Source organism: Ovis canadensis, chromosome 7 (assembly GCF_042477335.2).
Source record: "Ovis canadensis isolate MfBH-ARS-UI-01 breed Bighorn chromosome 7, ARS-UI_OviCan_v2, whole genome shotgun sequence".
Lineage (NCBI taxonomy): Eukaryota > Metazoa > Chordata > Mammalia > Artiodactyla > Bovidae > Ovis > Ovis canadensis.
Window position 1 is genome coordinate 46,553,118 of NC_091251.1, and position 203,744 is coordinate 46,756,861.

The 203,744-nt window shown below is 40.4% G+C and overlaps 5 protein-coding genes and 2 non-coding genes across 12 annotated transcripts; 3 read left to right on the forward strand and 4 right to left on the reverse strand.

Annotated features, from left to right (window-relative positions):
- Positions 1–45,207: 45,207 nt before the first annotated feature.
- CCDC32 (coiled-coil domain containing 32) lies at positions 45,208–54,892 on the reverse strand. 2 transcript variants are annotated; one of them, XM_069597816.1, is made up of 4 exons: positions 54,738–54,892; positions 53,050–53,305; positions 49,661–49,817; positions 45,208–46,171 (listed from the first exon to the last, which is right to left on the reverse strand). In XM_069597816.1, exons 2-4 carry the CDS (start codon positions 53,291–53,293, stop codon positions 46,033–46,035), a joined length of 540 nt encoding a protein of 179 aa, XP_069453917.1. In that variant the 5' UTR covers positions 53,294–53,305; positions 54,738–54,892; the 3' UTR covers positions 45,208–46,032. The 2 variants fall into 2 exon arrangements, with proteins under 2 accessions (XP_069453917.1, XP_069453918.1); XM_069597817.1 differs by having other exon boundaries at positions 54,566–54,879.
- Positions 54,893–61,235: 6,343 nt separating this feature from the next.
- On the forward strand, positions 61,236–65,780 carry RPUSD2 (RNA pseudouridine synthase domain containing 2). Its single transcript, XM_069597818.1, has 3 exons — positions 61,236–61,901; positions 63,591–63,887; positions 64,566–65,780. The coding sequence occupies exons 1-3, from the start codon at positions 61,275–61,277 to the stop codon at positions 65,298–65,300; spliced, it is 1,659 nt and encodes a 552-aa protein (XP_069453919.1). The 5' UTR covers positions 61,236–61,274; the 3' UTR covers positions 65,301–65,780.
- A 3,104-nt stretch (positions 65,781–68,884) lies between these two features.
- LOC138444479 (small nucleolar RNA SNORA26) lies at positions 68,885–69,002 on the reverse strand. The gene has a single exon (XR_011258503.1). It is a non-coding gene; the product is annotated as a small nucleolar RNA SNORA26 (small nucleolar RNA).
- A 4,108-nt stretch (positions 69,003–73,110) lies between these two features.
- On the reverse strand, positions 73,111–73,192 carry TRNAS-GCU (transfer RNA serine (anticodon GCU)). The gene has a single exon. It is a non-coding gene; the product is annotated as a tRNA-Ser (tRNA).
- A 42-nt stretch (positions 73,193–73,234) lies between these two features.
- Positions 73,235–136,402, forward strand: KNL1 (kinetochore scaffold 1). The gene is given in 27 exon segments (XM_069597814.1): positions 73,235–73,777; positions 81,650–81,702; positions 82,742–82,781; positions 84,247–84,312; positions 88,122–88,183; positions 97,574–97,626; positions 97,874–97,907; positions 99,737–99,774; positions 101,983–102,035; positions 102,956–108,052; positions 109,674–109,812; positions 110,209–110,276; positions 111,064–111,162; positions 119,213–119,328; positions 121,428–121,518; positions 122,337–122,453; positions 123,459–123,546; positions 128,582–128,659; positions 128,820–128,859; positions 130,094–130,195; positions 130,646–130,746; positions 133,442–133,510; positions 134,189–134,298; positions 134,507–134,625; positions 135,337–135,459; positions 136,203–136,296; positions 136,298–136,402. Coding segments are annotated over 26 exon segments (7,056 nt in total). The 5' UTR covers positions 73,235–73,777; positions 81,650–81,667; the 3' UTR covers positions 136,322–136,402.
- Positions 136,403–150,272: 13,870 nt separating this feature from the next.
- Positions 150,273–186,377, forward strand: RAD51 (RAD51 recombinase). The gene is made up of 10 exons (XM_069597824.1): positions 150,273–150,800; positions 154,163–154,265; positions 155,958–156,095; positions 164,279–164,396; positions 165,548–165,639; positions 175,603–175,697; positions 183,681–183,794; positions 184,146–184,275; positions 184,490–184,611; positions 185,080–186,377. The coding sequence occupies exons 2-10, from the start codon at positions 154,179–154,181 to the stop codon at positions 185,201–185,203; spliced, it is 1,020 nt and encodes a 339-aa protein (XP_069453925.1). The 5' UTR covers positions 150,273–150,800; positions 154,163–154,178; the 3' UTR covers positions 185,204–186,377.
- A 235-nt stretch (positions 186,378–186,612) lies between these two features.
- Positions 186,613–201,674, reverse strand: RMDN3 (regulator of microtubule dynamics 3). Of its 5 annotated transcripts, XM_069597823.1 has the most exons (14): positions 201,466–201,484; positions 201,371–201,435; positions 200,945–201,138; positions 198,864–199,053; positions 198,305–198,448; positions 194,023–194,305; positions 193,026–193,128; positions 190,038–190,098; positions 188,733–188,808; positions 188,492–188,569; positions 188,164–188,262; positions 187,836–187,889; positions 187,623–187,703; positions 186,613–187,321 (listed from the first exon to the last, which is right to left on the reverse strand). In XM_069597823.1, the coding sequence occupies exons 3-14, from the start codon at positions 201,129–201,131 to the stop codon at positions 187,268–187,270; spliced, it is 1,410 nt and encodes a 469-aa protein (XP_069453924.1). In that variant the 5' UTR covers positions 201,132–201,138; positions 201,371–201,435; positions 201,466–201,484; the 3' UTR covers positions 186,613–187,267. The 5 variants fall into 5 exon arrangements, with proteins under 5 accessions (XP_069453924.1, XP_069453920.1, XP_069453922.1 ...); XM_069597819.1 differs by lacking the exons at positions 201,371–201,435; positions 201,466–201,484 and adding an exon at positions 201,529–201,674; XM_069597821.1 differs by lacking the exons at positions 201,371–201,435; positions 201,466–201,484 and adding an exon at positions 201,511–201,653.
- Between the last annotated feature and the right edge of the window lie 2,070 nt (positions 201,675–203,744).

Consider the following 203,744-nt stretch of genomic DNA (forward strand, 5'->3'; position numbering starts at 1 on the left):
TCATAGTTGTGGCCCGTGGGATATTTGTTGCGTCATGCAAGGTCTTTCATCATGGCTCATGGACTCTTCAGTTGCAGCATGTGGGCTTCAGAGTTGCTGTGCAGGGGCTTAGTTTCTCCACAGCATGTGGGATCTTAGTTCCCCAGCTGGGGATCCAAGCCTTGTCCCCTGCATTGCAAGGCTGACTCTTAACCACTGGACCTCCAGGGAAGTACCCAATCTCTGCTATCTTCTAAATGATACTTACTTCCATAAGGCTGCAAAAATGCATGCAGTATAATCTAGGTGTATCTTCAGACTTCACAAACCTTTACATATTATCACTGTCTCCCAAACACATTAGACGTCACTTTAAATGCATGGCATAAAATAATAGAAATAACAAAAGACTGAAGAACCAAAAAAAAAAAAAAAAGACTGAAGAACCATTTACATCTTATAGGGATACTCTTAATATACTAGTGCACCAAAGGCAATGATCATAAAACTGTATTCCTAAGATGGAAGGAGTTAGGCGTAGAGTGGCAAGATGACCAAACTTTACCTCTCTTCACCCCACTGTGGGAGCAGTTGCAGAGAGAGCGCAAGATAAATCAATTTAAGGGAGGCTGCAGTTGGTCTTCTTATGCCCTTCAAGTCTGTGGAGAAGTGAAATGTCAACTATTTTTTTTTCTTTAATTTTAGTAACAAAAATCTCATGGTTACTCATATTTGCTCTCTCTTGGCCAAAGTTTCTGGATGACTTGCCAGCTAAATACCTTAGAAATATAACTTAGTACCTAAATGATCACATAAATATGTGAAGAATAATGTGAAATGTTGAAGAGTAAACATGAACAATGACCCCTCAACTTCTTTATATTCCCCACAGTGCCGTGCCACAGCAGGCACCTGCTAAATATGTATTGATTTTTGATGGATTAAGGTGGATCCAGAGGTTGTTATGACTGCCTTACCTGAGTATTCAGTTCTGAAAATATTTAATACTTATATATATATATATATTATAGGCATCAATCCCCTTCATGGAAATTCTTTCTTTGATGTGAAAATGTAACCCATTTAAACTTTTTTTAGTTTTTTCGTTTTCCTTGCCACACTGTGTGGCTTTTGGGATCTTAATGCCCTGACCAGAAATTGAACTTGGGCCCTCAGCAATGAGAGTGCAGAGTCCCAACCACTGGACCACTAGGGAATTCCCTTGCTGCTGCTGCTACATCACTTCAGGCGTGTCCGACTCTGTGCGACCCTATAGACGGCAGCCTACCAGGCTCCCCCGTTCCTGGGATTCTCCAGGCAAGAACACTGGAGAACACAGAAGGTTGCCATTTCCTTCTCCAATGCATGAAAGTGAAAAGTGAAAGTGAAGTTGCTCAGTCGTGTCCGGCTCTTAGAAACCCCATGGACTGCAGCCCACCGGGCTCCTCTGACCATGGGATTTTCCAGGCAAGAGTACTGGGATTGGGTACCATTGCCTTCTCAGAGGGAATTCCCTTATTTGTGCTTTAATTTAATTTTTTTGAGGGGGGTACTATTTTCTAAATTGAAATCTTTTCATGTCTTTGGGCTTCCCTGATAGCTAGTTGGTAAAAAATCCGCCTGGGTTTGACCCCTGGGTTGGGAAGATCCCTGGAGAAAGGAAAGGCTACCCACTCCGGTATTCTGGCCTGGAAAAGTCCACGGACTGTATAGTCCATGGGGTCGCAAAGAGTTGGACGCGACTGAGAGACTTTCACTTTCACTTTCATGTCTTCAGTTCTGAACCTGCTCTCTAGCTTTGAATGTGACAGTTAGGGTTTTCTGTTCTATATGTGACTAGAATATAATAAATTAAAATGTCTAAAAATATCTGAATATGGACATTTTTCTGTTTAAAAGAGTAGTCACAGGACTTCCCTGGTGGTCCAGTGGCTAAGGCTCCATGCTCGCAATGCAGGGTGCCTGGGGTTCAATCCCCAATCAGAGAACTAGATCTCACATGCTGCAACCTGGACCTGGCACAGTCAAATAAATAAATTAAGTAAGTAAATAAAAACAAATATTTTTTTAAAAAGAGTAGTCACTTTTGATCATATCATGCTTATCTAATGTACTAATGTGGGGCAAGGGAGGAGATCAATTTATGCAGTAAATGTCTTCTTGTAAATAATCATAAAAATATAATATGCAGAGCTGTTTTAATAAGCTCCTCTCTCAAAGTGGGAAAATATTTTTAACTATGAGTAAATTCCAACAGCCATACATACCAAAAAGACTGATATATTTAGTAACATTAAAAAGAAAATATTCCCACATGGCAAAAATACTATAAACAAAGTGAAAAGACAATATAAACTTTGAGGCAATATTTGTAACTTGTATAACTAGAAGCTAATTTTCCTATTATATAAAGAACTCATAAATAAAAACAAAAAGAAAAATCCACTAATAACCCAATATAAAAATGAGCAAAGAAAAAAAATAAAAATGAGCAAAGAATATAAAAGACCACACAGAGAAAAGAAACACAATGGGCCTTAAATATATGAAAAGATGTTCAACCTCATTCATAAAATAAGTGTAAATTAAAACTACGCTGAAAACATATTTCACTAAGACTTTTCAGCTTACAATAACACACTCTGTAGGCAAGGGCCTGGGGAAAATTAGGAGGATAATATGGGACAACATCTGCAGAGAGCAGCTTGACAATATTTCTCAAAACTGAAAGTGCACTTACCTTCCCACCCAGCAATTCTACTTCTAGAAGTCTACCTGAAAGATATCATTCATGCATATAGTGACACATTCATCCCATTATTAGTTATGATAGCAAAAGTGTTGGAAGCAACCTAAATGTTCATAGACAAGAGGACTGGATAATTAATTTATGGCTCATTCATACAGTGAAACACGATCATATTTTGGGAAAAAATGTTTAATGAGGAAGCTCTCTCTGTGAGCAGATACAGAAAGATCCTCAAGCTATATATTAAGAGGAAAAAGTCAGATGTAGACCAGCATGAACAGTATGCTACACTGTGTAAAAGAGAGATTATTCCTGAATGCTTATTGGCACGTAAAGAAACTCAGACTAATAACAGTGGAGGAGAATGGATAGGAACCAAAGACTAAGAGAAGCCACAGGAGGGAGACTTTTGTGAAAACGCTTCAGATATCTTCTGATGTTTTAGTCTTGTTAATGTATTATCTATTCAAGAAGTTACATTTTTAGAAGTAAAAGATCTCAGTTCAGTTCAGTTCAGTTGCTCAGTCGTGTCCGACTTTTTGCGACCCCATGAATTGCAGCACACCAGGCCTCCCTGTCCATCACCAACTCCCGGAGTTCACTCAAACTCACGTCCATCGAGTCGGTGATGCCATCCAGCCATCTCATCCTCGGTCGTCCCCTTCTCCTCCTGCCCCCAATCCCTCCCAGCATCAGAGTCTTTTCCAATGAGTCAACTCTTCACATGAGGTGGCCAAAGTACTGGAGTTTCAGCTTTAGCATCATTCCTTCCAAAGAACACCCAGGACTGATCTCCTTTAGAATGCACTGGTTGGATCTCCTTGCAGTCCAAGGGACTCTCAAGAGTCTTCTCCAACACCACAGTTCAAAAGCATCAATGCTTCGGCGCTCAGCTTCCTTCACAGTCCAGTGAACTTTTAATTCAGCTTCGGTGAGATGATGGTGGTCTAAGGAGAATGAATTTTGATGACTAGTGACATAACTGTATGATACAGATGGTCTTGTATGGCTCACTGACTTCTTCCGCTCAAGTCTTGTCTCCCCATTGAGACTAATGGCCCTCACCTCTTCTTGAGCGTCTACAGTATCTAACCTAGGTATCCCTTCAGGATCTGAGGAAACTTGCTGGTTGATTAAATCCCTGACTTTCATTTCTTTTCATCATGAGCATCTGTTGTGTGTCTCCATTTCTTCCTTTCAAGTAAATCAAAATATTAGAGCAAAAGGACAAGTGGAATAGAAAGTTGCCAGGTAAATTAGGCCTCCTGAGAGTGTATCCTCAGGTTTAAAAAATGGCAGTCTCCATCTCACTGATGAAAATGTGTTTGCTTTCTATTCAGTCAATTACCTATTGTATGTTGGATGGTATTTTTCTGGTTCAAATGGCTGTCTGTATCAAATGCCAACATTTAAAAATCTTATTTCCTCACTATAATAAAAAGTCTATTTCCTCCGCTCCTGTTTCAATGCTGACAACTCTATTGTTAGAATCTGCAAGTTGGTGTCTTTCCAGCCAGAAGATAATTCAGCTGAGATGTTTGATTGTTACGATATAAATGTGATCTCACTTCTCCATGTGAGCTGCTTCCTGAAAAATCACTTGGTGGAACAAAGAGAAAAAGACGTGAAAAGTCCAGAGCATGCTGTGCTGACTGCTGGGGTTGGTGGCGGCAGGAGCAAAACAAGTTTGAAAGACTCCCGCCACCAGCTGAGGGGCCTCCTGGGATCCGGGTCCCACCCACAGGATCCACAGAGAATCGTTCTGGGCAAACCATTCCAGCCTCATGCTTCCCAAGAGCTGAGAGAGCCGGGTGTTAACAGCAGTTTACTGCCCTGCCTGCCCACTGCTTCCTGGTGGGGGAGTCTGGTCAAGCACCGGCAGGCCAGCGGGGCTGAGACGCGCAGTGAAGAAGGTGTCATCTGACACCCCCCAGACTGGACCACCAGGGCCCAGCCTGGACGGCACTGCCCCTGACTGCACACAGCCCCTCCACCAGGCAGAGAGAGAGTGCTTTGGGCTGGATCCCCAGGGTTTAGCATCCTCTTTCCTCCCAGCATCAGCATTCCCTTTCTTCAATTCATTCCCCATTGGAGAAATTCTAGAACACATATGCTTGGGCATATGTCAATTCCAGGACAATTGATTAATCTGGCTGGGCCTCAGTTTCCTCTTTTTTATAGTAATATCAAACTTTACAGCCTTTAGAAAACTATTCGGTAGTTTCCTATAAAGTTAAATATACACTCTGTATTTGACTCCTAAGTATTTGCTCAAGAGAAACTAAAATCTGCATTCACTGAAACGCTTGTCTACAAATATTCATAGCAGCTTAATTCACGATAGCCAAAGACTAGAAACAACTCGAATGTCCATTGACAAGTAAACTGAAAACACATTGTAATGTATTCATAAAACAGAATACCAGTCAGCAATAAAAGGAACACCTCTTGACACATGCTTCAGCATGAGCGAATTTCAGAAGGGTTATACTAAATAAGCCAGACTCTATGATTCCATTTATAGGAAGTTTCTTGAAAAAACAAAGTGGATTTACGGTCTGAGAAATCAGAACAGTGTTTTCTTTGGATGGTAAAGACTGAGGAGGGCAGAAGAAAGTTTCTGGAGTGATGGAAATGTTCTGTGTTTTGATTAAGGTGAAGGTTAAATGAGTATACATATTAATCAAAAACCATATAACTGTACTTTAAATTTTGTATGTTTTATGTAAATTAAACTTCAATTTTAATATCTTTGAAAAAATAATAGGACCTACCTTACAAGATTGTTTTAATTATTAAATGAGTATGTAAAGTGTTTAGAGTAATGCCTGGTATATAGATATTGCCATATGAGTATATATGTAGCATTTGTAGTGGTATATACATGCAGTATTTATATAACTTTTACTTTGGCCATCTGATGCAACGAGCTGACTCACTGGAAAAGACCCTGATGCTGGGAAAGATTGAGGGCAGAAGGAGAAGAGGGTGACAGAGGATAAGATGGTTAGATAGCATCATCAACTCAACGGACGTGAGTTTGAGCAAACTCCGGGAGATAGTGATGGATAGGGAAGCTTGGTGTGTTGCAGTCCATGGGGTCACAAAGAGTTGGACACAGCTGAGTGACTGAACAACAACAAATAGTATTTATAATTAACCTGATATCTGTGGCATTATGGGAAAGACATTTTAAAGTACTATATGTCATATATATACTACTGTGCGTAAATAGATACCTAGTGGAAAGCTGTTATATAACACAAGGAGCCTAGCCTGGCACTCTGTAATGACCTACAGGTGTGGAATTGGGAGATGGAGGTGGGAGGGAAGTTCAAGAGGGGTAACATATATACAGTTGTGACTGATTCATTTTGTTATAGGACAGAAATCAACACAACATTGTAAAGCAGTTATCCTCCAATTTAAAAAAGTAAGGTACTATATGTCAGAATTTTCTTTTTTTCCTTTATTAATATATTTTATTTAACCCAACATATCCAAAACATCTTCATTTCAATATGCAATCAATATTAACTTATTAATGAGCTTTTTATATTCTTTTCTGTGTCTTAAATTTTGTGTATATTTTGCCATTACATTATCTCAATTTGGATGATAAATTTTCATTACAAATATTTGATCTGTTTTTAGATTTTAAAAAACGTACAGCTGAAAAGGTAGATTCACATATCTAAATTTCTCCAAAGAAGCTTTAAAGTTTTCCAAGAGGGACTTCCAAGGTGGTAAAGTGGTTAAGAATCTGCCTGTTGGCGCAGGGGACCTCAGTTTAATCCCTGGTCTGGGAAGATCCCACATGTGACACAGCGACCATACCCATGCATCACAACTAACTGAGCTGGTGCTCTAGAGCCTTCAAGTGGGAACCAATGAAGCCTGAGTGCCTAGAGCCCATTCTCTGCAAGCCACCGCAATGAAAAGCCCTTGCACTCCAATAAAGAGTAGCTCCTGCTCGCCACAACTAGAGAAAGCCCAATTGCAGCAAAGACCCAGCACAGCAAAAATTTATAAATAAAACAAAACAAAAAAAACTCTTTGAAAAAAGTTTTCCAAGGAATGCATCCAAATTTCATTGCCTGTAAATTGAATAAGATAAAATGGAATTTAAAGTGTGATTCTTCAGTCACACCAGCCATGTTACAAGGGCTGGACAGCCAAACGTGGGTAATGGCTACTGTATAGGACATCTAGTTCATTCAGGTATTCACCCTTGGCACCAGAAGAGACTGCTGCATTTGGAGGCAACCGAATTCGCTATAAAGGACTTCACACTGGAGGAGGTAGAATCACTTTACCACTGTCCCTACCTTGTAGGGAGTTGTGAGCATTAAATGGGCCGTGTTGCCCAGCTACATTTGTATGTGATTCATAATGATATAAATGTGGATAGTTAAGTCATCCAATTGAACTTTCTGACATAATTTCTATATGTGAGAAACGCTGCTTCAAGTCCTCATATCAAAGAACCACAGAATGATGCAAGGGACACCACATATGCAACAGTTCCATAACAAATACTTATGTGTGTGCATGCTAAGTCACTTCAGTCATATCTGACTCTTTGCAACCCTGTGGACCATAGTTTACCAGGATCCTCTGTCCATGGGATTTGCCAGGCAAGAATACTGGAGTGGGTTGCTATGCCCTCCTCCGGGGGAATCTTCCTGACCCAGGGATCAAATCCCCATGTCTTATATCTCCTGCATTGGCAGGCAGGTTCTTTACCACTAGTGCCACCTGAGACAGATGCCCCAAAAGATGTCACATCAGCTGTGGCTATTTAAACTGTCCCTTTAAGAGGCTGCTTGAGGCAAGAGAAAAAGCTTGACTGCCTAGGTTTGAATGCTGGCTCAGCTCCTATTACATGTGATACTGAGGAAGTTACTTAATCTTCCTAAGCCTTGGTTTCCTTATCTGTAAAATGGGAAAAATACCAACCCCATGTGGATTTTTCGATGAAGAAGCCATATGTTTTGGAAATAAAAATTGTTGCTGATCTCTGCAGAGAATGAATGCTGGTGATAAGAGGGTCTTTGTTGAGCAGGCTGTCTGGTCTGGTTGAGAGCATATGTTCCCATGAGCAGTTTAGGGAAGGCATGACCCAGCTGCTCTCTGCCTGAGGAAGGAGAAAAGATGCAGAAGCCCAGAGGAAGACCCTGGAGGGAGTGCCTGGGGCTGGGCAAGATTAAGAGGCCTCTCAGAGAAAGAGTGGATGAGGAATAGTCAAAAAGGCAAATAAGGGAAGAGATGTCTAACAATGAAACTCTGCACCCACGCTGTATGTGTAAAACCCCCTCTCCTTGGTCTGCCATATAAACCGTCAAACAACAGAAAAGCACAAGATTTACAAAAGGTCTTGTGTGCGTGGATTTTTTTTCTTTCTTTTTTGAGAGAACTGAGAGTAATTGCTAAGTCCTGCTTCAAGGGTGGCACAGGGAGGAAAGATAGTCTGCAAATACTCAAATCTGGGTTAGCATGTGCTTTGCACAGTCCTGGGTTCAGGTTACCCGCTTGAAAAACGACACACATTTTGTGCGTGTGTACTCATCTGATGAAGAACGTGCCTGATTCCACGCGGTGAGCTCGTGTAAGTGCTCCAGCCCAAATGTTTCCGTTAACAGTGAAGGTGTCTTTGAGCCTTTGGGTGGGCGCGCGAATGTGGGGATGTGGCTACAGCGGGCACCTGTTTTGCTCGGCTAGTGGACAAGCAAAACCTCCCTCTTTAGGGTGCAAATTACTCTCTCCTGTTTAGCTTCAGGCTGGTGGGAGGCGCTAGGCAATGAGCCCCGAGCAGTCTCCCAGCGGTCGCGCCCCGCGGCAGCCTGGTGTGACTGGCGTGCGTTCTCCCCGGCCCCGCGCAGCTCCAGGTCCCGCTCTGGGATCTGGAGAGTGACCCGGACCCTGTGCGCTCCGCAAGCTTTCCGCGCTTCGGCCTCTTGCTCGTGACTCTGGCGTCACGCCTGCCAGCCGCCCAGACTCCGCACCAGGCGAGGCCAAGAGTGCGCCCAGACACGTTCCCCGGCCCCGCGCGCTTCTCCCCCGGGGCCGAGCCAGGGTCAAGGTCTCGGCCCTGTCCGCTCGCAGCGCCGCCTTCTGGCGCTGAGCCGGCGGGAACTTGCTGGCAGCTCCAGCGCGGATCTCTCACTGCCGGTTCCATCGCCGACAACAGGGCGGAGACTGGGCGCCCCTCTGGACCCCGAGGCCGGGAGGGGCGGGGCCCCCTGCTGGGTGACCACCCAGGTATACCTTTGGAGCCTGAGCTTTGCCAGGTTGGAACAGAGTGTTTTAGACCGGAGGTTTGAGACGAAGCTCCGGCTGTTGCTTGGATTGGACAGGAGAGTGTAAAACAGGGTCAGCTGCGGTAGTGAGCTCAGCTGGTGACGAGAGCCAATCCTTTTTGCGGGATGGTCCCAGGAAAGCAGCTCTCCACCCACCGAGGAGGTCAGGGGTTCTTAACATCTCCCCGTGGTCGCACCCCACCCGCCTTTGGCCCCGCCCCTCTACTCCCCAGACCTCCCCAGACCTCTATTTTGGGACTAAGAACCTGCCTGCCGGTAGAGACAAGGGTTCGATCCCTGGGCGGAGAAAATCCCCTGGATGAGGGCATGGTAACCTACTCCAGTAGTCTTGCCTGAAGAATCCCATGGACAGAGGAGCCTGGCGGGTTACAGCCCATGGGGTCACAAAGAGTCGGACACGACTGAAACGGCTTAGCAACGCACAGCACGTGAACTTTCCTCACTCTGACACCCTCTCCTGTGGAGTGTGCATCTGTAGAGACCTGGGTTGCCCTTTTTGTCCTCCAACCCTGCCCTGCCCCCCATCACCTTGTTTTCCCCAGTGACGCAGTCTCCCAAGATCCTTCCTCAGCCCCACCCATGACCCTTATCACAGCTCAAGCTCACTCACTCAGCAGCTTCAGCAATAACCCTAGTAGGTAGTCAACTCCCAGCCCCATTATCATCCCTGTTTCCCAGTTTTTACAACCCTGTGGCTATTTCTGGCTCCCTATTCCCCTACCTCACTAATCTCCATCCTTAACACGTGTCCCAAACTGTGCCCTCCCCCAGCTGTCATCATGGTCCCTGACTCAGGCCTCCACCACACCTCCCTTGAATCTGGAATCACTGTCCATGTTCAGCACAGGAACTTATGACCCAGCTTGAGGGAATATATGTGACCCATTGGTGTCCTGTGCTGCCCTGGCCTCCACTCCCAGCTGTACCCTCACTTGTGCTTACAGAGCCATCAATGGAGCCCAGAGGTCTGGCAGGATCCTCTCTTCTTGTCCAACAGGCCTGCTAGGGTCCACAGAGCACATTCAGCATCCTGCTTTTTCTGTCCAAAAGTTTGAAACCCCATTTCTTTCTTTCTTTCTTAATTTTATTTAAGTATAGTTAATTTACAATGTTGTGTTAATTTCTGTTGTACAACAGTGACTCAGATATACATATATACACTTTTTTATATTCTTTTCCATTATTTATCATATATTGAATATGATATTGAACATAGTCCCTGCTATACAGGAGGACCTTGTTTATCCTTCTTATATATACTAGTTTGCATCAGTTAATCCCCAATTCCCAATCCTTCCCGCCCTCATCTGCCATCCACCTTGGCAAGCTCAAGTCTGTTCTCAATGTCTGTGAGTCTGTTTCTGCTTTGTAGAAGTGTTCATTTGTTTTGTATTTTGGTGGTGGTTTAGTCGCTAAGTCGTGTCCAACTCTTGTGACCCCATGGACTGTAGCCCATCAGGCTCCTCTGTCCATGGGATTTTCCAGGCAAGAATACTGGAATTGGTTGCCTTTTCCTTCTCCAAGGGATCTTCCCAATCCAGTAAACCTGGGTCTCCTGCATTGGTGGCTGAGTCTTTACCAACTGAGCTATGAGGGAAGGCCTTGTTTTGTATTTTAGACTCCACATATACAATATGGTATATGTCTTACCTTGTCTGAGTTATTTCATTTAGTATGACAATCTCTTGGTCATCCATGTTCCTGCAAATCAAATGACATTATTTCATCCTTTTTTATGGCTGGATAATATTCCATTTTATATATATACATACATATATACATATATATATATCACATCTTCTTTATACAGTCATCTGTTGATGGACATTAAGGTTGCTTCAATTATTATAAATAGTGCCGTGTGTATGAGCATAGATACGTGTATTTTTTGAAATGCAAACACTTATAATTTTGTTTGGTTGTATGCTCAGGAGTAGGATAAGCGGATCATAGGGCAACTCTATTTTTAGTTTTTTGAGGAACCTCCATACTGTTTTCCATAATGGCTGCACCAATTTACATTCCCACCAACAGTGTAAAACAGTTCCATTTTCTCCACACTCTCTCCAACATTTATTATTTGTATACTTTCTAAAATTTTATTTATTTATTTTATTGGTTGCACCATGTGGCATGTGGGATCTTAGTTCCTCAACCAGGGATTAAATCTGCACCCCCTGCATAAGAAGCAGAATATTAACCACTGGGCTGCCAGGGAAAATCCATTTGTAGACTTTCTAACGATTACCATTCTGACTGGTGTGAGGTGGTACCTCATTGTAGTTTTGACTTGCATTTCTCTAATAATTAGCAATCCAGTGCTAAGTCACTTGAGTTGTGACCCTTTGCTACCCCATGGACTACAGCTCACCAAGCTCCTCTGTCCATAGATTATCCAGGCAAGAACACTGGAGTGGGTTGCTATGCCCTCCTCCAGGGGATCTTCTCAACCCAGAATCAAACCCAGGTCTCTTATGTCTCCTGCATTGGCAGGTGAGTTCTTTACCTCTAGCGCCACCTGCTAAGCATAATTAGCAATAATGAGCATCTTTTCATGTATTTGTTGGCCATCTGTATGTCTTCTTTGGAGAAATGTCTATTTAGGTCTGCTGCCTATTTTTCGATTGGGTTGTTTGTTTTTTTGTAATTGAGTTGTAGGAGTAGTTTGTATATTTTGGAAGTTAGACCCTTGTTGGTTGCATCATTTGCAAATATTTTCTCCGAGTCCATAAGTTGTCTTTTAATTCTGTTTATGGTTTCCCTAGCTGTACAGAAACTTGTAAGTTTGATAATGTCCCATTTGTTTATTTTTGTTTTTATTTCTATTGCCTTAGGAACTGAGCTAAGAAAACATTGGTATGATTTAGGTCAGAGAATGTTCTGCCCATGTTCTCGTCTAGCAGTTTTATAGTGTCATGTCTTTGTCTTTAAACTATTCTGAGTTTATTTTTGTGTATGGTGTGATTGTGTGTTCTAACTTCATTGATTTACATGAGGCTGTCCAGCTTTCCCAACACCACTTGGTAAAGAGACTGTCTTTTCTCCATTGCGTATTCTTGCTTCCTTTGTTGGATATTCGTTGTACATAGGTGTGTGGGTTTATTTCTGGGCTCTCTATTCTATTCCATTGATTCATATGTCTGCTTTTGTGCCAACATCACACTGTTTTGATTACTGTACCTTTGTAGTATTTTCTGAAATCTGGGAGGGTTATGCCTCCTGTTTCATTCTATTTCCTAAAGATTGCTTTGGCAATTCTGGGTCTTTTATGGATCCACATAAATTTTAGAATCATTTGTTCTAATTCTGTGAAAAACGTCATGAGTAATTTGATAGGGATTGCATTAAATTGCTTTGAGTAGTATGGCCATTTTAGCAATATTAATTCTTCCAATCTAAGAGCATGGAATAGCTTTCCATTTCTTTGAGTCATCTTCAATTTCACTTATTAATGTTTTGTAGTTCTCAGTATATAAGTCTTTCACATCCTTGGTGAGGTTTATTCCTAAGTATTTTAATTTTTTGCTGCAATTTTAAAAGGGATTGTTTGCATTGCCTTTCTGATACTTCATTGTTGGTGTAAAGAAATGCAACTGATTTCTGTATGTTAATCTTGTATCCTGCTACCTTACGGAATTTGTTTATCAGTTCTAGTAGTTTTTGTGCGGAGTCTTTAGGGTTTTCTATAAACAGTATCATGTCATCTGCATATAATGACAATTTGGAACGCTGTTTCTTAATCTCACCTGCCATTGAGGGTCCTGCATCCTTCAAGAATCTGCCGGGATGATTGAAGTGGAGTGGAGCTTGCTTACCATCCCAGCACATCCAGGGATCCTCTTTGGTTAGCTAAACATTTTACTGAGAATTGGTAAAGGAAGCAAGTCTGGCTTGATCCAGAGTCTCAGCTGCCCCTGTTTCCTGAAGTTGATGATGGCAACATAGCCACTTTCTGAGCACCTACTGAGCATAGTAAGGGAAGATCATCACCCTCTCCCCTGGCTTAGCTAAATCCTACCCTTTCCATCAAGGTCCAAGCTCCATGCAGCTGAGGGCTTAATTAGGAGCCCTTATAACTTGCCATGTTTTTCTCATTCTGTCTTTGCTATCTCCAGAAAGAGCCAGTAATGTTAACTCTGTCCCTTTGGTCAACTCTGGAGCACCCCATCACACCTTAGGCTGGACAGCCAGGGACAGGCCAAGAGAGGCAGGACTTCCATTTCCAGAGACACTCAGGATGTGTGCTGTGGATGAGTGCTCAGGACTCTTATGCCCCATGTGGCCTCCACAGAGCTCTTCTTGGCTCAGGCTGAAGACACAGGGTATCCTGCCCCTGGATGAAGGCAGGAGACCGTTCTTTCAGGGATACACACTAAAATAGTGCTTCTCACATTTTAGGACGCTTTTTTTGTACTAGGAAAGACAGTGGAGAAGGGGCCAACAGGAAGTGGCTAACTTTTTAGTGTTCCAAGAAATTCACTGATAATAATTACCATCTACCATCACCATCATTTCATTCATAAACAAACTTTTTTAATTCTAAAAATATGGAAATGACATCATTGAAGGATTACTAATAGATTTTGCTTTTTTTTTTACTTTTTGTTTTGAAATGATTTCAAACTTACAAAAAAGTTGCAAGAACAGTACAATGAGCTTTTCACTGAGATTTGCCAGTTACCAAATATTTTGCCCTGTTTGGTTTGTCATTTTATGCACACATACACACACACAGAGAAAATAGTGTAGCTATTAATACATAAATTTCTTAACTGAACTGTTTGAGAATAAACTGTAGACATAGTATCTCTTAACCATGAAATACCACAATACTCTTACCAAATCAGGAAGCCTGACATCTTTGGTGCAATGCTATTATCTAATCTGCATACCTTCTTCAGTTTTTGCTGGTTGTCCCAGTAATGTCTCCTCCCCGCTGCAGCTCCCCCTCCTCCTCCTCCCACTCCTCCTCCCCTCCTCCTCCTCCTCTCCCCCTCGTCTCATCCTTCTGCTCCTCTTCCTTCTAAGAGCTATTGTCTTTTTCTGGTCTAGGGTCCAGCCCAGGATCACATGTTGCACTCAGTCGTCATGTCTGTTCAGCTTCCTATGGTCTCCTCAGCCTTTCTTCGTCTCTCATGACACTGTTTTTTTGTTTTTGTTTTTAATATATGGGCCAGTCATTGTGTAGACTGTCCCTCAGTTGGAATTTGTCTGATGTTTCCTCATGATTATATTCAGGTGATGCATTTTTGCCAAAAATACCACAGAAATGATGTATCCCTCCTCCGTATATCACAGCAGGAAGTATGTGACATTGGTTTGTCCTATTTTGAGACATGTTAACTTTAATCACATGGTTAGAACGGTGGCGACTGTGTTTCTCCACTGTTACATTACTCTTTTCTCCTTTGGAATTGTTAAGTAATTTGTAAGGTGAATTAACAAGTTTTTTTAGATGACAGATAATTGTCTTTTTGGAAATCTCTCTCTAGAGTCCTTCGTTTCCTCATTTGCTCTTGTCTAGTGAAAATATCTTCCAGATCGTCAGCGATCCATATACTGGCTCTTGAAATCACAGCACAAGGATACAAGCAAATCATTCATTTATCAGACAAATCCTTGAGTACTATATAGGCCAAGCACTTCACAGGAAAGGATGGAATACAGTCGGAACCAGTAAATAATATAATCAAGTACAGTCCACCTCTTTTGTAGAGGGGTCTGGAAAACACAGGGAGTAGAGGAACAAGTTGAACAGCACCTAGAGGAAACAATCATTAAATTCAACAAGTGGAACGTTCTGTAAGAAAGCTGGCCTGCAGTCTGCAAAAGGACAATGTCTTAGAAAAGAAAGGAGTAGCTAACCTAGATCAAATGATACAACAGTTCAGAAGCTTTGATTCAATCTGATTTTTTTTCCTAAAGCTATAACTGGGGACAGTTGGGGAAACTTCCATATAGACTTGTATTAGCTGTGTTATGGAATTATTCTTAGTTTTCTTAGATGTGACAGTGGCTTGTAGTTATGAAAGGAAATGCCCTTATTTTAGGAAATGCATGCTAATGTATTTAGGAGTGAAGTGGTGTGATGTTTGCAATTTATTTTCAAAAGGTTCAGCAAAAAATGTGTTTATGTATATATATAGAGAGAGCAAAATGATCAAATGGCCTTTGTTAAAGCTTGGTAGAAAGTGTAGGGGTGCTCAAAGTACTATTTTTTCAACTTTTCTGTGGTTTTGGATTTTGTAAAATAAAAAATTTGAAGGAAAACTCTGTAGTTGTGATTGTGATTAATACAAATAAACTCCCTTTTAAACACTGCTGAACTTATAGTAGATTTTTTTTTATCATTGTAAATTTTCTCTACCAATTTCTCTTCACAATCATATGAGAGAAAATGTCCTCAGTTTTTTTATATTTAAAAAGGCTCCCAATTCAGCCTCTCTGGAAAGTATCTGGGTAATATAAGAAACACCTTAAAAACTTGATGTTATCTTTGACTTGGGAATTTAATCAAGAAAATAACCATGCATTTCTGTAAAGACTTAGCAACAAGGATGTTCATCCCAGTATAACAGTATGTCAGTGTAAACCTGGATATAATTTAAATGCTCACCAATAAAAAGTTGGTTAAATAAATTATTATTTATTTAAACAAGGGCTTCCCTGGTGGCTCAGATGGTAAAGAATCTGCCCCAATGTGGGAGACCCGGGTTTGATCTCCTGAAGAAGGGAATGGCTACCCACTCCAGTATTCTTGGCTGAAGAATTCCATGGACAGGTAGGCTACATTCCATGGGATCAAAAAGAGTTGGACAAGACTGAGCAACTAACACTGTACTGTACTGTAAATAAACTATGGCCCAATCAGCCAAAGAAAGGAATATAATGCAGGCATCAAAAGTGTTGTGGGGTCAGCTATGTGCTGACAGTAGTTGAAGCTGAGTAATTTGTATACTAGGCTTTCTGCTTTTCTACATTTTTGGAATTTTCCTTAATTGAAAAAAAAAAAAGTTCCAGAACAATGTTTAACAATGAGTGGAAAGATATTTGGACAATATATTTACTTCATGAAAAAAAACCTGTATGTACTGTATAATGCCATTTTTGCTTAAAAAAAAAAAAAGAAGCAAAATGAAAAATATACACCCAAGTGGCCTTACCTTGCTTATCTCTGGGAGTTGGGCTTACAGATAATTTTTATTATTTTCTTTAACTTTATTTCCACTTTCTAAAATTTATGAGGCGAACGTGAATTACTTTTATACTAAGAAAGCAATAAAAATGAAAGTTGAAGGAATGCTGCTGAGTTACTGAATGTGTTCCTTTGAGGAGTCTAAAGAAGCCCCACTGAGGGTCCCTGGGGCCGTATCCAGAAGTGGGACCATCCCCAGCCACAAGGTGGCAGTGCTGCTTGCTGAGGCCACCCGCCTTGCCTTGAGCACCCCGCCACACCCCTGAGCTAGCCTCTTAACCCTGAAAACCCAGGGACACGCCTGAAAGTAGAAAGACAAACTGGTGAGCACAGAGGTTCCTCCCCTCTCCGCATCTAGGTCAGGGATGCAAATGGTGTCGGGGAGTGGAGGAAATGTTCCTTTCCTTGGGGAAAATGGAGAGCCTTCCCCACTAGAGCTTGTCTAGTTATCTCATGTGTCAGCAGAGTGTGTGTGTGTGTTTAAGAATATGTTCTGCATGTTTTATTGATTGTGTCATTCTTGTTTGTGTGTGTGTGTGTGTTTTAATGTTTAAGAATCTGTTCTTTATTTCAGAACAACATGGATAGAATGTTGACAAAAACACATTTACTTAGTACCCAATTCCATGTATATTTTCTTCTGTTTCAATTCACATATTGTTTATCATATTGGAAATCTTTTCTATACCTGCCTCTGAAGCAGGATCACTTTACTATACTAATATAATTTCAGCAAATAACTTGACAACCAATATGCAGTGTGTTGAGTAATGGCATCATTTTGCATTATGCTCTGTGAACTGGGTCCATTGGTAAAGAATCTGCCTGCCATGCAAGAGACCCAGGTTTGATCTCTGGGTTGGGAAGATGCTCTGGAGGAGAGCATGGCAACCGACTCTAATACTCCTGCCTGAAGAATCCCATGGACTGAGGAGCCTGGTAGGCTACAGTCCATATGGCCGCACAGAGTCGGCCATGACTGAAGTAATTAGGCTGCAGCAGCTGTGAACTTATCTTAAAAGTACTTTATCTACAGAACAGCAATGTAAGTATATAAAATCATTTCCCAATCAATAATTTATAAAAGTTGACATTTGCACAATGTTTTTTTAAATACAACTCACCTAATTGTTTAAGGTGTAAAGTGAGTGTGAATGAATGCTCATTCATTCACTCATGTCTGTCTCTTTGTGACCCTATGGATTATAGCCTGCCAGGCTCCTCTGTCCATTGGATTATCCTGGCAGCAATACTGGCGTGGGTTGCCGTTTCCTACTCCAGGGGACCTTCCTGACCCAGGAATCGAACCTGTGGCTCCTGCAGCTCCTGCAATAATATGAGGATCCTTTACCCCTGAGCCACCTGGGAAGCCTAAAATGTAAAATCTAATGTCTTTTTAGTATATTCACAGAGTTCTTCACTCATCACTGCAATCAATTTTAGAATATTTTTGTCATCCCCAAAAGAAGTCTGTATCCATTAGTAGTCATTCCCCATTCCCCCTCAGTTTCCTCCCTAAACAAGCACTAATCTGCTGTCTCTATATATTTGCCTGTTCTGAACATTTCATATAAATGGAATCATGCAATATCTGGTCTTTTGTGACTGATCTGGCATGTTTTCAACATTCATGTATGTTGTCACATGTATCAGTAATTAAGTCCTTTTTATTGCTAAATAATATGCCATTGTATGGAATTTTACTTATCCATTCATCAGTTCATAGATATTTGAGTTGTTTCCACTTTTGGCTATTATGAATAAAGCTGTATAAACATTCATGTACATGTTTTGTATGGATATATGTTTTCATTTCTCCTGGGTATATACCTTGGTAACTCTGTGTTCATCCTTTGAGGAAATAGCAGGCTGTTTTCCAATAGCAATGTATGTGGGTTCCAATTTCTCCACATCCTAGACAATGATTATGTCTTTTTTGTCATAGGCAGCCTGGTAGGTATGAAGTGGCATCTCATTGTGGTTTTGATTTGCATTTCCCTGTTGGCTAGTGGTCATTTGCCACTAGCCATTTTCTTCTTTGGAGAAAACTGTCCAGATCCTTTGCTCATTTTTTAGTTGGATTATTTATCATTTTATTATTGTAAGAGTTCTTTGTATATACTAGATACAAGTACCTTATAAGACATCTCATTTGCAAATATTTTTGCAAATACTTTATCTGATTTGTCTTTTTACTTTCCTGATGGTGTTTGTTCTCTGAAGCACAAAAGTTTTTAATTTTGATGAAGTTCAGTTTATCTATTTTCTCTTCTGTCACTTGTGTTTTGCTCAGCCCAGGGTTACAAGGATGTATGCTTGCATTTTCTTCCCGTATTTCTTCTAAGAAATATATGGTGCTTATGGTCTCAGGTAGGAGGCCAAGTTTGGATAGCCAGTTGTCCCAGCACCCTTTGTTGAAAAGACTATTCTCTCCCCCTTCATTGAATTGTCTTGGCACTCTTACTGAAAATCAGTTGGTCATAAGTGTAAAGGTTTATTTCTAGACTCCTAATTATATCCTATTGCTCTATCAGTTCAGTTCAGTTCAGTCGCTCAGTTGTGTCCGACTCTTTGCTACCCCATGAATCGCAGCATGCCAGGCCTCCCTGTCCATCACCATCTCCCGGAGTTCACTCAGAGTCACGTCCATCGAGTCCGTGATGCCATCCAGCCATCTCATCCTGGGTCGTCCCCTTCTCCTCCTGCCCCCATTCTCTCCCAGCATCAGAGTCTTTTCTAATGAGTCAATTCTTCGCATGAGGTGTCCAAAGTACTGGAGCTTCAGCTTTAGCATCATTCCTTCCAAAGAAATCCCAGGGTTGATCTCCTTCAGAATGGACTGGTTGGATCTCCTTGCAGTCCAAGGGACCTTCAAGAGTCTTCTCCAACACCACAGTTCAAACGCATCAATTCTTCGGCTCTCAGCCTTCTTCACAGTCCAACTCTCACATCCATACATGACCACAGGAAAAAGCATAGCCTTGACTAGACGGACCTTAGTCGGCAAAGTAATATCTCTGCTTTTGAATATACTATCTAGGTTGGTCATAACTTTTCTTTCAAGGAGTAAGCGTCTTTTAATTTCATAGCTGCAGTCACCATCTGCAGTGATTTTGGAGCCCAAAAAAATATTCTGACACTGTTTCTACTGTTTCCCCATCTATTTCCCATGAAGTGATGGGACCAGATGCCATGATCTTCGTTTTCTGAATGTTGAGCTTTAAAGCCAACTTTTTCACTCTCCTCTTTCACTTTCATCAAGAGGCTTTTTAGCTCCTCTTCACTTTCTGCCATAAGGGTGGTGTCATCTGCATATCTGAGGTTATCGATATTTCTCCCGCCAGTCTTGATTCCAGCTTGTGTTTCTTCCAGTCCAGAGTTTCTCATGATGTACTCTGCATATAAGTTAAATAAGCAGGGTGACAATATACAGCCTTGACATACTCCTTTTCCTATTTGGAACCAGTCTGTTGTTCCATGTCCAGTTCTAACTGTTGCTTCCTGATCTGCATACAGATTTCTCAAGAGGCAGGTTAGGTGGTCTGGTATTCCCGTCTCTTTCAGAATTTTCCACAGTTTATTGTGGTCCACACAGTCAAAGGCTTTGGCATAGTCAATAAAGCAGAAATAGATGTTGCTCTATACCTATCCTTATACCAGCATCACACTGTCTTGATTACTGTGATTTTGTATTGAGTTTTGAAACTGGGAACCACGAGTTTTTCAACTTTGTTCTTTTTCAAGAATGTTTTGGGAACTCTGGTTCCCTGAGATCTCCATATGAATCTTGAGTCAGCTTGTGAATTTCTACCAAAAAATCTGGTTAGGATTTTGAGGTGAATTATGTTGAATCTGTAGATCAATTTTAGGAGCACTGGCCTTAACCATATTAAGGTTCTGATCCATGAATGTAGTATATCTGTTAATTAGGTGCACATATGATATTTCACTTTATTTTTACTAGGCAGGAAGCTAAACTATCAGATGGTCCTGGTTCACTCTCAAACATCTGGGTACCTTGAACAAAGTCTACTAAGCAGGTAGGTGTCGTTCACAACAGCTTGAGGTTAATAGCCCCTTCTTTGCAGACAGTTGCTCAGAATAATTTAGACATACTGCCACAAATGGCTGGTTTTGTACTATAGGAAACTTCGGGTAAGTCTTCTCTGGACATACTTTCCTTGCCTGTAAAAAAGCAAGGTAATCATGATTACCTCAATCACATCAGTAAAAATTTGCTAAATGAAAAAGTTTTTAACATATTTATATATTTATTCTTGGCTGCACGGGGTCTTCATTGCTGCGTTCAGGCTTTCTCTAGCTGCGGGGAGTGGGGGCTCCCCTCTAGTTGCGGTGCAGTGGCTTCCCTTGTCATGGACCACAGGCTCTAGGGCATGTGGGCTTCAGTAGCTGTGGGACATGGGCTTAGTTGTCCTGGAGCACGTGGAGTCTTTCTGGACCAGGGAGTGAACCCGTGTCCCCTGCATCGACAGGCAGATTCTTAAGCACCAGATCACCAGGGAAGTATGAAACAAATTTTTTTAAATTATTAAAATTCGATGGACAAGAGTTTGAACAGACATTTCATTAAAGAAGATATGCAAATGACCAATAAACAAATGAAAATATGCTCAGTATCTTTAGCCAACATTTGAATAAAGACTGTGTTGAGATACATACCCACCAGAATGACTAAAATTTAAAAGACCAATAAGGCCATTTATTGGTGAGAATACAGAATAATTGGGACTCTCATTCACTGTTGGTGGGAGTGTTAAATGGTACGACCACTTTGGAAAACAGATTGGCCGTTTTCTGTAATGTTAATATCATAATAATATGTGGTATTTACCCAAGAGAAATGAAAATATACATCTATAGAAAGATTTGTATACGAATGTCAGAGCAGTTTTATTCACAGTAACCAAAAATCAGGAACAATCCAATACCTATTGACAGGTGAATGGATAAATAAATCATGATATATTTAACACAATTAAAGATAAGTCAGGGACTTCCATGGTGATCCAGTGATTAAGAGTTTGCCTTCCAACGCAGGGTTCAATCCCTGGCTGGGGAGCTAAGAACCTACATGCCTTGTGGTCAAAAAACCAAAACATAAAAACAACAGAAGCAATATTGTAGCAATACTGTAGTTATTGTAAAGACTTTAAAGATGGTCCATATTTTAAAAATCTTTAAAAAATAAAGACAAATCAGTAATTTAAAAGAACAAATTACAGATGCACACAACAGGCATGGATCTTAAAAATATTATGCTGAATGTAGAACCCAAACACAATGATTTTAGTTGTATGAAATTCTGGGGCAGAAAAAATAGGCTATAGTAACAGCAGGTCTGTGGTTTCCTGTGGACAATATGGATGGGAGGAATGACTGCAAAGTTTAAGGAAATTTTCTGAGGTGATGTCAAGGCTCTGTCTTCATTGGAGGGGTAGTTATATGAGTATATAGCCTTGGAAAAACTCATCGAGCTGCTTCTGTGCACTTGATGTATGTTAAAATTAATATACCTAAAATGGATACATTCCTGATAAAATAAAATTAATATACTTAAAATGGAGTACATTATATTGTATGTAAATTATACCTCAAAAAAGTTGGTTTGAAAATGAGTCTACACTCCAGAGTTAGCTATTACACGTGCTCCAGCTATCTTTCTATCTTATCTGTATCAGGTGCTCACTAATTATCAGAATTAATGTTAGAAATGGGTTTTCCTTGGTGAAAATACTTAGTGATCTATAAATTAATAAATACCTCCCTCAGGACTTCCTTGGCAGTCCTGTGTTTAGAACTCTAAGCTTTCACTGCCAAGGGCCTGAGTTCAGTCTCTGGTCAGAGAACTAAGATCCCACAAGCCATGCAGCACAGCCAATAAGTAAATACATAAATAGACGAATAAATAAATAAATAAATAAATGCCCCTCTCAGTATTATCACGAGGATCAAATGTGATAACGTGCAAATACGTCTTTGAAGTCTTGGCTTATACATCAGAGATTCCCCCCAGACTTTCAGCTTTTCCAGCCTCCCACAGTCCTGACATAAATGCCTGAGAGGTCCCCCTGGCTGTCGCCTACCAGAGTCTGGGCTTGTTTACAGTCACCTCCAGGTCACACGCCCACAACATCTGGGCCCACGAAGTACCCAGGCCCCTGGGGGTTCTCTTTCTGGTGTTTCTCCTTAGGTATAAATAAAACAAGGTCCTGAATAATCGCACATCCTGTCCTGGCCTTTTTCTCTCCGACGCTGCCAGTTACCCTGAGTAGTGCTTGGAAGTAGTTGGGCTTTACTGTTCTTTCCCACTAAGAAAGCAGGACTGAAGACCCCTCCAACAAAGACTCCTCTGATGCTGGTGTACATGTGGGCTGCCCACTGCAGCCTCACCTACCATGAAGTGGGCTCTGTAGACCAGAGCCAGGGAAAGTTAAAGTTGCTCCTACCCCAGGGGTAAACATGGTTGACAGTGTTCACTGTCCTTCCAGAACTTTCTCTAGGCACATGAAGATATATGGGCTTGTTTATAAGTGTGTGTTGGGTAGTAATTTGAAGAAGAAAAAAAAAAACAGACCGGGATCATAATCTTTCAATTCAACAAATATTTGCTAACTATATGTGATATGCTAGGCATTTCTGAATTACTGAAAATTATTCTGCATCTTGCAGATTATGTTTAAAAGTATAAAAATTTTTTATGCCAATACATAATGATCTGTCATTATTTTTTTATTATTGTAAAACACTACACTTATCACTTCAATGTATTTCATGCTCTGATAAATATGAAATTGATAGAGGTGCCCGTAGCTATTTCTATCACCAGCATTGGATGGGATGCAATGAGCAGATTTCCTAAGATTAAAGGATCAGGCAATAGCATGGGTGAAATGATCACCACAGTAAGTTTAGGTAACATCCATCACCTCATATAGTTATAACTTTTTTCTTGTGATGAGAGTTATCAAGATCTACTCTCTCAGCAACTTTCAACTATACAATTCAGTTCTATTAATCTAGTTACCATGTTGTGTATAATATCCCCAGAACTTATTTATCTTATAACTGGAAATGTGTACCTTTTGACAATCCTCATCCATTTCTCCCAATCCTACCCTCTACGCCCTGGCCCTGGCAACCACCAATCTGCTGTCTGTTTCTATGAGCTGGGTTTTTGTTTGTTTTTATTTACTTAGTTTTGGCTGCGCTGGGTCCTTGTTGGAGCGCACAGTCTTCCTGCAGTTCCGGGAGGTGAGGGCTACTCTCTAGTTGTTGTGCCCTGGCTTCTCATTGCGGTGGCTTCTCTTATTGAAGAGCACAGGCTCTGGGGCACAAGGGCTTCAGACGTTGTGGCTCGCAGGCCCTCGAGGGCAGGCTCAAAAGTTACGGTGCATAGGCTTAGTTGCCCCGTGGCATGTGGGATCTTCCAGGACCAAGGATGGAACCCGTGTCTGCTGCATTGGCAGACAGATTCTTAACCACTGGACTACCAGAGAAGTCCAAGTTGGGTTTTTCAGATTCAACATATAAGTGAAATGATACAACATTTGTCTTTCTCTGACTTATTATGCTTAGCATAATGCCCTCAAGGCCCATCCATGTTTTTGCAAATTCCAGGATTTTCTTCTTTCTTGGGGCTGATTAATACACCATCATATATATATATATATATATATACACACACACACACACACCATATTTTCTTTATCTATACCATATTTTCTGTGTCCACTCATCCATCAGTGGACACTTAAGTTGTTTCCATGTCTTGAATATTGTAAATAATGCTGCAGTGAACACGGGAGTCTAGACATCTTTATGAGATAGTGATTTCATTTTCTTTGGCTGTGTATCCAGAAGTGGAATTGCTGGATCACATGGTAGTTCTATTTTTAATTTTTTGAGGAACTGATTTCCACAGTGGCTATACCCATTTATATTCCCACCAACAGTTCACAGGGGTTCTATTTTCTCCACATCCTCGTCAACACTTATTTCTTGTCTTTTTAATAATACTCATTCTGACAGGTATGAGAAGATATCTTATTGTGGTTTTGATTTACCTTTCCCTGATGATTAGTGATGTTGAGCATCTTTTCATGTGCTTATTTGCTCTCTGTATGTCTTCTATTCAGACCCTCTACCTATTTGTAAAACCAGATTTTTTTCTATTGAATTGTATGAATTTTTAATATATTTTGGATATTAACCATTTATTAGACATATGATTTGCAAATATTTTCTCCCAATACATAGGTTGCTGTTTCATTTTGTGGGTGGTTTTCTTTGCTGTGCAGAAGTTTTGGATGTAGTCCCGCTTGTTGTTTGCTTTTGTTCCTTTTGAAATCCCCACTTTCAATGCCAAGGAGCTTTTCTTCTATAAGTTTTATGGTTTCAGGTCTTATGTTCAAGTTTTAGTTCACGTTGAGTGGATTTTATGTATGGTATTAGTTAATGGCCCGGTTTCTTTTGCATGTGGCTCTCCAGTTTTCCCAACACGATTTTTTTTAAAGTTTTTAAAATGTAATTTTAAATCAGAGGATAATTGCTTTACAATATTCTGTTGGTTTCTGCCATACAACAGTGAAAATCAGCCATAATCCCTTCCCTCGTGAGCCTCCCTCCCTCTTCCCATTCCATCCCCAACATCATTTATTGAAGAGGGTATATTTTCCCCATCTTATATTCTTGGCTCTTCTGTCATAAATCAGTTGACTGTATATGCATGCGTTTATCTCTGGGCTCTCTATTCTGTTCCACTGATCTATATGCATGTTTTTATGCCAGTACCATACTGCTTTGATCACTATAGTTTTGTAATAAAGTGTGAAATCAAGTTTATGCCTCCAGCTATGCTCTTTCTCAAGATTGCTTTGGCTCTTTGGAGTCTTTTGTGGTTCCGTACAAATTTTAGAAGTATTTTTTATATTTCTGTGAAAAATGCCATTTGAATTTTATAGGGATTACACTGAATCTGTAGACTGCTTTGGGATCTGTCTTTATTTTTGACAGCTGCATGGTACCCCACAACATGGCAGCATCACACCTCCACAATTTCTTTAACTGTTTCCCTAATTTTAGACATTCAGATGCAGAAGGAGATGGCAACACTCCAATATTTTTGCCTAGAGAATCCTGTGGACAGGGAAGCCTGGTGGGCTGCTGTCCATAGGATTGCACAGACTCAGGCATGACTGAAGCAACTTAGCTTGCATGCATGCGTTGGAGAAGGAAATGGCAACCCACTCCAGTGTTCTTGCCTGGAGAATCCCAGGGATGGAGGAGCCTGGTGGGCTGCAGTCTATACAGTCGCACAGAGTTGGACACAACTGAAGCGACTTAGCAGCAGCAGACATTCAAATTATCGCCATATATTTTTCTGTTACAAAGAAAGCTTCGGTGAATGCCTGCATTATATGATATTGTGCACATTTATGAATATTTCTGATACTTCTATGAGGTGAACTGCTTAATTAAAGGGAATGTACAGAATATTCCTAATTGTTTCCAGGTATCAAGATGGTACCCATTTATTCTCCTACTACTAGCATATGAGAGGACACTGCTCCCTGTGGTCTGTGAGTAATTTTGTCAATCTGCAAGGTGATATTGGGCAAAACCTTTTCAATGGGAATCAGCCTCAGCCATCAATATTAATTGAGCAGTTTATGACCTTTAGCACAGGGCACTTCTAGACTATAAATTAAGAGAGGTCAAGCTCTAGATGCTCCCATGGGGGAGCTTCAGATTTGACTAACACTGGCTCAGGTTAGTCGTGCACTTTCACAAGCAAAATTTCTTTTTTCCCTTCCCGCCGCCCTCCAAGGTAAATGCCATTATCTCATTTATAGATGAAGAAACAAGTCCAGAGAGGTTGACGCCCCCAAATCACAAAGTTAACAAGTAACAGAGCCAGGGAGGAAGGAGCATCTACGGGTGATGGCAAGAGTAGCAAGGGCAAGGCCATTGTTAACCCTGGGCTTGCCGGGGACTAGGCTTGGGCCTCAAGGCCAGACCTGTGGGGTGAGGGCTGGAAATGAGACTAAATTCCTCCCCAGGCTGCAGCGTGTGGGATCTGTTCTGCCTGGGTTTGTCCTGGTGGGGCAGGAGGCAGAGGCTGTGAATATGGAGAGAAAAAGGTCCTGGGTCTCCTAACTCAGAAGGACCAAGGGAGGAGTGGGGAGAACTGTTGCCCTGATGATGGTGGAGGTGTGTACAAGTTGATTACCTGTGTCCAGGCCTTGTGTAGATGCTAATGGGAGACCTCACCCCTCTGCCCAGCTGGCTGCTGCTAAGTCACTGCCCAGAGCCCTCTGTAGAGACCTCTTTCCTCCCAATAAAAGCATCTTCTTAAACAGTCCTTGCATGACTGTGACTGTAAGCCTAGGATTGCAAGGACAGACTCTTGTTTGACCATTTCTGATTCTAGCACTTGTAGATTGGTCCCCAGAACTCAGTGCTCTGAAGAAACGTTCTCAGAAGTTTCTGGCAGACAGCTGAGTGCCTTTCCCCTGAGACTCCATTCATTCCCCAGGGAAGCTCAGCTCCAGTGGACAAGCTAACAGGATCACAGAAACTTCTATGGCTCTACACCTGCAGAGTTTCAGTCTGAAAACAGGAGCCTCCCCAGAGGCAGGAAGGCACAAGATACCTTCCCCTATGCCAGCTGTGTTAAGGGGGCCCTGCCCACTGGCAGCATGATTGACTTGGTAGTTTTCTGCTGTTTTCAATTTTGAGGGGCCCAAGGGCTACAGAGAAGGGCCTTGTGTCCTAATGAGAATGCGGCCTAGGATCTCAGGAAGGTACAGTCAAAGGTACAGTCAACTTTCTTATTTGTAAAATTAGTAGAAAATTATCCGTGGTGTGGTGATGCAAGGGAATGTCATTATTCTTAGAAAATTCTATATTTATATAGGGAAGGTGGGAGTGGAGAAAGCAAATATGCAAATAATTAGTGAATCTGAGTAAAAGGTATTTGGAAATCCCTTGTACTGTGCAACTTTTCTGTTAGCTTGAAATGACATCAAAATTAAATGGTGACAGAGACATAGAATTACAAAAATCAAAGGTGTATATTTAGGTATATACCTGACTAGCCCAGGAAAAGTCCTAATTTTGTGTAAATTTTGAATTCTTTTTATCCAGTTGTAATCATGAACAATTTTATAGTCTTTTTTGTGTGTGCAAACATAGGTCATAAAGTGTTTTACATGCTGGTACACATTCCTGGCAACCATCATTTTAATGACTTATGATATTCCATTAGATGTCATAACTTCTGCTCTCTTGCTGATGGACATGCAAGAGGAAGGAGAGGATTGATATCAGTTCACCATGACTTGGCACGGTGCTAGCCACCACAGGCCATGCATTATCTTTTAAAAAAAAATGTTCTTGAAATCTAGTTGATTTACAATATTGTGCTAATTTCTGCTGTACAGCAAAGTGACTATGTGATACACACACATATATATTCTCTTTCATATTCTTTTCCATTGTGGTTTATCACAGGATGTTGAATATAGTTCCCTGTGCTGTACAGTAGGACCTTGTTATTTATCTGTCCTATATATATGCATTATCTTATTTAACCCTCACAATTCTACTATGATAAATATCTTTTACCCATAATGTGTGGATGAGGAGCTTATAACAAGCCAATCTTATTCCACTAGGGCAGAGTCCAGATTCAGTTCCAGTCTCTCTGACCCTTCAGCCCATCCTCTGCCTCTGCTCTTGCCCTCACTCTGTTTTTTTCATGACCAAAAGCTTTCTTTTCTTCCTCTTCTAACTTCACAGCTCTTTTTCTTTACTGCAGTTTATGTCTTCTATTGTGATTAGTTCAGTGTCTTGACTCAAAGCTAGACTATGGGTTCTTTGAGTGTAGAGTCACAGCAGAGTCATCTCTGGAACAGACTCACCTCAACGGGCTTGGTCCAGCATCTTACACACAGCAGGAGTTCACATTGCTTATTCTCTCAACAAATTCTGTCTTTATGGAAGGCCCACTATGCCCTGGATAGTGTTCCAGATTCTTGGGACGTATCAACAATTCAGTACACGATGGAGCTTACATTCTAGGGGAAGCAGAGATACAATAAAGAATATATATGACGAACAAGAAAAGTAATGTAGAAGGTGCCAAGTAATGTGGAAAAATAGAACCAAGTAAAGGGAATAAGATGGTAAAGAATCCATTTGCAGTGCAGGAGACCTGGGTTCGATCCCTGGGTGGGGAAGATCCCCTAGAGAAGGAAATGGCAACCCACTCCAGCACTCTTGCTTGGAGAATCCCATGGACAGAAGAGAGACAGTCTGCAGTCCATGGAAACGCAGAGTCAGACACAACTGTGAGAACTAACTTTAACTTTCACTTTCAAAGGGGAATAAAGGAGGATGGGATGCTTCAATTTTAATTAGAATAATCAGGCTAGGCCACATTGAGAAGGTAACATTTGAGCAAAGACTTAGAGGAGATAAGAGTGACTCATGTATACCACGTGAATGAGCAAGTGAATGAATAAAATGACTCATGATACATTCTAACTATGCAATTAGACAGCAGGCCTTAGAAGGGCTAGGACTCCAAACTGGGAAAGATAAATTCCAAGGAGAGATAAGATCAAAGTTTAAAAGATCATACCAAGCACAGATGGGGTGGACGATGACTCATTCCCCAAATAAAGCACCAATTTGCTACTTCAAAATAATTTTGGAGCAAAGAAAATTGTTTTCCATAGCAGGGAATAAACACGTGAGGCTCACTCCCTAAAGATGGTATAGGCTGAAAGCACAGGAAAGTTTTCATTAAACCAATAGATGTGGGCCCTGAGGTCAGTGACTGAAAGAAGCTGGGGATATTTTCAGGGTATGGAAAACAATAGAATGGAAAGACTAGAGATCTCTTCCAGAAAATTAGAGATAACCAGCAGAACACTGCATGCAAAGATGGGCTCAATAAAGGACAGGTGGTATGGACCTAACAGAAGCAGAAGATATTCAGAAGAGGTGACAAGAATACACAGAACTGTACAAAAAAGAGCTTCACAATCCAGATAATCACAATGGTGTGATCGCTCACACTCACCTAGAGCCAGACATCCTGGAATGTGAAGTCAAGTGGGTCTTAGAAAGCATCACTACGAACAAAGCTAGTGGAGGTGATGGAATTCCAGTTGAGCTATTTCAAATCCTGAGAGATGATGCTGTGAAAGTGTTGCACTCAGTATGCCAGCAAATTTGGAAAACTCAGCAGTGGCCACAGGACTGGAAAAGGTCAGTTTTCATTCCAATCCCAAAGAAAGGCAATGCCAAAGAATGCTCAAACTACTGCACAATTGCACTCATCTCACACACTAGTAAAGTAATGCTCAAAATTCTCCAAGCCAGGCTTCAGCAATACGTGAACCGTGAACTTCCTGATGTTCAAGCTGGTTTTAGAAAAGGCAAAGGAACCAGAGGTCAAATTGCCAACATCCTCTGGATCATTGAAAAAGCAAGAGAGTTCCAGAAAAACATCTATTTCTGCTTTATTGACTATGCCAAAGCCTTTGACTGTGTGGATCACAATAAACTGTGGAAAATTCTTCAAGAGATGGGAATACCAGACCACCTGACCTGCCTCTTGAGAAACCTACGTGCAGGTCAGGAAGCAACAGTTAGAACTGGACATGGAACAACAGACTGGTTCCAAATAGGAAAAGGAGTACGTCAAGGCTGTATATTGTCACCCCGCTTATTTAACTTCTATGCAGAGTACATTCTGAGAAACGCTGGGCTGGAAGAAGCACAAGCTGGAATCAAGATTGCTGGGAGAAATATCAATAACCTCAGATATGCAGATGACACCACTCTTATGGCAGAAAGTGAAGAGGAACTAAAAAGCCTCTTGATAAAAGTGAAAGAGGATAAAAAATAAAAAACTAAAATTAAAAAAAATAAAAAAAAAAAAAGTGAAAGAGGAGAGTGAAAAAGTTGGTTTAAAGCTCAACATTCAGAAAACGAAGATCATGGCATCTGGTCCCATCACTTCATGGGAAACAGATGGGGAAACAGTGGAAACAGTGTCAGACTTTATTTTTGGGGGCTCCAAAATCACTGCAGATGGTGACTGCAGCCATGAAATTAAAAGACACTTACTCCTTGGAAGGAAAGTTATGACCAACCTAGACAGCATATTAAAAAGCAGAGACATTACTTTGTCAACAAAGGTCTCTTTATTCAAGGCTATGGTTTTTCCAGTGGTTATGTATCGAAGTGAGAGTTGGACTATAAAGAAAGCTGAGCACTGAAGAATTGATGTTTTTGAACTGTGGTTTTGGAGAAGACTGTTTAGAGTCCCTTGGATTGCAAGGAGATCCAACCAGTCCATCCTAAAGGAGATCAGTCCTGGGTGTTCATTGGAAGGACTGATGTTGAAGCTGAAACTCCAGTACTTTGGCCACCTGATGCAAAGAGCTGACTCATTTGAAAACACCCTGATGCTGGGAAAGATTGGGGGCTGGAGGAGAAGGGGACGACAGAGGATGAGATGGTTGGATGGCATCACCAACTCAATGGACATGGGTTTGGGTGGACTCTGGGAGTTGGTGATGGACAGGGAGGCCTGGCATGCTGCTGTTCATGGGGTTGCAAAGAGTCGGACCCGACTGAGCAACTGAACTGAACTGAACTGAACTGATGCCCCAACTTTTTGTTGGGATCCTGGGTTAAAGTCTAGCCTGGTGACATGATAGAACATAGAATCTTGGTAGATTGAACCCTGGACTGTGTATCCTATATCAACAAACATTGAAAGTCCTTTCTTTTACACTTCACGCCTTTGATGTTTGTTAAATTTCAAACTGGACAGGCAGAATGAATATATCTGTGGCTTTCTTTAAAGTACAGGAATTACATAGCATCAATTTTTTCAAACATATCATCATTCTTTCTGACCAGGTCAGGATATGTCACCTTGTATAATCCTTAACAATTGATTTGCTTAGTAATTTCAAAATTAAATGGCTTTTGTTCTTTACAGAATGTTTCTATTAGAAATTGTTGTAGTTGTTTAGTCGCTAAGTCATGTCTGACTCTTGTGCCACCCCATGGACTATAGCCCTCCAGACTCCTCTGTCTATGGGATTTCCCAGGCAAGTATACTGGAGTAGGTTGCCATTTCCTTCTCCAGGGGATCTTCTTGACCCAGGGATTTAACTCACATCTCCTGTGGATTCATTATCAGTGAGCCATCAGAGAAGACCTTTTATAGAACTATATAAACTTAATTTTGATGAAATGAATCATAGCTGAAATGTATGAAGTTGGCTTAATAGATAATTTCTTTACAATAGAGGCTCACTTGTGAAGCAAGTACCTCCTGAAATTTTTTTCTGTGTATATACATTTTTGTTTTTGAGAACACCCACTTGACATTACAGTTTTTAAAAAAGACTTAAACTTTTTATATACTGATGTGGAATGTTCTCAAAAGACTGGCATGTATTTGATGCTATTATTTCTATTAAAAATATACACATACGGCCTCATATATGTATAGAATATCCCTGGAAGGATGCACCAGGAATTGGGGATAGCATCTGTCTCCAGGGTAAGAAAAAAGGTGATTAGAAAATGGGGGAAAGTGGCAGAGGTGATTTTTAACTCTATATCCTTTTATATCTTTGACCTTAGTACCATGTGTATGTATTATTTAGTAAAAAACTAAAATAATTTTAAACACAACATAAAAATAAAATCATTTCTGTTCTAGGGTAATTATATAGTCACCAAAATGACTCAGAAATTAAATAATGAATGTTAGTGTTATGACACATTGACAAGGTCAGGGAAAGTATTGTCTGAGTCCAGGAAATGCCTTTTCCTAATTCTCCCTTTAACCGTAGACTAGTATGTGAAGCTAGTTGATCTCAATTTTGATTTAACAATTTACTCAAAATACAACTCATTTCCATGCCTTTATGAGATAAGGACCTCTGCTCTGATTTCACAGCATCCACCATATCTTCAAGATTGCCTTTTCTTTTTAAATTGCAGCTTCTGAAACATGAAGGCTTTAATAATTATATGAACAACAGATATAAACACACAACTTGCACAAGATAAAATGCAAGTAATAAACCTAAGCATGGAAAATAGTTCGTCTCAAGGATCAAAGGAATTCAAACTAAAAAAAAAGAAATCTCGTATTCAATAAGCAATTTATTCAAAGGTTTACCCCAGTGGAAAGAAGGGTCTGGTAGAATCTGTATATATTGATATCACTGGCTAAAATATAAATCAGCTCAAACCTTTTACAAAGTGTACGTCAATTCATGAAGCCATAACAATATTAATGTTTTTTGACCTGGTAATCCCACTCCTGGGAATTTGTCCTAAGAAAATATTTCAAAAGAAGAGAAAAAGCTCAGTGTAGAAAGCTCGTCATTGCAGTTCTATTCATCAAAGTGAAGAAGTTATGGACTAAGAAGGAGTGTTGGTTTGGGAGTCAGGTGTCTGGTGTTAGAGGTCTTGTGTGCTGCTAAGTCACTTCAGTCGTGTCCGACTCTGTGCGACCCCATAGGCGGTAGCCCACCAGGCTCCCCCGTCCCTGGGATTCTCCAGGCAAGAACACTGGAGTGGGTTGCCATTTCCTTCTCCAATGCATGAAGGTGAAAAGTGAAAGTGAAGTCGCTCAGTAGTGTCCAACTCTTCGAGACCCCATGGACTGCAGCCTACCAGGCTCCTCTGCCCATGGGATTTCCCAGGCAGGAATACTGGAGTGGGGTGCCATTGCCTTCTCTGAGAGGTCTTGTGTAGTCTTGGGTAAATGGCCTGAGCCTGCATCTGCCAGGCTGGAAGGAGGGAAATCAGGCTGGGAAAGTTGGGTAGAACCAGATTGTGGAGGATTCTGGCTGCTAAGCCAAGGTCTCCAGGCCCTATACTGTCAGCCAGAGGAAGCATTGCAAATACTGGATTAGAGCTCTGTATCAGGAAAATTAACCCCGCAGTGGGTTATAAGATGAACAGAACAAGCAAGAAGGTGGAGTGGGGAAGCCACTTAGAAGGCTTCTGCAGTAGTCTCTATGACAGGCAACGACTAATTAAATGAAACAGCCTAAGATGTGTGAGTACCTTGTGGGTGATGAGCCATTATCATAAATCTCCAGCCTCCCCAAGCATCTGCTTTACAGTCTGCCTGAGCAGACATATTTCATAATAACACCTTATACTTCTATAGCCCTTTAAAGTTTTTTTTAAGTGCTTTCATGTATATTATCTCATTTGATTTTCTAGGGTGTTTACAAGTTTATATTTGTAAAGTTTTCCCATGTAACAGACCTAGGTCTATGGGTTTATAATTTTCAGGGTCCACCCCACCTCTCCTCCTCCCTTCAAGCTTCCCTTTTTTGTTCAGTGTTCAGGCGCTCCATAGTTCTTTTTCCCATTTCACTGCAAAAAAAAAAAAAAGTGACTGAACAATGCACAGGCTCCTGGCTTAAGTCCCCCCCACGCCGCACACACCACCCCAACAAGGCAGGTAAGTCATCAGTGTGCTGGATTTGAGCGCATTTGGTTTATTTAATCATTTGTTCATCGTCCTTGAATTGCAGTGGCATTTCACATGTTCCACCGTATGCTGTTCCCCGATGCTCTGCATACACAAGTGAGCCCACAAGGGGACCTAGCCTTCCCTCACCTCCCTCCAGCACCAACCCTCTCCCATCCCAAGGAGGAACATCTCCCACAGGAGGCCCTCAAAGGGAGCCCAAGTAAGACAAACCCAATCCACAAGAAATGGGTCTAGCGATCACCCAGGAAACCTGGGACTTGGGCCTGCACTGTGCTGGAGACTTCATAACTCGGGGCTTCTCTGGCTTTCAGAGGCACTAATGAGCAGGGCTGAGCGGTAATTAAGTCTGTGCTCAGCTCCACATCAGGCAACACAGCTGCAGCCATCCAGGAGGCGGGAGAGGGAGGAAGACAGGAAGGAGGCCCCAGCCCTCTCTTCCCACTCCAAGCCCGCTCTCGGGGGCTCTTTCAAGAGGAGGCTGTAAAGCCATAGGTTGAGGGAACAGCTATAGGAAACAGCTGCTCAGGGCTGGAGGGAAGGCGCCCGGATGCCAACCAGGTGTTGCTGTCCAGCCCATGGGCTGCCAGTAGGCCAAGCTGCAGGTGTGTCAGAGGTGACGTTTACTCTGTCTTGCAACCAGCTTGGCACTACAGGGCCTGCAGCAGGGTGGGGCTGAGGTCTGGCAGGAAAGGAGAGGGATGACACACACCACCCACTACTCATTGCCATGCTGGTACACCGTTGTCTCTGGGGAGCCTGGGACCTTCTCCAGCTCACACCCCAGACCAAGCAGCTCTGGGTGAAAACCGACATCAATGTCCGTTACTCAGGGAGTGATCCTCTGAAAGTCCCCGTGTCGATCGGACCCCCTCCACGCCCTCCAGTGGGAAGGCTGATGTGAAAACAGAGACATGCCTTTATTTGGGTGTCTTTCTTTGGACGTTTGTATTTTTTATTTTCTATTTCTATTTTTGAAAGAATCATTTGGCGTTTCTTTATGTTTCAGCATATGTGTCTTGGAGCAATAAAGGTGTTTGCAGTGTGGAAAAAGTGACATTTGATCTGAAGGAGTCTGGAGGGGATCTCTGAGTGTAGGGAGCTGACCTTTTGTAAGCACCCACCCAGAGCATGGGCTTCGAAGTGTGAGCTGAGCCTCCAGGAAGGTTGTCTGGTGCCCTCCACAGGTCAAGTCACCATGGAGCCTCGGTGGCAGCCGCGAGAGCGAGTGCGTGCTGTGCTCCGGTGCCTCTCTCCCCTCGTCTCTCTGGATGGCTGTGGCTAACCTTTTGTCCCCCTCTCACTCTGTCACCAGCTGTCCCGGTTCTCCGTCTCTCCCTTTCTCCTCTCCGCCCAGCCCGGATGCCTGAGGGCTGGGCTGAAGGGAAGCAGTTGTTGCTGTTTTTCCCCAGCTCCCGCTCAAACCTGACACCCACAGAAAGGTCAAGCCCACGTGGTTCAGCACATCCCTGCCTGGCCCGCCCCAGCTGTTGCCATGACGACTGCTGGGCTGGAAATGTCCTTAGCCACCTCTACTCAGCACATTGGGTGGCTGTCCCAGGCTCCGTTCTCAGAAAAGCCATTCCTGCCAGGCATTCCGGAGTTACAGGGCTTCCGGGAATACGGACAGACAGAAAAACAGACCAAGTCAGAGGCACACACTCTGACCTAGACAAAGAGAAGCAAGCAGACTCAGGGACCCAGAGACTATGAAGATGCAAGAGAGATGGTGACAGAACCTTGGCAACGCAGGACAGCGGGGAGAAGAAAGTGAAACAGTCGGGGATGGAAATAAGAAAAAGACAGAAAGAGACGCACAGGGACCCTGATGACATAAGCAGAGAGAACCCCAGGCTAAAAGGATAAAGGAGAGGCTCTGAGGGAGGGAGGGGAGAGGAAGAGGGCAGAGGTGTGAGAGAAGTCAGTTTTCACACCCTCTTGCTCCCATCCCAGTAAATTACCTTGTTATGTGCAGGGCTGGGATCCAATATTTCTCTTTGTCTCATTCTCTCCAAGGGCTCAGGTGGAGTCTGAGAGGATTTGCTGGCCTGGCTCTTCCTCTGGCTGAATACCATTTGCCACCTTAGGGGAGCGATCTTGTCCTAAGCTAATAATGATAAACTTGAACCCCACCCTACACCAGCACATAAACACACACGCACACACACCCCTCTTCCTGCCCTAGGGAGGTCCTTGGTTCCATCTTACCCCTAACTCATCATACTCACTCTCAGCCTCACCTCTCCAAGGTGGTAAAATGGGCATCAGAACACCGAGCAGGGATGAAAAGAAAAGAGGGAAAATTAAAGACTTGTGGAGGTGAACATCAGAGGTGATGAAGCAGCTCTGGAAGGTAATTAACATGGAAGAGGAGAGAAGGGACGGTCTGGAAAGACTGAGTACCAGACAGGGGTGTGGGAGTAAGAGGATAAGAGGAACCAAGGGAGGAAGAGAGAGAGGTGTCCAAGCTCTGACCAAAGCAGGCCAGAGAAGTTAGAGGAGGTGGTGAGCCAACCTGGACCGGTCCTCTGGGTCTGGCCAGGACCCCTGCCTCCAATGTTAGTGCTCTGATTTCCCATCTTTGAAGTGTCTCCGTGGCCTTGAGTGAGGTTTCTCGGGGTCTTTGAGCTCTTGGTTGTGCTTAGTCTTTTCTTTTTAAGATATAGTGAGAGGAAACTCAGAGCCCATCCAGCCTTCAGCCTTCCCTGGCCTTGAACACACTGTAGGACAATGGAGCCAATGTCCCTGATGTCACTATGTTTCTAGCTCACATGTGGATGGAGAAGAGAGCAGGTGACAGCTTAGAGGGCCCAGCCCGGTGCCCCTAGCCCGGAAAGCCCAGCAAGGGAGTCAGGCCCAGAAGGGACACTGGAGCCCAGTAGAGCTGTGAGTGGACACTCAGACACGGCTGTGCTGAACTAGCCAACCGGCAATGTGCCATCAAAGGTCCCACACTGGAATGTGCACCACGGAGGCTGGAATGTGCAAATCAAAGGTCCCTTGGAAGATAGGTCTGGGCCTGGGTGGGAAAGGGGCTGTAGCAGATGTTGTTAGTGCCCCATGTCCTTCCAGCCCATTTTCGTGTCCAGCTGCAGCTGCAGTGGATGGTTCTGACACATCCTCTCTTCTGCCAGAGGCTTTCCTCAGCCCCTACCCGGCAGCCTGGGAGTCTCAGAAGCCTAACTCTCCCAAAGGGCAAACCTCAATCAACAAGGGATGGCACTGGTGGAATTACTTTATCACTCGGGGAGGAATTCTGATCGGTGATCTGTATGGTTCCTCAGAGTGGTCCCAGGAGGACTGAGCTGTAAGTAGCTGAAGTGGGCCCTCAATCCAATTTCCCCATCTCATTGCTCCCTCACTCCTACTCAGCCCCTAAAATAATGCCTACATCCAAGTCCTTGTTTCATGGTATGTATTCAGAGAGCATAAATAGCACAAGTGCTGTCTTTCTGTGACCTTCAGAGCCAGAGTCAAAGTCAGTTCCCTTAGGGCTGAGCTAAGATAAGAAGTGTTGGAAAGGGACTTCCCTGATGGTCCAGTGGCTAAGACTCCCAGTGCCGGGGGACCTGGGTTTGATCCCTGGTCAGGGAAATAGATCCTCACATGCTGTAACTAAGAATTTGCATATTGCAACTTCGCAAATCCTGAGTGCCACATCGAAGACCCGGTGCAGCCAAATAAATAAATAAATATTATTGTTATTTTTTAAAGTGTTGGAAGGCTCTATTCCTGACTGCTGGTTGGCAGGTGATCAGGTGTTTGTTGGAAGGGGTCATTATCATCTAGGGAAGGAAAAGCGCTCACCAGCTCTACCTGCCTGATGTTGGGAAGGCCAGGGTGGACTTGTTAGCAGCAAGCTTACATAGGTCTCCAACAGACAGCCATGAACTGTTGTAACTGGGAAGGAACCTCAGGGGGTTACCTGATCCAACTTTCCAGCAATTTGGGAATTCCCTTTACAACCCCTCTGACACTTGCTTAAACACCTCTAGTGACAGGGAACTCACTACCTTTACAAGTAAGCACTGTCCGTTCTTGGATAGCTATTAGTTCTTATACTGAATGGTCATTGGCCTCCTTGAGACTTCTCCACACTGGACTTAGTTGTCCTTTGTACTTCGATGTCTCATTTTTCTATCCAAGGCTGCTCCAGATATTCTAAGGCCAAGCATGTGTACTACATCTCTTCTCTAGGCCAAAAACTCTTATTGCCCTGATGGTTCTTCAAATGACTCAATCTTCTGAGCCTCCTCATCCCGGACCCCTCCTCTAGGGAGCATTCTGATTTGTCAACATTCCTCTTTCATTGTGGTGCCCCAGTGATGCTTTGAAGCAGTACAACGAGCACAGAATGTATTTTTCACTACTATGGCCCAAAGTACGTTTCCACTATTGATTTCTAGAATTATGATTTTTTGGCAGGTACACAACTGGGCTTCCCTCATAGCTCAGTTGGTAAAGAATCTTCCTGCAGTGCTGGAGACGTGGGTTCAATTCCTGGGTTGGGAAGATCCCCTGGAGAAGGAAATGGCAATCCACTTCAGTATTCTTGCCTGGAAAATCCCATGGACAGTCCATGGGGTTGCAAGAGTCAGACAGGACTTAGCGACTAAACCACCACCAACACTGCTGACTCAGCTGAACTGAAGGCACTGAATGTCTGTGCTTCTGGCTTCTCTGCATCCCTTTTGCTTTTTTTTTTTTTTTAAGATTTATTTATTTATTTTTGGCTGTACTGGGTCTTTGTTGATGTGCAGGGGCTTTCTCTAGTTGCAGGAGCAGGGGCTACTCTTCATTGCCATGTGTGGCCTTCTCATTGTGGTGGCTTCTCTTGTTGCAGAGAATAGGCTCTAGGCATGCACGCTTCCATAGTTGCGTAGTTGCGGCTCTAGAGTGCTGGCTTGTTAATTGTGGCACATAAGCTTAGTTGCTCTGCAGCATGAGGGATCTTCCCGGACTAGGACTGGATCTTCCCAGATTGAACTCATGTCCCCTGCATTGGTAGGCAGATTTTTAAACCCCTGAATCACCAGGGAAGCCCCTCTTGCTCTTTTTTTCAGGTAACAGTGACTCTTCCCCCACTTGCCATTCTCAAATGGGTCTGGTGTAATTGCCAACCCCCAAACCCTATACCTATTACCATGGGTTTGGACCTAGGCTCAGCCAAGAAATGAGTATCCTTTCCCTGGTCACAGTAATTGTTTCAATGAGCATGTGACCCAAGCCAGGCCAATCAGATTCCTTCCCTGAGACTTATTATATATAGCTAGAAGGGAGAGCTCTACCTTTGGATTTACTAAACTGGGATGATGTGCAGAACTCTCTGTGCTACACCAACACACACATCAACGTTTATAGTGGAAAAAAGACTGAAGACACTGTTTGAGACCTTAGACCACTTCTGTTCTTCCCCGTCTAGTTTGAGTCTAGCTTCTGTTAATTCCTTTCTCAAATTCATGGATTCTTTCCTCAGCTGTGCTACCTATTGACAAGCCCATTGAAGGAATTTATCTTTAATACCACGTGTGTTTTATTTCCAGCATTTCCTTTCTGCTTTCTCTTTTTCTTTGGCTGTGCCGGGTCTTAGTTGCAGCACACAGAATCTTCGATCTTCATTGTGGCATCAGAATCTTCAGTTGCAGCATGTGGGATCTAGTTCCCTGACCAGAAATTGAGCCCGGGCCCCCTGCATCGGGAACATGGAGTCAGCCAGGGAAATCCCTCCATTTGGCTTTCTTATAGTTTCTGTGTTCATGCCAAAATTACCCCTTTGTTCATGTAAGCTGCCAACTTTTTTTCCAACAGACTGTTTAACATACTAAGTTGTTTCTATTTTTAAAGTTCCTGTCTGATGGTTTCACTATCTGTGTCATTTGCCAGTCTAACTCTGTTGATGTATCTTTTGACAATGAATTGGATTTTTTTCTTTGTTGATTTTTTGTATGTTTTGTAAATTCTTTTTGAGTGCCTATCCTGTGTAGAACAGCAGAGACTGAGGTAAACGGTATTTATGCCTGGAAATGGTCACGCCTCTTCTGTCTGCAAGATGGTCTGAGGGGTGCGCGCAAGATGGAATTAATCTAGTTAGGAGTCAGGCACGGTTTGGATTTTGTTGTTGCTGTCATTATCTCAGTGCATCACAGAAAAATCCTTCTAGTGATGCTGCTTAGAGTGGAGACCACGTGTCAGAAGGTTTTTCTGTATTCTTCTGTATTTTCTGTATTCCTCTCCACCCTCAGCTTTTCAGCCATCCCAGCATGCCAGCCCCTCAACCCAGAGGATACTCCCATTGCTTGCTCTTTGGTGCTAGGCTCATGGGGGTTAGAATGGGGTCTCTGACATCCTGCTTCTGCTTCAGTCTTAGGCAGGTCCTATGTGAGTTTCAGAAGTGGTTCTTTCTCAGTATTTCTGCTCCTGCTCCCAAACTCCACCTCCTATCTGTGGTTGGTTTGGGGTCAATCTTTCTTCCCTTTCCCCCAACAGAGCAGACCTTGGCTTGAATTCTCAGCCTGAGAAAGTTCCCTGCTTCTCCCCTTGGAGTAGAGGGCTTTTGCTTCTGTTTTCTCCAAAAAAATCAATGGGTTTTCAAGTGTCAAAGAAGAATGAGAAGTTTTTTTACCCCTCACCTAGAAGTAGATGAGGGCTTCCCTCGTGGCTCAGTGGTAAAGAATCCACCTGCCAATGCAGGAGAGGTGGGTTCGATCCCTGGGTCAGGAAGATCCCCTGGAGGAGGAAATGGCAACCCACTCCAGTATTCTTGCTTGGGAAATCCCATGGACTGAGCAGCTTGGCAGGCTACAGTCCATGGGTTACAAAGAGTTGGACATGACTTAGCAACTAAATGAAAACAATAACAACTTAAGCAAAACTCTGTTGCCCCTCCCTAACTTAAGGCTGTTGCTTATTGGAGAAAAGGACTGTGGGAGCAGCTGAGGCCTTTTGCCTTTCCCCAGCAGCTGCCTTAATCAATATATGCTTGAACCACCAAAGAGGAAAGCTCTCTCATTTCCTGCCCTGCTCTTTTTCTCAGGAACCTCAGGGGGAGTCGGTAGAATAAAGGGTGCCTATGAGTATATAAACTCCCCTGTGTCTGAAATGGTCTCCAGCTACCCTAAACTGACATGCTAGCCCATGACACCCTAGCATTTAAACATTTGTTAAAATTTTTGTTGGTTTCATCTTACCCGCTTGTATGACAGCCACCCCTGTTTCCTGTGCTCTGCTAAAGTTGAAACAGTTCATGTGTGTGTGTCTTTCTCTCTTGCAGAGGCTTTACTTAGTTGCCTGGTGACCTCAGCTTTCCGAGGGCCCAAGAAAAGCTGCAATTTTTTTTATATTATCTAGCTATTCCTCATTGTTAAGGTGGCAGTGATGTTTTCTTGCAGCATTGTTCATCCTCAGTAGAAATACAAGTCTTCAAGTCACTGTCACCTCTTAGGGAACTGCAACCACCTCACAGCTGGTGCCCACACCCAATTTCGTTCCCCTCCGTGCTACATCCAGCATAAGCATTAAAATTTTGTAACCATCGGAAACTAAAAGGGGCTGCAAATTAGCTACAAAATCTGAAACCTAGGTTATGGTGTACACACGCACTCAGTCGCGTCCAACTGTTTGTGACCCTCCGTGCTGTAGCCCGCCAGGCTCCTCTGCCCTTCAGATTTTTCAGGAAAGAATACTGGAGTGGGTGCCATTTCCTTCTCCAGGGGATTTTCCCAAGCCAGGGATCAAACCCATATCTCCTGTGTCTCCTGCAATGGCAGGCGGACTCTTTACCGCTGAGCCACCAGAGAAGCCCAGGTTATGGTGTACCAGTTATCTATTGCTGAGAACAATCCAACCCAAACCGAAGTGGCTTAAACCATGACATTTACTCTGTTCATGAATCTATAGGGTTCGCAGGGACAGCTTGTCTCTGTTCTACTTGGAGTCAGCTCGGGTGGTTTGAAGGCTGAGCCTGAACTTATTTGAATCACTGGGGTGGGAAGACTCAAACAACTGGGGGCTAACCTGTGGGAGCCCCTCTGGCTCTCTGCCAGGCCTCTCTTGCATGGAGGCTTCGAGGTTGCCAGACTTCTCACATGCTGGCTCAGAACTACCAAGGAACATTTTGAGAGAGAGAGAGAGATCCCAGGTGGAATGTTTTTATGACCTCGCCTCAGAAGTCACATTATTTGCGCTGTGCTCTATTAGCAGGGCAGTTACATAGGTCTACCCAGGCTCCAGGGGAGGGAATATTGACCCCACATCTCAGTGGAAGAGTGTCCACACCACACTAAGATGACCGTGTGGGATGTGATATATTGATAATGGCCATCTTTGGAAAATACAAGCTGCAGTACATGATTCTATTTGTTCTATAGTAGTGAAAAAATAACTTCAAAGAAATCAAGCTAGAAAATAAAAACACAGAAAAACCACAGAGCCATCTGATTGCATTATTTCATGTTGGCAGATCATTTCCAAGTGAGAATTTGTGTTCCCCTCATCAATTTAAACACGTCAAACCCGTGGCAGCTATAACCATCTTTCTAGATGCAATTCTGATCCTGTCACTGACCCTCTTAAAATGACCCTTTAGCTCCCTGTTGCTCCCCAAATGGATTCCAAACCCCTGAACGTGGCTTATAAGCCCTTCACACCTGGCCTTGTTTATTAATTTCCAACCTCACCTTTGATGCTGCCTCCCTGTCCTTTATGCGCCAGCTACCCTGAACTACTTGCCAGTATCCAAACTTTCTTTGGCCTTTTGTACTTGCTGTCTTCCTCTTCTGGGACTTTTCTCTGCCACCAGGCTCTTACACCTCTCGTCTCTCCAGCTGCTATTCTTTTTTCTGGACTCAGCTTCCCTAACGTGATCTTCCTCCTACCTCCCACCTAACTGGCCTAGGGCTCTCATCTCTCCTTCCCATATGCTCTCAAAGCACTCTGTGCCTGTGCTGAGGCCCTCCAGCATCAGTTAATCAGGCTGCATCACCCCCTCCATCCCCAAGTGGGAAGATAGTTTTATTTTATTCCCCACTGTGAGCAGTGCTTGAAGCATGGCAGGGGCTCAACAAATATTGGTTAGAGAAATGAATCTGTGCCTTAAATAGCCCACTAGGTTCAAGTAAACAGCCCTCCCACAAGCCTGAGATAGCTATGGCAGGGTCCTGTCTTGAATGTTATAACTGAGGTAGGGCCAAAGCTAGTTGGGAGACTTTGGAATTTTCAGGAAAATATCAGCTGCTGTATGTGGCTGGATCTGTTCCTAGCTTTGGAGGACTCATTCCAAGGCAAGGCCAGGGAGTAGCTCCAGGACATCTTTCCTCTTTCCACAACAGTCCTGGTGGGCAGGCCTGCCTGACAGGGACACACCTCGGCAACAGCTGGTAGGATGTTTGTTTACTTGGTGTGCTCCATCCAGAGCCTATTTCTGGAGTAGGTACTGGACGCAAGCCTGTGCCATTCCAGCACTGATCTTGCCAAGCCCTGAGCCAGGAGAGACAGCGGCAGTCACTTACCTTATCTCCCTGGCTCCAACCCAACCTTCTCTGGATATACCCAGTCATGACCTTTTTGCCCTGTTGGGAATTGCCCTTCTCTGCCGCTAAGGTTTAGCAGTAAATATTGCTCCATGTGCTCTTTCTGTTTCATTAAGGACAAGAGGAAGGAAGAAAGTTAAGGGTGATAAGAAAGGCTCTCTCAACTCATAAATTTTACTGACTTGAGGAAGTCTTAACTGGAGTTCCTTGGGAGTTCCCTGGGTCTAAGGAAACAGATCAGCATTTTTGGCCAATAGAATTTTTCCTATGGTTAGTCTCATTTCTGAAACGGAACTGGAATAGTAAGAGGTCATTTGACTAACTTACGATTCCACAGTAAGCCACAGCATGGATAAAGACAGCACCTTGGTTTCAAATTTAGGGCTGATACATCCATTGCCTAAGTTAAATTTATATTAAAAAGCTAGCTTTGGAAACTAATACCAAATTTTTTTATTTTTTTATTTTTGGTAAATAGTTTCACCTTGTTTTTAGACAAATCACTTAAGTTGTCAGCTCTAAACCAATTAAGAAACCATAGTTACAAACCACTGGACTCCCTTCTGTGGAAGCCTGTCTCTGCTAAGAGTGAAGTGAAAGGGCAGCCAGAGATCCAGGGCCTTCCCCTCACCCCAGCCCCTAGTTTCACCCTGGGCTAACCACCTTTCAGCCCTACAGTTTCTTCTCAGTTCCTCTAAATCAACTCCACCTTTATTCACACTAAGATTCCTGTTACTTAGGTCGAAAATGGGAGAAAGGGAAAAGGCAAAGTTGGAATCCTGAGTAACACTGTTTTCTGGTTCAGAAGTGTTCTCTAACCATCAATGAGCAGCTGCTCTTTGGGAGAATATTTCAGACCTCACTGCTTTGCTTCTTAAATTGTTGTTACTGAGGAAAAATAATTTTGTTTATCATGCAAGGAGAAGGACAATCTCCCCCCCACGCCTTTCCTTTCTAAACCTATCCCTCCATCTGAAAGCCATCAGATGGCTGTGTAGGAAGAGTGAGGGCTGGCACCTGAACCAGGCAGAATCCTTTGCAAGCTTAGCCCAGGACCAGATGACTGTCAGTGTCTGGCTTCCTCCAAGCATCTGGGGAACAGACAGGGTCACTCATTTTATCAAAGACATCCTAGTAGGCAGTAGGAATAAAGTTAACACCAGTAGTCAATGGCAAAAAAACAAAACAAAACAGAAAATAAATCAGGAAATTATGACAAAAATATTCATATTACCTGGTTGGTTCCCATCCTTCTGGACAAGGCAATATTTCTAAATCTACTTGATTTAGAAATGAGCAAATGTTTGCTGGAGATTTTTACGGCTACCTGTTTATCATTAGGGATTTGGAACCTACTACCCAAAAAGAAGCTCCACTGGAGCCATAACCCCAGAGCTCCTACCCTCATAGCACCGAAGTTTGGTTTGTCAGAGGGCACGTGTTAAAAAAGGAATCTTCCCTGGTGGTCCAATGGTTGAGAATCTGCCTGCCAATACAGGGGACACCAGTTCGATCCCTACTGTGGGAAGATCCTACATGCCCAGGGGCAACTAAGCCCATGTGCCACAACTACTGAAGCCCACGTGACCTAGAGCCTGTGCTCCACAGGAGAAGCCACTGCAAAGGGAAGCCCATGCACTGAAACTAGAGAGTCGACCTCTTCTCTGCAACCAGAGAAAGCCCGCTCACGGCAACGAAGACCCAGCACAGCCATAAATAAATAAATAAACAAATCTTAAAAAAAACAGTAATCTGGCAGAGGTTATCAGCTCTCCTGCCCTGACATGTGTTTGTCTTTAACTCCTCACTTCCTGGAAGCACCTCTCTGGGAGGAATCGGGTTAATAACACCACACACACGGCTAGTCTGATGAGAAGAGTTTTATGTGGGCGATACAAACTGAACAAGGACACCATAAACAAGGAAGGAAGCACAGGCTCAGCCAGGAAAGCAGCCACAAGGAGCAGGCGTAGAATTATTCAGGAGCGGTTTCAAATACCAACACCATATTTACATGTCTAATTTGGAACCTGGCTCTTTTTAAGCATCAGAGGAAGTTAGGGGAGAAACCATGCATGAGATTAAAAATATATATACATGTATACACAGAGACACCAACATTTTCACACTTCTTTCATTCATTTTGCCCACAAGAAACAAATTTCCTAAAGTCCCTATATTTATTATGGAGTTGGCAGAGAAGCCCCAGCTGGGGCTTGGATTCAAGGAGGCAGACTTCACTCTCTTTGACCCTACACACCCCTGACAGTTTACCAATGGAACACTTGGAACATGGGCAGGAACGTTCAGAAGAAGCAAGAAAAAGTACAGCTCATTTAACTTATGCATTATACACAGGGCATCAGTTTTTCCAAATACCTTCACGCTTCGTCCTTTACTAGGTTCTTAGCAGACTTCTCACCTGCAGCAACAGAGCTCAGACAAGCTGTGAGACATAGAGTAAGGTGGTACTTTGATCCAGTGCACACTGAGTCAGTCACTTTACTCAAGACATTCACACATGCCAGACCCTGGCAAATCCTCAGGGGGCTGTGGCTTCATGCTTCGTGGAGTGGAAGGCTGGGCTTTTTCCCTCCCTAGATACCTCCTTGCTGCCGCCGTCACTGCCAATGAGTGCTCCGCTGTTCCCTCTGGACCCAAGACAGCTGCTGGGCGTGTATGTGTGTAATTTATTGTTCTGCTGCTGTTGGCTCGTCCCCGGGCGCTGGCTTCTCAACCTGTGACTCTGGAGGAATCAGATACTGGACCTCCTCCGTACTGATGGCTACCTTATCTGGCTGGAGCCACCTCTTGAAATGTTCCAAGGTGCTAGGAAAGAAAAGGAGGCAAGTGTGACTGCATCAGACTTCACTGACTAATTACTTAATGATTATCTCAGATACTCCAAGACTGCCTTCCCACCCACCACCAATTTCTTCCTACAGTTGTTTTTCACTGCTAACACGAGGTGCCGGGCACAACAGCTCCTCTGACAGCTGTGCATCCTAGCAGCTCCATGGTGTAATTTACCCCCTAGTGGGCACTTGGGCAATAAGCAGCACGAGGCCCCCTTCAAATGCAGTTTCTGAAGACTTGATGAGAACAGCTGAAGAGCCTATGCCTGTCTGGTCTTTTTTCCTCCAAACTGGAGAGAAGAGAAATTTTCAAGGGGAGGAAACATTTCAAATAAATACCAAATTATTGCATGTTAAGTTGCTTCAGTTGCGTCCGACTCTTTGTGACCCCATGGACTGTAGCCCGCCAGGCTCCTCTGTCCATGGGGATTTTCCAGGCAAGAATACTAGAGTGGGTTGCCATGCCCTTCTCCAGGGCATCTTCCCAACCCAGGGATTGAACCCACAGCTCTTATGTCTTCTGTATTAGTAAGACAGAAACCTGAGCATCTTGGTATCTCTGATACCTGAAGTAGTCAATTATACTTACAGCACTTAGTTGCGCTAAGTGTGGTTTTTTGGGTGTTTTTGTTTATTTAGTTCATTCTATAGCAAGATGCTAAGATGGAAACATCTGAGTAGCAATGTCCCCCACAAAGGAATGGCCACTATGCCAGGGGGCTTTTTTTCGTTTGGATCTGTGGTAAGGAGGATCTGTGTGATCCCTGGTAGCTCAGCTGGTAAAGAATCTACTTGCAATGTGGGAGACCCTGGTTCGACTCCTGGGTTGGGAAGATCCCCTGGAGAAGGGGTAGGCTATCCACTCCAGTATTCTTGGGCGTCTCTGGTGGCTCAGATGGTAAAAAATCCACCTGCAATGCAGGAGACCTGGGTTTGATTCCTGGATTGCGAAGATGCCCTAGAGGAGGGCATGGCAACCCACTCCAGTATTCTTGCCAGGAAAATCAATCCCATGGACAGAGAAGCCTGCCAGGCTACAGTTTATGGGGTCGCAAAGAGTCGGACATGATTGAGTGACCAAGCACAGCACAGTGGAGGGGGGGAGGTATCCCTGCCTACCTTCCTTGAGCATCCAGGATCCCCCCCTAAAGGTATTAGACAGACACAATAAAATACAAATGACTAGAAATAGTGGAAAGCTCATTCTATGCTCTTCAACAGCAAAAAGTCATATGCCAAAAAATAGGCCGTAACCAGCAGACTTCAGACACCTACAATGGGGGAGTCATGTTGTGGACAGTAAGATTTCCCAGCCCACTGCTCCCTTGCCAAAAGCATTCAATGAGGAGGGGTCACCTATCTGGTCTTCACATATGTGAAAAAACACACAATTCCACTACAAAATGGCCTGTGCTTAAAACATACACTTTTAGGTTTAAAACCAAATGCATATCTGTTTCCTGTGCTTGTTCTGAACAGAAAGAAGCATTCCCACAGATGTAGGCTCAGGGCAATGCAATGTGGGTATTTAATCTTCATCTACCACACATTTCATAAAATGGTTCCAGTTATTTCTTCAAGGAAGGGAAACCACATTATTTCATATATTAATAAATACACAGAAACATGAACTTGAGTCTTGGTGCTGATCAGATTTCAGAGAAAAAGAATTTCTATTTGAGAATTATGCAAAAGAAAGTTGTCTTTGTTTCTCAGAACTGGAGAGGAAGGAAATATTAATATTAGTGGGGAGAGAATATAATACCAAATTATTAGTGGCTCAGGAATCGGTGCGTCTTCATCTTTTGTGTTTGGGTCAATTTACTGGGAAAAGAAAAGAGTAAATTTTATATTATTTTCTGAACCCTTGGAAGGTGGCTGGCCTGATCTTAGATGCCATCCTGATTTCTGAAGGATCTGGGGCCACCTTGAGTATCTGAGATAATGTAAGTGAAAATACTTTGCAAGTTAAAAATAAAATGTAACTATGAAGTTCTATTTACATGATTTCAGCAGCAGTATTCATCTGATACCATGGGACTCTGAAAATCAATGTTAATGACAGGTTGTAAACTTAGGTTAAATCACAGTCCCCTAAAACCTTGTGTTAAAATTCAGGTTTTTATTTCCCTCATTGATTTTCATTTTGAATAATTTCTTAGTGAATTTTAAAACTCTGTTAGGAAGAATAATATTAGGAATAGCTAACACTTTGTCTTGAGAGTCCCTTGGACTGCAAGGAGATCCAACCAGTCCATTCTGAAGGAGATCAGCCCTGGGATTTCTTTGGAGGGAATGATGCTGAAGCTGAAACTGCAGTACTTTGGCCACCTCATGTGAAGAGTTGACTCATTGGAAAAGACTCTGATGCTGGGAGGGACTGGAGGCAGGAGGAGAAGGGGACGACAGAGGATGAGATGGCTGGATGGCATCACTGACTCAATGGACGTGAGTCAAAGTGAACTCCGGGAGTTGGTGATGGACAGGGAGCCCTGGCGTGCTGCGATTCATGGGGTCGCAAAGAGTCGGACACGACTGAACAACTGAACTGAACACTTTGTACTGACCCTGTGCCAGGCACAAGTTCTAAGTGCTTCATACACAGTAACTCATTTAAGGCTCATAACAACCTTATGCAGTAAGAGCTACTACTCTTGCTTCACAGAGCAGGAAGCTGAGGCACACACGGGTCACTCACCCAGTAAGTGGCAGAGCTCCTGTGCCCAGTGTCAAGCATCATCCTGCTGTTTGTAACAGAATGCCCTCTCCTCCTTTCTGCATCTGGCCCACCTGAAGATACTGTTTCCCTTTGGTACAAAACTAGAGCCCAGAGGGAGCTCAATGGTCTTTCAACTCTTAAAGCACATTGTCACTTCTGCTCATCTGGCTCTTATGCTGCCTTGTTTTATTAGGTATGTCTTCATATATATTCTTCTCTCCCCAAACTAGTTCTGAGGACCAAAGGAAGGGTCTAGAACGTCGTTACATCTCCCCCTTCATGCCCATGACATCAAGCACAGTCCCTTCACACCAGAGATGCTTAAGAAATTCATCCATTTGTGCTACACAAATTTGAGTGTCTACAGTATGACAGAAACTCTATAAGGCAGTGGAGACTCATAGGTAAGAAGACAGTTCCAGTTGTTGACTGATGACTAGTTTCTCAAGTGCAGTGTGTACTTAAAAATGAAGACCGTGGTTTATTCTCAACTCTGTTCAACCTATGATCAAGATGTAGATGGGGTATTTGCTTTTTGGCAAAAATATCCTTTCTCAAAAATCTGCCACTGGACTAAGAGCAAATAAAGCAGCCTTAAAAAGGATGATATTTATCTCAGAAAAGCTGCTGTTGATATCAACTTATATCTGGACTCAGATGTCACTCTCCCTGACTTCTTTAGAGGAAGAGAAATGCTTTTGGTGAAACAGACTATCACCTGGAGCAGGACTAGGAATCAATTACCTCTCATCAGAATCAAGTCCATCCACAAAGAACTCAGATGCTAACTTCTCCTGGAGGAACCGGTCCCAGCATTCCTTCTTTGCTTGGGCCAGGGTTCGAAGCATGTCCTTGGAAGTCACTTCCTGATTTAAACCTTTGATTCTTCTCAGTTTCTTTTCTAAAGAGAGAGGAAGTTGAGCTTAACAAGGAACTTGAATATGAAACAAAAGTCATCTAAAATGCAAAATGCCAACTGAAAAATTCTTATTGATGAGTACAAGCACATTGCTCTCATTTTTTTAAGGACAAACGTACATTTTTCTTTTTCCCTCACAACATCTTCCCTCTACATTGTATCAAACAAATGTGTAACTCCAGAAAAAGGAAAACTATAGATTCTCATAAATAAACTGATGGCATATTTTCTTTGAAATCACATAATCTCAGCAGGTATCTCTCTAAGGAAAGCTTGTTTTCCCTGGCGTGTGATGTGTATACTGTTGTCTTTTTTCAACTCCTGAAAATAGTTTTTCTGAGGAGTAAATGGTTGGGTTTTGTTTTTTGGTAACGGTGTCATAAAGTGGTTTTCAAACCTCATGAGAAAGAATCAGAGAAAATGGAGAGAGATTCAGTGGTTCATTAGACACTAAAATTAACTTGATGAGAACACAATAATAAGAGACCTTTAAGATCACTATGTGTGATTAAAGTCTTGATTAAAGAAAAGGAATCTCCTAACAGTTTTTTCTGAAAGTTGTTCTACTTGTGGCCTGAATGTTGGAGGCTTAATAAAAACAAATATCTTATAATCTCTGTGAGAGTAGTTACACTTTGCAGTTTAAGTAAGAACACAAGAAAGAGGGAGTTCTCTGGTGCTCCAGTGGCTAAGGATCCAAGCTCCCAATGTAGGTGGCCCAGGCCGAATCTTTAGTCAGAGAACTAGATCCTATGTGGTGCAACTAAGATCAAAGATCCTGGGTGCCTTACTTAGACCTGGTGCAGTCAAATAAATAAATATTTAAGAATAAAGAATCCAAGAAAGGGTATCACCATTTGTCTTCTGCCTTAATTTAGTCTTGCCTCCAACTATAATAAATGGGTAAATGATGGCTTTTTGGAAGGGATAGTTGGATATCAAGCCCAGGACCAATAGAAACTTCATGATTTGCAATCTGGTTTTCATTTCTAAGCAAGCCACATCAACTTGAACCCACTTATCAAAACAAACACCTTCTGGTGCTACAAGTTACCACCAAAAGCTTACCATATGAAAAAAAAAAAAAAGAAACCTACAGTTGATAAATGTTAAATATTTAAGGAGTTTTTTTCTCTCCAGGAGGATGTGAAAAGGATTATGTACATCTCACGTTGAATTGGTTAAAAGTCTTTTTTTTTTTTTTTTTTTGGCTAGTTGTGGTATGTGGGATTTTGTTTCCAGACCAGGAATGGAACCCATGCCCCCTGTATTGGAAGCATGGAATCTTAACCACTGGACCACCAGGGAAATCCCTGAATTGGTTAAAAGTTTTTAATTGTTGCTCTTAGTACATTCTCTGATATAAGTTTATTTGGCAATAAAAACAATCTTTATATTGTTAGACCTTGTCAAGGTGGGAAGAGGTCTTTGGGGCTGGAAGAAGTCTTCCTCTCTCTGTGTGCTGAGTCCCTAGTTAGGTGTGATCAGGCAGAAACAGGCGCCCTTGCATCTTCCAAACCTGCCTGCCCTTGTCACCCAGATTCTGCCATAAGCAACAGAAATGCCTCTTACTTTCTTCAGGGAAGGACATTTTAATCATCATGTTAACTGATTTTAGGAAAGATGAGTGGAATTTTAACTTTCTGAACCAGTCTTCACCATCAAAGACATGACTGATTCCATGAAAGATTCTTCTTTTCCCAGGACATAGAGCACCAACAAACCAGAGGATCTGGTTCTCCAGCTTCCTCAGACTGTTGTTTCTTCTCCTTACCATCACTGAAGACAGATTCTGACTGCCACAACAGAACTGTTAACCTCCTTGGCCATTACTGCATGGGTGACTATCCTATTTCTGATGGCTTCCCAACAAATTTCACATTACATCCTCATCTTTCTCATTAGCCATCATTCCACATGTGTTTTTCTCATATTTTTTCTTGCACATCATTAATCGAATGCCTTTTGTTTTCCCAAGACATTTCTTAGCAATATGTAAACCCTATTCTGACTCTTCTTTCTGTCCTTCCTCAAAAGCTTCTTCCAGAATTGTCTCCTTCTTCAAATAATTACTCCCAGGTTTGGCTCTGTGACATGTTGATGGGTCTCATGGATGTTTAATAAAACAGGATAACACAATTCTGAAGTTTGGCAATCCTGTCCAAGACTGATATTTGTCTTTCCCCTATCAAGGGACGATCTGAATCTCTTTCCTAAGTTAGGAGTCTCTCTAAATACTTAAGGCCATAAAGATAAGTGAAGATGTGTTCAGGAAATATTTTAAAAGTGAAATGGCTAACAAGAGGAAGAATGAACTTTATGTCAATATGTTGTTGTTTAGTCGGGAAGTTGTATCCAACTCTTGTAACCCCATGGACTGTATCCCACCAGGCTCCTCTGTCCATGGGATTTCCCAGGCCAGAATACTAGAGTGGGTTGTCATTTCCTTCTTGAGGGGATGTTCCCGATCCAAGGATCAAACCTGAGTCTCCTGCATTGGTAGGTGGATTCTTTACCACTGAGCCACCAGGGAAGCCCATTATGTCAATATACTCCCATCCCAACAATCATTCTATTAAATATAACAGTTTCTCAAACTGTAGCATCAGAAATCCAAATGGAGCTCTGGGGCCATGAACTTTTTCTTTCAGGAAGGTATAGGTTTGACACTTTTGGGTAACCTGAATACTTGAGCCACTTTGGCCACCTCATGAGAAGAGTTGACTCATTGGAAAAGACTCTGATGCTGGGAGGGATCGGGGGCAGGAGGAGAAGGCTGGATGGCATCACCGACTTGATGGACGTGAGTTTGAGTGAACTCTGGGAATTGGTGACGGACAGGGAGGCCTGGTGTGCTGCAATTCGTGGGGTTGCAAAGAGTCAGACACGACTGAGCAACTGAACTGAACTGAACTGAACTGAAGAGTAGGTAAGAGTGTTCTGTAGAATGCCAACAAATAAAGCAAAATTTAGATGAAACAAAGGCCAGAGATGATAAAGACTATTTCAAGGGATATACTGGGAAAACAGGGCTCCTTCCCAACAACCATCCTGAAACCCCCTGTAGATTTACACCTGACAGATACATGTGGTGAGGACAAAAAGAAAAATTAAGAATAGAAAACCACATTTGATGTAACAGAACTTCAACATGCTTCCTTAAAACCTCCAGCTTCAGATTTAAACAAACAAACAAAAAAGCCATCTAACTTACCTAAAGATGCTAAATACACTTCTGAATCCTGCAAGGGAGCCCAAGGCTTTACAGCTGGCTGTGCAGCAAAGTGTGGGGCCTCCCTCTGGCCTGTGCCTGCAGGGTAAGAATCCATAAAGGAGTCTGAGAAGGCATTGCTGGCACTGTCCTCTTGGTCAGGATGTGGCAGGCAGGAACAGATTTCAGCCCAAAGATCTGGGCCAGATCTTGTGGTTGTAGAGTCAATGCTTTCAAACATTTTCATTTGGAATCTGACCTGAAAAACAGAACCTCAAGTGAATAAGAACTGACTTGGGAAGGAAGGTTACAGCCTTTTAATTAGTTTTTCCTAACAAAATTTAAAACGTATTCTATTACATTCTTATGTTATAGATAAAAAGATGACAAAAGGGTAATTGGGTTTCTCTTCTGGCTTTGCACTTGTTTTCATAATGAAGTTGGTCTTTTAAAATAGAATTTCTATAAGCCAGACACAAAAGACTGAATGACTGAATGATTCCATTTTCATGAGGTCTCTGCAGTCAAACTCACAGAGACAGAAAATAAAATGGTGGTTGGGATGGGGATGGTAATGGGAGTTATTGTTTAATGGCTACAGAGTTTTAGTTTGGGAAGTTCTAGAAATGGATGGCGGTGATGGTTGTGTGATAATGTTAATGCCACTGAACATTACATCTAAAAATGGTTAAAATGGTAAATGTACATTATGGATGTTTTATACATGTGCAAGCACACACATAGAGGTATTTCTAGGACATTTCCAGTGAGGACAACCGTCCTGCACTTTCCTCCAAAGATCTCCAAGATGCAACCACTCTGTCCTCAACCAATTAAATTCTGTTTTCAATAGGACACAGACTAAAAGTCCTGCACAGTTCCATATACAGTACACTATGATAATAAAAATGCTGCTTGGTGAAACCTGTCAGTACTAGCTCATAGGCTCATTACATGGAGGAGCTGAGCTTGAACATGCTTCATGTTCTTATTTAAAAAAAAAAACAACAACAGAGAGACATTTTCATCATTTTACAGATGAAAAAACTTAGGATCAGAAGCATAACTTGCCAAAGACACATTACTGGTACAGAGTGAATCCTTGATTGGAAACCAGACCCCCGCCGCTCCAAAAGCCATGTTTTTACCCAATAAAACTCAGCCTGTTTGTGACTATACTGAAAATAGCATGAGCAGAGCTGAGAGGGAACAGCGACCCACAAAGCCCTGGGGGCTTTCATAACCATCTAGTCTAGTAGGATGAACTGACACCTCCTTTCAGGAGGGACCTTTGAGATTATGAAGGCTGCTTAGGAAAAGATCTGAATAATTTCAGGAGCGAGAGCCCAGGAAGCGCAGGGCCCGGAAGTAAAAGGCCAGATGTGACGGAGGCCCAGTATGAACTGATGCCAAGGGTCACAATGAGGCTCCACTCCCATCCCGAAGTCGTCTGAACCCACCCACACCAAAACTTTGCTAGCATCAGAGCCCCGGTCCCCTGGTCCCCACTAGGAAGTACCGTCCAGAGCGGAGAAACAACCCTCGTGTCCAGATCCGGGGCCTCAATCACTCCAGCCTCAAGGACTGACTAGGCGGGACGACTCAGGCCCCCAGGCACCTCTGTGGTATCTCGGAATACGGCCGGAGCCAGGGATAGAAACGCCGCGCAACCCTGCGCCTCTTCCCCTTACCACAACCGCCTGCCAGCAGCCCTCAAACGCTCGGCTCAGTTTCTTTGCAGGCAGCAGGGAAGAAATAAGGAGGCGGAGTCTCCAGGTGACGGATCCCGGGAGTCCTCCAACCACCGCCCAACCTGGAGATGTTCTGTGCGTCGATTGGTCGAGAGGAGTTCAGCTGGGTAAGGAAGTGAGCCGCATAGCGCTTCGGAAACGATGGGCGGGACTGTTGTTGCCTGGATACGGTGGAGCACACACCCTCCGCCCCTGTTTTCCAAGGGGCCAGGTTGATTCCACCTATATCAGTGGGTTCCAGCCCCGCGGACGCCGCTTTCCACGTGATTCCTGCTCGGATAAGGAAGCCCAGTTTCCAAGGCCTTGACTTTTCTTGGTTCCCTGAGCAAGTTAGTCTCCTCAGCAGTTCTCTGACTGGTGTTGGTCCCCGAAAATTTCAGACCTTCGACACGCAGATTAGAGAACGTATGCCCCTTGAATGGGGGACGGAGGCGATTACTCTCCTTACTCCCACAGGAGATCCATGTACTTTTCACCAGTTATGACGCTTTCCCACATTGATTTAGTCAATAGGCATCAAGCTCCTGCTGTGTTCCAGGCATTCTGTTAGGCGGGAATTCAAGACAGGTAAGACTTGGTATGGGTCCCAGCTTCATGGTTTAGGAGGAAGCGCCATGGAGACAGACATGTTTACAAATCACCGCAAAGAGTTATAGAGATATGACGGAAATGTGGCCAGAGTACATAAAGGAGCCAGTGGTCATGGGAGGTGTGTGTCAGAAAGGCTTTTTTTTGTTTGTTTTAAAGAAGATGACCTTTGATATCCTTCTGGGGTTCGCTGAGACATAACCCTCCCAACCTGATCTCCAATTTCCAGGGCCGATACTCTCTCACACAGATATATGTGAGAAAAGACAGTAGCCACCAATCTGTAGAAGTAGCTTGGCTGAGGGTATAGTCTCTAGATGTGTCTGAAGCTTCTCAGTGTGGCTATGGTGGTGATAACTACCACCATGTGAAACGGAACTACAAGGTACTCTTTTACTTACATTTATGACCATTCCTAGAATATGCAAACAGAAGGAAGTGGAAAGCAAGAAAGAAAACAAAGGAGCAAATAATAGGCAAGATTTTTGCCAGTGCTTATTCATAGAGAATATATGAGGATGGGCGGTTTCCCAGAGTCCTCCAACTACTGCCTGACCTGGTGACATGAATCTTGTAGCATCTGATTCATAGAAAGGATGACTGTCATAGATTTATGGGTGTTTCATTGAACTGCTCCATAGCCTTTCAACTCACTTATGAAGTTTTCTCTAATATCCCACTCACCAAAATAATACCCTCTTGATTTCAAATTTGGCCACCCATATCTTACATATCTTGATACCAGAATGAGGGTTCCTTTAACAGTAGGCACAAATAGTGGCTGATGTAAAATTGAATACACCTTTCAACTGAAAGTGATAGTTGTAAATTAACAAATGGTCACCTTTTCTGATAGGGCTGCCCAGGTGGTGCAGTGGTAAACAGTTTACCTGCCAATGCAGGAGATGCAGTTTCCTGGTTTGGGAAGATCCCCTGGAGAAGGAAATGGTAACCCACTCCAGTATTCTTGCCTGGAAAATTCCATCGACAGAGGAACCTGGCAGTGTACAGTCCATGGGGTTGCAAAGAGTTGGACACCACTGTGCACAGCACACCCTTACTAATTCATCCATGTCGTTTGAGTTTAATTAGTGTGTGTGCTGAATAAATCCAAACCAGATCCTGGACTTGCAAAGGTGAAACCATAAGCCCCGATGATCTCCCTCTTCCCAAGGACTGCTCACACTTAGAAGCCACATGACAGCAGTCAACATCCTTCTATCTTAGACTCTGTTTTCCCACAGTGATTCGTACAAATATGTTTTTCATTTGTATTCTCAGCCAGCCTAGGCCTTCACTGAGGTCAGGAACCATGTCTTTCTTACCTTTGTATCTCTGAAGCTAAGTGATGCTTGGCAGATGTTCAAAATTTATTTGGTGTCTGAATGTTTAAATTAGAAACCTTTTGGTCAAAGACTACACTGAACTGGAGCTAGATCTTGTGATTCACTCTTCAGTCTCTTCTCCAAGTGGCAACCAGGGTGATCTTTTTGGAATGAAAATTGAATCTTCACACACACGCACACAAATTGGATCATCACACAAACAAACACACACACCAGAAACTCTTTGATAATTCCCCATTGCTCTTAAAGGCTTAAATTCTTATCAGAGTAAGTTAGGTAGAGTTCTTAGTTCAAATAACAGAGCTCATTCTAGCCAGTTTAAGTGGTAAAAGGGATTAATTAAAGCTGCTCTGTACAATAAAATTTCTGTAATGATAGAAATGTTCTGTATCTAAGTTGTCCAATAAGGTATCTACTAGTTTTATGTGATTCTTGGGCACATGAGATGCAGCTTCTATAACTGAATAACTGAATTTTAAATTTTCTTTCACTTTACTTAAGTTAAATAGCCACATATGGCTAATGACTATTCTGTTGACCATAGGATTAAAATATATTAAGCAGTTCACAGAATCTTAAGATGGGCCAGAGTCAGACTTGGGGTCTATATAGCCAGGAGTTTCTAAACCTCAGTGAAGGACTTCTCAGGGAGCACCCCACTGCTACTCAATGTAGATACTGCAGCTGGACACTGGACACAAGAAGTTCCCCCATGTTAGTCCCCAATATAACTCCATATATCAGTGTACAAATCCCTCCAGTGCTATCTCCTCAGACATGAATTCCACACTGCTATTATGCCTCTGAACCAAAGGCCCTGCCTGATCAAAAGACCCCAAGTGATAGATGCCCAAGTTGCTAAGGATTCTGGGAAGGCCAGTTTCTAGATCCTACCTCTTGGAAACAGTACTTAATGTGGGAAATTCACCACACAAAGAAGAGTGTTGAGAAGATGCTGGATGTCCAAAGGGTATGAGAACAGTCTACTTTGAATGGTTTATGTCAGTGCTTTCCAAACTTTAATATGCGGTCAGATCATCTGAGGATCTTGTTAAAACAGAGATTCTCATTGAAGGGGTCTGAAGGAAAGAGGAAAAAGATTCTGCAATTCCAACAAGTTGCTGGATGTTTCCCATGTTGCTAATCCACAGACCACGTTTTGAGCAGCAAGGCTTTATACAATTCCACAAGGACTCCCTCTCTAGACCTCTCTTATAGCTTTCTCCTTGTCTGTGTTTCAGACACATTCTGAAAAACACTCTTTACAAAAAAATACAAAAAACTTTATTGAAATATAATTCAAACTCCATAAAATTCACCCTTTGTCATGTGGCTGGTTCTCAGAGGTCTTGGCTTATCTTGATTTGGCTGTTTCTGAGCCTGTTCTCCAGCTCTCTTATGAATCCTATGAGGCACTGCTACTGCTAAGTCACTTCAGTCGTGTCCGACTTTGTGCGACCCCATAGACGGCAGCCCACCAGGCTCCCCCGTCCATGGGATTCTCAAAGCAAGAACACTGGAGTGGGCTGCCATTTCCTTCTTCAGTGTATGAAAGTGAAAAGTGAAAGTGAAGTCGCTCAGTCGTGTCCGACTCTTGGCGACCCCATGGACTGCAGCCTACCAGGCTCCTTCGTCCATGGGATTTTCTAGGCAAGAGTACTGGAGTGGGGTGCCATTGCCTTTCCATGAGGCACTAATATCCTTTCAATAATTCTGTCCCTTATGAAGTTAACTGGAGTTGGTTTCGGTATTTTGCATATAAGAATTCTGACAAATACATCTTCTGATCCACTTGGAGTTTTAATCTCAGGACAGGAGCATATGGAAGGCAAATGGGAGCTCTCTAGTCCTCATGCTGTTAAGGAGGACAAATGTAAAAATATTTTTTCTGGGGTGTGTGTGCTTAATTACATATATGACAGCTTTATTGAGTTCTGAGAGGTAAAAGTTAGTCGCTCAGTAGTATCTGACTCTTTGCGATCCCATTGAACTGTAGCCTGCCAGGCTTCTCTGTCCATGGAATTCTCCAGGTAAGAGTACTAGAATGAGTTGCCAATTCCTTCTCCAAGGGATCTTCCCAATGCAGGGATTGAACCCAGGTTCAAAACTTGCATTGCAGGCAGATTCTTTACTGTTTGAGCCACCAGGGAAGCCCTTCAGTTCAGTTCAGTGGCTCAGTCATGTCCAACTCTTCGCGACCCGATGAATCGCATCACGCCAGGCCTCCCTATCCATCACCATCTCCCAGAGTTCACTCAAACTCATGTCCATCGAGTCGGTGATGCCATCCAGCCATCTCATCCTCTGTCGTCCCCTTCTCCTCCGGCCCTCAATCCCTCCCAGCATCAGGGTCTTTTCCAATGAGTCAACTCTTCGCATGAGGTGGCCGAAGTATTGGAGTTTCAGCTTTAGCATCAGTCCTTCCAATGAATACCCAGGACTGATCTCCTTTAGAATGGACTGGTTGGATCTCCTTGCAGTCCAAGGGACTCTCAAGAGTCTTCTCCAACACCACAGTTCAAAAGCATCAATTCTTCGGCGCTCAGCTTTCTTCACAGTCCAACTCTCCACATCCATATGTGACCACTGAAAAAACCATAGCCTTGACTACATGGACCTTTGTTGGCAAAGTAATATCTCTGCTTTTGAATATGCTATCTAGGTTGGTCATAACTTTTCTTCCAAGGAGTGAGCGTCTTTTAATTTCATGGCTGCAATCACCATCTGCAGTGATTTTGGAGCCCCCCAAAATAAAGTCTGACACTGTTTCCACTGTTTCCCCATCTATTTCCCATGAAGTGATGGGACCAGATGCCGCGATCTTAGTTTTCTGAATGTTGAGCTTTAAACCAAATTTTTCACTCTCCTCTTTCACTTTCAACAAGAGGCTTTTGAGTTCCTCTTCACTTTCTGCCATAAGGGTGGTGTCATCTGCATATCTGAGGTTATTGATATTTATTTCTCCCCACAATCTTGATTCCAGCTTGTGCTTCTTCCGGCCCAGTGTTTCTCATGATATACTCTGCATATAAGTTAAATAAGCAGGGTGACAATACACAGCCTTGACGTACTCCTTTTCCTATTTGCAACCAATCTGTTGTTCCATGTCCAGTTCTAACTGTTGCTTCCTGACCTGCATACAGATTTCTCAAGAGGCAGGTCAGGTGGTCTGGTATTCCCATCTCTTGAAGAATTTTCCACAGTTTATTGTGATCCACACAGTCAAAGGCTTTGGCATAGTCAATAAAGCAGAAATGGATGTTTTTCTGGAACTCTCTTGCTTTTTCCATGATCCAGCAGATGTTGGCAACTTGATATCTGGTTCCTTTGCCTTTTCTAAAACCAGCTTGAACATCTGGAATTTCACGGTTCACGTATTGCTGAAGCCTGGCTTGGAGCATTACTTTACTAGCATGTGAGATGAGTGCAGCTGTGCAGTAGTTTGAGCATTCTTTGGCATTCCCTTTCTTTGGGATTGGAATGAAAACTGACCTTTACCAGTCCTGTGGCCAAATTTGAGTTTACCAGTCCTGAGTTTTCCAAATTTGATGGAATATTGAGTGCAGCACTTTCACAGCATCATCTTTTAGGATTTGAAATAGCTCAACTGGGATTCCATCACCTCCACTAGCTTTGTTCGTAGTGATGCTTTCTAAGACCCACGTGACTTCACATTCCAGGATGTCTGGCTCTAGGTGAGTGATCACACCATCGTGATTATCTGGGTCGTGAAGATCTTTTTTGTACAGTTCTTCTGTGTATTCTTGCCACCTCTTCTTAATATCTTCTGCTTCTGTTAGGTCCATACCATTTCTGTCCTTTATCGAGCCCATCTTTGCATGAAATGTTCCCTTGGTATCTCTAATTTTCTTGAAGAGATCTCTATTCTTTCCCATTCTGTTGTTTTCCTCTATTTCTTTGCATTTATCGCTGAAGAAGGCTTTCTTATCTCTCCTTACTGTTCTTTGGAACTCTGCATTCAGATGCTTATATCTTTCCTTTTCTCTTTTGCTTTTCGCTTTTCTTCTTTTCTCAGCTATTTGTAAGGCCTCCTCAGACAGCCATTTTGCAATTCTTTTTCTTGGGGATGGTCTTGATCCCTGTCTCCTGTACAATGTCACAAACCTTCGTCCATAGTTCATCAGGCACTCTGTCTATCAGATCTAGTCCCTTAAATCTATTTCTCACTTCCACTGTATAATCATAAGGGATTTGATTTATTGAGTTATAAATCACAAAATATGCTCACCCTTTAAAATATACAATGCAGTGTTTCTTAGTACATTCAGAGTTTAGCAATCTTCATTTTGTTTTGTTTTGAAATATTAATAACTTTCAAGAGTTTTTCCAGAGTAAAGGAATTTCGAGCATATCTACATGGAATCTACACTTTTAATGAGTCATTCTTACAGCTCTCAACTCATTCAGCTACCTCCTTCACGCCTGTTCTCAACGCGATCCCGCCTCGGCACTAGGTCTCACTGATTGGTTGGTGCCCAGTGACGCCCTCAGATCGCGACCCAGAGGCCGCGGCCGCTGGGTCATGTGGCTGGGAGGCCGGTTGTGGCTCCCGGTTCTTGGGCAAGTGTGCTCCAATCTCCGGTGCCTCGCAATTGCCAGGACTTGGAGTGCCTGTAGGAGACCCATGGCGGAAAGACTCTCGACCGGGGCTGAGTCAGCGAGCGGGCTGGGGGCTCCAGCTCAGCAGAACGGAGATGCGGGCGGCGCCGCGAGGGGTGAGCAGCCCCCTGGGCACCCGGAGCCGGGGGGTCCAGGAGTGGAGCCGGTCTCGGAGGACGCGAAGCAGCCCTCAGGAAACGGGGAGCGGGCCCCGGCTGCAGCCCTGGGCCCTGCCAAGCGGAAGAAGCGGCGGGGCGCGGTTGGAGAGCGCGTTGTGCCGCCCCCGAAGAAGCGGCGGGCAGGGGTTAGCTTTGGCGATGAGCACTTTGCTGAGACCAGCTACTACTTTGAAGGCGGCTTGCGCAAAGTGCGGCCCTATTACTTTGACTTCCGGACTTATTGCAAAGGCCGCTGGGTGGGCCACAGCTTGCTGCACGTCTTCGGCACGGAGTTCAGAGCCCAGCCTCTGGCCTACTACGAGGCCGCTGTCCGAGCGGGACGCCTGCACCTCAATGAGGAGCCGGTACAGGACCTCAGCATTGTGCTCAAGGTGGAGTCCTGATGGGGCCTGCCCGAAAGGGGGCATAGTTTTTTCGGTTACTAGGGCATAGGTACCGGAGTAAATTCGGGGTCATTCCGAAGCGTTCTCGTTTTAACTTGTAACTCTTTTACCGCTCCATTTCCGCAGGTAGACCGCCCGTATGTTTCAGACCTCAGCCCCCTTATCCCCTTCATCAAAGCGACTTTGTTGTTTCCAAGGCACAGAAGTTGGAATTCTTGTGAAAGTGAAAGTTAGTCGCTCAGTCGTGTCTGACTCTGCGATCCCATGAACTGCCAGGCCTCTCTGTCCATGGAATTCTCCAGGCAAGAGTACTGGAGTGGGTTGCCAATTCCTTCTCCAGGGGATCTTCGCAACTCAGGGATTGAACCCTGGTCTCCTGCATTGCAGGCAGATTCTTTACCGTTTGAGTCACCAGGGAAGCACCAGGGAATTCTTACATTTCCTTTTATGCAGTCTTGTGGCACTGGCGCTGATGACTTTCTGCCTTGCATTGTAGATCTCTGTACAAATGGTAATAATCGAGACTATCATTTATATCTTCTGACTGTGTGCTGGGCACAGCATTAGCATTTTATGTACTTTAACATTTAATTCTAATGACAACCCTGTGGAGTAGATACTGTCACCTCATTTTGCCTGTGAGGAAGTCAAGGAAACTAAGATCAACCTCACAGAAGTAAGGCACAGTGCCACCTCCAACACCTGTGTTCTTATAAATGAAGTGAAAGTCAGTCAGTTGTGTCCAACTCTTTGCAACCCTATAGACTATACAATCCATGGAATTCTCCAGGCCATAATACTGGAGTGGATAGCCTTTCCCTTCTCCAGGGGATCTTCCCAACCCAGGGATAGAACCCAGGTCTCCCACATTGCAGGGAAATTCTTTACCAGATGAGCCACAAGGGAAGCCCGTGTTCTTATAACTTCCACTTGAATTATTTATCCTAGAGCCTGATAGGATAGAACTATGAAATGACAGAGATTGAGACCAGAATTGTGTAGCCCAGTGCTTTGACCCTTCTTTAAATTTCCATCACAGCTAAGAGGTACCAGACATTGTCATTAACACTGTCTCACCATATTTGTGAGGGGATGGCAAGACATTTGGAAAATGAGTGGTTTGAATCAGTCAGTTTTGAAGCACAGGTCTGGACTGATGCTCATATTTTACAGATAAGGGAACTGAGGCCTAGAGAAGTTAAGTGACTTCCCTAAGAGCATGCAGTAAGCCTGTAGCAAATCCAGGTCTAGAGCCCAAATCTCTGGACTTACAGCTTGGTTTTGTTCAAGGTCACAATAAGTGATGGTTTATGGAGGATTGAACTGAACTGAACTATGGAGGATTTTCCCCTTCATTTTAGAAAAATATATTGTTAAATATAACTTTATTGTAGAGAAAATACAAATAATCAGAACAGCAAAATCCATAATCATACCGTCCAGAGATAATATAACATTTGGACTGTATCCTTCTATCTCTTTTTCAATGCCTGCTTCTGCCTGTGTGTCTGTGTGTTTACAAAATAAGAATACACTGTGTATACTACTTTTTCTGCTTAAGGATGTACTGTGACCATTCTTTCATCCAGTAAGGAAGATGGGGGGAAGTTGTGTGTGAAGTTGACTGATCATAGGTGGCTGGACCCTGGGCTGACCAGTTGCCTGTGTCATTGGCAGGACAATGACTTCTTACGGAACACGGTGCACAGGCATGAGCCACCAGTTACCGCAGAACCCATCCGCCTGCTAGCAGAGAACGAAGATGTGGTGGTTGTAGACAAGCCTTCTTCCATTCCTGTCCACCCCTGTGGCCGCTTCCGACACAACACGGTCATCTTCATCCTGGGCAAGGAGCACCAACTAAAGGAGCTACACCCATTGCATCGGCTTGATCGCCTTACCTCCGGGGTCCTCATGTTTGCCAAAACAGCAGCCGTCTCAGAGAGAATTCATGAACAGGTTCGGGACCGGCAGGTGAGCCAAACTGAGTTTGCCTCTCACAGGCCACTTCTGGGCTCACAAATGCTCTGCATCGAAAGGGTGTCACTGAGTTCTAGATCTGAAATGAGGTTTTGTGTTTATCTGCTCAAGCTTCCCATCTTTAGGAAGGTCAGCACCTAAGGAGCCAGAGACAAGTTATTATCTCTTAAGTTTCAAAAGATGTTTAGAGAAAACATATACTGCCTCTCTTGGTAATTTGCTGTTTTGAAATTTTAAATGCTAACAGGCTGAGCAAGGTTTTTAAGACTGGAGAGAGTCTACTTGGTGGAAAGATTCTGGACAGAGTTGGAAGAGGTTTGGGTGGAAGAGTTAAATAGTGGTGATTGTGGTCTTGAGACTTGAAATTTTGGATCTGATTGTAATATATTTATTGTTTACTGTTTACCAGGCTCAATACCAAGTATGTTAGAGCCCAGCTAACTAAATCCTTGGAATAGCCCTGTTGAGATAAATGCTTTTCTAAGCAAACATTTCTAGACAAGTTAATGGGTTTTAAAGAAGCTGAGTACTGTAATGTGCCTAGGATTGTGCAGCTGGCCAATGATGGAGCTGGGGTTTGAACTCTCTTCTATCTGATACAGGTGCATTTGTCATCACTGAAAAGGGTTTGGGCTTCATGCACTGAATTTCTCCCTCTTCCTTCCTGTGTAGCTGGAGAAGGAGTACGTGTGCCGGGTGGTGGGGGAGTTCCCCACCGAGGAAGTAACCTGCAAGGAACCCATCTTGGTGGTGTCTTACAAGGTAGGGGTGTGCCGTGTAGATCCTCAAGGCAAGCCCTGTGAGTCAGTGTTCCAGAGACTGAGCTACAACGGCCACTCTAGTGTGGTGCGGTGCCGGCCACTTACAGGCCGCACCCACCAGATCCGAGTCCACCTTCAGTTCCTGGGCCACCCCATCCTCAATGACCCCATCTACAACTCAGCTGCCTGGGGCCCCTCACGAGGCCAAGGCGGCCACATTCCAAAGACAGATGAGGAACTCCTGCGGGACCTTGTGGCAGAGCACCAGGCCAAACAGAGTCTGGATGTGCTAGATCTCTGTGGGGGTGACCTGTGCCCAGGAGCCCCAGACTCCACAGCACCTTCCTCAGAGCTCAGCAAGGACTGCCTAGAAGAGATGGTTGCATCTGCCCAGAAGATGGATGGAGCAGTTGAGGCAGCCTCTCGGGACCTAGATGGAGTGCCTGTGACATCAGGGAAGGCAACCAAAATCGATGTTGTGAATCAAGAGACAGACCCGCTCTGTTCAGAGTGCCGGAGAGTGCCACAGGATCCCTCGCCCCAGGACCTTGTGATGTTTCTGCATGCCCTGCGCTATAAAGGGCCAGACTTTGAGTACTGTTCACCGATGCCTGCCTGGGCACGAGATGACTGGCAAGAACACTGAGGGCTATGGCCAATGGAGGGATTATTTATTGGATTGGAACAGGAATGGACCATGAAGTAGGAGCTAACCGCATGGGCTGGTACAGAGTTTCTCAGGGGTGAAGTTGGGCTCTTAAAGGACCTGCTTATACTTGCTACCTTCTTCCTTCCTCTCCCTCCAGCTAGAGTTTGGGAACTTTCTGGTTTGTAAATAGAGCTCTTTTTCTAATACCTTGTGTGTCTAGTTTTTTCACTACTTGTTTCTTTTTTTCTTTTTCTAATTGAAGTAAAAATTGACAACACAATTGCCATTCTAAAACATACAATTTAGTGGCCTTTCTTACATTCACAATAATGTGCAACCCTCACCTCTTAATTAGTTCCAAACAGGCAATCCCCATTTCCTCTTCCACCTAGCTCCTGATTCGATTAGCCAATCTTCTGTCTTTATGCTTTTGCCTGTTCTGGACATTTCATACAAATGGAATCATACAACATGTGACCTTTTGTGTCTGTCGTCTTTTGTTTAGTGTGATGTTTTCAGGCTTCATCCAATTCACAGCATGCATCAGTAGTTCATTCCTGTTTATGGCTGAATCATATTTCATTGCATGGATATACCACATTTTGTTATGCCCATTCATTGGGCATTTGGGTTGTTCCCACTTTTGGGCTATTGTGAATAGCGCTGCTATGCACATTTGTGTACAGATTTTTGTTTGAATACATGTTTTCTGTTTTTTCGAGTATATACCAAGGAGTGAAATTGCTGGGTCATATGGTAATTCTTTGTTTAATTTTTAGGGGAATCACTAAACTTTTCCACAGTAGCTGAACCATTTTACATTCCCATAGGAAATGCACAGGGGTTCTAATTTCTCTCCATCCTCACCAACACTTGTTATTTCCCAATGTTTTGATTATAGTCATCTTAGTGAGATTGAAATAGTATTGTGGTTTTGATTTACATTTCCCTTGGGACTAATAATGTTAAACATCTTTTCATATGCTTGTTGGACATTTGTGTACCTTGTTGGGAGAAATGTCTATTTGAATTTTTTGCCCATTTTTAATTTGGATTGGCTTGCTGTTGAATTATAAGAATATTCATATATTCTGGGTATATGACTCTTAAGAGATATATAATTTGCAAATATTTTCTCCCATTCTGTAGGTTGTCTTTTCACTTATTGGCAGTGTCCTGTGACTCTCAAAAGTTTTGTTTTTTTATTATGGTGAAAACACTTAATGTGAGATCAGCACCTTAACAAATCAGTGTGTACAATATGATATTGTTGACTGTAGACACAGTACAGCATCTCTGGAACTTGATCATCATGCATAACTGAAACCTTATACTTGCTGAACAGCAGTTCCTTATTTCCCCCTGCCCCCAACCCCTGACATCACCATTCTACTCTCTGCTTCTGTGTTTATTTTAAATACCGGAAAAGAAAAACTCACTTTTCTTTATTCATAGAATACTCTGTACTTCTAAAATATGTGGTGGTTTCCCCATATCAAGCAATTCTTTGACACAGGCTGGGTATCCTACAATCTGACTCACCTCTGACACCATCTACCCAGAGATAGGGTCAGATCCCACAAATGAAGGACTCGGTCCCACAAAACTTGTCCCCACTTCAAATGACAGTGGCAGGTCCAGATTGTTACCTGTGAATCAGAGTTTCCCACAACCCTCTCCTTGGGTTCAACCATTTATTAGAATAACTCACAGAATTCAGGAAAACAGTTTCCTTTCTTGATTTATGGTTTATTAGAAATGATATTAAAGACTAGGAAAGACCAGCAAGATGAAGAGATACATAGGGCAAGGTCTAAAAGGGTCTGAGCACAGAAGCTTCTGACTTCCATAGAGTTCAGGTGGGTCACTCTCAAGTATGTGGATGCCTTCTTGTTCACTGACTCAGAAGCTCTCTGAACCTAGTTATTAGGGGTTTTCAGGGCCAATGGTCTTTTATTTAGCCCAAAGAGAAATATAAAAAACTTTCTACTCCACAGTACCACAATCAGAAAAGGAATTACTGCTTCTAACTCCGTGGATCACCAGTCATGTCCTCAGGTCTTGCCATCATCCATTAATTTCACCTTATTGAAGTTGAGTTTGACCCAGTTTTATTTCATTCTGAAGATCTCAAATGAAAATTTTGAGATTTGAAATCTCGGGCATTGCTCATTCTCACTATGATGAGGAAAAGTGTAACTGTTGCTTGCTGTCTATTCACAGCCATCTTTGCAGAAGTTACAAAGCATGGGCTATAGCAAGTGTTATTCCCCATTTCCCCAATTCTATTGGTATTTATTCATTTTGTCTTCCCCAAGCAAGTTTACTATAAGCTAGATTTCAATTTTTGCTCTAATTTATCTTCAGTATGACATATTATTTAGTTTTCAGCTTACTAGGCATTCCCAGAGGTTATTTTGGCAAAGTAGATGTTTTCATATGGTAGCATGAAGCTAAGGGAATGATTTGAGAAAAAAGTTTTGAGTTGGTATTGCAGACTCAGAGAATTCCTGGATTAATTCTTGAACCTCTTCAGGCCTTGTTGGAGCTTCACTCATAGCTCAGTCAGTAAAGAATCTGCCTGCAGTGCAGGAGACCCAGGTTCGATCCCTGGATCGGGAAGATTTCTCTGGAGAAGGAAATGACAACCCACTCAAGTATCCTTGCCAGAAAATCCCATGGACAGAGGAGCCTGGTGGGCTATAGTCCATGGGGTTGCGAAGAGTCCTGCCCAACTGAGTGACTAACACATCACATCACAGACCTTGTCATGACTGTCTTCCCAGAGATGTTTCCCAGTGGGACTACACTTCTAATGGTAAGGGATAGAAGGATTTAACTTACATCATTGCCTACCTCTCAAAACCAACCTTTGCAAGTCTTACAGCCCTGGGTCTGGGTTTTTCTTATAAGAGTTTAAGAAATGAACTGGAGGCACGCGCGCGCGCACAGACACATACACATTTCACTTCTTCCTTCAGAACTTTGTCTGTGAGGGCTCACACACACACACATTTCACTTCTTCAGAGCTTTGTCTGTGAGGGAGGCTGACACATAAGGGCCTGCCCAGGCAGCAGACCATCACCAACTAAACACTGGACAGTTTTTTCCAGAGCACCTCATTCTCCATTGAGAATTGGTCTTCTTGAAGCTGGGCTCAGAATGGAGATTCATTCCCTGGCACTGAAATAACAAGATCTGGAATATCTTGGTAATGTAATTTGGCTGCACAATAGTTCTTTATTTCTGGTCTTCCAGAGGTTGAGGGGTCCTGCAACAGTTCAGGACAGGACTTACAAAGAACTGGTGTTGATGGAAAATGATTTCCTTGATCTGTGGCTTGTGACAAACTTGGGGGGGGGGGTAATGGGAATCTTGCAAAATGTATCAGCAGATCAGGCAGAACTGTCTTGGCCAAGTCCTCAGTTGCAGCTCCTCCAGTAGATGGCGCCTCTAACTCTTACTGCCTTCATTTATTATAAATTTATTTTTCTATTACTAATCCAAGTCCCCACACCACCACCCCTGGGCTTTTGAATAATCTGGCATGTTGTTAATTCTGTTTTTTTTTTTTTTTTCCAGTTGTGACTCCAGACAGAATCCAAGAGGAGATTTACAATCTTTTCTCTGGATTTTAGAGATTTACTCTACCTTTCTGTGTTAGCCTTAATCCTTTCAAGTCTCATAGAAAGAGGTAAAATAAGCACAACTCTTATACATAAAAAGATCACAGACATGCCAAAAAACTGGGACCATCACAGCAAGACTTACTGCAATTTCATATAAAAGAAATCACAAATGAACTAAGCATGAAAACAGGTAAAGAAATACGGAATAGAAAAGTGAGCATCTACTCATGATTTCTTCTTCTTTTTAATCTCAAGACACTTCCAGTGCTTTATAGTTTCAGAATTTTTACAGCTGAAGATCTTCCTCTGAGAAAACAACCCACTCACTTTTTATTTATAGAGACTGGATGCATCGATAGACCTTATCAATTTTCCATAGGAAGTCATCATTGTGAGAAGCAGGCAAAACTCAGAATAAGCATGCAAACTTGCCACTCTTTGGAGAGGTCGAAGCACCAATGGACAATTTAAATACCGTCTGGCAAATGCTGAGGAAGACACACAGAGCTACAGGAACATCTAGGAGGGGTACAAAGACCCAGAAGTAGAAGAGCATGGGACTAGGTGAGAGAAATCTAAGGGAGCTGCAGGTTGCAGGGCTAGGAAAATCTTCCTGATGGGGATGACATCAAAGCTGAGATCTGAAGGAGCAGGAGCCAGCCAGGAAGGGGTTGATGGGAAGGAGGTGTTGGGCAGCAGGGGCATGATCCAGGGAGAGGAGTAAGTAAAGCATCTGCAAAGGTGTTGGGGAGACAGAACAAGGCCTAATTCAGGGGAGGGGTTTTAAAACTGATGTGTTGAGGACACTTCAGAAAATCCCTCAGGAGCTCTTAACCTTTTCTTGTGACACAGATCTTGGGCAGTCTGGTGAAGCCTATGGGTCCCTTCTCAGAATATTGGTTTTAAATGCATAAAATTAAGTTTGTTGTAATATAAAGTTAACCAATTATGTTGGAATACAGTTATCAAAATAGTTTTAAAATCTGTGATTTAATTCCAAATGAAGTCAGAAAGAGAAATACCATGTATCACTTACATGTAGAATCTAACATATATGTAGAATCTGTGACACAAATGGATTTATCTACAAAACAAACAGGCTCACAGACATAGAGAATAGAGTTGTGGTTGCCAAGAGGGAGGAAAGGAGGGGAAGGATGGATTGGGAGTTTGGGATTCAGTTCAGCTCAGTTCAGTTCAGTCGCTCAGTCGTGTCCGACTCATTGTGACCCCATGAATCACAGCATGCCAGGCCTCCCTGTCCATCACCAACTCTCAGAGTTCACCAAACTCATGTCCATCGAGTCGGTGATGCCATCCAGCCATCTCATCCTCTGTTGTCCCCTTCTCCTCCTGCCCCCAATCCCTCCCAGAGTCTTTTCCAATGAGTCAACTCTTCACATGAGGTGGCCAAAGTACTGGAGTTTCAGCTTCAGCCTCAGTCCTTCCAAAGAACACCCAGGACTGATCTCCTTTAGGATGGACTGGCTGTATCTCCTTGCAGTCCAAGGGACTCTCAAGAGTCTTCTCCAACACCACAGTTCAAAAGCATCAATTCTTCGGCACTCAGCTTTCTTCACAGTCCAACTCTCACATCCACACATGACCACTGGAAAAACCATAGCCTTGACTAGACAGACCTTTGTTGGCAAAGTAGTATCTCTGCTTTTCAATATACTATCTAGGTTGGTATTAGCAAATGCAGACTATTATATATAGACTGGATAAACAACAAGGTCCTACTGTATAGCACAGGGAACTACAACAATATCCTGTAATAAACCATAATAGAAAAGAATATGAAAATGTATGTGTATATATGAATTATTTTGCTTTACAGCAGAAATTATAAATCAACTATAATAAAATTAAAAATAAAAAAAATTGGTGACTTAATAATATAGTGCACATACTTCCTTATGAATGCTTAAGCTTACAAGATCTAATGGTAGGTCCAAAACGAAGATCATGGCATCTGGTCATATCACTTCATGGGAAACAGATGGGGAAATAGTGGAAACAGTGTCAGACTTTATTTTTTTGGGCTCCAAAATCACTGCAGATGGTGACTGCAGCCATGAAATTAAAAGGCACTTACTCCTTGGAAGAAAAGTTATGACCAACCTAGATAGCATATTCAAAAGCAGAGACATTACTGTGCCAACAAAGGTCCGTCTAGTCAGGGCTATGGTTTTTCCAGTGGTCATGTGTGGATGTGAGAGTTGGACTGTGAAGAAAGCTGAGCACTGAAGAATTGAGGCTTTTGAACTGTGGTGTTGGAGAAGACTCTTGAGAGTCCCTTGGACTGCAAGGAGATCAGCCCTGGGATTTCTTTGGAAGGACTGATGCTAAAGCTGAAACTCCAATACTTCGGCCACCTCATGCGAAGAGTTGACTCTTTGGAAAAGACTCTGATGCTGGGAGGGATTGGGGGCAGGAGGAGAAGGGGACGAAGAGGATGAGATGGCTGGATGGCGTCACCGACTCCATGGACATGAGTTTGAGTGAACTCCGGGAGATGGTGATGGACAGGGAGGCCTGGTGTGCTGTGATTCATGGGGTCGAAATGAGTCGGACGCTACTGAGCGACTGAACTGAACTGAACTGAAGTACTGTAGCAGTAATGGGCATAGAACAATGGCAGTATTGCATATTGCTAATATGATACAACAATATCCGTTATTTTAGTTGGTGACAAAAATCACAGGTAAGGTTAATATTTGGAGAAGGAAATGGCAATCCACTCCAGAACTCTTGCCTGGAAAATCCCATGGACAGAGGAGCTTGGTAGGCCATGGGGTCGCAAAGAGTTGGACACAACTGAGCGACTTCATGTTCACATTCAAGGTTAATATTACTGTATTTTGTTGCTTACCTTTATTAATAGAAGGAAGTGTTTTCAATTAAAGATTAATGAAAATAAAGCTGCAATTTTTTTTCCTCCCAACCAAATAACCAATTCAGTTCTATCCATGGACCCCTTGGGAGCGTGTGGAACCCAGGTTGAAACCCTTTCAAGCAACAGGGTGGTGACTGGATTAGAAAGCAAAGTGCTTGGGTGACACTCAGCCCTCAGCTCTGGGAGGTATCTACATTCCTAAGGGATTTGGATTGATGTGGGAGGAGTCAGTAGAGCCTGATTTCCACTCTCGGGGCTGAAGATACCTGCCCAGTGTCAGGTTCTGGGGTACCATTCAGTGCGGAGAGAATGTGTAAACCATGACCGCAAAGGATTGGTGAGCGCTTTTTACTAATTTCCAGCACCATATAGGGTGGTGGTGAAGGGCCACCAGAGTTTGACAGACAAATAAATGCCTTTTCTGGAAGTACAAAAGCTGTATAACCTTGGACAAGTTTATCTTTCAGTTTCCTCATCTGTAAAATGGAGTAATAAACATGTCTGTTGTGATCACAGTGTTATTGTGAATTGTGAATTAAAGTGCTGTAATTCATTGTGGTGCCTGTAGATAAATACTGGATAAATGACAGTTGTTAAAATGTGAGTTGAAAGACTGCCTGGTGACCCTTCAGGAGGAGAATCTCTATTCTTTTCCTACTCCCTCTCTGCTTAAATCCAAGAGAAGAATTAAAACTTTCTCCTCTGGGAAGGCAGCTATGTCTTCACCTCTCTGACTTCCAGATAACTACCAAGTTTCCAAGTGCTGTCAACATCTTTTTTTTAACGTCGAGTACTTTTCCTGAGCACCTGCAGCCTCCTGGGGACTGAAAGAGAACCCTGAACACTGAGTCTCACGGTAGCTTTTGAAGTAAAATCTGATATTTCATAGTAACGACAGGTATGAAAAACGCTGGGGTTAGAGTCCACAATAACCGAAGTTCCTCAGTCAGGAGCTGGGTTAATTAATACCGAGCAGACCACCACTAGAACATATGTAAATAGCGATAATCGTGGGATTCTATGCACTGTTTTTTGCTACATTAAAAATACACTAAATGCATTATTTAATTAAACACTGATTCCCCAAAAATGTCTCTTTCCCTCCTTTTTCTTTATACGTGAGGTCAGAATGTTCCAAAAGCTGTCTAAAGAGTAAAACCGGAGGTTTCAAAGTCGACTAGTAAATCATACTTGCAATGAATAAGCAACTGTTTCCATTCCGCAAGGAAATTCACCGTCATCGGTTCAAATCAGTGGCGAAAAAATAAAACCTTCGCTCGACGAGGATGGGATTCGAACCCACGCGTGCAGAGCACAATGGATTAGCAGTCCATCGCCTTAACCACTCGGCCACCTCGTCCCAGAAGCCTACTTTTTCCTGGTAGCTATAGGAAGTAAAACTAGGGGGATGTGACGTAATGGAATGGGAGCCGCCATTTTGTACGGAAGCAAAGCTCCGATCTTTTTTACAGCAAGAAATAAAAAGAAGATGGCCGCTCCCATGCAGTGAGGAATCTGCAGTGGGGAGGAATAAAGGAAAATTCCGTAGAAAATGAGATAACCTTGAAAGAAATAAAATTGGCATACTAACTGGGAAAAAACTTTGACTGAAGAAATCTTAGGGAGGGTCCGCCGCCTAAGGGGCGGGGCCGACGCGTTGAGCGGCTTTGCGCCTGCGCTTTAGCTAGGCGGTTAGATTTGAATGCTTTAGAGAGTCCGCTGGGCGTCGTGAGGAGACGGGAAGGGGTGGGGGTGAGCTGTGTGAGGAGCGTGCGGACCACAAACAAGTCTGAGGAGAATTTGTGAAGCCCTTGGGCCGCGGCGGGTAACTTTAGTCCTGGTCTTCGCCCGCGGGAATTAGGTTTTGTAAGAGCGGACTCAAGGCCCCACGCTGGGAGGAGAGGGACGCGCCTACAGCCAGGCTGCCGCAGAACTGTGGGCTCAGGTACGGACGCTTCTCCCCCGGTGCAGGACTCGCTCTTTTCTCACCTCGGCCTACACTTGTGCCGCCTCTCGCCCCCCCTAGCAGTCTCCATCCACACCTGGGCCCCACGAGCGGCCCTGGGTCGCTGGCCCGCGGCTCTCTCCGCGTCCCGCCCCGCCATCTTCTGTCAGGGCTCCAGGACTGCCCCTAGCACCTACCTCCTTTTCCCTTCTTTGGGGAACTCACGGGTGTTTGCATTTCTTAGTCTTTTTTTAGCTATAAATGAAGTAACAGAAATGTGATTTTGAACTCTCGGTTTATGGTTTATTTACAGTGTCTGATCTGAGTGCTAGCGGCACTGAGCAGATTTTGAGTTTTCTGGGGCTGCCTATGGGGTCGCACAGAGTCGGACACGACTGAAGCGACTTAGCAGCAGCAGCAGCAGCGGATGTAATAACATAAATAAAGCCAGTATTAGTACGCCACAAATAAGTTTTTAAAAAAATCCTCGGTGCGTTATTAAGCCAGAGTTAAGGAGTCTTTTCTTGCTGTTTGTCTCAATAATAGAGTTTAAGAAAAAAGTTCTAAAAATATGTTTTGTCGATTGGAATCTTAAAGATCGGTTTATAGAGATATGACAGAGAAGACCAAAGCAGAGCTTACTTTAGGTATTAAGGTTGAAGTTTTCAGCTGAATTGGATCAGTCTAATTCCTCAGATCTGTATTGGATTCCTTGTCTTGTGCTCGGGCAGGGAGCAGAAGATTCAGTCCTTCATCTAAAATTTACAGTCCAGAAAGGGAAGGAATTGATATACACAGATAACTATAAAGCAAGACACTGTAAAGGATTACAGGACATTCTAAAGGAATGTGGGAACACAGACCAGCTTATTTGATGCTTTTTGGCAATGGAGTCTAGAGGAGGCTTCTTGGAGAAAGTGGTATTTGAGGTGGAACTTGAAGGAAAGAGTGGTTTGAGATGTGAATTTAACGTACTGTAAAGGTTGGGTTCCAAGTGATATGGTTTTTCTTGACAATGTGAATGGCTGGAAATGTTTACAAGGTGACAAGTAGATGTAAACTGAGTGAAAAATACTTGGAGTGGTAATATTAATGATGTGTTTGATGCTAAGTAAGAGACAGTAAAAGATACCCTAGATATTGGTAGTAGGACAGTGCTGTCCAATAAAACTTCCAGTGTTAATGGTAATGTTTAATTTCTGCATTGCCCAGCACGGTACTCATTAATCTCATATGACTATTGAGCACCTACATTGTGGCTAATTGTGGCAAGAACGGTATTTTAAATTTTCTTGCATTTTAATTAAATTTAAATGATATAAACTCTAGATCTGTACTAACTGATGTAGCACAAGTCTAGAGTCTATATCATTGGACACTATGAAATATATTAACTGTTGTTCAGTGGCTCAGTCGTGTCTGACTCTTTGAGCCATGGACTGCAGCAAGCCAGGCTTCCCTGTCTTTCACCATCTCCCAGAGCTTGCTCAGAGTCATGTCCACTGAATCGGTGATGCCATCCAATCATCTTTCTCAGCGTCAGGGTCTTTTCCAATGAGTGGGCTCTTTGCATCAGGTGGCCAAAGTATTGGAACTTCAGCCTCAGCACCAGTCCTTCTAATGAATATTCAAGGTTCATTTCCTTTAGGATTGACTGGTTTGATCTCCTTGCTTTCCAAAGGACCCTCAAGAGTCTTCTCCAACACCACAGTTCAAAAGCATCAGTTCTTCGGCGCTCAGCTTTCTTTATAGTCCAGCTCTCACATCCATACCTGACTACTGGAAAAACCATAGCTTTGACTATGTGGACAAAGTAATGTCTCTGCTTTTTATTATACTGTCTAGGTTTGTCATAGCTTTTCTTCCAAGGAGCAAGTGTCTTAATTTCATGGCTGCAGTCACTGTCCGCAGTGATTTTGGAGTCCAAGGAAATAAAATCGGTCACTATTCCCATTGTTTCCCCATCTATTTGCCATGAAGTGATGGGACCGGATGCCATAATCTTAGTTTTTTGGATGTTGAGTTTTAAGCCAGCTTTTTCACTCTCCTCTTTCACTTTCATCCGGAGGCTCTTTAGCTCCTCTTCACTTTCTGCCATAAGGGTGGTGTCATCTGAATAGCTGAGATTACTGATAATATACATAAATTGAATTAAAAGATACTTTATTTTGTTCTTTAATAAATCGCAATTATTTGATTGGATATGTGCACCTGTAACTGAAAATGGGGTCCGGCTGCTTACCACTCAAAAGTCAATAAAGAGGCAAGGTTGGTGGAAAGGAGAGTTTGCTTCTTTTTGGATATTGGCAATGGGCTAAGAGGGCAGACTTCTGTTCAAAGCCCAACTCTCCCCCAGTGATGATCAATGGGCAACAGCTTTTATAAATATGGGGAGAGGCTACATGCAGAAACAGCACAGTCAGCTCTGACAGTCATCTTGAAATTGATCATGTGGTGATATGATCAACATCATCTTGATTGTTTTAAATACAGTTGATCTTCACTCCTAGGATGGGCTTGTTCCCGTTTCTTTGAGACTAATTCTCTGAACAGTGGTAGCTTATGTCACGGCTACAGTCTACTCATTGTGTAGTTCACTTCTTCCACCTGGTGGGGGTTTCAGTATCTTTAAGAGCTCACAGGATATGGCCCAGAATAGTATCTATAGCCCTTGAGAAGGAACTAAAGGTCCTTTACTATGCTTGATGACTAAACTATTTTTATGTGGTCTCTTTTGCTGTTTTCCTTTGTTTCTGCATTTTCTCACTTCTCTGATTATGCTTATTCTTTGGGTAAAGTTTTTCCATAGACAAAAGGCAGGTGGAGAACATGGGGAACAAGGTCCGTAGAGTCCTCCTCCATTTCATGTTGAACACTACACAACTTTCAGATCTTAGAATCGGATACTGCCATGCTCATTTCTGGGGCCACATTGATCAAAAGTACTTGCTTTATATCGCAGCAACTGCCAAAAATCCAGCTTTGCAATAATATGTAACCAAAACTAGTGTAAGGTCAATGGGTACTCTTTTGAACTAGCAGTAGATAGATGTTGAGAATTATTTCTCTCAGAAATTTAAAATGTTCCAGAACCCCTTTGTGAGTATGCTGTAGCACCCTTCCTTATGTGCCAGGTTCACCGTTTTGGAACCAATTAATAATCAATGAATGTGATGATGATCGAAAGTTCAACCATAACAGCATTTTACACATGAAGCTTAATGTGAGAGTCTGCAGTCTCCTATTTCTGTTGGAAGTGGAACTTACAGATATGTAATAAATAGAGTATTTTTAAAAGAGGATATCAGTAAGCTTTGACTCTTATCACTTAAGTGCTAAGTCTGGCAGAGAGACAGAGATTATGCACAATGACTGTTTCAAACAATGGATATGTTTAGATGATTCAAGGCTGTGGTTTTTCCAGTAGTCATGTACAGATGTAGAGCTGCATGATAAAGAAGGCAGAGTGCCAAATAATTGATGCTTTTGAACTGTGGCACTCTTGACAGTCCCTTGGAAAGCAAGGAGATCAAACCAGTCGATCTTTAAGGAAATCAACCCTGAATATTCTTTGGAAGGACTGATGCTGAAGCTCTGATCATTTGACTACCTGATGCAAAGAGGTGATTCATTGGAAAAGACCCTGATGCTGGGAAAGATTGAAGGCAGAAGGGGAAGAGGCTGACAGAGGATGAGATGGTTGAATGGCATCACTGATTCACTGGACATGAATTTGGGCAAACTCTGGGAGGTGGTGAGGGAGAGGGAAGCCTTGTGTGCTGCAGTCCATGGTGTTGTGAAGAGCTAGACACAACTTGGTGACTGAGCAACAAGATTTTGATAGTACTTTAAGTTTTATCTATGAATTTTGAATATGGACTTGAAAATATTTCCAAAAGGAGAAAAAAATATGGAAGGCATTGAATTTATTGAGCGCATATTATTTACTAAGCACTGTGCCAAATTCTCAAAATGTGACAGTAAACGTAAGAGACACCAGCCCTGTTCTCATGGAGTTTACTGTTTAGGCAAGGATATGTTGATGCAAATAATAGTCAGTCTGTAAATAAGAACAGAAGAGAGTTTTATTTGAGCCAAACTAAGAAGTATAGCCTGGGAGACAGCCTTTCAGTTCTGAGGAACTGTTCCGGAGAAGCATGATTTTCAGTGCAGCTTTATATCTTGTCAGAACAAAGAACATCAAATATAACAAGAGTACCTTCCTTCAGTGTTTCTTAAAGAAAGATTAACACATACACAGCAGGTCATTATGTTCTTGGAGCCTGGGAAGGGAGCCTTATCATCAAAGGAGTACCAGCACTGATGTCCCAGAAAGGGAGGCTTTTATGTCTGTCTTCAAAACAGACATTCTTTACTTCTGGACAGTGTACCCTCTTCTTTAATGGCTAAAGCACATGTATAGTGTATGTTAGATAAGCTATAACACTGGCTGTTCTAATTAGAATAAAGTTCAAGCCAAATCATGTGTAATCTGACTTGATTACAGTGGCTTCACCATACTTCAATATGTGAAAATTTCTTCCATCAGTTAGTTTGGGAAGATAAAAGGAATAATTAATTTACATAACAGACTTAAATTACAGTTGTGGTAATGCTACAAAGGAGATATACACAGTGATACAAAGAGTACTTTTCTTGGCTTTCTTGCCAAGAAATAATAGCAAATTAAAATTTGATGACTTGGGAAAGAGCTTTGTTTGTGCAGGAATAGAAATGCCAGTGTTTCTAGCACAGAGAGAGAGACAGTGGTATGAGATTTAAGTATGAAGTCCTGAGAGGTAAGCAGGATCCAGATCTTGTAAAGCTTTGTAGGTCCTGGTAAAGAGTTTATTTTCAGTACAATGGTAAGCTTTTAAGGGGTTTTACATAGGGAATGTCTTAAAGGTGATTTATGTTTAAGAAGATAACTGCCTACTATGTGGAGAAAGGACTTCAGGGGGATAAGAGTGAAAGCAGGGAGACCAATGAGACAGAAATTGTAATATTCCACTTGAGAGATGAGGGCAGCTTGAATTATGGTGGTGAAGATAGGAGGGAATGAATTTGGGATATATATTGGAAATAGAATCACTAAGACTAAAGCATGTAAAATAAGGTATCTTTTAAGCATCTGTTTGGTTTTTTGTTTGTTTCGGTTTTTTATGTGTTGCCAAAAGTGTACAAACATTGATTCTGAAAGTTACGTGTATGATATTAATTTAGTATTATGGTGGTTGTTGCTGTTCAGTCACCAAGTCACGTCCAACTCTTTTCTACCCCATGGACTGCAGCACACCGGGCTCTTCCATCCTCCACTATCTCCCAGAGTTTGCTCAAACTCATGTCTATTGAATAGGTGATGCTATCTAACCATCTCATCCTTCGCCACCCCCTTCTCCTTTTGCCTTCAGTCTTTCCCAGCCTCAGGATATTTTCCAGTGAGTCAAGTCTTCGCATCTGGTGGCCAAACTTCAGCTTCACCATCAGTCCTTCCAGTGAATATTCAGGATTGATTTCCTTTAGGATTGACTCATTTGATCTCCTTGCTTTTTAAGGGACTCTCCAGAGTCTTCTCCAGCAGCACAATTCAGAAGCATCAGCTCTTCAGCACTCAGCTTTCTTTATGGTCCACCTCTCACATCTGTTCATGACTACTGGAAAAATTATAGCTTTGACTGTATGAACCTTTGTCAGCAAAGTGATGTCTCTGCTTTTTAATATGCTATCCAGGTTTGTCATGGCTTTTCTTCCAAGAAGCAAGCATCTTTTAATGTCGTGGCTGCAGTCACCATCTGCAGTGATTTTGGAGCCCAGGAAAATAAAACCTGTCACTGTTTCTATTTTTTCCCTTCTATTTGCCATGAAGTGATGGAACTGGATGCCATGATCTTTGTTTTTTGAATGTTGAGTTTTAAGTCAGCCTTTTCACTCTCCTCTTTCACTTTCATCAAGAGGCTGTTTAGTTCCTCTTTCTGCCATTAGAGTGTTATCATCTGCATATCTGAGGTTGTTGATATTTCTCCCAGAAATCTTGATTCTAGCTTGTGTTTCATCCAGCCTGGGGTTTTTCATGAATTACTCTGCATAGAAGTTAAATAAGCAGGGTGATATTATATAGCCTTGTTGTACTCTTTTCTCAATTTTGAACCAGTCAGTTGTTCCATGTTTGGTTCTGTTGTTCCTTGACCCACATACAGATTTCTCAGGAGACAGATAAGACAGTTTGGTAGTCCCATCTCTTTCAGAATTTTCCACAGTTTGTTGTGATCTATACAACCTAGATAGCATATTGAAAAGCAGAGACATTGCTTTGCCAACAAAGGTCCGTCTAGTCAAGGCTATGGTTTTTCCACTGGTCATATATGGATGTGAGAGTTGGACTGTGAAGAAAGCTGAGCGCTGAAGGATTGATGCTTTTGAACTGTGGTGTTGGAGAAGACTCTTGAGAATCCCTTGGACTGCAAGGAGATCCAACCAGTCCATTCTAAAGATCAGTCCTGGGTGTTCTTTGGAAGGACTGATGCTAAAGCTGAAACTCCAGTACTTTGGCCACCTCATGAGAAGAGTTGACTCATTGGAAAAGACCCTGATGCTGGGAGGGATTGGGGGCAGGAGAAGAAGGGGACGACAGAGGATGAGATGGCTGGATGGCATCACCGACTCTATGGACGTGAGTCTGAGTGAACTCCGGGAGTTGGTGATGGACAGGGAGGCCTGGCGTGCTGCGATTCATGGGGTCGGGAAGAGTTGGACACGACTGAGTGACTGAACTGATCGATTGATTTTTTGGCTGCACTGGTCTTAGTTGCTTTGCGAGGTGAACGGGAGCTTTTCTTCATTACAGTGCATGGGCTTCCCATTGCGATGGCTTCTCTTGTTGCAGAGCACAGGCTCTAAGCTCACGGGCTTTAGTAGTTGCAGCTTGCGGGCCCTAGAGTGCCTGGGCTTCAGTGGTTGTGGCACCCGGGCTTAGTTGCTCAGCGGCATGTGCAATTTTCTTCAGTTCAGTTCGGTTCAGTCACTCAGTCGTGTCCGACTCTTTGCGACCCCATGAATTGCAGCACGCTAGGCCTCCCTGTCCATCACCAACTCCCAGAGTTCACTCAGATTCATGTCCATCGAGTCAGTGATGCCATCCAGCCATCTCATCCTCTGTCATCCCCTTCTCCTCCTGCCCCCAATCCCTCCCAGCATCAGAGTCTTTTCCAATGAGTCAACTCTTCACATGAGGTGGCCAAAGTACTGGAGTTTCAGCTTCAGCATCATTCCTTCCAAAGAGATCTCAGGGCTGATCTCCTTCAGAATAGACTGGTTGGAAATCCTTGCAATTTTCTTGGACCAGAGATTAAACCCGTGACCCTTGCATTGGCAGGCAGATCTTATTCACCCACCACCAGGGAAGTCCCAGTTACAGTGTTTACAGTGTTATTTTTATGTCTTTTTTTTCTTTTTTGCTGAGTTAAGTTAAATTTTCATAAGATAAATATTCATTTTGTGCAGATTTTATTAAGCTGTATTTTGATGGCTGATTGACTATATTTTGCGATTGAATTATTATGTAATCCATAAACTCCTATAAACTGGGACAGTTTTTTATTTGAAGCATTCAAGTCCATATCATCCCAATCAGTATTGGTCACTGATTTCATCTTGAATATGAGAATTTTCCGAGAGTGGTAATTAGAGCAGTGTAAAGTCCTCAAAATTTTTCATATTTCATATTCCTATAATGAAAATTTTTTCTTCTTTCCTTCCTTTTTTGGCCCTCTCACAGAAAATAATCCTAAATTCTCAATTTTGTTCTTAATCTCTTCCTTCATTACGGTTTCTCCTCCTCTTTTCTCACCTTTTCTTATTGTGTATTTGTTACAGAAAAGTTTTTCTTCAAAAATGGATGGGATGTCTTCAGAGGCTAATGACGAAAAGTAAGTTCTTGAAATGCAGCTAAAAACATTAACTCCTTATCAGAGAAAGATATTTTTCCAATTGGTAAGACGTATTGATAACTTCTGAAATGTTTTCCCAGTCTGTTCCAGGGAAAAGAAGTAAATGTTACAGAATCACGGCACTTCTTGTCATATCTTTGTATAAACTCATCTAGAGTGAAAATTGAGATGGATTTAGAGGCTACTTCCCATCTCTTCAATTTAAGGATGAGAAAATTGAGGCCCAAGGAAATGATTTGTCTAAAGTTGGCATCACAAACTAGCAGCTGTTTACAGCCTATAGGCATATGGATATATGACAAAGAAAATATTTTTAAAACATTGTTTTTTAATTTTTGAATTAGTTGCCAAAATTTCATACAACAGTAGAAAAATCAAGTGTTATGACACTGGGCTCATATTCTTGCTTGGCAACAGCTAACCTAGTGGAGTACATAGTAGCTGTAATGATCAAACCAGGCAGGGAGGAATTGTCTGTAGTCTCAATACCACCTATTTTTCTTAACATCTGCTAAATTATCTGTTTGGCTTTTTCAGTATTCAAAACCTGGTCTAAAAAAATCACACAGTAGTAAAACCAGAGCTAGAGGCTTTTAATTTATGATCCATTTATCTTTTGGTTTTTTTTTTAGCCCATACTGCTGCTTATAGAATCTTAGTTCCCTGACCAGGGATTGAACCCATGCCCCCTGCAGTGGAAGCTCAGAGCTCTGACCACTGGACCACCAGGGAATTACCTTTCTTATTTTTTTTTTTTTAGTCCATTTATCTTATAATTGTACTTATATCAATATGGTAAACTATGTTGTACTGATTGTTTTTCAGAAAATTGTTGTATGATATACCATATGTATTTTAAAATGCTGACTTCCTAAATACTGAATTTAAGTCTTGTAATATAAAGTTGATTAAGTGAAAGTGATGACTGATTTATAAGCATGGAAGGGATATTATAATGATGGGTTTTAGAAATTCAGTCTTTTACCGCTGTGTACGTAAAATTTTTTCCCTTTTTCAGTGGCAATGTGGAGAAACCTGTTGGAAGACGACATTCTTCAGTAAGAAACGCTTATTTGAGCTGTTGTTACCTTTTATTGACTGATGACTGTATACCACAGTAATTTTGAATGGCATCATCGTCCCAACCCTGCTGGCTTCTATTACTCTCTGGATAAAGACTCAAATATTTAACCTGATTATACAATTCTGTAGATATACTAAAATTCCTATTTTATGGATTTCATGGTAATTTAATTCATTGTGTTCTGTGTAAATTATTCTGTAATAATCTGTTTTAAAAATATATAAAAACTATTGTACAGAGCTGCACCAAACAAAATAATCCAGCTACAATCTATTTAAGCACAAAACTTTTTGAGTTATGAAATTGAAAAAAATCCAAAAGATAGGGATGATATTAGGCACAAGTTAACTAACAAGGGGTTCCAACAATAGCACCAGTGGCTCTGTGATACTTTCGCCATAAATATCTTTGCCGCAAACACTTTTGCCGCATTACTAATTGGCAGCAGTATTATCATTGTGGAAGGGTTTTATAACACAATGCAAAGCTCAATTACAAATATGTATCCTAGTGTTTGAAAACTGATAACCTATCTTAATAGAAGAAATTTTAGTGAAAAACTATGATGCCAAATGAAAAGTATGAAACAATAAATTTTTTAAAATGTATTAAATATACTATGAGCAAAAGATAAAAGGCAAGTGCTTAGGTACAACTCACAAAATAAAATCAGTTATTTATGCAGTATTGCCATGAATTTACACACATTTTAAATGTATTCAAGTATTCTGTAATAAAGTCTTTAACTTTGTTACTCGTTTTTCATGTTTCATTATGTCCTTTTTAATGTCCCTCTTTTATCTTTTATGGCAAAATTGCCTTCTGGTCAATTAGTTATGCAGCAAAAGTGTTTGTAGGACAGATGTCTCTGCAAGGACACTTATGGTGAAAGTACTGGACACAATTAGTACTTGATTTCCTTTCATTTTTATACTCTAATCTCTTCCTCTGGGTAATAAACAGTTCTCTCTATATATTATTATTATTACTACAGTATAGCTAGCTCTCCCAACTTCCAGGTTCCAGTTCTACATAAAAAATAGTGTCTGTTTCCCCAGGATTAAAAAATAAATAAATAAACCCAGAATACTCAGGGTTGAATCATGTTGGCTCTGTTATTTTGAGATGAGTCAAGTCCTCATTCCCAAACCAGTCACTAGTGATGAAAGAATGTTTGTGCAAATTGATCTTGGCCTGGGTTACCTGTTCAACCCTAGAGCTGAAGTAGAGTTTTACCCAGACCACATGGGATGAGAGGTAGCAAAATAACTGGGAAATGTAGGCAAGAAGGGAATGGAGCCAAACATTTAAAACAGCCACAAAGTACAAAGTAGTATGAATTTGTGGTGTTTTAGAGGTTTCTACAGAAATTTTAGTATCTCTACCTTTCTGAAATAATAATAGATAATAGCAGACTTTCTTGAATATTTCTCTTCTAGATTTTGAAACCCCCAAGGAGTCCTCTTCAGGACCTCAGAGGTGGAAATGGGAATGAAACTACTCAGGTAAGTCTCTGGTACAAATGCATCATAGATGACTATTTTCAGTGATACTTTCAGTAAGTAGAAAATTTGCTAGCTATTGAAGGGAGAGCACCATAAATGATTCTCAGCTGAATATGTACAAGTAAGCATTCCTGGCCCTCAGGTTATAATCCAAAGATTTGAGCAAGCTGGCACTCTTGATTTTTAACCCCTATTTACTTTTCCAGATTTCTTATCACTCTCATTCATGTATCTCACCATTCAGAATTGCTTACCATTCCCCAAACAGACATGAACTGTCAAGACTGCGGGTATTCATATGTGATATTACCTCTGTTAAGATGGCTAGTCCCTCATCCTCATTTACCTGCCAGTATTTTATTAAAAATTTTTCCAAACACAGTGAAAAGTAGAAAGAATTTTGTAGTAAATGTTCATATAGTCATTACCTAGATTCTACAATTAATATTTTATCATACTTGGTTTATCGTATATTTGTAGTCCTCTTTACCCCATGATTCCCATTTGATCTCTTAAGACTCAGCTTTGGTGTCACTTCTCTCAGAAAGTCATCCCTTAACATGTTTTGTTGTAGTTGTTTACTAATGTCCATTATAATAAGAACTCTCTTGAGATTAACTTTGTTGTATTTTTTTTTAGTGTATTATACATGGTATATAATTCACTGTCAGTACATTTTGTTGAATGATGAAATGTTTGTAGCTTTGGAGTCCATTTAATTCTGAGTGCTTACCCTACTTTAGCCTCTATAAATAAATTTTTCTATTTCTCACATATATCAAGCCTTTGCACATGATCTGAATCAAATGCTTTCCTTCTGTCCAACTCTTCATCTGACTACTAATCCTTCAGATCTCAATTTAAATGTACTTCCTCACAGAAATCTTCTGTAATTCTCAGGCTAAATTATTATTTTTTAATGTAGTTTTTATTCATATCACTTACTGCTACTGCTAAGTCACTTCAGTTGTGTCCGACTCTGTGCGACCCCAGAGATGGCAGCCCACCAGGCTCCCCCCATCTCTGGGATTCTCCAGGCAAGAACACTGGAGTGGGTTGCCATTTCCTTCTCCAATGCATGAAAGTGAAAAGTGAAAGGGAAGTCGCTCAGTCGTGTCTGACTCTTAACGACCCCATGGACTGCAGCCTACCAGGCTCCTTCGTTGATAGGATTTTCCAGGCAAGAGTACTGGAGTGGGGTGCAATTGCCTTCTCTATCACTTACTACATTTTGAATTTTATATTTGTATAGATTTTTGTTTTAATGTCTATGTTACCATTAATCCCCAGTAGAGTAGGGACTCGGAGAAGGCGATGGCACCCCACTCTAGTACTTTTGCCTGGAAAATCCCATGGTCGGAGGAGCCTGGTAGGCTGCAGTCCATGGGGTCACTAAGAGTCAGACACGACTGAGCGACTTCACTTTCACTTTTCACTTTCATGCATTGATTGGAGAAGGAAATGGCAACCCACTCCAGTGTTCTTGCCTGGAGAATCCCAGGGACAGAGGAGCCTTGTGGGTTGCCATCTATGGGGTCGCACAGAGTCGGACACGACTGAAGCGACGCAGCAGCAGCAGCAGAGTAGGGACTGTGTTGTTTGCTTTACCATTCTTTTGCTGTCACTTAGCATGGGATTTAGTATGTGTGTGTTTTCTTTTTTTTTAGTTTAATGAACGTTTGAATGAGTAAATAATGTATTCATAGATTCATAGAGCTTTAAAACTAACAGGGCCTCAATAGTAATCTTGAATCTTATTCCTTAATTTTATAAATAAGAAATAGGAGGTCCGGAGAGGTTAAATGTTTTGTCTAACCCCACACAGTTAGTGGCAGACTTCAGACTCAAGCTGTAATTTCCTTAGTGCTTTCTAATATACCACACAAATTTCAGGGTTTTTTAAAAGGTAAGAAATATAGTAGTATTTATTATGTCCATATTATTATCATTATTAAGCTCAAGGCCACCTGTAGTGTCTCCCAGGATCTTAACAGAGAGGATGAACATTCCTGGTTCTTTGTAACAAAATTTATGCTCAGGTATCCAGAATTAGGAAAGTAAAATTCTCTGTGGATTTCATTTGGTTTTGTGTTTGGTATCTATATGAGTAAAAATGTTCGTCCTTGTTAAGGAAGATGAAGGAAAATAAAAATAGTAAAATGAAAATATGTTCAGCATCACTAATCGTTAGGGAAATGAAAGTCAAAACCACAGTAAGATATCAATTCATATCTGTTAGGACTATTAAAAAAAAAAATAACAACAGTTGGCTAGGATGTAGAGTAATTGGAATCCTTGTGTACTATTGGTGGGAATGTAAAATGGTGCAGCTGCTATAGAAAATAATGATTCCTCCAGAAACTAAAATAGATTTACCATATGATCCAGCAGTTCCACTTCTGGATATATACTCCAAAGAATTAAAAGCAGAGTCTTGAGATGTACACCACTGTTCATAGCAGTGTTATTTACAGTAGCCAAAAGGTGGAATCAACCCAGAATCCATTGACAAATGAATACATAAACAAAAGGTGGTATTAATGGAATATTATTCAGCCTTATGGAGAAGGCAGTGGCAACCCACTCCAGTACTCTTGCCTGGAAAATTCCATGGACGGAGGAGCATGGTAGGCTGCAGTCCATGGGGTCGCTAAGAGTCAGACACGACTGAGCGACTTCACTTTCACTTTTCACTTTCATGCATTGGAGAAGGAAATGGCAGCCCACTCCAGTGTTCTTGCCTGGAGAATCCCAGGGACAGGGGAGCCTGGTGGGCTGCCATCTCTGGGGTCCCACAGAGTCGGACACTACTGAAGCAACTTAGCAGCAGCAGCAGCATTCAGCCTTAAGAAGGTAATTCTGACATACTACAATGTGAATGAACCTTGAGAACATGATGTTAAAAGAAAGAAAAAAAAGCCACAAAAGACAAACACTTTTATGAATTACCTGGAGTAGTCAGATTCATAGAAACAGAAAGTGAAATTGTGGTTGTGGGGAAGTTGGGGCATATGAGGGAGTTGTGTGTTGAGTGTAGTTTCAGTTTTGCAAGATGAAAAGACTTCTGGGGATTGGTTACACAGCCATATAGATGTATGTAACAGTATTGAAGCGTACACTTAAAAACAGTTAAAAGAGGCTTGAGTATGTTAAGTAAAATAGTCACAGAAGGACAAAAACTCCATGATTCCACTTACATGCAATGTCCAAAATAGTCTAATTCATAGAATCAGAGAGGAGGGGAGTGGTTATCAGGGACTGAAAGGAGAGGGAAATGGAGAGTTGCCAATCAATGGGTATAAAGTTTCAGTTATACATGTGAATGAGTTCTAGAGATTCACTGTATAACACTATGTCTATAGTTAACAACATTGTATTATACACTTAAAAATCTGTTAATAGAGTAGATCGCATCAAGTGTTCTTACCATAATAAAATTAAAAAAATTTTAAGTGATTTTATGTTAATTGTATTTTACCACAATTTAAAAAATTATTTTAATCTTAAAAATAGTAAGGTTACCATGATAGGCAATATATCACTTGTTTTGTTTCCAAAGAGAAAAGGTTAAGGACAGTAATCACCTTCCTTAAATATATGTTTGTGTCAGTGAGCTTATCATCATTCACATTGAAAATCATATTCCTGTTAAGTGCTTCTATATTGGAATTTTTTGAAGGATCAAATTATCAAAATTAATAATATCACATTAGTTTAAAATAAGACCTGGTGTCTGTCTTATCATACTCTTGGAGACATACTTCTTAGTCGTTTCATTAAGAATCTTATCGTATATTCTCTGCCCTTAGGAATCCAATGCTTTGAGAAATAAGAAAAACTCTCGTCGAGTCAGCTTTGCAGATACTATAAAGTAAGTTGAAAAAAATAAATGTTACTGATAATACTTTTTTTTTGTCTTACACCAAATATGTTGGTACTAACTGATTTGGATAATTGGTGTGTCGATTAGATAAATGTTGGAAAATTGTTATTTAAAAGTCTGTTATGCTTAAAAGATGGAGAAGGTGATGGCACCCCACTCCAGTATTCTTGCCCGGGAAATCCCATGGACGGAGGAGCCTGCAATCTGCAGGTGGTCACTGCAGTCCATGGGGTTGCAGAGAGTCAGACACGACTGAGCAACTTCACTTTCACTTTTCACTTTCATGCATTGGAGAAGGAAATGGCAACCCACTCCAGTGTTCTTGCTGGGAGAATCCCAGGGACAGGGGAGCCTGGTGGGCTGGTAGGCTGCCGTCTATGGGGTCGCACAGAGTCAGACACGACTGAAGCAACTTAGAAGCAGCAGCAGCAGCAGCATGTTTAAAAGAAACACTGAAAGCATCCCCTCTAAAGTCCAGAAGAAAAACAACTACGTTTTACTGCTGTTGTTTAACATTTTTTTTGAGGTGCTAAACAACAAAAATAGAGGAAAAAAACAGTTATTAAAATTTTAATATATTTCATATATAATAATAATCAGAAGATAAGTGTCTTTTTTTCTTTATATTATATTTTGTTGCTGTAAATTTAATAACATATAAAGAATAAAACATTACTAAAGGATACTAAGTTAAGAATTGTATAGGGAATTCCCTGGTGTGGCCAAAAAAAAAAAGAACTGTACAAATGAAGACAATTACCTAAATAAAAAGATTTAATATCATAAAGATGTCACTTCTCCCTAAGTTATAAATTTAATGTAATTCTTATATATAGTATTTTTATGATTATTTTCTTGATGCTCATCAATATATTTGTATTTTCTCACTGAAGAGTTATTTGAGAATTTTAAAATTCATATCTGGTAAAGGCATTTTGTGGTCATTTTTAGTTATATTGTAGTGAGAAAATGCTAATCTGTATTATTTTGATTTTTATTGACATTTTCTGTGTGATCTTATATGTGATCAATTTTTGTGAATGATCCATAAGTACTTGGAAAAGAAAATAATATTTTGAATATTAGGGTGTAGAATTTGGCATATCAATTCTATCCATTTTCTACCTTTTATTATTTGGGTCTTCTGTAATCTTATATAGTTTCAGTCACTCTAATTTCCATGAATTATGAGAGGTGAGTTAGTCTCTAATTGATAGTGGATCCCACTCTAACTCTCTTTATCCAATAGTTTTTCTCTGTGAATTCTATGTTCATTGGTACATATTATCATTGTTAATCTTTATTCAAGATTGTACTTTCTGGCATTACAAACTAATCATCTTTGCTTTGTTTATTGCTTTTTGATTCAGATTCTACTTAGATTGCTGTTAAGATTTCTGTCTCTGCTAGATTTTTGCTTTCATATTTGTGGTACACCTTTTTGTATTGTTTGACCGTGTATAAGCAATTGTAAAGTTAGTCTGTTCCCTCCCTTCCTTGTACTATTTAATATGCTTAAACTTCAGTTGAAACTTCATTGTTTTATATGATATCCTTTGGCATTTATAAAGGATGAGGTAGTTAGCCTAGTTCTTCCTTTCATCTTTTCCCCCATTCTCATTCCTTTCTTAATTTTTTTTTTTAAATTTTTATCATGTCTCTTTTTCCCTCTCTCTCTCGTATCTCTCTCTCTCTGGGTATTTGACGTTAGGGAATCTGTCACATTTGCGTATCAGTTCTATTATATATATTTAATTGTTCATATCAGTTCTGTCACTATAGTTGCCCTAATTATCTCTTGGTTGGTTGAAGCTTTTTCCTTTATATTTGAGGGCTCATTGGAACAATATTTATTCTATGAGTTCTTGGGTACTCAAACTGTTAGTTACAGGCTTTATACTTGACGATTTAGCTGGATATAAAATCTTCAATTCACTTTCTCTTTAAAGAACTTGTTCTGTTCTTTTAAAGCATTGAATGTTTCTATGAACAAGTCAGAGGAGAGTCTTTTCTTATCTTTGAAGTTTATTGAATGCATTACTAGAATGCATCTTTACTAGATGCATTCTTTACTAGAATGCATCTTCATTTTGACTGCTTTGGGTCTTGAATCCTGAATCAACCTTTTAATATTTTTTTCTATTCCATTATGTAAATTTCATTCAGTTCACTTCAGTCCCTCAGTCACCTATGACCTTTGTGATGCCATGGACTGCAACACGCCATGCCTCCCTGTCCATCACCAACTCCTAGGGCTTGCTCAAACTCATGTCCATCCAGTTGGTGATGCCATCCAACCATCTCATCGTCTGTTGTGCCCTTCTCCTTTTGCCTTCAATCTTTCCCAGCATCAGGGTCTTTTCAGATGAGTCAGTTCTTCGCATCAGGTGGCCAAAGTGTTGGAGTTCAGTTTCAGCATCAGTCATTTCAATGAATATTCAGAACTGATTTCCTTTAGGATGGACTGGTTGGATCTGCTTACAGTCCAAGGGGCTCTCAGGAGTCTTCTCCAACACCACAGTTCAAAAGCATCAGTTCTTCGGCACTTGGCTTTCCCTATAGTCCAAGTCTCACATCCATACATGACTACTGGAAAAACCATAGCTTTGACTAGACAGACATTTGTTGGCAACGTAACGTCTCTGCTTTTTAATATACTGTCTAGGTTGGTTGTAGCTTTTTTTCCAAGGAGCAAGTGTCTTTTAATTTCATGGCTGCAGTCACCATCTGCAGTGATTTTGGAGCCCAAGAAAATAAAGTCTGTCACTGTTTCCAGTGTTTCCCTATCGATTTGCCATGAAGTGATGGAAACAGATGCCATGATCTTCGTTTTCTGAATGTTGAGTTTTCAGCCAACTTTTTCCCTCTCCTATTTCACTTTCATCAAGAGGCTCTTTAGTTCTTCTTCACTTTCTGCCATAAGGGTGGTGTCATCTGTATATCTGAGGTTATTGATGTTTCTCCCTGCAATTTTGATTCCAGCTTGTGCTTCATCCAGCCTGGCATTTCTCATGATGTACTCTACATATAAGTTAAATAAGTAGGGTGACATATATAGTCTTGATGTACTCCTTTCTCAATTTCGAACCAGTCTATTGTTCCATTACCAGTTCTAACTGTTGCTTCTTGACCTGCATACAGATTGCTCAAGAGGCAGGTAAGGTAGTCTGATATTTCCATCTCTTCAAGAATTTTCCACAGTTTGTTGTGGTCCACACAGTCAAAGGCTTTGGCATAGTCAATAAAGCAGAAGTAGATGTTTTCCTGGAGCTCTCTTGCTTTTTCTATGATTCAACAGATGTTGGCAATTTGATATCTGGTTTCTCTGCCTTTTTAAAATCCAGCTTGAACATCTGGAAGTTCTTGTTCATGTACTGTTGAAGCCTCGGTTGGAGAATTTTGAGCATTACTTTGCTAGCATGTGAGATCAGTGCAGTTATGTAGTAGTTTGAGCATTCTTTGGCATTCCCTTTCTTTGGGATTGGAATGAAAACTAACCTTTACCAGTCCTGTGGCCACTGCTGAGTTTTCCAAATTTGCTGGCACATTGAATGCAGCACTTTCACAGTATCATCTTTAGGATTTGAAATAGCTCACCTGGAATTCCATCACCTCTATTAGCTTTGTTTGTAGTGATGCTCCTAAGGCCCACTTGACTTTGCATTTCAGGATGTCTAGCTCTAGGTGAGTGATCACACCATCGTGGTCATCTGGGTCATGAAGATCTTTTTTGTGTAGTTCTTCTGTGTATTCTTGCCACCTCTTCTTAAGATCTTCTGCTTCTGTGAGGTCCATACTATTTCTGTCCTTTATTGAGCCCATCTTTGCATGAAATGTTCCCTTGGTATCTCTAATTTTCTTGAAGAGATCTTTAATCTTTCCCTTTCTGTTGTTTTCCTCTATTTCTTTGCATTGATCACTGAGGAATGCTTTCTTATCTCTCTTTGCTATTCTTTGAAACTCTGCATTCAAATGGATATATCTTTCTTTTTCTCCTTTGCCTTTCGCTTCTCTTCTTTTCTCAGCTATTTTTAAGGCCTCCTCAGACAGTTTGCCTTTTTGCATTTCTTTTCCTTGGGGATGGTCTTGATCACCAACTCCTGTACAGTGTCACGAACTTCCGTCCATAGTTCTTCAGGTACTGTATCAAATCTAATTCCTCGAATCTGTTTGTCACTTCCACTGTATAATCATAAAGGATTTTATTTAGGTCATACCTGAATAGCCTAGTGGTTTTCCCTACTTTCTTCAGTTTAACTCTGAATTTTGCAAGAAGGAGTCCATGATCTGAGTCACAGTCAGCTCCCGGTCTTGTTTTTGCTGACTGTATAGAGCTTTTCCATCTTCTGCCACAAAGAATATAATCGATCTGATTTTGGTATTGACCATCTGGTGATGTCCATGTGTAGAGTCGTCTCTTGTGTTGTTGGAAGAGGGTGTTTGCTATGACCAGTGCGTTCTCTTGGCAAAGCTCTATTAGCCTTTGCCTTGCTTCATTTTGTACTCCAAGCCCAAACTTTCTTATTACTCCAAGTATCTCTTGACTTCCTACTTTTGCATTCCAGTCCCCTATGATGAAAAGGACATCTTTTTTTGGTGTTAGTTCTAGAAGGTCTTATAGGTCATTGTAGAACTGTTCAACTTCAGCTTCTTCGGCATTAGTGGTTGGGGCATAGACTTGGATTACTGTGATATTGAATGGTTTGCCTTCAAACAGAGATGATTCTGTCATTTTTGAGATTGCACCCAAGTACCGCATTTTGGACTCTCTTGTTGACTGTGAGAGCTACTCCATTTCTTCTAAGGGATTCTTGCCCACAGTAATAATTATCTGAATTAAACTCACCCCTTCCGGTAAATTTTAGTTCACTGATTCCTAAAATGTCAATGTTCACTCTTGCCATCTCCTATTTGACCACTTCCAACTTACCTTGATTCATGGACCTAACATTCCAGGTTCCTATGCAACATTGTTCTTTACAGCATCGAACTTTACTTCCATCACCAGTCATATCCACAACTGGGCATTGTTTTCACTTTGGCTCCATCTCTTCTTTCTTTCTGGAGTGATTTCTCCATTCTTCTCTAGTAGCATATTGGGCACCTGTCAACCTGGGGAGTTATCTTTCAGTGTCGTATCTTTTTGCCTTTTCACTAGGGACTCAATAATTCATAAATACAAATAATGTTTATAACCTTTGCTTTTCTTCTGTGTTATAGTCTCTCTTAATTCCTTTTATTTTCTTTTACTTTGTTTAGTTAAATTTTTCTGTCCTTTATCATATTTTCCAAAGTGCTTACTCACTCTATCTCTTCCAGTTTCACCTTCTTTCTGTTGCTGATTATATTTTTTCTTCTGCTTCTTTCATTAATTTCATCTATTTGTGTGTCTTTTTCCATCTTCTTATCTTTTCCTTGAGTTCTTGCATTTCTGCCTTTCAGAGAGATGATTGCTTTGTTATGCTTTTTAAATCCATAGCAAACTGTGAGTACAGTTTTCATCATCTTCGGGACATTTTTCTGAGTATTTTTTTATGTTAATAAAATATATTATGCTCTGCTTTCTTTTAATCTTTGGTGTCTTTATGGATTGTATGCTTTTTTCTCATCATTGAATATGTTGGGTGTTATTTTCAAGACATTTCTGTGGAGGAGGAGGGGATGTGGAGGTATTCCAAGGTAGCTGTTTTTCTAGAAATAGGCTCTCTTTTTAGCTGTTGTAAAGACAGACTGTCTATTTAATATCACCACCTTCAAATTTTATTTTCTGTATAACTTAGACTGCTTTCACTTGGCCTATAGTGAGATGAACTCCTAGATCAGTTTAACCTTGGATTTGAACAGTTTGGGATGAGACTTGATTGTTTCATGTCCAGAAATCTAGGAAAGTCCTGGGCTTTAATCTGCATTGTTTCCCGTTCCTCATTTGTTCCTCTGTCTCCTCCAAATTCTTTACCTTAATAAACCTTTCAGACAGATTAAAGAAATTCAGTTCTGCAATTACCACATAAAGCATGATTTTTGCACTAGGATGCCCAGGATTTCAGTTGTGGGGCTGCTGGGAAAATATTTTCTTCTTTTCCTTAGAGGAAGAGTAAGTAGATGTTGGTAAGGGGTGAAGTAGGGAGTTCCCTCTTAGCAGACACTGTGTGACATCTTTCTGTTAACTGAGTAGTTCCAAACAGTAGGTGCTTTCTGAAATATAAATTTGTTGTTGTTAACTGGTAGTAATTGTAATTGTTTTATTGCTCTTTTCTGTTCATCTTTTATCTGTAAGTCAATTGATGCCTTTCTGGATAAACATGAGTTGTCAGTGTTTTATATTATTGAATTCCAAGGGTGGGGGGTGGGAGAGACATTATAAGATTTGGTATTACCGGGGAAGGCTAGCTATTGCCTGCCAGTAGGCTTCCCTTGGTGGTATATTCCTTGGTAGAGTTGCCACTGTCTTCCTAGATCCTGCACTTGGTTTTGCAGACTACAATTTTTTTTTCCCTGTACCAAAACTGGGTGGATCTTTTAGAAATGGGCTTGTATTAAACAGATTCACTAGAGATTTGTTTATAACTAAGAATACTACTACTAAATATGGGCTTCCTTGGTGGCTCAGATGGTAAAGAATCTGCCTGCATTGCAGGAGACCCGGGGTCAATCCCTGGGTCAGGAATATCCCGTGGAGAAGGGAATGACTACCCACTCCAGTATTCTTGCCTAGAGAATTCTGTGAATAGAGAAGCCTGGGAGGCTACAGTTCATGGGACTGCAAAGAGTCGGACACGAGTGAGTGACTAACCATTTCTTCACTTCACTGCTAAATATATCATGAGAAACAAATGAATCAGAACCCTTATATGAGTACATCAATACATTCCTCAAAGGCATTCTACCTAAGAAAATAAATTATACTGTAAATATGGCTTGCTGATAATGGAATCTGAACTATTAGTTATGAATCTGAACTACTAGTTATGATTCAGAATGTTTAAAGGCACCAGGCTATGAAACCTAATGAATCTACCTCCACAGTAGGTACACACACACCTATTATTGCATGTCTTAAAAGATTCTATTTGTATACTCCCTGAATAACTGTGGCCTAGGTTTGATTTAATAACTCACTTTCTCCACTTTGTTTCAGACTGACTTTTCCTTCACATGTTGTTGCTGCTATTGTTGTTGTTTTGTCAGCTTGCAAGATCTTAGTTCTCTGAGGAGAGGTCGGACATGGGTAATTTTACTTAACTGCGTGCTAAGTCACTTCAGTCGTGTCCAGCTTTTTGCAACCCTATGGACTATAGCTCGCCAGGCTCCCCTTTCCATAGGATTCTCCAGTCAAGAATACTGAAGTGGGTTGCCATGCCCTTCTCCAGGGGATCTTCCTGACTCAGAGATTGAACCCTCATCTTTTAATGTCTCCTGAATAGGCAGGGGGGTTCTTTACCACTAGCACTGAATATTAGTGTAAAAATAACTATTTTAAGTTTTCTGTTAAGCATTTGTACTGTGTTAGATATTTTTGTGTAAATTAACCTTTTTTCTTTTGAGTTAAACTTCCTTGGGATTATGTTCCTCAAAGTAGAATTCCCAGGTTTAAAAGAAGCAGTAGTTACGTAGTCATTATTACATTTTTGTTACTGGTTTTAGTAACTTTAGTAATGTACCTATTTTTCCTCAGGGTATATTTTAACAATTTTAGCTGATTTGATTGATTTTATTATCTTAGTTATTTTAATTTGGATTTTATTCGTCATTACTATTTTTTCTATATTTTGCTCATTTGTGCTTTTTTTCTCATTTTGAAATGTTTTATTTTTCATTTCTTCATCTACCTAGACAATATTAAAGAAAATATTTTAAAGTTTTTGTGTGATTGAACTCTTTATTTGTTATTAAAGCATGTGTCTTTCTTGGTTCATAAATAATTTTTGCAACAGATTATACCTTTGAAAGCTTTCCTTATATCATAGATACTGTATAGGTTGAAAAAAAATGAGAGGGCAAGGGATAACATAATTAAAGTAAATTTACAGGAGAATGGAGGAAAGAACTATTTTGCTATTTCAGTTAACTGTCTCCATATGTTTGCTAAATATGCTTTAGTAAGTATGTTTTATACATTTACAACTTACTCTTTGCTCACTTAATATGTGGTTTCCAAAATTTGGATCTTATATATAAAATGGATAACTAATAATAACGTGCTGTATAGCACAAGGAACTCTACTCAATACTCTATAATGGTCTTTATGGGAAAAGGATCTTAAAAAAAAGAAGTAGATATATATATATATGTATGTATATATATAATTGATTCACTTTGCTGTGCACCTGAAACTAACAGAGCATTGTAAATCAACTATACTTCAGTAAAAATAAAAATTTGGATCTTGAGGCATCTAAATATATTTTGGCATTTTCTTGTTTGTATTTCTTTCATTTTTTTTCTCTGACTTTTTACATGTAAATTGGGTTATTCATTGTTAGTTTTCATTGATAACTTTCCTCTTAGTGTGTAATAGCAACCTTGTTTAGTTCTAATACTTTTATGCTATGAAACGTAATGTGTTGAATTACTTCATAGTTATCTTCACTTTTCTGTTGTTTGTCCATAGATAATTTTTAAAAATATTTTTAATTTATAACTTGCAGGTTGTAGATTGAGTTTAAAATTTTTAAAAATTTAGTCAATAGCCATTTTTAATAGGGTATTTCAACCTGTTTACATTTGTTAAAATCAATATGCCTATTCTCTCTGTATTATTGGGTAAATTTAACTTTATTGTTGCAGATTTTTGGTTTTATTTTTTACTTTTTCTTAGAGTATAGTTGATTCACAATGTTGTGGGTTTTGTTTTGTTTTTAAACAAGAATGGGTATTATAAATGCTTTTAGAGCAATTATTAAGATAACTAAGAGTTTTTAGTAGTTTAATCTTTAATACAATAAAATAATTTTTTGGATGTTGCATTATCTCTGCATTCCTGGGATAAATCCAATTTAATCATAATAACTTTGCTAACATTAGTTTGCTAATATTTTGGGTTTTCTGCACTAATATTCGTATATGAGGTTGGCCTATAGATTTTATGTGGTATTCTTACTTGGTTTTACTACTGAGGTTCTATGAAGTTTTATAAATCAATCAGAAAGCTTTATCTTACTTATCTCAAAACAGATTGTAAATTAACATCATAGTTTTCTAATTAAAATTTGAAGATTTGGGAGAGTTCCCTGGTTGCCTAGGGATTAGGATTCCAGGCTGTCACTGCTGTGACCTGAGTTCAACCCCTGGTGGGCGAACTGAGATCCCACAAGCCATGCAGTTCAGTCAAAAAAAAAAACTTGCAGATTTTCAGTAATCTTTATTTTCTTTTCTAGAGTATTCCAGACAGAGTCTCATATGAAAATAGTGAAAAAGTCAGAAATTTCAGGTAAATTTGTTCTGTTACCCCTACTAAATCTGTTTTCTATATGATTATGCTATGGTTATCTAACCAGATAACTGGTATAACTTAATATCTATCTGACTGCTTAAAAAGTGTAACTTGAGCTGTGAGGGGCAGAATGTAAGGTATGACATTAGTATTTTTTTATTGTTGTTAACATCCTTATGTAATTTTTCTAATACTTTATTACTGTATTTTTAAAAAACTTTAATAACCTTTTCTCTATTTATAGAAACAGAAGCAAGAGAAAATGTCCTATTTATACAGTAAGTAAGAAAAGTGTGATGCAAATTATACTTTAAATGTTGTTTATTCCTATTATTTAAGTGTTTTTAAAGTTAATATTCTTTTTGTTTTTTATTTTAATTCCCTTTTGTGTAATACTTAGGATTAATTCTTAAAACACATTATTTGCATAATAATTTAACATGCTGCTGTGGCTGTTAAGTATAGCTTATCCTCTTAAGAGGGATGAAACATTCTACTTTCATATGTAAATCCTTAAAATACATCCACTAGTAGAAAACAATAAATACCAGGTCTTCAGATTTTTTTCATTATATGTTTTTCTTATTATAATATTAATTCAAAAATTAAATAACCATAGAGCTTAAACAGATGGAAAGATGCTTATCTTCCTCATAAGAGAAATATAACTTAGGGTATATTGAGATATAATGTTTATCTAATCAATTAAGAATCTAGGTAAAAAGTCACTCATTGGTAGTAGGTAAATATTATAGAGGGCTTCCCAGGTGGCACTACTGGTAAAGAATATGCTTGTCAGTGCAGGAGACACAAGAGACTTGAGTTTGATCCCTGGGTTGGGAAGATCCTCTGGAGGATGAAATGGTACCCCACTTCAGTATTCTTGCCTGTAGAATCCCTGTTGGGCTACAGTCCATGGAGTCACAGAGTCAGACATGACTGAGCATCTGAGCATATACTGCAGAAGACAATTGGCAATGTCAGTCCAAATTTTAACTTCACATGCTCTTTGGCACAGAGATTTCATGGAAGATGCAAAAGATTCTAAAGGTCTATCACTAAAAGGCTGGTTAAATAAATACCAGTTTTTCCGTGTAATTGACTAGAGCTGAGCTGGAAGGAAAAGATTGTCTGTATATACTTATACAGAAAAATCTCTAGGCCATATTACTCAGGCTTCCCACAGATAAACACTATTGATAATTTTGGATATCCTTGCAGAAATTATATATATCTATATATCTAACTACATGTTAATCTTTAGCTTTAAAAAAAAAAAAAAGACAAAAATGGGATCACTTGTAGCACTTTCCATGTTGTTACATACAGATCTACATCAGTCTATTATAATATGCTGTATGTCAGCACCAGTGTTTAGTCAGCTCCCCATTGATGGACATTTGGGTTGTTTCATTTTACTTACCTTTTTTTCCTAGAAAATGAGCTGCTTTAAAGGTCATTCTTTTCCCAAAAAGTAGGGAATTCTCTGATGTTCAATGGTTAGGACTCCATGCTTCCTAACCACTGCAGGGGGCATGAGTTCAATCCTTGGTTGAGGAGCTAAGATCCTGCAAGCCACAAGGCACAGCCAAAAAAATTTAAGAAAAAAAAAAAGGAAAGAAAAAGCAAGCAGCATATGTTAAGCATATTTTTATAGTGTTCTTGATATTTAAATTTCTGAAAAAATTTAATGGTAAGTTCCTTTAATTGCCTTGTAATTTTTTCTGCCAGATTAGATGTGCTCAGTTGCTAAGTCATATCCAATTCTTTGCATCCCTGTGGACTGTAGCCTGCCAGGCTTCTCTGTCCATAGGAGTTTTCAGGCAAGAATACTGAAGTGGGTCGCAGTTTCCTTCTTCAGGGGATCTTCTTGACCCAGGGATCAAACCCAGTTCTCCAGGGGCATCTCCTACATTGGCAGGCTTATTCTTTACCACTGATCTACCTGGGAAGCCCACTTATTAGATGAGTCTTTTTTTTAAAGATGTCTTCGGAGTTTACTGCCAGTCATCCTGTGAAAACATTTCACCTCCCCTCCTCTTTCAACTGTTGGGATTCTTGGTAATTGTCTGGAGTATAGATTTTTAAATTACTTATTAATTTTTAGGAATAAGAATCCAGAAGATAACTGCTGTGAGATAACTGGTGAGTAGGATCAGAATACTTTTCTTCTTATCATGTGTTTTTCTCTTCATCTAGATTCCTTAAAAAGTAATATTTAAGAGTACCATGAACAAAAAATGTAGAGGAAGTATTGACCTTTATATAAGCTCTTTAATTTAAAATTTAACAAGCTTACTGATACTTCTCTCAAACCTGCTATTCCTTGTTTCTATGTTGAACTCCCATTCACAGTCACTCACTAAAGTCAGGAATTGAGTCGTTTTTTAACTTTTCCTTCTTTCCATATATCCTTTTGGCCCTATTCCTTTCAGTTCTGTCTTTGAAATATCTTGCCTATATGTTACTTATTCTCTGTACCTTCTGCCAGTATTTGAATTCAAATCCTCACTTGAATTCTTTCTTGGACTATTGTATTTAGTTTCTTATCCTTCTAATTCATTCTATGTATTTTGAAATCTTACTGTAGTACCGCCCATCCTAAAATTGTTCAAAAGACACTATTTTGTTTACAGGATAAAACCCATACTCCTTAGCATAAACTTAGAAAGCCTTTTATAATTTCACTTGTCTTTTTCTCCAACTTTATCTCCAGCCCTTTACAGGCATATTTTGATCTGGCCCATGAATAACTACTTGAATTTTCCCATATGGTCTTTTTTCTGACGGTGTCCATTTGTAAATGCTGTTTCCTGTACCTAAAGAGGTCTTCCTTATCCAATTTGTCTAACAGTCTTCTCATCTTTCACTTAACTTAGCTTTTCCCTTAGCTTAAGTGCCATTCAAAGTAGCCAGTCCACAACTGTTATAGTCCATGAGAAGAAAGGAACTTGCGCTATAGTAGTAAGCTACTGTTTAGTTAGTGACTTTATTTTTCTTAGTAAAGCTTTATTGATGAAAGGAATTTTATAGTGGCTGCAAGCTCCTTATATTAAATTAATTGATATTAAGTAGTTCACAGACTGACACCATACATTAAGTGGTGCTGGCTTAAATTGAGCCTTCTTGATTATCAAAACCAAGCAGTTAGTTACTCTGATGTGTGCTCTCAAAATACTATTTTTCAGTCTATTATAGGATTTATCATATTGTATTTTAGGTATTTATTTTTGGCTCTTTTATTAATCTAGAAATTCTTTGAGTCCAGAAACTTTGTCTTGTTTGTTTGTGCTTTGGCATATAGTTGAGTTTTGGAGCATGTATATGTTCTGAATCAATATTTGTTAAGTAAATGACAAAAATGCAAGCTTGATATGTAAATAAGGCTTTAGTAAAAAGCCCATAATCACTTCATTATATTCAGTCAGGATTGCCATAAACTATTGAAAATATTCTAAAGATTCGTCTTAAACCTAAGTATTTTTAGATACATTTCTTGTTTTATTATAGCATCTTCAGTCACTTCCTTGTTTCCAAAGTCCAGTTTGTCCCCCAAAACTTTATATTTCAGTTCTAAAGTGTCTTGAATCTAATCTCTTATTTCTGTTCTTGCTGTCTGTTGCCCTAACACAAGTTCAACTCTACAGTGTTACATCTGAACTATTAGAGTAGCTTCCTCATTGGTTCATCTTCTCTTGAATCTATTTTCTTCTCTTGAATTATTTTTATAAAATGCACATCTCATCTGGGAACATCTAGATTCCTTAACATAGAATAAAAGATGCTCAAAATCTTACCCTAACAGAGACTTCCTTGGTGCTCCAGGGGCTAAGACTCTATGTTCGCAATGCAGGAGGCCCATGTTTGATCTCTAGTCAGGAAATTAGGTCCCACAGGCTGCAACGAAAATCATGTGTGCCATAACTAAGACCCAGTGGAGCCAAATAAATACATTTTTTTAAATAAAAATGTTACCCTAACATTTCAATCTTAGCAGTTGGTACTCTTTAGTGTGTAACTTCTACTATCCAGGAAATAAAAATGGAGACGTGAAGGAGGGAAAAAATTAATCCATACTTTCCATCTTTAGAATCCTACCTTTAAAAATTTCTACCACATTCTGAAAATATTTCAGTATGCAGAGAATACAGTAATCACTGATCTGTCTTTTTCTAAAGTGGGACAGTTTGAAAGTCTCAGTAAAATTTAATACCTAAGTCTTTAGAAAGGACTTAGTAACTGAAAAAACTTTAGTAAATACTTGTAACTGATGAAACTCCTATGAATTGAAAAATCAGGCTCTTTGTGATATATACTTTTGTCATGATTATAGTTTTTCTTTTTACTCAATAGGAATGAACACATTGCTTTGTGCTCCCATTCAGACCCAGATGCCCCAGAAAGAGGTATGAGTTCATTCAAATACCTTCATATTTTAATTTTGTTTGATAGTCGAAACTTTTAAAACACAAAAAATTTAATGTTAATGACATGATTTAGAAATTACTTACAGAATGAACCAACATAGACTGGAAAAGCTACCTACCTTTCCAGTTAATTTGTGGTTCAGTCGCTACGTCATGTCCAACACTTTGCGACCCCATGAACTGCAGCACACCAGGCTTCTCTGTCCTTCACTATCTAGCAGTTAACTAAGTATAGTTAAATCACTTCCAGTTTAAATAATACAGAAATATGTTAATTATATCAGGAATTCTCAAACTTTATGAGGCATATGAATAATCTAAGAATTTGGTTAAAATATAGATTCTTATCCCCTAGATCTGGGATAGGTCCTGAACTTCTATACGTCTCTCCCAGGTGATAGTAATGCACTGGTCCATAGACCATACTTTGAGTAGCAGAGTTAGACCATGTCTTTACAAGTAAAAGCACTGCATTCAAAGAAAACTCAACCCCCAAGAACTTAGAGTGTACTATGATTTAGCCATCATGCGCTTATTCCTTCTAAGTTTTTTTTTACTTAGAATGAGAATGACCTATCTAATATAATTTTCATTTCAATTACATTTGGTATTGTCAGTCTTTTCATTTTTTAGTCATTCTAGAGGGTGTATAATTAACCTTATAATTAATGGTTAATTATAATTAACCTTCAAAAACTGCAAGTATTCATAGACTTTAGAAAAACATTTTAATAATAAGTTACATGCTGCTCACCACACCACTGATTCACACAAATCAAGGTATCATGAAACCATCATTTAGGATTGCTTATATAATCTTTCTGTATAGTACATGTTATAAAATACCCTTTTGGAAGTTTGCACTTTATCTGATCTCTTATATTTTGCTTTTGCTGTAGATTTCAGTTACAGAATACAGCCATGAAAGGAAACATGCAAATGACCAAACAGTCATCTTTTCAGATGAAAACCAGATGGACCTGACAGCAAGTCACACTGTGATGATTACCAAAGGCCTTTTAGATTGTACCAAAAGTGAAAAGTCCACCAAGATAGATACTACATCGTTTCTGGCTAACTTAAAACTCCACACTGAAGATTCAGGAATGAAGAAAGAATTACATTTTTCCGTAGATCAAAACACTTCTTCAGAAAAGAAGATAAATTTCAATGACTTCATAAAAAGATTGAAAATAGGAAAATCAAATGCTTTTCCTTTTACAGGACCTGATAAAGAAAATTCTGAGATGCCTGTTCATTCCAAAGAAGTAAATAAGACCACTTCTGTACATCAAATGCATGTATCTCTTGGTGTAGGTGAAAATACCAGTAATATGACTAGACTCTTTAGAGAACAAGATGATGGAATGAATTTTACCCAGTGTCATACAACCAATATTCAGGCTTTTGTTCCCACATCCAATGAGGCCAGCTTAAGGGAATTTAAAGGTGATGATATAACAGTTTATGGCAATGATTTCATGGACTTGACAATTAGCCACACTGTACAGAAGTTACCTTCAGCAGATAATCTATCTGAAATAGAAAATCAAACTCAGGATGTCATGATGGATGTTTCAACATGTTATGAAACTAAAGCACTAGAACAGAAGACAGTCTTTAAGGATAAACCAAATGATGCTTTCCAAGACCTTTCCTTAAACCCTGAAGGTAACATACATATGATCAGAAGTCATATTACAGGGACAGAAATTCAAACAGTCACACAGGCTACCAACCAGAATATCAGACCATTGGCCATGATCCCAGAATCTAAATATTCTGGTCCAGCTATTCAAGATGATAAGACATTCTTCTATTCTAGTTGTAACGATGCCATGGAACTGACCAAGTGTCACTCAAGTATGAGAGAGGAGAAAAATTTGGTAAAGCATGACAGTAATTATTCTAAAATGTATCCCAATCCAGATGGCAACTCTCTTAGAGAAAAAACTGTTTATTCAGGAGAAGATAGCATGGACATTACCAGGAGTCACACAGTTAAAATAGATAATCAAATTTTTAAACAAGTTCAGACAAATGTACAGAAAGCAACTGCACCAGTATCTGAAAAAGAAATGATGATCCAAAATCACATAATTGTGTCAGAGAATTGGGACATAAATGTAAATTGTCACTCTCTTCCTCGTGTATCTCAGGAAAGATTACAGCAGAGCCCAGAAAATCCTTTATTTATTTCATTGACTGACAAAAGGACTGAAATCTTCACGGATGAAGATATGGATTTGACTAAAAGTCACACAGTTAATTTAGGAAGTCAGTTTCCTCTTGCATCTTACAATCTGACATCTGAGAATACCAGTAAATCTCACTCTCACAGCAAAGGCCTTTCAGATGAATGGGAAAAAATGACCAAAGATCATATTGACCTATCCCAACAACAAAACATAATATCTAAGAACATCCCAGCTAATACATGGGACAAAGAAAAAAGTCAAGTTCTGAAGATTTCACCCTTTCTTGATAAAGATTCTCCTCAGTCACCTGATGTTAACCAGGACGTAGCAACAAAACATAATATAGTATACTCTCGTGAAGATCTTGACAAAGAGGTACCACTGGGAAATAACAGAAATACAATTTCATGTGAGAAAGCTTTGTTGCCTACTACAAAGCCACTATTTTCATCAAGAGGATGGCCTGCCGTGAGAAATCATAGTGTTGTTAACAGTCAAACAGTAAAATCTGTACTAGGCCAGAATTCTAAACTGCCTGAGCCACTAAGGAAAAGTTTAGGTAATCCCATTCCTGACTGTTCTGACAAGACAGTTATTTGTTCAGAGAAGGAAGAAAATATGGATCTAACCAAGAGTCACACTGTCATTACTGGATTTGGTCCTTCTGAAGTACTAGAACTAAGTAAGACTAATTTTGAAAACACTAATAGCCAGTTATCAACAGTAAATAGACAGAAAGCTGTAAAAGTTGAAAAATGTAATGAAAGTCCTGTAGAAAAAATGGGAGTGTTTATTTCTAATGGTATCATGGATGTGTTGGAGGACAAAAAAGTACAGAAATCCGGAATTCTGAATGAAAAACAAGACGTCAAAATTTGTGGAAGAAAAAGTCTTGGCAGACTAAAAGTTGATAAGACTGTTGTATTTTCAGAGGGAAATGAGAATGATATGGATATCACCAAGAGTTGTACAGTGGAAATAAATCATAGACCTTTAATAGATGAACATGATTCCCATTTGGTGCCTTTGGCAGGACATTCTAACACTGTTTTGTATGCATGTGGGCAAGATGACATGGAGGTCACCAGAAGTCACACAACTGCTATAGAATGTAAAACTGTCTCACCAGATAAAACAACTACTAGGCCTGTGGACAAAACTGTAATGTTTGTAGATAATCATGATGAACTAGAAATGACAAAGTCCCATACTGTTTTCATTGACTGCCAAACAAAGGACAGAACTGTGCTTCCAGACAGACCTAACTTTGAACTATCCAAAAGAAAAAGCCTAGAAAAATTAAAAGTGACCCCTACTTCTACTGAGGAGAGTGTTTTTTTCCCACAAAATGTCAAAAGGGATCATTCAGTCGCAAAAGTCAGCCAGCTAACACTACCAGGGAAATGGTCTAATCATGGTCCTTTAGAGAAAGCTGAAGCATTTATAGCTGATGATACCATGGAAATGTCTAAATCAACCATTTGGAAAAATGACAGAAATGTACAAAAGCCTATATTTCTGAAAGAACCTCTATCAGGCAAAAATCAGAGAAGGAAAAGCCTTAGACTCAAAAATGACACGACCAATGCATTTTCAAAGAATGATAAAAATGATATGCATGTCATCCAGTGTTGTGCAGTGGAAATAAATAACAAAAGTGTCCTGGAAGATAGAGAGGACTCCCGTTTGGTGCCTTTGGAAGGAACTTCTAATACTGTTGTGTATACGTGTGGACAGGATGACATGGAGATCACCAGAAGTCACACAACCGCCTTAGAGTATAAACCTGTCTCATCAGATAAAATAACCACTAGGACTACAGACAAAACTGTTATGTTTGTAGATAATCACAATGATCTGGAAGTTACTAAGTCCCACACTGTTCTCATTGATTGTCAAGCCACGGAGAAAATACTTCAAGAGTGCCCTGCATTTGGAATAGCAAAAGGAAAAACCATGGGTGTTTCTTTTCCACAGGATGGTAATTCTATTCAAGAAGTCACTGAAAAACAAGCACTGGCTGTAGAAAACAAAATCGTTCTTCACAGTGAGCAAAAGCATAATGTGATACCCTTTGTTCCTACTAATACATTGTCTGGGGGTCAAGGTGAGACAGATGTCAAATTCCATAGCACTTCTGTGGATGAAGAAGTCATGAAAGTTGTAGGCCAGGCCTGTACATTGGAAAAACCCAAAATTGAAAGCTGTCAGTTAAATAGTACAGATAGAAGAAATGTGGATTTTACAGGCAGTCTTGCAACTGCTCTTTGTGGATCTGGTGATAATTATTCCTGTTTACCTAATGTTACTTCCTTTTTTGGTAATTTGGAGAAGAATGTCGTGTCCTTATGTGATAAAGATGAAGATTTAAAAGCCAGTCATTGCCCAGTGCAAAATGATCTTCCTTGTGCAAACAATTCAGCCAGTGATGATTATTTGAAATCTGAGGGACTGCCTCTTTCTGCTCCTTGCTTGTTAAAGAAGGAGAAAGTTGTTCAAACCAATACCCAAGGACAGTTACATTGTGCCCCAAAAGTGCTAAAAGATCAAGATCTGATTAAGGAGCCCCCAAATCTAATATCAAATGAAACTTTAGTATATGGTGAAGATTCGGGGGAGATGACTAAACTTAGCTCAAAGCCAGTGTGTTTTAAGCTTCCGAGGGATCAAGTGGAGCCCTCTGTTGATAAGGCAGAACACAGTTTAAAGAAGACCTTTGTTGATGATGTTTGTGTTGCTTCTCAGCACCATCTATTAACCCAACTACCTCCATTACCTCAACAAGGACAGAATAGTGTCAATAAAGATGAAGGAATATTGTCTAAAGCTGGAAATAATTTAAATATTGTTGGAGGAAATTCCTCTGAACCCACATGTGAAAACGATTCCACAATGCTTTATAATGGGAAACAGTTTACTGCAGCCTATAAAAACGAACCAAAGAAAAATATTCAAACAGCTAAATGTAATACAGCTATAGATTTCCACAGTAACTCAACCTTGACTAAGCAAGTTATCCACACTCTTATCCGTCCTCGAGAAGCATCAGATCCTGTAATTGCATCCAGTGTTGCAACTTGTAGTAGTGTCAAGCCAAATCTGCATAACTTAAATGGAAAAACTGAAGAAATTTTAGATTTCCAACCAGTTCATTTACCACCTTCTCCAGAACAGTTACTTGAATTAGTAAATAAGGTATGCTGTGATATGAGTATCGTGCAAGCTACAGAAGCATGTAATGTTAACATAGTGACTAGCAATGTTAAAGATGATAGCGATGAAGAAAATAACATTCCACATAAGGGAGCTGAAACCACCTCTGTCCCATTAATGACAACTGTAAAAGATAAAATGAGGAGATGTTCTTTGGGAATATTTTTGCCCAGGTTGCCAAACAAAAGAAATTGTAGTGTCACAGGTATTGATGCTCTGAAGCAGGTTCCACCAGACACAACTGATTTAAATCACTTAGAAACTCAGCCGGTTTCCAATAAGGATTCAGGCATTGGAATTGTTACAGCTAAACTGAACTTAAGTCCATCTCAATATATAAATGAGGAAAATCTCCCGATATATCCTGGTGAGATTAATTCCTCAGACTCTATCAGCTTAGATACTGAGGAAAAGGCTTTGACTGAGACATACCCAAAAGAGACTTCACCCTCTGAAAATAAAATGGAAGAAACCTGCAATAGCCAAAAAAGAACCTGGATACAAGAAGATGATGATGATATTCAGAATGAGAAAAAAATCAGAAAAAATGAAATTGGGTTTAGTGATACTGGAAAAGATCAGGAGGTAAGCCCTGTCTTGAACTAAGAAATGTTCTTGATTGTCTTCTTTTAAATTATGAGTATTCTTGAATTTTAATTTTAGTGTTAGGTAAGCAGGAATTGATTATTTCCAGTTATAGGCATGGAGAAATATTCCTGTATAAAATCTTGAAATTAATTGACTAGCAGGTAGACTTAAACACAGTTTGAAGTGACAAATGGTCACAAAAAATGAAATGGGAAGTAGAAAAAATTAATATTGATTGTGTAATTCTAAATATTCTGTCATTTCTAGTGATTTGTCATTGTGACTTTGCATATAAAAATCTCTAGGCAGGGTACATGGAGTTTGATAAGTCATCTTCAGTGTTAAAATGTTTGGAGGGTAAAAAGATTTATTATGCAGACTGCATAAAGAAAAGATGGAGTGAATTTTCTTGACTAATGAAAATATGTAGAAGCTGAGAGTCCATTTCTCTCGAGGATGGGAGAATGGCTAGATCAAACCCAGTACCTCAAAGTGAAGTAAGATTTTGTGTTTATTTAAAAACACTGATTCGGATAACTTGGGGAATACAAGCTTCCCTGGTAGCTCAGCTGGTAAAGAATCCTCCTGCAATACAGGAGGCCCCAATTCGATTCCTGAGTCAGGAATATTCCCTGGAGGAGGGATAGGCTACCCACTCCAGTATTCATGGGCTTGTCATTTAAACTGAGTTTTATAAGTGGAGAAATAAAAATTAGAAAGTATCATAGGTTCATAGAAACAAAGTTTAAATTCTGTTAAGAAGTTTGTAAGTAAGCTTAGAAGATGATTTCAGTTAGAGGAAAATGACACTTAAGTCTGTAAAGTAAAATAGTTAAAATGGTAAAACCAGGACCATGTGACTTACTTGACTTCAACCAAAGGAGTCTTGGTCATCTGGGGAAAGAAATACTAAAGCCTTGAAATAAATTTTTTCTCTGTATTCTAGAGAGGGCTATCTTGTATAGTCAGTATTCTCTTCTGTTTTCTACAGTGTGGTAGCCCTGACCCTGGTGTCTAGTACATGAATAACTGGATAGGTCAACGTTTGGTAGCTCATAGGATCTGGTTACAGAGAAGGCAATGGCACCCCACTCCAGTACTCTTGCCTGGGAAATCCCATAGACGGAGGAGCCTCATAGGCTACAGTCCATGGGGTCACTAAGAGTCGGACACGACTGAGCGACTTCACTTTCACTTTTCACTTTTATGCATTGGAGAAGGAAATGGCAACCCACTCCAGTGTTCTTGCCTGGAGAATCCCAGGGACAGAGGAGCCTGGTGGGCTTCCATCTATGGGGTTGCACAGAGTCGGATGCGACTTAGCAGCAGCAGAAGCAGCAGCAGGATCTGGTTATAACCTAGATACCACTGAGAAACAATTTTCTTACATAGTATAATGCATAATGTTATTTCATTATATTTTTAAAGAAAATTACTTTGAACTTCTAAAAGCCTACTAAGCTTCTTGTTACTTATTCTAATTCTTTACTAAAGTATTTTATATGATTACAGATAAATTTTATGTTAGAAGTATTTCTCTTGGCATTCAGCATTTAGTCATTATAATTAATAGTGTCATAACTTTACTCTTATGATGTTCCTTTATTGATGATTTCAGATTGCTAATCTCCATGCTGAAGGAGATATGGATAAAAATGCTAACAGTGTATTGATAAAAAGCCTGAGCAGAACTCCTTCTAGTTGTAGCAGTTCTCTGGATTCAATCAAGGCTGATGGGACCTCTCTGGACTTAAGCAGTAAGATTTTAATGAAGGCTAAATAAGAGAAATCATTTGTTACTTGACTAATAATACATGTATTTCAGTTCAGGAGATATTAGAAATTTGTATAAGCTTTTTGGGAGTTATAAATAGTTGATAAGTAAAATAATATCTAGTTTATTTTTAATTCTTAGTTTTAATAAATTGAGAAGTATTACATTACAAGAGTGATTTTCTTAAGAAGCTTAAAATTAGTAGAAAAATATATATGGAGCCTTAAAACTAATATACTTTACCCTACAAATGACTGTCTTCCCAGAAGGATCCTAGCAGATAGCTTCAAGAGCATGAACCACACATAAACCTGAACAATAAAATTAAGTTTACGATTTAATTTAACTCGTTCATCACTTGAATTTGCTTTACTTTTAGCACACCTTGGTAGTCAAATAGAATCACAGTTTCTCAGAGATACCGTTTGTGAAGAGAGCTTGAAGGAGGTATGAAAGTATTTCTCATTTCTTTTTGATAATTTATATACTATTTTGGCTGTGCTGGGTCATCTTTGCTTTGTGCAGGCTTTTTTCTAGTTGTGGCAAGCAGGGGCTCCTCCCTGGTTGTGGTGCACAGGCTTCTCATTGTGGCGGCCTCTTTTGTTGAGGAGCTCAGGCTTCAGTAGTTGTGGCACGTGGACTCAGTAGTTGCGGTTTGTGGGCTGTAAAGCACAGGCTCATTAGTTGTGGTACGTGGCTTAGTTGCTTTGCAGCATGTGGGATCGTCTCCGATCGGGGATCAAACCTGTGTCTCCTGCATTAGTAGGATTCTTTACCTGAGCCACCAGGGAAGCCCCTATTTCTCAAATGCAACAGATTTCCTCATTTTGTTTCTCTTGTTTAATTTTTTTGAATTATGAAATATTTCAGATATGCAGAAGACCAGTTTTTGGTTTTTTTTTGTTGTTGTTAAGGACAGGACATGGCAATTATGTGGAGTAGAATCACAATTGGAAGGCCTACATTTTGTTGTTTTTTTCCCCCAATTTTACTATTACTGAATAAACTTAAGAAATAATATTAGATGAAATCTGCTTGTGTATAGCCTACATCAGAATAATATCTACACAAATATGCAAAGTTCTTTAAGCTATATAGAAACAAAGGAGGTGGTTCTAGTCAAAATTGCTCATACAAACTTTGAGCAGTGGTCAGAGTTTGAGCAGTGGTCAAAGTTTGAGCAATGGTCAAGTTTTACGTTGAATGGTCATGCAAACTTTTTTTCTTTCCTCAGAAACTCAGAGATGGAAGAATAACAATAAAGGAGTTCTTTATACTTCTTCAGGTCCACATTCTGATACAGAAACCCAGACAGAGCAATCTTCCAGCCAAAGTAAGTACAATTTCTTGGCAAAATAGTAATCTCAGTTAAAATATATTGTAATTGTTTACTGAACTGTATCAAGCAAGTGTTTATTTAAAAAACAAAAAAAGAATCTAAGGAAAATTTTGCTATAGAAGGTACATTTGGGGTTAGCATAAAAATTTATTTTTTAAAAATACAAATTTTGAAAAAGTGGAGGTTTTTTTTTCATTTCTTGCCATCTGTTTTGTTTTTTATACTTTATGCTGAACATATGCTTTCCCCCTTTATTATAAAAACTCATGTATAGCAGAGGTTTTATTTCTTTTTTAATTTTTTTTTTTACTTTATTTTACTTTACAATACTGTATTGGTTTTGCCATACATTGACATGAATCCACCACGGGTGTACATGCGATCCCAAACATGAACCCCCCTCCCACAGCAGAGGTTTTAATAAACATTTTTCAATATAAAAAATATTTGAAATCATAGAATATTTAAATAATGCAACCAACGGGGAGGGAGGAGGAAGAGGGATTCAGGATGGGGAACACGTGTATACCTGTGGCAGATTCATGTATGGCAAAACCAATACAATATTGTAAAGTAATTAACCTCCAATTAAAATAAATAAATTTAATAATATAACCAAGAGGCTTAGTTTAAAAGATTAATAGAAAACTCATATCATTTACATATAAAATTACGTAGTATTTTGTTTAACTTAAGTCTGTTGAACATTTACAAAAATTAGGTATGCCCTTGATCACAAAGAAAAACATGAGAAATTGAAAAATGGAGATTTCATAGATATCATCTGATCTTAATCCAATAAAATTAGAACTATTAAAAACACAAACATCTTGGAAATTAAGAAACACATTTCTAGATAATTCATATCAAAGAGTAAAGCAAAACTATTTAGAAAGCAAAGGAGAACAATCTATGGGATATACAACGGAACATACACTTAGCAGGAAATTAAAAGCCTTAGATATCACTGTTATAGAAGAGAATCTAAAACTAAAGGACTTTAATACTTTAAGAAATTGGAAAATGAACAATAAAATGACATCCGTAAAAAAGGTAGGAAGACAGAATTCAGGTAAATAGAAAACTAATAAACTAGAAAACAAAAACTAGTAGAAAAGATAACAGATCTAAAAATTGGTATTTTGGGGGAATTCCCTGGTAGTCCAGTGGTTGGGACTCTGTGTGCTCTCTGCCAAGGGTTTGGGTTCCATCTCTTGTCAGAGAGCTAAAATGAAGCACTTAGTGCTTCATTTATTAGTGCAGTGCAGCTAATAAAATAAAAACTGATACTTTGAAAAGGATTTAAAAACTCTTAAAGAGCTTAATTAAGTCAAAGGAAGGCTTCTCCCTGTGGTCCAGTGTGTAAGAATCCCCCTTGCAATGCAATGGACACCAGTTCAATCCCTGGTCTGGGAAAATCCCATGTGCCTCAGGGTAACGGAGCCCCTGCGATACAGCTACTCTGCTATGCAGCTACTCTGCTATGCACTACTCTAGCCAGTACTTAAGAGCCCATGAATCATAACTGCTGAGGCCATGTACTGCAACTACTGAAGCCCATTAACCTTGAGCCCGTGCTTTCCAACAAGAGAAGGAAGCCACTGCAATGAGAAGCCCATACTCAACAACTAGAGAAAGCCTGTGTGCAGCAGTAAAAACACACCACCACCAAAAAATAAATCTAAAACAAAGGGGGAGAGAGAAAGCTAAAATACATGTAATTGAGAAAGACGCATCCACAGATTAAAGGAAAGATTAAAAGAGTTTTTTTTAATCCTTCAACTGTGATGACAATTTTTAAGACCTAGATGATTTTTTAGAAAAATACAAATTACCAAAATTAATCCAAGAACTGGATAACTGTCATTAACTACCATTGAATATTTGTTTTGGCTATACCACCTGACTTGCAGGATCTTAGTTCCCTGATTAGGGATTGAACTCAAACCCTTTGCCATGAAAGTGAGGAGTCCTAACCACTGGACAACCAGGAAATTCCCACCAATGAAATTTTTAGTTTGCAGTTTACCATTAAAATTGTCACTAGGACTAGATGACTTCTAACTTTTAAAGAATAGACCCACACATTTATGACTATTTGGTTTATGACGAAGATGCCACTGTAGAATAGTGGCCTTTCCTATAATGGTGTTGAATCAGTTGGTTATCTACAGGAAAAAATGAACCTTGATCCATACTTCACATTATACATTAAAAAATCAGTCCTATACAACACCAAAGCACAAGTGCCAAAATTAAAAATTGGACTTCATCAAAATTTAAAACTTGTATGCTGCAAATGATACCATTAAGAAACAGCAAACACAACCCACAGAACAGGAGAAAACATTTGCAAATCATACAACTTAGCCTTGTATCCAGAATATTTAAAGAACTCTCACAATTCAAAAAAATAACCCAATTGGGGACTTCTCTGGTGGTCCAGTGGCTAAGGCTCAGTGCTCCCAACTCAGGGGGCCTGGGTTAAATCCGTGATCAGGGGACTAAAACCCATGTGCTGCAGCTAAGACCCAGTGCAGCCAAATAAATAAAAAGAAATTTTTTTAAAAAAAAGATAACCCGATTAAAAAATATCAAAGGATCAGAATAGACGTTTCTCCAAAGAATATATGCAAATGGACAATTAGCAAAATAGTGATAAAGGAAGTACAAATTAAAATAAGTTACCACTTCACAGCCACTAGGATGCCTGTAGCCAGAAAGACAAAATAACAAGTGCTGGGCAAGGATGTGAAGAGGCTGGAATTTTCATACATTGCTGGTAGACTTGTAAAATGGTGTAGCCACTTTGGAAGAGCTGGATATTTCCTCAAAAAGTTAAAACAGAACTATTATATGATCCACCAATTCCAATTCTAGGTATTTACCTAAGAGAATTGAATATGTACCTCTACACAAAAACTGGTACATGAACATTATTCATAATAGCCAAAAAGTGAACTGATTAGTGGTTACTTGAGGCTAAGATAGGGGTGGAGGAGAAAGGAATGACAGCCAATGGGTACAAGGTTTCTTTTAGAGGAATGAAAGTGCTCTAAAATTAGCTGGTGATGATGTTGCACAACCTTGTGAATATATTTTATAAATCATTTAGTTGCATACTTAGTGAATTATATGGTGTGTAAATTAAATCTCAATAAAGCTGTTTAGAAAGAAATCAATTACAGGAGGATTGATATCTAAAGGTGAAAAGTAAATCAAAGATAGAAAGGAGAAAAATACGCATCTTTTGGGTCCCCAACCTCATTATACTCATCACCATAATAGTGTCCCTTCCCTGTAGAATCCCCTTGCCTCAGCTGCAGATGGGAAATAGAAAGGTGTCTAGGTATGTATCTAGAATCTTGGGAAATGCAGAAACAGTACCAGGGGCCAGAGAAAGCAAAGGGGAAGCATAGAAACAGAAAGGCTGCTGGCCGGGTAGAAGAGTGGAGGATATCTGGGAAGCTAATCTTTGAGGCATGAATCAAGGGAATATTAGTATGAATTAGTATGACTCTTCCCCTTTGGTCTCAGGCTTTGTAGAGGTCAGGAAAGGCAGAGTTAGGGAAATATATCTGGGAAGGAACCATCAAGAGGGTAAGACAAATCAACTGTATTTCAGTAAATTTTAAAAAGAGATGGTAAGAAGAGTTCATGCAATAGCAGGAAAGAAATTTTAAAATCCCACAGTAGGGACTTCCCTGGCAGTCCAGTATTTAAGACTCCATGCTTCCAGTGCAGGAGGCACAGGTTCCATCTCTGGTTGGGGAACTAAGATTACACATGCTATGTGGTGCAGCCAAAAAAAGTAGTTAAGAAAAAACCCCAAAGTAGAGAAGGGCCAAAGAAATGGGTAATGTATGGGCTGTGGAAAAGGACGTTCACAACTATGGGCATCTGTTACAGGATTTAGATGACCATGAGTCTCCTTTAGGCTGGAACTAGGGAGGCATTCTTGAGGCAGACAGGGAGATGTATGTTTGGCACCCATGTGTGTGTGCAGTTGCAGGAGTTCAGCTGGTAGCACCAGCTAAAGATAATATGTAGAGATACCATATTGCTATATTGTGTAAGAAGAACTAGTAACATAGTATTGTAGGTCAGTTATATTTTAAAAACAAACTCAAAAAATGAGGTCAGATTTGTGGTTTACCGGAGGTGGGGATGAGGAGAGGGGAAGTTGGATCAAGGCAGTCAAAAGGTACAAACTTCCAATTATAAGATATATAAGCACTAGGGATGTAAAGTACAACATGATAAATACAGTTAACACAGTTGTATTTTGTATATAAAAGTTGTTAAGAGAGCAAATCCTATGAGTTCTCATCACAAGGAAAATTTTTTTCTATTTCTTTAATTTTGTATCTGTATGAGGTGATCATTCAGTCATTTCATTCACTCAGTCATGTCCGACTCTTTGCAACCCAGGGACAACAGACTTCCCTGCCCATCACCAACTCCTGGAGCTTACTCAAACTCAAGTCTATCCAGTTGGTAATGCCATTCAACTGTCTCATCCTCTGTCATCCCCTTCTCCTCCCGCCTTCAGTCTTTCGAAGCATCAGGGTCTTTTTTAATGAGTCAGTTCTTTGCCTCAGGTGGCCAAAGTATTGGAGTTTCAGCTTCAGCATCAGTCCTTCCAATGAATATTCAGGACTGATTTCCTCTAGGATGGACTGGTTGGATCTGTTTACAGTCCAAGGGACTTTCAAGAATATTCTCCAACACCATAGTTCAGAAGCATCAATTCTTTTCCATTCAGCTTTCTTTATAGTCCAACTCTTACATCCATACATGACTACTGGAAAAACCATAGGTTTGACTAGACAGACTTTTGTTGGCAAAGTAATGTCTTTGCTTTTTAATATGCTGTCTAGGTTGGTCATAGCTTTTCTTCCAAGAAACAAGTGTCTTTTAATTTCATGGCTGTAGTCACCATCTACAGTGATTTTGGAGCACCGCCCCCCCTAAAAAATCTCTCACTGTTTCCATTATTTCCTCATCTATTTGCCATGAAGTGATCGGCCCAGATGCCATGATCTTAGTTTTCTGAATGTTGAGTTCTAAGCCAACTTTTTCACTCTCCTCTTTCACCTTCATCAAGAGGCTCTTTAGTTCTTCACTTTCTGCGATAAGGGTGGTCATCTGTATAAATGAGGTTATTGATATTTCTCCCTGCAATCTTAATTCCAGCTTGTGCTTCATCCAGCCCGGCATTTCACATGATGTACTCTGCATATAAGTTAAATTAGCTGGGTAACAGTATACAGCCTTGATGTACTGGTTCCCTATTTGGATGGTTCTATGTCTATTGTTCCATGTGATAGATATTCATTAAACTTGTGATAATCATTTCATGATGCATATAAGTCAAATCATTATGCTATAAATCTTAAACTTACACAGTGCTATATGTCAGTTATATCTCAATAAAACTGAGGGAAAAAAAAGATTCTGTGTTAGTGCCCCATGACCTTCTGCATGCCCAAGGAATGTTTCATACCAAACATTCCCTTTCAGTGCAGTTGTGGAACTATTGCAGGTACCCTTACCAGGCCTGAAATATCTAAGAGCTGATAGTGCATAAACTGGGCACTTAATCAAAATAGATAAGGCAAGGGAAGGGAGTGACTTGTGCATGTAGTCCTGGACACAAGGAGCAGCAGTTTAACCCATGTATTGCATTACAGCAATGGCAGTTGCATTCAGTTGTATCCACAGTGCATAAGCCTGATATCCTTTGCATTTGACATTCCTGGTGAATCTCTGGGAACATAGTCCTGTGTTTCACTTTGTGGTTATGAAGGTTCAAGAGAAACCTTACTCTTTAAAGAAAAAAAATTGAGCTGTTATAGGAATTTTCAAACATATACAAAAGTAGATAATAGTTTAATGAACTTCTCATGTATCTATCACCAAACTTCAAAAATTATAAACTTCTGGGACTTCCCTGGCAGTCCAGTGGTTAAGACTTCGCCTTCCAATGCAGGGAATACAAGTTTGTTCCCTCCTTGGGGAGCTAAGATCCACGTGCCTCAGGGCCAAACAAAAACATAAAACAGAAGCAATGTTGTAACAAATTCAGTAAAGACTTGAAAAAAAAACTATCAACCCTTGTCTCTATATTTCCCTACCTCCCCATCTGGTTATTTTGAAGGAAATCCCAGGTATCATCAATTTATCTGTATTTCAGTGTGTATCCGTGAAAAGATGAGGATTCTTTAAACTATGTCCAAATATGATAATCTTATCTTTAAGTGATTAATTATTCAGTCAGTATTATATTTCCCTGATTGTCTGCATTATTTTCCAGTTTGTTAAACTGCAACCCAAATGAGATTGATAGCTCTTTCTTAATTATCTTTTAAAGTATAAAGTCCCCTTCAATAACCCTCTCTCCCCCCATCTCCCTTCTCTCTCCTCTTTTTTTGTTTTGGAGGAAACCAGATTTTTCCATACTCTGCTAAGTATGTGTTTTGCCCATTATACATACCCTAACTTTCGTTTTAACGTGTCCTTCTGTCCTTTGTATTTTCTGTATATCGGCAGAGGCTTTATCAGATGACATGTTTTTGTTTTCCAAGTTTACTTTATACTTGTCCTTCCGTCAGGAGTTAATGTCTGGTGATGATCACCATTAAGTTATCATTATATAGATCTAGCAATTTATTAGAGGAGTTGTAAAGTAGTGATATTGTAATTTTCTTCATTTTTCCATATTATGTCCAAATACTTCTGTAAAAAAAAAATTCCTTTATCAAGTATTTGGCTCCTATATGAAAGACAGTCAGCCATTTTCCCAAGGAGGCCTGATTTCTTTGAGAAGTATAGAGGTTTGATTTTTCTTTATAAATTTAGCCTTAAAACTACTTTTTAAGAAAGAGAGTCATCAGTAATCATTGCCTTTAGCACCTTTTTACACTTTGACAACATGTTAGAAAACTAGTTACAGATAGAGAAATGAAATTAAAACCTCATTTGTATTTCCTTTTAATTTATCAACTGAAAGGAGAGAATGAGAGGAAACTAAAGTTTGTTAGATTATTTAGCAGGCCCTGAACTTTGGTACCTTTTTAAAAAACTTTTACTTTGATCTTAAGAGGTTGGTCAATATTGTACCCATATTATAGATGAGGCCAAAACCTAGAATGCTAAAATGACCTATTCTGTGCCATACTGCCTGTGAATAATGGACATTTGTAGTGTTTTCTTTGGATTTTATATGTAATAGGCTAACTTGGTTTTTCCAACACTGCATTAGGGACATCAGAAAGTCATTGGGTTAGAGCTATAAGACATTTAAAAAATGTCCAAAAGACATTGTAATACATTTTTTAAAATAACCAGATTTTTACTGCTTCATTTTATGTATGGCAGAAAAGTCTGAGTTTAACCTGGGATAGAAGTAAGGATCAGGGCTAGTGAATGAGAATAGAAAAGAATAATCTTGGAAACTGGCATCTTTTTTTTTTCTTTCAATAAAGAGGTTTTTTATAAGTTTGAATTTTCAGATATTGATAGTTTTAAAACAATGTGTAAAACTCAAACAGGGTCTCCGTATCAATCTAGAGAGGTGGGGTAGGGCGGGAGATGGAAGAGAGGTTCAAAAGGGAGGGATATATGTATACCCATGGCTGATTCATATTGAGGTTTGACCAAAAACAAAATTCTGCAAAGCAATTATCCTTTAATTAAGAAATGAATTAAAAAAAAACAATGTATAACCATTTCTCTCTCCCACGCAAGTTTACTGAGGTGTTTATACAAATGCATAAACATTTTCAAATCACTTATAAGCCTATGTGTGGAACTTCCACGGTTCCTCTAAACATCTGTGGGAAATGGACTTTGTTGTCAGAGACTTTATTTCAAATTCCAACTGTAGCTTACTAGGTATATGAATTTAAAGTTTTCCATTTTTCCTTTGTAGAACTTGTAAAAGTAAGCACTCACGTCTCAAGCACTGTTTGAGACTCTTAACAGTCCTTGCACATGGTTTGGTCCTCAAATACCAGTTTTAAGCGATTTTTTTTTTTTTCAGTTTACTGTAAACACATCACCTATTCTGGAAGACCTGATGTTAAGTCAATATGTTTACCGACCCAAGATACAGATTTATAAAGAAGATTGTGAAGCTCTTTGCCAGAAGATTGAAGAGTATGAAAGTTTCCATCTTTTGTGTGTTTTGTTGGATGGGTGAATAATCTGTGTGACAAGATTTTGATTAGAATAACACTGGCATAAGAAAAGCTGACCGTATTAATTGGCAGTGTAATATAGTATATGGGAAAGAATTTCAGTTTTGTTGTCAGATGAAAGTTCAACTCTTGGCTACTTATGTAAGTTATTTAACCTTCATTTTCACATTCATCAGTTGAGGATAATAATACCTACTTAGTAGTGTAGAAGTAGTGTATATAATGAGCAGTAGAAGTAGTATATATAAGAAGTTTGCATGTCATTCTCAGCAAAGAGTATGTCCTTAATAGGGATTCCCAGGTGGCTCAGGGGTAAAGAATCCACCTACCAAGCAGGAGATTCAGGTTTAATCCCTGGGTGGGGAAGTTCCCCTGGAGAAGGAAATGGCAACCCGCTCCAGTATTCTTTCCTGGAAAATTCCATGGACAGAGGAGCCTGGCAGGCTATAGCCATGGGGTCACAAAAGAGTTGAACATGACTTGGTGACTAAACGATGACAACAAAGGTCCTTATAAGCAATAATTATTAGATTATGATATCATAAATTCCAAAATAACATGTTTAAAAGAAGAAGATAGTACCCTTTAGAGATTTATATAGTGCCTAAAAGTAAGATTGCCTTTGGGTTTATAGTTTTATCACATTTGCTCTTAGTTTGCATTTATAAAAGAACATGGTTTTAATCAAGACTGTAGCTCAGTGGTTTGGTGTTAGTAGATGCAGCAGACTAATTTACAAATTAGGTATATCTAGATTTTCACAGGTAAACCAAACCTTGCAACTCAAGGCAGTGTTTATATCATACTTATCTAGAACTGTCAAACTGAATTTGAACCAGTCTAACAAACAGAAAAGAAATGAAGTAATCTTTTAAGAATCATGTAGTTTTAAAACTTTTGGTGGTAAACACACTGTAGTGTACATAGATGTCAAAATATAATGTACACATGAAACATATAACCAGTGTTTTAAACCAGTGTCTTAAACCAATGTTACCTCAATAAGTAAAGGGAATTATAGTTTTAAAGGGCTTCCCTTGTGTCTCACCTGGTAAAGAATCCACCTGCAATGCAGGAGACCTGGGTTCGATCCCTGGGTTGGGAAGATCCTCTGGAGAAGGGAAAGGCTACCCACTCCAGTATTGTGGCCTGGAGAATTCCACGGACTGTATACTCCATGAGGTTGCTAAGAGTCGGACACAACTGAGCGACTTTCACTTTCACTTTTCATAGTTCTAAAACTAGAAAGTTAAGATGCTGTTAAATTATAGTACTGCAGATTTGCCTGTTTCTGGCTTGTTCATTGAATGAAGTACTGAGCACCTACTGAGTGTCAGGCGCAGTACTAAATCCTGGGGTTCATCCCTGAACAAGACAAGTTTCTTACCTTCATGTTATTTAAGAGTTGGGTGTCTCAGGATTTGTCTAAGAATGTTTTATTTTGAATAAAATAGATTCATTGCATAGAATGAAAAGTTTGTTTAGATGTGCTCTACTATTTGCTTTTGTACCTATGTGCCTGTTTATAATATCTTCTAACTCTGATAAAAATTTATTCCCTATACTTATTAACTAGGTAACTTTGCTACTTTTATTAATGCTGAACGGAATTGGAAACTTTAACTTAATAGCTACAACTTTCCAACAATTATGCATTCACAAGCCCTTAAAGGATTCTTTATAAGCAACATATTGAGTTGACCAAAAAGTTTGTTTGGTTTTAAGTAAAAATAAAAGACATATTTTTCATTTCACCAAGAACTTTATTGAACAGTGTATTCATTAACCAAATAAGCTTCTTGACCAAAACAGTATTTTCATTTTGGAACAAGTTGCTGCATTGAGATGAGAATTCTATTTGGGAGGGAAATTTTTTTTGAATCATAACATTCTTGAACTGTTCTACAAGTGTTGAAATAGTCAGACTGGCCACTATTCCTGAGTGAATTCCCCTCTTTATGTAGAAAAGAACTAGGAAAAATTAAGTATGCCTGTAGATCTGAACTGAATCATTCAGGTTGACTTCTGAACTCTGCTAATTAACTTTTCTCTACTTAGATTAAAGCTTTCTGCACTGAACCAAGATAAACTGTTAACTGATATAAATAGGAACCTGTGGGAAAAAATGAAACACTGCTCTGATGAGGAGGTACTTTTGTCTCATTTTCTGAATGGGAATCAGTATAGTCATTACAATGTTTATTGTGAAATTAGTACCTTTTTTCTTGATAATTGGACTTCACTGGTAGCTTAGCTGGTAAAGAATCTATCTGCCATGCAGGAGACCTCACTTCAGTTCCTGGGTCGGGAAGATCCCCTGGAGGAGGGCATGGCAACCCATTCTAGTATTCTTGCCTGGACAGTCTCCATGGGCAGAGGAACCTGGAGGGCTACAGTCCATGGGGTCACAAAGAGTAGGACACAACTGAGCGACTAAGCACTCACACACATACACACACTCACACTTGATAATTAGTGGTGAGTTCTTTAGTTTACTTCTCAGGTATAATATGTCAGTAAGATTTTATTATATATGAATGATTATTAGTATAGAATCTTACACTTCTTACATGATCAATTTAATATATGAAATACATTTGAAATTTAGAGTTCCCTTCTTGTTCGCTTTTCACTTAGATTTAGGTAGGGAAGAGATAGACTTTAATTGATTAAATAAGCAACTCATTTTATATTTGCCCTTATTGAAGTTTTATTAACTAAAGAACCTGTCATTTTCTAATTTGTAATATAAATGAATTTTGTACTGGAATTATTCAACTGGAATTAAAGTTGAAATCTTTGGTTCTGGACTTAACCTATTAAGTGAAATTAAATTTGCAAATAAGCCTTAGGAATCATAGTCTAGGATGGGCAAATCTTAGCACGTAGCAGCTGAACCAGCCTTCCCAGACCATTTGCCTTTTCTAACTCGTTTGTTTCAATGCAGTGTAATCTTTGACTTTACAGCTGAAGGCCTTTGGAATTTACTTGAACAAAATAAAATCACGTTTTACCAAGATGACTAAAGTGTTTACTCACCAAGGAAAAGTGGCTCTATACAGCAAGCTGGTGCAGTCAGCTCAGGTAATTTGAGACCATGAAGAGCTTAGAAATACCTATTAAAATTACTTTATAGTGATTGTGGAATATGAAGAATGTTCCTTAGGAGACATGTGAATGAGAGTTGGGCAAAAACTGAAAATTGTTCTTAAGAAGTGAGGGTCAGTTTAAGGAAAGTAGTAAATCCTGGCATCTTGAGTAATTCTAGAATATAGTAAATCCTGGCATCTTGAGTAATTCTAGAATATATTTACTAATAGGGGTGTATGTCTCATCTCAAATTATATATATTGAAATAAAACAATATAGAATTATGATCTTCCTTTGCTAAGGACTTTGCTCTGGTATTATCTTCTCATAGTCCATACTCAGCTATGCATGTGTATGCATGTATTTTTAAAAAAATAGCATTTTCCAAAATGGTCATCCTTGAAGAAAGGTCCTACATGAAAAAACTTTTCATTGGCAAATAAGTCTGGGAAGTGTTACATACAGTGACGCTCTTTTGACGAAATATAATAGCTAGCATATTAAAGTCTAAGGCCAGAAATTTTTTTTTTTTTTGGTCTAAAAAGAAAAAATGCTATAATTCTATTTGATTAGTGTTTCCCAAATTTATTTGACCATAGATCATTTTTATAAACTCTGTTATATATATTACATAGAAATATAGAATAAATATAAAATATGAATTAATATTAATCTGTTATGTATGTTTAAAAAACTTTTTTTAAGACAAGACTAGAAGTTTCAATCTTTTAGATTTGCCTGTTCATGGGACTTCCCTGGTGGTCCAGTGGTTAAGACTCTGCACTTCCACTGCACGGGGCATGGTTCAGTCCATGGTTGGAAACCAAGATCCCGCATGCTGCACTGCACAGCCAAAATGAAAATAACAACAAACAAACAAAAAGATTTGCTTGATCATAAATCAGACGTAGCAGTGATGTTAGCAGTTTGAACTGTTTATAATGTTATAATGTTTTGTTTTGAGGTTTAACTTGACAGTCTATGATATTGTGTGTTTAGAGTGAGAGAGAGAAACTTCATAAAAGGATAAATGAGATGGACAATATACTTAAGAAGATTGATAACTGTCTCACCGAGGTGGAAATAGGTAAAATATCTTGAATACTTTTCCAAAAGAAAATTTAATTGTATCTAAATCCTTCCCTACTTTGCTAGTAACACTATGCTGAAGCCTGGTATTTAGCAGCTTGAGACATTAAATTAGAGCAACTCCTTTACTGTGGTCATTCATATAATCAAGAGATACCCAAAATAATAAGTCTCTTTGGAAAACTCTTCATAACTTAGACCGTAATCTTGTGTTGTTTTTTAATAAATGAACTTATTTATCCTTTCAGTTTGGTCTCTCATTATCCCGACTTGTTAGTTTTATCTTGAAACCGCTTTTTCAAAGATCACAAAATTTCACGTAATCATCAAATTTGGTCGCTCTCAGTCCTTAGCCATCTAAATCTCTTTCAGTATTTGACACTGCTGATTCTTCTTTTCTTCCTGAAACATTCTTGTCCCTGAACTCTATGGTATTGCTCTATCTTGATACTATTCTTTTCTCCTGACTGTTTCTTTTAGCTCCTCTGTTGTCCCTTATCTAACTAAGCCCTTGTGTAGCATTCATCTATTCATTTCTATATTTTCTCCCCTAATGCTTTCATTTGCCTAAACAATTATGTTTATATGAATGATTCCCAAATTCAGTTAAATTCATCTAGCATTTGTTCAGCACCTACTTACTACCTGCCAGATACTGTACTTAGTGTCAGGAAAAATATATACACAGATTTTTGCCCATTTTTAAATGTTTATTTATTTAGGCTGCTGTGGGTCTTCACTGCTGTGTGCTGGCTTCTCTAGTTGTGGCATGCAGGCTTAGTTACGGTATGTGGCATCTTGGTTCCCCAACCAGGGATGGAACCTGAGCCCCGTGCATTGGAAGCTTGGAATCTTATCCACTGGACCACCCGGGATGTCCTAGATTTTTGCCTTCAAGTGACTTGTAACCATTTTGCATGAGGGCATCTTTCTCTTTCTCTTCAGTTCCAGACTTAATATTTCCCCTTCTTGCTGAACCTTTCAACAAAAGTGTCCTTTAAGCACCTTAAACATTATATGAAAAAATGGAAGTTATTGTCTTCCATTTTCAAAATAATATCTAAAAATTTGTTGTCTGTGATACTTCTCATTTGTATTAACAGTGTCACCATTCTTACAAATTGTAAAAGGCTCATAACCTTTACTGTCTTTGAGTTTCTCTTATCAAATCCTATTATATCTGCTTCAATATCTTCTGTATTCTTCCCTGCTCCCATTAACACTATCATTAATTCTGACATGTGCTATTTCAGATCTTCTAACTAATCTTTCTACGCTCTTAATTTCATTCTGTCTCTTTCCAGTCCAACCTTTACATTGCTGCAGGATTAATAATTATAAAGGACAGTATTCATTATGTTCAGTTCTGTCACTGTTCAGTTCTGACACTGTCACTGTTCTGTCACAGTTCAGTCACTGTTGTGTTCAACTCTTTGTGACCCAGGGACTGCAGCACACCAGGCTTCCCTGTCCATCCCCAGCTCCTGGAGCCTGCTCAAATTCGTGTCCATTGAGTTGGTGATGCCATCTAAACATCTCCTCTGTTGTCCCCTTTTCCTCCTGCCTTCAATCTTTCCCAGCATCATGGTCTTTTCCAGTGTGTCAGTTCTTCTCAGGTGGCCAAAGTATTGGAGTTTCAGCATCAGTCCTTCCAATGAATATTCAGGACTGATTTCCTTTAGGATGGACTGGTTTGATCTCCTTGCAGTCCCAGTTACTCTCAAGAGTCTTCTCCAACACCATGGTTCGGAAACATAATTCTTTGGCACTCAGCTTTCTTTATGGTCCAACTCTCCCATCCATTCGTGACTACTGAAAAAACCATAGCTTTGACTAGACAGATCTTTGTTGGCAAAGTAATGTCTCTGCTTTTAAATATGCTGTCTAGGTTAGTTTTAGCTTTTCTTCCAAGGAGCAAGCATCTTTTAATTTCATGCCTGCAGTCATCATCTGCAGTGATTTTGGAGCCCCCCAAAATAAAGTTTGTCACTGTTTCCATTGTTTCTCCATCTATTTGTCATGAGGTGATGGGATTGGATGGGACCCATGATGGGATTGGATGCCATGATCTTCATTTTCTGACTGTTGTGTTCTAAGCCAGCTTTTTCACTATTCTCTTTTACTTTCATCAAGAGGCTCCTCAGTTCCTCTTCAATTTCTGCCATAAGGGTGGTATCATATGCATATCTGAGGTTATTGATATTTTTCCCGGCAATCTGGATTCCAGCTTGTGCTTCATTTAGCCCGGCATTTCGCATAATGTACTCTGCATATAAGTTAAATAAATAGGGTGACAATATACAACCTTGACGTATTTCTTTCTCAGTTTGGAGCCAGTCTGTTGTTCCATGTCCAGTTTTAACTGTTGCTTCTTGACCTGCCTACAGATTTCTCAGAAGGCAGGTCAGGTGGTCTGGTATTTCCATCTCTTTAAGGATTTTCCAGTTTGTTGTGATCCACACAGTCAAAGGCTTTGGCATAGTCAATAAAGCAGTAGCTGTTTTCTTGGAACTCTCTTTCTCTATGATCCAGCAGATGTTGGCAGTTTGATCTCTGGCTCCTCTGCCTTTTCTAAATCCAGCTTGAACATCTGGAAGTTCACAATTCACATACTGTTGAAGCGTCACTTGGAGAATTTTGAGCATTACTTTGCTAGTGTGTGAGATGAGTGCAATTGTGCAGTAGTTTGAACATTCTGTGGCATTGCCTTTCTTTGGGATTAGAATGAAAACTGACCTTTTCCAATCCTGTGGCCACTACTGAGTTTTCCAAATTTGCTGGCATATTGAGTGCAGCACTTTCATAGCATCATCTTCTAGGACTTGAAATAGCTCACCTGAAATTCCATCACCTCCACTAGCTTTGTTCGTAGTGATGTTTCCTTAGGCCCACTTGACTTCAGACTCTGGGTGTCTGGCTCTAGGTAAGTGATCACACCATCGTGGTTGTCTGAGTCATGAAGATCTGTTCTGTATAGTTCTTCCATGAATTCTTGCCACCTTTTCTTTTATGTTACTACCCTGAAAAACTTCTGCCTTTCCATTTATTACAAAATAAAGTCCAAACTCCTGAGCTTAACATTTAGCGTTCTCAACCATCATTTTCAGATATTCCCTTCTTACATGATTTTTACTATTATTCCCTTACGCATTCTAAATTCCAACCAAATCTTGTCATTTCTATGCAGTTCTGCCACTTTGTGTTTGCCTAATACATTCTCCTTATATTTTTTACCAAGGTATAGTGTTCTCTCTCTTGAGCTGCTATGACTATTTTATTGTACCTATCATATCTAATTGTAATTATAGTTACTTCTATATAGTTTACTTTCCTATCTAATTTGTAAGCTCCATGGGGGCAAAGATCAGCTTTTATTTTTCTCCATATCCTTCAAAGTTCTTAGCACTATGCTTTGCACAGAAAAAGTGCCTGGTGTATATTTTCTCCATTGAACTGGTAATAAATATATGAAGTCCATAGACTTAGACTATCACACCCCTTTGTTCATTACCTTGTCTTTTCACTTATAAAAAAAAAAATAGAAGCCATTAAGGCCAAAATTTCTAAACTTCCTGCTACAAAACAAACCAAACTTTTATATATCTGTATCCATTCTTTCATCCTTCCTTTCTTTTCCCTAAGATCAATCTCTCCACCTAAACTTTGAATTGCAGCCTCTCTTGTCTTCTCAGGAATCTTATCACACTGACTTTCCCTTATCTCTTGCATTTACAACCTCTCTGCCTCCTCCACTGAATATATTCATTTCTCACCTTTAAAAGTACCAACAATCACACTCTTTCTCTAGCTGCTACTGAATGGCTCTCTATTTCTGTCTCCTTTCTTCATTACTCCTTGAGCAAATTACGAAGTACCTATCATGTGCCTTGTATAGTGTTTGGTGCTAAGACTACTGTAGTGATTAAAAACAAAACTTTATGCCTTTGTGGAGTATTTTTTTTTAATTTGTCAATTCTCCCATTACTATCTTTTAATTCAAACATTCATACATTAAGAAAGGCTTCCATACTTTAATTTTTTACAGTACTATACAGAGCTTCGATGCTATTTCAGTTTCAGATTATAGGAGATCACATTCAAATATGTTTTGATTTGACAATTTGCTTTTGCAATATTGAGGAAAGATTATAAGCATTAATTAGTTTTATGGTAACTGCTGTGGAAGAGTGGTTCCACGGTGCCGTAAGCTCCTGAAGTAGAAATCTGTCAGTTCAGGAGAGGCTTCCCTTTGAGGAAGTGGCATTTAAGCCAAGGTCTGAAGAATAAGTCGGGGCTAAAGTGAGAAGGGAGGAAAAAGCAGACTGTTCAATATGAATAACACAGGCAGGAGCCTTTCTATGGAAAAGAATATACCAAGTAAAAGGATCTGAAATAAGGCAAATGTGGCTAGAAAAGAGAGAACAAATGGGAACATAGTCTGAGATAAAGCTGGAGATGCCAGCTTTAGGGACCGGGTCAAGGAGGGCCTCTTAAGGAGTTTTGACTTTTTCTGAGACCAGTGAATAGCCATTTGAAGGGTGTTAAGCATTGGCTGTAAATTAAGAAGTTAAGCAGTTTTTGGATGGTATGGTTAATAAAGAACAATAGCTTATATAAAGGGAACTTGGTAGTGGTGAAGGAAAAAAGTAGATTCAGAAAATATATCTGAGGTAAAAGTCTAAGGTTGGTTTGGATGTGGGGAGAGAGGCTTTTAAGGATGATTCCAAGGTATCAGAAATAAATTTAAATATGTGTGTGTGCATTTATATATGTGTATGGTTCCTGCTTAGTCCATGGGGTTGCCTAACAATTTTGATGTATGCAAATTATATATAAAAAATTTCCATCTGTCACTAGAACAAGTCTTATAAAATTACTATTGTATCTCAATGCTTTTTTGTCAAGGAAAAGGTGGGTTAAGATAAATGCTTGTGAAATATTCTTAACATGACATTTTGGGACCATCTCTTCTTTTCATCTCTGGTTGTTCAGTTATTTTTGACTGAGTTACTTTAATCCATGGTCTATTTTAGAAACTAAGAATTTGGAGGATGAACAGAAAGACAGTCCTGTTGAAGAACTGAATTCTGAAGTGAGAGCTGCAGAAAAAGGTAACTGATTTAATTAGGGAGGTAAATGGGGAAAAAATCCTCTGAGTTTTTTATTTAAATGATATTAATGAGATAGACTTTTCAATAAAACAGATGATTTTTTTACCAGTATTTTAATGTGTACATTCTGATCATTTTGTTTTTGTTTTTCTTTTCAAAGAACTGGAACAGCTGAAAACTGAGGAAGAAAAGCTTCAAAGGTTAGCCTTCAGTTTGAGTGTTAGAAAATATGCCAACCTCCACATGGTTAAGTGATTTCCTACCTCCAGAAACTGACAAGACTGAGAACATGAATATTGACGAAGGTTGAGCCAGGGCTTCTACTCCACTTTGCACTTGACCTTGGAGGCCATCTTAGCAGTATTCTCTAAGCATTTATTGCTTACAGAGCATTAATCCAAGGCAGTAGTTCTCAAGCTTGTGTAATATCAGGATCCTGTTAAAGAAAATCTAGCATTAAACTGCTTTTATATGACACTTAAGTGTAAATAAATAAAAAATGAGGTATGTGTTTCTTATACTGTGGATCTTATTTAACTATAAGACTCAAAGAAATCAAATACAAATAATGACAAAGCCAGTTAAATTCCAACTGGAAACATTAACTTGATAGGTGATAATAATTTAGCTAAAATTAAATTGATGCTAGCAAAATGACTAACAAAATATAAATTCTGTTTAGCTCTAATAAGCTAAACAAAACCAAATGTATGCACCAAAATTATGGCATTTTTGAGGTGGGCATTCTTATGGTCTACATTATGCTTACATTTTTAACATCAAAATAAAAATTAAAATTTTTTTGAGGTTAGTTTTTGTTAATTTATTTTTAATTGGAGGATAATTGCTTTACAATATTGTGTTAGCTTCTGCCATACAACAGTGTGAATCAGCCATAAGGATACATGTTCTAGTGAGGTGGATGAATCTAGAGCTTGTTAGAAAGAGTGAATTAAGTCAGAAAGAGAAAAACAAATACTGTATATTAATAAATATATATGGGATCTAGAAAAATGGTACTGACAAACCTGTTTGTAGTGCGGAAATAGTGACATAGACACAGAGAACGGACTTTAGACACAACAGACGAAGGAGAGGATAGGATGAATTATGAGACTAGCATTGAAACATACATTACCATATGTAAAATAGATCAGTAATGGGAAGTGTTGTATAAAACAGGGAGCTCAGTGTTTTGTAACAACCTAGAGGGGTGGGATGGGGTGGGGGGAAAATGTAAATTTTAGTAATAGACTCACACTTCTAGTTTAATGTTTATTAAAAAAAAAACCTAAAAATGCAAAAATATACATCACTCACCTCACTGGGGAGCCATTTAGCACATGGCTTTTTGTCATAAACTTTTATTTTAATGATGTCTGAATTCTCTAGCAGTGACGTTATCTTTCTGTGAATACCTGGTTTGATTTGCAGAAATTTCTTAGAGCTGGAAATACAGAAAGAGCAGATCCTTGCTCAATTAGACTTTGTGCAAAAACAAACAAGGAGAACTGAAGAGTTGCTGGATCAATTGAGGTAAGGGAAAACAGGCAGCATTAATTTGTGTTTTATCCTGTACCATTGTGGTTGTCTCAGTCTACTAGTACAGTTGACATGTGTTTGTAATGTGTATCACTGTTTTTAACCTATAATGCAATGTATTCTCAAAAAGAAGAATTAATATACTCAACAGTAAGCTGAAAGTATACAAGGTGGGAGAGCTATGAAATTTGTAATGTTAAGATATTTAATATTTTATATTGCCTAGACTTGGCTTTTCTCTGAAAAATAACTCAAAATTGAGTCAGTTCTTATTTCTTTCAAAAGCATAAGTTTGTACATTCACAGTATTGGAATTAGAGTAATGAATGTCTCCCAAGCCAGTAGAAAACTCCAGTAGCTGCTGATGGTACTATTCAGATGGTAGAAGAACTTAACTCTCTTCTTTTATCTTAAAATGTTTTTTTGTTTTTTCTCTTTATTCAGCTTGTCTGAATGGGATGTCATTGAGTGGAGTGATGATCAAGCTGTATTCACCTTTCTTTATGACACAATAGAACTCATCATTACCTTTGGAGAGCCAGTAGGTAAGTAGCAAGAATAAGATAATTCCTCTGCAGATAAATATATGGTTAAACTTACTAAAGATTCATACTTTGTTTTAATACAATATTAACATGTATTGACATGACGAAAGTACTGCTGAAAATCTTAAAAGAGGCAATCACTTTATTTAGTGATAATAGAATTTTATTTTATTAAATAAAAAGTAAAAAACCAGCTAGTGAAAGTTGCCCTTTGTTGAATTACATTAGATAATAGAAATTTTGCCTATCCAGAAAAATGGATCAACATGCTCTTCACATCTATTTACTCTGATTTCTTTTTTCCCATCTGTCTCTGTTGTGATGGAGGATTTGCTCCTAATGTTGATGATTCTTGACTGGGTTTTTGATATACATAAGTTAACCCAAAAAGCTAATTGGAAATTCTCTCTGTATTGATTGGTAGGTTTATCAAAATTGGTAAACATCACTAGATGGTAATTTAATAGAATCCTAGCTATTTTGTTATAATCTCCTGTCAGTATCTTTAGGTCTCTTCTCTTGAAACAGCTTCAGCATGGCCAGCCCTGGGTGAACATGGCCAAATTGAAACTTTGAATCTTTATAATTTCTCAGCCTCCAAGCCCAGTTCTCCTTAAACATTCCTGGGAATTCCTTGTCTGTCCAGTGATTAGGACTTGCGCTTTTACTACCATTGTTCAGTCCCTGGTTGAGAAACTAAAATCCTGTAAATCGTGTAGAACAACGCCCCCTCACCCTCCAAAAAAAGTTCCTTTTCTAAATGAATACCATCAACTTCTGTTCAGATCCGAAATTAAAAGTTAGGAATAACTCTATACCTCTTTCTTCTTTACCTGGCATATCTAAATTATGAGTAAGACTTACTGATTCAGATTTAACATTCATCTACTATTTTGTGTCTCTTCTGCCAAGAGATACCTCCAATCTGTACAATAACGCTATAGGTAGTCTTTCTGGAACTTTTTCTTTCCCCCTCTATTTCTTTCTCCTTCCTGTAGCTATAGTAATTGTTGAAAATTTTATCATGTACCTCCTACTCTTAAACTGATAATCAGAATGCTTATAACCTGTAAAGCCCTGAATGAATTGAATTTTTCCTCCTTTTCCTTCCTCATCTTACACTGTTCTCTGCACATCGGCCACAGTGAATTTCTTTCACTTCTTTAAAAGATCATGGTCTTTCGTGTTCAGTCATATTCCATCCTACCTCAGGACATTCATCCTGATGTTTCTTATGCCTGGAAACTTTTTCCCTGTCTTAGTCCTTTTGGGTTGCCATTTTAAAAATACCATAAACTGGGACTTCCAGTGGTAAAGAATCTGCCTTCCAGTGCAAGGGACATGGGTTCAATCCCTGGCTGGGGAACTAAGATCCCACACCCTTGAGACAGCTAAGTCCATGCACCGAAACTACGGAGCCACCAGCACATCCTAGAACCCATGTTCCACAACAAGAGAGGCCTGCATGCTGCAACTAGAGAAAATTTTAAAATATAAAATTTTACATACCATACACTGAGTAGCTTATAAACAACAGAAATTTATTCTCACAGTTCTGGAGGCTGGAAGCTCAAAATATGGGTGCCAGTATGGTCAGGCAAGGGCCCTCTTCCAGGCTGCAGACTCTTCATTGTATCCTCACATAACTAGCTAGCTCTTCAAGGTCTTTGTTTTAGGAGCACTAATCCCATTCATAAGGGGTCCATCCTTATGATCTAAGCACCTCCCAAGTTCCCACCTCCTACAACTATCACAGTGGGCATTAGGTTTTCAGCCTATGAATTTTCAGACCATAGCACCTCCTCTTCACTAAGTAAATGTCTACTAATAGTCCTTTAGAGCTCAACTAAATTATCACTTTCTCAGGAAAGTTTTCCTTGACTCTTCTTTTACTCACTCCCTTTGCTATTTGCCCTCCTGGCATATGTTCTCATTGCTTCATGCAGTTTTCTTTATTGTGCTTATTATAGTTTGTAGTTCTTGGTGTGTTGATTAGTGCAATTATCTGTGTGTCCCCCTGAGCTGTAATTCTTTAGAGCATAGGTTGATCATGTTTGTTTGTCTCACTAGCATATCCTCAGTGCCTAACGCATAGATAATATTCAACAGAGTGAAAAGAATCAATCTTAGAGACAAGAGATAACTCTGGTGTATGGAAGAACAATCAGCTCTCCTAGCTACCTAAAATGCATTGCTGTTATTTAGTTGCTAAGTCACATCCAACTCTTATGTGACCCTATTCACTATAGCCCGCCAGACTCCCCTGTCTATGGGATTTCCCAGGCAAGAATACTGGAGTGGCTAAAATTACTGTGATGCTAAAAGCATAAATTGTTTTCACTGTATTTTTACAAAGATAATAGGTATAGGGAGGTTGTAGTCGTCTTCTTTATATGATTCCTAAAAAGAATATTATTTTTGCACAGAAGTTAGGGTTCAAAGGAGGAGGCCCTGATAAATTTACAAAACTGTCCCACACCTTAAATTTCCTTAAAGGCCTGCCAGTTAATATAGTTCAGTGTTCTCAGGGGAACCTTTACATACACAGAGAATAGTATGATTCAGGGATAAAGCTTCAACTATCTATGAAAAAATCCTGCTACCCAGAAAGAATAGGATTCTAAAGTACTGGGTTGTATGTGGCTTTAAATCAGATGATAAAAAGAAATACTGTTTTTGTGCTGGTTTTTCCTAGTTGGTCTCCCTTTCCTGGGCAAGGCTTCTAGGAAGATTGTTGATCTGAATTTTCAATCTCTGTTAGATGGTAAGTTCAGAACATTTAATCCAACAAAACTCTTTTGGAAATTTATTTAATATTAATTAAATTATTTAATAAGTGTATATTGTTCCTTGAGAACTCTTTTACATACTAAATTAAATATAAACAACAATAATAATTAGAAATGTGTATTAGACCAAAAACTGCTTGAGAATTGTTCTAAATATTGTATGGGCTTTAAAAGAAATTTTAAAAAATTATTACTAAATCTTGAGTAATAGCTATTTCCATAATTTAAAAATTACCATTATGGGTACTTACTCTGAATCAGACATGTATATTACTTACATCAACACTATTCTCCATTTTGCAATTAGAGAGCTATAGCTCAGAAGCAATAAGTATTGTGCTTAGGATCACTCAGGTAGTAAGGAAAGCCAGAATTTAAACTCAGGGTTATGTTACATTTAAACCTACACATTTATCTCAATTTTATTCTGTATGTGATAAAGGCTTGAGTTTATATCACAGTGACTTAATGTTCACTATATATGATTTATGTGTTTGAAAATAAAATAGAGATGATAGTTAAATACCTAGTTATTTGAAGGTATTTCTAGTTAATATTTCTAGTGTGTGTGTATGTATATATATATATATAAAATACATGAATGATAAGTAATACCCTGCTTTTGATTTTTTTTTGTTTGTTTGTTTCCTCAGAGGATAAAGCTCCTCCTTCCTCCATTTTAGTTCATAGCCTTATTTTCCAGTACATTGAGCAACAGGAATCCTGGAAGAAGACATGCACAACACAGCATCAGGTACCCAAGGTAAATTCCCACAGAAATATTTAAAGGAAATTATGTCAACTGTTCTAGAAAGCAGAACTGAAATTTTATGTATGTAATAGTGAATCCTGAAATGATAAATATACTAAGATATACTAAACTATTCAACTTTGGGGTATTCTTTATAAAAGAGTCACTAAACCCTAAAATGTTCTTATACTTTCATCTTTTCTTTTTTTGTTTTTCCCAGATGCTTCAAGAAATCTCACTGGTAGTGAGCCATTGCAAACTCCTTGGAGAGGAGATTGAGTTTTTAAAGCGATGGGGACCAAATTATAACCTAATAAGCATAGATGTGAATAATACTGAGTAAGTGTATTAGTTTCTGTAGAGCTGCCATGACAGAGTGCTACAAACTGGGTGGCTTACACAATGGAAATTCATAGTCTCACAGTTCTGGAGGCTGGAAGTCTGAGGTCAGAGTGTCAGCAGGATCAGTTCCTTCTGATGGCTGTGAAAGAGAATCTATTCCATGCCTCTCTCCTAATTTCTGGTGATTTGCGGGAAGTCTTTTGGCATTCCTTATTTGTAAATATGTAATCCCAGTAGCTTCTTTTATCTTCACATGACATTCTTCCTGTGTGTATGTCTGTGTCCAAATGTTCCCTCTTTGTTAGGACACCAGTCATTTTAGATTAGGGGCCCACCCTACTCTGGAACGATCTCATCTTAACTAATTAATTCTGCAATGATCCTCTTTACAAATTAGGTCACATTCTGATGTACTAAGGGTTAGGGCTTTTTTTTTTTTTTTTTAGGGTTAGGGCTTTAATACATGAATTTTAGGGGACACAACCCATGATGGTAAGTAGTTAGTCGAAAACTTATTAAAATAATTTAATTAATAGTTTCATGACTAATGATGAAAATACAAAATAAGCATGCTTTGTTCCAGATGTTTTACCCTCTGTTCATTTGATAAGCAATGATGTATACCATAGTTTCAGTATAAAAAGAAAATGTATTTGTTTCATTCCATTTTTGTTTTGTGTTTTTAATTGAGGATCTTGTCTTTTATAGATTGAAGCTTTTATTCTCCAGCTCAGCAGCATTTGCAAAGTTTGAGATAACTTTGTCTCTCTCAGCTCACTACCCATCAGTCCCATTACCTTTCTCTATTCAAAATCACCTTGGAAACATTGGGTGAGTAAAGAGCAAGCAAGAAAGGGCTCGCAACTACTTTTTTACCTTTGTTCTTTCTTTCGAAAGATTTCTCAAAGTGGTCAGAAAATGGATAGACCATAGTGAAAGCCAGAAGTCACCTCTCGCTCTGATTTCATTTTGAAGAATTTGTTCTTTTGAAGTCAGTGACCTTCATTGCTATCTCCAGTGAATACTGGAGACCATTGGTCTATTTTTTTATATTTGCTCCATTTTATGGTAACTCCTTCCTGAAACAGGAATCGAAAAGGAAAAAAAATCCTGCTTAAGTTTAGCCCAGGTCACATCTGAACAACTTTCATGGCCTTAAAAACAGAGTAATCACTTTAAGAATTATGTAGTCATCGTGCTTTTCTCAATTAGTTTGTGGAACAGACTTAAAAGTACTTCATTTCTACTGTATGTTTTGTGACTTTGTATACACTGCTGACAGATTGCAAGATGATAGAGTATAGAATATGTCCACCCCAAATCCACCAGCAAATGCCAGTAGTTTAGATTTTCATTGCCAGAGAAAGCAGCTAAGTCACGATACCTCACAATTACATACATAATTGGTTCTTAGGCCTTATTTTTAGAATCTCAGTTCAGATTGGACATCTAATTATTTCCAGAAATGCCTGTTTGTGCTTCCTAGTAGATTCAGAAATCCTACTCAAAAATATGAATTTCGTTGAAATGAAGACAAGTTTCCAGAAAATTAATTAGCCTTTTGTTCTTTCCAGCCAAGATGAAGTCACTGCCATTCTATCTAAAGTGCCACTGGAAGACAACTACCTAAAGAATGTAGTCAAACAAATTTACCGAGATCTGCTTCAGGACTGACAGCCATTTCTACCACTAGAATCATGGACTGCAGTTATAACAGTCAAACACAGTACACTTCATACTATGTCAGTGTTTCAGTTACTGTTTAATATTCATACTGTTTAATATTCATCTTTAGGTCATAGAAGCCTAGTAAAGTTTCTTCTGATGGAAATTTCTCCCACTAAAGTTACGCTCTCTGCTTTAGTACAAGCCCTTTAAGAATTAACTTTTAAGTATAAGGAGAGGTCACCACAGACAAAAATATTAGCTATTTCCCCATATCTAGGGCTGTGATTTTTAGGTTTATATAGTGTCTATTAGTATTTTCCTAATATAATTTTGTAGGGAAAAATTAATTTTTGGTTTGATACATATATGTAAATATATTAATACTGTTTTTGTGTTTGTGATATAGTAAAGAGATGTATATAGAAATACATAGAGATGTATAGAGAGACATCCCTCTACCTGGGCAGTTTCAAAACATTTTTCTGAAGGATGCCTTACAACAAGATTCTCAGTCTCTTTCATTTAATAACAGCTTCAAACAATATCACACCCAAAACACAGGTTTGTCAAGTTTTGGTAATGGTAATGAACTTTTAAGTATTGTTTTCTGAAGCCAAACACTTTCTTATACACAAAAATAGGCATGTCCATTGATAATTGAATAATCAGTATTATCTGTAAGATAGACAAATTTGAAAAAACTTCATCTAATCTTTAGTCAAATCCTAATCATGATCATTTTTGTTTCCCTTATATATTTCTCAAATATATTTACATTTTTAAACTAATTTATATTAATATTTTGGTTTATATTTTGGGATCAGGTTAAAGTTCTATGGGTCCCATGAATGGTATCTGCCATCTTGATTGGCTTTTACTCCTGAACTACTAGTCAAAATAGTAAATGGTCTTTTAAGCTTCAAAAGTCAACATAAAACTCATTTGCCATAAAAATCAATATTTAAATGTTCCCTGTTTCTGTAAACTCCTTGAAAAAAATTTAAGGTCATCAATATGATATGTTTCCCTGAAACTTCCCATGAAATTTTTTTTCTTACTGGAGTTGTTTTATTTCTTTCTGTAAACCTAAAAAAGTAGAAGTTTTGTTTTATACATTTTGGCAACCTGGAATGACCAGCTCCAAGGATGATTTGGCTTGTAATGATAATCTCTGCTTTCTTGGGTTTGGAGTACATAATTGTATTATTTATCTAGTTATTTGCTTTTCTATTTGTTCAAAGTATTGGTTATTTTTATAAAATTCTTTGGAAGTTTCTTCAGTAGTGATTGGAAACAGATTATTTTTTGCATTATTAAAGTAAGTTTATTATGTAAAATATTTTTAAAGCGGTATCTCTTTATGAAGTTTTTTTTGTTTTTTAACCCTGTATCCAGTATATCCTTGAAGATATGCCTAAGCAAGCTCACTTTAGAAATAATCACTTATTTGAAAACTCAGATAAGGTTAAAGTATGTCAGGACCTTAATAATAGAAACAGGTACCAACCGTAGTTATCCCTTTGTCTCTAAGGCACAATAGAAGAAAACTATTTTGAAGTCCCTTAGGAAACTATCCTTTCTTAAGAATTAATGTAGTGGTTCTCAAAGTATAGTCCCTAGACCAGCGGTCCCCAACCTTTTTGGCACCAGGGACCAGTTTCATGGAAGAAAATTTTTCGACAGATCAGGGGCCAGGGGAAGGGTATGGTTCAGGCAGTAATTTGAGCTATGGGGAGCAGCAGATGAAGCTTGCCCACCACTCACCTCCTGCTGTGCAACCTAGTTCCTAACATGCTGCAGACTGATACCAGTCTGTGGCCTGGGGGTTGAGGACCCCTGTTCTAGACAACCTGCCTTAGCTGTTCAAAAGTATCCATGTTGTTGACCTCAAGTCTAGACTGCCAGATATTTCTCCAACGGAAATGGATTCGGGATCAGAAGAAAACGGCAGTTCACGGTTTGCAGCCATGGTGGGTCACGTGCAGTTTCCCGCTCTACAAGGAAAGGAAAACACAGAGAGGAAAGAAAAGCTAGGAGGCTACAGGAAACAAAGGCTTTTCATTGGCTGAACCCTTCCCAGAAAAGGAATCTTTCTTCTTTTTGTTGGACTCTGCCAACAATGCAGCCATGAGAATTCCCCTTTCTGCTCTTCTTCCTCTACTTAATCAAGGTTTTTGATTATTAATTTTTTAAAATATCGTGAAATCAAAACAAAACAGAAAGGCTCCTAGATTACAGGAGACTAAAGAACTTTTGAAAGGCAATGCTTGATCCTTGATTGAACCTTGTATTAAAAAAATTCATAATGGATATTTTGGGGATGTGGAAATTTGAATATTAAACTATATATTAGATAATAGTTTTGTATCAGTGTTAAATTTCTTGTGTGATAATGGTATGTAGGAGAATGCTCTTATTAGGAAACACATGTCTGCAGTTTACTTTCAAATGATTTTTTAATATATATAATTTTATTTATTTTTGGCTGTGCTGGGTCTTCGTTGCTGAACAGGCTTTTCTCTAGTTGCAGCAAGTGGAGGCTACTTTAGTTGCAGTGCATTGGCTTCTCATTGTGGTGGCTTCTCTTGTTGTGCAGCACAGCTCTAGGGCGTTTGAGCTTCAGTAGTTGCAGTGTATAGGCTCAGTAGCTGTGGCTCAGGGTTCTAGAACACAGTGTCAGTAGCTGTGGTGCATGGGCTTAGTTGTTCCATGGCACATGGGATCTTCCCAGATCAGGGATCGAATGCGTGTCTCCGCCATTGGCAAGAGGATTCTGCCAATGAGCCACCAGGGAAACCCTCAAATGTTTTTTTAAAAGTATATGTGGGTATGTGCATATATGCATGTGTGTGAGAGATGCAGAAAAAAGGAGAGAAAACAAATACAACAACATGTACATAGGTGTTTAAATGCACTGTTCTTTCAACATTTCTTTAGGCTTCAATTTTTTCAAAATGAAAAATTGGAGATGAAGAGAGGTTTGCTTGAGGACTTCCCTGGTGGTCCAGTGGTTAAGGCTCTGCATTCCCATTGCAGAGGGCACAGATTCTATCCCTAGTCAGGAAGCTTAAGATCCCACATGCTGCACAGTGTAGCCAAAAAGGGAGAGAGAAGAAAAAAAAAAGTTTTCTTGGTGGCCAGGCATGAGAGGTAGTACAATTCTAAAATTTCATTGAGGCTCTAGGAAAGACTGATGAATTGCTTTTGTTCCATAAGGAAGTGTATCTTCCTGCAGCTGTTTCTGATGCCAAATTTTATTTCTTTCCTTCCTAGACTATGCCAAATTCTTTCTGGTGATGTTTCCTTATTTCTTTCCTTCCTAGACTATGCCAAATTCTTTCTGGTGATGTTTCCCCATCCTTTAAAAATTTTCCAAAACGAAAAATTGTATTGTGTTCTTTTTTAAAAATTGTGCTTAAATCACAAGGAAAGTAAACATTTCTTTTTAATTCTGCCCCTAGACACTCAGTTTCCCTTTTTAGAGACAACCAATATTACCTGTTTCTTACCTGTTGTTCCAAACCTGTCTGTGTATAAAAGTAAACATGTATGCAAGTAGGTATGAGTGTGTAAATATGTATTTCTTCTCTCCTTTATTACACAAATAGCCCATCAATACATGTCCTTCACTTTACCTTTTTCACTTAAGGACATATCTTGTTAGGTTCAGATCAATACATAAAGAACTTCCAACACATATTTTTGCTTTTAGTTAAATCGTAGACCACTGGATGGATGTACTGTATCTATTGATAAGCATGTAGGTTGTTTATCATCTTCTGCTACTGTAAATTATGCTGAAATTTTGCATACGTGTTAAGTTTATCTATAGGATAGCTTCCTAGAAATGGAGCTGTTAAGTCAAAGGCTAGTTGCATTTGTAACTTTAATAGATGTCGGCAAACTGCCCTTTAAAATAGTCAAATCAATCCTACTAGGACTGAGTACCACAAACTTGCTAATACAGTGTGTCCCAAGCTTTTTGATGGTTATCTCAGTATGGTTTTGATTTATATTTCTCTCGTGTGAAGTTGTGCTTCTTTACCTGTGCTTTAGAACAATTTGTATGTCCTTTTCTGTGAATTGTCTGTTGATAATCTTTGCTCATTTTTCTGAGTTATCTTTCTCATTGACTTGTAGGATGTGTTTATAAAAGAACTCTTTTTGATATACGTTGCCAAATTTCCCCCATTTGTTGGTTTACTTGATATTATTTATGATGGGTTTTGCCATTTAGAATCTTAAAGATATATATATAATGATGAAATAAAATTAACATTTTAAGCCAAAACAAGAAAAAATTTTCACTGCCCTTTCAGGCCTCCTCCCTTCCCTCTAGTGTGCATTGTGCACCTGCATTTTGCATTAACCACACCTCCCCAACAGCAGAAATACCTGTTCAGACATAGAGACCAGTTTTTCTTCTGGCACCAGCCATGTAGTCCTTAGAAAAAAACATTATTTTCTCAGTCCTGTAAGAAGTCTCAATGAACTACCACCTACCTTGTATATGTGGACATCTTTGGTGAACTTATGTATAAAGATTATGACTGGTATGACTGGTACAGAACAGACTGGGTCAGGTGACCTGGACAACACCTAATGGAAGAAAGTTCTTAACTACTAAATGACTCTATTAATGTTACTAGCCATATTACTTGTATTCTGCCTATTTCATAAGATTACTGGGTTGTTTAGTTCATTTGTTTTTTTTTTTTTTGTGTGTGTGTGTGTGTATGTGTTTAACATTACAAAATGTGTGACTGAGCCGTAAAATAATAATGACTAGGGGACTTGAAATGATTGACCAAATACATAGTTGGTGGCTCAGACAGTAAAGAATCTGGCTGTAATGCAGGAAACCCAGGTTTGATACCTGGGACAGGAAGATCCCCTGGAGAAGGGAGTGGCAACCCACTCTAGTATTCCTGCCTGGAGAATTCCATGGACAGATGAGCCTGGCAGTCTACAACCCATGGAGTCGCAAAGAGTTGGACATGACTGAGTGACTAACACTTTCACTTTTCAGGGGACTTGAAATGATTGACCAAATGTATAGTTCTATAACATCAGTGTTTATAATAGTGTAGGTATGGGAGTAAGCCATTTCCTGGACCATAAGAGACAAGTAAGACAGGCAATCCAGAGGCTTTGGGCAACTATTAATAGGCCCGAGTCAAGTAATAGCACAGTGAGTAGCATATCAATGAAATCCTCGCCTGACATGGGAATGAGTATTCCTAACACTGTGGGACAAATTGGTCATGAAATGCCTCCCAAATCTTTGTCAAAATTAAGACACAAAAGGAGGGTTTTGTAAAAGAAAAAATGTTGGCCACCATCCAGTTCTATAAGATTTGAGTTATTAGCAGTGTAGGATGACATACAGTACATCCTAGAAAGGAATTCAGGGCGAAGAGCAGGATGAGGCATTTCATGCTCTGGCAGAACTGGCCCTCAGTTATTTTCTGGAGAAAATTTTATGAACCCAGTTTCTTGCATCTTCCCGTACTTAGAAAAGTACTAACACCGTTAACTAAGATATCTATTCTTTTTGAATAGTAGTCACCTAACAAGATGTGTGTTTGGTTGCACATACCCCTTTGTCAAAAGTCCCTACTTGACTTCCCCTTTATTTCTTTTGCTGTAAAGCCCATGGTTTCTCTTAGAACTTTTATGGTTTAACACTACATTTATATCTTTGATTCATTATCCTAACACAGAGTATGAGATAAGGATCAAAATTATTTTTTTTCAGATGGCTATGTGGTTATCTCAGCACCATTTAATGAACACCCTTTTTTTCCCAGTGATTCACAATTTCTCTCTTCTCATATACTCATACACTAAATTTCATATATTTCTCATATACTAAATTTCTCTATATATTCATATCTATAGCTGAGTATGTTAGACAGAATAAAGCCCCCCAAAGATGTCCACATCTTAATTCCTGAAACCTATGAATGTAACCTTATATCACAGTAGGGATTTTGCAAATGTTCTGAAACATCTTGACATGTGGAACTATCCTGCATTAGCTGGGTGGGTCCAGTGTAATCACAAGGGTCCTTATAAGAGGGAATCAGGATGTCAAGAGTCAGAGAAGGAGATGTGATGATGGAAGCTGAGATCAGAATGATTGTTGGCTTTGAAGATGGAGGAAGGGCAAACCAGAGAGGGCAAATCCCTCTGAAAATTGGAAAAGGCAAGGAAACAGACTCTTCTAGGACCTCCAGAAGGAACACAGTCCTGCCAACACCTTGATTTTAGTTCATTGAGACCCAGAATTTAGGAATTCTGACTTCTAGAATTGTAAGACAATGCATCTCTGTTGTTTTAAGCCACTAAATTTGTGGTAATTTGTTACCAGCAGCAATAGGGAATAACAGCACTGGAATAACTAGTCTGTGCCGTTGACCTACTTTTGTGTACAAGCACATTTTAATTATTATAGTTTAATAATTTAGTTTTCAGAGAAGGCAATGGCAATCCACTCCAGTACTCTTGCCTGGAAAATCCCATGGACGGAGGAGCCTGGTAGGCTGGAGTCCATGGGGTTGCTAGGAGTTGGACATGACTGAGCGACTTCACTTTCACTTTTCACTTTCATGCATTGGAGAAGGAAATGGCAATCCACTCCAGTGTTCTTGCCTGGAGAATCCCAGGGACGGGGGCGCCTGATGGGCTGCCATTTCTGGGGTCGCACAGAGTCGGACATGACTGAAGTGACTTAGCAGCATAATTTAGTTTACTGGCTGGTTGGTTCAGACCCTTTTATTTCAAGATGTCCCTGGCTCTTCCTGCTTTTTATTTTACCATATATAGGTGAGAATTAGCTTGTTCAGTTCCAACAAATCCTTGTTGACATTTTTACTGAGATCATGTTATATTAAATTTAAAGATCAACTAATGAAGGACTGCTATCTTAAATATGCTGTGTCTTCCAATACAAGTAGATAGTAGCTTTTCTGTTTTGTGTCCTTTATTATCTTAAAGTTCCTTTTATTTTTTTTTTCTTAAAGTTCCTTTTAATGTGTACTTCTCTTGTTAAGTTTATTCCAAGACATATTTTGTTACAATTTAAAACTATAATTGTAAAGTCAAATTTGTACAAAAAATTCATACACAAAAGAATATGGATGAAGACAAACTCATTCATATCTTACTAGAGAGCATCCTTCCACATACTAGGTTTTTTTAGCCATAAAGAAGAGCAATGACTATTGTATAGGCAACTGCCAGTGATTGACACAAATCCCACTGGGATTTCTATTGGAAATTCTGCCATAAAGGTGGGGTCATCTGCATATCTGAGATTACTGATATTTCTCCCCAGCACTCTTCCAGCTTGTGCTTCCTCCAGCCTGGCATTTCACATGATGTACTCTGCATGTAACTTGAATAAGCAGGGTGAAAATATAGAGCCTTGACGTGCTTCTTTCCAGATTTGGAACATATTCATTGTTCTGTGTCTGGTTCTAACTTGCTTCCTAACCTGCATAAAGGTATCTCAGGAGGCAGATAAGGTGATCTGGTAATCCCATCTCTTCAAGAATTTTCCACAGTTTGTTGTGATCCACACAGTCAAAGACTTTAACGTAGTCAATGAAACAGAAGTAGATGTTTTTCTGGAATTCCCTAGCTTTTTCTCTGATACAGTGGATGTTTGCAGTTTGATCTCTGATTCCTCTGCCTTCTCTAATCCAGCTTGAACATCTGGAAGTTCAAGTTGTTCATGTACTGTTGAAACCTAGTTCTCGGTTCACATACTATTGAAACTTAGCTTGGAGAATTTTGAGTATTACTTTGCTAGCATGTGAAATGAATGTACTTACATACAGAGTAATGCCAGGCTGGATGAAGCACAAGCTGGAATCAAGATTGCTGGGAGAAATGTCAATCTCAGATGTGCAGATGACACCACCCTTATGGGCAGAAAGCAAAGAGGAACTAAAGAGCCTCTTGATGAAGGTGAAATAGGAGAGTGGAAAAGCTGGCTTAAAACTCAACATTCAAAAAATTAAGATCATGGCATCTGGTCCCATCACTTCATGGCAAATAGATGGGGAAACAATGGAAACAGTGACAAACTTTATTTTCTTGGCCTCCAAAATCACTGCAGATGGTGACTGCAGCCATGAAATTAAAAGACACTTGCTCCTTGGAAGAAAAGCTTTGACAAACCTAGATAGCACATTAAAAACAGAGGCATTACTTTGCCAACAAAGGTCCATCTAGTCAAAGCTATGGTTTTTCCAGCAGTCACGTATGGATGTGAGAGTTGGACCATAAAGAACGCTGAGTGAGGAAGAATTGATGCTTTTGAACTGGTGTTGGAGGAGACTCTTGAGAGTCCCTTGGACTGCAAGGAGATCTAACCAGTCCATCCTAAAAGAAACCAGTCCTGTATATTCATCAGAAGGACTGATGCTGAAGCTGAATATTTGGCCAGTATTTGGCCACCTGAGGCAAAGAACTGACTCATTGGGAAAGACCCTGATCCTGGGAAAGATTGAAGGCGGGAGAAGGGTACGACAGAGGATGAGATGGTTGGATGGCATCATTGACTCATGAATTTGAGCCTGCCCTGGGAGATGGTGAAGGACAGGGAAGCCTGGCGCTCTGCAGTCCATGGCAAAGAGCCGGACATGACTGAGCGACTGAACAACAACAATTAGGAATTCACTGAGTTTGGAGAATTTTCAACTGAATGATATTGAGCTCTTCTGGGAACATAAAGATTTCTCCATACAGGTCCTGAACATAAAGTTCATTCCTAGATATTTATGGGTTTTATTGCTACTGTGAATAGGATCTTTTTTTCTATTATATCATCTAGTTAGATATTGTTAGCACTTAATAAAGCTCTGGTCTTTTTATATTTTGTGATTACACTACTATATTCTCTTATTGTCCCTTAAAACATTCAAGTATATAATCATATCTATAAATCTTTCCCAATATTTACATCTTTATTTTCTCATTATTTCATTCTTTTGTTACTACACTTAGTAGCACTTTCTGCACAATAGTAAGTAATAGTGGCAATAGATAACTTTGTCCTTGATTTTTTTTTTTTTTTGGTGGAATCTTAGTTCCCCAACCAGGAATCAAACCTGGGCCCTTGGTGGTGAAAGCATGGAGTTTAGGACTCCACTAGATCACCAAGGAATTCCCTTGTTCTTGATTTTAATGAAAGTATTTCTAATGTTTAATTAGCAACGAGATGATGGCAGCTTTCTGGGATATCTATATCTATGTATTCTTGATCACGTTAAGCAAACACCTAATACCTTTTAACCTTTTTCTCCCCTTAATGAGGGATTTATGTTGAAAGAGATAGGAATACCAGACCACCTGACCTGCCTCTTGAGAAATCTGTATGCAGGTCAGGAAGCAACAGTTAGAACTGGACATGGGACAACAGACTGGTTCCAAATAGAAAAAGGAATACGTCAAGGCTGTATATTGTCACTGTGCTTATTTAACTTATATGCAGAGTATATCATGAGAAACGCTGGGCTGAATGAAGCACAAGCTGGAATCAAGATTGCGGGGAGAAATATCAACAACCTCAGATATGCAGATGACACCACCCTTATGTCAGAAAGTAAAGAAGAACTAAAGAGCCTCTTGATGAAAGTGAAAGAAGGGAGTGAAAAAGTTGGCTTAGAAAACGAAGATCATGGCATCTGGTCCCATCACTTCATGGGAAATAGATGGGGAAAAAGTGGAAACAGTGGCTGACTTTATTTTTCTGGGCTCCAAAATCACTGCAGATGGTGATTGCAGCCATGACATAAAAAGACACTTACTCTTTGGAAGAAAAATGACCAACCTAGATAGCATATTAAAAAGTAGAGACATTGCTTTGTCAACAAAGGTCCGTCTAGTTCAGGCTATGGTTTTTCCAGTGGTCAGGTATGGATGTGATAGTTGGACTATAAAGAAAGCTGAGTGCAGAAGAATTGATGCCTTTGAACTGTGGTGTTGGAGAAGACTCTTGAGAGTCCCTTGGACTGCAAGGAGATCCAACCAGTCCATCCTAAAGGAAATCAGTCCTGAATATTCATTGGAAGGACTGATGTTAAAACTGAAATGCTAATACTTTGGCCACCTGATGTGAAGAACTGACTCCTTTGAAAAGATCCTGTTGCTGTGAAAGATTGAAGGCAGGAGGAGAAGGAGACAACAGGATGAGATGGTTGGATGGCATCACTGACTCGATGGACATGAATTTGAGTAAACTCTGGGAGTTGGTGTTGGACATGGAGGCCTGGCGTGCTGCAGTCCTTGGGGTCTCAAAGAGTCAGACATGACTGAGTAACTGAACTAAACTGATGCTGAATTTTATTGGATATGATCAATAACCTCAGATATGCAGATGACACCACCCTTATGGCAGAAAGTGAAGAAGAACTAAAAAGCATCTTGATGAAAGTGAAAGAGGAGACTAAAAAAGTTGGTTTAAAGCTCAACATTCAGAAAACGAAGACCATGGCATCCGGTCCCATCACTTCATGGGAACTAGATGGGGAAACGGTGGAAACAGTGTCAGACTTTATTTTGGGGGGCTCCAGAATCACTGCAGATGGTGACTGCAGCCATGAAATTAAAAGACGCTTACTCCTTGGAAGGAAAGTTATGACTAACCTAGGTAGCATATTCAAAAGCAGAGACATTACTTTGCCAACTAAGGTCCGTCTAGTCAAGGCTATGGCTTTTCCAGTGGTCATGTATGGATGTGAGAGTTGGACCGTGAAGAAAGCTGAGTGCCAAAGAATTGATGCTTTTGAACTGTGGTGTTGGAGAAGACTCTTGAGAGTCCCTTGGACTGCAAGGAGATCCAACCAGTCCATTCTGAAGGAGATCAGCTCTAGGATTTCTTTCGAGGGAATGATGCTAAAGCTGAAACTCCAGTACTTTGGCCACCTCATGTGAAGAGTTGACTCATTGGAAAAGACTCATGTTGGGAGGGATTGGGGGCAGGAGGAGAAGGGGATGACAGAGGATGAGATGGCTGGATGGCATCACTGACTCGATGGATGTGAGTCTGAGTGAACTCCGGGAGTTGGTGATGGACAGGGAGGCCTGGCGTGCTACGATTCATGGGCTCGCAAAGAGTTGGACATGACTGAGCGACTGATCTGAACTGAGAACAGAACTTAGCACTCCAAAATGTCTCTTTGGTTTGTGGGTTATTTCAAATTGAAAACAATCAAGACCTGACCAAGATCAGAAAGTAACTTTGACCTTTTCCCTGATTGCCTAAAAAATATTCAGAGGTTTGTTCCTGGTTCAGGGGTATCACCAGTCTACTCTGTGTTCCATTGTCTCTGCATGACCCAACAAATATTTATTTGCCAAACATTTGCCTTTCCATCTGCCTCCCTCTCCTTTAAAGTCCTAAGCCACTATCCCCAACATCCTATTTTGTCTTTAGCTAAAGATGGTTTTTCAGGTGAGGGTTTCTGCTCTTTTGCAGAGTTACTCAGATTTCCTGGGTCACTCCCAGGTGTACATATTACTAAACTTTTTATTTTTTTCCTTTTGTTTTAATGTCAATTTCTCAGATCAGCCAGAAGAACCTATGAGGGTAGAGGAAAATTTCTTCCTGACAAATGCTTTCCAATATGATAAAATTAGTAATTTGATTTTTCTCCTTGACCTATTAATAAAACCAATTATAACTGACTTTTTCTAATATTGCATCATTCTTGCACTACTCAAATAGATCATTTGGATGTGACATGGGATTTCTTGTTCTAGATTTCCTTTTTTGTGCTCCAGGTTGATTATGCTAATGAGATCATATTCTTGAACAAATGATCAGATTTCTGCTGATTAAGTTTTGGTTTCAAAACTTATAAGTTGCCTCCTTGAGATTTCAGATTGGTCACTTACCTTGTAACTTAGGATATATATATTCAAAACTTCAATTACACATTTATAGATATTCTCATGAATTGCTGATTGATATAGTAAGAAATCTACTTCCAGCTTAGTTGGTTGTCTTGGAGGAAAGGAACATAAAACTACTCATTTGTTTAAGCCAGAAAAAAAAGATTACTGGAATGTAGGAAGATTATTGGAATGTAGAGCTATCTCATGGACCTCAAGAGCATTAAGTGCTGCAGGTTCCCTGAGAAATTGGAAAGATCTGGGAAGCAGTCAGATTTCAAAACAGTTTCTTTCTGTTTAACTCTCTCCCACTTCCTTATCTCAATTTCTTAACCTTTCTGCAAATGGGTTTTCTTTGGTTTGACATCCACACAGCCACAGGAATTCTATTTTAATGAGAGGTCAAAGTCATGTATCATCACACAGCCAAGAGGGGCTGTGGGTTTGCAGATGTTCTAAGGAGAGTATGTGAAGAATAGGCATGAAGGTGTGTATCTCTGGTATGGGTGGCAGTTCACGATTATCCCCAATTACTATCTAGAATCATTAGTTAGGTTACTTCTACCTTCAGAATGCTTCCTGAATCTGTTCTGTCATTGCTCTAATGCAAACCTTCATCTTGAGAAATGGAGTTATTTCCTGCCATATCAATTAACAAGGATCTCACCAGACTCTTGCATCTTCCCAGACATGGAAAATCATCAAATTTCTTAACTTGGGATATCTGGTTTCCTTTAACAATAATCTCTGATATTCAGCCTGCCTGCCCTTTGTCATAGAACTTCTATATAACCTGGCTCCTCCCCTTGACTCCTCGGAGCAGTTCTCTCAAGGCTACTTGAGATGCTGCCTCCTGGGGTTAAGTCCTAAAAATTCCCACCAAATAAAACAACTCTCAACCTTTAGGTTGTGACTATTTTTTAAATCGACAATCTCTTGCCTGAAATATTTCAAGCACTTCATAACAGTTTCTATTGTTTTTACTCTATCCTGAAATCTGTCCTTCAATGCCACAGGGTAACCATGTGAGGATTAAATAAAAAGTTCATGAATTTTAAAGCACTCCACAAACATAAAGTGGTGTGGAACAAAAAACAGGTATAAAGCATGAGATTCATTGGATTAAAAACTTTCAGATGTACCCATCACCTAAAGAATAAAGATCAAAGTTCTATAATGGTCTTATACGACTCTTCATGCTGCTGCTGCTGCTGCGAAGTCGCTTCAGTCGTGTCCGACTCTGTGTGACCCCACAGACGGCAGCCCACCAGGCTCCTCAGTCCCTGGGATTCTCCAGGCAAGAATACTGAAGTGGGTTGCCGTTTCCTTCTCCCTACTTCTCTTCATGGAAATAATATAAACGTAAACTATCAGCACCTGGTAAGACACTTTTCCTCCCTCATCAGACAGTACTCCTTAACCACAGTTAATTTCCATACCCACACAGCGCTATTCGCTTATAATGTCTTCCATCTCATCTACGCCCAGTAAACACTAATCACCCTTTAAAACTGGAATCAACTTTTAATAAACAACGAAAAGATTTACATTCTCAAAATCCAGAGTCCTGCAAATTCCCAGTAAAGTACCACAGCTTGACTAATATTTCAGTCCGTCCTTTCTCTCCATTAGCTTTCTGTTCCAGTTTCACCCAGGTACTTCAGCGGCATCAGCTCCACCATCTACAAGAGCCTAGAAAGCGCCTGAACTCCGTAATTGGTCTAAGTTAGAGGCTCAGCGCACCCTGAAGGGCCAAATGCCCCAGGTTAGACACTTAAGAAACAAATTAAGAGCTCCCAGTGCTGTGCTTAGTCGTTCAGTCGTGTCCAACTCTTTGTCACCCCATGGGCTGTAACCCGCCACTCTCCTTTGTCCATGAGGATTCTCCAGGCAAGATTACCGGAGTGGGTTGCCATGCCCTCCTCCAGGGGATCTTCCCGACCCAGGGATCGAACCCAGGTCTTCCTCAGTGTAGGCGGATTCTTTACTGTCTAAGCCACCAGTTCCCAAGAGCCTGGCTATTCCCAAGAGGGGCTAAGGAGCTACAGCTGAGTCGCCCGCCCGCGGTGCATACAGGGATATGTGGTCTCGGGAGGCCCACAGCCTCTTGGGAGTTGTAGTCCTCGATCTGGTAAAGGGTGAGAAAAACGCAACTCTCAAGTTCTGGATTAGTCCTAACGGCGAAAAAGAAGACGGGAACCCATAACATCCTGCAACCTCAAGTTCTTTGAGCCCAACTCTCGATCTCACGAGTGGTCGAGGCGGCTGGAAGGCGGGCCCGAGAAGGGTGGGGAGACGTTACGTTGACGCGGGCGTGACCTTGCCCAATAGGATTTGGCGGGATTTCCGAAAGCTGTAGGCAGAGCGCGCGCTGCGGCTTGAGACCGAGGCCTAAGAGGAGGCGAGACCCGCCGCAGGAGCGCAGTTGGAAGCTCAAACTCGCCTGGGTTTTGTGCGGAAGGCCGAAGCAAGGGAGTAGAGAAGCGGGGCACAAGCGAGGGGATCTACAGTCCGTCCGGGATCGGGCGCGGGCGGGTCCAGCAGACGGTAGTCGGAGTGTGCAACCTGCCCTAGCGAATAGCAAAGCACGGCAGGTCCAGGTGAGTGTGAGACGGAGACCAAGCCCCTTCCACCGCCAGGTTAGTCCCGGCATAAGCCGGTCCCAGGCTTAAACCCAGATTTGGGCCCCAGCTCCGCAGCCTTAGGGGCCCCTCTGTTTCTCCCAAGTGAGAAACTCAGAAATGGCGGGGCGGAGCCGGGACGTGTCCGGGCTACTTCGACCGTCGGAGTTCGCTGAGGGGAAAATAGAAGCGCACTCTAGCGTTTAGAGCTGGGAGGAACCTTGGGAGGCCTTCATTTCCAACACCTACTTAATGGGCGTCCGCGAGGAATCCAAGATCCAGAGACGTGTAGTGACAGAGTCACAGCTCTTAAGCCAGAACCACGGTTTCCAGGTTTCTGGTCAGTGCCCTTTCCATTACACAAAATTTTGCTTACCAGAGTACCCACCTCCAGTTGCCAGTAAGATAATTTGCTTTTTCTAATGCGGAAGACCTTTTACGTGATGTCTAGGTAATGATCTGTAGTGACGTATGCTGTTTTTTCTTAAACTTATAAGCCAAGTGTAGTATACAAATAGAAAAATGCACAGATCAAAAGTGTGTACAGCTTCATGAGTCATTACAAAATGAATATACCACTCAGATCAAGAAAGAATGCTGTCATCACCCGGGAGCCTCCCTTGTGCCCCCTTCTCTAATACTCTCCCTTCTCGCCAGAGGTAACCACTGTGTTGACTACTAATACCATTGATTAATCTTGCCTGTTTCTGAATTTTATGTAAAGAAAGATTATTTTTGTGTCTGGCTTTGCTCAACGTTCTGTCTGTAGGTTCGTGTCTTTGCATTTAGCAATACTTTCTCGTTGCTATGTTGTAGTCCTCCTATTCATTATACCAGTGATGGATATCAGGATTATTTCTAGTTTTTAGCTTTCAGGACAAAGGTGGCTGAGAAAATTCCTGCATACAGTTTAGTGCACACGTATATGTTTTTCAGTGGGTTAATAGTAATAATAATAATAGAGTGGCAAAATTCCTGGGTCAAAGTATTTGTCTGTCTTCACCTTCCATATTTAATACAGTACCAATACACTCGAACCAGCGGTGAATGAGTGTTCAGTTGTTCCACACGTTTGCTAATAGTTAATGTTAATCTTTTAAAATTTTAGCTATTATCTTGTGGTTTTAATTTTAGTTTTCCTGATTATTAATGAAATTGAGCATTTGTGGATACATTTATTAACCATTTGAGTATCTTCTCTTGTGACGTGCTTGTTCAGATCTCTTTTGCCTATTTTTTATTGGGTTGTCTTTCTTGCTGGTTTGCAAGAATTCTTTATATATTCTCGTTATCAGCCGTGAGGTATATTTGTGGTGAATTTTTCCCCCCTCGCTATTGTTTGACTTTCTTTCTTGCAGTGGTGTCTTGATTAGATGTTTTCAGTCGCTCAGTCATCTGGCTTTTTTTTTTTTTTAATTGTTTATTTGGCTGCACTTGGTCTCAGTTGTGGCATGTGGAATCTAGTTCCCCAACCAGGGATCGAACTTGGGCCCTCTGCACTGGGAATGTGCAGAGTCTTAGCCACTGGACCACCAGGGAGGTCCCAGCCCTCTGACATTTTGTGACACCATGGACTGTAGCCCTCCAGTCTCCTCTGTCTGTGGAATTTTCCAGGTACATGGGATCTTTCCAACCCAGGGATTGAACCCATTTCTCTTGCATCTCCTGCATTGGCAGATAGATTCTTTATCACTGTGCCACCTGGGAAGCCATAGCCTTTTTTTTTTTTTTTTGGGCTGCACTGGGTATTAGTTCCTATACATGGGATCTAGCTACCTGACCAGGGATTGAGCACCAGCCCCTGCATTGGGAGCTTGGAGTCTTAGCCACTTGACTACCAGAGAAGTCCCAGCCATAGCATTTTGATGGATGGAATTTCTAAATTTAAATATAGTCCAGTTTTTCAGCCTGTTGCTTTTTGATTACTGCTTTATGTATACAGTTCCAGCCATCTTTTTCATAAATTATGAAGGAAGACACTTTACTTGCCTTCAGATGATTCTGATATTTGGAATTATAAACTCACATTATGCTAAGCATGCCGTCTAAGAGAACTACACCTGAACCAGTCAAGAACAAATGGTCACCTTCTGTCAAGCCTCTAAGACTGGAGACTCCTTACCTGTTATTTTTTGAATTAAATTTATCTTGATTGTTAAATTGTCCAGATTATTTTGGTGTGACTTAAGTATATTTATCCTTGTAGACATCAAGATTTGTTTGCTTTTACTAATACCTCATGAAGAAAATTAAAATTTTTTGTTCTCCATTCTTTCAATCAGTGCAATCTTAACTATTAAAATAATCTGACTTTTGTATTGGCCTTGTATGGAAGATGTCAAACTGAGCAAGGTACTTCCATGTTACTTATTCATTTGTGCATTCAGTGAAGTCTGGCATTGGTTAAAATGTTGCTCTTTAAATTTCATACACTTTTGTTACAAAGAACCAAAATGTGGGACTACAAACTATGATTATTGCCTAAGGTTCGGAGAATTCTCCTCTCAGTCCACTGTTTCTGTGTCAGGAGTGGAGATTTATGGCAGTGATTCTGTACCTTCATTTCACTCTTTTCCCATCACCCCCAAACCCTGCTTTCTTGGAAGAGAACAGTGGAACTGAAACGGTTTAACCCTAAATCAGTTTTGGGTTTTTTTTAAGTAGAGTCCTGGAAAATCTGCATTCAGTTGCCGAATATTTAACAAACACCTAACATTTATGATATATCTTAAGTTATACACAAATAAGACTTGGCCCTTATCTATAAGAAATATGAAGCAGGAGAACTGGGGGACATAGTTCATATAGTTAAGCTGTCTAGGTGGAAGGGAAAGCTGGTGAGGGATTTCTTCTTTCTCCTGCCGTGGGTAAGTCAGGGATTAAACCAAAAGCCTAGTCATTTTTTTCTTAATATATATATTTTATTGAACAATAGTTGACTTACAATGTTTCAGGTATACAGAACGGTGATTCAGTTAGACATATATATTATTTTTCACTTTATTTCCCATTGTAGTTTATTACAAGATATTGCCTATAGTTCCCTGTGCTATACAGTAAACTTTTGTTGCTTATTGTGTATCTATTTTTTAATTAAAAATCTAGCATTCTGTTCATACTAAGTCAAACAAGTAGAATCAAAATGACATAAATTTTTTAGCTAGGCATAAATTCATAAGTTTTCTTAAATATATTATGCATACTATTTATATATATATATCTCTCTCTCTCTCCAGAGGAAAACCCTAGGAAGTAGTTCTTTAAGAGATTTACTGTAAAACTATGTTTGCGTGTCTATACTTTCTCTAGTGTTCTTCCTGATGGCCATCTGTGTTTTCCAGTATTGAACGCTGAGTAATGGCTATGCAGATGCAGCTTGAAGCAAATGCAGATACTTCAGTGGAAGAAGAAAGCTTTGGTCCACAACCTATTTCTCGATTAGAGGTGTGTGCTTGGTTGCTAATTTTAAAATTATACTGCTGGATAAGATTGTTCTACCTACTGGGAGGAATCACAACCTTTACATAAACTAAAATCCAAATTAGAGTTTTCAGGAGGGTTGTCAAGGATCCTGTGGAAAGACTTAAGACAGTTGCTAAATAGGTCTGCCAGGTCCCTTTTTTGTCAAGAATTCTTCCCCTCCATCATTTTTCTTTCTTAGAACTGGATGTCAGAAGCTAAAAGCCCTAGGATCCCATGTAGAATCTGTGTTATTTGTACTAAGTATGAAATTACCATCCAGGAAATTGTAGTGGCCTGGACCAGCTATGCAGGAAGTGGAGAGGAACAACATCTCTCCACCAACTTGGATCTGTGATGAAGTTACTAAGAAGACAGCTCTCTTAGACAGACTGGCTTGGGGTTAAGATGTGAGAGTTCAAGACTCTGCACAAGAACATCAAGCACCAAGCCTGGGGCCTTGCACTATTTCTGCACATTGTACAGAGGTCCCAGAGTGAGTGCCATTGACTTGGGCTGAAAGAATCGGAGAGTATACTGAGAAAGTCTTCATTCTTGTCTCTATGCGTATTCCTCCCATTCTCCACCTAAGCTTCAGCTCTTCAGAAGATACTTAAACAGGTTTCTTAAACACACTGGAGAATTCAGAGTCATAACTTTTGGTTTCAGTGAGCATCTTTATAACCACCCGTGTGTATTGCTTATTGTTTGAATCTTTATAACAGACCTGGTTTCTAGGGCTATGTACTATTTCTCTCCCCTCTCCCAAACCTTCCCTGACCCCAGATACATACATATCCCACTAATACTGCATGCTTTCCCCAAAGTCACGGTTTTGGTGGCTAATAAAACCAAAGCTGACTTTGTTTATCGGGAGAAGGAAGTGCCTTTGGGTGGTTTGTTTTTGAGGAGTGGCATGTAAATCCCTGACCAAAAATAGTTTTCCTCATTCTTAATATCACTTGTTAAAGCCAAGCTTTCCAGTTATTGGGCAACAAAGAATATATGCTAAGATATGCTCCCCTTAGCTCTGGGACAGTCTTATCTGTTTACCCAGCTTAGTGTAAAACTTATTATTCTTTATGTGTGCTTGATATAGAAAACTTTGGGAAGCACCAGTTTAAAGTGGCCTTTTAGGGCCCAGGTCTCAAAGTTCATTTAGAGTTCCAGTCAAAAGATTTAGTTACAGGTTTAATCCCAATTCATGACAAGAGTCTTTTAATATACATAGTGCTAGTTTAAAACTACTGGTTTTGATAATGAATGAAAACTGAAAAAAAGTGAAAGTGAAGTCACTCAATCATGTCTGACTCTTTGCGACCCGTGGACTGTATGTAGCCTTCCAGGCTCCTCCGTCCTTAGGCTTCTCCAGGCAAGAATACTGGAGTGGGTAGCCTTTCCCTTCTCCAGGGGATCTTCCCAACGCAGGGATCAAACCCAAATCTCCTGTGTTACAGGCAGACTCTTTACCATCTGAGCCACCAAGAGAATACCTTTGATGATGAATATATTGGTAATTTGTTATGAAATGTGTCATATGTAGGGCATACTTTTTAAAGCTTTTGCATATAATATCACAGTTATAAACAGTCCTGTGAAATAAGTAGGGCCAATATCCACATTCAGCAGATGAGGGAACCAAAGCTTAGATTTATCTGTAGTTTTCTTCTCTTGCAGCAGTGTGGTATAAATGCCAATGATGTGAAGAAATTGGAAGAAGCTGGATTTCATACCGTAGAGGCTGTTGCCTATGCACCAAAGAAGGAGCTAATAAATATTAAGGGGATTAGTGAAGCCAAAGCTGATAAAATTCTGGTAAGTCCCGCTTGTGTGGCCAAGAGAGGCAGTAGTGGGAGTGGCAAAGAAGAGTATACAGTGAGAGACCGCAGTCTCCCTTCTTCATCCCCCGTGTGTCACCCTCTTCCCTTTTCCAGAAGTGACTGTATTACCAGCTAATTAGCTTTGTATGTCTTCTTGCATAAACTGGGATTTTTCTTAGGGAACTGCAATATCACGGGGGTGTGACATAAATACTGCCAAATTGACTACCAGTTTGCACTCCTACCAGCCGTGAGTGATGTGTGCCGTATCATTTCTGGATGTTATAATTTCATGCCTTAGAAATGTACTCATTAGTATGTAGCCACTGAAAATAGTTTTGAAGAACATTCACTGACATATGAAAATGTTCCTGATATAAGAAAGCAGGTTAAAAAATGTGTTTATGTGCTTATGTCTTTATCTTTTTAAATGTGTGTATTTATATACATACAGCATATACACTGGGGATAACTACAGTAAAATACTAACACTGTTGTTTCTGGATGGTGAGAATGTGAACAGTTTTTATTTTTGCCTCAATTTTCTGAAGTTTCTGCAGTTTTATAATAGACTTGTATTACTTTATTTAAAATATTGATTTATTTATTTGGCTGCGTTGGGTCTTAGTTGCAGCATGTGTGATCTAGTTCCCTGAACAGGGATCAAAACCAGGCCCCTTGCATTGGGAGGGTGGACTCTTAGCCACTGGACCACTAGGAAAGTCCCCTAAATGTGTATTACTTTAAATAGAAAAGTTGTTTTTATTCCTTGAATATTAGAGTCATGTTAATTAGGCTGCCAGTGTGTATAGTCTATTAATTAGCTAGTCATAAGCAAGATTCTTTAATCATAAGAAAGTGTGATTACAAATCATTAATGCTCAGTTTTTTTTTAACTTTAGTAAATGATGTAAAAGTGATTTTACATGCTTAACCAAAATAAGATAATAATAATCCTTTATATTATATTGCACTTTAACTTTTTTAATTGAAATTTTATTTTAGACTGTTGTGTTTCAGGTGTACGGCTAAGTGATTCATATGTCAATACATATACAATTTCCATTCTTTTTAGATTCTTTTCCAGTTCAGGTTATTATAGAATATTGAGTAGAGTTCCCTTATAGCACTTTAACTTTGAAATCCCATCCCTTTTGTATGCACAGTATTCTCACTTTCCCTTCATACCGACACTAGGAGAGAGAGGTAGGACCAGTGTTCGCTCTGCCTTACAGATAAGGAAACTTAGGCACAGTGTTTCAGTTATTTATCCAACGTTACACAGTTGATCGCAGAACTAAGACTAGAAGCCAGTTATTTTCATCCTGATACACTGTGATACTTTTTTATTTCCCTCCAATGTCTTGCAGCTACTATTCATTTTTCTTGCTTCATATATTTTTTTGGCACTCATAGTACCCTGTGATTACATTTTATTTTATGTATTTTATCCTTTGGTATTTATAGGCTATACCTTGGCAATAACTGCAGGTTAGGTTCCAGACCACCACAACAAAGCAAATGTCACAGTAAAGCAAGTCACACGAATTTTTTGGTTTCCTGTTGCCTATAAAAATTACGCTTACACTATTTTATAGTCTGTTAATTATACAATAGTATTAGATCTACAAAAACAGTGTGTATACCTTAATTTAAAAATACTTCACTATTAAAAAATGTTAACCATCATCTGAGCCTTCAGCAGTTAATATTCTTTTTGTTGGTGAGAGTCTTGCCTTGACGTTTATGACTGCTGACTGAGGGGGTGGTTGCTGAAGGTTGGCGTGGCTGCAGCAATTTCTTAAAATAAGACCACAATGAAGTTTGCCACATAGATTGAATCTTCCTTTCTTTCATGAATGATTTATCTGTAATACGCAATGCTATTTGACAGCATTGTAAAATGTTTATTTGCTTAATGTTTTGGCTGCCCTGGGCATTTGTTGCTGCCTGAGGGCTGTTATGGTTGCAGTGCGTGGACTTTTCATTGGCTTCTTTTGTTGCGGAACATGGGCCCTAAGCGTGGGCTTAGTTGCCCCGTGGCATGTAGAATGGTCCCAGACCAGGGATTGAACCTGTGTCCGCTGCATTGGCAGATGGATTCTTAACCACTGGACCACCAGGGAAGTCCTATTTTATAGCATTTTATCCCCAGCAGAAATTTTTCTAGATTGGCATCAGCCCTCTCAAACACTGCCACTGCTTTATCAACCAAGTTTATGTCATATTCTGAATCTTTTGTTGTCATGTCACCAATCTTCACTGCATCTTCGCCCATAGATTCTATTTCAAGAAACCACCCTTTGCTTATCTATAAGAAGCAGCTCCTTACCCATGAAAGTTCTATCATGATATTGCAGTGTTTCTGCCACAACTTCAGGCTCCACTTCTAGTTCCTTTGCTCTCCCCACCACATCTGTATTTACTTCCTCTGCCAAAATCTTGAACCTGTCAGAGTCATCCATGAGAGTGAAAATCAGCTTCTTTCAGGCTCCTGTTAAATGACAGTTGGACCTTTTCCCATGAACCATGAATTTACTTTTTTTTTTAAATACTTTCTCTTTTAACAAATGTACTTAATGGCAGCTAGGATGGTAAGTCCTTTCCAAAAGATTTTCAACTGATTTTGCCCAGATTCATCAGAGGAATCACTGTCTATGACAACCGTGGTCTTATAAGATGCATTTCTTAAATAATAAGATTTGAAAGGCAGAATTACTCCTGATTCACAGGGTGCAAAATGGATGTTGTGTTAGCAGGCATGAAAACAACATTAAATCTCATTGTGCATATCCGAAGCTCTTGAGTAACCAGGTATGTTGTCAGTGAGCAATAATAGTTTGAAAGGATCTTTCCTAAGCAATTGGTCTCAACAGGGGGTTTAAAATATTCAGTAAGCTATTTTAGACAGGTGTGCCATCGTCCAGACTTGTTGCATTTATAGAGCACAAGCAGAATAGATTTACCACGGTTCTTAAGGGCTCTAGGACTTTTAGGATGGTAAATGAACATTGGCTTCAACTTAAAGTCACCAGTGACATCAGCTGCTAAAAAGAGAGCTGGCTGATTCTTTGAAAACTGTTGAAGCCAGGCATTGACTTCTCTTCTGTAGCTATGAAAGTCCTCGATGGCATCTTCTTCCAATATAATGTTATTTTGTCTACATTGAAAATCTGTTTAGTGTAGCCACCTTCATTCTTTATCTTAGCTAAATCTTCTGGATAATTTGATGCAGCTTCTACATTAGCCCTTGCTGCTTCACCTTTCTCTTAAATGTTATGGAGATGGCTTTTTTCCTAGCTTCAGACTTTTCTTCTGCAGCTTTCTCATCACCCTTAGCCTTCCCTGAATTAAGAGAATAGGACTTTGCTCTGAACTAGGCTTTAGCTAAAGGGAATGTTATGGCGGCTTTGATCTTGTACCCAAACCACTAAAATTTTCTTCATAATAGCAGTAAGGCTATTTGTTACTATTCATGTATTCACTGGGGTACTGCTTTTAATTTCCTTCAAGAAGTTCCTTGCGTTCACAACTTGGTTAACAGTTTGGCACAAGAGGCCTAGCTTGCAGCCTATTTCAACTTTTGACATGCCTTCCTCACTAAACTGAACCATTTCTAGTTTTTTTCTTTAAAGCAACAGATGTACAGGTTCACTTCTTGCACTTGAACACGTGAAGGCCATTGTGCTATGCTGTGCTTAGTTGCTCAGTCATTTTCCACTCTTTGCAACCCCTTAGACTGTAGCTCACCAGTCTCCTCTGTTCATGGGGATTCTCCAGGCAAGAATATAGGAGTGGGTTGCCATGCTCTCCTCCAGGGGCTCTTCCCAACCCAGAGATCGAACCCAGGTCTCCCGCATTGCAGGTGGATTCTTTGCCATCTGCGCCATCAGGGAAACCCTTTGTAGGGTTATTTATTGGCCTGATTTCAGTATGGTTGTGTCTTAAGGAACAGGGAGACCTGAGGGAAGAGAGAGATGGGGATATGGCCAGTGGGTAGAGCAGTCAGAACACACAGATTTATCAGTTAAGTTCGCTGTCTTCTATAGGTGTAGTTTGTGGCACCCCAGAACAATTATAGTAACATCAAAGATTGCTGACCACGGATCACCATTGTGTAGTTAAGAGTTTGATTAGCTTTGCTGTTGAAGTTTTCTATAATGTAAAGCAAGTGTTTAATTTATAAAATTATATTTTATAGTTTTATGTTGATGGCTGTTACAGTTTCACAGAAGTTTTATCTGAAAAAAATCATCTTCAAAAGCTAAAGAACCTTCAAAAAATGCTTCCTGCAGCTTCAGTGCATGTAGTTCTACCGCATAACCTAGTCTGATGGACAATATCTGAGATTTATTTTAATATCTCATATAATAATATATATACAACCCAGTAAATTCTGTTTTATCAGGTATTATTTTATAGTATTAATTCATTCAGGGTGCAAATATCATAAGTAATTCTTAATTTAAATCCTTAAACATGTTACCATCTATGGAAGTATGAAGTTGTCATTTATTGGATTGCTCAAATAAATAAATTTGTTGAAGTGGTGACTTAATTGAATATGTAAGAATTCTGAATACCTAATACCTCTTTGAAAGACTGTGATACTATTAAGCCAGTAGGTGTCCCTAAAGTCTGTTTGTTGTTTCTCTCTGGGTGTCCGTTTTTCTGACTCAGCGAATCCTGACCTTTGCTTATGCCTTGTCAGACATTAAAAAAAAACTTTGTCAGACATTGAAAATTCCTACAGATATGACAGATGAAAGCAAGCTTATTATATAAACAAAAGAAGTCAAGTTCTGCCAGACTATGCAATTGGCATGGTTTTTACTTCCAGTTTCATATTGGTTATAATATGTTCCTTTAAAGTTCAACATTCAGAAAACTAAGATCGTGGCATCCGGTCCCATCACTTCATGGCAAATAGATGGGGAAAAAGTGGAAACAGTGGCTGACTTTATTTTTCTGGGCTCCAAAATCACTGCAGATGGTGATTGCAGCCATGAAATTAAAAGACACTTAGTCCTTGGAAGGAAAGTTATGACCAACCTAGACAGCATATTAAAAAGCAGAGACATTACTTTGTCAACAAAGGTCTGTCTAGTCAAGGCTATGGTTTTTCCAGTGGTCATGTGTGGATGTGAGAGTTGGACTATAAAGAAAGCTGAGTGCAGAAGAATTGATGCTTTTGAATTGTGGTGTTGGAGAAGACTCTTGAGAGTCCCTTGGACTGCAAGGAGATCCAACCAGTCCATCCTAAAGGAGATCAGTCCTGGTGTTCATTGGAAGGACTGATGTTGAAGCTGAAACTCCAATATTTTGGCCACCTGATGCGAAGATCTGACTCATTTGAAAAGACCCTGATGCTGGGAAAGATTGAGAGCAGGAGGAGAAGGGGACAGCAGAGGATGAGATGGTTGGATGGCATCACGGACTCAATGGACATGAGTTTGGGTGGACTCCGAGAGTTGGTGATGGACAGGGAGGCCTGGCGTGCTGTGATTCATGGGGTCGCAAGGAGTCAGACACTACTGAGCAACTGAACTGAACTGAAGAGCTCATAGACTAGAAAATGTAGGGGCTAAATGACAAGAAGGGATAACATCTCCTTCTGTGAGTTTGAGATTTTCCTTCCACATTTTTGAGTAAAATTTTTGAACTTACTGTAAAGTTGAAAGAATTTTGCAATGAACACTCATTTACCCACCACCTGGACACTACTATTAACATTTTAATATACTTGCTTTATCGTCTATCTGTTTATCTCTCTAGCCATCAGTATATCTTGGCTCTGTTTGTGCTTTTTAAAGAAAGTTGCAGTACATTCCCCCCTAAATATTTTAGCATTTATTAAACTAGAGTTCCATATTGGCTTATAGTTTCTTCTCTCCTTTCTTTAGTATTCTTGCTTTCTAATTTTCATTGATCTTCATTCATCCTAAAGATTGGTAGTAGTTATGGGAAAAATGAAGTAAAGAAATTCTCGAAAAAAAAAAGATTTCTCCGAGCTAAAGGCAAACAGAAGTCTAAGGCCCCACAAAATGTCAAAGACCCACACCTGGACTCTTGAGTGTGAAATTTTCAGTATACCAGTTATAAAGAGAAGACTGAAAGATTTCAGAGTAAAAAAAGTAAGTGACCTCTAAAGGAACAAAAATCAGAAAGATAGCACGTCTCTTATTAAAAATCTGGGTGGTAGAAGCTAGTAGAGCAGTCCCTTCAAAATTCTGAGGGTGAATGATTTTAAACCTATAATTCTGTTGGTAACAATATTACTCACCCAGTGTTAGGGCAGAATACAGCATTCTCAGAAATACAAGAATTCAGAACATTTTGCTCTTATCTATTCTTTCTTAGGAAGTTATCAATACTTGAGGATATGCTTTACTAAAATCAGGGTAGAAAACATAGGACCTAGGTTGGAGTGGCTCTATGTCAGGTAGCCAGTGAAAGAGCAGAGAGCCCCATTTGGAGAAAGAAGGAAAGGATGTCTTTGGGAGAAAGGAGTCAGTAGAATACATAGTAAGACTGAGAAACTGGAGATTTTGAGAAGTGATAAAGTCAGAGAATGCTAGAGAAAGATATGGCTCAGATATAAAGCAAGGTAAAATGGAGCATGATTTTGAAACTAGTGGCATTTAAAAAAATTTGTTTGAACTTGACAGATAACTTTGGGAGACATCAGTTGTTAACATTGGAACCTTAGTGAAAGAATTGTATTTCTAGCACACCCTTTGGTTCTGTAATAACTATAATATAAATGTTATAATCAATTTTTAAGTGAAGTATTAAACTTATAGAGAAGTTTAGAGAATAAAGCAAGTCCACTATTCATCTTTTCATTAGTTTTTCCCCTTGTGGAAAGTTTTTAAATTACAAATTTAATCCCTACTTGCTGTAGGTTTATCCAGATTTTCTCCTCCCTCCCTCTCTCTCTTTCTCTCTCTTCCTCTCCTACTTTCTTTCTCTTTCTCTTCTTGTTTCTCTCTTTTTCTTTTAATTTCCTTTATTCCTTCCTCCCTCCCTCTTTTCTTTCTTTCGTTAGATTCAGTTTATTTTACTGAATTTAGATTCAAGTTTGGCTAATTAGTTGGGGCCTGGACTTGGATTCTTTTTCTACTTCAGTGAGTTTTGATAGTTTTGTGTTTTTCTAGGGATTTCTTTGTTTCTTGTAAATTATTTAATCTGTTGGCATAAATTTATTTTTGTAAGGGTTGTAGAAATGTCCCCTCTGTCATTTCTGATAGTGATTTCACTCAATCAATTTTGTTGATTTTTTTCAAAGAAGCAACTTCTGGTTTTAATGATTTTTCTCTATTGTATTTCTATTCTCTATTTCACCGGTTCCCGTTCAGATTTTATCTTCTTCCTTCTGCTTGCTTTATGTTTAGTTTGCTCTTTTTTCCATAACTTAAGGTGGGAAGATTTAGGCTATTAATTTCAGATCTTTCTAATATAGGTGTTTACAGCTATAAATCTCCCTTTAAGTACTGCTTTTGCTACATCCCATAAGTTATGGTGTGTTTTGTCTTAATTTCATTTCAGTGACTCTTCTAAATTCCCTTGTGATTTCTTCTTTGGTTCATTGCTTATTTAGGAATATAATGTTTAATCTCCATGTATCTGAAAGCTTTTATTTTTAAATTTTGAAGTCAACCTATAGACTGATCATTAATGGCTTATCAGTGACTACAAAGTAGGATTAAATCTTCTCAACCTGACAGGGAAAAAGAAAAGGTACAGTTGACAGAGATGGAAGAGTAGATGAGGGAGCAAAGATCAAAGGACAAATGTCCTCATTTAACAAAGTACAAAGTTAAGAGATAAATTCTATGGTTGACGAAACAGGAAACAAAGGTTTAAATACATTGAACTTTGTACCATATTGTCAGGCAAACTATGTATGTGTTGATCTATCAGTTTGTTGTTTTTAACTACATGAGTGTATTATTTGAATTGACAATTAAACAATTGCCAGTCTTCTTGGAGTCTCTAAATTAGTTTATCATTTATTTGCCAGAGAGAAAATAATCCTAGAACTAGAACTTACGAGTAAACTTTTTAAAGAGAAATCATTCTGGAAATTTTGTTAGATGTTACCTCTTCCCACTACATGCCTGATTCTTACTTTACTAAGTGTATTTCATCAGTTTGACATTTCTTATTTTTCCCCAGACTGAGGCAGCTAAATTAGTTCCAATGGGTTTCACCACTGCAACTGAGTTCCACCAAAGGCGATCTGAGATCATACAGATTACTACTGGCTCCAAAGAACTTGACAAACTGCTTCAAGGTATCATAATCTCTTATCCTATGTCATGAACTATGGTTAACAAAGCATCCAGGTTATAGAACATAACTAAATTATTTGGTTCATGTTTATGTGTTAGAATTAAGAAATAAAGGAAAGTATTCCGTAAGACTGAAGGGTGAGGCTGACTTTAAAAATACGAAAATTATCTGCCAATTCAATAATTTAATCTCCAATTAATAATTGCATTCTTGAGAGTCATCTCCCTCTGCCTAAAGAAATAATATAATCTTTTACTCTACCACAAGGTAGAAAATCTGATGGCTGGTTAAAATACTACATTGTAGTATCAGCACATTGTGGTGCACACTAATTTTCAGGACTTGATGCAAAGCTGTAAAGTTTTTGAACTTTTGAAAGCATCACTGTCCTAAATTTTAGTGTTGGGTTGGTTCTTGCTGCTTCCCCAAATATTTGATCATGTAAGTTTCTTTTTGGGGGGGCACAAAATAGCATGAGTTCAGGAGTCACACTCAGATTTGAGCGTTTGCTTTCCCTCCTGTTCCCTCTCTGGTGCAGATTACTTATATTCTATGCCTCAATTTTCTTATCTTATTGAAGAAGAAAAGGTCGTACCTTTGACCTCATAATGAGGTCAAAAAAAGCTTCCTACCTTATAAGTTATTGGAATTAAATGAATTGATAGCACAATGACAGATACACAAAAAATACTTGGTAAATGTTAGATATTATCTATAATTTATTTTTTAAATGACTGCTTATTGACTTGTGATGGTATTGTTCTATATATTGGTTGTGGTGATACTTACATGAAGCTACAGATATGATAAATCGCATAGTACTACACAGACACACAAATGAGTGCATATGTAGCTGGAGAAATCGGAATAAGCTCTGTGGATTGTATGGATGTGAATTTTCTGATATTTATACTATAATTATATAAAACATTAACATTGGGGGAGGCTGGATGAAGAATGCATGGAACCTCTATATTTCTTTGCAGTTGTCTATGAATCTAGAATTATTTCCAAATGAAGTATTTTTAAAATTACTGCTTATTGAAGATTGGGTCTCTAAATTATGTAAACATCTCTCTGATGAGCTACTGGGACGTTTGTATGGTTATGTTTCTAACATTTGTATTGTGCTAAGAGATGTTCCTTTTTTAGGAGGAATCGAGACTGGATCCATCACAGAGATGTTTGGAGAATTCCGAACTGGGAAGACTCAGATCTGTCATACATTGGCTGTAACATGCCAGGTGAGCTGTTGGGGCTCTGCCTAATCATATCAGCAAGAATGAGTTGATTCCTGCTACTGGCAAGCATCTGTTAGCATGGACCAAAAAAGCACTTTCTCTGTCTTCAAAAATGCGAGGGGGACTTTCCTGGCAGGGCCAGTGGTTCAGACTCTGAGCTCCCTCTGCAGGGGCACAGGTTCAGTTCCTGGTGGGGTATTGAACCTGTGCATGCTGCGTGACTCAGCCACAAAAGAAGAATGCTGTGGCTAATTAGAAGACAGGTTGCTACTGTAGGACTTCCAGACAGCTCGGAAACTTTCAGATTATTAATTTCACATACATTCTTGCTATCCACTAGGCCTCTCCTGGCTTTTTCTGCCCTCTTCACTAGTTTAGATTTATGATTCTTCATTAAAGTCATTCCTTTACAGATACCCTCAGATTTACACTCCCCATCTGAAGAGATGCCGTTCTTAGATGAACCCTGTCTGTTTTCAGTGCCTGATTTCCCCAATAGCTGATCATACTAGAGAAAAATCTTAACATAAAGCTGGTTGACCTCACTTTAAATTTAAGATGACAGGTTTTAACATTCAATACCGCTTGGCAGATCTCCTGAAAATTTTTCATTCAGGCAACGTTTTCCTCCACTCAGTAAGAATCTTCGTAATTTCTCCTTTTTCCTCAAAATTTCATGCTTCTCTTCAGCCTCACTGTTAGCCAAATTAATCTAAACTGTTCTTCACATCAAAACTATAAACTCACGTAGCTTTTATAAAAATTTTATGAAGTATAGTTGATTTACAATGTTATGTTAATTTCCGCTATCTAGTAAAGTGGTTCAGTTATACTAATAAGTACATTTTTTTTTCGTATTCTTTCCCATTGTGGTTTGTCGCAGGATTGTATTTGTTTATCTGGCTGCATTAGGTCTTAGCTGCACCATGCAGCTTGTAGGATCTTTGTTGCGTCATGTAGGATCTTTCACTGCAGCGTGTGGACTCTCTAGTTGTGGCACACGGGCTAGGTAGTTGCATTGCTCAGGTTCCAGAGCATGCGGGCTCTAGTTGTGGCCATGGGCTTAACTGCTTCACAGCATATGGGATCTTAGTTCTCCAGTGAAGGATCGAACCCATGCCCTTTGCACTGCATGGTAGATTCTTAACCACTGGGTCACCAGGGAAGTCTCTTGTAACAGAACATTGAATGTAGTTCCTTGTACTGTATAGTAGGACCTTGTTGCTTATCCATTCTGTATAATACTTTGCAGCTGCTAATCCCAAACTCCCAATCTATCCATCCCCAACATCCCCCTCCTCCGACTTTTCTCTATGTCTGTTTTGTAGATACGTCCATTTGTGTTACATTTTATTTATTTTTTAAAATATAAATTTATTTATTTTAGTTGGAGGTTAATTACTTTGATCACATTTTAGATTCCATGTGTAAATGATATCACATGGTGTTTGTCTTTCTCTTTCAGACTTAGTTCACTTAGTGTGATAATCTCTAGGTCCCTCCATGTTGCTGCAGATGGCAGTATTTCATTCATTTTTATGGCTGCGTAGTACTCCATTGTATATCTGTATAGTAGTCCATGGAGTAGTATTTCATTGTATATATGCACATCTTCTTTATCCATTCATCTGTCAGTGGACATTTAGGTTGCTTCTATGTCTTAGCTGTTATGATAGTGCTGCTGTGAACACAGGGGTGCATGTATCTTTTAGAACTAAAGTTTTGTCTGGGTATATGCCCAAGAGTAGGATTGCTGGAGCATATGGTAACTCTATTTTTAGTTTTTTGAGGAGCCTCCATACTGTTTTCCACAGTGGCTATACCAATTTACATTCCTACCCACAGTGTAGGAGGGTTCCTTTTTCTCCACAACCTCCCTGGCATTTGTTATTTGTAGGCTGTTTAATGAGGGCCATTCTGACTGGTGTAAGGTAAATCCATCGATCTATAGCCATCTTTTCTTACCTTGGGTTACAGTAGAGTGTGTCTCTTTTCCTTTCAAAGGCCCTACCATTGTGATCTGGTTACCATGCCTTGCCAATTTTCCAAGGACTCTGCTCCTTCTGTTTTCCTGTCTACCTCTTTATTAAATTATTTTCATTGTTACACAAGCATGCCTGGTATCTCCTACATTAGGGAAAAAACTTACCTAGATGCCTTCTGTTTCTTCTTTGTTTGCTTTGCTAGGATGGATTTGGGAACAGACACAATGAGTTAAACAATTCCTAAGCAATTCATAAACAATTCCTAAACAATTCATATCGCATTTAAGTAGTAGCTACAGGAATCAAACCCAACTTCAGAGCCCATGCTCTTAAAACTCATTAAAGTATTACCTGGCTTGTAGTAACTGACTAGTTCTCTACTGTATTGCTACTGCCTAAGTCAGTACTCAGTAAATACTGGAATGAATGGAGGTGATTGAATTAGATGTCCTAAGGCATACCAAGCTTCAGCAATATGTGAACTGTGAACTTCCAGATGTTCAAGCTGGTTTTAGAAAAGGCAGAGGAAACAGATCAAATTGCCAACATCTGCTGGATCATGGAAAAAGCAAGAGAGTTCCAGAAAAAACATCTATTTCGGCTTTATTGACTATACCAAAGCCTTTTTTTTTTTTTTTAATTTTAAAATCTTTAATTCTTACATGCGTTCCCAAACATGAACCCCCCTCCCACCACCCTCCCCATAACATCTCTCTGGGTCATCCCCATGCACCAGCCCCAAGCATGCTGTATCCTGCGTCAGACATAGACTGGCGATTCGATTCTTACATGATAGTATACATGTTAGAATACCATTCTCCCAAATCATCCCACCCTCTCTTTCTCCCTCTGAGTCCAAAAGTCCGTTATACACATCTGTGTCTTTTTTGCTGTCTTGCATACAGGGTCGTCATTGCCATCTTTCTAAATTCCATATATATGTGTTAGTACACTGTATTGTATACCAAAGCCTTTGACTGTGCGGATCACAATAAACTGTGGAAAATTCTGAAAGAGATGGGAATACCAGACCACCTGACCTGCCTCTTGAGAAACCTGTATGCAGGTCAGGAAGCAACAGTTAGGACTGGACATGGAACAACAGACTGGTTTCAAATAGGAAAAGGAGGACATCAAGGCTGTATATTGTCACCCTGCTTATTTAACTTATATGCAAAGTACATCATGAGAAACGCTGGGCTGGAAAAAGCACAAGCTGGAATCAAGATTGTGGGGAGAAATAAATATCAATAACCTCAGATATGCAGATGACATCACTCTTATGGCAGAAAGTGAAGAGGAACTAAAAAGCCTCTTGATGAAAGTGAAAGTGGAGAGTGAAAAAGTTGGCTTAAAGCTCAACATTCAGAAAACTAAGATCATGGCATCTGGTCCCATCACTTCATGGGAAATAGTTGGGGAAACAGTGGAAACAGTGTCAGACTTTATTTTGGGGGGTCCAAAATCACTGCAGATGGTGATTGCAGCCATGAAATTAAAAGACGCTTACTCCTTGGAAAAAAGGTTATGACCAACCTAGATAGCATATTGGAAAGCAGAGACATTACTTTGCCAACAAAGGTCCGTCTAGTAAAGGCTATGGTTTTTCCAGTGGTCATGTATGGATGTGAGAGATAGACTGTGAAGAAAGCCGAGTGCCGAAGAATTGATGCTTTTGAACTGTGGTGTTGGAGAAGACTCTTGAGAGTCCCTTAGACTGCAAGGAGATCCAGCCGGTCCATTCTAAAGGAGATTGGTCCTGGGTGCTCTTTGGAAGGAATGATGCTAAAGCTGAAACTCCAGTACTTTGGCCACCTCATGCGAAGAGTTGACTCATTGGAAAACACTCTGATGCTGGGAGGGATTGAGGGCAGGAGAAGGGGACGACAGAGGATGAGATGGCTGGATGGCATCACCGACTCGATGGACGTGAGTCTGAGTGAACTCCGGGAGATGGTGATGGACAGGGAGGCCTGGCGTGCTGCGATTCATGGGGTCGCAGAGTCAGACACGACAGAGCGACTGAACTGAAGGCATGCCTGATATATTAGTAAATAAAAAATACAGGGGAAGTAGCATAAGTATTTAAGGAAGAAACAGGATTCCATCACACTAGAATAATCATTGAATATTTTATGGGAGAAAGAGATTAGACCAGGATCCTGAAGAATGCTAAATTATCCAGGTAAATAAACTAAAAACTATAGGGAATGGATGAACAGGGCAGAGACAGGGGAGCATAACATAATAAGACAAAATAAGCCCACTTACCTAACTCAGAAGTTGTATTTGGACAAATTGTAGGAGACAAACCTTTGAAAAGGACACATCAAGACCATTTTACAAGTTCTTAACCAAAATATAAGAAGTATAGACTTGATTCTATAGATAGTGGGGATAATTCAGCATTTTTCAACAGAAGAGAAGCATGAGCAAATTTTCAAAAATATTCTGGTAGCAACTTGTTTAATGAACTGAAAGGAGAGGCAGGAACTAAGGATAGCTGCAGTATAATTATTATAAACTCATGTTCATCGAGTTGGTGATGCCATCCAACCATCTCATCCTCTGTCATCCCTTTGTCCTGCCTTCAGTCTTTCCCAGCATCAGGATCTTTTCCAGTGAGTCAGCTCTTTGCATCAAGTGGCCAAAGTATTGGAGTTTTAGCTTCAGCATCAGTCCTTCCAATGAATATTCAAGACTGATTTCCTTTAGGGTGGACTGGCTGGATCTCCTGGCTGTCCAGGGGACTCTCCAGAGTCTTCTTCAACACCACAGTTCAAAAATATCAATTCTTCGGTGCTCAGCTGTCTTTATAGTCCATCTCTCACATCCATCATGACTACTGGAAAATCCATAGCTTTGACTAGACAGACCTTCGTTGGCAAAGTAATGTCTCTGCTTTTTAATATACTGTCTAGGTTGGTCATAACTTTTCCAAGGAACAAGCGTCTTTTAATTTCATGGCTGCAGTCACCATGTGCAGTGATTCTGGAGCCCAAAAAAATGAAGTCTGTCACTGTTTCCATTGTTTCCTCATCTGTTTACAATGAAGTGATGGGACCAGATGCCATGATCTTAGTTTTCTGAATGCTGAGCTTTAAGCCAACTTTTTCACTCTCTTTCACTTTCATCAAGAGTCTCTTAGTTCTTCTTTGCTTTCAGCCATAAGGGTGGTGTCATCTTCATATCTGAGGTTATTGATATTTCTCCTGGCAGTCTTGATTCCAGCTTGAGCTTCATCCAGCTCAGCATTTCTCATGATGTACTCTGCATAAAAGTTAAATAAGCAGGGTGGCAATATACAGCTTTGACGTACTCCTTTCCCAGTTTGGAACCAGTCTGTTGTTCCATGTCCAGTTCTAACTGTTGCTTCTTGACCTGGTACAGATTTCCCAGGAGGCAGGTCAGATGGTCTGATATTCCCATCTCTTCCAGAATTTTCCACAATTTGTTGTGATCCACAACAGTCAAAGGCTTTGGCATAGTCAACAAAGCAGAAATAGATGTTTTTCTGGAACTCTCTTGCTTTTTCGATGATCCAGCGGATGTTGGCAATTTGATCTCTGGTTCTCTGCCTTTTCTAAATCCAGATTGAACATCTGGAAGTTCACTGTTCATGTACTATTGAAGCCTGGCTTGGAGAATTTTGAGCATTACTTTGCTAGCATGTGAGATGAGTACGATTGTGTGGTAGTTTTACAGGTTAAATATGCATTTAATGCACCTAGCCTACTGAACATCATAGCTTCGCCCAGCTTACCTTAAACATGCTCAGAACACTTACATTAGCCTGCAGTTGGGCAAAATCATCTAACACAAAGCCTGTTTTGTAATAAAGTGTTGAATGTCTCATATATAGTTTATTACATACTATACTGAAAGAACCAGAATGTTTGTAAGTGTACCAGCTGTTTGCCCTCCAGCTCAAGTGGCTGACTGAGAGCACAGTGTGGTTGCCCAGTACTTTGAAACTGTTGTACAGCAAATGACTCACCTGGGAAAAGACCGAAATTCAGAGTTTTGGTTTGTACTAAATTTGTATCACTTTCACACCATGGTAAAGTTGAAGGATTGTAAATCAAGCCGTAGTTAAGTTGGAAACTGTCTAGATAGATTACACTCACTCCTCCCAAGGACACAACTTACCAATGGAGTTAAAGAATAACTGAAAGGAAATCTGCCTTCTTTAGTCACTATGACAGAGGGGACTTCCTGGTATCTTACCATCCAATGTGAGTTCTTATCCTCTCAACAAAATAACATTCATTCTTGGAACTTATAAATTTAAACATCAAATATAAATTGTTCTCTTTTGTGTGTTTTTCCTTTTGAAACAAATTATGAACTACCACTTATAATTTATCCTGTATTTAAGAGCAGTTTATAAAAATGTTTGTTACATCACTGTAGTGCTATGTTATAAAGATGGCATGTGCCACTAAAAAAATATGGATTTTGTTAGGACTGTGTCTTGGATAGAGTTCACATTTAGTGAAACACATATATCTGCAGAGGTTTATATTATGAGACTGATTCTCTCAAGTCACCCAAGAAAATCTGTCTCTTTTTTTTTTTTTCATTTTACAGATAATGTGCATCAGTCAACACTACTGTCTTGAAGTGGTCAGTACCATTGCTTGAGATAGGAAAATATTTTCATTCTGCATGAATAAAAGTTTATCTAATGACAAGAGGCCCAACTTGGTCTCCTGTTTTTCTCATCATTTTCCTTTCTCATTTCTCATTTTGACTGTCTCTCTGTCCTCAGTAACTGCTGATCTTTTCCATTGCAACCAAAATGTCACCACACGACAGCCACATTAGGATTCCAGTGTCAAGTAGACCTAAGCTATGTTGGCTCACCTCATAAATAACTCCAAGGAGAAAAGAGGGGGATATAAGAACTTTTAGGATAGAGGGGAAGCATTGAGAAGAGGAACAGAGGTACAGTCAAGCTGCCGGAGCTACAGCTTATTGCTCAAGCACCATTAGAAAATCTTAGCTAAAAGGAAATAGAACTATTTAAAATATCACTCAGATGTTGGTCATCTGATATGATATGTGACCTTTATAAATAGAAATGTTTTCCCTATGTTGTTTTGACAGGGATTCATGTGGAATAAATAGAGTACATTACACAATATCTGTAGTTGCCATTGGCAACTGAGCGTAGCATGCTGATGCTCTTAAGTTGTACAGACTCCTGTCTCAGGAATGTTTATTAGTCAGATAATGCCTGTTCACAATAAACTGAAGCAAAATTCTAAAACATACCCTCTCTATAAAAACAACTGAACATTCACAGTTGGCTGAATAACTGGATCTTTGATATTTTTGTCAGAGAAAAAAAGTTCTAATTCATTAGTAATAGAAAGGATGATATGTGGCTAGCCTAAGAGCTGGAACCAGAGGTATAGAGAGGCTGTTAGATTAGTATTTAAATCTAAATATTATCACCTCTTATTTTTTCAGATTTTCTCGACTTAATGAAGTGAAACCCTGTTATGTATCAGATCTGTCTAATAGTGAAGTTATATAAAGTTAAGAGTCATACTTAGGTTATAAAAATGAATAGCCCGTGTTTGTTCACAGTACTAGAATAATTTTAAAATCCTGAGAGGACAGTATTAAGTACCAATTTTAAATGGACATGCCCTTGACAGAAAATATGTCTTAGAAAACTTTTCACATACAATCAAGAATATATGTAGAATGAATTTATACCATAGCATTATAAAATGGTGCAAGTTCGAAACAGCTTGCATCTTTATGAAATAAGATTAAATTATGGTTGTTGTGATTGTTCGGTCACTAAGTCGTGTCCGACTCTTTGCAATCTCATGAACTGCAGCATGCCAGCCTTCTCTGCCCTTCACTATTTCTGTGAGTTTGCTCAAACTTATGTTCATTGAGTTAGTGATGCCATCCAACTGTCTCATCCTCTGTTGCCCCGTTCTCTTGCCCTCAGTCTCTCCCAGCATCAGAGTCTTTTCCAGTGAGTCAGCTCTTTGCATCAGGTGGCCAAAGTACTGGAGCTTAAGCATCAGTCCTTCCATTGAATATTCAGGGTTGATTTCCTTTAGGATTGACTGGTTTGATCTCCTTGCTGTCCAAGGGACTCTCAGTAGTCTTCTCTAGCACCACAGTTCAAAAGCATCAGTTCTTCAGCGCTGAGCCTTCTTTATGGTCCCACGCTCACATACATACATGACTACTGGACAGACCATAGCTTTGACTATATGAACCTCTGTCGGCAAAGTGATGTCTCTGCTTATGGTACTAGGCAGTTATTACAAATAGCAACCTTGGTGGTCAGCCCAGCAACACGAGATGGCTGAGGTGACACTGGAAGAGTGAGGCAGAGGAGACAAAATGAGCAGGGGCGTACGGCACATAGTCCATCCCCCTGTGACCAGGCCAGCAGTCCACTTCTCTGCTGTCAGTCTGCCTACCAATGCCCTGTCCAGACACTCATGGCCTCCCTTCTGCCCAAGGAGGTCTGTTTAGCTGGAAAAGAACTCATGCTAGTACTAAAGATGCAGAAAGTGAGAGAAAGAACCTCATTCATTTTAATTCCTATGGACTTAGGCCCCTGAATGTCAAATTTTCTCCTCCCCAAAAACCGAGGCAGTTTCAGCTTTCTGAAGACATTCTTCCATTTGCTGTTTCCACAAATTCCTATGGTTTGAAAAATTTTATCTGCCAGCCTACCAAATGACAACATAATCATTTTCCCCTTTCCAAATTAACGAAGCCTTCTGTAATTGAATATATGCTAAAGTCAGTGCCCTAGAGGTAGAGGATAGCTTGAGTCTTCCACATGCCTTCTATATGTCAGGCACTGTGCTAAACACTTGGCATGAATTATCTAACCTTCAAAACAGTGCCATAGGTAGGTTTTATTACATATTACACGAAATGTAAAAACTGAGGATTAATATTCTCAGGGTCACATAGCAAGTGGCAGAGTCACATATATAAAAAGTGTTTGTATGAAAATACACAGAAAATGATCTGGGAGATGGGAGTTTTTAAAAGAAGAAAATTCCCTTTTTTTTTTTACTCTACTTATTTCTATATTGCTTGAATTTTTAATACAAGCATGTAGTACTTTTGTAATTTTGAAAAAAAAATCCTTTTTCTCAGAAATCAGAAAAGACAAAATTTTGGCACTACCAGGCACTTAGTGTAAACTGTTGTAAGGGATTTTCCTCAGAATTTAAAGGTTCCAAACTAGATTTCAAGGGTGGAAACTACCGTTTAGCCACATTCACTTAAAATTTGTAGAACTCAGTATCTGGTATGGGATAGGTAGCCTAAAGCAGATTTCCCTGAAGAGCTCAAGAGACAATTTTCCTGGCATTCCTCTATCTTCTTTCTTTTTTAAAAAAAACTGATTATTTTTCCTTTTCTACGTTTGTTTATTTTCAATATCTGTGTACTGTTGGAGCAAACACCTATTAAATGTGCTAGGGGATGCCCCTGAGGTATTTGCCAATTTCCTTCAGCAACCCGAAGGAATGAACTCTGCTCAGTAAATATGAGCTCTGCTCATTTAAGTGTGATCTGGATATGATAAAATGAATTGGCTGTTGGATCAGAGTCTCTTGCTTATTAAAGCTAAGTAAATGATCTTCCAAATTGCCTTGAGAGGCTTGATCAGTCTTTTGCTGGTATACAATGATAGAAATTTTTTAATTGGAAGAAGTGTATGTGTTTTAAAAAAAGAATTTTATCACTTTGGTATATATTTCCAAGCACTCTTCAACTCTGGCCAGACTCTAGCCTCACAATGACCTCCATACCTACTACTAGATATACTTCTCTCAGAAGTGAGTGTCTCCTCCCTAGATCTTATTGTCACTTTATTTTTCCTTTTGCTTTACTGGGAGCGGAAGCAATTATAGGCCCATCAGAAGGAAGTTGTTCAGTTATATCAGAAGTACAGTGTCATTTCCACTGTTCTTTTTCTCTTTAGCTTCCCATTGACCGAGGTGGAGGTGAAGGAAAGGCCATGTACATTGACACCGAAGGTACCTTTAGGCCAGAACGGCTGCTAGCAGTGGCTGAGAGGTAGGTCACCGGATCAGACGAGAAATACGGCTCCATCTGTCACTGTAGTGATTGCCAGGGTTAGTCTGGCTGAAGGGTGTCTTTTCCTCTCTCTTATTGCTCCATATCCCAAAGTTGTATGTGTGTTTCAAAAGAATAACCTTAGAGAAAAACATGCTTCTTTAGTCAAAAAACCTGTGAGTTGCTGTCAAGCTGGATAAAAAACAAGATCAACTATATGCTGCCTTCTAGAGAACCAGTTTAGATTCAAAGACCCAAATAGGCTGAAACTAAAAAGATGGAAAAAAATATTGCATGCAAATAGTAACCATAGAGGGCTGGAGTAGCTATACTAATACCAGACAAAATAGACTTTTAGACAAAAAAAAAAGTACTAATTGAGGCAAAGAGGAACATCTTATAACTAAAAGGTCAGTTCATCCAGACAGTATAATAAATATATACACACTTAATAGAGCCTCAAAATATGTGCATAATTGTTGGGGACTAATACCTCACTCTCAGTAATGAATAGAGCATTTATCAGATGCCCTGATAAAGAGCATCTACAAAAACCTACAGCTGGCATAATTTTTAATGGTGAAAATCTGAATGTTTTCTTCTTAAGATTGGGAATAAGGCAAGGATCTCCACACTCATCACTTATATTTCACATTGTACTGAAGGTCCCAGCCAGGGCAAGAAAATGAAGTAAAAAGCATTCGGATTGGAATAGAAAATATAAACTATCTTAATTAATCAATGACATGATCCTATATGTAGAAAATCTTAAGAAGCTACACACACAAAAAAAACTACTGCAATCTCAATATGCAAAAATCCATTGTATTTCTATATACTAGCAATAAACAATTCAAAAATTAAGAAAATAATTCCATTCACAGTAGTATCAAAAAGAATGAAATAGTAATAAATTTAACAGAAGTCCAAGACTTGTACGCTGATAGCTACCATTGCTGAAAGAAACTGAAGAAGATCTACATAGAGAAACATTTCACATTCATGGATTGGAAGATGTGATTTTATTAAAAATGGTAATTATCCCTCAGATTGATCTACAAGTTCAATACAGTGCCTATTGAAATTCCACCAACCTTTTTTCCAGATACTGACAAGCTGAATATAAAATTAATATAGAAATATCAAGGACCCAGAATAGCCAAAACATTCTTGGAGGAGGAAAAAGAACAAAATTGGAGGTCTCAGTTTTCCCAATTTTAAAACTTACTAATAAACAACAGTAATCAAGACAGTGTGGTGCTGCCTTAAGGATAGACATATGGATCATGGAATAGAATCGAGAGTTGACAGTGAAAACAGTGTGACATTTAAACATAAATTTGCCATATAATCCAGCAATTACACTCTGGTTATGTACCCAAGAGGTATGTAAACATGTCCAAACAGAGACTTGTTTGTGGATGTTTATAAGTATCATTAAATAGCCAAAACCTAGAAACAACCCAATTGTCCATCCACTGATGAATGAATAAATAAAATATGGCGTATCCATACAATGGAATACTATTAAACAGCTAAAAGGAATGACATGTTATAACATGGATAAACCCCAACAACATGCTAAATGACAGAAGCTAGACAGGAAAAACCAAATATAATTCCATTTATATGAAATTTCCAGAAGGAAAATCTGTAGAGACAATAGATGCATGGTTGCCTGGGGCAGGGAGTAGGAACAGAAAGTAACTGCAGATCGAGTGGAGAAATCTTTCTGAGCAATGGAGATGTCCTAAAACTGAGTTATTAAAGTCATTGAATTTTACACTTAAAACACATCAATTTTATGGTATATAAATTATACCTCAGAAAAGCTGATAAAGAATTTGTACATTTTTTTGGGACCTCCCTAGTGGTCCAGTAGCTAAGACTGCACTCCCAATGCAAGGGGGACTGGGTTCAATCCCTTGTCAGGGAACTGTTAATAGATCCCACATTCTGCAACTAAGACCTGGTGCAGCCAAATAAGTAATAATTTATTTTATTTTTTAAAAAAGAATTTGTAATTTTCCTCCATCCCCTAATACAGCTTTCAAATAAACTTTCAAAATTATTTTCCTTAATTTTCCCTTGTCTGAGGTCAAATATGATCATTTGATTCCTACCACACATTTTACTGAAACCTAGTGATGATTAAATGAAATTTAATTGCATGTTGAGATGTTAGATTCACATTGGAACCTGCCTTGCTAAGTTAAGGAGAATTCTCTAAGAATTCTCTTTCCCATTTTACAATTGGAGGAATCCAAGTCATCAGATGTATACCGTTGAGGCATAAAATTAGGCTGGAACAATAACTGTAGCCGTTTGCTGCTTCTTACAAAATCCCTCTCAAGAAAAAATTACTTTCTTGCAACCTGATTTTAGTTTACTAGAGATGAGTATATTGAAATGTATACTCCTTCCCAAAGTTGATTTTGGTGTTGTACAAAAACACTTTTAAGTGTGCTATTTTGTTAGTTGAAGAGTTCTTTTGGATAAAGTCACTAAGATTTTGTCCAATAATATAAATGAGTGTTCAGATAGGATATATGAGATAGTAGAATATTATGAGGACTGGGACTTTGTTTTGACCATTCACTGTATCCCCAAGCCCTAGAACAGTGCATTCAATGTTTGTTAATGAACTAATATTTATTAGAGCTATGTTTATGGCTGTTTTGTCAACTAAAAGAAAAATGTTTAGAAATTTCTTTAATTCATTTTAATCACTTCTATCAGGAAAATTTTTATAATTGAGTTTATATTTATGTATACTGCATTTAAATTTATATTTCTGAGAAAGTTACAGGACAGGGCTTCCTAAGATAATTAATACCTAATTTCCTTCCACAAGAGAACAACCCTTATTGATAAATTTTTGCCATGTTTTGTGGAAGAATATTAACCCACATTCAGGTGACTAGCTCAGAGGTTTCTAAGACTCTGCTGCTGCTAAGTCACTTCAGTCGTGTCCAAGTCTGTGCAACCCCATAGACGGCAGCCCACCAGGCTCCCCTGTCCCTGGGATTCTCCAGGCAAGAACGCTGGAGTGGGTTGCCATTTCCTGCAATGCATGAAAGTGAGAAGTGAAAGTGAAGTCACTCAGTCGTGTCCAACTCTTAGCGACCCCATGGACTGCAGCCTTCCAGGCTCCTCCGTCAATGGGATTCTCTGGGCAAGAGTACTGGAGTGGGGTGCCAGTGCCTTCTCTGTTCTAAGACCCTAGTCCTCCCTATAACTGCATTAGCATCACCTGGGAGATTGAAATGCAGATCCTCTGATCCCCTGGTGGCTTCCCTGGTGGCTCAGAGGTTAAAGCATCTGCCTGTCCCATGGAGGGAGGAGCCTGGTAGGCTACAGTCCATCGGGTTGCAAAGAGTCAGACACGACTGAGCGACTTCACTTTCCTCTGATTCCACTACAGATCTACAGAAGTAGAGACTATTGAGAGACTGAGGATAGGGTCCAGCAGTGGTGTGACAAGCTCCCCGGGTGATTGGGATACTTGCTGAAGTTGGAGAACCATGGCCACAATTGCTTGCTACAGTGTCCCTACCTTTTTGGAGTGTATTTAAAATACTATGAAAGAAAGAATGACAGAACTCCCTTGAGGCAATACAGCTGAATTTCTCAAACTTACATGTTAATCACCTGAGGTTTTTTGGTTTTACTATGAAAATTCCCATTTTTTCTTCCAGTTTGATTGAGATATAATTGATATACAGCACTATAAGTTTTTATGTGTGTGTAGAATACTTGATGTATAGTTGATTTTTTTTATATTTGGTTGCATCTGGTCTTTTTGCTTTTTGATGGAATTCATTTTATTCTTATTTATTATTTTTAAAATATTTCAGTGTTTGGCTGTGCCAGGTCTTAGTTGCAGCATGTGAGATTTAGTCCCCTAGTCCCCTAAATCTAGACTGAATCTCAAGGGATCAAACCCAAGCCCCGCACATTGAGAGATCGGAGTCTTAGCCACTGGACGACCAGAAGTCCCTGCAGCTGGTCTCGGTTGTGGCACAGGGGCACAGTAGCCCTGCCACATGTGGGATCTTAGTTCTTCAACCGGGGATTGAACTTGTGTGCCCTGCATTGGAAGGTGGGATTCTTAACCACTGGACCTCCAGAGAAGTCCCACATGTAGTTGATTTATAATATTATATTAGTTTCAGGTGTATAACATACTGATTTAATATTTTTATAGATTATATTCCATTTAAAGTTATTAGAAAATATTGGCTATATTAAGTCCCACATATAAGTGATAACATACAGTATTTGTCTTTCTTTGTCTGACTTATTTCACTAAGCATAATGCCCTCCAGGTCTATCCATGTTGTTACAAATGACAAGATTTCATTCCTTGTTATGGCTGAGATACATTCTATTGAATATATATACCACATCTTGACCCATTCCTCTGTTGTTGGCAGGTTAGGTTGCTTCCTTATCTTGGCTGTTGTAAATAATGCTGTGAACATTAGGATGCATACATCTTTTTGAATGTCTTTTTTCTTTAGATATATACGCAGCAGTGAAATTACTAGATCATATGATAATTTAGTTTCCTGACGAACAGCCACACTATTCTCCATAGTGACTGTACAAATTTATATTCCCACGAGCAGTGCATGAGGGTTCACTTTTCTCCGCATCCTTGGCAGCATTTATTTTCTTTTGGAGAATAGCTATTCTGACAGGTGTCAGGTGATAAACTCATTGTGGTTTTGACTTGTATTTCCCTAGTGATTAGTAATACAGATTTCCAGCCAGCTTTTTCCAAGTTGGAGGAACTGAAAATTCTCTACTACTTCAAGAATATAAGCACAGAGATCCCCATAATCATCTTTATGAACTCTGCTGAAAGAAAGGCCAGGATGACTCTGTTTTTCCAGTAATATCTGTATTCTGACAGCAGAAGGCAGTCTCCATTCCTGATAGTAGATTATATCAATGTTTCTTGAGGCAAAACTAGAAGGTTTATGTAGTAATTAGGTCTCGTCATTCTTTTTTCTATCTTATAGTTATGACATAAATACAGAAAATTTTATCTTCTTATCCCCATTTGGTCATGATCCTAAGGTAAAACTGTCTTCACTTCATTTTCTTGTCTCCATGCCTAGACTCAACAAATTTATCGTCATCAATCCACTTTAAAAAACAAAACACAGCTAAACTTCCTTTTGTATTGATAATGGCAAAGAATAACTGGTGAACTGTCCAGGAAAGTGCAAAGACTGGGTTTGCCAAATATGATGAATCCATTGTAAGATGTAGAAAATTCAGTTGGGTGAAGTGGGATCTCCTGATACTGAGGCTCATCTTATTGCAGGGTTATTTCAAGTGCTAGAACATTCTTTTGTTTTTCTATTCTTTTGAGTAGGAAAACAGAGAGGAAAACTACTAAAGGAAAGTCTCGGAAGAGTAGGTTTGACATAGTATATGCTTTTGTAATGATCAGAATCTTTACATAGAATAGATTGCTTCTCTTAAAAGATAAACTCTTAAGCATAGAAACTTCTGGATCTCAAGAAATTATAGCACATAGATTTTATTTCTAAGACTATTTTTTGAACTGTTACATAAGGGAGTCAGTATTATACTTTTGAACTATAATGATTTTAGGTAACCTTAATCTGAAAATATTACTTGAGTTAAAGTGATGACATATGATTCTCTTTTTGTTTGGATTATGGTTAAAAACTTCGTATTCAACAATGTTTATTCAGAATTTACTAGGTATAAAAAAAAATGTGCTAGTTGGAAAGGCATAGTCTTTTCCCTCAAGGAATTTTTAGTCTAGTAAAAGAATGGCAGGTAGCTCCTCACAAGTGCCATAAAAAGGCCTAAATCAAGTTTTCTCGAAGTGCAGAAGGGGAATCACATCTATTCAAGAGATGCAGGCAAGCTTTTATAAAAGTACTGGCATTTAGCTGAGTCTTGATAGATGAATAAATCAAACCACTTTTGAAGAAATGAGATCCTATTAAGATACATTTAATGACAAGTTGACTATTCCAAAGCCTTTGGCTGTGTGGATCATAATAAACTTGTGGAAAATTCTGAAAGAGATGGGAATACTAGACCACCTGACCTGCCTCTTGAGAAACCTATATGCAGGTGAGGAAGCAACAGTTAGAACTGGACGTAGAACAACAGGCTGGTTCCAGATAGGAAAAGGAGTACATCAAGGCTGTATATTGTCACCCTGCTTACTTAACTTATATGCAGAGTACATCATGAGAAATGCTGGGCTGGAAGAAACACAAGCTGGAATCAAGATTGCCGGGAGAAATATCAATAACCTCAGATATGCAGATGACACCACCCTTATGGCAGAAAGTGAAGAGGAACTAAAAAGCCTCTTGATGAAAGTGAAAGTGGAGAGTGAAAAAGTTGGCTTAAAGTTCAACATTCAGAAAACGAAGATCATGGCATCTGGTCATAGAACTTCATGGGAGATAGATGGGGAAACAGTGTCAGCCTTCATTTTTGGGAGGCTCCAAAATCACAGCAGAGGGTGATTGCAGTCATGAAATTAAAAGACGCTTACTCCCTGGAAGGAAAGTTATGACCAACTTAGACAGCACATTAAAAAGCAGAGATATTACTTTGCCAACAAAGATCCGTCTAGTCCAGGCTATGGTTTTTCCAGTGGTCATGTATGGATGTGAGAGTTGGACTGTGAAGAAAGCTGAGTGCCGAAGAATTGATGCTTTTGAACTGTGGTGTTGGAGAAGACTCTTGAGAGTCCCTTGGACTGCAAGGAGATCCAACCAGTCCATTCTGAAGGAGATCAGTCCTGGGTGTTCTTTGGAAGGAATGATGCTAAAGCTGAAACTCTAGTACTTTGGCCACCTCATGCAAAGAGTTGAATCATTGGAAAAGACTCTGATGCTGGGAGGGATTGGGGGCAGGAGGAAAAGGGGATGACAGAGGATGAGATGGCTGGATGGCATCACCAACTCGATGGACGTGAGTCTGAGTGAACTCCGGGAGATGGTGATGGACAGGGAGGCCTGGCGTGCTGCGATTCATGGAGTCGCAGAGTCAGACACGACTGAGCAACTGAACTGAACTGAACAACAAGTTGTCTAAACATGTATAATATCATATAAGAAACGAATCGCCAGTCTAGGTTCGATGCAGGATACAGGATGCTTGGGGCTGGTGCACTGGGATAACCCAGAGGGATGGTATGCGGAGGGAGGTGGGAGGGGAGTTCAAGAGTGGGAACTTATGTACACCTGTGGCGGATTCATGTTGATGTATGGCAAAACTAATACAGTATTGTAAAGTAAAAAAAATTTTAAAAACATTTTAAAAAATAGACTATCTTGAGTCTTTATGTCTTAGGTAGCAGTTACAAAGGTGAGAAAATATAAATTGTTCTAAGAAAGGTATTTTTTAATGCAAAGGTGAAAAATCATGATTGAAATATAAGATGAATTAAGGTATTACTTATTTAACCATACTAGATCCATGTCACAGATTCTATAACTGTCAACTTGTTACTAGCAAGAAAAAGGGGAGAACAGATGGAGTATACTTATTTCTCTTAAGTATAGGACTCTTACAGTTTTGAGTCCTTAGTTTTTTGAGTTTAGGAGGTTTTATTCCTATACAACAGTTTATATGATTTTGTTTAATTGATCTTTGAGTTATTGTTTTTGTTTCAGTCCTAAATCTGTCAGGCTGCCTTTTGTTTTTCCAGGAGAACATTGATTGTTTCCTTATATTTGGAAATTTCTCGTTCTAGTTCAGGAGTCCTCAAAGAATAGATTGATTTATTCTGAAGTCCTGCCGGGTAGATCTACTCTAACACAGTTGCTGTTCCCTCTTTCTCTGTAGTTTCCCTGGGCTTCCTAATAGAAATGGAATTATATTCTTTAGGCTTCTTACTATCAGTTCTTACCTATCCATTCAGGTAATTTCATTGCCTTAGTTTTGTATGCAGCCTCAAAATGTTCTCTCTTCTAGATATGGCCTCTCTGGCAGTGATGTCCTGGATAATGTAGCATATGCCCGAGGGTTCAACACAGACCACCAGACCCAGCTCCTTTATCAGGCATCGGCCATGATGGTAGAGTCCAGGTATGTGGGCAGTAGAAGATACTGAACATGTTTTCCCAGAGCCCTTGGCTTGAATCTTGTACAGGCTGTGGCAAATTTGATAGTAGCTTGAATTAGAAATGGGGAGATTCAAGTTTTAGTTCCTAGTTTGACACCCTTGCTTTGTGATTTAGGTCAAGTCACTGTTAAAATATGAAACTATAATTCACCTGAACTTGTTGGAAATTTTGTTATAGGATAACTCAAGTGCATATTGTTTAAATAAATAAATAAATGTAGCCATAAATATAAAATGTTAGGGTAGGGGGAAAGGGAGCAAAATCTGACACAGGCATCTAGAAACAGGCTTCAGATTCTCTGTGTTCCCTGTAGGTATGCACTGCTAATTGTAGACAGTGCCACTGCCCTCTACAGAACGGACTATTCGGGTCGAGGTGAGCTTTCAGCCAGGCAGATGCACTTGGCCAGGTTTCTGCGGATGCTTTTGCGACTTGCTGATGAGGTAAGTTTTGTGGTAGGGACAGAGAATGCCTAATTTCAGGAGCTATGAATTCTAGTAGCCTTGCCAGGAGGCCAGAATACTGGAGTCTGGTATCAAGATATCAGTTAGATATAGAGACTTTAGTCATTCATTGCTTTGTGGGGGATGGAGTGGCAGCAGTAAGGTTCTTGGAATGTCTGACCACAAAAAATGACATTTATCCTTTCTCTGTCAGTTTGGTGTAGCAGTGGTAATCACCAACCAGGTGGTAGCCCAAGTGGATGGAGCAGCCATGTTTGCTGCAGATCCTAAAAAACCTATTGGAGGAAATATCATTGCTCATGCCTCAACAACAAGGTAAAGTGATGGGATAGGTGCTTCACTGTGGAATGTCATATTAATATGACTGTGAGGTAGACATGAAAATAACATTTCCATTTAAACCTTGTTAAAGCCGCTAGTCCATAATTAGACACAGGAGCCTTTGCTCAACCTAATTGTCACGCTCTGGTTAAAACAAATGTTTGCTTTTAGTTAACAAAGGAAATTAAAAGCTCAAGTGTGGAAGAATACATTTGAAGAATTAATAATGTCTAATCATTTTTTAAAAAAAGGTTTCAATATAGGAAATCCACTGGGGGCAGGGGGTGAGTAGAAATGGATTTCTCTGGATTAGAAGTGCCCTAAGGAATACAGAAAGATCCCCTAAAATCCTTCTGGGAAGCATATAAGTCTAAAACCCTTTTAGATCTACCATAAATAGATCAGGAATAGAATTTTTTAATTATAATAATCTTGGTGCTTTGGTCTGTGTCTTTGCCGCAGACTGTACCTGAGAAAAGGAAGAGGGGAAACCAGAATCTGCAAAATCTATGACTCTCCTTGTCTTCCTGAAGCTGAAGCTATGTTTGCCATCAATGCAGATGGAGTGGGAGATGCCAAAGACTGAATTGCTGTTTTTTCCTGTGATAAACCGTAAGCGCTGCAGACTAACGGAATGGAATGCTCCCTGGAGTTTTTCACAGGCTTCTTCCTATCGTGACTGCAGAAAAAGGCTTTCAGGAAAACAGCTATTATATCAGCTTTTCTTACTGTGTAAACACGAGACAGTTCAGTAGTCACAAGCTGACCTGAAGTGTTTATTCCTTCTGGAGTATATTAATCTCTATGTGAATTCTTTGGTTTGGGGTGTAGGTGTGAAATACCTTTGACATCATAGTCCCTTGGGGTTGACTCAGAACTACCTGCCGTTGGCGACTCTTAGGTCTCCAAGAGAACTAACTAAAGCTGGAGAGACCGGACTTCTCTGTCTTAATGTCGGGAAAAAATACCTGAGCTATGTAGCAAATGGAGTGGGTCACCTCACAGGTTCTTTTCCCTCCGTCAGTAAAACTGTTAAATCAGAAGCAGGTTTCTAAGTTTGTATGTCTGAATTAGCTTATGTAAGAATTTTGTTTTAATATTAAGAGCAATTCAAGATACTCATTTCAGAAGCTCTTTAAGTAGATTCAACGTGGGGCTACTAATAAAGTAGTTATTTGTAGGGAATGTGCTGTTTATAGGAGTTATTCTGATACAAGCTGAATATTTCAACACAGGGCCTGCATAATACTGTTTTGGCTCTGGGAAGGAATGATCAGTTTCTATTACTTTAAAACTGAAAATGTAAAGGGGAAGTCCCACCTTCAGGTGATTCCCTTTATTCTCCTTTAAACTCATAGAAAATATAGCAAGATAGCTACTCCATAGCATTCCTGTGGCCTTTGTTTCTATTAAGGTTTGTACTGTATAAATCTGGTACTTGCCCAGATTATTCTGCTTTTTAGGGCTTTGAGATACTCCTTCCCCTTCACTTCTCCTCAGCATGAGCTTTAAGCAACTCTTCCACTTTCAGAGGGCCTCTTGGCTAGAACTGGGTGGAGAGGCCGTGCAAATCTCGGCTGTTGCCTCTATTGAGCCTACTATATGTAAGGAGATAGGAGGACAAAATTTAATGCAACTTTGTTTTAAAACAGTTGTTCCCTGACTATAGACCAGAGTGCCTCCTAAGTCTTCTTCCATTTTTTTCCATCACAAAACAAACCTGGAATGATGTAATAAACCCACAGTGACAGACTCTGGAATGAAAGCTTGGTTCTTATATGAAAGCATCTCTATCTTTTAGACCTGTAAAGTACTTTAAGTGACCTTGACCTAAAAACTTGTCTCAATTTTTAACCAAAGAGCTTATTCTAAACTATTTGGTACTATTTTTCTACTTGTCTGCAATAGCCTCACAGTAGGAAACAATTATTTAAGTCCCAAGAAAGAAAAAGGAGATGAAAACAAACATAGAAAGGGAATTATAATCACTTCTAGTTAAGTTTAAATTTTGGATTTATTTCAAGTTTGTACCAAAATATATTCCAGGCAACTCTTCAGATCATCATTTTCAGTCCTAAGCCTTATGCAGTGCTATTTCAAAAGCTGCCAGGACTCTGGAAGTCAGGTGGTCCAGCCCTCAGCCCAGGAGTACAGTTACGATCCACATGATAGACTGAGCAGAGGCAATACCCGTGGACTCCCCGATCTTCCGCCCTGGTAGGTTGGGGTGTGTGATCTTAGGACTATACACTTTGGTTCTGAATATTAATCAGTGAAAAAGATTAGAGCGTACACATTCTGTTTTGTTCCTATAGCTCTTTGGAGTTCATCCACCTCAGCAGCAGTTGAAAAACAGCCTTCAGTGTTTTATCCACACTCTACCCTAGGGCAGGTGTATACTAGTCTTGATTTTTTGAGAACTCACTTTATGGAAAAAGTAATAGAAACCCAGGTCTCAAGTACTTCCCCAATTTCAGATTAGGTAAGGGATTAGAATAAGTTAACCAGTAGGAAGAAATTGGGGAATTGTAGCAAGCAGCAGTCAGACGCCCTTAAGCAGTCTTGCTCAGTTTCCTGATCTAAGCAGGACCTAAGGGGAAAAGACTTAATTTTTTTCCTTCCTCGAATCATGAAGCCCATTGAAATGTGATTATTCTGCTAAAATTACTTCCAATTCTTCCAGGTCCTTCTGGAAAGCTGAATCCTAGGAAGACAAGAGAATAAGACTAGGACTTTAAATCCAAGCCAACATTTCCTAAACCATGGGTACCTGGGAATGGGCCCTTTGCTTCCTTGCTATTACCAGTCTTTTTCCCACCTTCCCAGGACAACCTGGAACCTACGAACTGTCTCCTCCCCAGGTGAGATGTATATGAACAAGCCCACATGCAAAGTGCAGCTCTCTTTTGGAGGGAAATAGGAACCACGGGAATATATTCTTTCCTGAAAAGTCCCGTGACGACTCAGTGAAAGGACCCTGTGTTAGAAAAGCTCTTAAGTATTACCTCTTTAGTGACATTTGGCAGCTCCAGGGCCAGCTTCATCCACTGTTTAGCTTCAGGGTTTTTCCCTAGTTCTTTGTAGCACTGAGAAGAGACAACAGTGAAAACCTCGGAGAAATACCACCAGAAGACTAGAAGGGAATGAGTGTATGCTTTCAAGAAAAAATGGCAACATGCATATATTTCATCTATGTTGAAACTGGCAGATGAGTTTACCTTACAAATATATATCCTTCCTGCTTTGGAAAATCCTGGCTGTAGTTCTTCAGCCTAGAGAACAGAGAATGCATTTCAGTAAGAGGTTCTGAAATCCAAGTCAGGCTAAAGTTTATTAGAGTTCCAGTATCCAACCTGGAGATTGATTCAGTGAGTCTACATTTTTTTTTAATAAGCCCTTCCAGTGGTTTCTAATCTTCCACAGAATGGGCACACATAAAACTGCCCTCTACCAGAAACCCCTCCCAATATACTAATGTCCTTAGGGAAAACAAGGTCACCCTGGCCTTTCTGGCTGCTGTCCACCCTTCCCTTCCCTCCCTGATACCTTTAGGAAGCTTGAGAGGGCATCCTGCACAGTAGCACCAAGGGGGCTTTCACTCAAGGCTGTCGCGGTTTTTTTTTCTAGCCAGCTCAGGTGAGAGACCTGCCATCAAAAGATCAAGGTGTAACTAAAAACTTAAGTATCTTTAAGAACAATGAATGTTCTTTACTGAGAGAAAAAGGAGCCAAATAGGACTGCATCTAATCACCACTACCATGACTGTTTGGAGGCAGTGACACAAGCCAGACCATGTTGAGGACCCTGATCTTCCCTGCAAGGTGATCAGTGTCTCAGGAGGGGCCCTTGTGTCAAGCCCTGAAATCTAGCTCACCTGGTAGCACCACCTGCCGAGGAGAAAGTGAGCCATGGGGTTTTCTGGCTTGAGAGCAATGGCTTTGTCCACATGTTCCTAGAGTGGAAATATAAACAAGTTAACATCAGAAAGCAGAGTTACTAAGGGAAGAAAGGCAAGTCACAGAGCTATAGGGTAGGAACACCTTTGCAAAGAGCTAGGCTGGAGCAGGTCACCTGCACTAGACCAGCACCAGGGAAGGAAGAGAAGCCTTTCTCACCTTGAAGCTAAAGCCACTCTGGATGCGCCTCTGGATGCCCTCATGCTCAGCCAGCTGACCACAAAGCACTGCATACCTAGGGGGGAAGCAGCGGCAGGCTCAGGCACAGGACTGAGGACCATCCCTGCCAGGAAGGGGCTTCCCACCCATGGCCGATGGCACTGCCCAATACTTCATCTGTACATAATTCCTCTTTTCACAGACCTATGGTCCCAATTCATATTCTTTAGCAGATACAGTGGTAGGTTCACAGTTCCCCAAAGTACACTGGGTACAAAAAAGATAGGCTCTTTTATACTTAAAATTTAGACAAGGTCTCAATCCAAATGTCCCCTCATGATCAGTATAGCCATAGCTGTCATAAAAACTTGAGCAGGTCTCTAAAAGTCAGCATCAGTGTGTAAGAAATGTGAATACACTATGTCTGCTTAGCCTGGCAAGCACACTGGTGCGTCACTGGGAAGCTGGGAAGGGTATATTCTAGAATTACCAACAGAAGCAGAGGAAGAAAAGGCCTCCAATTTCAGCCCTCTTCTCCACATCTCCCAGGGGAACAAAGCCATCTAGCTTCCCATTTTCTGTCTTCAAAAACAAAGGTCTAAGAAACAGTGACCTGGCATCTAAAAAGAGGCACTGCAAAGTTTCAGCAACAGATGGGGAAACAAGGCCTCTCCAGCGCACAATCTGAGGGCAGAGTTACAGAAAGCAACAGGGAGGTGGAAAAGGAACACCTGGACTAAAACCGAGGTGCTAGAACCAGGCCTCCAGGCCACAGGCTGGCCCTGACCCACACAAGGTGGCAGGACTTTGCCCACATGAGATCACAAACAGGGCTGATGCTTTTGTGGACTAATACTGACTGCCAAACTTCCTGGGGGTGAGCTCACATCTATGTTTCCTCATGCTAGCAAAGCAAAGAAGCCAAAGCCCACCAGCAGCCAGGGATCGCAGCCAGGGGAATGAAGAGCTTGTATGGCAGAGGGGCACTGCCAACGTCCCAACCTCCCTGAGGAGCCAGGAGCCTCAAGGTTGAAGCCAGGGATGACTTATAACAAAGCTACTCATTTCTCCAAGTTTCAATAGGAAGCTGTACTACTCTCCCTTGTCTCACTCCAAGGCACTTCCCCAAGGAAACTCCCCTGGGTCCCTGGCTTGGGGAAGGATGGGACATAAGAAAATAAAGGCCAGAGCTTCCTCTCCTGGTGCCTCTGGCAAATGCCTGTTTGGCCACGCAGAGAAAAGAAAGGGCTCTGCTCCGCTCTAACCCATGCTGGCTCTTTCTGGGGCCCTGCAGGGTGTTATTACCACTGATGACACTCCGCATTTTCATTCCCCTTCTCCAGAGCAACCTCGGCTTCTTCTTTTCCTGTAAGACAGAGGCGATCCAGAGTTGACTCGGGCTCCCATGACCCTTCCAGGCTGTGGGAGGATGGACTGCTCTAGCTCTCACAGTTCCCACCCAAGCAGGACTTATAAATAGTTATGCACTTGAGCACAGTGAAGAGCTGCAAATAGCTTTTCAAGGATAACTTCCGCTTTGCCTTGCTTTCCCTATCTCTGTCATCAGCTGTCCCAGTTATACAACACCCACCTGACGTGCTCAGAGCATTGCAAATACAAAAGGACTCAAAAGCAATCACAGTTTCCCTAGTAGATCATTACCTGGAGAGTTTTTGATTTGGGGTCTGTGGACAGGCCTTAGGGTGTCCATGAAATCCCACTGAAATATTAGGTGTATGTCCATTTTCTTAGGGTCCACAGCTTTGATCAAATTCTCAAGAAGACCATGATCTAGGAACAGTAACCATGGCTCTGGGCCAGAACGCCTCACTAGAGCCAAATGCCCTGGCGTCTGACCAAGGATGACTTTCATGTAGTCCTTACCCAAGTTTTCCAGACACCAAAACTAACAGAAATCAAGGCCTAAACACATGCAGGCTCTTGACAAGGGTCCCCTAGAACATTAAGGAGCTGGAGCCCTCTAGATGAAAACCATTACATCTACACACTGGAGAAAACAACACTGCAAAATGGGACATCTGATTAGAATCAAGAGGGCTTCCATAAAAGAGAATGAAATAATGCCATTTTTAGCAACATGGACAGACCTAGAGATCATACTACGTGAAGACAGAAATACCATACATCACTTATGTGTGAAATATATTTTTTTTTAATGCAAAAAAAAAAATGATACAAATGAACTTATTTACAAAACAGACTCAGAAAACAAACTAGTTACCAAAGGGGAGGGATAAATTTGGAATTTGAGATTAACAGATATGAACTACTATATATTAAATAGATAAACAAAGGACTTACTGTGTAGCACATAGAATTATACTGAGTATCTTGTAATAACCTATAATGGAAAAGAATCTGCAAAGTATATCTGTATAACTGAATAACTTTGCTATACTTCTGAAACACTGTTAAGTCAACTATATAATAAAAATTTAAAATAATAAAAAGAAATTTTCAATGCTGAGGGCTTGAAAGGGAACATAGAATGGAACATAAGTAATGTGTTGAGGTGATGGGCTGGCTAATCTGAAATGTTTCCTTGTGTATAAGTGATAGTAATCGTGGTATAATTTTGTATGTGCAACAAATACATTTAAAAAGAACAGTTGAGAACCCTACAATTCCCCTATCCAAGCAGAACCATATGGCTCTACCACTGAGGGACGCTGTCTTTTAGGGGACTTCACTGCCTGCTTCAAAGCACTCACTCACTAGGGAAATAACGGTGAAGAATGAGGCAACCAGTTCCTGCAGCCTCCTGACGGTCCAGCTTCTAGAGGCAACACAAAATGAACTTTAGATCCAACAATGGTCCTAAAAAGCTGGAATCAGAGAGAAGAGCCTTCAAAGTCTCTCCATAGTCCCCTGACCTCCAGAAGGAAGATTTGTCTGGGGGTGCTACAGGGAGCCAGACCAGTGTGGGCATAGCTGCTTCTCTAACCACTGCTCCATCTCCAGGGTTCACGTTGGCTGTTAGTACTAAGAAATGATCAAAAGGAAAGGTGGTTGTTGCCCCCAAGGGTCCAGACATCAGCCCCAAATGCTGGTCAGAATCCTCACCTGAAACCCAGAAGAGGTAGCAGAAACTTTTGAAAAGAAACATAGTAATTAAGCACCTTCAGTTACAACTTCCAGGGATTTTTCTGAAGATCAAACATTCAGCTCAACTGACTTTTCTGTATTGGCAGAATTCTACAACAGTTTATAGAATAATGACCTTGAGGTACTGTCAGACTCTACATTATCAAAAATTCAATGTCTGTGAGGCTGTACTTATAAAAGTGGGGAGGCAGATAGTTCAGTTAATTAGATAACTGAACCAGGAGATGTGGAAGTCCACTGATGGTGCCTGACTCAGAGAGTGTGTAGCTAGGCAGGACACATCATCTTCCCCGTAAAACCAGTCTCTTTAAAATCTTCACGACAGTAGAGGACAGGCTATGAACCTGGCACAAGTTAGATGCACCCTACATGGCCCCGGGAACAGATTTTTGACAACAGAGTTGGCTAAGTAGACCCCAGGGACTTGTAGGCTAGTGGTATTCCCCCAAACTACTCCTTTCTGGCACTCACCAAACATACTCCACTCATTACAAACACCTGCCCCACAGGCTCCGTAACTAAAACTAGATTCTTAAACAGCAAAAAAACCCTCCTCAGATTAAGAAAGGTTTTGCCCTTTGTAGTTAAAGAATCAGGACAAAGAATAGTGCTACTAAAACAACTACAATTGACCCTGAACAATGCAAGGGTTACTGGCCCTCTGCCCAGTCAAAAATCCAGCCCTCTGGCTCACCAGTAGAGAATCTGCCTGCCAGTGCCGGAGACAAGGGTTCAATCCCTGGGTCGGAAAGATCTCCTGGAGAACACTGCAACTCCAGTGTTCTTGCCTGGGAAATCCCATGGACAGGAGCCTGGCAGGCTACAGTCCATGGAGTTGCAGTCAGACACAACTTAGCAACAAATCCTCAGGCCCAAGCAACCATGGACTGTGCGCGTGCTTGCGCGGCTCAAATCACTGATGTTCAAGGCCAGCTGTACTACAGTCACATAGCCTGTGTGACTCAAGCCCCATGCCGTGCAGAAAAGCAGAGCCTGCTCTGTCTCCAGGAGGAAATGGGTCTCCAGGAGCCAGTCTGTCCCTGGTGAGTACCTGAGCCCCAGCTGCCCTGATAGCCTGCGTCTTGGTGGGTCCCCTGGGCCCCAAGCCGCTGGGCTGGCTCCAACCCCAGAATCAGTCAGTTGCACCAGGAGGCTGTCAGCACTTACCACTTAGGGCATAGGACCTCTTCTCACTCGCCTCCTCGGCAAGCTCACACATGTCACTGTAGGCCCGGGCCAGGCGCCAGAGAAAGTCCTGCCGGCTTCCATGCTGCAACCGAAAGAGAGGGATGAGGGCCCCTTCTCTCAGCTGCAGAGAACTGGAGCCCTGACCTCCTCCCCACACCCTACCTTTGAGTGTGTCGTAAACACGTATCAGGCCAACCACGTGGCCTCTCACCTGCAGTTAGCTGGTGACATTATCTCTAGTCAGTAGACTGCACAACCCACAGAGTGGGGGCATCGCAGCCTCCCAATGCTGTGAGGAGGGAAGGCCAACTCCAACATGTAATGAGTCACAGCAAGAGCGTGTGGAAAGGCCCAGGAAAAGGGAAATGCTAACTGAGGGCATTTATAGCTCAGTTCACTTCAATTGCTCAGTCGCGTCCAACTCTGCGACCCCGTGGACTGCAGCATGCCAGGCTTCCCTGTCCATCACCAACTCCCGGAGCCTACTCAAACTCATGTCCATCAAGTCAGTGATGCCACCGAACCAAACCATCTCATCCTGTCGTCCCCTTCTCCTGCCTTCAGTCTTTCCGCATAAATTCTGGCAGTGAACTTGAGAAGGGAATTGTGATTAAGTGACCCACACACTTGTCACTGGTGATGAAAACTTCAAATAGGGCAAGTAGCTGTGGGTCTGCCTCAGGGAAATAAAAGGGAAAAGTTCCAGTTCTTTCCACATTTCTCCCTATGCTGAGAGGAGCTCTTGCAGTTGCCCTGCCAGAGCCAACTACCCGGGGGTGGTGGGGGAGGAAGCGCTGGGGCAGGGAGTACACAGGCCCTGAGGGGCAGCACTCGGCCTCCCTGGAAAAGGGTGTACGACCCTGAGGGTAGATGCAGAAACTCGCCATGTCACCCTCATTTCCCTTCCTGTGTCACCTGGCAGGGTCATTGACATTCGTGGGCGTGAGCAGGGGCAAGGAAGGTAGACGAGCCTCACCGCCAGCTTGTTGTTGAGCAGCAGCTGGAAGCCCTCCCGCTTGCCCTGCTCACTGCCCTGGTGCAGCTCGTCTGCCTGCTGCAGGAGCGGCAGCACATCTTCCTGGCTAGGGGAGCCTCCAGCCTCCAGGGCTTCAGGCTCCGGACCCAAAGCCACCTCCACCTCCAGGTCCAAGGAGTCCTTTCTGCCCATCTTCACTGTCTCGCAGCTTACTTCATCTTCACCATCACTCTCCCTTTCAGAGTCCCGCTCATAGTCAGACTCAGCATTGGCTGTTGTGTAACTGTGGTGGGGAAACAAAGTGACAAGGTCAAGGGAGGGGATTACTTAACCTCAGATCACCAGGGGTCTAGCCTCCTCCACAAAGAGGGGCTCTCCACGGCGCTGCGGCCATCAGCACTGACCGTGAGCCATGCCCCTCACTGAGGGGGAACTCAAGTCTTGAGAGAATGCTTCCTAGGGAACCATGGGAAAATGATCTGGGAGGGGAAGAGTCACCAACTCAGAGCCTTGTGACAGTCAGAGGCTGATATGAGAATCCCCTGCTTAGCTACCACCACGTCTGCCAGAAAACAGAGAAAGCCTAGAAAGGTATCAACAAAATGTCAGTAGACCTCTCAGGGCAGAGGAATTAATATCCCCCCTATATTTTAGTATTAGATGGGATTGCTTTAGGGAGCATATATTCTTTTAAGTAAAGTAATAAAAGTTTAAGATAGAAACCTTAAGATGTAGGTGGAGCTCGATGGCTCACGAGGGGAAGGGTTTGTCAATCACTTTTGCTTTATCAGCCAAATGCACCTGCCAGAACTAACATGGGTGGATGCCAGCCTCTGTGGCAGTGGGTGGCCACAGATATACATATTTTCTTTGTCAGTTCAATGTATACCTCTGTCCCAAGTCAGTAACCAAACCTCAACCACAATAGGAGTAGCCCTTGGAAAGCTTGGGAACTGGTTGGGGGAGCAGGGGAGGGCTGCAGGTGGAAGCAAGAAAGGCAGAAGATGCAAAAAATCCCTTAGGAAGCAGTCTGTGGGACTGCCATCCAGGTGTCTCCTGGGGAGCCCTACTCTGATTGCATCCACTGTTTCTCTTGGATCTTTGCCTCCACCAGCAGCTAATGATACTGTTTTCCCCAACTGCCAACTGAGTCAGACAAAATCTGAGCAGAGCAGAAGATAAGGCTTCCAGGGGGTCACAACCAGACACCAAAGAGCCCCAGGCTGAGTGAAGGAAAAGCAGGTTCTGTCTGAGCTAGCAGGTTCCAAGACACAGGGAAGATCCTTGAGTCACTTAAGGATAAGCCTTCCTCCGTCCTGAAATTAAAGAGAGGTAGGATCCCTGTGGCTGGAGCAAATCAGACCTGAAGGAGAGACACAAACAAAGTCACAACAAGATAGCCTAAGGTCAGGGGGGCTGACTACTGCAGCCCAAGCTGTCCTCCTTAACTGGAAAGCCAGAGAGGACAAGGGAGCAAGTGAGTAAGCAGACCTGGGGTCCAGTCCATCCGTCCCATTTCTTTATAGAAGAGCTTTCAGATGCATTTAGCAACGGGGCTTCAGAAACATCTACTACAAGAAATTGTAAAGTATTTAAAACCTTCCTAACCTTGCTTTTTAAAAAGGTTCTATAAGTATCTCCCCCCCTCAAGCAATTTGCAGTAAAATCTTTAGAAATTAAAGGGACAAGGAAAAGAAGTATCAGATTTCACAACCATCCTGGGTGGTGGTGAGCAAGACCACGCAGGGGCAGCCTAGAGAAACTCTCCTAGGCTCCCAGGCTTAGACAATAACCTGCCCCATCCAGAAAGTGAAATCAGTGGCTACCAGTGCCCCTACTCAGCCCAACCAGGCCCAGAGGCAAAAGGAGTAAATGGATTTTGGGGGGTGCAAGCTTGAGCCTCATCACTTCACGTTGCAAAAAGAGGAGGAGACCCCACTCATTCCCAGCTCAGCTGAAGGCTGCCTCGGCACATGGGGAGAGACCCCTCTCTCATCCTGCCTGAGTGCAGTCTCCAGGGAACGGAGCCAGGAGAAAGGTCCTTCAGTGCTGTGATCCCCCTGGGCCCTAAAGGCCGGGGAGCTCACATGGGCAAGGAAAAGGTCGGGAGACCTTGCTGCCACCCAGTGAGAGCTGGTGTCGCAGCATTCTCCCACACTTCTTGGACCACACACCCAGCTGCTGGTGAAATCCACCAGAGGAAAAGGGTGGCCCTTTTGTTCAACATGCCCAGCAACTTTTGAGATGAGTACAGACCTCTGAAAAGGTCCTTTGGTCCTGCGCACTCAGGCTAGACACACTGTTCCCACTGTGAAGCAAGGACTGCAGGCACCCTTGAGGCAAGGAGGCCAACTCTGCTCCTTGAGGAGAGCCCCCTGGTCAGGGATCAAGGACTCTTAGACACACAGCCCTCCCAGCAATTACATTTCTTTCCTCCAACTGCTAAGCCCCATAGGAGGTGCTGAGCTGAGGCAAAGACAAGCAGGCCTGGGCCCTGACCCCACAGTGGTGAGGAAGATAAGACCAAGAGGAACGAGGTGATAAGCGAACGCCCCAGGAGGAGTGGCAATGAGGCTGCAAGCAGTGGCTCCTGGCTGGAATGCCTGGGCAGGTTTGCCAGGAGAGCTGGTATTAGGGCGAGTTGGGTTTTGCAAGGAGGGAAGTAAAGCTGCGTTTGGAACAGGGCTCTGGGAACAAGCTCACCAACCCACCCAGTGATTCGGACTCTGGCACATTCAGCTGATGCCCTGGGAGCTGTTTTATTTGGAAGAAAGCGAGAACACAGCTTTCAGTGGAGCAGAACTGCCCATCAAATAGTCTTTCTCTTTCATCCCTCAAAGAAGCTCTCCTTCCCCAGGGCCCACACGTTTAAAGCCATCCCCAAGGCTTGGTCTCCTCTCTCTTGACCAGGACCAGATGAATGATTCACCACGGCCACCGCTCCAGACCACAGCCGGCTAAAGCAGTCTTACACCATGCACGGCCATCGGCTCCCACGTACCACAGGGTCGGTCACAAGGCTGAGCCTGCTGGAGCTGCTGTTAAGGAAGCCACCCTTTCTCTCCAGCTGCTACAGGCCGCTGGCAGCCCTGTCCGGCCCTGTATGGCTTTGGTAGCCCCAGTGAGCACCCCAAGCTATGAAGCACCCATAAACTTCCCTGGTTGATCACTCTGGCTCGTGCTGCCCCCAGAAGCTTGTACAATTTCTTAAAATCATCATGAAGGGCTCTGAGTTCTATTATCCTAGTCTTGGGCAGAGCTGTGACCTGTCCTTATGTTCCACACTCAAAGTTCAAATGTCAAGTAACTGGCTTCCTTGGGTTGCTTAGAGATGCTCCCCTCTCTCCTTTGTGAGACTGAGGAAATACCTCTGAAGTGCTTTCTACCATGTCTGTCACGAAGAGGAATAAACTGGTTAATATTATGAGTGTTTTAGCTGAAGAGGGGCATGCTGCAAAGATCATCATGAAAGACTGGTTTAGCTTCTCATTTCCATGTGCACGTTTGTAGCTACACCAGTCATTCTGCCCTGACAGGACAGGCCTGAGTGCTCACTTCACTAGCCTCTTCCTTGAAGAGGAAAAAAGGTCAGCAAAGGCCACAAGGAGAGACCAGCCTCTAGACCTCACATGGGCCACCTGGATGACTGGGCCTGAAAGCAGACAAGGGCAGATGCTGCTGTTAAAAGCACTGCACACCGATGTTCATTCAGACTCCATCCGTGGGACACAAGTTTCAAAATGGCACCAGTGATTTAAAACCAAAAAGCCCTCAGCCTGACCAACCTGGGTGTTCCACCAGACTCCTGCCTGCAGCCCTGTCTCACAGTAAGGCCTATGGCCAGACCTGCTGGCCCACCAGTTACTCAGGTGAGTCACCGCCCACCTGTGAAGAGGGCGAGGGCGCACAAGCAGATCTCCCCATGGGAAGAGAACTTCCCGAGGCAGGGAAAGCTTACAAAGTCCTCCTGATAACAGGAAACCACCCAACCGATGTTACAATAAAACAAAAATAAAGGGTCTAATAACTAGGTAAAAAGCAAACCTACTCTGAGAAAAACAACAGATGCAAACACTTAGCTGCTGTTAAACACTTCCATCTGTCAGCATGACATGTGGTGGATAGCTTTTATTTCAACTGTTTTGTATTTCATTTGTTTATATCCTTACCTTGTTCTAAAAATTATTTACAGCAGCTTGGTATGAATTTTTCATTCTAAACATTACTTTTACACAATGTAACCTGGCTGAAGCCACAGCTGTCTCCAGGAGAGATGACTCACCCGCCTTCACTCTCAGCATCCGTGAACGTGGCTCCCGAGGCGGCCGTGAAGTAGACAGAGCTGGAGCCGGTAGAGTCACTCCTCTCCCGGGCAAATGGGAACCTTCGCCGCCGAGCCACTTTCTGGTTCTCTTCCATATGCGATCTGAAAAGTAAGCTCCTTTCCAGAGGGTGCCATTAGGCCCTTCCAGCCTGCCTTTCCCCTCACCATGAGGGAGCCTCTTACTACTGCTGCTCATTAAAGGGCCCAAAGCAGAGAAACTCTGGGGTCTCTGCCCTCAGGAGAGCAAGATGGGCAGCTGGCGGGACCCAGCCTACAGAGCAGACCAGGTTAAACAGGACAAAGTATTTCAGCTGCTGCAACAGACCCCGAGGGCCCAAAGGCAGCAAAAACTCAGGCAAGGCAAGGAATCAAGCACACGGCTTCCCTGCCAGTGAGGTGAGAAGCCAGAAAACCAGCTGTGTCCTTACAAACACACAGCAAAGGCTGAGAAAGCTGTCGGGGCAGGGAAAAGCTAGGGTGCAGGGGCCAAGGCAGGAAGGAAGGCTGCAATACTCACCGGACCTCCCCTACAATCTGCCCAGCAAGCCCCTGCAGGCTGCTCCTCAGCTCCTCTACCTCCCGCCGCAGCGCCACCAGGCTGGTCAGCACGAACTCCAGGCGGTCCAGTACCACTTCCTGTCCTCGTGGAAGGCTTGGCAGCACTGCAGCATCACCAGCCTCACCCGGAACTGCCCGCAACAGCCTGACTGGAGGACAGAGGACAAGAGACAGCGATGCCCATGGGCTAGAGGGACGAGAAGATCCTGCACCCAGAACTCAAGAACTCTTACTTCTCACTGGAGTTCAATTTACAAAGATCTTTGAGGCTCAGATATTCACAAGTCCCAGGTAACAAACCAGGGGAAAAAAAAAATCAAGGTCCCAATCTTTAAATGAGAGCTCTCCAGGGAATTCTCTGGTGGTTTAGTGGCTAAGACTCCGTGCTTTCACTACCAAGGGTCCAGGTTCAATCCCTGGCTGGGGGACTAAGATCTTGCAAACATGGCCAAAGGAAAAAAAAAAAAAATGTCCACAAGAGCCCTCTGTTTCAAAAACCTTGCACCCAGGGCCCTTCATGAGCACGTACACCTTGGCAGATAACGTAGAATGCTCGCAAGAGCATGATATCTAGAAGGCAGGGTAGCTGCCCTGCTGCCCAAATCCCAGGCAGTCAATACTTACCACACAGCAAAACTGAAACTGAGCTCACTCAAATTCTGATCTTGCACTTCACAAAGAATAACAAAGAACACTCTTTCCCCTCAAGAGCTTCATTTAGTATTATCAGAGAGTGGCAAGGTAAACAGGGGCAGTTACTGAGAGAAAAGGTACACCGGGAAAAACCCACCCAAACCCCACTGGGAAAAAACATCATCGCCAAGCCCTGAATTGAGCTCTAAGTAAATTCTAAAATGCTAGAAAACTAATACCTAGGACAAGCGGCCTGGGAAATGTAAAAACAGGAAAGAAACCAGAAAGGCAGGACCCACAGTCCAAGCAAGCACAAAGCTGTTAAAGGAAATCTAGTAACAATAAAGCCTGGATTACTGTACAGACCCAACAATGTTCCAGTATGTAAAGCAAGAAAGATCCCTGGGAATGTGGCTACCACCTCCCAACCTCAGTATAAGAAAGACTACAGCTAAGAAATTATAAACCAACAAATAAAATACAAGGAAAAGAAAGGAAGGGCAAGCACCACTTGCAGCGCTATGTTCCTACCAGCTTGAAAATCCTGACAAACAATTGCAAGCTAAGGTGAAAACTCTTAAAACTCTTCAAAGACTAACTTTTCCCAACCATCTGGCATTTGGTCATCAGAGGAAACGTGTTCCCAATGAACATGAGGCGAGATGACTTGAATGCTCTTCTATCACACACACATGAGGGGAGTGGTCTGGACGAGCCCTAGATGCTTTGCTGTAATGGGTTAACATTCAAGTTTTCCAAAACTGAAAGTACTAACCATTTGTGGCTGGCTCCCAGCCATATTCAGCTTCAACTGCAGTAAGTGCACTCCTGGCCCCATGCGGGAAGTCCACAGGACCAGGTGACCAGGCCCAATCCTGCCACTTACTTGCTCTGTGACAGCCTCGGGAAAGTTACACAAGTTTTTTCAATCTCAACTTACTCATAAGGATTAAAAAAAAAAAAAAACAACTTGAACTATATAGTCTCCAAGGTGTCTTCGAATGTTAATGTTAACCTAACTTAATACATAAGCCTCAAAAAATTTCAATTCCTCCAAGACTATTCTCTTTTTACTTTCTTTTGGACCTTTCCTCTACTTATTAAACACCTCAACCATACTAAGCAAGTAACTTTAATACATACACAGCACTTCTGCGGCCAGAACTGAAAGTGAAAGCTAAGCCTTTCCACTATATACTTTCCTGGGATTACAGGAAAAAGACGACAGAAGAGGAAGACTGCTTTTCCTTTTCGATAAACTTTCCCCAAACTTGAAACTCTCGGGCCCCGCACCCACCCCCCCTAATTTTTCCTCTGTTGTCCTGTCCCGCAGGTTCTGCTACAAGCAGCCCCGACCCCAAGCCCACCCCTCAACAGTCACTGAGGCCTCAATAGCCTCGCTCCTACCTTGGCGTCCAGGCTCTGAAGTCTGCGTGTAGTCCAGAGAGTTGGACCGATTCTGGCTCTGACCGCGGCGCTGGGTCCGTTTCCACCGCTGGCTGTAAAGGGCACACAGGAATCCAAGGCCCGCGGCGGTGCCCAGCAACAGTCCTAGGCCGGCGCGGGTGCCACCGAAGGTCCCCAGACCAGACATGCTACACCTGCCGTCCGCGTGAGCCACCAGGAGCAAGCGGGCGAAGGAAGGGAGAGGGATTCGTGAGCGTGGTGCACCCATCGCCAAAGCCGAACCCTTGAAGATAATCTCCCTGCCCAGACCCCGAGCATTCGCCACCCACCCTAGTCCCGACCTTAAGGTTTCTGCTAGCCCCCAGGCCTGACAACCACGCCGCCCACCCGGCCCTTCGCAGCCTCCCCTCCAACACGCCCCCTAACCCTGATGCCGGAGTCAGGTCGATGGGCTTCCAAACTCCTCCCCCAGCCTCACGACACTGCAGACCACAAACCCGCCGCCCTGGCTACAAACCCCTGGCCTTCCCGCCGAGCCCTTTGAAGGCGCCCCAGCCTGTCTGGACCTCAACTCAGACTCTTACTGCCGCTAGCTTCTGTGGCGAAGGCCGCGGCTTCTCTGTCAATGACCGTGACGTCATCAAACGGTGCCAACTAGCAGCCTCGCGCGCCTATAAGAAGGCAGGGGTGAGCAGACCTTCGAGACTCCACCTCGTGGCCAGGTTTTTTTTTTAGGGGCGTGGCCACAGGCACTACCAGAGGGGCGGAGCCAGCAGAGATCTGGAAAGGCGAACCGAGAATAGGTTAGAAGCCGAGAAAAGGTGGACTGGGCTTCCCAGCTGGTGCCGCTAGTGTTATAAAAAACCTGCCTGCTAATGCAGGAGATGTAAGAGACGCGGGTTCAATCCCTGGTTCAGGAAGATCCCCTGGAGGAGGGCATGGCAATCCACTCCAGTATTCTTGCCTGAAGAATGCTATGGACAGAGGAGCCTGGCAGGCTACAGCTCATAGTGTCGCACAGAATCGGACACGACTGAGCGACTTAGCACGGACAAACGGGGGAAAGCTCAGAGACTCCCTGGAGTGGATGCTCAGAGCAGTAACTCTATGGTCTGGCCAGCTGAGGTTCCATTTCCCTCCAATCACACCAAGTTACAGCTGAGGTTCCATTTCCCCTCAATCACACCAAATTACTTAGTGTTCCCGGAATATGCTCCGCATACTCAATGTTTCTACCTTTTCCACTACTGCTCTTTCTGTCTTGAATCCCTACCTGGAAAACGCCACCCTTCTCCACCTTTCCTTAACCCTCGGTCAACACTCAGACTTTATTTGATTTCAGCTCAATTTGTTTACATATTTTTACTCAAATCATTTACTAAGCTCAACACAATAGTGCCTTTGGCAAATCAAGTTAAAACAGGTAAGTCGTTGGTTATCCACAACAGGCCCTGAGTCCCCAGGGCCAGCTTCTGCCAATTGACATCTGGAAAACTTACACTGTAGATGCACACCCCATCATTTAAAAAAAAATCTTAAACCTTAAATTGTCATTGTAACATTAAACAGGGACAGGCTTATAAAAACTGTTTTTAATATCCAGAATGAAAATTAAATTCATTAAATTCATTCCTCTAATGATAACATTTTAAATGTTTGTATGAGGCTGAAACTTGGGTTGATCTCTGATTGCTTAAATTGGTTGATAGCATTTCAGATTTTAATCATTTTTTTCTACCACCTGTGACCTGTACTTTTGTAAATCTATTTTACTCCTGTGATTTTATGCAACTTGTAGTTTTAGAAACTAAAAAGAAGAGAATCACCTGCAGTCCAGTTGTTAGGACTCTGTGCTTCCACTGCTGGGGGCTCAGATTCTACCCCTGGACTGGGGGATGGGGAACTAAGATCCCACAAGCCCTGCAGTATAGGTCAAAAATTAATTAATTACTTAAAAAGCAAACAACACATAGGGACTTCCCTGGTGGTCCAGTGATTAAGAATCTGCCTTCCAATGCAGGAGACATAGGTTCCATCCCTGGCCAGGGAACGTCTTAAGATCCCACATGCCTTCAGGGCAACTAAGCCTGCACACCAAAACTACAGAGCCCATGCATCTTAAGGAAAGATCCCCAGTTAAGACAAGATGCAACCAAAAATAATAAATAATTGAAAAAAATTAAAGACAAGATTTTTTTATGGATTATGGTTCTAATTTTATTGTCAGCATTTCTTAAAAGTTAAATTTTAGTTTAGTGGGAGTCAAAATATCTAAACCAGTCCTCCCAAATCCTTGATTAGATATTATATTTATTTACTTTTTTTTTTTGAATGCTGATTATTTTATTGGTAAATTGAAGACAGACTGCCTTCTCCCAATGTCATGGCTTTCTGAAGGACTGGTATCTTCATACTCATGCTCTGAAAAGCAAAAGAGGAGGTTCACACAAAGCGGGCAGGTGGTTTCTACTCCTTGCAGGTAACAGTGGAGGGAAGTAGCTAAGGGCCCACATTTCCCCTCTCTTCTTCCTCCCTCTTCTGTTTCCTGCCAAATTTCTTTTGATCTGTCATTTTTGTGCACCTAATAAATAATATTTTATTGCAAGCTCTAAATTGTTGCTTGCATATAAAAGGTTGTCCTTAGGTTGTTTCTCTCTTGGTTGCTATTTAAAGTGTTCAAATATGTGTTTACAAAGATGGTTACTGCAACCAGTTTTTAACTAGTGAAAAGCTGAAACTGGCCTAAATGTCCATTGATACAGGGTTGGTTAAAGAAATCATGGCACAGCCTAGACAATGG

What these genes read in the sequence shown, in the direction of transcription:
- RPUSD2 (XM_069597818.1), top strand. Translation starts at nt 61,275, where the DNA reads ATGTGGCTGGGAGGCCGGTTGTGGCTCCCGGTTCTTGGGCAAGTGTGC. An exon ending in ACCTCAGCATTGTGCTCAAG is followed by an intron (nt 61,902 to 63,590) that starts GTGGAGTCCTGA and finishes TGTCATTGGCAG; the next exon opens with GACAATGACTTCTTACGGAA. An exon ending in AACAGGTTCGGGACCGGCAG is followed by an intron (nt 63,888 to 64,565) that starts GTGAGCCAAACT and finishes CTTCCTGTGTAG; the next exon opens with CTGGAGAAGGAGTACGTGTG.
- RAD51 (XM_069597824.1), top strand. Translation starts at nt 154,179, where the DNA reads ATGGCTATGCAGATGCAGCTTGAAGCAAATGCAGATACTTCAGTGGAA. An exon ending in CATTGGCTGTAACATGCCAG is followed by an intron (nt 165,640 to 175,602) that starts GTGAGCTGTTGG and finishes TTTTCTCTTTAG; the next exon opens with CTTCCCATTGACCGAGGTGG. An exon ending in GCCATGATGGTAGAGTCCAG is followed by an intron (nt 183,795 to 184,145) that starts GTATGTGGGCAG and finishes TGTTCCCTGTAG; the next exon opens with GTATGCACTGCTAATTGTAG.
- RMDN3 (XM_069597819.1), bottom strand. Translation starts at nt 201,131, where the DNA reads ATGTCTGGTCTGGGGACCTTCGGTGGCACCCGCGCCGGCCTAGGACTG. An exon ending in GAGGTCCTATGCCCTAAGTG is followed by an intron (nt 190,099 to 193,025) that starts GTAAGTGCTGAC and finishes TCTGTCTTACAG; the next exon opens with GAAAAGAAGAAGCCGAGGTT. An exon ending in TCGGCAGGTGGTGCTACCAG is followed by an intron (nt 188,263 to 188,491) that starts GTGAGCTAGATT and finishes TTTTGATGGCAG; the next exon opens with GTCTCTCACCTGAGCTGGCT.
- CCDC32 (XM_069597816.1), bottom strand. Translation starts at nt 53,293, where the DNA reads ATGAAAATGTTTGAAAGCATTGACTCTACAACCACAAGATCTGGCCCA. An exon ending in AGTGTATTTAGCATCTTTAG is followed by an intron (nt 49,818 to 53,049) that starts GTAAGTTAGATG and finishes CTCTCTCTTTAG; the next exon opens with AAAAGAAACTGAGAAGAATC. An exon ending in GGACTTGATTCTGATGAGAG is followed by an intron (nt 46,172 to 49,660) that starts GTAATTGATTCC and finishes TTTCTTTCCTAG; the next exon opens with CACCTTGGAACATTTCAAGA.